The following is a 288,358-nucleotide window of genomic DNA, read 5'->3' as shown; positions in this document are numbered from 1 at the left end:
ACTGAAGAGAGAAGATCTCTGGACCACAGAATTGTTGTTCAACTTATTGTTCACCCAGCAAATAGTTTGATGTTGTTTTGCTACAATGTCGACCCGCTAACATTTTGTTCGGAAGTATTTCAAGGCGAACATAAATAATATTCAATTTGTTATAACCTATTCACAAAGGCAGGGGAAAACTTTTCGCACGCTTGCTAAAAGGTATTTTTATTTTTCGTTTATCCATATTTTCAAGCGCGGCAAATTCAATTTTTGTCGAATCGAGTTTGGAATTTTCAAAGCCCGTTGGTTGGTTTTATCATTCAATTAATCAACTTACTGGTTTTATTTATTTCAATCGAATATTGAATTCCTGAAAAATGCAACAGTTTTAACTCAATAAAGAACTTAAAAAATAATAAATAAATTGATGTGAGACAAGGAATTGACTAGTTCTACATAAATAAATCGAATTGAATTTTTTAAAAAGGTATTAAACACTAAATATAAAGTTGTCGGCCTCGTGGTGTAATAGTCAGCGCGTTTGCCTACCATGCAAGAGGTCTCGGGTTCGATTTCCGACATGGTTAAGATGGAATTTTATTTTAAATGGTGTTTTTGCACTAGAAAATTTCATAGTCCCTGAAGCGTTAGACTGATCATCTTACCTTGGTGTAACAAAAATGAACAAGATACGCTGTAATCGGTATACCGATACAATTTTCTATGCACCATTAGGTACGGAGAGGGAATAATAATGATAATGATATATAATGTAGAGTTCTTGTAAATATTTAGGAAATTTATAAAATACTATTAGTTCATATTTGATATAATTAAAAATATCACCATTCTAGCAGTTTTTTTACCTAAAATTGTTTATAATATGATACATGTATTTTTATAGACAGTGAAATCTATTTATTCCAAAGATAATAGGTTTATTAATTTAATTAAACTATATGCTTCCATTTTCTCTTTTACTCTGAGTTTGGCGAATTAAATGGAGGGCTTACTATCATTCTTCTTCATGATCAAATTGAAATTACAAGATTTCGCGATACGTAGACATTTAATAAAATGTAATTAATCATAATGATAAAATATTTGTAGAGTTTTATTCCACTTTTATTGATAATTCTTACCAATGATCGCGTTTCATCATGACCGACATCGTCAGACTCGTGGAAGACTACACAAATTTCTATGTTATATACAAGTTCAAGTAGAGGTTGTAAATCATGATTTTATTAAATTTAAATGTAGTTTCACTAAGAAACGTCTGTAGAAAAACTCATTTTTTACAATTTTTTAAATAAGTATTTTAATGATTGCGGCTTCCGTGGTGTAGTGGTCAAGATGCTTGACTCACACATGGAAGGTTCCGGATTCGATTCTCGGTGAGAATACACAAATTAAATGTGATTTTTCTTAAGCCTGTCTGTTCTGTGATGTAATTCACCACTGTAATTGGGCCACCTGGCCTGTTGTGGTGCAAAAAAAAAAAAAAAAAAAAAAATACAATAAGTTAAAGATAATTAGTTAATATAGTTGATTCAAAACAAAAAATCATATTACGTACACATTTACACACATAAACACACCCTTTTTTGTGTCTTCATAATAGCATTACATTTATCATTTGAAAATAGTATAATACATAATATGTCTTAATGTAACGTATAAATTTCAAAATTCGTTTTCCTTCATATATGTATTTTACATTTCGTTATAATTTTTTACTGCCTTGTATAAGATTTAATTTTGGGACTTAGTTTTTTTTCTCAATGAGGGTCTGATCATTACATTTTTTTGTAGTATGATTGTGTAAAAGTTGACTTTTATGAATTTTTAAAAAAATTATTTGATTTTTTCGTGTATATTTTTATGTTTGCCATTCTATATGAAAGAATTTGAGATCTTTTCGAATTGAAATATGTTTCATATTTATTGATGAAAATAGAAATCGAAATTTATTGTTACAGAGAGAGAAAGTCATTGGCTGATTTAAGTGGCCACATTACACACTGTGTAACATTCACCGTTCTGTCTATGTCTAAACATCTGCATCTTCATTTTTTCAATTCTTCTCTGTTGACTTGAATCTGTCGACTTTTGTAAAGAAAAAGAGCTGAAACCTTTATCGTGTGGGTAAGATTCTTCTCACTGAACCATTTCACCTACTAGTCAACGCCTGAAAATATTTTTTCAATTTGCATTTAGTTCAATCAACAATGTTTTGAGTACATCCAAATTTTTGTAGACAGGAAAACTGCTTGTCTACAAACATTTGGCCTAACTCAAAACATAGCTGAAAAAATAAATATTTGCTTTTTTATAATTTACCCTATTATTTTAATTTTTGGGGCCATTTTCAACGAGTTGTAAACATATCAATTTTTGGAAATGGAAATCAAGTTAGGGTAGAGTGGGGTTCGAACCTCAGACCTCGATCTGTGAGTTTGCTACGCTAGCCACTAGACCACCACCCGATTATATACTTTCTTTATATGTGATGTTATTTTGAGTTTTGTATAAACTAATTTCTGTGTCGATAGTTAATGATTCTATTTGATGTTTTTTTTTGTAATTTGGTGGGATATTGTATTATACCTAATCCTTTATTTGATAATTTGATTTTATATTTTTCATAGTTTGTGTTAGATAGGTTTACAGTTTTATAGTATAATAAATATGTTTGCTTCGGGTATCTGGGTTGTTGGCTGGCAGTATGGAGTATTTATTCGCTGTAGTTAAAGATTATGTTGTTTTTCGTGTTGGGTATTAATTTTAATAGCAATTATTTGTTGGATGTGTTCTACGGTTTGTCTGTCAATACAATACAAATCAAATCGATAAAGTTTATATGTCAATCAAATAGAATCATTAGCTATCGACACAGAAATAAGTTTATACAAAACTCAAAATAACTTAAAAACTAATTGATTAATTACCGTACGTGACCAAATACTGTTAATGCAAATAATTTGTGGATAATTTTCGATCAAAAATATCGCACATTTAGTAAAATTCGATAAGTAGATTTGTAAATAACAATCAGTTTGTGAGAAATATTATTAATAAATAAATGAATGTGGAAAATTTGATAGAGCCATTTATAATTGTGACACTCGAGCTAGAATTACGGCCGATCTTCGACCCAAAAAGGAAGGTCAACATTTATATTGTAGCCATTGACAAGACCATTAATCCCGTATAATGCCAATCCTAAAAGCTTGACGTTTAGACATTTTTTACACAACAAGAGAGAATAACCATGTTTACTTGTACTATGTATAATACATAGGTACTAAACAGAAAGCTGGACCATTTTAACATACAAAAAAATGGAAGAAAATTTTCACATGTTTTATATGAAAAAAATACAAGTACCTACTCGTATTACGATTTTAAAAATTTAAATTATGATTATTTCTGTCAGGTTATATGTGCGTGTAATTTTAATTTTTATGTTTCAAGATAAGCATTTTCTTTAAAAGCCTTCATAGGTAAATGGCACGAATATAGGAATCTGATACTGTTGTCAAGTTGAGAAAAAAGTTGACCTTGCTCTTTCATGACATTGGTCATAGAGAGTCAGAGAGGTTGATGCATGCCGCAGATTGGAGATTCATACTGAATGTTCAAAATAAAAAAATAAAGAATAAATTAACGAAAACAAATGGCAATCATGAAGTTTCGCATATTTTAAGTAAATTCTGTATCTTTTATGTATGTGTGTGCGCATTATTATATGTATGAGTGTACTAGTATGTGTGTGTGTATGTATGTATATATGTTTATATTATATATTTGTATCAATATGTGTACACTAGTAAAACTGTCTGTTCTTTGTATTCACTTATAAAATATTATTATGTATTAAAATATAATTGCATAGCTTGGAACGGGGTATGTACCCTTGTTAGCTGGGCAAGTTGTACAAAAAAGTGTATAAATGATTAAATGTATGAATAAATAAATAAAAAATATATACCACAATTATTTTTTTAAAGTTTGAGATTAGCAATTCTCAAAAACTGACAAATCTGCTTTCCTTCCGTACTTTTACTTTAATTTGCTTTTTATATATCTCGATATTTTTATGTTTTTTAATAATGTATTTTTGTATTATTTAATTTAGTACTCACTCTTATTTGGCATATTATTTATTACTCTTTTACTACAGTGTAGAGTGAGTTTCTCGAAACCATATCTTATTATAATTTCAATTATGTTTTTCATATGTATATTCTTTTTCTATTGATTTCAATGATATAATTTTTTTTTTTTCAATGCTATACTATTAGTATTTTGTTGATTTCAATGATACTATTATTTAGTTTATTTGATTGTGTTTGTATGTAAATTTGTATAATTTGTATTTTAATATTTTTGTCTGATAATCTTTTTAAATTTGTATTCTTTGGAATGGAATTATTTACTACATATACCTTGTTTTTCGAGATTGTGATTCTATTGCATCACATGTCATTATAATTGAATCTAATTCATTTTACTTTGTATTTTTTATTGTTAATATTATGGCTTGACAAAAACACAGCCTTAAAAGCCTTAATAAGTTCATTTGTATTTAAACGAGTGTAACTTTGAATTAATAAATAAATAAAAAAAATATTAACCAAGTACCTACAGCCGAAAAAGCAGTAAAAGTTCATAAACGTAATATGTGTAAAATATAACTTTATTTTAATTTACATAAAATCATTATCATTCTTTTAATTTCCTTTGCGCACCCAATGGTGTATAGGGCGTGAAATTAGTGCACAGACCGTAACGTTTCTTGATCGTTTTTGTTACGTGAAGCTAAGATGACTAATCTTACACCCCAGGTGCCAGTACAGAATATCAATACCACAAAAGATACATAGCTGTTATTAGGCGTTCAGTGGTTTTATAAAGTTGTTAAACAAAGTCAATAATCATAGAATCATAATTGTCCTGAAACCGCGTACGCGCATCAAACTGAAGCCGACTAAACTACTAATAAATGAGTGGTTTTACGTTTTTGCCATTAGTACTCTGTAGACGTCGCTGAGCACGCAACTGCCGATTTAAATTAAATTATACCATATTGCGTCGTTTGTTAGTTTCAAAATACTGCTGGGATGAAAGGGGAAAAGGGTGGGATCACATTTCACGTGAAAGTAGCGAATTTACAAATAATTTTATTTATAAATTCTATTATTTTACCGTCTGCCCGATTGTTAAATAAAACAAGGTAGACTTTTTGTTAGTATTGCTAGGGTAGTTGACTTTTTTACCCGGCTTTCTGTTTATAAACTTTAGTTGTTGATAAACCTATTAGACGGTATTAACTATATAAATGATTATTTTAAGATTTTTTTTACGTTTGCCTGATACTTTTTTTTTATAGTTCAGTTATTTCAATATTTTTTGTGGAATAAAACATAACACAACATTTCAAAATGAGTGTTATGATAATATATTTTTCGCGGTCTGGTAACACTACGCGACCACTTTACGCATGCGCGCAGGCGTGATATTAAACTTTTGAACACAGTACCTACGGTGTTTGCAAATATGATTCTACGCGCCTTCTTGTATATTATATTTTGCCAAAAATATTTTACAACGATTGAAAAAAAAAATTACTCTACACTACAAAGGGCGGATTTTTTTTTTAACACGGCCATTCACGTGATGTTACCGGCGTTGCAAATTGCACTTAATTGATTAATACCTCAGCAACTACTGTAAATATTACTACGAAATTTCTTATAACCTTCTAGTAAACCTTAGCACAAAAGAAAAATATTTTATGATGCATTTATGAATATTCGATAATAATAAAATATTTTGACCACCAGCATCTCCAAAAATGATAAAATATTGAGTTGTACTCTTAGACAAATAGATAATAGAAAAAAAGAAATGTAACCCGATTCTCGACAACAGGGAGTTCTTTCACTCGGAATGTTAAAGATAATAAGAAAAATAAAACAGAACACCAATCTTAAACTAAGTAAAATGTACATAATAGTCGAAAATTGTTTATATTTATATATTATAAACTCCTGATCATATTTTTTACTCCATTATTTTGTTCTTGTCTCTTTTGGTAGTCCAACTTTTAAGACCGGTTAGCAACAAATGGAATATAATATGAACTACATATATAAAGGTTATTTTTCTGTATTTCTTGCATGTCCTCGGGATCATTAAACCTTCATTGTGTGTTAAACTCGTGTTTGGTACAAATAGCTGAAAACTTGTTGATATAATACCTCATTAACTTATGTACTCGAGTACCGCTAGACTTACGAGCGAGATTGATTAAACAACAAGTGGGTGAATAACTTATGAAAATGAGGAGTAAAATTTTGAAACAGAAGTACCTACTCTGATGTTTTCTCCTCCCTGTTTAATGGAATAGGTAATGTTTTAGCCTAAGCTTATTAGTGAGTGAAAATATTGTAATATTCATAAATCATGAGATTAATGAACATTTATTATCTCTTATAGATGAACAAAGAAAAATCGGAGGAAATAAATAAGATGTTGCGTCTGTAGAGAATAATTGTGTTTTCTAACTTCAGCCATAATCTTTACTTAAAACAGATTATAAGTAAAGAAATCAATTAAAACTGACCTTCATTTTACTCAAGTTGGCGGCTTCAAAGTAAATCTAAATATGAACATATTACAACAGAGATGAAGAACATTTAAGATAAGGTAATATGGAAGTCTAGGCATCTACAGGGCTTATGACCTGTCATTGGCTGGTTTAAGTGGCCACTTTACATCTATATTTCTTCATTTTTTTCATATGTAGACGTTTGTGACGTTAAAGAGCTAAAACCTTTATTTATGCGGGTGATATTCATCTAATTGAATTATTTCACCTACATACTAAGCAACGCCTGAAAATGTTATTTTTTCAATTTCTATACTTCTTCATGGACCAGGTAGATTTATCAACATATTGGCCTAACTGGGGATAACAGCTCCCCAGGGAGTTGAATCCAGTCTTTGTCTACAAAAATTTGGACAAACTCAAAATATTGTTGATAAATCTAAATATTTATTTTAAGAAAAGAAAAGTTTATTTACAAATAAATACAAAATATATGCATCAAAATTTCCCACATGTTATTTAATACAATGACAAAAAGCATACTTATGTAGGGCATTATTGTCTCATTCCACAAAAATAAAAATAAAAAAATTAATAAAATATACGAAAAAAAATATCCTGGAAATATACAATAACAAATAACATAATAGTTTTTTAAACCACTGCAATTTTATAATGATCTATTTTTTTATTACACGTTTTTTCTTATAGTTAAATATAAAGACACGAAAATAAAAAGACAAGTAAAACATTATGGGGTCAATAATTAAAAATAAATCCTACTAACCAAGCCAAACTGAAAACATATTTTTGCAATTTGCTTTCGTGAAGCTTACATTTTTTGGATATTTTATATTATATTTTTCCATTTTAAGAGATATCTTCTACAAAATAGTTTCCGATCCATTTATTTGTATTATGATCCAATAGTGTTCCTTTCCATTACTTTTAGTAGGAAATCAAATTTGAGTTAGAACCGAGAATCGATTTTTTTATTAGCAAAACGTCTTCGCTGGTCGCGTAAAAGCTATTAGTTTCATTACATCTTTTACGGTAATACAACAAATTAATACACACGCATTTCTAAGTACCATGCTTTAGAATTTTTTGATCGCAATAATGGATGTCATAATAAAACAAGGCAATTCTCAACTATATAATGATATTAGGTGGGCGCATAAAAAATACACAGTTATGATCAAAGGAAGAAAATTGAAATCTATTACAAAGTATCTTTTATCAACGTGGAAAAACGGACCTCCTGGGGAGGCCCAAAGAAAATCAGAAAGAAATTTATATTAGTAGATGTAGCCTTCAGAAATAAAGGTACATAATTTACAAGACCAATAAAAACTTCAAAAAAAATATGGTAAATGGATTTTTATCAATTACCTTCAAAATTGGAAACGAAAAAACATCAATTGGTTTTTCAAATGAAAATAATGCGAGGCAAAAAATAAATATTATATGAGAGTTTTTATAATTTACCGAAACATATAAATTTTGGTGGTAATTTTCAACGAGTTGGAAATAACTCACTATTAGAAAACGTAAATCGAATTGGGGTAGAGTGGGGTTCGAATCTCGGACCTCTGATCCATGAGTCCGCAACAATAGCCACGAGACTACAATTCATAGATTATTTAAACTGTAATAAGTTTGAATGTCGTAATAACGACAAAGAATAACTAGCCTTGCATTATGTGTGTGATCTATGATATTATTCTAAATTTTATAACAGTCAAAATATGAATAACGGTAATGATTTTTATTTAGATTTATTTTGAAATGAAACTGTTACATCCTCCACGTACACAAAAAAAAAATTTTAGACCGTGGGTCTTCCTGTTAGAGTCTTTTATACTTAAAAACATTAAATTTCTCATAAACCGAGTAGTAGAAAGAAAAAACCGTGTGAACCGTGACTTTAATTAAATTTACCGTAAAAGTTGAATTGCCCTTTTCCTTGTGATTTTGGCAAATTAGGTGTAGGGTTAGTGTCAGATATTGTCATTATTCCTTAACAAAAAGTTTAAATTTGACGGATAGAAGAAATGACCGCTCATTAAATTAATTTAAAAAAAATGATTTATATATAATGAATTTGATTTTTTATTGAAAAAATTTTTTTAGTAAATATTTGTAGTTAATAAAAATTTGGCGATTACGAAATATTGCAATGTAAAAACACCATTGAAAATAAACGTTTCACATGCACATTAAAATAAATGTTTTAAATGTTCGAGTATGTAACCCGCTTAAAAGTACGGATAAAAACTAATAAATACTTATATTAATAAGTTGGTTAACAGTAAATTTAACATTTTAGTTAAAGTAAGTCTTTTGTTTCAATTAAGAATACAATAATATTATATATTATGAAATCCAGCTTAGTGATATATTAAGAAATAATCAATTCTCCACATTTTCCATAAACTTTATTCTTAAAAAAATAAAATTTATAACTATTATTAAGCCTATTTATGGCACTACAATCAATACATGTTCCTTTATTATATGAGATTATCTCAATTAATTTCGACTTCAATATAAATCCGAATACAAATTTGAATCCCGGGTTGTTTGATTTAATTGTAAAAAACCATAAGTAATAGTATAAATCAATATTTTTTCTTTTTTTCCTTAATTATGTATATTAAAAATATAAGTTCGTTTATAGTATTGTGGATAGTAACTAATATTTACAATAACGGTAATTTTTTTACAATACTACATAATTAAGTTACACTTAAAACAGTTATAATATTGTAATTAGAAGTTGAGTGTTTTATTTTTAATTTTAAAAAAAGAGACAAATTTACGTACTCAGAGAGGAATTTACGCTTAGTTGATAGTTGGTATAAGAAGGCAAAACATAAACAGAAAATATAAAGGAAAAATAATGAAACCCACTTAACCGTGAAACCGGCTTGTCAGGTACAAGTATTATAAGAATAAAAATAGTATCTACTTACATTTTTCATTATTCCTTTATACATCAAGATGCTATTTTGCAAGGTGTTCCTTTAATTTAATTTGTTTTTGTTATTTTTGTAATTTCTTTTCGGACGCTATTGATGTTTTTAATGCCAAAATCAAATTCAATTAATGTCAGATTAAACGAAATCGTTATTATTTTATTTATTTTACAGAAACAAACAGCTGACAATGATATAATGACTTAAAAAAGATACGGTTTAAAGACAGACCAGCGAAATTTCTAAATTAAAATTATACTTATTAAATTGTGGTACAGCGAAAGGGTGTGTTTATGTATATTTGTAATAGAGTAAGAGTCTCTAGGTGTGTCTCACCTCTAGGTGTGTTTGTGTGAATTTGAGTGGGATAAAGTGTTCAGGTATGTGTAAGTGTGAGCATCATTAAAAAGCAAGTGAAATAGTATTGCAGCCAGAAAGATTAACTCTTAATTTATTTTTAAATAAATTAAGGGGCATGTAAAATATATCAAAAGATGAAAAAAATGCAAAATAATTAGAGCAAGAACGATAGAGGAAAGAATGTTGTGTATAATTGGTGCTACAGATTGGCAGATGGAATAAATACTTTGATCTGCTTGTGAACGTTTTCTTTGGTCTATTATTTTTAAATTTTCTTCATTTAACACAAAATGGTTCAGGATTTAAAATTGTTTCTATTATTTTCGATTTTTACTATTACAAACAATCAAAAGATCAAACAAATCACCAGCAAATGAGTAAAAGCGTGTTATACAAAAAAAAATAATTGGAAAAATTATTAAACAACCCGCTTTAAGTGTGCTCAGGAGTTGCTTTGGAGTTTCCAGCAAAAATGATAGTACACTTTTTTTCCACTCCACACAAAAACAACCTTTTCTGAATAGCAAGTTAGTAAACTAAATATTTTTTCTTAAACTTTTATTAAAAGAAATATTTCCGCTCTAAAAATGTCCCGGAATAGAACTTTTACACTCCATGAAGTAGTTAGTAATTTAATCGTGTAACTACCGTGCGAATGGAAACATGTGACGCTTTTATTGTATTTAAAGATGAATAGGCTTTCTTTTCGAAACGAAAAATTTTCGGAAAAAAATTCTAACGGAAAAGTTAGACCAAATTACAATACCACTGCTGAAATGTAAACTAAAAAAAGTTAAACGATTCATAAAAATATTTAAATGTTTTGCGAAAGGTCTTGAGTACTTTTACTTGTTAAAATGACTTGTGCTCATTCTCACAAAGAGATAATGTTGCAAAAGTTTTGATCGTTTCAATTTTATTTATATACTGAATACAATGAACGTTCAAATACATTTTTAAACAAATATTTATTTTCGTTTGTAAAGAGGCTATAAATCTCGGAGTTTACAGAATTTATGGCATATTATCGACAGGTTTACGTATTAAGTGGTTACTCTTTATGGTGTGTTATATTTTTTATATGTCATATGATTTATAAGCTTATATACCTGGATTATTGTATTGATTTCTATTATACCGGTTGTTCCCAGAATCACAAATTAATTTGAAAAACGAACGTCAATGTGCATTTTTTAAAAATTGTTTGACAATGCCCGAAAATTATTATTTACGCTTGCGAGTTCCTTTGATAAAAGAAATGCGTTGATGATTATTCCTGACAAAGAAGACCTCACACACTTTGATATGGATTTAATGCTAAAAATCTGTCTACAAACACATATAAATTAACCAAATAAATAACATTAACCTTTCATTAACACTATAAATTTTCAATATAAAAAATGGATTTGGCTATTCTCTGTCTTCTTCAGGGTTAATTACAAACTAGCATAACATATATAATTTTCACAGTGAGGGTAGAGTGGGCATGGCTACGAAAGTAGAGAGGAGAGGGGGTTTGTGTGTGGATTTAGGGAGAGGGAACATATATAAAATAGGACTATTACTAAGATTTATTTTATTATTAAAAATATTTGAATTTTTATTGACAGGCTTTTTGATCTTCAATATTTCAAAAAAATCAAGTGTTTGTCACCTTCAAAGTTGAATAAGTCACTATTTGTTAGGATATGTTCAGCAAACTAAGAAGAATTATTTTTTTTAATACATCTCATATTTCTGTTCTTTAACCTCTAGTTTTGAAAGTACGTGATGTTTTTCCTATGTAAAATGACTGATGTAAAAACATGCAGAAATAACATTGACTTGTTTATTTTACTAAGCAGCGTGGTTATTACAGATTGATATATCGATTGTCATATTGTAAATTTGAGACAGGGTGTTAAATTCTTTGTTGTAAGTCTTATAAGATTTAAACAATCAGTAAAATAGACCTGATCTTGTCTCTAGGGCAATATTCTTTTGATCCTATCTTAATTGCATCGCCATTTAACGAGTTTCTTTAATAGCAGGTTGTATTGTAGAAAAAAAGAAAGTTAATTTCTACTTTTCCACTTTAAAAATTTGGCATTTTAATTTTAAAAATACCTGAATATTTTTGAAACGAAAAACAGAGGGCTAGATATGCTGAATTTTTTTGGTATTTTCTTCTTATCTCAGGGGCCTAGCCGATGGATGTCAGAAATAAACTGATATATTTGGATAGTAACATTAATAGAAATTGTATATTTTTTATGCAAGGGTGATGAAGGAACTGAATTCATCACAATATTATTGTATTCGATCGCCACTAACAAAAGATTGAATTATTACTGTCAATAACTTGGCTGTTTCTTGAACAATGGAGTTTATTGTTATACAAACAAAGACTGTTTGGTTAGTAATTTATTTATACACGTGGTTGGTTTTTCCTTTGAATTGGGAAATGTAATAAATTTTGAAAGCTTTCATTAATATTAGTGTGTAATACATTGCTGTCTGATTCAATACTTTTATTGATATACAGGAATAAACACCTATTATTAGATAAGAGTTTATTGTATTATAGCACTGTATTGGGACATTAAATGCTGCATTTTTGTATAATTCGTTACATGAAAATCAAATGATAAGTCTTATAAGAGTATCTCCATCTCTACAAGTAACAAATCATCCAGCAGCTGAAAGAAAATAAGCATATACGAAAAGAAAACTTTGTGAGGGAACCTTTGAAAAGATTTCCAACCCCAACACGTTTAAATGGCATTTTTTTAGTGAAAAAGCGCATTTTTGTATTTAAAAAGATGTCAATAAACAGAATGTATACTATTATTAATATTCAAAGCATTAATTTTTGGGTCGAAATTTTAAATAAATGTTTTTAAATATTTGTGTATAACCACTTGCCGACTTTTCTATGTCTACCGGTTTCGAAACGTGCCAGTCTCTTTGTCAGGACACCAATTAAAACAACATGCAAACCAACATGCAAAACCCACTATTCACCTTCACCATAGTTGTTGCACAAAAATATAAAACCAACAGGACATGCATTTTAATAAGCACATGCACTGATTAGGACAAACATCCACTGATTAAATTATGAAAATATTCTATGTTATTTGAGAATTAATGAAAATAGTAAAGTAAAAAAAACATCTCCTTTCTCTTCCTTAATCTCTCCCTTTCTTTTTTCCATTTTTCTTTTTTCCTTTTGAGTTAAGGTAATTTATAAACAAAAACGTTTCTTTCTATTTTTATATATCTTTAGCTTTTTATCTTTATTTTCGATTAAATATGTTCTGTAACTTGAATTATAAAAATAAAACTTTTACTTTATTGGTTGGTCGGAAGAAATGTCCATTTGGCAAAAAGTCCGCCAATGTATAACATTATGTACAAAAAGTTACAAACATATATATTATTATATATTTACATACAAAATATGCAAAGTAAAAGTGTTTTCTACGGCCGCGAGAGCGTTTGGAATATCACCCCAGATCTCTGCGAGAGAGTTTTTGTCAATACGAGGGCTCAATTGCAAGTGTTTAAAACAAAAAGGACAGTTTATGGGTCATGTAATTTTCAAAATATAAATCCGATTTATTCTTGATTATGAAAATATCTAAATACGTTTGATAAAAAATTGTAATTTTTGTGTTAAATATGCTAGCGGACTCCCTGTATAAAAAATATTTAAAAAAAACTTATTCATTTTCGTAATGTATTTTTCCCTCTCCGTACTTGATGGATCATAAAATATTTCATTGGTACACCAATTTAAAAAAATACACAATTATTTATATTTGTCCAAATGTTCATAGATGAGGCTGAATTTCACTCCCTAGCAGTAAATAATATGAAAATAAATGTTGAAATCGAAAAGTATTTAAAGGCGTTGCCTAGTTAAACCGAGTAAATAATTAAACCGAGTGAATTCCAACTAGACCGATAAAAAAAAAGTTTTCTTACTTCACAGGAGTAAACGGATGGAAGAGTTCAGGAAATGTGAATGTTTAAATATAGGCAGAATGATAAATTTTACACAGTGTGTAAAGTGGCCACTTAAACCAGCCAATTACAGGTCATACGCCTTTAATATTCCTAGACTTTCATATTTTGTTTTCAAAAATGTAATCCGTCTTTGTTTTAATGTATTAAAATAAAAATTAACTCGTTTAAAAAAAAGTTCGTCGCTTGTGAAAAAATAAATGTCAATCACTCAATGTGATTCCGGATCAGAAGGTCTAAAGTTCGAGTATTACTACTTGTATACTATTTTAAAAAGGCCATTAAATTGAAATATTTGAGCAAATCAAGATAGTGCATTTTTTTAGAGAAAAAATCTTTACTATTTACATTACATTTCAAATATTAAATAAGTATAAAGTTTTAAATTCATTCAGCATAGGAGAGTTGGTAAAATATTTTATTAAAATTCAATCGAACTTTCCAACTTCTCATTCCACGTAAGGACCGGAACCGTGATGCTGTTAAAGAGGGTTAAAATACGATTGTAGGTTGCTTATTTACCGGATATTTACGGAAAATAAGGGTTCTTTAATAAATTCCCGTTTCAAGTGAAACTTTTATGGGTCACCAGAATTATTAATATAATTTATTCAAATATCTTCACAGCCATTCTCCGAACTTCAAGTTTGGTAAACAACAAATTCTGAATAAATATGCTGCCAACGAATGATATCCGTGAAAAATTTATGTTGCAGTTTCTAAAGTATTAATATATTACATAACATAGAATAGGTTTAGATACCAATTTACAAACTGTGTTAAATTTATCATGGTGCCTATGTAATGTAATGTATTTATTTAGATCGTTGTGAAAAAAAAACTGCTTAAAAATAATGTTTTGAGTTTGTAAATTTTTTTGTTGACAAGGGCTGACTTAAACCCCCTTTAACCTCCCAAGGAGCTGTTAACATTCAAATATTACTAGAGAAATAAAGAACATTGGAAAAAAAATATATTTCTCACGAGAATATTTTGTCTACTTTATTATGAGGAGTATATGCGGTGTCAGAGAAATTTGATGAAAAGATATTTGAACACAGCTTTTTTGTCACTCTCGCAGATGCCCCCTCGATATTGAGTGAAAAATACTGCACATCGGACTGATTATGCTCAACTTAAATCGAAAAATAGAAATTGCGCTGCCCATTTTCCGCACCCCAAAACTGAACCGGAAGAGTATCAGAATACTTTTTTTTTGTGTCAGTACCTTTTTCGTATTTCAAAATTATTTATTTACTGTACGTCCGAAGACGGCAGATAAAAGAAGGCGTTTTTTTGGGTCTTTGGATGATTCTAGTCGCTACAATACGAAAGAATTTTTAACAGTAAAACAAAACGATAGGAGCACTTTTTTGGTTAATGTGTAAAAATATCTTTTCTCTACTGAGAGAAAATACGGGAATACGGGAATACGTTTGTATGAAGAAAAGTCAGATTGCGTTTCCTTTTAAATAATACACTTTGAGAATGAATTTTTGATTTGCATATTTACAACATATTCAAAACAAAATTCGATTCTCAAAGTGTATTCTTTAATAATTAAGAAGTAGAAATATTCGCCTGTAAAATACTGTTTTTATTTGTTACGATGTTTTGGCTTTTGATCATAGCTCGATATCTACAGAGAAAATCAGTTATCTAGATTCTGTTATTACGAATTCATTTTTCTACGGCTTTAGATTTTTGAAAGCGCGTAATTCGAATGATTACGTTAAGCCGGCAAACATCGACTTTACGAGAAATATGTTTCAAGAGTGTTTTTAAGAATATGTTTAAAGGGTACACAGTAAAAACGGACTAATTGCAATTTTTGATTTTCGACATATTAATGCCATTTTGTTTATCCTGAATAAGTTAAATAGAATACAATAAATAAAAGTTGTAAAATGTGGCTTATGGTCTCATAATATTTTTTTTTTAAATATGAGGTTAAAATCTGACTATGGTTGCGATGGGCTCGTTTTGTCGGTCCAATAATGGAGTTTTTTTAAATGTAAAATGAAAGGATTTTATTTTTTCTTTTTTTAGTGCTTGCAGATAATACATAAAGCATTAATTTAACTCAAAATTAATTAAATATAATATTCTCAGATTCCGAAAATAATATTTTAAACCCTTTCCTTACTGTGCGAAAAAAATCCACACCTTCCAGTGTCAATACACATGCAAACTAGAGGGATTAATAATCTGGAAAATGAAACATTCATAAGAAATTGCTTCAATCAACTCTGAATTTGTTTATGTAAAACGTAATAATATTTGTTATATCATTGAAAACACGAAAAAACCATTTGTTAACGTTCATAGGCAGGCAAACGGACCACCCTTAGTGCAGATCTGAAACCAACTGAGAGCAACTGGCGTTATGTGGCTGTGGTACAAGCTGGCCCGCGTCACTCGTAAAATTGTCTATTTAGCTAGCGAATATACCTGTAGTATGGAGAGTGAGACGTAAATAGTGTGTGAGACAATAGGTTAATATCACATACTTAGAATACCGATTGAAATATACTAAATAATATAAGAATAATTAATTGTATTTTCAAAATTAATATGGATATTGTGGAAAAATGTTTTCATATATAACTTTAAAAAAAAAATGTCACTAGAAAAATGCGACATGTTTGGCAGTTGCGACGGGAAATTTCGTGACGATAATTCATAAAAATTTGAAAAGTTGGTCACAAATTTTAAAATAAACATTCATCCTGACGTATTAGGGGCGTGGCCAATGCAATGACTGTTTTTGCGGGAATTCGAAATTACAAATTTTATGCTACCAATAAGTAGCAAAATGTACTTTTTACTGGATAGTAATTCATACTCTCATTACTCTAAAAATGTTTAAAAACACCTTATATTTTCCTTTTGTATATGCAGTGGTCTTTTACTTCATACGCCGCGCCCTGCGACACATTGGTGGGCTTTTGATTCCATAGGTGAATTATCTCTTATTTCTGATAAAACGCTTTTTCTGTGCCAAATAAGTATTAATTATTTTTAAAAAAAATTTTCAAACAATACGCAAATGTATAACAAAAGATTACCGAAAATTTTCACCAAGTATTTATAATATTTAGAGAGATATAAAAGTTATTTGATGCAATATGTACTGGCTACACATCACCGAGAAGGGAGAGTTAATGTTTTTTTTGTACTGGTGTAACATTTATTATTTATTGATGAGCCGGTTTTTGTCATGCACCCTTCATTTAAAATCTATGGAGGCAAATTTGTTTTAAGCAAACAAAATTTGGCGGTTGACTAGAAGAGAACATATGAAACGCAGAAATTTACCCCCCACACATATTCTCTAACCATTTAATGATATCGACTGAGTTGAGGTTTATGAAATAATTCGTTGAATTGAAATTGGATAAAACGAGCGAAAATTGCGTTTTGTTTTCGTCAAATCCATTTATTTATTTTAAATGAATTAAAAATTTACATAGTCTTAAACTTATTATGGCTTTTGAGCGATCCATGTAAGCTTTATTTTAATCTTAAAAATCAAAATTCTGGGTCTAGCCGGATAAAAAATACGGTTTTGTCTGTAAAATAGAACCAGAATCCTGGACGATTGCTTTTGACTCGCTGTTTTCTGGTAAAAATGTTGACCAAGGATATCGATTGGAGGTAAGTCCGCCGTGCTGGGGTGTTTGCCTTTCTTGATGTCCCGGGTTTGATTCCTGGCAGGGGGGTGTGAAATATTGAAAAATAAAGAAGTAAAGTGATAAAATTAAATTAATCAAAATAAATTATTACACATAATATTAAGTGTAAACATAAGTTTTCTTCAAAACAAAGAGAACATGAGGATACGACGAAAAAAATCTCCTATCACACTGTTTTCTTAGACAATTAGATTTTAAAAATAATGTTACGCTTTCAAGTCCGCCAATTTTTATAAAAATCGAAATCTCGCAACTCATGTTGGATATTAGATTTCTCTATTACTACTACTACTACTACTACTACCATCACGCCATTTCCCCGTAGGGGTAGGCAGAGAGAATGGACCGCCACACACGTCTATCCTAGCATACACTCCTAGCCTCTTCCACATTCATACATCTTGTCATACATCTTGTCATACATGCCCTTCGGTTCTGTCTGCTTTTGACATGACCAGACTTAAGATTTTGGTTTATCTGATCATGCCACGTCTTCCTTGGTCGTCCTCGTCTAACGTTGCCGTTCATTTTTGCCATATATACTTGTTTTACCATTCTCTCGTCGTCCATTCGTTCTACGTGACCAAACCATCTCAGAGACCCTTTCTTAATCTTATCAATTATACTTGTCTCAGATTTACACTCTCGCCTGATTTCATCATTCGTAAACCTGTCATACATTGATTTCCCAAACATTCGTCTAAGAGATCGCATTTCAACCGCGTTCACTCGGCTTTCATCCTTCCTCTTTCTCTATTAAATTGTAAATAATCTAATTTAGAGCCAAGAATTTATTAGAAATATTTCATTTCGAGCGCACAGACTTATTATACGAAGAATAGCCCTCTTCAAAGAATACAGACTACCTATAACGACAGTTTTAGTGATATCGACTTATTAAACTGTTATTTGTTAAAGATATTTTATATTTATCTCCTGTTTAACTTTTAACTTTTCCTTTTACATGCATCTACTACCCGTATCTAATGAGTTATTGTTGGTTGTGTATTTTTTAGTGATAAATATAAATGTTCAAGGAAGCACAAAGAGTAGAGAGAAAAGTAGAGTAGGAACTATACCATGTATTTTTCCTTTCATGTGTTTAAAAAAATAACTTATAATATTTATTTTTTTAGAATTTATTTTTTCCTATCTCCTTCTGCATTCATAATAAATAAACATGAAATCTGTAACTGGTCTTACCTATTTTTTCTTGTTTAATTATATTTGGAGATAAACATGTATAAAAAAACGATTTCCATACCAAATATATTATTTGGTTTTAACATAACTTACGTCTATTTTCTTCCAAATGAAAAGAGGATACAATAAAAAAAAATACAAAAAATGTATTCTATGAAGAACATTTAAGAAACGGTAATATAGAAGTCTAATCATCTACAGGGCTTATGACCTGTCAATGGCTGGTTTAAGTGGCTACTTTGCACACTGTGTAACATTCACCATTCTGCCTATATTTGAACATCTACATTCCTTCAATTCATTCATCTGTTGATGTTTACCTTTATTATATATTAGTATATTACATTTTCTTAAATATTATTTATCTCTGTTGTCATATGTTTATATAAACAGCTCCCCAGGGAGTTGAATCCAGTCCTTGTCTACAAAAATTTGGACAAACTCAAAATATTGTTAATAATGTTCTTTTCATAATTTTACAACAAATTAGTCAATTATTTATGGCATCTTCTCGTACACTGCGCAAACATCGCGAGCAGCTTCGACAGCTTTATTTCCTGGATTGAATGTAAACAGAAGGAGGTGTCGAAAAGGTTACTTTTGCCTACTTAACATTCGTTTTTGAAGGCTAATGATCAAATGAAATTAAATATGTAACGTAAAAGCAGACACAGTATCTTGTAAAGCCAAAAAATTACTTCGAATGACGTATAACCTTTATCATTCTATTTGTTTTTTAGACTCATTTTTAAATTTGGAAAAAAAGAAAAATACAATAACACTATTAAGAATAAAAAATCCTAAAACTGACGTTAAACAATATTAAGGAAATATAGTTAAGAAGTAACAAACATAATAAAACATTCAAAGTATTGAAGCAGAGCATTGCAATTACAAGAAAATATGACAAATACTAAATAATAAATTTATGATTTATTTTATTTATAAATTTATTGCAAAAAAAATATATACATACTTAATAACAGGGAATTTATACAAAACTAATTAATGTAAAATGAAAACGGAGTGTTCTCTGTTTATGATAGTCTCCATCTAACATGGCACAGCCTGTTCTAAGATGGAGATTTTTTATCTTTAGAGCGTAAGTAGTCCTATACTAATAAAACAATAACATAAAAAAGAAAAACTAAACTACATTTATTATAATTGCCTAGCTAATCAAATGTAAGAAAATTAAAATCATTTTTATACAAATATACATACTCACAATACGAAAGCAGCTTGATAATAATTGATGATATGAATCAATAACGTAAAAATAGGTACATTATAGTTTTGAAAAATACTAGTACTTTAATTGTCTTGTGATTGCCTTTATGAATCAAGAAGTTTTTTTGTTAGGTGTTTCTTCTTTTGTGGATTGAATTATATAAGGGTTGGGGTTGGTGGAATAATTTCCATTCTTCTCTAGTGTTGTCACGCGCATTTTCCCTTTATAGAGGGAGTTGATATACTGAAATATTAATGCAAACCTCGCACCGACCGTGATTTTCTAGTATTTTGAGTATAAATATTAAACGCATCCTGTCAGGATTTAAGGTAATGTTGTTTTCAATGTTTGGGTAGACTTCAGAACGAAGCTATTTGTTTTCAGAAGAAAACACATTTAAAATGAATGTTGGTTGATTTAGTTATTTACATTCCATATCAAAGTATTTTAATTATTTAAAATTTTTCAAAGTCAAATCGTCGTCAAACAAAATATTATTAGTCAGTAAAAACATTAATCTTTTATCAAGATTGATCAAGAATTCAACTAGACGAAAAATTGGAAGCTTAACAAATGGTGTCATAGATTGTAGATTGAGATCGTTGATTGATTGTAGATCAGATCAGAGATTGTAAATCTTTGTTGATCCAGAATATTAATAAAAAAAAAATACTACACACATAATAATACAAAAATTAAGAGTTCTTTGGTAGTTGCTCAAATTAGAAATTACTACGTAGAGCAAACATTAAATTGCGTTATTCAAATTAAAAAAAAGAATTATTTTGAATACAAACAGATGAACAGTTTTACTTTATACTTAGGGACTAATAAATAAAAAGAGAATACTCGTACACGATAGAGCCAGCTATCTAATTATATGTATTCACTAATTTAAGTGGTATAAAGTGACGGTTTAACAACATAAAAAATAAAAGGATAAGTAGTTGAAACAATGTTCTTGATTTAAATTTTAAAAAAAAATTTACGGACAAAACGGAAAGATATTTGGAAGAAAAAAAAAGAAACGTAATGATGAGTGATAGAAGATGAATAAAATACAGTAGGAGTGTAAAATTGCATTTTTTTTATTTTTTTTTATTATATTGAAAACATATTATACATAATTATATACAATATTCCCAAGGAGTTTTTAAAAAAAAACTCATTTAGGGACATACAGATAATAATTTTTTTAGAGACGTTTTTAAATTTTAAACTATAATATTATTTAACAAAAGCAGAAAAATTAAAATTATGATATCCTACAAATTAAAAAGGGTATGAAAAATACTTGAAAATAACAGAATAAACAGAATACTAGGCATGGAAATAAATTCAAAATAATGTTTACATTATGCAATCTGGGAAAGAAAATTGAAAAAGTTTAAAAATTACATGGATGTATATGATGTATGTATTTGATTTGTTAACAAGAAATAATGAGAAAAAAAAAGATAAATCGTTCAATAATCTCACGAAAATAATTTCAAAATAACTCAAACATCTTGAAATGTTAAAAAAGTGCTGAATAAACCTCCTTGGATTAAATTAAAAACTAATATAATAAATAAACCTAAAATAAAAAAAAATTAATTTATTTGTATGTGTGTAAAAAATGTTGTTATAAAAATATCATGTCCTACAGAAAATCCTCTAGTGGGTAACAAAAATGACATATTATCATATAACGAAATATTAAAATGAAAAAACGCTGTTTTGCAACACTTAAAGGATAAAAAAAACTGCTATTCCTCGTACATTTTTTGTATGAACATCCCACTCAAAATTGCAATGCACACGAACAGAATTTCGCTATTTGTATCGAATGTATTTTTTTTTTCAATGTCGACAAAAATAACATCGGAAACATAAAATTTACGCGTATTAAAGCCTGTCATGGCTTGAAATTAACATGACGGATTTTTACGTCCGTTGACAAGGTTATTCAGCAAGTAATTAATGAACACTTTTTACGTTATTGCAATTTAGTTAGACTGGACTGGCACCTGAAGCGTAAGACCAATCCCTTTATATGTTGCATTTGGTGTTCCAATGCAGTAAATACATATTCTGTTAAATTTTTTAGTAAAGAAAAAAAATATATGTTTGAACTTTCACGTGGAGCAAAAATGAATAGCAAATATTCTTTTTATTTTTATGCTTACAGCAAATACTTTTCTTCCGTAACACGGAAAAATTAAATCTCTCACTTTAATTTTGTTTTTTTATAATATGATTATTTACTACCAATTTGCAATTAGTTTTGTATTCGTTCAACTAATACGGTGAAAAGTCTCTAATGAAGTGGCAAAAGGCTTTTGCTAAGCGTGAGAAGAATGATAAATGCACTAAGTAAATTAATTTATTAGCATTTTGAATGGATTCTTTCGCTTCTTTTCGCATCCCCGAGTAACGTCTTACATAATTTATCTATTTAGTTCAATGGTGTTGTTATTTATTTACATTTTATCTTTCTAGTAATTTGATTGTCTCTTTAATTTGAATTTATTTATGTATTATTAAATCTGGACCATCTTAACGAATTTAATAATGGCGTCCAATAAAGGAGGTTGATTTGCTAATTGAAAATTTGTAGTTAGCAAGAGAGCTGCCTAAATTTTTCTAACATTGTCATTAATATTTTTTTTAATACTGAATATTCATGAAAAGAATCATTTTTTTTTTACAATTATTGGTTAAAACAACAACAACAATAAACCATCGCGCCGTTTCCCCGTAAGGGTAGGCAGAGAGGATAGAACGCCACAACACTCTATCTTTGCATACAGATCTCGCTTCCTCTACATGCATACATCTTCTCATGCACGCGCGCCAATTATTCCGACTTTTGACATGTCCATCTTTAAGTATTTGTTGCATTTGGTCATGCCATGTCTTTCTCGGTCTTCCTATATTTCTGCATCCATCAACATTCGGATTGTAAATATTTTTAGCCGTTCTTTCGCTGTCCATTCGTTCTACATGTCCAAACCAGCGCAGAGCTCCTTTCTTAATTTTGTCGTGTATTTCTAAAATATTCTTCATCTTGGTTGTCATATGTTAACATTTAAATCATATTTTCTTAAAGGTTATGTTTAAAAAAAAAGAAACATTTCTCGTGTTTTTGAGACGTACTTGAATGTGACATTTTTATTTCCATGCCTCTGGTAATTTTTCATACGCCAAATCCTTTATATAATAAACTTTTGGCTCTATGACTACGTTTTCAGCATAATCCTTAATGATTTATGCTCCATTTCCACAATCGTGATTATCATGAATTTCAGTTTGCTTTTAAATAAAAGAGAAATATCGATAAAAATTTTGGTACAAAGATGAAATTAAATTGAACAATTATTTATTTATTTTATGTATTCGAGATTTTTACTGTTTTTATATAACAAATAAGTAGAAATACAATAACAATACCAGAGCCAATCAAAAACATCCAATGTTAATGTAATTATACATAAAACATAAGAAAAGAGTTTACAAAATTAGATGTTTGCGACGTGTGTATTTATGTGTGTGTATATTAATGTGTGTTTATTAAGATGTGTAAATGAATAAGTGAGGGTGTGTGTGTGCGTGGGTGCTTAAGTTTAAAAAAATGTGATTTAAAACGTGTGTTTTTATTAAAAAGGGTATTGAAGAAAACTTGGTAAGAGGTTTGACTATAAAGAAAATAAAATAAAAAATCGTTTATATCTACTTTCGAAACCTTCCTAAATATTTTCATAAGGAAACTTTAATGTTATGTTTGTATTTTTTAAAAGTAAAGTTAGTTTTAAAACCTGATTCTGAATAAAGTATTTTAATTTCAAATTCAATTCGTACATATTGAATGAATAATGTGCATTGAGTTCTATATAATACAGTGGATTATCACAAAATGCAGTGCATTAAATGTATTGTCTACAATAAACAAAGTAGATATAACAATACGCGTGCGTTAATTTAAAACAAACATACATATTTTATGCACCAACATTATATATAAATAAAAATAACATCTAAGATTGATTTAATTCGAACGATAAAAAATCAGGTGTCACAAACAGTTGGCCCTCAATACGGGTATTTATAATTATATTAAAACATCTTTCCACTATAATACTTTAAAGAATCATAAATTATAAACCATCAATATTTTTATAACAAATATTAATTATTAATGTATATTTCTAATGATTTAATTGAACAGATGAGATATTGCCTAGGGAGGAAATCCAGCCAGTCTGCAAGCATTTGGACATAATCAAACATTGTTGAATTACTATCTGGTAAAAGAAGAAGTATAAAAATTGAAAAATTGTTTTCAGGCGTTGCCTAGTAGGTGATTTGGTTCAGCCGGATGAATCTCACCCACGTGATGAAGGTTTCAGCTCTTTTACTTCACAAAAGTCAACAGATGGAAGAGTTGAGGAAATGTGGATGTTCAAACTTGGGCAGAATGGTGAATGTTACACAGTGTGTAAAGTGGCCACTTAAACCAGCCAATGACAGGTCATAAGCCCTGTAAATGCCTAGACTTCCATATTCCCTTCTCAAAATTTTTTCCCTCTCTGTTGAAATAAATTTAAATATTGCCAAATAATTTATCAAGAAAATAAAATATAGTTTGTGGTTACTAATATTTTGATTCTCAGGTTCGAGTACATTGATAATTTTACATTAAAATAAAGAATTATTTCGTTAAATATAAAGCATGTTTAACGTGTTAGTTTTAAAACGAATTTGAAGGAACATAGAAAGGTGTCCCAAAGAGTTTCTTTATGTGAAGGAATAAACAAGTTCGACAGTTGACTAAATAACGACTATGAAGATCTTTTGAAAATTTATTTTTTGTTTAGATTTTTAAATGGAAAATAAGGCTTTGTGATCATTGAAGTTGCCATGAAAACATTTTCTTAACTTGTTTTTAAAGTAAACATTAAAATTTGACATTGATACGAAAATGTAAAAACAACCCTTTGAAATATCTCTCCACAATTTCGTATGTAAATTTTTTACCCGTATAGCACAGGTTTTTAGGTTTTTCTGTAGTACCAAAGATTTATTGTGATAAAAGTTCTGTACATATTCAATAAAAAACACAAATAGCGTGTGCATGTGTTTGTTTTAAAAAGGCGCTTTTGATTGGATTAAATTGTAATTTAATAGTGAAAAAATTAATAAAAAAGTACCAAAAATTGTAATCAAAAACCGCAAGGTAATCATATTGGGGCATGTATGCCCTAGAATATCGATTTCAAATGAAATTATTCTGCATATTAACTATTGCTGATTGCGGGATTAAAGAAGCGAACTTTCCGATTATGAAATTTTGTTCGGGCAGGGAAAAGTGTGTAGCAAAGCAAAATTGGAACAGTAGAGCAGAAGAAAACACAATTATAACTGATTACAATTCATTTCTTGACGTAAAGTCAAACCCAAAATAAAAAATAAAGAAATTGTAGGAAAACGGTTTATCATAATGATTAATTAAACCCATTCAAGAAAATATGACAACCGCTAATTATTAACTATATAAACCACATAACCATAAAAAGCAGAACATAATTTTATAGCTCACTTATTTCATGTTAATGCGTCTTGTATATAAAATATAATATTTTATTTTTAAGATAATAAACCTTTTTGAAAAAGCTGAGTAGAAGATTGATCTACAAGTATACGTTATTACGATATTCTTGTGCCATAAGATTAATTATAATTACGAAATATCAGCAAATAAATACCTCAATTCTGGTGATATATTTGTATACCACTTTGTTCTGGGTGTCCTAGGGTTAAGAGGTATTTTTAAAGTTCGATTATGTACAAGTTGTTTTAAAAAGTAAAAAATAAAAATCAAAAAGATACAATTTTAATTAAGACAAATTTTTTAACATATTTTAGTATTTTTGGTCAGTATATGTTTGGGGCAACGTTATCACAATATGAGTTATCCACTGAAATAAGATTTTCAACCAAAACCCATGTTCTCGGCTTCTCTTCTATTTTCAAACCAAAACTTGTTTAAATTTGTCAAAAGTCACTTTGAAATGCCCAAAATTAGACGTTTTATTGTTAAATTTTACGACTTTATTGAAATAAGTGTTAAATAAAATTCACAATGAAATAAAAGGCATACATTTAAATAATTAATTGGTTAGTTGTTATTTTATACATATAATTTATATGTAACAGTTCTTCAATATACGCTATCTATAAACTTATTAACTATAAAATATTTACAAAAATACAAATAGGAAAGCTCACGTGGCCGAGTCACGAGCCATAGGATGCACCCGAATACAGCTGGACGTAATCCGACCCATCCCAACCGCAGCGTTCAGCTGAGCCGTAGTTTCAGCCAAGTTTTGGCCGAAACCGAAACCGCAGCTGAAAATGTATCTTTGTTGTCATTCATAAATAAGTACGTTCAGTGAAAAAGCCTATTTGACTATGGCTACTAAAAAAAAGCGGATTTCGTAAAATAACTACCAGTAAGCAAAAATGACGTGTAACATAAATGATGCAATATAACTGCGTAGTAGATGGCATTTTAATTGGTGAGTAATCACTTTCCTTGCCATTAATATCTTACGGGCTTGATCAGACGTGACGCTACGAAGAAAATGCTGCTGTGTGTGATAAGAAAACGATTTGATTATATTGTTATAGTAACAAACAGTACAGATGGATAGTTTTCAAGTAATTACAATAGTATTTATTGAATAAGTAGAATAATGAGTAATATTATTAGTAATATTAGGTAAACATACTTCCTGCTACTAACTAGTGATACACAGATTCAGACATATTCAAAACGTTGTCATTATAAGTCTTATTTAGATGAATACAAACATCTGTGTTGAATTATAGGCAGTAATTTTATTTGAGAAGTGAATAAACCTCAGAAGACTTTTTCTGAATATTATCGTTACTAACTTCAATACGAAAAACGTTTTAAAGTTTTGACACAAAAACATTGAATATTATTAAAAATAATGAAACCAATTAATTGCCCTAAGTCCCACCGAAGTGTTTTATTATGCAAATATGAATTTATTCATAATTAATTCTAAGTTCGGTTATGCAAATAAGACCAAAATTTTGGTGTTGAAATATGGACTCCTTTCACGTTCCTACACTTTATCATACCAATGATGAACTTGTTGGAAACTCAGCGCCTCGTTTCAATTAAATTTCGGGATCCTTTCGACCCTTTAAAAAAAAAATATTTTAAAATCAATTGAAGATCATGTTTTTAAAACTAAATATATCGCAAATCAGTATTTTTCAGGAGATTGTTTAAACTGGATACCGCAATGTACTGACGTTATAATTTCATGTAATTAAATACAAAAATACATAACGCCTAGATTTTGATCAAGGTTTTGTATGTATATAATTTTGACGATTCCCTAAAAAATCTATCAAAATAAGTCATAAATGAATAAATTAATAGAAATGTAAGTTAAAAAGTTGGTTACGAGGATGTCTGTCTGGAATTCTTAGAATGTTAATTGATAAAATAATAAATGTGTAACAAATATCTTAATTTATAATTTACATGAATACAAAAGTAACAGTAAGAAAATTTATTGTAAATACTCTTTGTTTATAATAAAAAAATATATATTCACGTGACATTTGAAGCTTTTGAGAAACATTTAGACTATTTGTTTTTTTTGTGGTAATTGTATTATTAGAATTTACTATAGTTGGTTAAAATAAAACAAATGTGTGTATTTTATAAGCATAATACTTTAAACCAACTAAAAAAATATAAGAAGATAAGATAAAACATACTGTTGTTTTTCCTTAATAAATAAAAATAAATAAAAATAAAATATAAATAAAATACTGCGAGGCTCTATACTTTACAAATGTTGAGATTAACATATTACACTAGAGATGAGGAACATTTTAGAGAAGGAATATAAAGTTTAGGCATCTACAGGGCAATGTTCTTCATATATATTGTAATATGTTAATATTAACAGCTCCTCAAGAAGTTGAATCCAGTCTTTGTCTACAAAGATTGGGACAGATTCAAAATATTGTTAAAATATTGAGATATTAAAAAATCTCCATATTAGTACAAGCTGAGCCTTGTTAGAAGGAGACTTACCTAACTAGAGGACACTCCATGTTGAGAGGATTCGCGATGACAGACAATTTTGATGAAAAGGTATTTGAACACCGTTTTTCTTTCTCCCTCTTGCAAATGCCTCCCCAATACCGTCGACGTCGGACTATTTTTGCTAAGCTAAAATTGATAAATCGACCCTTTGTTGTTTCATTTTCGGAACCCCAAAATTGAACCAATTTAAAAACAACTAAACAAACACTCTGTACTCTGGTAGTCTTAGCATATTTGTGCTGAAAGAAGGTAATCCAGAAGTACATAATATGCAGTTCATTGGAATGGGAAATGAATTTTTCAGTGACTGGAATTAAATTGACTGGACATGATCAATTCGCCAAAATGATTATAAAACTTTCTAAAAATCTTGGAATTCTTTTTGGAAGATACCAGATTTGTATTTCAAACAAAATCTATAACAGGGGCACGGATAGCAGCAAGAAGCTCCATTCGATAATCATAAGGGAAAAGGACAAGACCGCAGAATGTGTTCAGAAGATTGATTAGGATATCCGCAGCATCGCGAAGGGGAATCAACAATATTGAAATTGAATCGGGTCGTGGTCCTGTGGCTAGTGTCTCGGACTCACGGACCAAAGGTCCGTGGTTCAAATTCTACTCTACCCCAACTTGATTCCTATTTTCTAATAGTGAGTTATTTACGACTCGTTGAAAATGACCTTCAAAATTAAATATTTAGATAATTATAAATAAATTAATAAGAACGCAAATATTTCTTTTTTATATAAAAAAAAATAATAATAACAATTTGTCATAAAATTTACCATGACCTGATAAAAACTGCCTAGTCCAGTGATCGGGAATAACTAAAAAAAAAAATTAAGCGCAAATTCAACAATTTAATTTTGTAGCAACAAGAAATCTACCCGTTTGAAATTGAGAGTGTAATTTTTTTAGAAGGACTGAAAAATAAAAGTAATGTACAATTACATCGTAAGAAACAATTTATTTAAAAAAGCAAAACAATACGGTTCTGGTGACATTATCAAGGGAGAAAATATAAGAATACCATACCACCAAAATATAAGAAATGAGACCACATTTTCACATGTTCAAATGTTTTAGTACAATAAACATTTCTTGCTTATAAATATTATAATAATTGCAAGAACGTCATTAAATAAAATAAATAATAAATCAATTAAAATATTAAATCAATCAAAATAACAAATCAATAAAAATAATAAACACAGTGTGTAAAGTGATCACTTAAACCAGCCAACGACTGATCAAAATACTCTTTTTTTTCTTTATTAGAGCCTTCTACCAAAACATGATAACATTGGCCAAAAACAAGTTACATTGACAAATTATAAATAAATATAAAAACAACACAAACAGAAACTAATAACAATATAGACACAAACAATAGATAACAAAAATATATGTACAAGAATAACATATAATAAAAATAGTTATAATTGATTTATAATTAATATACTAAACTTTAAAAAATTCCAACATAAAGTGAAATAGGCACCAACAGAAATAAATCACCAAAATCCTGATGGCGCCTTTTTAACAGAAAAGAAATACAATAAAATACATATAGAAGAACTTATTTTGATTTACATATTAAGCACTTAAAATATTCAGATAAAATTATTTGATTAGACTTAGACTTCCATCCATCAATCGCAGAGTATCTTGATCATTTTTGTTACATGAAGGTAAGGTGATCAGTCTTACGCTTCAGGTGCCAGGGTTCAGGTTATGTTAGGCTTTTAAATGGCTAGAATCTCATTGACCACCATCAAAAAAATATTTGTTACTGTTGAAATATGGGCCGCTAAAATAAAAAAAAATGAATGAATAATCGTATCTTCGTTCATTTAAGATATTTCTTCAAAATTATCTGTTAAAAATCGTTGACCAAGGGCAGAAAATTGTAAAATAAATCTTGAAAAAGTTTTTAAAAAAAAAAACAAAGCATTAAATTTGTACTACGCCCCGTTATACAGAAGGGAAGGTAAACTAATTATATTTCACGCGATAAACACATTACGGATTTAAAAAAGATGTTCAATATTTATGAACGTGTTCCACAATAAAGGTTTTATTGCTCCCTCGCAGTTAGAAATATGCTGTATATTGATGCACATTATATTAATTTAAGACCTCGCGTGCAGATTTTTATACAAAAGAGTGAAAATAAAATCTAGACCATTAACTCATTCTGCTTAATAATGTACGTTAATAATTTACTACCTTGTACCATAAAAATAATACCAATACGATTTGAACTAAACAAAAAATGGTGAAAAAAAAAACCTTTTGTAGTATTTCGTCACCGAAAATTTGGAGTTGTGGTGGTACTTTAATTTTAATATTTGAAACATTTACTTTGTAATGTTCCACATTAAATTACTGAATTACGTAGTTATTTTAGTTTTTTTTAAATCCATTAAAAGAAAATTTCCTTTAATCATCAGCATAATTATTTTCTAATGGGTTGTGAAAAATGCACTTATTCTTATAGGTAGAGGTCAGTGCTATACAATCTCATTTGGTCACTGCGATCTGTAAATATCTATTTCGGCGTTCCCGTGAATAGTTCTCCTTCTCCAAGTCCAGGCTTTTAAAGAGTCTTAATACTGTGTAGAAGACAAGAGTTTTCATTTCGCTAAATCTCTTCCTCCAAGCCCAGATCTGTAAAGTATTTGGCTATTAAATAGGGAGTGAGCTCTTTAACATCCTAAGGTTTAACCGGTATTTCCCTGAAGATACGGCTTCTTTTTTGATTAAAAGCACCATATTTACATAAAATTGTATATATGCTTTCTCATCTACACTACAAAACCTTAAAATGAGTCTAATGCATTATTCATATTTTTAGAGGTAGGGGTCAGTGCTATGCAAGCTCCTGACGTCACTGCAACCTGTGAAGATCTATTGTGACAAGTCCCAGTAAATAGTTCTCGCCCTCCAAGCTCAGGTCTATAAAGAGCCTGGCTATTGCGTAGAAGGCGAGAGTTTACATTTTGCTAATCTCTCCTTCCAAGCCCAAATCTGCAAAGTATCAGGCTATTAGGTAGGGGGCTGCTCTTTGGCATTTTCAGGTTCAACCTGTGATCCCCCAAAGATGGGGCTCTTTTTATTATGTAAAACATCACATTCACATCGAATGTGTAAAGGTGTTTCCTCATCTGCACTGCAGAACCCACATCTAGAAGTTTTGGAGAGGTTCATTCTAGAAAAATGTCTGTTCAATCTGCAGTACTGTGTCAGTGCTCTAGTGATAACCCTCACTTGATTTCGGTTAAGTTTTGTTAGGTCAAAAGCAAAATTTTGTGTGTACCTTTTAAATCTAATGCGTACTGAGTTCTATATTTTACTGTTTTAAGCCTTCGTTCTTCGTTTCCTCGTCGGGGTCATCGGTGGTGGCCAAATACAAGATAAAGAAATTAGTGCGGGACCAGAATGTCACTAACAGGTAGATGTATTAAATACCAAACCACCCTCTACCTCCGTTTTATAATATACTTCGTAAATCATAAGTTTTAACCATATTTAATATACAGGTGATACAATTAATTATCAAATACATAATTAAGTAATCTTTAAGACAATAAACAGATAATACTGGCTTCTGCGTTTCATGTTTATGAAGCATTTATAATGTTTATGAATCATGTATAATGATATAATATTTATGTGAAATTTAATTAAAGTAACCTCATTTTATTATTTCTAGCCTGTACAAAGTTTTAAGCAATTATTCTAGTGAATAGTAATAATACATAAATAGTGAATTCTAGGTAAGTATCTTATTACTAAATTAACAACGGATTTGTCTATAATGACATATAAGAATAAAATCTTTGTATGTCTACAGCAACATCTAGATAAATAAATATACTATGCCAATTAAAATCATTGAATAAAACTTTAATTAGTTAGTTCATGAAAGAGCCAGCACAGGAAAATTGGAGTGAAGTTCCTTGAAGAATCTTGCTGTAATAGCGCCCCTCTCGGAACGGGATAGCGGCCTTCTAGTCCGGTACAACGAAATGGAATTTTCGGAGATGATTTTATGAATAAGAATGTTTCACTGGTGGAACAACAATAAACGATACATTTCTGGGATGCTGTTTTATGAACAGTCTTAATTTAAAACCTTTAGATGTCAGTCCATTTATCAAGAAGGTATGAGGAATGTATTTACACTAACAGTTTGGCTGAATTCAAATGCCTCTGGGGCCGGTTGATGTTGTACCTACGCCAGAATAACGTATTCGATTCATACCGGTCGAAAAAAGAGTTTATCCGGTACTAACTCATATACAAATTATCCTTGTATAATGGTGACTTATTTCATAGTGAGCCGTTAGAAGTCTATCACCAGTAAGAACTCGTTAGATTGAAACTCGACACGCACAGGTTTGTATGACTCAAGTCAATATACAAATAATAAAACCAAAATTTTCGATACTGAACGTTCGAATATCATAAAAAGTATAACACAATGAACAGATCCACATATATGTAAATTATATAATAGCACTGTAATGCAAATTCAAATTAAATCTTTACACTAAATGATTCATCACAAATGCACGTTGTTAAGAACGTCCGTATTTAGAGTCTTACGCGACAGAGATCATATCAAGTCTTAATTGGATATGTAAAAAGCGTAAAGTTGGTTGAAAATATATTTGCATACCGCATGACAACCGACAAAAAGAACATCCGTATTTAGAGTCTTACGCGACAGAGATCATAACAAGGCTTAATTGAATATATCAGAAACTCAAAGTCGGTCAGAAATATGCTTGCATACCGCATGACAACAGAACGAGGGTCACAAAAGGTTATTTAAAAGTCACTGCAATACGTACAGAATAGAAATCACTATTTTGACTGATTGCTTGATAGTTCTCTTTATTAAAAACTGCTCAGATACACTTCAATGTGAAGGCGGGAATTCCAACTGATGCTGATTTGTATCCGCCGGCGTCCGGAGTACGCGTATTTTGTTACTACGCAGCAATTTCTTTTTAACTCCGAATTTCTAAATGTAAAGAAGGGGTGATCCTTTTAGATTAATTCAAACTGACGAGATTCACAAGAATTGAATTGTGAAACCACTGGAGAGCTCATGATATTATCCAAGACGAAATAAACGGACCCAATCAAGACGTGGTCACTACTTTTTGTGGGTTTCACAACTGCGTTGTCAGAATTGAACAAAAAGGATTTGTGAGTACGTGACTTAGAGTGCATTCTGCGCTGAGGAGAAAAAAAGGGAATGAACGGCGGGAGATGCTTCGAGAATGCTCTGCCTAGTAACCGAATTTACAGTATTCGTTTTTCAAAAGTTTTTTTGGCTTTTCTTTCTTCTTTTCTTCTCTCTTAAAAAAAAAAAGAAAAGGTGATGTTCCATTACAACCTACATCTTTAAGTTTCGGAAACGTTCATTCTAGCAAGGTGTTTGTTCAATTTGCAGTACCCTGTAAGAGCTTTATAATAGTGATAATCTTCCCTTAATTTCACATGAGCTTGCATATGTTAAAAGCAAACCTTTGCGAGTACACTTTTTCAGTTCCCGAATATTTGACTGGTCCTATCACCACCCAAATATTCCCGAATATTTGGGTGGTGATAGGGTCCATCTGGAGGCGTCTTTCCACGGATGTCGAACAAAACTAAATCCATTAATTTTCTTGAAAAAAAAAATATTATAGCACGAGAAAACATTATAAAAGATCAGTTATATTACATTATATAATAATGCGTCACATAATATGTTTTGTTTTTACATTTTGGTTGAATTTTGAATCACCGCTTTATTTAACGAAAAAAATATTTTTGTATATTTCAATGTCCTATTCCAATTATTTTTATTTAAAAATGTTATTCAAGGACTTTAAAAAAGTATTACTAAAAATACGTCCAAGGAACGTAATGAAAAGAGTATAAACCAGTTAAAACTGAATTAATGTATCATTTTATCATGGAAAGCGTTTTATTAAATGTCCTATTTGGTGACAAAATTCTGCGAGCATAAAATTTTAAGAGCCTATTTCCTATTTATTGGTAATTTTGTTAATTATTTAACTACAAATTCTAGTAAAATAAATAATTAAATGTTTATTAGGATGTTCATTCCACCTGCTGATTTCAGGGAAATTTTTAACACAAAAAACGCAAATCAATTTGTATAATAATTCAATCAGATGATTAATCTCGCCCACATCAATAAAGGTTTAGCTCTTTAACCTCACATCAACAAATGGAATAACTAAAGGAATTTATATGTTCAAATAGAGGCAGAATGGTAAATGTTACACAGTGTGTAAAGTGGCCAGTTATCGTTTAAATTTTTTTCCTTTGTTTTTTTTCATACATATATTATATACATAGAAATATAAAAACAAAAATACACTTAAGAAAAATATATCTTAAAATTAAGCTATAATATGAATTGGAAAAAATGCCCACAAAGCCTTCAGCGTCTGAGCGTGGGCTATTTTTTTTTTGATTAACATAAAGTTTATAGCATATATATATGGTATATCATGACCATGAACGGAAAAGAAAAAAAAAAGGAAATCCAAATTAACATATGCTGATATGACGAAAACATGATTTATTTGTAGTTTGCACTTATTTTAAATTTTTTTTTAAATTTTTTTTTTTTAAAGAATGTGTTTATCTGTCTACCTTTCATGCTTTACCAGCGACTTAATGTTTTCTAGTTCCTGAGTTAAAAGATTGAAGAATCAAATCAGCTAATAACAGTTCATAAGCCTTGTAATATGCCTAGACTTCTACATTCCCTTCTCTAAAATGTTCTTTATCTCTGTTGTTATATGTAAAATAAAAATATGTAATTTTTCTTTATTAAAAACGGTAATCCATACACGGTGTACATACAATTTTTATAAAATAGATTTTCGTATGTTCGAATAAACATTTTACTGCTCGTTATTATATTGTACCTTTTTTTTTACTTTGCATGTATCTTAGTATAAACTTTTGAAGGTTTTCATTAAAATGGCGTTAGATAATTATATAATTCCTTGAAAAAAATGATTATGAAAAATTCAAGAATTGTAAAAAATTGACAAAAATAAAAAATCTTTATTCATGTATATTCATATGAGTTTAATGGGCTTTTACAATTTTATCTCGTTTTTCTACGAGCAAGTGCTTCATAAATGTAAAACACATTTTAATTCTTGTTATTTATTTTTTACTATGCAGTAAAACGGCTATGCCACATGACTCACACGCGGAAGGTTACGGGTTCGATTCTCGGTGAAAACACAAAAATAAAATATGTTTTTTCTCAATTCTGGGTGTTCTATGATGTAATTCAATACTGTTATTAGGCCTCCTGGCCTGTTGTGGAAAAAAAAAGGACATGTCTATCAAATTATTAACACACAATTTGAATTTACACCGACATAAATACCTTAATACTGATTCCTTTAAAAAACCGTGTTATTTAGAAAAAAAACTATAAAACTAAAACGAATGATTTTTATACACACAAACAAAGTATTATTTTATTATAACGTGTAATAAAAGTTAGGGAAAAATATTTTCTTTTGGAAAAATTGAAATAATCATGACAGATGTAATAAAAAAGTATTGATTTGTTATGTTAAAATATGGTTATTATTATTATAATATATTATGTTATAATAGTGTGTATGTACAATATACAAATGTAGCTTTAAACAGGTATTTTTGTATCTTGTGAAGTCAGCCTCGTAATTTAATGGAAAGCGCGTCTGTCTATCATAGCAAGAGGTCTCGGGTTCGATTCCCAAAATGGCTGATATGAAATATTTATTTAAAAGGGTGTTTTCACACTTTTATATTTTATAGGCCCTGGACAGGTACTTGAAGCGAAAGACTGATCATCTTACCTTCAAATAGTTTTTTTTTTATCAAGATACGTTGCGATGGTGGAACCGATGCTGTACCCTATGCCCCATTAGGTGCGGAAAAAGAATAATGATGATAATGATGAAGTCGTTAGAAATATTTTTTTGCAACTTTTACATGTCAAACAATTAATTTGTGTTGCAAAGACTTTAATTGTTTTTTGACCATAAACTCCTTATTTCGGCACCAAACTTAACCGAACTAGATCCGTAAGGAATAAGAAAAATAAGGAAATTGAATTCATATGAACATTACTTTTATTTTCAATCTTTTCGCCACATTATATCCTTATTAATACGTAAAATCAAACGCCATTTGACATGGGAATGAAAAAAGCAAGTAACCCAAAGAAATAAACTCCGAATAAATATTTATTTAGGCCTTTTCATTAATTATGCCAGACCGTTAAAATAATGGTTGGCATTTTGAGTTTGAAATGCTACGAAACAACTCGAGTCAATTGAATCGTAGTTTAATAACAGACAAATATGAACATGAAATTATTTCGTAATATATTGATTGTTTATTTAATTCAACTGACCAATTTCATCAAACAAAAGTTTTACTTGTCTATTTACAAGTATAAATTTTAATGAAAGAGTGTAGTGAAGTATTAGAATATAAGCGATTGCTTGGTTGCTGCATAATTACATACAGTATGATAAAGAACGCAGTTGTATTTTTTTCTTGTTTACCCAAATACGGTAATTAAATTTTTCTTTAAGTACAAAGTTAGAATATAATTTCCCACATAGACATATAGCTTGTGCTTAGGTTACTTTGTATTCAAACAAATTAAGTTACAAGAAAATGTATTAATTAAAATAACATTACCTGCAAGACGTGTTGGAATACTTATTGTTCAGCGCTTTTGAGGTGATTTCCAGAAAAAAATATGCTATTTAAATTATCCACGATAATAATAACCATTTACATCCCGTCGCATGACCAGTTTTTCGCGTGTCGTTGTGGAAAATCCATAATATTTTAAAACCCCTGAACTCCACTGATTTCATTTCATGAAAGCACGTTTTTCACGGGGATGATTACTTTTGAAATATTTTATTATATGCTGTTAGAAAAAAAATTAAAAAGCTTTTCTGAATATTTTTTATTTAGCTATTAATAACTTGCAAATTTTTAAGCTAGTGATGATTATTTAATCAAATGGTTGAGAATTATAGTGCTAATTTATATAGTTCTGACGTAGGGCAGTACATACACACGACAAAGACGGTCGTTCACTACCACTTTTTCGTCTCTTGTGCCCTGCAGGTGTCGGCGTGGCGGCGCTCCTCATTGCTAAGTGGTCTAATCGCAGCTAAGTTGTTTTTTTTTTAAATTTTACCCGTAATACATAAAAACCTGAATAATCAAGCGGGACCTTTTTATTCTACATTCCACATTTCACTCAATAATGAATAGATGACAAAAACAGTTAGAACTCAAACATATTCAGATACATTTAAGAAACGTTGTGTTGCAGTTTCCGAATCTAGTCATACTCAAATCCAACTTTAGAAACGAATTTTACTTTTGAGAAAACATTCAAATTTTTAACTCTTGCATTGGGTAATAAAAATTAATTTCATTAATAAAAAATAGGAGTCAATTAAAAATAAAATGGAATCGGATATTTGCTATGTTCTAAGAAGAAAACATTTAACTCTTATAAATCGTATGTTTACGTAAAACCTCTCGTGATTTGATGTGACAGTGCTACGCTAAGCAAAATTAAGGTATTTTAGATTCAAACATTTTGGCAAAGATTTCATGCTAGAAAAAAAAATGGGTTTCAAACAGCACATAAATAGGCTCTCCTTTTCAGGAATGAATTCATAAATATTATGGTTTCAAATAAAGCATGAAGGAGGGATGTGAATTGAAAACTAATTCAAATACATTATTTTGACGGTTAAGCGCACTATTATTTTTTGGTGAAAATTTTTTCATTTTCTTTTTTTTCTTACCGCTTGTATTTTTCTAAATATTGTTCGTTTTGTTGAAATATATTTTCTTGGTTTTTAATGTAATTAAAAACGTTTTCTGGTAATCTTTTTATATTGTATTTTAATATTGTTAATACGATATAAAATAAAAATATGTTTATTTGTTTATATTTTGCACGCTATTCACCATTTATACTAGAATACTTTTTTATTATAACCTATTTACCAATTCAATTTTTTAAATTTTATTTTTATTAAACTGTATAAAAAAATAAAACAAGAACAGTAAACAAATGACAGCAAAAAACAACATAATACAATTTTAACTTAAACTTTTTAAAATGAATATAGGTATATTAGTAGAAAGTATCAATAAAAAATAAATACAAAGTCGATACAAAATATGAATATTTGCCTTTGAAGTAAAAAAAAAGAAATAAAAAAAATAGAATAAAGAAGAAAAAAAAATTACATTAAAAAGAAAAGTTTCAATAATAATTCAAAACAACATTAATGAAAAAAGAACTCCAGTTTAAAAAAGAAAACTTAAGTAAGTAAAGTAAAAAACAGTAAGGTAAAAAAATATTTTTAAAATCAATATGTAGTAATAACTTATTAGTAATAAATAAGAAAGTTTATGAAAAAAAACCTCTTGCTGGGTAAGCTAACGCCTTGACCGTTTGATTACGAGGCGGAAAAATGTGTTAATATAGTAATACAAGTATGTATTTTCTAGATTAAAATTTAAAAATAAACAGTAGATATAAAGAATTAATATTTTTATCATTTGTCCGAGTTTTTGATTTTCCTAATTTTAATTATGAAGCGTCAAAAAATCCCATTTAGAAAAAAAAAGAAAATTATTAAACCTGCTAAAAAAGCGTTTTCTTTAATAAGTGAAATCACTTAATCATTTTTATAATAGGAACATGAAATATATCCGGAAAATATAATAAATTTCAGATGTTCAAATGGTAATGGTAATTTATATGATAAATGCAACATTATTATAACTTCTCGCAAATCAAAAATATATAATACGCCAAGTAACGCATATTATCACGGGACGAGTAGACATTCGAGTACAAAGGTGGCACAAGTTATGAGACTTCTCAAAATGAGATTTAATTTTATGATTCATATTAAATTCTTTTCTTTGGGGCTTTGGAAATTGTATGCTGGGTCGTTTTGCGCGTTGAGAATTATTTTGATAGAACAAAATTACATTTTTAAATGATTTGTGTTTACAATGGAAATACCATTGTATAATATAGAGAATTGCTTGCCATATTAATTGTTGGTTTGAGAAAATATTAACTCATTTGGTACGTACGTATTATAGAATGAAGAATAATACACTTTATACGTTTAATGATGGTTAAGTAGTACAAATAAATATGTAATGAGTATGGTAATAGAGCTCTTAATTATTCAGTACCAAGCATTTTAAATTTAATGCCAAAAGAACTGAAATTAAACTCACAATGTAACAAGATTTAAAAAAAAAAATTGTGGTTTTTCGATCAAAAGTTTAATTATGAATTAAACTAGCCGTTGTTTAAATAATTTTTTTTATACATTTTCTTACTTGTATTTTAAAAACCGTTTAATTATGTCTCTAAATTCTTTATTTTTTATAAATTCAGGTGATATTAATATAAATCTCGTCCAACAAGACACAGAAAGTGGCTTGGTGGGATTTTAGTAACTTAAAAAAAAGAGAGATATTTTTTTTAAATGTCCATCAATTATTTTAATAAATATACAGAACCAGAACACCCCGGGTGAGTGTTTTTAATTCGATGGCTGCTCTCGAAATAAAACTTGAATTGGGAAATTGAGTGGAGATAGCCCACCTCGTTTCGTAGTGGTTGGTGGGGTTGCTTACCATTCTTAAAGTTTTGGGTTCGATTCTTAATTGGGTAAAAATGAAATATTGTTTTTAATGTTGTTTAAACTGCAATATTTCAACGTTTCTGGACCAGCACTTGAAGCGTATAACTAATCACCTTACCTTCATGTAACAAATGATCAATCGACGCCGCATTTTGTTTTTTTATTATTTAATATCAAATAATAGGTTTTCGAAAATAACGTATCTTTTTTATTTATACAAACAGCTACATTAAATTGTCTCCCTCATATTCTCACACAAAACAAAAGCACTGCTTAGAACCGCAAACTTGAAAACATTGCGAACTATTCTGAGAAAGACGCTGAGAGACAGGATAAAAAATACTGTCATACGTTTAGCTTGTAACATATAAGACATGAGAGGGGACAGGAAAAGGAGACGATTCTGGCGCAACCACGTGGAGAAAATGAATACCATCAGACTTCTACACGTGCAGCTGCCAACCTGCAAGACCTTAAAAAGAGGTGACGAAACAGTTGGAGTGTGGTGTCCAAGAAAACTTTTTAGTAAAAAACTGCTTCTCGGATTTACCACAAGATGAAGAAGAAGAAGAAGAAGATATCCCCTCACATTGGTGCATAGGTCAGTAAATTAGAATACCAAATGCAGTGTATCTCGATCGTATGTTACATGAAGGTAAGGCGATCAGTCTTACGCTTTAGATAGCAGTTCAGGAATAATAATATGATATATAGCATTAAAATACCACATTTTAAATCTTCATGTAATGTTGTGCAAACCGTAATCGAGTCCTAAAATTATTCAAAATTAAAACTTACAACGCATTTTCAAATGCATTTATCCATTTTTCGGAATACCTTTTTTAAGACTTCCTATGATTTGTTATCTAATATTTTTTTTAAGTGATTTTAAGTGATCTAGTTTAAATTGATGTATATTTTGTATTTTAATAAATAAAGGGAACCTGTAAATTGTTACCGATTTGACGATATTTAATATACTTTTTCCATTACGGTTTAAGTTGTAATATTCTTGATATCGGGTTTACGAGGTCCGATGTTCAGACCCCATTAAATTTTCTTACATGATTATTTACGACTACATAAAAGAAAATGCAGATAATATTTCTTTCTCCGGAAAAAAAACAACATTATCAACTATTTAATAAAAATCATTTTTATTTATCGATGATTTACAATAATGACTTTTACAGAAACAGCAAAAAAACAAACTTTGTCAATCAACAAAGTTTGAATTTTTTGTTTTATTGATTAAATAAATAAACTATTTGCCTTTGCGCTTTGTATACAACTTAGTTAATTGCAATACAAAGACTTGTATTCTCAAAAAAATTGAACTGTTGTCTGATTTAAGCTGTTTAGTTGATAGAATATACATTCATATATTTTGTGTACTAAAATACTTGAATCAAAATCGCAATTTAAATTTGAGGTAAAGTATTAAAGCAAAAACGGTTTGTTTAAAGTTACCTCAGTTCAGCGACTTATTAAGAAGTAATCAAGAAATGGGCTTAGAACTTTATAATGTACGTACATATTAAAACGACTGCTTAGTATATAAAGTTTGATTAAAGTTGTTTGTACTTAATTCATAAAAATGAGATAGTAATCTTAGATTGCTCACAAAAAATATTAAAAGTATTATTATAAATTGATTGAAAGTATAAAGCACAGTTACAACCAATAAAAAAATAAAAAATATCGGAAAGCAATAACAAAACATCAACATTCAATAACAATGCTATGAAGTAATGTAAACAATATCAGAAGTAATAAGTTTGTGGATACAATTCCGACGTTTTCTTCAAACTCCATTTAGTAACTTGAAAAAAAGGGGTTGTGTCGACACGTGAATCAAAAGAGAACACAGCGAAGCGGTTTCTTTTCAAACCAATTGCATGGAATTTAAGAAATTTACTTCATTAAGTCGTCAATGTGCTCTGATAACAGTTTGGTATTTCTTTATACCCCTTTTTATTTTTTTATCTCTATAAATAATAAAAAAAGAAAACAAAGTTTCACATTTCTTGTTTTTATTAGATGCATAATATTATTGATACTTTTTTTCAACCGTTTTCTTGACACTTTTTTACCAAACTATTAAATTATACTTTTAGGGTGTAAAATACACGTAAATAGGCCAAGACCAATAATTCGAGTAAATCAAGGCACATGATATTCAAGTTTTGGAAACCAAACGTTTTTTTCATATTTTGTTTGCACCACAGCAGGCCAGGGGGCCCTACTACAGTAGTGAATTAGAGCGCAGAATACTCAGGATTAAGTAAAAATAAAATTTAAAAAAGTATTCTCCCCGGGAATCGAATCCGGAACGTTTCGTGCAAGGCCGCCAATATATCTTTAAAATGAATTATATCTCTGGACATTATATTTGGAATCTTAATGCTTGATATCTGAAACATTACCTATTAAATATAGTCAACCGTAAATGTAAAAAATAACTAAAATTTATAAATGAGTTTTTGTAGATTTTCGAATCTTTTTTTGATCAGTAGGAAAATAAAATTAGAAAAAACACATTTGAACTAAAAAAACAAGTTTGATTATTTTCAGATATTCTGGGTAATATTATGCATGATATGTATGTAGAGGACAAGGTTTAGCAAACCGAAATGATCCGATTAATGAATATTCATGTCCTTATCGAATTTAATTAATAGAGATGTAGGTTATAAAATTTTCCTGTGCTTAGAATGTTGGTCGCATAAATCCAGTTTGCAAGAATAATGGTGTCATGGGTTTGGTTTCAATTAATATTGCGCTACATTATAAGTTAACAATTCATTGATACAAATGCAATTTTCCCCGGAACAATTGACAGCAAGTTTTAAAATTGCAGAGGGAAGTGTTATATAAACCAACTCAACTAAAATTATTTGAACTAAACTATGATGAGACTTAAAATTATAATAATTATAAATCTTTTTATACCCATTCACAATTTCATCTACGGGCTCCCGTTGTTCTGGAAGGCCATCGATGACGATCTTGGGTGGAACTAAGGGACGCAGGATTGACGTGGGAGGAGACGAGAGTGCTGGCTAACGATAGGGTCTCCTGTAGGCATCTGGTAATGTCGAACTGCTCTACTTGGGAGCGGATTTTAAAGCATTACAAAAGAAATACTTAAACCCATTTAAATAGCGTTATATCAACTCATTAGTTGACCCGAAAAATTTTTGATACTGATCCGTAGGATAAAAATAACTACATTAAATTTACTTTCATATAATCTTGAATTATCTATCCTTACCTCTGTTTTGTATAAATACATTGAACTGCTTAATAAAGATACCAGTCTCGAAGATGTCACAAAAGCGATGAAACTGGTCACTGGATAATCCAAATTTGTGGATTAAAGTATCACTTGTCTTTTATTTATATAATAAATGAATAAATGAAGAATACTTTTATTGACATATCAACTTTTTACGTCCGTTTCTTCATTCAAATAGTGATTTTAGGATATTAAATGATTTGCGAAATCTGAGAAACTTTTACTTCTGAGACATTTTAAATGTTATAAACCATATTACACTGTAAAAATATTTTTCCTGGGAAAAAAATTAAGTACCCAGTTATATCAGAAAGAACGATGAAAATACCTACGTAAGAAAACAATAATTATAATCATCGGATCACGATCAATTTGACTTTTCTTCGGAGGCTAAAAGCACCATCAGTGTTAGTTTTTTTTTCATAGGTACCGTAAAAAATATACTGTTAATATTCAAATAATAAGTACACGCTCAAAGTAAGAATTGAACACATAAATGGTGTAAATCGGGTTTACAATGACAATATTTACCTTCGCGTTGGGTGCATCCAGCTAACTAGAGTGCTGTGCTAGAGATTGATTAAACAATAGTGGCGGATGCAGATCTTTGTTAGCTAACGCCTGTGGAAGAAACAACAACCAAGCTAATGGTGCTAACGCCAACAGTCTCCTTAATGAATGGATGTACAATCAAGGTAAAATACCCCAAGGGAAGTATTAACTCGGGTGAAGAGAAAAAATAATGTTTTTAACCATTTTTTTCCTTCTAGTTATTTTTACATTCAATCAAACGATGCTGGCAGACAATCAAATATGTAATTTTGAAGCAAATAATGTACTCTGATGATATTATCCTGTTTAAATGAGTATTTCTTACTTTTTTATTAATGGTTATCGTAATTGCAAGCACCTGCTGAAAGGCTTTACGGTTTTCAATTCCACAAACAGTTTTACTAGTATAAAAAATATTTGAAGCACTAACTTTGTGGTTATTCATTATTATAAAATAAATAAAACAACTTTGTTTTTAATCACTAATTATTATTTTTTTTTAATTAGTTACGTAAACCTTGACGAAGAAGCTTGTTTGCTTTAAAACCGGTCGGTGGAAAAAAATTTAAAAATTATTGTTTATAAACAAATTTGTTATATTTATTTAATAAGTTTTACTAGTGTTCAAAAATCGAACTGATCATTATAAAATACCGATGAAATATTATCGTGATAAAAAAAATTACGCTGATACTGAACTTTGAAAACAAAACGGCTGGCACATTAAAATCTTACCAATTTTCATATTTGTATATTGTTTTTAATTAAATACGCATTTAAAAATAGGTAGTAAAAAAGATTTATGAAAATAATGTTGTTTATATAAAAATACAAATAGTTTCAAACGATTTATTTACAAAAAATATGATTACAATATCCTAAGTATTATAATTAAGAATAAGGAATAGGAATCAATTGAGCCTGGTTGAATAATTTTAATAAGTTATTAGGAAAATAAGAATGAGGTAAAATAAACAAAAAAAGTCATATCTGGTTGGGGTCCGCAAAAATTCATGCTCATTTATAAAAGCGCAGTTTGTTTTTATTAATGCACATTTAATTTTTTTTCTTTGGTTGATATTTGCTTTTGATTTTTTTATTTTAATTTAAATAAGTTGTGATACTATACTACTAAGTCGTAGTACACTAAGTGTAAATTAATAAATAGTTATGATGCAATAACTTATATTTACAAACAAGGTACTAATTAAAAATACTTGGTACACTTCGACATATTTATTCGACCGAATAGCGCTTTCACCCACTAATAAGTATCTTCGTACCAAGTATTTTCAGTTAGTAACTTATATGTAAATATAACTTATTACATCATTTTAATGGAATTCCATCAACAATATTTGTCAATATAGTTCAAATCAAATAATAGAATAAATAAAACAATATTACTTAATTAACATTTGCTCTGAAAAATTAAAAAAACATTTTTTTTACGAAGCTCAAAGATTGTCAGGTAAATGTAATTCAAATTGAATTTCCACTTATTAAAAAAAAAAAAAATTTAAATTTTGTTTTTATAATAATTGTTACAAACACAAAATAATATTTCACATTAACAAATAAAAAAATCCCACGAAATCATGATCTGTGTTAAAGTGCATATTAAAAAATATATTAAAGGCACCCGGAAGAATACGATTGATATAAAAACATAAAGTGTAAATACAAAGCATAAATGATACAATGGAAGTTGGAAAGTGGTTATTTACAATTATTTACTAACATTTAATTAAATGTTTGACCACAAAGTAAATGCATTGAATATAAACCTATATAAATATATATTTAGTAATTAATTTTTAAAAACAATCAGGCACTTTAAAACAGATATTCGGATTCAACGTAGACAATTAAAGTTTATTAAATCGTGTATTTAATTTACTTAGTTTACTTTACTTAGTACGTGTTATTTATTTTCCGATCGCCGCAAAAACAGATCAAATTCACAAATTAGCATAGATTAAGGCTTTTAGAATACTGTATTTTAGGTAGGTCCCTTTTTGGCGCCAGATTTGAACGGAGGCTTAGCGGGGGTTGCGTCTGCGCAGGGTGGAAAGGCCGCCCGTAGTTCCAGCCACCAGTTCCCGAGGAAGAGTATCTCAGTAGTCTTTCTAACCTTTGTGTGTGAGGCTAGCCCCGCGCTCGCTGATTGGGCACGCTTGTTAGAAACCAAACTTTTCCTCCCTCATTAGCCCGCGCTGAAACGCTGAAACGTCTTAAAAATATTAATACCCTGCTAAGAGGTCGGCCCGAGTCTACGGTGCGTAATACAAACACCGTTTGGCTAAGTAGTGCTAAAAACTTTTCGTTGTTTTTCGACTAATTTAGTATTTCATAGATTTACGCAAAGGTACGGCGAAGGGTTGTTTTTTCGATAAACATTTTCGTGTGATGTATTTTGGTTCTGAAAGCGGGACAACATGGTAGATCCGTTTAAACTTTTCTGGGTGCTAACAAACAGCACGTATCTGGGTAAGTTCAAAGTTTACTTTTTTAATTAAACATTCAAGGGTAAAGTTTTAAAAGAGAAATTGAATTATTTTTTAAAATTATAAAATTGATAATTTCAAAGCAATTTTTTTTTTTTATAGAAATCCATTAAATAAAATCTTCGTTTTACTATTCGCACCAAATGGTACACAAGGAACTTGATTAATTTACCAAACAATCAATATTGTTTCGATATTTTTAACATATAGTGAGATTGCACGTCTCATCGTTTATGGTCAGCGGGTTTGCTTCATTCAAGAGGTTTCTAGTTTGATCTCGGTATGGTTGACACGAAATATTTATTTAAGAATGTGTTTTTACACTAGAATATTTCATATTTCCAGGACTTGAACCTGAATCGATAAAAAAAAAAACTGATCATCTTACCTTTAGATTTTTTTAAAAGATACAATACAGTTGGTGTATTAGTGCAGTGTCCTAGGCACCATTTGGTGAAATAGTGAAATAAATTAGGATAATTAGTCTGTAGCTTTAGATACTAGTCCAAGAAAGGATTCCATTGAAAAAAACTACTTTGAATAAACGCAATGTCTACCTTTTAATTTTAAATAATTAATTTCCCTTGCCGCACCTAATGGTGCATAGGGCACTGCATTGACACATAATTTAAAGCGTATCTTGATGGTTTTTTGTTACATGAAAGTAAGATGATCAGTCTTACGCTTCAGGTACAAGTCCAGAGACTAAGAAATATTCTGGTGTGAAAACACCCTTTAAAATAAATATTTTATATCAACCATATCGGGAATTGACCCTGAGACCTCTTGCATGGTAGGCAAACGCGCTGACCATTACATTACAAGGCCAACCTTTACAGAAATCAAACCCGAGATCAACTTTCATTGAGTAATTATTAAAATATTTGAATTAAAAAAAATATATATTTAATAATAGCATGATTTTTTTTGTACAGTCATTGGAAAATAGGGAAATTTGTATCAAAAAATATTGTACAGTTTTAAATTTTTTCTTATTAACAAGAAGGGTTTATTGTTGTGTTACTTATTGCTGTGTTACATATTGTCATGTTATGTTATTTTTTTCTTCGTAGTATTTAAATAAATATTAGAAATTATAACATTCTTCTTAAATAAATAATCCAATGTTTGTCTTTGTTTTTGTTAAATTGATGTGCTACACGTAATTTTTTTATGATGTTATTGTACTATATTGTTTAAGTATATTATTCGTCCTAACTGGTTAGAAGTCTTTGGTCCTATGGAGTTGGGACTTATGTCCCAATAAATGTAAATAAAATTGTATTGCGAATAAATACAAAAGTTAAAATATCTTGACATAAAATACGTTTTCAAAAATGATTTTTATATTTGACGGGTAATTTTTTTTATGTAGGGCGCATGATTATATTGATAATTATAGTGATCATGTTGCGTTTAATTTTTAAATAATATTAGACAAAATTTAATTAAAAAAATAGTATTTGTAAATTGGTCGAAAAACCTAGTTTTGTTTTCTTGTTTTAAACATTGTTTGTCAGTATTTATACGACGCACTTACATACAAAATACTGAAGCTTTAACGTTATAAATCATAATATAAAGCTCTTAAATGCTTCAGTGCGTAATGCGAAACAAAATACGAGAACATGTTTTTACTAAGTTTAATATTTTATTGAGAAATAACTTTTGTGAAGTTATTATGTCACAATTGTAACAAAACTTATAAAACAAATATGTTTTATAGGTTGAAAAATGGTTTTCAAATAATCCACCTCAATCTTATTTTATGTCAACAGTATTTGTTATAAATGACGAATTTCAAGAAAATCACTTAAAAAAAATGGTATTCAAAAAACAAGCCTTGATGTTTACTATCCTTCACCGTAGAATGGCACAAAAGAAGAAAAAAAGAAGCAAATAAGCTTATGACATCTTATTGTCTAGAGTATGAGGCTGTTGACACGTGGACAATACAATATACATGACAATGTTATCTTGCCCTGGGTCCGTAGACCGCGTAGGACAAAACGAAAATTTGCATGCAGTTCTTTATTATTTTGTTATATTCTTTTTTATCCAGAATAATGTTCCCTCACTGGGTGTCCCGTGCCAAGGGAAACATTTGACAAAATATTAAACATGCCTAAACAGTTGTTTAACAAAGTTCACATAATAAATAAATAAAACGTAATTAATGTAGTTAACCTAATTACAATTAACATAATAAACAATAAAAACTAAAATAATCACAAAAAACATAACCAATTTATATAGACTAATAGAACAAATTGCATAAATAGAACACACATTTTACCTATTTGGCTTGATCCACTCTTCGATCCGTGCGCAACCCCCCTCCACAATCCATTTTTTTAATAGCAATTATTAATTATTTGTATTATACCAATATGTTTGTCAGCCAGTGGTGCAGTGGTCAGCGCGTTTGCCTGCCATGCAAGAAGTCTCCGGTTCGATTCCCGACATGACATAAAATATTTATTTAAAAAGGTATTTTTACACAACAATATTTCAAAGTCCCTGAACTAGCATCTGAAGCGTGAGGCTGATCATATTATCTTATTGTAACATTTTTTTACTATGAAGATATGCTGCGATTGGTGTTTTATTGCAGTACCCTTTGCACCATTAGGTGCGGAAAGGGAAAGATAATAATGATGTTTTGTAATTGTGAAATGGCGAAATAAATTTTTTTTTTTGGGGAGCGACACGTTCACGTCAAGAATATTGCTATTGTCACAAGGTCCTATCCGTACGTGTTCACACAAGCAGCCGCACGAGGTGGTGGCGGTAATAATTTTTCCGCGGAGATTTCCTACCCGTCTACCACGGTGGCGATATCTCGGAATAATTTGTTGTCCTACAAATTATTGTTTACGTGGATAATGGTCAAGTCCTGGGACGAAACAAACATGTATTCTTTACGTGTAAATGACTTTAAAGTGATCTCTTTACACTTTGTAACATTCAACTTTCTGACTTTGTTTAAATATTAATTAATTCAATTATCAGATTTTCCATTTGTTGATTTTTACGAAATAAAATAGCTTAACCAAGGTACTGCCCTAAAAAATATGTTATCAAAAGTAACGGGGAGAAAATACATATAATACAAGGTATAACAATTGTAAGAAATGTAATGACTAGGCATTGTATTTGGCAGATCTTAGGGACGAAGGATTGACATGGTAGAAGGTGAGAGTACTGATTAGCAATAATGTCTTCTGGAGGCGTCAGGTGATAAGAATTTGGAAAAGATAGAAAATTGTGTTTTTTTGTCTTTTCCTCCAATAAGAGCTTTAGTAAATTTTATTAACAGACTTAAGAAATATCGTCATTGTCATTAACTTTTCGGTAACCAGTGGTGCATCGGGCACTGCATTGAATCAATTGCGATGCGTTTCGATTAGAGGTGGAAAAAAATGTAACTGCTGTTTTAAAACAATAACCTTCCGAAACACCTAAAATAGTTTTAAAAAAATAACAAATTTAAAAAAAATTAAATCTTTTAAAAAACAAAAATAAAATGACCGGGCCCAAAAATAAATTTAAGAAAACATTTTTTACGCAAAAAGTTCAACGCTCGCTGCACTCCTTACCATGCTCCGCCCTTCAAATTCAAACATTTATTATTTATCCATAATAACTACCTACTAGTATTATAATTTCCTAAAGAAGAAGTATACACATAAGGCACGAAATCTCCCCGGTTTGTCTCCACTCCACCTCATACCCACGCAGTTCCATGCCTTGTCCATCTGTATCTTGAAAACGAAATTTTAAACAGCCCGAAACCTTTATTGTTGTAATAGAACACTTAAATTTGAAGGTGTTTCTACAACGGAGTAGTAATTTAAACTGAAACAGTTGCATAACCAGTTGTAACCAAGAAATTGAAAAAAAAACGGAAAAAAACACTTTTTAAAAAATTTGAGCCTATATTGTTTTGAAAAAACCGTGTTTCAAAGAAACTCTGTTTAAATTTTACTGGGTGTTGTTTTTTAACGTTTTTGCTCCATCTATTTATACGCCATACAATATCATCAGAGTTTTCATATAGTAATGAGGGACGGAACGAGCTGATAATTATTTATTTCAAATGGTGGCGCTGCCGTTAGATCCTTTTTGATAATAATTTATAATTAGCACCTCAAAAATACATTTGCCTTGAATAATGAACAACATATTTCAGAGAGGGTTTTATATTTTACGTGATTACACATTGATGAAGTAATATAATAGAAATGCCAAATTTACTAAGTGCCTCAATTTTAAGAGTAGTTTAATCTCCCATAAATTATGTTTATAAAGAAGCCCGCCCAATTTAACTTTTTCAGTCATAGTTATTTTTTGTTTTCTTGAAACGTCGTGCATCCAATAATATTCACATGTTTGCGCTTACAATTTTACAAATTATTTATAGCTCATAAACGCAATAAATGAAAACCGTTTAAAGTGTTTTTATTTATTAAAAACGATATTTATAATTTAGCGTCGGTAATTTATTATAAATGTCAAATTTATATTAATGTACATAAAATGCGCATATAATCCGAATGAAAACCTAATTACAAGTAAAAAAAAAATGTCATTTGTGCATTAAAAGGTTTCTATTTGCATTATATAAAACAATAATGGTTTTTCAATAAATTACGGTTCCCATAGTTTAATGGGTTTATGCGTTTGCATTGAATAATAATTACAAAATTGAAAAAAAAACCATAAAGAAAAAAAATTCTTTCTGTTTTTTAAGTAACAAAACTAGTGCAAAGGATTTTTTTTTATACATTAAACCGCAATTAAATAAACTGTTATTTTTTAAACGTCTTTACGAAACCGCTTAATTTGTGAAACTGTAACTGTAACTGCTCATCTTATAAAAAACCAAAATGCTCATCTCTAGTCTTGATCATAAGTTATGTGAAGGCAGAGTAACGCTCCGAGTTCCTTTAGAGAATATTTTTATTTTTGTCTTAAAAATACTTACTTTTGATGGTTTCAATTAAATAAACCACGATTTTTATTGAACTTAACTCGATCCACCCTGCTTGGAATTGAACCTTGTACCTCAAACATGATTGGCAAAGGCGTCAACCATTACACTATGGGGCGTTTTTTTATTATTTAAGGTACTAATTTTAAGAAGTTGACGACCACTTGAGAAAAAGCTTCCCTGTCCTGGCCGTGACACGAAACAGCTCCACAGTTCTAATCCTGGTCCATGCTCGGATGTTTGGCAGAAAGAAAGGCTATTTTTTTCCAACCCCTCTACGTCCTTAATGACAAGATGGAATATGGCATATTTTTTTCCTCTCATTATTAAAACCATAGTTTAAATTATGTAAAATTCACTCGAATGTTTCAACTTTTTTACTCTAATCTTAGTAATCTTAAACTGTTTCAGCTTGCTTTATGGTAAAATATTAATTTATCTATTTGTGTTTTTATTTTATACACAGTTTACTTTTGTTTCAATAAAAATGCTTATAACTAGATTAAACAAATTAAAAACACTAAGTAAAATACTAAAGAGTCCAAACGTTGTGTACAAGTGTAGATATTTTTTATTAATTTGAAAGAGAAGCTTTAGGTAAGCTTCAGTATATTGTACGAGTTTTCAAGAGTATTATTAAACATTTTTATAATAAAACGCTTTGTGATATAAAAGCCCCTTAATCTACTCCTTTTGATAGAAACGAAACATTTTTCTGTGTTGAAGAAAAAAACAGTTCAAATCTTGAATGGAAAGCTCAACCATATTATGAAATGATGACTTAGATATTTGACTCTGAACTGTATGAAAAAAGAAGCAAATAGTTTTTAATCGGTAAAATATATAATTAAAATAATTAATTTGTTTAAAACATTTTAAATATGACCAATTTGTAAAATAATGCCCAAGAAAACATCGAAAAAAATTCAAGTATGAAATAATTCGTGAGAATCTCCCCTTTATAAATATAAGTTTCAGGTCTTTTACTTGGCAAAAATATATTTCAATTAAACTCGCTATTATTTCGCTTTTAATGTTAAGTCTGATAAACACGTTTATCAAAAAAAACTTTAAAATTTCATGTAGTTTTTATGTAAGATACAATAAATTTTTTTATTGTTTAGGATGAAATACGTATACATAATAGCGCCCGACAAATCTTAAAAAGTGTTTTTTTTTTTACTTAAGCTGGTCTTTTTATGGTGTAGTGGTTAGTGCAATTAGCCTCGGTGCATATGATCTCAGTTTTGAACCTTAAAAAGCGAGATAAAAGTTTTTAAACATTATTTGCAATTTTTATTGATATATTTCATATAAAAGCTTCGAACCACACTCTATTACCACTTGATTCCGATTTTCCAACAGGATTTTTTAAAAGCAAAGTAACCAGTTTATTAAAACTCTAACAGATTGGCATTAATGATACATAAAACAATGGATCAACTTAACTTAAACAATTTTAGAATCCATTTAAATGTGAAATGCGTATAGTTCTGGCATGATCTAAGCAAATATGGAAAGTGTGTCATCTCAAGTCAAGAGTGATAACATATCTCACTTCTAGGACTGTTTGACGAGATTTCACTGTTCTTAGGATCCTTGGCAGAGGGAAAAATAATTCGACGTTGATTTTAAAATCTCTTACTATCGATTCAACGGAAATGCACGAAAAATTACTTGTGTGAGTAAATCATAAGAATGCAAATATTTCATTAAAATGATAGTCTCTAGACTGACTATAGGACTTGACTACTTTCATTTAATTAATTATCACAACATGTTACATTAAATGTATTGAAACAGTACCCTGCGCCTCAGTGGGTGAAGATGTAGAAACAATGATGATGAAAGCTGATGACAGCCCAAAATACATCATCATCGTCATTTAATTTCCGCACCTAATGCTGCAAAGGGCACTGTTTTAGCAGTATATCTTAATCATTTTGTTACATGACGGTAAGATGATCAGTCTTACGCTTCAGGTACCAGTCCAGAGACTTTGAAATATTCTAGTAAATTTTTTAATTAAATATTTCATATCAACCATGTCAGAAATCGAGACCGAGAAAATACACGCTAAAGTTACGTATATATTTTGTCCTAAGAAATATGACCTATTGTAGGCCTATATGACCTATATTGTACTATCGTAGGCAACTGAAATGGATCAAAATTAAACAACAGAGAGATTACTCTCTGATTTCTTTAAAAAATTAAACGCATTTAATCATTTTTTTATATCTTTGTCTTCATTCTTAAAGCACCCTCTAATTCCCATCCACAATTTTATCTTTTCAATATCAAATAATGTGCATCCATAGGGCTTTACTGTGGAATCATGTCTCATCCACCGACTATCAAAGATGTTTCCAAAATAGCTTTGTTTAAATCACTTCTGAAGAAACATCTCCTTTCTCTTCCTTAATCTCCTCTCTTTTTCCCTCTCATTATTTCGTTTTCCCATTAAAGGGTAGTATCGTTTTAATTAATTTAAATACGAGTACATATATTGCCAGTGCTATTTTTGTATTTGGATGCACAAAAAGTAACATAAACAAATGAGATGGGTAGTTTTGATTTATTTTTAACAATTTATTATGTAAGTAATTAATGATAACCTATTGTATAATAATCGATTACGTACATAACCGGTATAACGTTTATTTATAATACGAAAGAGTTCAGATAAGAAACAATTTCAATAAAATACATGACATAATACGAATGTTAGGACACGCGATTTTTGCAATCCGCGACCACAGTTTATTCTGCTTACAAAAAAGAAAATAATAATAATAACTTAATTATTTATTTATTTAATTTTGGCAACCAACACAGTTTTCTGTCCCGATTTTCAAATACTTATAAAATTGTCAACATTACTTTATGTTTTTATTTGTGTGTTACTGGATTGGTAAGTATCATAACTAATAGAAGTACAAACGAGTATACTCTAGAATCTTCGACATGTAAATTTTGATGTATTATTCGCAATATATTTTATTTCTCAATGGTTTATATTATTTTTAATTCATGAAATGTATTTTCTATCAATTTTTTTTTTATCAATCCAACCATGGTATAAAATTAAAATTGCTTGAGTTTTCAAAATTATAGCCTTAGTAGAATGAAATCATTAAAAATTATGAAAAAAGTTCCCACAGTAGCGATAATACCTTTGCGATTTTTTATGACAGTTAAATTTGTCCACCTCGCAGTCTAAATTGCGTTTGCCGGCCATGCGAGAGGTCGCGAGATTGACACTCGACATGTTTGGTATAAAATATGAATAGAAAAAGGTGTTTTAACACTAAAATATTTTTACCTAGACTTGCACCAGAAACGTAACAACTACGCTACAATCAAGTTACGCTGCCGTTAGTATATTAATGCAGAGTGTTATGTATCAATAGTCGTGGAAAGGGAAAAATAATGATAATGAAGTATTTAAGAGCCGAGAGCAAAATGTGAAAATGGTTTAAAAAAAGCTTAGTTAGCACATCTGTATTTATTGACCGTTTTAAGGACAATGACTTCGAACCGTAATAATTAAATAATATAGGTCTTATAAATATTCTGAAAAACGGTTTTGAAACCATAAACACTTATTGACGTAATGTTTAAGCCAGAATGTGTATGTGTATTAGACCCACGTTTTATTTTTGATTACAAACACATAAAAATGAATAAAACAATTTTAAACGAAATACTGGTTTAAAATAGTCTTTGTCCTAAACAGAGTCAATATTACTATTGTATCGATAAGCAAAATAATATTTTTAAGACTTTTATGTTTTCGTTCCTTTTAAATCGGGTTTTTATAATAATATAAGGATTTGGTTAATTATTTGATATTGTGTGGTTTAAGTATGCCATACAAATACAAGTAAATAACATCTTTGAAATGAGGGTTCGTAATAAAATAGTTAAGCCATTTCCGATTAATCTTAAACCTTCGATTGGATTTGGATTCGAAAAGGTAAATCTAAGACTGTCTTCTATCGGGCGATAAAGGTTCGAGAGGTAACTCCAATCAACCCCCGGACATCACATTTTTTATTGTTTAGGGGCGGTCCATTTACTCATAGGGGAAGTAATCAGGGCAACCCTTGAGGTGAGATAAGACGATTTTCTCCCCATTTAGTGAAATCTCGGTTCTGATGTATGTTCGGCTTTTTGTTTACACATAATCTTAGCCAACTCCAGATTTACTAACTTTGATCAACTGAGTAGATTTGATTGTTTGACCGGAACACGCGTAGATAAAATAGAGATTTTTTATAAGAATTTAAACGTGAAAAGATGTTTTTTTATGTACAAATGCTTTTTCAGTTTTTTATTAGTTGAAAAGTCGTAGTACATGCTTGCAACACAAAAAAGAGTGCTTGATATTCGAAATCTAAATTAAATTTTCCTTGAACCTTTATAATATACATTAATTGAATATATGTTCTCAAGCTACATTTATAAATAATGAAAATATGACAACAATATGATAAGGAAAAAAACCAAGAATGAATAAACAACCAAAGAATTAAAAAATTGAGCAACAAACAATCTGAATTAAAAAAAACTAGATAAAAAAGAGAATAACGGATTTAAAAAAATGAAAGGAAGAATCTTAAAAAAGATCCTTAAAGCCAGCAATGTCTTCATTTTTTAATATTAAGACTTTCTGATCTAGATACGCTGTGATTGAAGTGCCAATGTATGTCCTATGCATCACTGGGTGTGGATAGGGAAATGATGTTGATGAGTTCAACTTGTGGGAATAAAAAGGGTATTTTTAAATTTATTTATTTTCTGTCATAAGAAGACACGTTTATTAAATTTGATAAAAATGAATTCAGAACCAGTAATTTTTATGTGCTGCAAAAAATACGCTTTATTTAATTATTGCTTTAAAGGTATTCGCCAATACACATTTAACATAAGTTCTTATATAAACCTGTGTTAAGGTAAGTACTATTTGAATTTACGGTTATTAAAATCACATTACAAGATTATGTCACGAGTTGACAAACATAGTACGCGTGTTACATCAATGTCGCATCGCGTCGTGTCGTTGTAATTCGGCTGTTACAATATTTACGTGCAATAGTTTGTATTATCCTTTTGCTTGCGTGGATATAAAGATAGATACATTATCCAACTTTATTGTACGATTTGCTTGCAAGACTGTTTGCTTAACGTTTCATAATAGTTTACAGATAAATAGCACCTAATTTAAAGTTTATCCTGGTTACGCTAAAACTTTGAATAAAACCTTTAAAGGAAAAAAAACTTCATAGATTTATAAATAAAGAAAAAAGTTTAAAATAAAGAAACGACTAAAATTTTTTTTAAATATAGGTAAAAACATATGAAATTAATTAGGTTTTATTACAATAGAGTTTGTCCAAATGTTTGTACACAATGGACCGGATTTTATTCCCTTGAAAGTCATTAAAATTAACAAAATATAACAAGGGTGGAGAAAATTTTAATGAAGGAAATATGGAAGTTTAGACATTTACGGGCTTATGACCTGTCGTTAGCTGGTTAAGAAGGCCACTTTACACAATGTGTTACATTCACCATTTATATGTTTAAACAACAATTTGAAATAGTGTACATGATTCTATTAACGATCATTTAATTAATAAAATTTGCACAGTCATAACTAATGATATTATTTTATTTTACGTTTACTCTTATTCACTAAAAAGCTTTTTATAAAGCATATTAAGCATCGAGATGTAAAGAAAAAAACTAAGTTAACGCAAACATAAAAAAAAAAACAGATATACGAGGGTAAAGTCGATGGTAAATGAAATGAAATTATTAACATATAAACAAAGAATATTTTACAATACAATGATATTTGTTCATAAAATTATAAACTCTAATAAAAAAACAGAATTTTGGAAAAAAATTGATCGTAACCAGCATGAACACGATCACAATACTAGAGAAAAGAACAAAATTAGACTTCCATTTAGGAAAAAGGCAAAGTCACAAAATTCAATTTTATTTAAAGCAATTAAAAAGTATTACGAAATGGAAAAAAATATTTATGAAGAAAAAAACATATCAAAATTTAAAATAATGGTCAAGACATATGTGATACACAATTTATAAATTAAATATATTTGCAATGTTATTATTAAAACACACATAACAATATGTATGATATGTGTGCCCTACTTTAAGATTTAAATTTTAAAAAAAACATTAATATTTTTGGCACATCAGCATAGTGAGGAATTAAACTCAGGACCTTATGCATCAGTAGACAAATACGCTAACCACTACATTACGAGGCAAACGCAAAATTTTTACTTTAAATGAGCATTCAAATATACATATTTTTTATTGATAACCAGGTTAACACATTTAAACTGGATTTTTATAATTGTATCTATGTAAAAACTTATTTGGCTTTATTTAATGTTTTTCTATGATGTTGAATATATTTATTTTGTATGGCTGTTTTTTCTTTTGTAAACAAAATACATATAATAACAAAAATAAAAGATTTGCCCAGTTAAAAAAAATACATAAAACACCCAGATGACTTTTACAGGGTAGCAAATAAAATACATTATAAAATATACAAACAATAAAAGGTTGCAGTTTTGCCCCCTGCAAAAGTTAACAAATATTTGTTTGAAAAGATTCAATAAAAGTTATTCTAGTGTGCTATTTAATTTTGAAAAAATGTCGATAAATAATTGAATTAATAAGTACCAAAATAGAGTTAAGACAAGTTGGAAAATACATTATTTTAGTGTTATATGAGTCGGTTATTTTTTAACACGGTTATCTATGACTAAAAGAATATCACCCCAAAATTAAAATATTGGCCTCGAAGTCCAAGCTTAAAAAACATTTCGTCATCGATCTGGGATTTAATACAAGATCTCACATATTATAGAGTTAGTGTTTACTAGTTCGTTACGAAACGTAAAAAAGTACTTGATAATACTTTAAAAAATTTAACAGTACTCAAGTAAATGAATAAATTACTTTAAATAAAATCTTCTTTACGGTTAACGTGAATTAACGTTTTTTGCATTGAAAGCAATATTTTCCTGATAACCCTTTTACATTCTTCTATTAAATTAGGAATATAGTTTTAGGGTTGTTGAGTATGTGTACCCCATCCCAAGTAACGAATCTCTCGTATTTTTATAATGGAAAGCATTTTCCTTAAGGCTTTAAAGTCCGTTTTATATGGATCAGCAAACAGCACGAGAATTCTTAACGAGAAATTTCCATTATTAATATTAAAAGCATTAACTTTGTGGTTAAACATTTTATTAAATGTTAGTACCCACATTATAATCACTTACCGACTTTTCTATGGTTATCGGTTTCGAGACGTACTCGTCTCTTCTTCAGGACATTAATTACACTGACATAAAAATCCTATTATACACCTTCACTAATGTAGTTGCACAAAAACATAAAACCAACCTGTTGATAGGACATATGCTGTTATAAGCTAACACTAACGTGCAGTGTTTTCTATTTCAATATTTGATGTTGGGGGGAAATGGTTCCCTATACCTAGTATAATCATGCTTTATCCTTCCTCCCCTCCGCCTTTTTTAGTATTTCTCCCACAGGATAAAATAAAAAACAGCTGTTTACGGAGATTTTTTTTCAAAATCTAAGCAGTCTTTTGTTCAATTTTCTAATCTGTATAAAACTGTTAACCACCTCATTTGTAACATGTTTTGTACACGAGCTTTTTAAAATTCTTATCAAATTCTTGCTTTTAAGTTTTCCGATTGCATCATTTTTACAACAAGTTTTTTAATAACCGTATATTTTAGACATGAAATCAAATATTCCATTATTTAACTATTTTTTTGTTTACAAAAAAAGACACAAATAAATACAGGTCAAGATTTAAAAAAAGAGATAAACGAATACACGTACCGTGACTTGTGTATTTGTAGCATTCATGGAGAAAGATTCAAAGATGCGTATGCGTATTTGTAATTAACTCAAAAATGCTGATTCAGAAGTTGTCTCGTTATATAGTTAATTCAACGATGTAATATAAGATAATATAATATCGTACGATAAGCCAATATCGTACCACTTTCAGAAAAAAATTCTATAACTTTACATAAAAAAATGAGCATTATTTTGTGATACGTAGCATATCATTGGTTAGCGTGCATTACCGCCAATTTTCAAATTTGACAAAAATGATATTTATAAATTGGGGGATTTATAACTCTAATTAGATGTTTCCTAATAATATGATATTCGTGGGACCAATAGGAGGCAAGCTTTTTGAAAAAGAACAATACCGCGGATCGGAGTAAATACTGTGTAAGATTTAAAAATTAATTTGGAACACTTTTTCTGTCTCCTGGAAAAAGCTGATTTCGAAGATTGTTGTTAATGCACGACCACCGACGACATGGCTAGATATTTAATGTATTTTAAAGAATGTTCCAATATTTTTTACTACATGACGAGTGGATTTTATTAGCATTTTCCCTAGGGACGATTTTGGCAGTTTTTAAATGTCATTCGAAAAGAGAAAGTTTTATAAGTGTAATCTTAAATTTAAATGAATAGTTCTGAAATTGTAATTAAGGTCAACAAAACCATATTTAAAAAACCCTCCTGAAAAGTTGATGTTTTCAACACACGATAGTTGACGTAGCTACAATCGCATGATGCATGTTAAGAATACAAGTCTTATTGGTTTTGGAAAAACAGGATGGTTCATTATAATAAATAAATAAATAATAATGGATAACTTATTAAGCGCCATTTTCGTCATATTATACCTCAAGGGCGCTTTACAAAGTGATTATATAAAGATAAAAATTTAATTTTAACTTTTTAATTTAAGAAAAATAATGTACATTGTCTCCACATGCTAACAATTTATTCAAATGATTTACGGAACTAGTGGGTTTTAAATTTCTTCCGAAACATCACTTTACTCTCACAGTTTCGGACTTCTGGTGGAAGAGCATTCCATGCCGTAGGGCCTGCGACCGCAAATGCACGTTTGTCGAATTTAGTGCGCTGTTTGCGTAGAGGTTTAATAACTTTTTCTTTCGACGAAGATGTAGCTGATCTAAGCGTAAGACGTCTGTCAGCTAGTTTATCTGGAATGCAGAGTTCCCTTAGATATTCTGGAGCAGAGTTGTGCAGTGACTTATACATAAGCCAACAGAGTTTGTATTCAACCCTTTGTGGAAAACGTTGCCAGTGCAATTTCTGAAGTAGTGGAGTGATACGATTGAATTTAGAGATTTACAGACTGTAGGCTAGTCATTTTATTCATTGGTAGACCTGCGTAGATACCATTACAATAATCGACTCTAGACACTACAAACGCATTTATTAATTGACGGGTGGCATCAACTGGCAAATTTTTGCGTATGCATTTAATCTGTCTCAGCTGGTAAAAACATGAACTTATCGTTCTACCAGTTTGAGCGTCAAGAGAAAGGTCAGAATTAAGGATTATTCCCAGTAGTTTAACGGTGGGTAAAGCGGTACTCCTTACATCGGGTAGTGCCGTGTCCTGAATCAAATTCTGCCGTCTGGCTGAAACCATCCATAGTTGTTCCGTTTTAGATGGGTTAAGTGTTAGTCTATTTTCAGCCATCTAGTTTCCCATGTACAAGATTAATATATTTATCTAGACGTATTTTTAGAGAACATTTGTAAGATACGTGAGACGTCCAGGTAAATCTTGAACAATGTGTGCGCAACGTGACAAAAACTAAACTCGTTTCAAACAGTTGCCACGGTATGCAGCAAGACTCTTACATTTTTTCGTGAAAAAAGAGAAAAGCTCGGTATCCAAACACAAACATGATCGCCCCAAACTTTTATTCCCAGGACATACCATCCTCGCGTGCGAACTTTTATTCTAGAAACGAAAAGCGCCAAGCATCGATTGGATATCGTATTTCGTGATCACAAATCTTATACGATTGTGATAGGCGGAAGGATGTCTAAATAATAAGTTATATTAGACGACCAAATTTATTAGAGACAACCCCAGATAACTAAGATAAATACGTTTATTTCCGTGATGTGATAAGTATTAGGGTCAGTGTATGGAAAATGTTCAGTTAAAGTCAAATAAATAGTTAAATAATTATTTCCAACTATATTTTTAACAGAAAACTGTATTTTTCATTTGTGTCCATCAATGCGGATGGAGATTTTTTTGTGTGAAATGAAACCAGAATTTTTGAAGAGTCCTTTTAATTTGATGGTTACGCTTAGGTTAAAATCCTTAAAAGGAAAATCGAGTGAGAACAAGATAAGTCCACCACGTAGTGTTTTTTTAGCTCTTTCGCCTAATTACGCTTGAGGTCTCGGGTTCGATTCGTGGAAAATTTGAAATGAAATCTGGTTAGGAGGTGGTTTTAAACTGCCGAATCTCATTTTCTCTGGACTGGTACCTGAAGCGTTAGACGATTATCTTACCTTCGTGTAACAGTTCGAAATATACTAAATGTCTTGCACTGCTGTAGTGTCTTCTGCTCTGCCAGGTGTGGATACGGGTTTATTAAATGATGAGAATGTATTTTAATTTATTGCAACACAGAGAGAAAATATTTTTTAGAAGGAAATATATAAGTTTAGGTATGAACAAGGCTTATGAGCTGACGTTGGCCAGTATTTTGAATATTTAATTTTATTTATTAAAACAAATATACATATTATTAGAAAAACAACAACATATCCCTAACTCTATGAGACCAAGAGCCTTGTGGCCATTTTACACACTCTGTAACATTCACCATTCTGCCTATGTTCAAACATCCACATTTCCTCAACTCTAGTTTGAATTTCGTAAAGTAAAAAACAGAAACCTTATCATGTGGGTGAGATTCATCCGGCTGAACCATTTCATCTACTGGACGTAATAAATAAATATAAATAAGTACATTATTCGTCCAAACTGAACACAGGACTTAAGTTGCATGGAGTAAAGACTTGCATCCGAATAAATGTAAATAAAATTAAAGCGTAAATAAATATATATACCTCAATGTCATTAAAAAATAATAACGTTTATTTGCGTTTTCTCATATTTAAGTATATCACCTTTTTAATTATTTTTTTTACCACAATAGGCCAAAAGGCATACTACATGTCATACTTGGGTTCTCACCAGGAATCGAATACGGAACCTTCCGTATGTGACTCAAACGTCTTAACCACTAAAACACGGAGACCACCCTTGAACACAAACAAGATTAATACAAAAATATATAAAACACTAAGACACAACTAATAGTGACAAAACTAGAAACGACATGTAATCTGATATATAAATTAGCAGTTAAACATTACGTATGATAAATTCTTTTTTTTTTTTTTTATTTGTCTTGTATAAAACTTACGCGATGGTTCTCATAACAGTTTTTGCCTTTTATGTACATTCTTCTAACGAGTATGTCTTGAATACGAATCTTTGGTGAGTTTAATATTATTATTACTGTTTGTTAGACTCCGATGAGGACGCTTGTGGGTGTTAATTTTAATACTTTTAATGGACTAAGTTGAGAAAGCGCCTGTTCTTGGGATAACTTGGTAAGGAGTTACGTCGCTTAATACGTGACTTGATTCCGTATGATATATTCGGGTGGTAAAAATTTTATTAAACGGTTTTAAATGCCTGGTTTTAAACATTCGTAAGGATATAAATTTAATTAAAACAAATTCATTGGCAAGTGAATTGAAATTAATTGAATATTATTTGGATAATTAAACACGAAGTCTCAAATACCATTAGTACTATAACGCCATTTTCATGTAGGGAGAAGTAGAGAAATGAAATGTTATTGGCTTCTTTCCTAATTATTATTTATTTATTTCGCGAGCATACGGAAAAAAAGCGGGAAAGTCAAATTTTAAAGTTTTTCATTTTTCGAGCAAGATACCAAGGTAGATGGATTATCCTCTAATATCTCAAAGTTTTTTACGAAATTGATAATTGTACAAGACACTTTAAAAAAGTAAAAGAATTAGATTTATATATATTTTTAGGAAAAATCTTATTCAAAAAAGATTATAAGATATAGTTGACACCCTTGTATCCAATTTTTTTAGATAATCGCCATCCGGTTCAAAATATGTGATGAGCTGTGCCATAAGTTGCTTTATGCGCCCATTGCAAAATTCATATGCCAGCTTTTTCTTCCATTCAGAACCTCTTTCTGCACCTGCTTGTCGGTTTAAAATTTCATTTTATCCATGTGTGCCTTCAGAGAAGTCAAAATATGATAATTGAAAGACACTAAGACAGGGGAATACGGAGAGTGGTACAAAATATCTCAACTTAAGGACATCGTCCTAACATAGCTTTGGCTACCAAAGCGCTCTTAGACTCACATATACATTGATTTATATTGATGAATTCAGTCTGTGAACGTCTGATACAAGAAAAAATTGACTTCCACGCTAGCTCAATACATTTCTTACACTATGTACTACGTAAAACAATCCTTTTTTTGCTGTGGAAAATTATAAAACTAACAACGGATTCTTTTCCCCTCTGCCGAGAATCCTCAGAACAGTGAACAAAATCTCATCAAACGGTACTGTCAATGTGTTCCTACAGCAAAGACAAACAAGGGCAACAAGGGCAAGCAAAGGCAAGCAAGAGCAAGCATTTAAGAAGCAAGCTGTTTTGTCACTTCTGACTCAAGATGACTCACTTGTCAGGTCCGCTAGATTATGCCATATTTTTTACCGTTTGTAAATTTAAAAAGATTTCAAGACTATTTAGATTAATTGTTGTATATTTTCATTTATGCCAATCTGTTAGAGCTAACATAAGTCTGTCGATTGGCTTTAAAAATAAAAACAAAAACTGAAAATCAAAAATGTAATAAATAGCAAAACTATGAGATTGACTATTTAAAAACTTCAATATTGATTTACCAACAATCAAAAATACTGACTTAGCCAGTTTTTGTTGTATGCTTACAATTCATACAATAAATTGTACATATTTATTATCTGTAGGAGTTCAAAAACTGAAAATTGAAAGGTTTCAATTCAGCCAGTCATACGATGTTCCATTGTTATGGTCACTCTACACATAGTATATTCATACTTATCTCTTTCTCAACCCTCTCTTGTGATAAACGCAAGTTTTTTTTTTATTTTTCATATTTTTTTCTTTGCATTTTAAAATAGGTATACATAAGTTACAAATACAAAATACACCTTTATATAAACACGGAATGGCCTTTGTGTGGGTATATATTTTATTTTAAATTTCAATAAAGGCTACCGGAAGAATACGATAGATTTAAAAAATTAAGTGCTTATGTTAGCTTTTTTTTTTGTAAACACATATGAGATAATAATAATAAAGTAAAGAAAGAAGCTTTTTAAATCTGCTTTTTTAATTCATAATTTCAACAAAAGTTGAAATCGAAACACGTTCGAATAATTAACATCTATCATATTGTCTAACTGAAATGCATTTAATGGTTTTGGAGTGATGAAAAATTAGTAACCTTCTAAAAGCATGTGTTTTATCCAGCACCTTGGTTTTATATTATTGTGCAATTACGATGGTGAAGTTGTTTAGGGAGGTTTGTATGTCAGTGTAATTATTTATATCCTAACAAAAAGGCGTCTGGTGGTTTGTATGGGTGGTTAAATATAAATATTCATTGAGATATTTGATAAACAAAAGTTAAAACTTTAAATATTGAAACTATAAAAAAGCTCATTTGGGACAGTGGGCAAATAAAAATAAGAGCTTTATTGACACCATACTCAATAAACATATATTCCTAGATTTTAAATATTATTATTATTATTAGAGCACACATAAGAATATGTTTATATTTGCAAGTTTCAAAATAAATAAAAAATATTTAAAAAAAGAATATCTACTGCTATTAAAAAAATTGACATTCAATGCTATTCAATTGTGATTTTTTATGAAATGTTTAGAAAATCTGGTTAATCTGATTACATTTAATCTTTCTAGGCCTTACGTTAACATAATTTACTCTCACCACATGACACTATCCATGTCGCCACCAAATAGTTAAAAGACAGGCTAGGTTGTTCATAAAATGCCGACATTCACCTAAATGGCTAGGCCGTTTGTTGAATGAATTAAGATTACTCAACGTGTTGGCTGGTAGTAAGCTAGCCTTTTGGATATGGCCGAACCAAATGCCGCCGAGTTAGGTAAGAATGTGTTCAATCATAATAATAATAAAAAAAATACTTAACTTATAAAGTTAGATTAAGGATAAATTAAAAGGTAAAACTAAGGATAACCTAATTGAGAAAACTTTTTTTTTAATTATCAAACTTAACCCAACCCATCCTAATATTACCTAGCTTCCCATAATAAAATAAATTAAAAAATAAAACGATTATTATCGTGGTTTAAAAATTAAAAAGTCTAAGGAACGTTGAACTAATTTGTTAAACGTTAATTCAACGAACCACCCATCCATTTAGTTGAAAGCTGGCGTTTAATAAACAGCAAAGCCGCTCAGTCCAGTGGCTGATTAAACTATTTAGACATCCATAATATCTTAAAACCGAATTTTAATTGAAGAGAGTTGCTCTTTCAATGCCGAGAGAAAAAGATAAAAATGTTCAACATTTGGCATACTTTATTGAACGTTATTTTTTCTTACATCTTATACTCGTAGTTAAGACAATTATGTATGTTTTGAAAACAATGCAAACATTATAACACATGGTTTAATAAAATAGATCCAGTGAAGACATTAAACTTATATTTTTTATTATTCCAACGCCATCTAAAGCTTATAAGGGCTTGTATCGTTAAGTACTTAAAGTTAATATGACCCATTTTACGCTTTAGATATCAAGTGTGACCTAAGATGATTTACAACCCCGTTGAGAATTAAGCTCAGAATCTTTTGCATGGTAGTATTATATGGCAGCTATCAACAACACTGAATTTTATTTCTTTATTTATTTTTTAACGACGGTAGTCAATTGGTGCAAAAGGCATAATACAGTTAAAAAGTAATTAAATATAAGATACATTTTAAGTTGATAAATCTGACTCATATATTATGAATTACACATAGGCACATTGTGTATGTTGTATATTTTATGTTTATTATGATAAAAACAATTTTTTTAATAACAACAAACTGGTAATAATTTCGTACAGTCTTTTTGAAATAGGGCAATACCTTCGTTTAATTTATTATGTCATCAAATAACTTAACAAAGATTTTTGTGTTCTTGTGTTCAGGTGGATGAAAAAAGTTGTTGTTTTACGGGAAATAGAATCACTACTAAATTAGTGTTTTCAACTCTTAAATAAAAGTACTCAAAAAAAAAATCGAGTGGAAGCTAGTGCCTCTCGTGATTCACTAGTGTTATTTACAACCATCCCCGAGATCTCGGGTTCAATTTTTGGCATGTTCGGTTAAGAAGGTGCAATTAAAAATATAACTTTTTAATGTAATATTTTATAATCATCGAAATAGATTTACATAATAACATACACGCCACATTCCAAATACTTCATTCCATACTCCAAACTAACAATACAATAACAGCACAAACACAAATTATGTCATCTGTACGTATTCTCATTACATTCTGTTGTTCTTTTTAGAAATTAGTGTTGTATATTGTGTTGAGTAAGCAAATGGTTATGTGTTAGGTTTATGCTTTTTGAAAAAACAATTTATTTATGAATATAATGTACCAACATAACACTGTGTCCACAATAAAAGCATCCACCCTTTTCCCAAAACTGTTAATAAAGACTCGTGTCTTTCTTCACTTTTGCATATTCAATTTAAGCAAAGTAGTAATTTCTTTACAATCAAACCGCGAAAACAACAATACCTTACAGATTTTTGTGATCAATCAAATACGCATGATCTGTACAATTATCTTTTTATAATTTCTCAGTATGATAGTGAAAGATTGCAAGCATGCTCCAGATCGTGAGATCTGATTGGAAACATTAGAAGATTTTGCCTTGTACAACATGCACTCAAGCAACACAAAAAACAAGAAAACAATATGCATACCGAAGCACATCAGTACAATAAATTATCAAGACACTTCTGGCAAAGTCCTAATACAGATCCAAATACGATCCCTATCAAACTCAGGCGAAATTACCTCTCGTCATAACAACGACCCCTCACAAAAACCCTAATTGTCCTTATACTAACAGTAGGAATAATCCTGTACAAAGACCCTAATCGTCCTAACAACCTCTCTGTCAACTGTAAAACCATCATCATCATTCCATACCAGATCCTCAAGGCATCGCTGTCAGCTCCTGTGCATCCTCCTAAGTCAGGTTCTTGTCCCGTATTTCCGACATGAACTGCCGACAAACGACTGTTCGCTGACTGGCAGTGGACGTCAAAAACGTCGAGAATCCGATGCCTTGTGAAGTACGCAAGCGTGATTAAGGCTCTTGGATGGCCGAGCTAACTGTATCGCTTCACCAGAGACGAGTGTTCTCATCTTCATGTATCAATCGGTCGAAATGCGCTACAATTGAAGTAACAATGCAGTTCCCTATGCACTTTTGGGTGGAGAAAGGGAAATGCTTATGACGATCGTTGTCAATTCTCATAAATAAACAAAAGTCTGGCTTTTTGCAAAACTACCCTGTAATATACATATTCTAAAACACACTGTGGGAAATGGTGTCGTTATAATGTTTTCAAGAATAAAGACACATGGGCTGCGATAACAAGCGTTATCTTTATCGATACATTAAGAGACTTTACATAATCTTGTTTTCAATTTAACGTTTATTCGTCAAAAACCTGTAATTGAACATGTCAAGAAAAAAAAAACATATCCAAAGAAAATTTTATTTTTATTTGCAGATTAAATTGAAAATAAATTGATGGATGTGGTATTTATTTTGTAGAACTCCATATTTAAACTTATAAGAAATCAAACACTGATTTGAGTCTACTGAACCCTTTGTTTTATTTTTACAAATATAAAAATAATAATTTCGTGACAATTGTTTACCCTTGTTGGGGCATTTTCAAACGAATGTGAAGATTAGATGGATTGAATGTCCTTTATAGTTATACACTTAAACGTACTTAAGTAACAAATAAAAATAATCTTATGAACTTAAGCTTGACATTAATCATAATTGTCGGGAAAACCAATAGTTTAGGGCAAGGCTAAGTGTTTAATAGGATTCAAATATAAAAACATAAATGGGGAATTTAGGTATTTATGTTTGAATTTTGAAAAAGTTTATAACAAAGTAAGTATTTATTGACATACATGTATGTATTACAAGACAATTAATGAAGCTTTATTGTTTTATATCTTGGGATAATATTTTGGAAAATATATCAATAATGTTATAATAGGTTGGTGTTCTTTATAATTTTAATACCTATTGAAATATTATGAAGAAATTTATATAAACATAAATGTATTTTTATACAATATTTATATTTTAAGAATTTCTAAAAATGAAAATTCAATTGTAAAATGGTTCATCTATTAATAATACATCATGCAAGCATGTACATAAAGGGACATATCGTAAAAAAACAATCTATTTAAATTAATTTAATAGTGGTGAATATATATGATTGGTTTGTTCATTTATTATTTTAAAATGATGGTTGTTTAAATATTTATTAGTTTCCAATTGTACGAGTTTATTAAATTTACGCCCATTGTTTTCAGCATGTATTGGAATTAGTTTTTTTACGATAAAAATTTAATGATTATTTTCAATCAAGTGATTGGCAAAATGAGAATCATGTTTTTTATTTTTAAAGGATCTTATGTGTTCGGAATATCTGGTTAAGAAACAGCGCCCAGTTCGCTCGACGTAATTGTCACGAATTTTCGTTTTTATGTTTGTAAAAATAAAACAAAGTGTTCAGTACACTCAAATCAGTGTTTGATTTCTTACATTACAAGTTGAAAATAAATGTTTACTTTCCTTTGTAATACGGGCCATGGAAGTCTTTAAACAATCAAGCGAAGGGCGTGAAGCTAAAATATACTTTATGGTTTGAAATGTGTTTTATATAGGAGACTTACGGCAGAGGGTTGATTTCATATTCGCGAGATAAAGAAATATGTGTGTAAACTTCTCTGGTTAAGGGAACAATATTATATTATACACCAGAAACCACGTTAGAAAACGCGGCTTTATGACTAGCTTCTTACGAGTAGATATACGAGTACACACGAACTCTCAGTATGACAGTACCCAAATGACTTGACCCTGTTTCGATCCCCGACTGCGGGCGAGGGAAGCTTCGTTTTTTAAAATAAAATATTCAGGAGTTTTTAAATTTCGCTCTCTATTTCTGAAACTCGAGAGTAATATACAAATCAAAGAAAACAGATTAAGATTAATGGATCTATATCTCTAATTTTCAAACCATTTTCAACGTTTTTCATTGAGATTGATGGATTCCGTCGTTAGCGCGTCTACAGATGTATGTATATTTATTCAGTAAAACCTCCTTCCGTTTGAGATAAAAACTGTTTACATTGTTTTAAGTCCCCTTAGCGAAAAACATTTCCGATTTTCGCGCACAAATGAGAATCGATTGACGGATAGCGGAAAGGTTTTCTTACTAACAAAGACGAGTCACATACCGCTGAGTAATCCGAACGATAAGCTGACTAAGGCCGCTTAAAAGGTGGTTCTTCTTGGACAATGCGAGACCAATAGTCACGACATTATAAATTAAGCTTTTCGAACCAGATATTCATCAACAGAATTCCCTTTCCGCACCTAATGGAACATAGGTCACTGCATTGGTACACCAATCGCTGTGTAACTTGATCATTTTTGTTACATGAAGGTAAAATGATCAGTCTTATGTTTCAAATACCATTCCAGGGACTATTAAAATATTTATTTTCTAAAAATACCATGCCGGGAATCAAATTCGAGACCTCTTGCATGGTAGGCAAACATGCTAACTATTACGCTACGAGGCCGACCTCCCTATAACAGTGAACCATTATACCGTATGCATTTTTTAAAAAAGAAAGGCATATAACCTTAAGGGTGTTTTGCCATATACTGAATGTATTATTAATATTTTGTTACATGTGGGTTACATAAAATATATATAAAATTACAATTAAAATAAATAAGTACATAATATCGGCGCAACCAAAAGTAAAAAAAAAAATCTGTTTAATGCCGAATATCAACATACTCGTAAGCTCAAAAATAGAGACGCATTAAAAAATATGTGTTTTTATAAAAATTAATAAGTAAATGTTAAATTTTGTCTATATTTGAATGAACACTCGAAGTAAAAGGATTAAACCTTCAAGGTAAGGCACAATATTTAGATTTTTTAGCTGCTTTAGTTTGTATGTAATTAAATAAAACAAATAAATAACTTTTGTAAATTTTACTAATTTTATGTATTTTTTAATCTTATCTTTGTTCTCGGGAAATCATCCAAATTGAAGTAAAAACATGAATAAAAATAATTAAGAAATATTGTAGTACCATGGTGTTATTTAGGTCTGGGGTTCAAACCCCGCTCTGCTGCAACATGTATCCCATTTTAAAAGGTCGTTTTGTACAAGAGTATATAAAATTGCTCAAAATGGAAATATTTGGCTAAATCAAAAGATCTAGTTTTGTTATTAAAACGTTTTTTAGTTTTTAAACCGTCTTGTCGTTAAATTTCTAAAGCGCGGCAATTTAAATTCATGGATTTTTATCGAGTCTATTAAATGGAGTATCTCGATTTCAAGTAGTAGGACGGCGTATAATTTTTAAATAAAGTAAATCGAAACGAAGAAACACAATCAGGAAGACGAATGAAAAGACGGGCGTGATATTTGAACAACCAGTTTCTGAAATTGTCTCGATAGATCGCGACGCGGTATACGACGAAAACTGCTGCGCTGAAAAATGATAAGAAAATATATGACTATTTCGAAAAGAGAAAGTTTTAACAACGAATTATTGAATGATGAACATACCTCGCGAAAGAAGTCATTTTGTTTAAGATGAAACGTTCTATTTTCATTGCGAATAAATTTTCAAAGTAACTTTAGTGGTTTATGGCCAGTCAGCCCTGGAGATTTTGGGTATTTGCTATGAGAATTCGGTTTATTGCGCCAAAATAGTATAAATGACGAGGCTACAGCTTAGAGTTATCTCGAGTGATATTTATCGCTTTGTTTTTCATTCATTAATTGTGATATTCCTCTTTCCCACGAAAATTCAAAAGAAAAATATATTGACAGGAAACACGATGGTTTATTTATTTGAGCTATTGTTGGAATCACTTTCGGAAAGGTAAATTTATTTTATTAGCCTCTGTTCCGAGAAATACAATTTGTCAGTGCCAAATTAGCGGCACGCGTTTTGATAATATTATTACAACCCACACAGAATACCCCACGAGACACAAATATTTATTTTCCATTCTCTCGAGCAATTACCCAAATGTGACTGTAAACGTAACAAAAGTGCACTAATTGTTTCAAGAGAAAGACGTACACTAATTCTTGCGCCTGATTCTGAGTGTTTCTTAATGAGAAAAGGTCTAACGGGACTTTGTTCGTGAATAAACTAGGTGATTTAAATATGAATATAACATAAATCTACTTGGTTATACAATAAATACACAACTTCACCTTATAGTCTATGAGATAGCTCATTTGATTTTTTGTTTAATTATATCATATCAATATAAATTTTACGAAATATTATATAACTTATAGACGTTTTTACTTCGTATCATCTAAAAAAAAAAATTCTATCAGGAAATGTTTTCGGTAATGAAGTATCTCTTGAAATATTGACATTTTTGACAGTCTTTCTACGTCAGTAATTTTCTTTTACTTTAGATAAAATAAAAAATATTAGCATCAAAAAATATCAAATAATTTTCACTAAAATACTTTTTTAGGAAAAACACAATTTGATATGCACGTAGTAACTATCATTTTCCATTTACTTATGTTAATCTAAGAGAAAGATAGTCAAAACTTTAAAGCGAAACTTGTAATTTCTATTTAAACTGTTACAGTACACTTTAGTTCTGTACTCTAGGTTTAATTTTCTTAACTATTTCTACGTTAACATATCCTTAACAGCAACTTCTTCATTAGTCTAGTCGGCACATTATAAATTATGAATTAAAATTGCACAGCACTCTCTTGCAAAGTTTGGCCATATGTGAAATATTTACTCTAAAATTTTGACTCGGAAATTTAGCTAAACGTTTCATTGATATCTTTTATTTAACTAAATGAAAAACTTTTTACCATAGAAAATGAAAGAAGATTTAGCATTTGGAAAAATTAAATTTAATTAACTCTCATATTATTTTGAATTCTCTATCTTAACCTTTGTTTTTTTATAAATGAATTGAATTTCGTAATAAAGATACCAGTCTCAAAGATGTCGCAAAAGCGATAAAACCGGTCACTGAATATTCCAAATTTGTGAATTAAAGTATCACTCGTTTTTTATTTTCTATAATAAATTGCAATGACTTTCTATCAGTAATTTTCACTTATAAACTTGACTGTTTTAAACCTATTTCAATGTAAAAAAAAATTAATTACTGACCGATTGACTGAACAATTGCAGTAGGGAAATCAGTAGTAAAAGAAAACATTTCACAATGAAGTTTAGATAATTAAATGGTTTTATTACCATAGGTAGCGCTTAACTGAAATTATTGACTGATCAAGGATTATATAATATGAACTTAAGGTATATAAGTTTGTTTTTAAAACAATACACTCTGCAAAACAGTGAGAAAACCATGTATAAAAAGGAATGACAAAAAGGGTTAAATCCCTTAGGAAACCTGTATTGATAACATTAAAAGGCTTGTTACCAACTCAATACAGACAAATTAAATACAAAGAAAACGAGATGTTCGCACAAATAAATAAAAACACTGAATCGACAAACATGTACATCATTAACCATGCAACAAAAAATATCTAGTTGGGATTGATATTTAATCATGTTCAAAATTATTTTCTTTCATGTGATGTAATTTTATTATGTTAGATATTGTTTTTTTTTTTTTACTGAACTTGACATTTTTACGACGTTTGCGCGTTTAGCTACAGATGACAAAATATTAGAAGCGCAAACAAGAACTAAGATGCATTTTCGATACTTCGACATAATCTCAATACAAATTTCGACATTATTATTTTTGCTTAGTGTTGGCTAGACTCGTCATATGAAACGTAAAAAAAATCACGTATACAACTATTTAGTCCTCAAAATATTTTGATCAAAATGACGGCATTATTTTATACGTTTAAGAATCACTTAATGCTTCTGTTACTGAAGTAAATATCGTTGAAGCCAATTGTTTGCAAACATCCCTAAATTTCAAATCAACTGTATAAACAATAAACAGACCACCTTGCTTTGCAAGCAAAATACCCTTTTTACAAACCCACGGGCAGATCCTAGAAGAAAACCAACACTCAAAACAAATACTTGTAGCCGGAGATACCAACATTAATATTCAAAGTGGAAAATCTGAAGTTATTTAATACACTAACCTTCTTATGCACTATGGATTCATATCATTAATTAATACACCAACAAGAGATACACATACGCCAGAAACTTGTATCGACCACATAATTGCAAAACTGCAAACTCCACTGTATCTGTTACAATTCGCACCTCTATTACCGATTATTACACCAGTGCAGTTGGTTCAAGTTGGTAGTAAAACTACAATTAACTACAAAATCAATATCTGATCAAACTACAATAATTGGCCACGATTAACTTTACAAAAGCATACATATGGAATCTTGGACAAAATTACTTACGCAAAACGACCTAAATGTAGCAATGAAAATATTTATAAAAATAATCTAAAAACGCCTCTATCATCAAAATATTATAAATGAAATCACAAAAACACTTACATATTAAAGTATGGATTACTCTAGGTTTAGTAAACTTTATTTACAAGAGGAACACAATGCGTAGAAAACTAATTAACGATACAAATAATAAAAAAATGAATACGACTATAAACTGTAAAAAAACCTTTGTAACAAATTGATAACACAGGTAAAAAGCGAATTGCAAAAAACCTTTTTATTTAAAATATTCTAAGAGTTTTTTTTCTATATATTTTTTTCAGTTTTAAACATGGCTAGTTTTTTTTTTGTTCCATCATTTTTGTAAAATTTTCACGCTGAAATCATCTCTGGATCATCACTATTAAGAATAAATATGCTGTCTTATACTATGTTTATTGCTAATTCAATTTAACATAATTGTATTTGACTTAATTGTACATTTTTAACTGTTTTGCAAACAGCACGTTTTCTTTTATTAACAAGAATAAACGCCAATTTTTGGCAATGAACTCAACTGAATCATAAGCATTCGGATAACATTTCTGTTTAAAATATTATTTCCTTATAATATTTAAGGTAAATTTCATTAAGAAAATATATCTTATATTGACAACTGAGTTTATTTTCGGTTAACGATAATGAATAACTTTTCTAAAAAATGGAATGCGCATTGATTTATTCAACTAAATAAATTGACCACTGTACCCGCAAAGTATTCAAATAAATAAGAAAAAACTTTTTTAAAAAAAAAAATCAAGAATGAACAAAACTAGCTACAAATATCACAATCGCTCTACAAAAACCAGAAACAAAAGAATGTTCATATTTAAAGCATGGTTTTACTAGGCCTTACGAGTAAAATGTGCATTATAAAAATATGTTCATAAAAAATCTTTCTCAATGACCATTTTCAAAACCGCGGTAAAATGAAACAAAGCCTTGTCTTTTCCCTTGAAGAGTGTTTTTCCCTCTAGAGCTTTCAAAATGTCTTTTCAATTGAGTGCTTTGTTTCAGCTTACGTGCTAGATCTCTCAAATGCTTGTTTGGATCTCTCCATATCTAAATTCTTTCTTTTTTTATTTAGATTAGATATCCATTTAACGAAAATATTCGCTAAGGTATTGAAATTGCGTCGTTTGAACAATTACACGAAAATTTAATGAAATACTAAACTTGTAGAATAATATAAAGTAATAAACGTATCTCCACGATTAAAACATAATGCGTATACAAATAATTTTCTCAATGCCATGTATATTTATTACATTTTAAGTTATTAAAAAAATGTTTTAACTGTGCATAAGTATTTGATTTATTTCAAAAAGAGAAAACGTGTTTTATCCTTCGGTACTAAGCTTAAATGAATGTTAATATGATAATTCTAGCAGAATCGATAGACGTTGTCCTGCCCAAACGTTGGTTTGCCTGCTATAAGCTTGAAAAAATACTTTTCATTGATAAGTAGGTACCTAGGTACTAGTTTATGATTGAATTCCAAAACTAAAAATCATTAATATTTAAATACTTAATTCTTTTTGCAAATGTCAAACTCGGTTCTTCTCACCAATAGGGGTGCACTTAATTCATAAATATGTGATTTTCAAAAATGTATTAAAAGTCAGTTAATATTTTTTAAATAATTTATAACGAAGTGTTTCGAAATGAATGTCGAATAATTGAATTATAGAAGGTTTATATTCTTAAAGTTTTATATTATTTATTATTTCAGCATTTAGTTTGTGTAAAAACATTATGTATTTATTTAAAATGAAACACTTTGTAACACACTTGATAATAGGTCATTCAGAATACCTGACTAATTGTGTTATAATATATTAACTCTTACTCTTAAAAATAACAAAGTGTTTAATTTGAAATAAATTCTTGTAGTTTCTTCAGAGTAGTATAAGTAAATAAATTTTTACTACCCATCGCTTCATAATTGCAAATATCAACATTTCAAATTGTACAAAACAATGCAAACAAAACACAACATTATATATTAACTAATATTATATATTTCTTCACAGAGTATAGAACATCTGATATTTCAGTGCCCATTTTTCAGTTTGCAACGCCATAATCTTGAAACAGAATGCAGGAAAGATGGAATATCCTTAACAGATATCCACACTGTAGTTAAAAGTAGGTATCATGCGCCATTGTTCTTGAACTTTGCAACAATGGTGATTGGACTCATAAAGGTAATAAACCAAAATCAGTGATCGAACATCCCATTTCCAAGACAAACAAAAACTTTTTTTTTCCGAGTACCTTAGCCTTGTACATGACACGTAAGGCTACTAAATACAGGGGTCCAAATATATATTTAAAAAAATAAAATAAAAAAAAACACAACATTATAAACACTTACGAGTACAAATAGATCCCCACAAATATTGAGTAAAAAACCGGGTCTCTTTCACAAAAGTTAATTTAAGACATCCGATAATTTTGAAGTGAAGTTGCGATTAAAAGCATACTTCTCGACATATTGTTTTACTAAAAATACTCACTTAAGTAGACAGGTGACATTATATTCAACAGAACTGAACTGTTGAAAAGAATGACTTTGAAAAATTACAGAAATCTTGTGATATCGATTGTAAAAAATACCATGTATCCGTCGAAGCCATTGGCATATTGATAAATATACACGCCCCATAAAGTAAAATATTTTTAAAAGTTGTGACACGAAAACGTACCCATAGTTTCTTCTTTATTTACACCGAGGCTGCATTCAAGCATATGCTATCAATTATTTATTTGTTTATTTTGTTTTTTTATTTATTTATTTCATTTTACAATACGTCCAAGGGGCATTTACAAAAATATACAGGTAAGTACAAACATAGTAAGTTATATTTAAAAAAATAAACAACGCTTTTTGTATATATGTAGAAACAATAAAAAGCAGACTGCTATGCAAAAAAAAGTGAAACTTTACATGGTAAAAAAGAAGAAAAAAATATTTGTAAGAAAAGTGATTGAATTAAAAAGCAAATTGTTAATAACTTGTAAACAATTTTAAACAAAAAAAATATAAGTATATTTAAACATATATACGTATAAAAAAATGGTATTAACAAAAAATTATGTCAAAAACAAATAATTTGTTAACAGCAAGTATATTTAAGATAATAATATAATATCTGGTACACAAAAAAAATTGATACATTAATTTTAGAAATTTGTAAAAGAATACTCATTTTTGGAAATAAAAAAGTTTGTATTTTAACGTTAACAGTCAACTCTGATTTTTGTTGATCTTAATTAGATTATTTTCTTAAATTTCTTAAAATTTCGACGCATTAATTTCTTTTCACTGGATTTTGGGAAATGCAAAAATTATGTTTACTCACATTAATTATATTTTTTAAATATATTTCTATGAGAACAGCCCTTTTTATAAGAAGAGCTTGGGAATTGTGCCGCTAGGCGTAGTTTGACGTTAACATTTTTTTTACACATCAAGAAAAGTTGCCCAATATTTTTTTTACAATGTTTATTCGAAAAGTTTTTACACGCTTTCATGTCACAATTTCGGTTTCGATTCTAACGTCACGCCTGGTCAAAGAACTATTAAATACGCATCGGGCATGACTGAGCATTTAGGCACGAGTTACGTTTATCATTTTTGAGGGCTCCGAGCATGTCTATGAGTATTATTATGTCAATGGTTGAAATCATGTAAGGTAAATATATTTTATTTAAAAAAAACCTTTGATTTCTGCTGTCAAGTTCTCCCAAAAACCCCGGTAATCAGTCGAACAAACACCAACATTAACCTATTTAATTTGTTTTTTTCTTCAACAAAGAAGATCTGTTAGTATAAGAGAATTTTTCAAATTGATTGCCCTGAAAATTTAAATATAAAATGATAAGTAGGTACTCTTTTTAAATTGAACGCAAAATTGTTTGCTTTTAAATAATATTCGCCAACCTGTAATATCGCGGATTAAAAAGGTACGGTCGAATGTCAACATCGAAAATGTAATAATGTAATAACCTTGTATTAATTTGGGTTATAATTAAAAAGAAATTAATTCAACAGTACAACCGTATTTTGTACAACAGGTTAACAGGGATTATTGTTGTAATAACCGTTAATATTTCTTTCTCTGTTTTATGATGTACATTGATTTAAAAGATGTTTTATTTGTATGATGAATAAAAAATATCATTTAATTACATATATTTTCAATAATACTTTTAAAATTCAAAATACCTTTTGACTTATTCTTTTAAATTACTGTTTTAATTGTCGTAAAAAATAAATAAATATTTTTTATAAATTACGTATTTTGATAGTTACGGTATTTTTGTAGTGACATTCCAGTAATATGCATATTTTTTTATTAAAAAATAATTCTTAGGTATTCTTTTTTTTATTTCCCCTATACTTATATTATCGCTTATGACATTTTACAAGTTAAATAGAACATTAGATCGTATTTGATTTTCGATGTCTTATAAAAGTTCAAATAAACTTAAATATGTAAAAAAAACACTCTTAAATTTTCAAATTATTTTGTTGAAAAGTATTTTCTACGGATTTTACCAAGCTATTTTATTTACTCAAAATTAAAACGTCTGTCAAATTCATACTTGATTTTAAAAATGTAATGACATGAAATATTTCTGAAAGGATCATTAAATAAGTTAGTGTTCAAAAATTTTAAGCTCAACTTAGTTGTTAAGCCAAAAAATAATATTTTTATGTTTCATATTATCAGTGATATGATTTTTTTAAGGTTTGTAATTTTTAAATTACTCCACCCCGTGACGTCACAAGTTCTCGTCGGTAAGTTTTGCTGACTGATGTTTTGGCTTTCTTAAATACCGGAAATCTATCACAACACTATCATTGGTTGATTTGAAAGAACAAGTAAATTTTTATTAAAATCACTATTATGTATTTTTACATACATTTTCGCGAATGTTCTTCTTACAATAATTTTAACCAGGTGTAAGAAAAAATTTTTTACATACGATTTCTCGAAGCACTGAAATTTATTTTTCATATAAAAATACCACCAATTACCAAATGCACTAAGTGTTTATATAGCTAATAGGTATGCATAGTATTTTATTGCTACTGGCGCCACACGGTGCCGTATAATGACCCCTGCCGTCCTGAAATGATGTATCTTTATAAAAGGAAAAAAAAACAAACTGAGTTCTTGTAGAGTTCAAAAGAAAATAAATTAAATAAATGAAATGTTTTCATAAAACGAAAATAATGAAATTAAGTTTCAATTAAAAGAGTTCACATGTTTAATTTTCTTGTAATCGTTATATAAACAAACTTATGAAAGAAGAAAATTGTGATCATGGAAAAACAAAAAAAAATTTCAAACCAACTAAATTTAAAAATAACAAAAAAAATATATTGGTCTTTTTTTATTTATTTTTTTAAAAATAAATTTCATAAAGAGTATACGTTTTTGTAAAATTCTAAACATTTCACTTTTTAACATCTTGTAAATGTTATCACTGTAACTCTCCAAAAAAAGAGACCAACTCTTGTGCTTGGAGAGTGACTTACACTGTTTTAGTTGTTTATTTATAAGAGTTTATATAATTTTAATTACGAGTACATGAGAAAGAAAAATAAAAACATAGGACATAATAAGAAAAAAACATATAACAATGATACATTCATACTAATTAAAATTTAATGTTGTTTTTACACGTGTTCAAAAAATTTCAAAATTAACTTTAAATTTATTTATTGAAATATTATTTTCAATAGTTTTTCGTTCATTTGGAAGATTATTTTTATTTTTTACACCTTTAAAGACAAAGCAATTTTGACCATGACTTGTATGGAATTTAGGAATTTAAATATTATTTCAGTATCCGAGTGACTTATTCATCTCAAATTCTTTAATTTTTTCTTCTTCATAAATTTGAATACACTTAAAAATATAAATTAAAAACCTTTCAAAATTCGATATTACTTTAAAAAAGGTACTTTAATTGAAACAAAATAAGTATTTTATTAACATAAAACGGTTTACTTTTTAAGCAGATTACTTTCAAAATGTAGATTTATTTTAATCGATGATTTTATTAAAATCCACAGAAGTGAATGTTTTTCATGTAGGGATGATAAAATTTAATTGTGATAAGTGTTATATTAATAATATTAAACTTACCAGGAGTTTTGATGTAGGTACATATCGGTTGCGCATTGTTTGGATAAAAATATTCGGTGACATATTCAATTGACTTTATAACAAATTGAGAGATCTTACTTCGCTAAGACATGTATTTGAATATACAGGTACAAAATATGGAGCTGAATAAATGGTAAAATAGATGATTTTATAAAACGATTTGATGTCTGTTACGTCGTTGTGCAAGACGTCAACTAACAGCGCTAATCGAAGATAGTCTCACATCTCTGATTTGTTTTCGGTAGCGGCGTGTGACGTGACGCGACGTGAAAAGTTGTTTAATGTAGACAGTCTGGCGTTTAGTATTGCCAGTGGTGTCCATACCAAAACATTTTATAGACAATGTGAACATCGGAAATGCCAATTATTTATAACGATATATTAAATTGATTTAAAGTAAAGTTAAATAAAAAACGATATCTCAAAACCAAATGTAGCAAAATTTAAACATTGGTTGTATGAATTTAATCTCAACTATTCCTTAATATAACTATTTTAACTTAGTTGACCCTTAAATATTAATCCGGTATTTAAAATTAAAATTTTTTCCTTAACAAGTTTCTAAGTGCCAATATGTCTGCCAAGCTCTTTTTTTAATACATTTTTTATTTTCAATACCTCGCTAAAAGAATCTTTTACACAAAATGTATTTTTTACGAACCGCTTTCAAAGAAATCTCGAAGTAAAATGAGCAAATGAAACAATTAAAAAAAAAAATCGAAAAGTTTCCGGGCTGTAATCATTACAATATTTCATCTTACTGATTACTTTGCTGCCAGAAAGTTGAAAAATAAAATCGAAAAATATATAAGTTATAAAAAATTTCAACAGCGTAAAAGCTGTATAAACTATTTTGAAAGAATTGGTCATATTTAGTATGACGCAATATTTCATTTGAAGCTCTTTCACTGAAATAAAGGGTTCAATGGGCTCTAATTAAACCAAGCTGAGTTTTTGGTCAGGGTAGCTACTAGCTACAATTGTCATTGTTATTGGTTGGAGCTAGCACAGTGTGTGGCTAATGTTTGGGTCCAAAATGACCATGTATCAAAGCCGAACCAAAGCCGGTAGCATTCGTTAGCTGAGAAAATCTTCGCTCGTTTTATTTAACCGCCTTTTTTAATGCCTGGCCAATAGTAAAAAGCACCGTGTTGGTTCTATGACCCTAATGTGACTTTCTTTATGGGACGCGAAGTAAGAAAAACTTTTCGCATGGAACGGTGGAGATAAGTGTTATCTTTAAGAAAACAATTCTCCTGTCGTCCATAAAAACTCAATTATAAACGTATTTTTACCCTTGACTGAAGTGATGGTAAAGTTTTACCGAAATAAAAGATTACGGAAAGTCAAAGGTGGTGAGAGTTTTCAGCTGCTTGTTTTATGAAAGTCAATAGAATAAACAAATTTCTTTTTATTTTCAATACGACAAATACCGGCGTACCGCTACCATAACGCCATTTCCCCGTAAGGGTAGGTATAGAGTACAAATTGCCATACACGTCTATCCTGAGATACATTCCCAGTTTTTTAGACATTATCGGGTTATGCGTCCCGGACTCGGATGGATCAGAGGTCAAAAATTCGAACCCCACTTTCTACTTGATTTCCATTTTATAATAGTTAGTTATTTACAACTTGTCGAAAATGGTCTCTGAAATTTAATTATAAATCATAAAAACACATATTTGTTAATTTATACATGTATTTAATATTAAATAACATATCTCGACTGGATATGTTTTTTATTTGATCATGCCGGGTCTTTATTGGTCGTCCTCGTACTATTTTTACATTCATTACAGTCTTTTACTTCTGTTTTACAATTCTTTACTCATTTATCTGTTCATAAATCGTTGAGTTTAATTAATTAACACAAATAGGTATTACTTGTATGTATGGATGGTTCGATTAATCGTAGGGTGGTAGTAAGGAGGTGCAAAAACATCATTATCTCGTTTTGCATGTTAATGTGTTTTCCATTCAGTAATAACTTTTTGATGATTTATTGAAAGCAAACCCAACAATTTTCGTTTTGTGGTTAACGCATAAATAAGGAATTGATTATTGATCAAATTTAAGTTTGCTTTTAGGCAAAATATAACTTATAATTAAATCCTGAATATAACACTCTTATAATATAATATTACAATATTATTCCGGTAAGCTTGTTGACCGTTATGTCAAACAATTTAATCAGACAGTCAAAAATAATGAACTCTGACATAACGTTTTTTTTTTGTCCTTGAGTCGTTCCTTTTTATAATTTGGTATCATCTGATTTCATTCCATTTCCACAAGACCAAGGTATATATACATATCTGATCTCTCCAAAAACTCTGTGACCTAAGAGTATGCCGATGATGTAGTTATAATTGACGATTCAGTCGGGGATCTTCAAGTCACTGTTGATCACTGCCAAAAACCCACGTACTTCGTAACGCTTCATGCTTTAATGCTCAAATTCCCCCGACGCTGTCTAAACAAGTCATTGAAAGGGTCTAATATTTTGAGTACCTGGGAAAATTTTATTTTACGGAAAATGGCAGATTTTAAGATGAGCTGTAAGCGATAGAAGGAATAGCAGGCGTCGCATTCAACAGTATAAATACTGTCTGGAAATCGGATATTAATTAAGCAAAAACATGCCGCCTATAAAATGCTTGCAAAACATATATTCTCCTCTACGGATGCAAATTGTGGCACCTCACTAGAGCCCAAGTTTTAAAAAAAGGTGTCTCAGATAAATCTTAGGTGTGCGGAGGTTTGAGTTTGTGAGACAATACGGTCAGCTGGGCCTCACAGTATGGATGCCTCCTGAGAGCCTTAGCCACACTTGCCTTTTTATATATCAGGTTTTTAAGGTTCTGGACGTCCGCTGTTGACTATTCATTGGCAGTTCATGCCAGAACTACGATGTCTACAGACTCTTCGTGAACAAAATATTATTTATGCTTCAACTAGGGAGCGGACATGGAATGATGATTGTGACATTACATTGTCAGTTCAACGTAGTTATGTAGAAATCAGCCAGTCCACAATTTTGAAAAAATGAGATATTGGTGTCATATTTGTGTAAAATCAATTCTAAGTTACTAAAATCAATTCTAAGCCGTTTTCGTACAAACAACTGTAATAATCACCTTTTGAAAATACAAAAACGGAATTTCTCAATTTACAGAAAACACCCACAGCACTAAAAAAATCTTACGGTACTTAAAAAGTTATTAAAACTGGTAAATACGTTATTAAATTCTTGTATATAATATTTAATAAAAACAAATGTGTTCGTTGTTTATCATTTGTCAAAGTCAAAAACATTCCAACTGTTGTGTAGACTTGATTATTCGCTATTTTCAAAAATGTGCTATTATCTCAGTTTCACTTTTATATGCCTGGCTGCTTTCTGTTCAGTTAAGAGCTACTCTTAAAATATAATAGACGGATGATAATTTATATTATTTGGTTTTTGTCAAAATGCTTGTCAAAAAAAAATTTACTTGAATAATCACGATGAACCTTTAAAATAAATACAGTAAAACTTTAATTATCCTGATTAATTTTTGCCAGACGTTTCCGAATATGCAAAAATCCGGATAATCTGATTTACCTTTAAAAAAGCAAATGTTTTAAAAAAAAACGGCAAAATTTACTCTTAAAACATTTTTTGATTGCTTTTAAAATAATAAAACAAACTTCAATCACATTTAAAACTTACTTTTACATGTCCAGCAAAATTGTTTTAGCCACGAAATTCGTTTGTTCTTTTTGATATGTTATTATAATATTTCGACAATGATCCGGATGTTTTACAATCCAGTTGACTGGATTAAAAAAAACGGAGTTCCACTATAATATTTTGTTAATAAAATATGTTGCTACACATATAATTAAGAATAGTCCAGAAGGAGCATAGAATCATATTTGAATACATCGGACTGTGTTGAATAATTTTCCCACGATGCCTCACTTTCGCCGCGCGCATTCGTGATGCCGCCGCGTAAGTTGCACAATGGGAGATACTAAAATTATAACACAAATGTAAGGTAAAAAAAGCAATCTGTTAATTTCTCTAAAATTTTATTGTGCACTCGGAAATATCGATTGACACAACAGAGTTAATAAGTAAAGGGTCTTTTAATAAGAGTTATGAACTTTAAACATGAAATATAAAACAAATTTCATTTGACATAAAACGGATATTTTTATATCATGTCAAATAATATTTGATGTTTTAAAGATAATATCGGTCAAATGTCCACGATATAGTTGTTAAATTGAAGATCCAATTTTCATTAGTTCTCTCATTAGATGAGTAAAGTAGGGTAAACTAATTTACTACCCTGGCCACACTAACGAAATGTTCATTTTGTTTCTTCGACAATCTGAGAGATGGAAAAATAATTCAATTTTTCAGTAATGCATTTGCTACATAAACATTCATTTGCTAATTACACATGAAATGTTATTGCATGCTGTTTTTTTAAGATCCTAGCAGTATTTCTACACTTTAAAAGGACACAACACGGCATAGTTGAATTCAAATCAGGAGTTGCGTACTGAGCGACGTCTACAAAGAAACTAATTGGTCAAAACGCAAACCTACTCATTTATAAGTAGTTTAGTCGCCTTCTGTGTGATGTGAATATGCGGTTTCTGGACTATTCTTAACTCCATGTTGCTACATATGTTAGCGTTTTAAGATTGATTGAATTATTTGGAAACTCAATTTCAAATGAACTTAAGTAGGTATGTCTATACCAAATTTAAATAATATTTCATTGTATGCAAACCCTTTGCCATAAATAATTAATACGGACTTTGTATTAAACTAATATGGGTAATTATTCTAACCTCGAGAGCTTAACCGGTGAGTTTATTGCCAGTTGCTACCATTATCATTCAGTTTAACTCTTAGTTAATAGAAACGTTCGCACATTACTGGAAATTATTTCATAAAGCTTCTATTACACTAGAATAAATTAATCATAAACAATTAATATGATAACGAGAACGATAAACAGACAAAAATAGAGTTGGATTAATAGTCGGTTCCTCATCTCGTTCAAAAGAATAATAATGAAAGTGTACCATAACAAAAAAAAATCTTATTCAAATCTAATGAATAAAAAAAAACAGAATTGGTTTTATAATTAAACGTAGTTATACATAAAGCAGCCATGCTGAAATTTAAAAAAGGTAATGGTGAAATCTGTAATAATCACCTTTAGAAAACAGGGTTGTTCACAAAAACGGCATTTTTCTATTCCCAGAAAACACCCACAGCACAAGGAAAATCTTGCGGTTTAGATGCTAATAGGAAAATCTAGTATTCTTGAATAAATCAAAGTGGATAAATACACAAGTCTTTCATAATTTATTAATTAAAAAACACTGCTATTTCAAAAACGTGTCTTAACACAGAATGTTACCTCATACATTGAAAGTTTGAATGAGGTGTCATTTAATATTAGACCTGGCTGAATTTTGCACAATGCATATTTTAGGTTGTATGGTCAGCTAAACTTAAAAATAAACTCCAAAATTCTTTAATTTAAAATTGAATTGTTTTCTTCGATTAGTTCAGCGTCATTTATAATTCACAAATCTGCGGCAGTGAACCTTAATTATTTTTCAAGTCAAATAAACACATAAATTTTAATAAGGGGTTATTGTTGGAACGATTATAATAATTTTATTTACCAGCTGCCGAAATTGCGCCCCCGAACTTCACCGTCGTTCATCACAAAACACTGTAAATATCGTTTCCTTGAATTACCAGAGCTTGCTAAGGAGTTAATGAATTTGGGAGGAATGTAAATCAAAGGACAGAAAGTCAGACAGTTGAAAACGTAAATTTTCCTTCATAATATTAAACGTAATGGCACCGTGGAAATGAAATACTGCCGTTGTATTTGGGTTCAAGAATCAAAAATAAGAGAGCTTATTAATGAATTAAACCCAAAAAAGCATCCCTTTATTTCAATTAGGAAGCTGAAAATTTGGAAGGCATTTAGCGAATTATTATTATTATTATTTTTTTTTTTAAATAAATATTTGCGTTCTTATGATTTACTCAAATATTTAATTTTGAGGGCCATTTTCAACGAGTTGTAAATAACTCACTATTAGAAAATGGGAATCAAGTTGGGGTAGAGTAGGATTCGAACCACGGATCTTTGGTCCGTGAGTCCAAATCACTAGCCACAGGACCACAACCCGATTCACTATCTCGTATGATATTTTGCTGTTAAAAATAATATAATTATAAGACCCTACTAAGTGGTTTCTCAGTGAAATGAGATGGGTTTGTTAACATTCGGTTCATTAGCAAAATTATGAATAATTTAAGCATTCAGTTAAAACGATTTTCTTTTTTTTTAAAATTAAAATGAAAAACACATACATATGTTTGCTTCGTAAAAAAACACATACATATGTTTGCTTTGTAATAAAAAACGTAAAAATAAATTTGACATGTTTTTCCTTCAAAAAGCACTGCTAAAATATTCGATAAAGCTGGATTTTTTTTTCAAATATAAAATTCTTAAGGATACTGAATTAGTTTCTGTTGCAATTTTGCCCACCCTGAGAATCTTTAACTATCAATAATAACCAATAACAGCTTAAAATTAATCCATTTTAGTGAGCCAAAAATGATTTTTTGGATTTTTTTTTATTTTTTCTTATTCCATAAGCCTAAAACAAATTTTGAGACCTATTACACCAAAAACAAATTTAGTGTTTTTTTTTTGTATGGAGCGTGACACACCTGAATAATCGCATATTGTAAACATATATTTAACGTTTCTAACTCTCTTATATAGCAAAATGCTCGTGTTTAGAAAGGGAAATTCAGATCTACAGTAACAATTACAAAGTTAAGCAGTTTTTGCGCAACTAGATACAGAACAAAAAATATCAGACCTTTAAAAAATATTTTTGTGAATTTATTAAAATAGTTGGTTCATGGAGCTTTATAGAGAAAGAAAAAAATGAGTTTCTCGAAAATGAATGAAATATTAGTAAAAATGATTTACTTAAAAATGTACTACATTATCAAAGTCACAAGTTCTTATAAATCAACCAATGATAGAGTGTTGTGATAAATTTACGATGCCTAGGAAGTTAACTCACCAATCAGCAGAACTCCCCAAAAAATACTTTTGACATCACGAGCGGAGAATCCTAAAAATTCAAAATCATTGCGCTGATAATAAGATGTAAAAAATATTTTTTACGATATATTTTTATTTTCAGTAGTTTTCGTGCAACTAACTACTGAACAAAAAAATATCAGACCTTTAATAAAATGTATTCATTAATTTGTTAAAATAAGGAGTCATAACTTGAGTTTCGTATTTTTTGAAAAAGTTGTAATAAACGTTATGTATTTACAGGTTTTAGATTTATTTTGATTTTTGTGGACACAAGTCTCAAATCACTGGAGCTTCAGTCCTGTGCTGATTTAGGACGGTTAGAGAAGCTACAAACGTGAAACAAATGAAAAATAAATCGTAATACCATACACATGACACATTAAGGTATTCTATTAGTTTTTGTTTTTGTGACTCTTATTTTACGTACTGCATTATAATATGTTTGATGTTCATTATATGTTAAACCCACGCATTCAAGTTGAACAGAGGTGTCGGAATTAAGGACTTATCTTAATATTGGTTTTATTATTACTTTAAAACATAGGGAAGCATTGTGAAATAGAATAATGTATTATTAATTTCCCTCAAAAAACACTCTTTTAAGAAAATAATCACACCAGTAAAACAGCACGTCAATAATTGATATCTTATAAATAAGTTGTGAAAATTTCAAACCTTCAACGATATTTTATTTAGGAACGCATTTTTGTTTAAGAACTTAATAACGAATTTACTTAAACACGATAGTTTTAACCAATGAAGATAATTTTTCTAATTGAATTATAAAGAACAGGACAGTTAAACTTAGGCTATACTATTACTTTTTCAGAATTCATCGAAGTAAATGAACAAACGAAAAGTTTCCAAATGGTCTTGTGTAGCCTTCGCCTGAATATTTAGGCCTAGGGCGACTACTCAAACTTTCGCAGGTGAAGATCGTTTAACCGAGTGGTTTGGATGCTCTACTTAAGATTAATCCCTAAACTTTTATTCCACTAAGTTCCTTAGTGAACAAATGAAATCAGGATATAAATTTTTATAACAAATACTCAATTGCCCTTAATCTAATTCAATTTAAAATTACATCCTGTAATTTCCGTATTTTTATTTCACAGTGCGCTTAGATGCGATACTTACTACAAATATACTCGTACTTTTGTATTTGTATACAATTCATACCTCGGCTACCTTACATAATATTTAATGGAATTTAAGTTTAACTCAAGGCCAGGATCTTCGCAGCCACAGTAAAACTTTTAAGAAGACGCCCATCAGGAGTAATTTCTTGCTTTGATGATTTAAATAAACTGAAAGGTTCCTCGAATTACAGAAATTTGCAAAACTTGTTATGTTCCTCACTCAAATAATGATGGTTTTCAATATGTTTCTTTTTTGGGTGATACTGTGTGTTAGATTTGTTCCAACGTTTTGGCTACCATTGCAGGAGCCATCTTTAGGGTAAACTGAGTCAAACTTACTCAGTTTACTCCAAAAATGGGTCTTGCAATGATAGCTAAAACGTCGGAACAAATCCAACACACGCGGTATCACCCAAAAAAGAAACATATTGATATCAGTGACCGTGAAAACCTTCGACCTATTTAATGACGATTAAATTATTTTTAAAGTATGAAGCATATTGAATTATAAAAACATAAAATATTATGAAAGTGTCATACATATATTGAAGGTGTAATTACGAAAAACAATTTTCTCTCAGAAAAAATGAGAAATACAAGTTTAAAAAAAAATCAAATTCCATATTGACTAGATCCAATAAATAAAATATTGGTTAATCTAACAAGCTTGTTTCATTGTAAAGTAAAAATGAATTTGTTTGTAAAATGTTTCAGATGATATAAAGGTATCACATAAAATAAAGAAAAAGAAAATAAATTGATTCAATAAATATCTGTGTGGTGTAATTCCCGATTTAAAAGAAATAGGTATCCTTTTTAAGAATAAACCACGCTCTGCATAGTATAATAATCATGTTTGGTGAATTAAAGTATCTGGTTTCTCAAATATTTCTGTGCCCTCATAAGATTCATGAGACCTCGGTATTTGAATGTATAGTACACCGTATTAACTGATTAATCATATAATAAGTTAGATGATAACATTGTTAGAACTAATATACAGATTAAATTTCATGACATTTATATCAATAAAATATTTATTAGTGGATTTGAAGTAGTTACATTGGACACATTGAATTAAATAACACATTGAACAATTTAAAACCCTTGTAAAATGAGTTTTGAGGCTCTGTTTTTATCCCTCGGTTTTATCTCTAGTTTTATGTGTATCAATTTAACCACTTTATTAAAAAAAACACAAAAAATATAACAGCATTTGATTATCATAACTTGGATTTTTCTAGTGCTTAAAAGATTTTACAAACACATTTTGAGAAGGAAATGAAATGAATCCACGATACTAGTCACGGGACCACAACCCGATTGATAATTATTTTAAAATAAACAAAAGTTATGAATTAATGCATTAGCTCAAAAAATTAATATTTTGGAGTACTAAATATAATGTGTCGATTAGTATCAAAATAATTGTTTCAGAACGAATTACTGGAACTTTTGTTATTATTTAATACATAATTTCTTGGATTCCATAATTAAAACAGTGTTTTCAATGTCAAACTAGGTTTTAGGATAACATTTTTTTTCGTCAATAAAATTAAATGAAATCTCAAGCCTACATAACAACACGTTTCTCTCATGTGTGGGAGATTTTAAGTAACTTTAAAGGTTAGAAAACCACTTATTCCCGAAATTGCTCACAATTTACAATTACTGTCTACTGTTTCATTCAAATTAATCCCGATTGAGTGGAAGTTTACTTTACAAAATGAAATGTATTCATTTGAATAAACATCTATTAAGCATCCAGACTCATTTCACGGTAAAATTACAAGAATTGACGTGTTAGTAATATTTGACATGAAATTAAGCTCGGCTAAAACATAAGTTTTAAAGTTAAACAATAAATTAATGTAATGATCTAATAACTTGTGTTTACATATAAGTTATTAACCAAAAATACTTGGTACACATCCACTTATTTGTTTGACCAATTATTGTTTTCAACGTCTAATGGGCATCTTCAGACTGGTTAATATTAATCAGTGTAAGGATAATTTAAATAAATCTAAATGTTATATTTAGTGTAAAAACATTTAAAAATATGTTGAAAGATATACTAAACGCAATATTTCAATGGAACAGAGTGGGACAAATTATTCAAAACATGTGTTGATGGTGTACTGTAGGAAAGGATTCTAATCTATGAAAAACATTTATTGTTTTATTACAATGGATAGGGTCCAACTAAGAGAGTAGACAGATGTAGGACAGAATTGCTATTTGAAAATAAGCCCGCCAATGAACAATTAAAATTATGTACAAAATTTTGAATAAATAAACAAATAAAATAAAGGTCCAACGTAATATAGATGAGAAATTTTAGAAATAAAAAGGATAAAAAATAATAGCGATAGAATTTTAATAAATCAGCAGATATAATTTAAAAACTCACCCTAATTAGTCTCCTTAGTTGGACTCGGTACATTGTAATAGAACAATAAATGTTTTTCATTTAATAAAATTCTGTCTTACAGTACACCGTCAACTTACGTTTCAATGATCTGTTCCATTCTGTTCCATTAAGATATTGCGTATTGTATCTCTTTTAACTTATTTTTAAATGTACCTACACTCACGACATTATTTAGTTTTTAATAAATTATCCTTACACTGTATAATATTCACCAGATGCCCATTAGAGGGTGAAAACGCTAATTGGGCAAACAAATAAGTGGAAGTGTACTAAGTATTTTCATTGAATAACTTATACGTACATATAAATTATCACGTCAATACAATGGAACTCCATTCCAAATTATTAATAAATAATTTAAATCAAGAAATTAAAGATAATAAGATAAATGATATAATAAAATATTTTCACTTACCCCACTTGGTGACTATGAACGAATCAGTATTTCTCTCTTCTAAATTCTATTCATTTTTTTCATGCTTAATATCATTGAAAATATGAAACGGTTAATTATAAAAATAAAAATAGCAATCCTTAAAGTTAACACACGAATTTGTGGAACTCAAACAAAACAAACTACAATTAATTTCCACCAAGAACATTCACTAACACCTCAAATGTTTTAAACATAACTGTTTTGACGACTCCCGCGTGGCAGTAACAGCAATTATCGGTACGAAAGACGTTAAACTAATGTTTTATTGCTGCAATTTGCAGATATGCATACAAGCGTTCAACATTGAAATGAATGGAAAAGGTGAGAAAGAAAACAAAGCAATTCGTAGCTAATAGTTGCAAATACCTATTACTGAATTTAAACGATCAAATTATTGATAACACTCACTACCACAAATATACTTTTGCGCCCACAATGTTTAAATAGAGAACTAATCTAACCAATAAATTGGCTCCATTTTAAGACATAAAATAATTGTGACCTGAAAAACTAAACGTGGCTATCTTCATTGTGAGTGAAACTTAGATAAATCGATTTTTATTCGTTGATCAATATAACTATATGAGTATCTATTATTTTAAACCCGTTTTCTTATAAAAAATAAATGAGATGGCTATGTTAAAATGGAATATCATTATGTTAAACAGCATAACCAAAAATCTTTTAGCCTAATCTAACCTTACCTAACTTAACCTAACCTTACCAATGAAAACGTTCAGTGGTACGGAAAATTGGATATAAAGAATGTTTTCTTCTATCCAGTGAAAATGAGAGCATTTAATTGTAAGGCAAAATTTACTTAAAATGTATTTAAATTAACTGCCGTGGTCTTTTGGTAATCCGGCCGATATCGAACAAGAGCACTGTCGGATCACTGAAAACGCCGAATTACTGGAAATAAATAATAATGACACATATAAACGGCAGAAGCTATGTTTTACTGTATCCACATATGTATATTGTACATACACGAAATTGAAGTGTAAACATAAACTAAAAATATAAAAAGCACTCACTTGTCTTTAATTCACGGTCAAAATAATCAAGCTAACTCCTCGGTAGCTGCCTGTATAAAAACGCAGGATTATTGACAGGGTCGGTACTTTTAATGACGTCACAAATTATTCTAAATCAACCGAAAAATGACAAAACTTGTAAAAGCCGTTGCAATGAAAATGCGAAACAGAAAAATTTAAACATTTTTTTTACCTTAGCTTGATAGTCTGTTGACAAATAAGTAAAATGAAAATACTTATTATAAAATTGAACATAAAATTGTTTCAACATACTGATTTTTAAAATCAATAGCAAGTATTTTTTCCGTTTTTTTATGCCCGCAAAGCCAACTTAAATAAATAAATTTAAAATGTATATTTTTAATACTTTATACAAATATTATTTTCCCAACAATAGGTTTTTACATTCACTTTTTATTGGTTAAGTTTTCTTTAAATCAATATCGTTACTCGAGTTGAAATCGTCAAATATATTATTTACCCTAAACCATTTTCAAATACAGAAGGAAAAGCAGAGTTGTAAACATCAAACATTAAAACCGCCAGAATAAGCGTTATAATATTTATTTTCAATTTAACCGTCTTCAATTTCTGTGGCAGGAAGAGAAGCAGAATGAAAACAGATAGGCTGTTCTTCGGCGGGTGTTGTCTAAAACAGATTTAGCCTGCATTCGGTTAATGACAGTGATGGGAGACGCACGCGCGTAACATGAGCGAGTATTTTTGATTTTTAATTTATTTTGCTATAACAAGGCTAAATTGTATGTTAAATCGCATTAATTATAGAAAAAAAAATATTAAACAGTGTTTTCTCCATGTTTTTTTTTTATATGCTTGAACTTTAAAATGTTACATCACGACCTTACATCACCGCGCGCAAAGGAATTATTTACCACACTTTTTTAAGAGTTAATCAATGTTTTTGTTTAATAAACAAATGTCAAACGAGAAAGACTTTTTATTTGAATGTTTGTCGTGTTGCCCAATTTCAAAAGTGGTAAGAGAGTATGTTTTGAATGAGGTTGGTTTTGTCTCTTGTTTTACTCGACTTAAATGGTCGGTCGATAAGGAAGCTTGGTTGGGAGCTGCGCCCCTAAAATTCTCCATCACGCAACATATATAATTGTCATGTTTTTTAATTTTCTAACTCATAACCATAACACTCTCTTTACTTATAATTATGATTTAGCGATCCCTAATTTTTTTAATATATACGGTAACAGAGCTTTAAATCGTACCTTACATTTTTAATGTAATTACTGCTGACCTTTAATCTAATAAAACATGTAGCAAGAGATAATGAAAATTTGTATACTTAATTGGTACACATATGATTTTTTTGTGTTTTACTGTTTTATATTGTTTTTTTATTGAATATTATACTATATTATTTATGTTTAAGTAATATGTAATCTTGGCACATATATATATTTTATATTTTGTATGATAACGATTTTTAATTTCTAACATTTGATTAGCTAGGCATCTATAGTTAAGTAGTTTGAGATTTTCTTTTTTATATTATTGTTTTATTAGTTTAGGACGACTTATGCTCTAAAGATAAAAAATCTCCATCTTAGAACAGGCTGAGCCATGTTAGATGGAGACTATCATAAACAGAGAATACTCCGTTTTCATTTTACATTAATTAGTTTTATATAGGTTCCCTGTTATTAAGTATGTATACAATTTTTTTGCAAGAAATTTATATAATTTTTAAATAAATATGTATTTTTATTAAAAAAAAATATTCAACTAAAATGGTTGCATAGTGCAGAGCCAATTGGGGGTACTACTTGCAAAGCCGGCAAAATCCAAAATATAAAAAAAGTGAGATATTAATTGTAACTTATTCAGAATACAATTTTTAACAACAATTATAACATTGTCTGTTTAAAATACGGCTTTTTTGTAAGAACTTGACTTTTAAATTATCGGGTGTGTTGCAAACATGGCAACCTCTACTTGAGTATTGCGAAATTGTAATGTATAAAATTAAATTTATTATTTCACTTCTGTTTCTTGACATAATAATGCTTATGTCATCAATGCTTACGTATAAAATATTTACTGATTAGAATAAAAAATTGAAGTTTTAAAAAACGTGAATTTGTGTATTGTATCAGTTTTTTGTGATTTGATCAAAATAAAGAAAGAAAGATTTTGCCGGGTTTGCAAATAGTACCAATCAATTCTATCATTTAAAACAAAATTGTTTATTTGAAGCACTTATGGTGGTCTTAACATATCCCGCCATAGCTCGAACAAGGGTGAATGGATCCACCCGGCAGTGGTTTGGAGAAGCGCGTTATTAGAGCTTTTTAGGCGTTCCCATAGGTTCCAGGCTCTTTGGCAAAGTAGGGCAGCGAGGTGTTTACCCGTCCAGCTGTGAACATTTTTGAGGCACTGCAGTACCTTTATTAATGGAGTACATAATAATCTGTAAATAAACTTTGATGTACACGATATGTTTTAATGTAATCTGATTTTTTAAAATTACTACCATAATTTAATATGAATGATTATTATTGAGGAACTTTGCTAGTCTATCAATCCACTTTATCTTTATTATGTCATTTAATCAAAGCTTATAAAATGGTTATATTAAACAAAAAAATAAAAGTCCTAGTGTTTTTTACTAACCCTGTAATACACATGTAAATATAACAATATTTGAGTTTGAGACAATAAACTGGATTTCTCCCCCTCGGGAGTCATTAAGATCAACAAATTACACTAGGGATGGAGAATATCTTAAATAAAGGAATATTGAAAGTTTGGCATTTACAGGACTTATGCCACTATACACAATAAACGTTTAAGCTCTTTAATTTTACTAAAATCAACAAATGGAAGAATTGAAGAAATATGGATTATCAAACAAAGGCAAAATGGTAAATGTTACACAATGTGTAAAATGGCCATTTAATCCAGCCAATGACAGGTCATAAGCCCTGAAAATGCCAAGACTTCCGTATTCCCTTATTTGAGGTATTCTTCATCCCTGTTGTAATTCGTTAATTTGTAAATATGCTTTTTTTTTATCCAATTAATTTTAAATTGGCCAATAAAAAGAAGCTTGGTGAGAGTTTTGAATTTACTTATATGTATATTTAAATTTTTTAATATAATAAACATCATAAGGCAGATTTATAATTCAACTGTGAATTGTGTTAAAAATGACCTAATTTTATAAATGAAAAATTATCCTCAAACAAGTGAAAAAGTGTGAAATGCACCATTTAACAAAACTAACAAGCGAAATTTTTCACAAAGTGTTTTTCGTGTTCATAAACAGTTTAGTATCATTTTCCGGTATAAATTAGGACGAATAAGGAAGCGAGATAATATATTTCATTTGTGGGTACTGAAGGTCTGCTTTAAAACGAGTACCGGGCATTTAATGCCACATTAACGAGAATCTCCACGGCCATTTTGTATTTTCGTTAATTCCTATTTGCAGGCCACTGGACTGTTCCATAATGCGTCGTATGGGGATAATTGCGGAATCATTATCTGTATTAGTAAGGTGTATGTATAAGTAATGTGCTCACCAATACCGCTTTGTGGGAATGCAGTTGGAATTGCTCGGTTTCATTTATTCCCTAGTTGTATTACAGTTCTGCTCTTGTAAATTGAATCAAAATTGTTCAATTGAACTACGTGAATAGCAACGAGAGCGTTGATGAAATATTAATAGTACTTTAGGTTAGTTGGGTGCATTGGAGTACATTTCAAATTATTTAATATTTAATACCTGCATTCCATATGAATGTAACGATTAATCAACATGATTTTCCGAACATCACAAATAAGTGTTGTTGGTATCAATTATTGCATTACTAACAAATTACAACTGGGATAGAGAATACCTTAAATAGGGGAATATGGAAGTCTAGACATTTACATAGTTGGTTTAAGTGGCCACTTTATCTTTTTGCCTATGTTTGAACATCCATATTTCTTCAATTCTTCCATTTGTTGATTTTTTTATTTTTATTTTTTATTTATTTACTTAAGTTAGTTAATATTACATTGTATATTAACTAATATATTTACAATTATAACAAATACTTATTAAATATTTCTTACATAACTACATTATTACAATAAAAATATTTATTTTTTTTAAAATCCGTAAGTTTTCTTTCATTCTTCATACTTTCAGGCATCTCATCATACAGTTTTAACCCTTGAAGTTAAAGAGCTGAAACTTTTATTGTTGCGAAGAGATTCATCTGACTGAATTATTTCACATACTAGGCAACGCCTGAAAACAATTTTTAAACTTCTTCTTGGACCAGTTGATTTCATTTCATTTCAGCTCTTTAACTTTACTAAAATCAACAAATGGAAGAATTGAAGAAATATGGATGTTCAAACATAGGCAAAATGGTGAATGTTACACAATGTGTAAAGTGGCCACTTAAACCCGTCAATGACGGGTCATAAGCCCTGTAAATGCCTAGACTTCCATATTCCCTTATTTAAGGTATTCTCCATCCCTGTTGTAATTTGTTAATCTTAATGACTCCCGAGGGGGTAAAATCCAGTCTTTTTTCTACGAACATTTGGACAAACTCAAATATTGTATTGTATTATTATTTATATTATTGGATGACTCTGACATTTTCGTTATAATGTATTTTACAGGTGATTTACAACATACATATAATATTATGATAATTATTAAACTTATCAATAAAAAACAATGATAACTACGCTAACTAGGCGAGAAATAATATGATTTGACGTTACAATAATGTTCAAATAACCCTGAAGCGTTTTCAAAACCGTAAATTAAAAAATGATGAAAATATGATTCTTACATACGATAATTATAAATTATACACTAGTAGAAAGCAGAGAAAAAACATAATGTATGCAACATTTATCACTCAAAGGTGTAAGACAACATTGCTAAAAATAATGTCAGGTGTACTTTTTTCATTGCCTATAAAAGCGTGTTAGTTTGTTAGTTTTGATAAAATTCGACACTGAAAGAGGAAGGTCTGATCTTACACTTTCTAATCAAAATTTATTCCCGTATTTTCTCCCTGGATTAATTTTATTTATTTATTTTGAATCTTGAAAGAGGGCACACATAATCATATTCATACGTGTGCTCTTATAATAACAATATCCATATTTATAATGATTATGATAAAATTTTAAATAAACTTATCAATGAAAATACTTGGTTTATTTTCAGTTTTTATTATTTTGACCAACGAGCGTTTTTGCCTAACTAGACATCTTCAAGACTGGTGAATTGTTTACAACATTTACAGTTTTTATACTATTCTTAACATATTTTGGAGATAAGATTAAATATGTATTTCAACAGGGGAGAGAAACATCCATATTTACAACTTGTTTTCTAAACAGTTCATTTTTGGGAGTTTTTTCGGTCCATAAATTTTTTGATTAATTGTTTCTAATGGGAGCTGGATCATCCTAAAACCCAAAAAAGTCCTTAGTTTTATCTGCCATTTCCGGACGCACGGTATACAAATATGACGAAAATGATTGAAAAAATAGAAAAATACTAACACAGATTATTTTTTTTGATATTTACAAAAAAAACAACCAAATCGTTTCAGGGAGAGCAAAGGCAAATTCAGTTTGACGTGCAGTTGTTTTCTTTGCAAAGTAATGGGGTGGCATTTGTGAGAGAATGGCAGAAAAACAATGTTTAAATACCTACATTCATCGAAATTTCCCGACGCCACCTATCGTTTTAAAATTGAAATTGTAGTCTTCGTGGTGTAATGTAGAAATTAATAATACTTAAGATGATCAACTTATGCTCGGAGGTTCCGTAAGGAAGTTGAATCAAAATGATATTCGTCTTTTTCCTTGCTATAGACCTATGTTGTCCCTTCTCTAGAGGGTTGCTAATCTTGTGAGGTAGATTTCCAGCTGTTCTTTCATCTTTTGGGAAGTTTTCTACGAGGATGAGTCCCATGAGGCTGATTATGTAGTGCAATATGGCTATCGATATGACGATATAATTATGCACATTTGACAATGGGTTTTTTTTGTACAGCGAAAGGAAAATAATCAGTATCCTCGAACCATTATTTGCGCCCGATGGTACATAAGATTAAGCATTGTTTATTGAAATCTCGATGATCTATTTTAGGAAGGTAAGGTGATCAGTTTTACGCTTCAGGTGCCAGTAAAATATTTTTTTTTAGCAAAGGAACTTTCTTCATATAGCTAAAAATCGTATATCCTATCGAATCCGTATTAAACGTATCGGTTTCGCTCTTACTAAAAAAAACATTTTTTTATCAAAAAACGAGTAACGTAATTTTTTTTTCATAAACCACGATTTAAATTATATTTTACTCAACAAATTTTATTGTGAGTTGCCTTTTTTAGGAATATTCTTTATTTATGTGATCAATCATTATTTTTAATTATATAGTCTACCGCTGGAATTTCACTGGAAATTTTCCTGAATTTAGCAATTTGGTTAAGTTATCAAAAATGCTTTCATATAATGTCAGTAATTATCGTTCTGTTAGTTTCATGGTAAATTACAACATTTATCATCATTACTTACCCCCGTTGACTTGACTCATTTTCTAGGTTGATAAAGTAAATTTACATACAAGTTACATCTACTTTTTTACCTAAAAAGACCTTCGAATGATACTGCAAATTTAATTTATTTTCTCAATATTAGTGACATGTGCCTTTTTATCTAAATGCCACAGAAATATGGTATTTGATTTATTGACAGAATATGAGTCTATTTTTGGAATAAATACTCTAAGGCATTAGCTTCAAAGAAGTGGCTGTATTTTCATGGCTATCTTTTTATTAAAAGTAAATAAAATTATATCACAGAAGTAAGACGAAGCTTTTTAAGATGAAATAAAACGTGTCTTAAGAACACAAAAAAATATTTATGAACGAAACCCGGAAAAATAAGGGGCCAAGAATGTAATAATCTTTTTGTAATCATATTTATTTTGACTTATTTCCAGCTAAAAAAAATATTAAAACGTAAGAGGTAGACAAATTTTAGATCCGACAAAATTTTAATTAAGGCTAGATTAACAATTATTCATTTTATCCAAGAAGATGTTCTTTATGAAGCGATGTTTCAAATTAAATCTTCAAATTTATATCTCAGGGCTATATTTCCTGGGTAAAAAACGTATTTTGTAAAAGATGAGTTTAATACTTTCAAAAGATTCGAGAAAAATATAACAAAAACATTCGTATTTCTGAGAGTTGTAATTGAGAAAATATTAAATTTAAAAATTCTGTAAAATCATTTAAAAGTTTTCATTAATGAAACATGTGACGAAAAATACCAAATAAAGTGTTTCAAATACTTTAATCTATTTTTGATAAAAAAAATATTCGTAACGGAATACATTTAATTTAATTATTGTTTTCTTCTTCTTCTTTTCCACACCCACTCCCAAGTGGAGCATGTGGACATCACCATTTGCCCCCAGGAGACGCTATCGCCAGCTAGCATTTTCACCTCTTCCTACGTCAATCCAGCGCCTTTTAATTCCGCTGAATTATGTCGACAGATCGTCATCGACGGCCTTCCAGGACGGCGTGAGCCCGCAGGTTTAAAGAAAAGGCATTTTTTAATAAATGTTTTGAATCACTAAAATATGCGAGGCAGCACAACAGTTAGATGTGATAATAAATTGAGATATTACAACAGAGATGGAGAATATTAAAAATAATGTAATATGAAAGTCTAGGCATATTTACCTGTCAATGGCTGGTTTAAGTGGCCACTTTACTCACTGTGTAACATTCACCATTTTGCCCATATTTAAACAATTATATTCCTTCAATTTTTTCATCTATTGATGTATGTGAAGTTATAGAGCTAAAACCTTTATTTTGACTTCTATATTACTTTCTCTTAAATGTTCTCTATCTCTGTTGTAATATGTTAATATAAACAGCTCCCCAGAAAGTTGAATCCTGTCCTTGTCTACAAAAATTTGGACAAACTCAAAATATGGTTAATCAATTGAGTATTATAATTCTAATCTTATCCATTTGACACTTGGCTAATTTACTGGAAAATGAAAAGAGTGTCCTGTGCAAAATAATTCTGAGAGTGACTTAAATGTTAATTTCAAATATATTGAAACACAACCAGAACCCTGGACGAGTGTTTTCCTCTAGATGGCCATTCTTAGGTAAAAATCCTGATGAAAAAAATCAAGTGGGCATGAGTCAGAGTATTTGCTTACCATGCTATAGGTCCCGGGTTCGATTCCTGACAGGTTTGAAAGATATTTGTTTTGTAGCTGGTTTAGTGCTGTAATATTTCATTATCCCTGGAGGGGTACCTGAAACATAAGACTGATTACCTTACCCTTATGTAACAGATTATCAAAACACGCTGCATCTAATGTTTTGATTTATGCACGATCAGATGCACATATGGGTATGATGATAATAGTGACAATCATAATTAATCCGTGTAACAGTTTTTCAAATATAAAAATATTTTTTTTGAAGTGAGGTACTCTTTGTTTTTACAGCACGCAATTGTTTATTTGTTCCATAACGTTATTACCCTTATTCTTAATTAAATTATTTCATCATTTCAAATAGCAGACTACCATCGAGACGATTAAAAATTAGTTCTATCAATAAGCCTAATCTTTTTCTAATATTGTACAAAAAAATAAATCTAACAAATGAATATTGCTTTTACCTGATCGCCATGACATGTGACAGTTTTTTCTGAGTTACATAAAACAATGTTTGTCTTCTAAAACTTTTCGTTAAGCAACTGTATGTGAACGGTTGACAAATAATAAGAGATTTGTATCTTCAAGAAGTGGCTGGCAATGAAGTAAATATTGTGTAGGGAATATACAGGTTGTTTCAGATTTCATGTTTTTGGTCTCCTTTAAACGTGTTGGATTTTAAAATTCAGGTTCTTAAAATAAGGCGTCGCTTACTCATCTTGTTGGTTTTTTATGGGCAAACATTTGAAAAACCCTTTCTTCACTGTGATTTTTTTTCTTTTTAAATACTTAAACAACACAATAATAAATGTTTTTTATCATTTACTCAAAAAACTAATTTATTTAAAAGTGAAAACTTGATTTCGTTCAAAAAAATTTGCCATATTTAGCGATCCTTACTCGGCAATTATATATACTTTTTTTAAATGTTAGTTGCATTATTCTCTTATCTTGCTTGAAATGTACAAGGTTAATATATACTTCAAAGCGATAGTTATTTATTTGTTTCCTAAAAAAAATGTTTTTTTTTTTTTCTTTTAAATTTATATTGAATTTACTTCAATGAAAAACTTTATTTCGTTGTTTTATGTAAGGATCGGTAAGATGTTTCGGCTGTGACCTGTTTTAAGAAGAAACCACAGAAAACTCTTCAGAAGAAGGCGGACCGTTGTAATTCGTTAACAGATCTTCCGATCCACTTGAATAGTGTTCGGCATTTGGTGTCCTGCTATCATTGATACCTTTTATTGCCTTCACTATATCTGTCATGTATAATGTTACCTTTCTTGACAAGTCCCTATGACTAATCACTACATGCACATCGTGTAAATCCTCATTTAGACTTCTGCCACGCGCCTCCAATTGCATACTCTGCAGACTAAAAAAGGGGCAATGCATCAATAGATGGGAGACATCTTGAAGAGTAACATCATCGCATGGGCAAGTGTTGATCTCAGATATTTTGAATCTGTGTAAATAGCTCATAAATCCGCCATGTTCTGTCAGGATTTGTGTACGTTCGTATCCTGCGGCAATTATATTAAGATCCTTATTATATTTATTAGAGAAGTGATTATATCTGTTCATTAATACAAAACACCTAAGTAACTAACCATAATTTGAAATAGAATAAAACTAATTAGAATTAAGGGCCTTGCTCATAAACTTATCATGAAGTTATGCTTAGGCATAGTGGTAGAATACGAATAAGAATACCATCGTCATTAAAGTGGTATAATAAAGAGAGTATTTTCATTCTTATTTGACTACTTTGCCTTTATAAGCACTCGCATTTTGAATGAATTTATTTTAGATGAATTCATTTTATTAGTAGATGTGTAGATGAGCAACTTCAGCGTAGCTGTGCGAGAACGGCATAGATAGGCAAAATCGGCGTAGATGAGTCAGCGCGGAGAGAAGCGAGTTCAGTGTAGGTGAGCGTGTTTGTTGCAGTTGAGCGAAACTAGTGTTACTAGTTGAGATCTGCAAAGATGAGCGTAAACAGTATAGTTATGTGAGATTCGCATGCTGCATGATGTCTTCTGTCGTCCAACTGGTTGCACCGTAGATGCTGCGTGGAGTACAGTGTTTCCAAACGCATCGTGTGGAGAAGGTTTCTGCGCCGTTGAAATAAACCTCCCACCGAATATCACCCTGATATCCCAGCGAGCGAGATCACCAATGTAAAAGTTAGGTTGTTGAGGGTTGGAGTTCCTACCCCAGTTAGAGATCGACAGAGAAGACACGAGGTTGCTGTTCAATGCGTATTTTTTTTACATGGCGAAGTGTTATGGCAATGCTGGGTCGAAGAGACTCCACTTGAATTACAAGCTGGAACTGAGTGACTGCAAGTCAAACTGGACTGTACGAAACTGACTGACTGACTTGCGTTGCCACGTCCAGGGGTCTCTTTATGGGCAACGTTCCTTTGTAGTTTATTTCTCGGTGGTAATGATTATGTGAATGTACTGCCGAATGATGCTACCGATTTCATGTGCAATACTGTTAGAGTTGCATTATATGATGTATTGAATTTTTTAGAAAATGATGACATTGCTTTCTTCGGTCATTGAACTATTTCAGGTGAAATGCTTTAGCCCGTGTGTGTCATCGATTATGGACTATGAACCCCACAGTCTTATACTTCAGGTGCATATGAGAAGTCAAAAGTTTTACATCCACTAGCAGATGGTATAGAGTTCAGCACTTCGTCTGAACCTCTTGGGTCCCCTTAGTGTTTCACAAAATAAACAAAAAACTTAAAAACATGATAAAACATGTAATATATACGAAAAATAACGTAGAAAAAAAAACTTATTTCGATTGAATATTACGTCTATTTTTTAGGTATTCAGCCCGAAAACTTTTGATGCATACATACGAGCTAACTACTCTACTAGATGGACTACTTTTCACTTCATTTCCTATTTATGTTTATTACATTTATTATTTGCTTCGTTAAGACACGGAAAAAAATAAAATGCATAAAAAATAAGACATCCTGTATATTGGAAGGTCGTCACTTGTTCCAGACATGCCTCAGCACTTAATCCAGTAATAAGTAGAAAACGATATAAGAGCCTGGGTTTCTTAGGTTTACAAGATGGTATTCGTTATGTCTTGTTCTTTTCTTTAGATATACTTGTCCGCCCACGTGTTTCAATCCAAATGTACACACAAAAGACAGAAAATGTCTCGAATACAGAAATACTCACAAGACCATATTTATTTCTTCATGAATCAAATAGAATGCTACGGATAAAGATTTGAATAACCGGATTAATCTTTCTGAAGAAACTAATTTATATTTAAGGATCAGCAGCTAGATTATTTTTCTAAAGTTTACTGATTGCGTTGACACGTAACTGAAAATCTATTCTCAAAACACTGCCATTCTACGCTGTGCTTCTAGTGCTAGATTTATGGATGTGATACATAACACGTTACCAATTTTACCAAACTTATTTATCAATATTTTCAGTATGTCCAATCTTTGTAGGCGATTCAAAATAATCGTAAATATATAAATTTAAACATAAATGTATTCAGACGGTGATGTAGAATAGGAAATAATAAAGTGTCAGGTTTGAAAAAAGTTTTAGAGCTGTGATCATCATCATCATCATAATTTCCTTATTCGCACCTAGCGATGCATAGGGTTAGGGAATTAGTACTTCCATTGCGGCTTACCTCAAGTATGTGAAGGAAAAATAATTTGTATTACGTTTTAGATCTAAAACGGGGACCATTAAATTCGACATTTAAATCTACCTTTGAAAACGGATATACCATTATATACCAAGACCTAAGCATAGTAAAAAATAAATAAAATCAGTTTCCTTAAGGCGGCTTTATCTCCATCCTTTTTTCTTTTTAGGATTTTTACCTAAAATCTAGTTGAAAACACTCATCTAGATTTTTAATTCTGCTTCACATATCTAACACAATAAACAACTTATCACTTCACAAAAATCAAAAGATTTTAAAAAAAGAATAAAATAAAATGCAAAATGGTAATTTTCGCATAAATAAAATGAACTGGTGACATCTTTAAACTGGTGAAAAATAGGTGGAAACAGAATGCATAGAACTGAGAAACAAGAAACAATTTGGAAGACACCTTTTATATTTATCAGTGGAGAGCAACTGGATAAATAAGAAGAAAAGATGTACCAGTGTTTAAAAAAGTAATTATGATACTGCAAAGAGTTCAAAGACCCATTATGCGAGTATCAAGAGAGAACCAGGTAGGTTTCCTACTGGTAGGTCATGTGCGGATCATATCTACGAAATTCGCTGTATTCGACGGGAGAACAAAGAATTTTATAGTTCCTTAGCTTTTATAGCCCGGATAGAACTCCACTCTAAAAAATACAAGAAGCATATAGGATGCTTATTAAACTAATTGAAATTATTGTAGCCCTTCACTCAAGTAGCGAATGCCCAATCAGCATGAAAGATTTTGTCTCAGACTTGTTTGAGATACAAATCTAAGACTAAATATACAAATCAGATTTATAAAATAGAAAATGAAAAAGAAGTATAAAATGAAAATAAATATTACAATTTGTAAATTGCCTTCCTAAGAAAAATCCTAATTTCATGCAATATATCGATATCCAAGGCCTATATAACGCCTGCCAAACACCCACACTAACACCCAAAACAGAAAAATACTGAGTTTTGAGAATAAGTGTCTCAGAAGAATCTTGGGTGTGCTATGGTTTGACTTTGTGAAGAGTGAAGTAAAAAGAGAACGGACGCAGAAATCTTATGTGTCAACGGTCGTCAAGCGGAGGCGTTTCCTACGGTTTCCTAGGATACGGTTTCCTGGGCCATGTACTGCGGATGCCTCCTGAGAGCCTTAACCACGATTACCTACTTTACAAAGCACGAGGTTCTCGACGTCTTGGACGTCCACTGGTGAATGTTTGGTAGAGATGCATGGAGACTTTTTATGGATACCATATGCTACAACCAGGGAGTGAACATGGAATGATGATCATGATGTTTAATAAAGTGAACACGTAAAGCGTAAACCACATAAAAACATAACGTAAGCCGGAATAATAAAGCTTTCATTTGTAAAAAAATCTTCATCTCTGTTTAAATAAAAACCAAACTTCTTATTTTTTTTGTTTTTTTGGCATTTTTCATCCTTTTTAAAGTCTTGAAATAAATTTGATATTCAGTTTTCCTTATTTCGGTTTCTGAAAAGAAATCACATTTAAAAAATATATATTATTAATATCATTCCCTTTGATCGGTTAGAAGCCTGAGTAAATACTTTTCCGATATAAAATGATTTTTCTATCTAAGGGCTTTAACATTCAATGGTACCTATATTTATGTTGCAAAATATATCCCTAAACTAAATAAGCTTTTCCTTAACCGAAACCAGAGAAATGCATCATTCGAAATTCTTATTAGGGAGCTACTTGAACATAAGGTCGTCGATTGCAAAATTATTGTAAAACGTGGACCAGTTTCGAGTATACTTACTGATCAAACCTTAGATTGCCAAAAGTGTTTTTGATATTGAAACAACAAATATGTATTTTGATTGAAAAAAATATTAAAAAAGCTTTTGTTACTTAACATCAATTTTATTTAAAGAGAAAAATCTGTAAAAAAAAACATTTAAAATTGTATTGTTCACTTAGTAAATTTTATATTCAGTAATCTTCCAAACATTTATTTATTATTCGTTCAAAATTACAAAATTAAATATTTATGAACTTATTAAGGCTTTTTAGGCAATGCCCGTGACAAGCCACAATAAATAATATAAAATCAAATTCATATAACAGACTTAAGTTTTGGCGAAAATTTGGAGACTTTAAGATGGCCCACTGTATATATATGCATGATGTAATTCATAGTCCTAACGCTCCTATATACCTACGTGAAAAATTTTAACGCTTATCAGTTCATGGTTAACCTCTTCGTTCTAATTCTCAAGGCACTCTCTTAATACCCATCCACAATTCCTCTTTTTCTGTAACTCATATAGTGTCCATGCGGCTCGACTATGGAATCATCTCCCATCCACCATCAAAGATGTTACTACATTATCTCTATTTAAACCACGTCTGAAGAAACATCTCCTTTCTCTTCCTTAATCTCTCCTCCATTCTTTTTTCCTCTTTCCTCTTTTTTTCCCCATTGAGTAATCGTTTCGATTTAAGGTAATTTATAAACAAATACGTTTATTTCTATTTTTATATATCATTGGCTTTTTAATTATTTTTTTTATTGAATATGTTCTGTGACTTGAATTAGAAAAATAAAACTTTTATTTTATTGGTTTGTTGGAAGAAATCGCCATTTGGCAATAAGCTCGCCAATGTACAAATAACATTATGTACAAAAAGTTAAATAAATAAATGGTATATCCCGATTTATTTATATGTTGCGTAAGTAACTGCGACCGACATTTGTATTAAAGTCTAAGTGTCCACTTATTTTCATATTTATAATAATAATAATAGCTTTTACCCGCAGCTTTGATCGCGTGGTATTAGGAAGACATTGCTGAGGTAATTATTTAGTTGTGTCGTTTATCAATGAAAATTTGTTCATCAATACATAATTTATCTTAAAATTAGCTTGATCTTTCAACTACCGCTTTGAAAAAAATACGATAATCAGTTAGTCTATAGTGACGCAGCATCGTCATTCAGTTCACAAATTCAAAATCCTAATACAAAATCAAAACGAAAAGCAAACTAAAATAACCGTTGATAAAGCAAGTCAATTATAGTAATTTTAAAAATTGAATCCAACTTTATTCTTTTTGACATCTCTCCGTACCTCTTTTGATACTCATTCTTATTTTAAAATAACGATTCTTATTGTACCTTTACTTTATTATTTTATAAATTGTAATTGTTTCAAATTTCGGGATAAGATGTTACTAACCTCTTTAACTTTTCATCTTTCTGGCCATCTATGTAATGCAAAAAATTAGGTCCAACAGCCACACTATCGCATTCAAAATAGTAGTAAAGAAAATACACGGAGGTTTTATATATCAATGAAAAGTTAAAGATAAGTTGTAAACAATTACTTATTTTACATTTTGTATAATATGTATTTTACAACTTTTTTTTAAGTGTGCGTGATAGAAATTCTTTACTCAATAAAAAACATTTGTTATAACAGTATTAATACATTATAAAAACATAAAGCCAAACACATATTTGTCCCTGTAAACTATTTATTAATATATTAAAATATAATAATTTTGTTATTTTTATGTACCACTTAACTTTTTTTGTAAATAACCAACTGTTTTGTAATAACACTATGATTTTTTTAGGGTTAATAACAAACGAACATATTATATATAATTATTTATTATTTTTAAATAGAGTAGTATTTCAAAAATCATTATTATATTATATAAATCCTTTGAATAGTGTTCCACAAAGTTAGTGCTTCAAAACTTAAAAATGTTCAAGAATAGTTTATTATCGGGTGTCCAGACATTATTGTTAATCCAAATTCAAATGAAATAGTTCAAGCATAAGATTTTAACATATTAAATAGTAAATTTGGTTTGATTCTGATTTTATTAAAAATAGAATTATTTAATAAAATCAGAATCAAACCAAAAAACAAAAAACTCAAAAAAACAAACCAAAAAAAAACTGTTTAAAATATTACAACGGTTTAAAAATACATAAAAAGCACAATAATTAAATTAGATATACATATTTTATGTTTTTAAAACATTATGTTATTAATTACCACGACGTCTCTAATCAGAATTTTTAAATATTTTTATATAATGTTATTCAGTTTTAAATAATAAAAAAATGTCACCTTATTTTTAAGAATTTTTAATTAATAGGGATGAAATATTGTCGAAAAAATAGTATTTACGTACTACTTGCATAAAAAATATTTTTTAGTTTATAATTTGAAATTCCCGCAAAAACAGTTGCATTAGCCACGCTTATATTACATCACGATTTGGCTAAATTTTTAACTTGATTTGTGACTATTTAAATTTAAATAGAAACGTTACGAACCTTGACATCACAACTGTCAAGGCCAAACATGTATCGTTTTTACAAAGACACATTTTTTAGTAATTTTATTTTTAAAATCACAAATGAAAACATTTCTCCACAATATCCATATTGATTTTGAAAAGACATTTGAAAAAAAAAACAATTTTACATGTTTTTATTGGTGTTCGTAGCATGTGACATAACTCTTTTGTCTATCGCCATAACCGAAAAAAATAATGTAAGGAATTTCACAAAATAAAATTTTGGTCAAAAAATATAATTGTAAAAAATTACAAATGACCAATTTTTTACTTAATCTGATATTTTATTTTCTGTGTATGATGAAATAAATCAACAAATTGATTTATTTATTCCTTTTTTCCAGTTACGAAGTTTATCCGCACTGGCATTGCGGATAAGAATGAGAGTGCTCCCTACTTCCACCGAGCGCACTATGAAGCCGAAGTAGATGAAAATGAAGATCTTCATCACACAGTTATTGCTCTTGCGGCAAACAGTCACACCAACTGTAAGTAAAAAAATAATCACTGAAAGCTAGACTTAACTGACCTAATTTTACTGTACTCAAGCCGCATCCTCGAGTCTAGAGCATCGCGCATGCAAATTTGCACGAGGCTTTGTAAAATTTTTGGATACCGGCACTATTTGAGTGAGAAAAAATGCTTTCTGAAAAGATTGCGTATGCATAATGTCCTTTTCAAATATGAAGAAAATCCTAACTGACTAGCTACGAGTAATTACACTGATAAATAAAATTAAACTTTTTTAATTTTACATGAACTGAAGAAGGTGATTCTTATAGATTTTTAAAAGTTCAACACGTTTAAAATAGTATTGATTTATTTATTCACGAAAAAAACAGTAAAAAATGAACGATTTGGAACATAATGCGCGTCATGCTCGAGCATGATTAAAACCCTAACCCTGAAATTGTTTAGTGTCGGAAAACCTCATATAACCCAAAACCAGATGTACAGTAAATTTTTTTTCGTAAATAAAAAAATCTGATTAAAGTTATATTTTTCAAAGCGGATAATAAACTTAAAAATTCTAAAAATTCATTACGAGGGGCGAGATGTGCTAATTTGGGAGTACAACATATAACTACCAAAAAAATTATGGCTGAAAGATAAATTCTGATGGCATATTCAGATTTTAAGGACAGAATTAAATGAGAATCAGTGGTTATATTTCACGCAATGAAATCTCAGAGTAATAATTCGCTTCCACTTAAAACAGAAACCCTTTAGAGAAGCTCTTTAGCTCTTTTGCATAGAAACAAAAGGGTTTCTGGTTTGCTTTTTAGCTTAGCAACAAACGTGAAACTGACGGTTTTGGTTTGCGCTTGTTATTCTTGACCTTAGAACCTTCGGCACATTGTATTGGTGTAAACCGTAGATAACTTTATGGTTAATTATCATAAAATAGTATTTTTACTCCAAGAGCAAAATTATTGTAAACCAGTATTATCAATTCAGTTCGTAAAATTTGTAATTCAATAAAGTGTCACGGAATTATTATTATTAAAATAAAATAAAACTTTTGTTACTGTCATGGATGAATTTTTTTCATGTTTCTCAATTTTTGTAAAAAAGCAACTGAAGGCCCAAATTAAATTTAAATTTGAATCCGAATAGTAAATAAAACTAAAATAAGGTGGCAAGATTAACACGAGTGAAAACAAATGGAATTCTAGTAACCTAATAATTATATTAAAAAAAAACAAAAAAACATGCTTTTCAACACTGAACAAAGTAATACGTGTGTTAAGTATTCATGATACAACGGCATTTAAATTTAAATGTGAAAATAAAATAAAAGCATTATTTTAACAAGATAAGGTAAGCAATGACTGATAAAGAGTAGTAATTAAAGGTAGTCCCACGTTTAGTATCCTGTTTTGATAATGCCAACATACGCATAGAGCTTTAGATTTTAATTTTATATTACTATTGCTGAAATGTGGATCGCTATTCGCGTTCATCGCGTCATTGCCTCAAATAGTTGGTCAGTAAATACAGCCAAATATTGTTATGCAACGAATATTTTACAATACATTGATATTTGTGTATAATATATTATAAAATCAACAAATTTTTGGTAAAAAAATAGATCAAAGCTAACATAAACATGATAACAATACCAAATAAAATGTGAAAATCAGACTCCCATTTAGAAAAAAGCGAAATCACAAAATTCAATTTTATAAAAGACAGTAAAAAAAATTAAATTCAAACAGAAGGTTTAGAAATATGTTATACAACTTACTCATAAAATACATGCACATTGTTATTATTAGAGCAGACATGATAATATGTTTATGTGTGCCTTATTTCAAGATTAAAAAAATTATAAATATAAATAAACATAATTGAAAAATTTGGTTAGGTATCCAAAACAAAATAATTTTATTGGATTCTTTTTTTTAATACACAAAAGAACATAATGTGATACGTTTTGTCTTGTTAGGAAATTAATAAATTAACTGAAATATGTATACGAGTATATTGAAAATAATTGCTGCTTAATGAGGTGCCAAGGGGGTATTTAGTAAGTAGGATTTCTATATAAACAAATATTTGTAAAGTAATTCAAAATCAGTTGAAATTTACTTCTTTGATTTTAATTTGTACAGTATGGGTCTACTGTGAAAGCTTTCCATTATTTGTGTAGGGGAACATATTTAAAATTAATATAAGAATTTAAATAATTAGATATTAATATTGATTTTGTTTACAAAGGTTAGCTCCAAAAAATAATTAAATCTTTACATCGGTGTTTTATTTATTATTTACGAAAAATAACTTTCTAAAGAATAAATTACAATTTATCCGTAATGAACTTAATAAAATATAATAAGTTTACTCTAATTGATATTTAATTACTTTACTTACCTTGGTTTATATAGAAATTCTCAATACTTGCTAAATATCCCCATGAATTAGTAGTGCCATTATGCACCGATATCATAAAACAGCAATTGTTGTTAGTATATAAGGAAACTTTGTGAATATTTAAGTGAGTTTGATAATGTCCTAACATGACAAAACGCGTCACACAATTGTATATTTTGAAAAAAAAGTTGAATTTAATCCAAAAAAGTATTTTATTTTGGAAAACTTACCAAATTTTAATATGGAATTCTAACAACTAACGGCAAACACAATAAATAACTTCATTTTAAGTTGATTATGTGTAAATATTTTAATAAAAGAATTACATTACAAAACAGCTTAAAATGACATTAAATTCTTATTCAATATTAAATAAAATCAGTGTTTTTTTACAGCCGGATTACGCTCGGTGTTGCGAACTTTATTTTTGTGGTTTCTACGAGACTTTATTTGTGATTTTCGTTTAACAAAACGTGATTGGAGGGTAATTCGACAAAAGCCATCTGTATTTTTATTTTTGCATGCGGAGCGTTCTCATTGCTAAATTTACATTTTACTAAACGAAAACCACAGAAAAAACTTTCACAGTCACAGTCACATCAAAATAAGTCAGTGGATATGATTGTCCCCGGACAATCGGGAATAAGCCTCGGCTTGATCTCGACTCTACAATTTGATTACTATTTCTGAAAACCGGGTTGAAGACCTTTAAAAGAACCAAAGATGGATCTGGACTTAAGTTCGAAACCAGCTCTACCAAGACTTAATTACAACTTGAAATGGCCCTGAAATCTAATGTTTTTGGAAATTATTAGAAATAAGTATTTATTTTCAAAAACTTTCGTTACAAATATTTCAAGCTATTATAAAAATTTACATTTTTTTTTTTTAACTACTAAAAGATTTTGATAAAAAAATTCCTCTTTAAATGGTGCTGCAAAGTTTTGTAGCACTAAGCAAAGGATATTTTGAAGTCAAAGTATTGAAAAAAAAAATGAACACATTCATGTACATACTGTTAAATTTTATATTTTATATTATGTACAAGAATAGATGTATAATGTAAAAGAAAAATAAAAAAAAGTTATTCAATTTATGTACTATGATATTTATAAACTTAATATTTATGTATAAATTATAACATGTGTATAAATCAGCGGTGAGCCGTGATTTACTTTACATGTAAGCTACAAAAACATATTAATTTTTTCATACATATTAGTACATAATATGTAAGTAATATAATTATAAATGACTATTTTTTTTTGGTTCTATGAAAATCGACTCAAGCAACAATTATAAAAAAAAACATGCAAACATATACTATTTCGATATAATACTTATACAAAAGTTTATTAAAAAATACCAAAATGACATTTAGCAGATATTTCCATTATGATTAAAATGTCAACACTGGCCGATTTCCTTTAAAACAAATATTGCAAAAAGTTGCCATTGCAAACACCACATGTTCTGTGTGATACATAATATGGCAATGGCATCCTATCAAAGAAAAATAGTCCTTCGAAAATAATTTTTGAAATACTAGTTTCCAAACATAGAATCTTAAAATAAAATCATATTTGTAATTTGCCAGCTTGTTTCAGTACTAAAAAAACGCGACTAGGTTAAAACGTAATATATAGTGAATTTTTTTGTATGAAGGAATAAGCTGAGGCAATTTTAAAGATATTTTTTTTGTAAGAAGGTAAAGAGGTCATTTATAATAAAACATTATTATCGAATGTCAAATATAATGGTAAGCTGTGCATAATCGCTTATTTAGACGATTCCCTCTGGTATATATGTGTGTGAATATTTATTAACGGATATTGTCCATTTGTACAATTTAACGGGTTCTAATATAACAATATCAGAATAGTTAAAAATAGTTTTTTAAAAAAGAGAAAAAGGATTGACAAACATAAGAGACATCAAGACAAGATGTGGACTATAATTAAGTGCTCGATTGAATCGCTGTAAACTTCAACCGAAAATGCACAGATTTTGTCTTGAGTTAACAATACGACCAAGACGGGTCATTGGAGAATTAAGAACATAGTTTGTTCTATGCTGTTCTATCTTCAATACTTCATTGTTTCTCAACCTATGTCGGAATATAGAATTTTACTTGTCCCAGTAATAATGGAACATCGATTATACCATTAAGTATGCCAAACATATGTATAGAATCAATATTAGTTCTATGTTTGTGTGTGTACACAAGTATGTACGTACGTGCATGTATGCTTAATGCTTATATATGCATTGCAAGTGCCCTGACTCAACACGGATTTTTTAGCGAGTTGAGGCAGGTTCACAGGCATGGGTTGTTTCTGCTTGTATCTCTATAAACTAAGTCTTCATAATCAATTAATGTGTGCGTAGTGTTTTTTAAAAATAAATGAAACATAATTTATTTTTAAAAATAGCGTTTGAGCCCGTTATATGTAGCAAAATACGATTCCATTATTTAAAAAAATAGTCTAGTATTCTATGTCTATATTCTATTAATTCATTTATTTATTTGACAATTGCAGTCGGCATTATTTTACGGGCTGTTCAACCGATAACGTAAACGTTAGTTAGAAATGAATGAATAGAAAACAGATAGCGGCTAAACTGCCGATATATAGAGACAAATAGATCTATATTATCCGCAGAAGCTGTTTTCAGCAATCGAATTGCCTTTTAATAGGTGAACTCTGACTTGCATTTGTACAGCTTCTGGTTGTGAAAAACAGAGCATGCGATCTCACTCTAGTATAATTATTAGGAACGCAGATCCTGATCTCTTTTAGTATGTTTGGACTATACGAGTATATACTTCCAGAAATCAGCTTATTAAAATGTTTCCTAAAAAAAATTGACGATGAGATTTGAGGGTGTTGTTATCTAGTATCCTTGCTAAAAAATGATGAATTTAAAAATGGATAATTGTTATTTTCTTTAAGATAAAAGTATCGCAAAAATCGCTTTTGAACCTTTTCGATTTCAGGATGTGGTTTGATTTAGAAGGGTCCCAAATTATGGAACAGTATTTTAGTATGCTGCGGACTAGTGTTTCATATAATGTGCAAATTACAGTAGTATTATTGTAATATCTAGAGTTTTGAAGTACACATCCAAAGTCACACAAAATGATTTATTCAGAAATGAAAAGAAATTGAACAAATCTATATTCAAAATAAACCAATGAACAGATGAGTGAGTTTTTAAAAAAAAAATGTTTTTAGGTTAGACCATGCCAAATTTATAAAAATAATTTAATGTTTTCTTAAAAATATATTTCAAACTACAATAGTGAATGTATATCATTATTCTATTAAAAGTCTTTTAAGCAAAATATTTCAAGGATTTTTTTCTATAAAAATGTGTTGCAAGCACTTTTACTCATGAACGTTTTATCGCACCCTTTTCTCTAAAGAATGGGTTAAGGGCTTTATTTTTACGACGTTAGAAAGTTTTTTTCAGTAAAATGAAGATAGTTAGCTAGAGTTAAAATGTTTAAATTCAATTTTTTTACTTTCAGAAAAGACTCATTTCATTTTTGTGATGAAATTTTGACCGTAAAAATGTATTTCTCAAAGGTAATGAAAAGAAAATATTATTTTAGTGGCTAAAGGCTTCATCTATATTTATTCTGAGATTGAATCTCACGATTGGAACCTTCGTAAAATATCGTCCTAGAATTGTACAGAGATTTTCGCTCTTCCTATTCGGCAAATAATGATTTTCTGTAGCCGAGACGTATTCAGTCATTCATATTTATGTATGAGGATATTTTCTTGCTTCATTTAAACGGAAATTTTCGAGGTAGAATAAGCAACTCTTCAAATATTCAAAGAATTTGACTTAGTTAAGGAACAAAGCGCCGGAGTTTTGGTTGAACGCTCTCATTTAATCCTCTTCAACTCAAATGATTATATTACCATTGTGCTTGACAACTTCAAAGGTTTTATTATTTTAAAAAATTAATTGAAAAATGTTGAAAATATACATTATGAGAATATAACAAACAATTTATTTACTGTCGGCTTTGATGTGTTACGGTCAGCGCATTTGCTACCATGCAAAAGGAGTCAGGTTCGATTCCTGACATGGTTGAAATGAAATATACATTTACAAGGATGTTTTCACACTTGAATAGTTCATAGTCCCTGGACTAGTACCCGAAGTGTAAGACTAATTTTCTCACCTTAATGTTACAATAATGATCAAGATACGCTGCGATTGGTGTACTAATGCAGTGCCCTATGCACTATTAGGTGCAGAAAGAGAATGATGGTGATAAATTAACCGTCTTTTAAAAAAGAAACAAATGTTCAAAACTAACACAAAAGCAATTTATAATCGGGTGCCAGACATTATATTATAAGTATCATTGATTTTTTAAAAATTTAAATATCATCATCATCATACCCTTCTCGGTAATTAATGCTGTATAGGGCACTCAATTTAAAATACATGATCACAGTTTCCTGATTTGCACCCAGTGATGCAAAAGCTACTGAATTTGGCATATGGTGGCAAGAAAATGTACCTATTTAAAAATACCCTTCGATATTTTGGATTAACGAAATTCACAATAAGAGGTCAAATAAAAAGTGTCGTTCTCCCATTACCTAACTAAAGTCGTCATTTAAATTCGTTGCTCAATATTTTAAACGGAATAAACGAGTTTTACGTTGTATTCTAGATATGATATGGAAGTATTTTGAATTTCAAATGATTAATTTTGAAAGTTCAACAAAGTAAATGGATTAATGTAAATAATGCTTAAGTATTAAGAAAAACAGGAAAATACGACTTATAATCATTTCGTTCTATTAATCTATTTGACGCCACTTCCCTTAAAGTATTCAATAAAAACTATTCAGGTTAAAAAAAAAATGGCTTTTTTATTTTGTCGGTGTCCGGTTAAATTTTCAGATCCAAGCAAATCTTTTCTCAGGCATATTTCATGGACTGTGGTCTAGTTGATCAAGATGGCCAAACGTGAAACTGGCGTCATGGGTTCGATTGCGCCAGTTGTTGAAAGAAAAAAAAACAAAGAAATACTTTTTTCCCCATTAATCTGGGTGTTTTGTTTATTTTTTCCAGATCCTCACTTTTCCACCCGCTGAAAGACTTCAAAATAGAAACTCAACACCGAGTTCTTAAAAAAGATAAAATATTTGTATTTTAAGTAAGAACAAGAGCAGTTTAACTATTGATAATTTAGACGCATATGCTTGTCTGAAGGTGACTAACTATTAACGTGACTCGACTTAATTGGTGTCAAAAAGTTAGCATCAGGGGAGCAATAATAATTTCAAATTTTTAAAAACAAATTGTAATATTAAATTCTCAATAAAACCTTGTTTATTATTCATAAAAACACCTCTTTATATCAATATGTTTCTTTTTTGGGTGATACCGTGTGTGTTGGATTTGTTTGGGATTAAATTCAGTTTACCCTGAAGATGGCTTCTGCCGAAACACTTAAAAAAGAAAATATATTGATAACAGTTACCGTGAAAACCTTCGCACCTATTGACCTCTTTATATGAAAATAATACCGATCCAAAACTTTTTCTCAAAAGTAAAATTTAAGTTTATTTTGAACTCCAGCTTGCAGAAATTGCTGATGTGTGCTCTTTACTGTTAAAAACCGAACATTATGTTTTTTAATAAGTGTGCTGATTTGAAATGTAGGAATCAGTGCTTTGTTAATCCTTTAGGGTGTTTTTATTTTAATCTGAAAATAACAGCCCTTGCGTACCCTTATCGTTATGCAAATACGTAATGTTTTTTTTCTTCTTGTATTAGTTTACCTGTAGAATCCTCTCCCCGTTTGAGGCCAAATAAGGCTTAGTGCTACCTAGTATTTTTAATCCTCTCTTTTTATCTGGCTTTCGTTTTTAAAATTTTGTATCAGATAAAAAAAAATCCGTGGAAAGAGTCCGGGAAATCCTGGATTAATGAAATTTTATTCGTTATCTCACAATTAATTGAACGTAGCTATGCAGAAAGCAGCTAGCCATAGACAACTGAAACTAAAATAAAAGTATTTTTGTGAATAGAGGGAATATTAAAATCTACACAACAGTATAAATTTTTTTAACGCTTAGAAATGATAAACAGTGCATATTTTTTTTTGTTTTAATATAAAAAAAATAAAATATTTTTTTGACGAGTTATAATGGTATCTAAAGTCTGACTAATCACACAACCTAAGATATGCATTTTGCAGAAAACACCCAGCCCTAGTAAAATTCTGATGTATGTTGCGTCATTATGTATTGAATATATTATTAAATATTTTTATTAGGGTACTTAGTTGTAAATAATCACTCAATTCATTTGTTTTTTTTATTTTTTAGGCCAATAAATAGGCTAAAGTAAGCCCTAATAGATTGGTATCAATGAGTAATACTTAATCCAAACATTTTAAAAATGTAGTCTTGTTACCATAACTTCAAAAAAAAAATATATGTGTTAAACAAATTTCATTGTTTTTTTTTAAAGCTGGCTGACTACAAAACCAAACATATGCATTAAACAGAAAAAAGCCGTATCTCATATTGAATGACACATTTTTCAAACGTTAAATGTATGAGGAGACTTTTTTTGTCAAACTTTTTTTTTTCACAGGTATTTTTAAATTTATAAATTTGATCGATTTTAATTTATATAAAAGAACTAAATTATAAGAGACATTAATCTTCTCATCAGCATCGATGCCGTAAGGTTTTCTAAGTGCTGCGGGTGTTTTTTGCAAATTGATAAATGCCATTTTTGTGATAAACACTTTTTTCAGAAGGTGATTATTACAGTTTTTTTTATAAACACGGCCTGGCTGTTTTTAACGAAACATAAAATTGACCTTATGGCACCCGACACCAACATATCATTTACTCAAAATTGTGTACTTTTGGCATGATGAGGTTCGATTTATCTTTGAAAGGTACTATTGTTTTTTTGTAAAAATTATGTTCGTGCATATAATTTTTTTTAAGTAAGTTTTTTTATAAATTAAATTCCTTTTTGAATGTCCCACTTACAATGTAAAGCTGTAAATGTATAAGTATAATATTTTGATCTATTTCTAAAAAAAGTTTATTGACATTCGAAATGTAATACATAAAATAATTATTGACCACAATATTTTGAGTTGACCCAAATGTTTGTAGACAAAAGACGAAAAATTAACTTCCAAGAAGTCATTTAGATTAAAAAAAACAAGAGATGGCCACAGATTCAGTGGCCACTTTAAACACAGTGTAACATTTCAATTTTGCCCATGTTTGAATATCTTCTTCTTTTTTTTTTTGTTTAAGGAAAAATAAATATTTGCCTTCTTATGATTTACCCAAATATTTAATTTTGAGCGCCATTTTCAACCAGTTGTAAATAACTCACTTATTAAATGGGAAATAAGTTGGGGTAGAGTGGGATTCGAACCACAGACCTTTGGTCCGTGAGTCCGAGACACTAGCCACAAGACCACAACCCGATCTCACTTATTTCTTTAATTATTCCTTCGGGTGATTTAAGTGAAGTTATAGAGCTGAAACTTTTATTGTTTTGAAAAGATTCATCAAATTGCTGGTTTAAATTGTTACACAGTATAATAAGTGGGCAATTAAACCAGCCAATTAAACAAGTCATAAGCCCCGTAGACGCAATGATATCTTTTATTCGTTCTGTAAAATGTTCCTTTTTTAAATTATATGTTAATTCAAACAACTACTTCTTAAGGGGTTGTATCCTTCCTTCTCTCCAAAAACTTGGACGAACCAAAAAAATTGTTTATAACAAACGAGTTAATTTTAAGCAAGGAGATTTATAAGTCAAATTCGAACAGTAATATATTATTTAAGTACAATATTTTGAGTTGGTCCAAATATTTTTAAACAAAAGACGAATGCCTAAATTTTCACATTTCTTTCTCTGAAATGATCTCCATTTTTGTAGTAATTTATAAATATTTTTATTCCATAAAATTTTGTGCTAAAAAATCCTTCTGAAAACGGTGCTGTAACGTTGGGTAAAAGGCAAAAAACGAGATCGATGAATGATAAAGGAAAAAAATTAGAAGATGATCAGTCTTAGGCTTTATATGCAGGTCCAGAGACTTTACAGTATTCTTGTGTAATAACACATTTTAAATTAAATGTTTCATGTCAATTATGTCGGAAATCGAACCCGATACTTCTTGCATGTTAGGTAAACCTGCTGCCTAATACACCACGTGGGCGACATCTACTATTTAATACTTACCATCTTTAATAAGATCAGGAATGCAATTTTTTTGAGCCACAACAGAACAGGAAGCCCAATTAACGTAGTAAATTATAACACAGAACAAAAAATTAACCACATTTAATTTCCGTGTTCTCACCGGAAATCGAATTTGAAACCTTCCACGCGTGAGGCAAGTGTTTTAACTATCATACCACGGAGACCACGTGAGCCTGTTACAGCAAAATTCGACTTCTTTATTTTTTTAAATATACGTGAAATTCATCAAGCTAGTGTTTTATAGGACATCATAGCCACACAAAAGTAAAGTTCACAAATAATATTTTGGTATTCCTAAAATAATACGTTTGGGTATTTGTCATTTCGCATACAAATATTATTACTTAGTCTGAGACATTAATTTCAGTTATTATGTTGGCAGCGTTTAAGCAAATATGTTGGAAATACTCAAAGCAAACATGAATTGCAGTTTCCAACTATATAAATTACTAGTCGCAATTCATAAATCGTCGGTACACTGTTAAAACCCTCTAAATACATTATTTTCTACACCGAGAAAAAACTATTTGAATGTTTGTCTGAGCAAAAGGTTTTATAGTTTTCCTTATTCATATTTTGGACGTAAAACATACTCATCTTAGTTCCTTTAAATTATTTCAATAGATAAGATTTCGAATAAAAATATATGGTACATGAAATTAGTGGTTTTCAAAGGGAAGCTTGTAGATTGTTTTATATATGTTAAGCTCGAATAATTAAGTATCTGACTGACATTCAGAGGAATCATAGTTTGAGTCCTGAAACAAGCAATTATTGTTTTCAGTAATTTATTGAATTTGTGTTGTTGTTATTACATTAAATTTTATCTAAATTTATGGCAGAGGAAAAAAAAAGAAGGATGAATTTTTGGAAGTCAAGGCATTAACAGGGCTTATAATGTGTCATTAGCTGTTTTTTTTTAAGGAAAAAAATACATGAGTTCTTATTATTTACTTAAATATTTAAATTTTGTGAAAGATTCTGAGAAATTTCTGAGAAATCGTAATAACCTTGCGCTGGAAAAATTGAAACTGAATTGTAGTAGTGAGTTTCGAACCTCGGGTCTTTAGTCCGTGAATCCATGATACTACCACGGGACCACAGCCCGGCTTTAACCCGGTTTAAGTGGCCTTTTTACACATTGAGTAACATTGACATTTTCTCAACTCTTCCATTTGTTGATTTTTGTGAAGTAAAAGGGCTGAAACTTGTATTACGTTGGTGAGATTTATCCGGTTGAACCAATTCACCTACTAGGCAACGCCTGAAAACTATCCATCAATTTTTATACTTTTTTTACCAGTTAGTTTAATCAAAAATGTTTTAAGTATGCCCAAATGTTTGTTGACAGGTTGAATTGACTCCCCAGGGAGTTCATTTGATGTTAATTTGTTGCAGCAGAGAGGGAAAACATTTTTTGTCATTTGAACAGACTCAAAACACTGTTTATTAAATGAAACGTCATAAATTTAAGAATCGCTTTATTTTAAGACAAACACAAATATAAACAATTCAAATAATTACAAAAAATACAACCTATCATCATCAGTGTTATTTACCTATCCGCGCTTAGTGGTACATATATAAGAGTAAATAAGATATTTCATTGATACTCCACCGTATCTGGATCATAGAATGTGAGGTAGAAGGTAAGGAATAAGTCTTATGCTTCAGGTACTTTAGAGGCAATGATATCCAGCAGGTATTCAACTTTTTGTGAATATTTCACGTCCACCCTGCAAAGTATTGAACTTGAAACCTCAAGCATAGTAGACGAACGCACCAACACTACACGACTAGGTGGATATTTAATTTCTCCACACTTAAGAGAAACTATCGAGTCGTTAAAAGTTGTCCAGGGTTCTGGTTCAATTTTGTACACAAAACTGCTTTAATTATCCGCATGGGCAAAAAAAATAGTATGCAACGTCCATATGATGAAAATGTCTTTTGTAATTACATTATTTCAACATTTTTATTTATTACTTTAATACATGCTAACTTTGAAACTAAACCCCGGAAGATTTAGAGGATTTTATCGGTTGATAAAGTTAAAAAAAATAACACAGTAAAATTGCATTTTTAACTTATTTTATCAGACTCCGTCATTTGAAGGGTTTTACCAGTTTACTAACGATATATTCCAAATGTACCCAACATGTTAAAAATAGCAGTTCCAACAACGATAGATAATATCATATAATGTTTGTATTCCACATGAATTTTTTTGTAAATATATGCCATATAAGATCAATAACGTTTTGAGTTTATTTAAATGTTTGTAGACATAGGCTAAACCTTCAAGGACGGAGGGTTCCGGGATCGATTCCCGGTGACAAAACTAAAAACGAAATGTAATTGATTTTTCTCAAACCTCAGTGTTTTGTGCTGTAATTCGCCAATGTAATTGAGCCTCTTGGGCTACTGGGCTGCAGATAAAATGACTGGATTCCATCCTCTAGGCTCTAAGGAGTTCATCAAAATTAATTTATTTTACCTTTTTTCCGGTAAAATGGTCAGTGCGTTTGTTTACCATGCAAGAGGTCTCGGGTTCGATTGCCAAGATAGTTGATATGAATAATTAATTGATTGCAAAAGGCGCTTAAATATATGAATATGAAATCTGAAGTGAAAGACTGATCACCTTAACTTCAATGTAAAAAAATGATCGAGTTATGTTGTGGTTGATGTACCAAAGCAGTACCTTCAGCACCATTGAATGCGAAAATGAAACGACGATGATGATTTTTTGAACAACAAAAATAAAAAACATTTTTAATAATATTTTAAAATAAGTAAAGGCATTTCCAGGGATAACAACTTGTTCAGTTTATTTTCAAAACTGGACAATACTGCTACGTAGAGTGCAAATATTGTAGTACCCATACTACAGTACTATATTAAATAGTTTCGAAAATGTCCTTTAAGTGATGAAACTGATCACTGGTTCGAAATTGGCAGATTTAAGTATCATTTGCCTTTTATTTCTATACTAAATTTCATCACCAATAATTATCACAAACAAACTTGGATCCCTACTTTTATACGATAAATGCGATACTCGTACTAAGCTGCTTGTCTATAAAACCTGACTCAACTTACGCTTAGCGTTGTATGATGCCTTTATTTGTAAATAACACATCTTCCTTCTATTTTGCCTCAAATGTCCAAAAATGATAACGAAGTATTTTGCAAAATGATAAATTACTCTTAATAAATGTGAGCAAATAAATAAGATTTAATTAATATTTTACATTAATGAAAACTTCAGAACAAGATGATTTATTGGATGTTTCGTTGACTATTAGAATGTCGCGTCTAATAGATACTTGTGAACTTCGTTAATATTATATTTTATAGTGTCAACAAGAGATTATTATTTATATATATATTAATTACACCAAATTGAATACTCTTCACAACTAAAAGATTAATCACATTTCAAGCAGCTGTTCTAATACAACGGTAAACCATTTTTGTTAAAGGAGATAATTCTTATCTGTATAGTTAATCTATACTATAATTTCAAGTACGATTCATAAATTTTATAAAAATCTTTTAAAAAAATGTTTATACAATTTTTTCGTTTGATGAATTAATGAGACACGTCTAAGACAGTAAATTCTATCTTGGAGCTTCGAATTTCTGAAAACTGACTCACAGTAATTTGATGCGAATAAATTAAAAATACACATTTTTTCACACTGAAATACATTTTTCAAAGACTTTGTGGGTGTAAGCATTTAGCTTTTGAACAAAGCTCAGTTAAAAAAATCTGCATTCAAGAAAACTAAAAGAGATGAAAAATAACCACTAACAAGAACTAATTAAACATCATTTTGACCCCCTTTTTAAATGTGTAAGCCACTAATTAATTTACTTTAAGGTTTAAAGTCAATGTAAAGGAAGTAATAAATCTGAGTTTTTGCTTTTTTAACATTAAAACGTTGAAAGTTCTTTAAAATAACTTTACTCTTAAACACTAAGTGACAGAAAAACATTTTTAATCTCTGACTATTTTTTTAATTTCAATAATTTACAAAATGCAAAGTACGACTTTTCGTGAAAAAAAACCAACAAACATTCAGAAAAAAATACGCTTGCACAATTAAATGTTTTTAAATTATCTAATGGCGCAACACTGCTGGTTAAAAATGTTTTAATGGGTAAACCCTTTCAGACCTGAATTAATTCCTATGGAAATAAAAAATAAATTTTATTATGTCTACTATACTGCCGTCATAAGGAAAAATAACGTTTTTAGATAAAATAAAAAACAGAGAAAATAAATATTTTGTAACTCGTAGATTAAAAAATTCACTGTGTGAAAAATAATACAAAAATTAGGTATATTATTATGCGACAGTATGTATTACGGTTTGTTCGAATGGAATAAAATACAAGTTAATTTTAATGAATTTTAAGTTATAAATTTACAAATTAACATATTAATTTTCTCTTTAGTAAAAAAAATACAAAAAAGATCTTATACTGCAATGAAAAGACGTTTCTAGCTAGAAACGCCCTTTTTATTTAGTAATTAAGTAAACGCCTTTCTTTTTTAGTGTTAATATGCCAATTGATTCTACTCAACTAAATAAAAAAGAGGTTACTGGCCATTTACTGCTTTTAAAAAAAGTAACGCTGACCTTATAACCAATTTGTTTCTAAATTACCAGCAGATCTTAAATTTTATTGAAAACGAGTAGGTTCATTCATTTAAAATGTTTTTAAAAACGGAACAGACGATAAAATAAGTATTTTAATCAATCTTTTATAATTATAAGTCAGAACAGCCTTTTATATTTAATAATCTTCAAGACTTTTTGCTTGTTAGTCTCATTTTTAGTGAAAATAATAGAGTTCTCATTATTTTGGAAAGATAGATGGGTTTTTGGTAGATGCGTATTTTTTTCCTGATTTCGAATTATGTATTTAACTCATTTTCAAAAAAAATAATTACATAATTTAAAAATTATTTAACGTTATTTTTATAAAGCTGTGGGTTTCAAACTGATAATCAACTGAAAAAAAATAAAATGCGTTACGAGATTATATAATATATGTTTATAAAATCAAATTAATTTAATTATATTTAGTTTTTATTTTATTTTATAAGGTAATTAAACAAAAAAAATACTAGAAATCAAATAGTTTTAAGGATTTTATAAATTCAATTTCACGTGCACATAAACTATATATTTGATAATAGTATTTGACAAAATAGACAAAGTTACATTTGTTTTAATTTTTTTATTTAAAATTTCTTAACAGTACACAATACAATGATAATAAATAAATTTTACTGAAATATGTTTATGAATCTGCTGGGTGAACAGGGTCCGAAACAATGACGTTCTTTGACGTATGAAAAAGACAAAAAAGTACTGAATACCATGAAAAAAAGAAAACTCGAGTACTTTGGGCATGAGGCAAAAAATATAACATTTTACAAGTCATTCTACAGGAAAGGTAGAAGGCAAATCTCTTGACTAAAGAACTTGCGTAACTGATTATATTGCCGCCCTCAGTCCAATACGATGATTTTTAACTTCCACCAGGGAGAGGAAAAATAAGAAGAAGAAGAAGTACGTTTTAAACTTGCCTAACATACCATTTATAAGGGCGACCATCAAAACTAACGAACTAGCCAGAAACCTTGCTATCAAAGTTAAAAACGAAATTTTCCATGTAATGCTGATTATCGACGGATATTAAAAAATAGAGACGTACTTATGAGTTCAAGTAAAAAAATAAACTCTCCGCTTTTGAACTTCGGCAGGTACAAGGGTAAAACAATCTTTTAATTCTTAAATGATTGAAACCCGTGAAGAAAGGGTTAAGTTCTTAAGTTGAAATTCGTTTTTAAAATGGCGTTATTGTATAAAACGTTTTTAAACAGGTGTCAAAAATATTTTTTGGTTTATTTAATTCATTTGATTCTAAATCGAAACGCGTTTTGTATTATATTATATTTTGGAAACCTTTTTATGTAAAACAAGCCTCTTTCAATTGCAGCCATTTAATGATGTAGTTCATGAAAAGTATCCGGGAGTTTTCTCGGGTTATTGTGCCGAACGTTGCTCGCATTGAAGCGAACGTAAAGTCCTTATGATGTTTGGAAAAATAAATGTTTGCTTCGGTAAAATGTGCGAACGACACACGGCAAAATAAGACAAACTTAATTTGCCTCGGAACGCCGCGCCGCGTCGTAAAAAAATAGGAAATCGAATGAAAAACAACACTTTTTATTTTTCCCATATTTTTTTTATTCATTTCAATAGATATATGAGTGCTTACATATATAAATGACTTTTTTTTGTTTAAAATTTAAAAAAAAAGTATATGATAAAAAAATATCTATATTTAAACTTAACGTTAAGGCCTCTATGTGAAACAATTTGAAAATTATACATAAATGCATTGTTATTATTAGAGCACACAAATGCGTGTGCACTTTTTTAAAACTTAAATAAAAAATAAAAATAATATTTTAATTATTTTAATTTGAAGTACTTACTTTGATCAATTAAATATTTAATAAACACTGTTGAAAAATAAAAAAAGGAAAAAATCTATTAGTTCATTATTCCTTCGGCCTTACTTATAAACTGGATATAAATTTACGCCTAGGCATAGTGGTTTATAAATATGATATGCCTAGGCATAATTGTATACGATGTTTGCAATTAAGTCACCTTGATAAAAAAGCTTGTGTACCTTTGAAACCGGTAAGAAGAAAAAATTAAAAATAGCTGGTTAAAAACAATGTTTTTTTTATATATTTGATACAAAAAAAACAAGCTGCCAAATGAAAGACGTATAAAAAATATTGCAATGTTATTTCTAAGGGATTATTAAATGACATTACTTTATAAAAATGGCCATTTCAATAACGTTTTTTGTGTGAAAAATAGTCCACTTTCATAATTAAAGGCTTATCTCTGGTTGCCCAGAGACAATTAATGCTGTGACAATGATTTATTTTCTGCAAAAATAAACTCAACTTAATTTTTAATCTCCCTGGGTATTACGTTGAACTCTATCAATAAGTAACTAATTACCTATTATTTCCTCTTGCTTTTACTACTAACCTAGACCAAACTCAATGTTTGATGCTGACACCCTTCATGTGTTTATATGGTTCCGAATACATTATTCCTTTATTTTCTTACATGCCAGCGTTCTTAAAAAAAATTGACATGTAAAGTATTTATTACAAATCCGCACTAAAAAAACTCATTCTCCTGTTGATTCTCTGTTAAAAAAAGGATACAATTCTACTTTATGGAACATAAACTACATCGATTGACGAATCAGATGCATTGTTATCAAAATAAGTTATTTATTGTTTTTATGTGTCAAATATTGAATAAGTATGTGTGAGTGCGTGACTTACAAAATATCGGAAATAAGGATGGAGCGGAATGTGTACTGATTATTATATACTGATCACTAATGGTTTCATGATCAATAGCAATTTTTAGTTTTAATCATAGGAACGAAAAAACACTTCACAAACTGTAAAACATTAACAATTCTACCATGTTGTGTTGTAAATCCCTTTTTTGTAAAATGACAAGTTATGTGTTAATGCATATTGTTTTATGGGAAAAATATTTTTTTTAAATGTTCGGCTGTCGTTCTAGTACAGAACAAAAATGATCATTGGATTTAAACATAAATTCAAAAGCAATTCATCACACTAATATTTATTATCGGTTAAATCAATATTCAAATCAGATAAAGTCGTTGAATCAGTATTACAGGTAAAACATTTTTATTGTTCATTGAAGAAATAATATATTTCCAAATCTTTAATATGGAATAATTATCTAAATTTAATATAATTTGCCTCTTCAAGATATTTTAAACCCAGATCTTTATATCATTAAGTTATATTTTTGAAACGAGATGTGTATAATTATGTAGGTACATTTTACTGCATTTTTATTTTTAATTGTATTATACTTTAGCAATAGTGAATTTCCAAACAGTCAGTTAGATTGTACCCCAACATAATATATATAACGTTACGTATTAAACTATTCTTACGACGATTTTAATTTACGGTTTTTTTTCTTTTCTTTTCTTTGTACTTTATTTTTTCTCCCTATTACAAGAATGTAACATAATATTCTTTTACAAGTGTAATAGGAACTTGAATGAATTTTTGCTGGTTCCCGAAACATAAAATGTTATAATTGGCTTTTTATATCAGGAAATACTATAGTCAACTTTATCATAAAAGGAAATTGTTATCAGTTTTTAAATTACAGAATATTTTTTTCCGCCGAAGCGTAAATAACATATTTTTTCACATTGTAAGACTTGTAGAATTTTCTGCCAAAAAAATAATACTTGGAGGGAATTTAAATTCATATATGTTTTTTAATTGTGCATCTGAAGCGCTTAAAATTCTTGTGAAGACTTACGGCAACTATACTCTGACATTATTAAGAACGATTCGAATGCAAGGAAATCAAAATTGGGTGTTGTACAAATTGAAACCGAGAGACGTTGAATGGCGTTTTTTTAACAGTTGCTACAACGACAGAAAAATTTATTTTTTTTGCACTTTATTGTAATAAGTGATAAAAAGCGGATACACTACGATAACTCGAAGTAAAGGAAATCATGGGAATAAGCCCAGTAAGGCCCTAATTCTGACTGCAAAGCTAAATATCCATGGTTTCACACTCATACTTTGTATTTTATAGTTTTAGCTAGTGGTGTGTATTATGAGCTCCTTAAATCCAACAAAAAAGCATAATGGGAGATAGCTATCGATTACAATTGATGCAAATCGGCTCGTGTATTGAAAAGAAGACAGTCGCAATTTGAAGAAAGAAACAAAAAAATAATTTGGTAGCATTACAACGCTCGGCCACATGTTGCAAGTCCAGTCGAAACATACTTGGAAACGCTCAAATGAAAAAATCTAGCCCGTCTACCGTTTTCATAATTGCAGGAAATTGCTCCTTCCGATTACCACTTGTTCCGATTGATGACTTATGGCCTGGTGGAGCAGCATTTCTATTCTTATGAAGATACCAAAAAATGGTTAGATTCGTAGATAACGTAAAAAAATGAGTGTTTCTTATAAGATGCTATTTGTGTACAGCTAGAAATATGGAAGAAAGCAATCGCTTGCGATGATCAATACATCCAATGACATGTTCTTTATTGATTATTGAAAATAAATAATTTTCAGAAATAAAAAAAAGGAAGTTTTACATATGTGTACCTTTTGGGGTTCAATGGTTTATTGCTTTTTTTTCTTATGAAACACATAAAAAATGACTAAATATTATATACAGATTATTATAGCTTTCCCTGTTTGCTTGTTTACCAGTCCAAATATTACCATAATATACTTTTCTATATCCTTCAAGATGTAGTTTGTGGTTTTGACAGAAATTCAACAATTTAACTTATCAGAAAAAAAAGAAATAAAATATAAAACATTTTCAATGCGGTGTTTTAACGATAAAGGGAAAATAAGCTAGAATGTGATTATAACAAATGAGAATGTTATGATGAAAACACAAAAAGAAATTCTTTGGCAAATATCACAATAAACGAGTATACTTGTTACATGAACAGCATATTATAAGAACACTATTTATCTACCTTAGAAATATGACAGAAAATTTATTACGTCGAATTGGAGAATTGAAAGAAAAAAGACCAAAGAAAGAGGTTATATATAAAACGGAATTACGACTTACTTCAAAAAGCGAGATAATAGAATCAAGAAATAAAACATGAAATCATTTACAAAAAATACACTTGAATTCTGTTTTTGAAAGGAAATGTAAAACTTAACCCAAATGATTACAAATAATAAAACGAGAGAAAGAAAAATAATTTTCATAATTGATTTAATCGGCAAATAGTAAACTATTAGAAATAATTCGAATTGAGTTTTTTTACTATGATGTTTCATTGTTTTTAAATCGTTTGTCTCTCTTGACATCCGGCTCCGATTTTCAAGATGACGATGGGAATAGTAATTAATCTATTATTAATGTGGACTACTGTCCACATGACGTCCGTTATCCGATCCGTTTTCTCGGGTTAAGAGGATTTTACTAGATCGGATGTACCGGTGCGCTGACCTGATCAGTCCGACCTCTTTTTTTATATGAAAGTTGCAGTACTTTTTACATTGCTTATAATATATATTACAACAAAGCACAGAAGGGATATAGAATATCTTAAAGAAGGGAATATGGAAGTCTAGGCATTTACAGGACTTATGACATGTCATTGCCTGGTTTAAATGGCTACTTTACACACCACGTAACATTCACCATTTTGCATGAACATTTTAGTTACAAGTTCACGTAGTTTGTTCAAATAGCGTTCATTCTAGAGTTGCAGAGTCCTGCTTCTGATCGATTTTTTAAAGAAAGAGGATGCTTGGTAAAATCGGGAGGTATTCTGTTCAGCTTGGTTTTCTGAGTCTTTTCATCCGTGTATTTGATACCTGGAATTTCACTGTGTCATCTTACTCATCCAATAAATACTTTTTGTGATCTGATAGTACTTTATGAACTTCGGATTAGATGTTTATTATAATGGTGTTAATCGAATTTCGTTTAGTTATTGCACGCACACCAGACATACAAGGTCCAAATTAGGTTGAAATACCTGAATGTGCTCTTAATAAATAGTTCATTTTAGGTTTATTTAGAATGGATATATTTCTGTACGAAAAAAATCTAGGTAAAAACGTATTGTTGACGTTAAAAATGACACAGTATAATAATTTGCAGTAAATTTCCGTTCGTTTTTAATTTGATATTTAACAAAAAAAATTGTCAGGATGTAAGTAAATATTCATATTGATTAACCAATAAACGCCATTTTATAACAGCACAAAAATTAATACTTATTTCATTGTCAAGCACGCTATTAGTAAAAACAAAAAAAACAAAAAAAATATTACGTTCTTATGATTTACCCAAATACAATTTTAAAAGCATATTCATCAAAGAGTAAAAAACACTGCTAGAAGAGTACAAGTTGTGTTCTAGCGGGGTCCGAATATCAGATCTCTGATCTTTTAGTCTGCGACACTACTACGGGATCACAGCTTGGTTATTTAGTATAAAACGTTTGATAACATTAGTTATTTTTTAATATTTAAACATTTAAAAAAAATTGATTTGCGATGGAATTTCGTAGGAAGAATGGTATCATCACAAGTGTGAATGATATAATTATTGATGCCAATTTTCATTTAATTGTGTCGTCATTAGACCGGTTTATATAAAGTAAGCTCAGTTCTAAGGGAAATTAGATAAGAAAAAATGCATTATTACTTGCGGGAAAAATTAGAGCATTAAATTTTACGGCGAAGTTTGTCGAACATTTATTAAAAAATGATTTTAATAAAAACTAATTGCTTTGCATGACATCACAAGCTCTTAAGAATCAACAAATGATAAGAGAGTTCTAATAGATTTCAAGTTTATGGTAAGTCAACTGAAGAATCAGCAGAACTCATCGAAAAGAAAGGGAAGAGAACTTGAGACGTTACACACGAAGTAAATACAAAAACACAAAACTTTAAAAAATCATACCACTGATAATACAATGCATAAAAAAAATGGCTTATGTCAATATTTTACTTACAAATAATAAAAATAAAAAACCACTCAAATACCTCATTGGACAACCAATAGGCTGAAACAATAACAACAACAAACAAAACAAAAAACAAATTATGTCAACTATTTGTAGAATTATCGTGTTAAAGAAAACGTTTTTAAAAAACGTTTTTTACTATGTTACTAAACTTCCTCATACAGTAGTTAATAACAGCACAAAGCACACGAGCTTGAAAACAATAGCATTTGAAAGCGAAGAATTAAACCCTGAAACCATGTGCGCGATAATTAAATCATAGCCAAATAATGCATAGTCAAATCATACAAAGACACACTTAATCTCGTTATGTATTACACCAACTGTTCCCTTAAATCCAAATGAATAAAACATAATTAACTCTTTTGTTATGTGCTAAAATAAGGATCTAAGAGAATTTCCCCTCAATACATAATATGTATGAATGGAAAAAGAAGCCGGTTTCTTTTCCACGCCACCCTTACGATATTACGTGGAAGCATGGCAAATTGTTGGCAAGACATTCCATTTGACCAGTGATGTAGGTAACAAGAAGGCTTAGAAAGCTTCTGTAAGGAATGCGAGGGTAATAAAGTTTATACGCAGACGCGAATATCCATGTATATGTAAATCTAGTGGTAAATATTACACCATTCACGAGTAGATACGCAAGCGAAAGAATATAAAATTTGTTATATTAGATTCCGTGAGTTTCTTGATGTAACTTAATTGGATTTATTTTAATAAAAAAATGCCAAAATTCAACATACATTATATGACAGTGATTTGAATGTGAACAATTTAAATTTAATCGTAAACACTGAACAGTCCTAAAACAGGTTTCCCTACTGAGTAGATTTTAAAATTAATTTTGTACATATTTAAAAAATATTATCATCATCATCAAACCCTAATTTATATCTGATGGTGCATAGAGAACTGCATTGAATCGGGTTGTAGCCTCGTGGCTAGTGTTGCGGATTCACGGATCAGAGGTCCGAGGTTTAAACCCCACTCTACGCCAACTTGATTTCCATTTTCTAATAGTAAGTTATTTACAACTCGTTGAAAATGGTCTCCAAAATTTAAATATTTGGGTAAATTATAAGAACGCTAATATTTCTTACTTTTAAAAAAAAAGTTTATGCAGCGTTTTCCGATAATGTATCACAGGAACATTAGGTGATTAGATAAGTTTTAAAAATAAATTAAGGGGCATGTAAAATATATCTATAGATGAACTCAAAAGCACTATAGTTAGAGCAAGAACTTATTACACATAACTTAGAAAAATATTTGTCCTTACAAGAATGTAACATTTTTGGCCTTGATAATTATGACGATGTTCTATTTGAATTTTAACTGTCACAAACAAAATTTAAAACTTACACGAATTGAGACGTTTAAGGGGCGTGGCCAATGCAATGGACCGTTTTCGCCAGAATTATAAATTATATTTAATATTCATGTTTATATGTTTATTTCTAAATTAAAAATTCAAAATATTTTTTATGCTACCTACAAGTAATGAAAAATAGTTTTTTTACTTTACAGTATTTCATAAGACTATTATTAATTTAATTTTAAAAAATTAAAAAAATATCCCTATTGTATTATTTATCGCGTAATGGTAAATAAATTACATTCACAAACATTTGCTTATCCGCCAAATAATGTTTTTTTTTTTCATTTTTATTTAGTGCACCAGATTTCACACTAAGTCAATGTTTTTCAACCTGTCGGTCATAACCTCCAGAGGCTCTCAATTGTAGTAAGGTAAAAAGCAAGGAGTTTATGCAATCACTACAATAATAAAATAATAATTTAAGCGAAAAGGCTGTGCGTTATTATTTTTCAAGAATTCGTGGATTGGTCGTTTCATTTTCCAAAATGAAAATAAGAAAGTTACTTTCTAGTAGTTGGAGTCAATTTCTCTTTTTAGTTTCTATTTCTAATATTGAAGAGAACTTTAGTAAACATACATACAAACGTAGGGTGTGGCAAATGGCCTCTTATAATCAAGAATTGAACAATATTCACCCCACATGGCGAATTGGGTGTTTAAAAAAAAATTAAAGCCAGTTTTAAGGCACATCCAAACGAAAAAAACACGATGAAAACCGGCTTAATACCCAAGTCTCATCAGTTTTTCAAAACATGAAATTTTATCTTGTATATTTATCCCTTATTTCCATAATTCATATCAGGTGCTAATGAATTATCAACTAAAATATATAAATGAGATTACCTTCAGGCAACTAAAAAATATTCACGCAATTTGATGCGAATCATAAATAGCCCCTTCCTTAAAAATTACGTTTCAAGCAAATGTCAAGTTTTAAAAAAACGCTACTCCATTTTAAAGCTTCTCTGAACAGCTCTGTATATCCTTGTTTTCTCCTTATCCAAAAGACAACAATATTAAATGAATCATATTCTATTAAGCTGCCGGCCCGCTGCATTCAAAAACCTTGGATGCACTCAATTCCACGATTGTAGAATTATACGGTTTCAAAAGAAAAATAAATAAATACGCCATCGCTGTAATCACTGAAATAAGACACAATTGGAACACAAAAAGGAACAATTTCATAGTAATACATTCAAGTTTCCTCTCAAACATAACCATAATACACGCTTCACGTCCAATGATGGCTTGGTAGTACCAAAAGTATGCAATAAATATGGAAATAGAACTCTCAAATATTTAGTACCTAGAATTTTTAATTTATTACCAAAAGAACTTAAATTTAACTCACATTGTAACAAGAGCAAAATAAGAGAGTGGCTACTCGATCAAGAGTTTATATATGAATAGTAGCTTAGGTGTAAATATTTTATTTTTTCATGTATTTTCTTGTATTTAAAAAAAAAAATTATATATTATTATTTGTATAAACATGTTTATTCTGATGTTTCCGGCTGTTAATTTTTATATGTAATTCATTGATTTTATAAATGTAAATAATAGTATTAAGTCAGTATAAATATAATCTTCACCAACAAGCTACAAAAAGTGGCTTGGTGGGATTTTAGTTTTATTAAAAATATAACAAGTGAAATTTTTTTAAATTGTAAAAATGTATAATTATGCTATTAAATCAAAAATAAAAAAAATAAAAAAAGAGTAGTACATTAAAATTAAGGCCCTAGGTGGTGGTCAAATTTTTTGATTTGTAAAAGGTCGGCGTATTCAAAAATGTTGGGAAACACTGCTCTAAGTAATATAACAGGTTGTGTTTTTCAAGGCTTAGTTAAGGTTGAGGTCTGAAAGGTTTAGTATTTACACTGCCAAAACAAACAAATTTTGCACTTAACTCGGTCCTAGAATAATGTTGATCAGTACCTACTCACGTACTGCTGTGTAATGTACTTTTGTTAAAGTGCGTAGACACCATCTTCTACTGATACAATAATTGATGTTCACAGGTATTTTAATGATTTTTAAACTCAAAATATTGGTTTGTCAGCGAGTGTTTTTTTAAAAATATGATTAAGACAAAAAGATTATTTTTTATAAAAATTGACGTAATTTTAAAATTGCAGTAGCAAAGAAAAACTGAAGAATTACTAAAATAATTAAATGCATTTTTGCCTTATGTACGATCTTCTTCTTCTCTTTTTTTCTACATCCGCTCCTAAAGGGAGCATATGGACATCACCAGTTATCTTCAGAAGACCCTGTCACCAGTCAGCACTCTCGCTTTCTCCCACGTCAATCCACCGACCCCTAGTTCCACCGAATAAAGTCAAAAGATCGTCATCGATGACCTATCAGGACGGCGTGAGCCCAAAAGTTTAAAGAACAGGCAACTTGGATTTAAGTTCTCCTGAGGCATGCGTAGCACGTGTCCAAGTCAGGTCCACTACTACATCCTAAAGACGTTTGTTTTAAGAGGCTGCTGCGTTTGTTCTCGGACTTAAATGTTATTTGAAAAATCGTAAAGATGATTGATTGAATTGGGGTTACCAACAGTTTCGTAACAAAACTGCGTGGATCAAAATAAAAGATTCACTTCCATAAAATGTAATGAACGAGAGATGTAAACAATACCGACTGAAATCTTGAACGTGAATTGAATTTATGTTTCCGTTTTGCCGCTACTGGTTCTTATTAGGTGGGTACGTTGGTGGGCCTAGTACTCGGTATTGCCAGTACTCATACTTTAAACATGCATCAGACACATTATGACCATCAGAAATGAAAACGTCGCTACTTATTGTCAGAAGAACCATCAGAGATGGAATACGTAACGAAGAGATTCACAAAACTTGCAATATAGAGGACATCGTGAGATAGAGTAGGCAGGGAAGATAATTTTTGAGAAACCACGTTGAGAGTATAGACTCAGTAAGGGTTCCCAAGATCGTGATACAAGAGACTCCAGAGGGTCTTCGAAAACCAGGAATTCCACCAATGAGATAAAGGTGAGACAAGAATAACTCAATTTTTTATTTTACTTTACTTTTTAAAAATAAATCGTATTAATGTCATTCTTAAACAAATGCTTTCATTTTTTTAATGAATATCACGTTTAAAAAAAACACCTTTTTGAATAGAAATTTTCGGGAAACAGATTTATAAATAAATACATTTTTGAATCTATTCGTAATTCTACATAGCTTGAGATCGTTCTTTTTTATTTTTTTTTAGCAAAAAAGACCCAAATATTTCAATTATAAGGGTTATTTCCAACGAGTTGTAAATAACTGACTATTAAAAAATGGTAATTAAGTAAAAGTAGAGTAGGGTTCGAACCTTGAACCTCTGATCCGTGAATCCGCAACACTAGCCATGGGACCACAACCTGACTACAACCACAAATTCTTTATATTTCTTTTTAAGCTTGGAATGTTAACATAAATTAAATAATCAAACTATTTCATTAAAATTCCCTTAAAAGCAATTCTGCTTCATTTCATTTTAAAATGTAGCGCATTGCAATTCCAATTTTCGTTTATATAATCTGAACATGTTCGCTTATCTTTTTTCATTACGTCTATAAACGAACGAGATTACTAGCACAGGTGCTTCTCACTGTATATACCAGATACTCGGAATTCGTACTTAGGATGACCTAATATCCCCTTCCAATTCTTAGCGCGTCTCGCCTATTATTTGCGCAGCTAGAAATACATGAAGGTATCGTTTATTTACAATATAATCGATAGAGATCTAGAACACATTAAAAGAAAGATAGTCGATTACATGTAATTGTATCACCAAAACTCACCTGGCAAGGCTTAAATACTTTCTACATTTGGACGTAATCATAAATAATAAGTTTACTATCTCCGTTTACCAGTGGTGAATGCTCCTTGTAATCGATTACATGCAGCTTACCATATTTTTTTGACATCGTAAGTAATGTTTTATAATACTGTAGTATTATTAGGAAAAAACAAATCACCAAAAAAATATATTACTTTTCTTGGGTAAGTAAATTTATATATTCCTTTATTCCATACAGCGACCAGTTGCGCCTCTATTGGCCAAAATTATAACTACTGGATTACACGAGATTACTCTGCTCACTTTAAAATCAATAATTCAAATACGTCTTTAACCTAAAACATTAGAATCTCGTTCGAAAAATTACACTTGCGATTACAGTAAAATCTTGCAGCTTTCATTAATGCAATTAAGTCTTTCAATACTTTTTCATAAGGGCTAGTATTCTTTAAAATACATCAATTTGACTTACGACAGTCTAAGGGAGGTGACAATATAGGCAATCGTTATGTGTAAGAAAGAGATAACGAATATATTTTGTATGTCGTAAGTAATTTATCAATCTTATGTTTCGGTGGTTTGAAAGTAAATTTGCTTTTAAATAAATAAATATTTTTATATTTTAATCGAAACGAATTAATATTTTAATCGAAACGAATTAATATTTAAATCCATAATATAGTATAAATCCTTTAGTGGGTTTTAAAAAACAAAGATTTGCTTATTGTTTTTTAATTGTAATTCGTTTTTGTGCATACGATGACAGTTGAATATTGTAGGTTATTCTTCAGTATCCATTTAAACTTTTAAAATTTTGTTAGAGTTATGATTAAAACGTTACTAGTGTATAGTGTTAAGAATAAATATATATGAAGAATTATAATATGTATAACTTATGTCGTTTTGTGAATAATAATGTGCTATAAACGTCGATGAAACAATGATTCTTAAAACATAATTTATGTTTTGTTTGGTGAACTATCGTACTCGGTAAGGAATACTTTTAAATTATTATCATTTATTAAGAAATAGTGTTTTATTTCAAGACAAGTTATAATAGTCTGACTTAGCCGAAGACGCACCGGTGCGCTAATGAATTATTTAATTTATTAATTATTTTTTCGACACTCGGCGCAAAACGCGAAATAGCTGCACGGATGGGTCGTCGCTTTCTAATGACTTGGGCGGAGGTTCGAATCCATAGGGGTTCCAATTTTTTTTTGCAATTATGTTTTTTTAAATTATATTTTTTAAATCAAATGTTTGTGCTACATTAGAAAATATTTTTACTGAAACTATTAGCCGCTGGAGCCATTTGTTATGAATTATTTATTAAATATACAATAGAATTGTTTTTTATATGCCATACTACCGCTATGGACATTTTATCAGAATTTTCATAGCTTACCAATTTTAAAACTCACCGCTCGCCACTGCCGTTTACCCCATAGAATGGATGTGCGTGAGTTGATTTGAGGTTAAATAAGAAAAATGGATTACAATTGATGATATTGAAAGTAGTTACACAAGGGTTGTATTATATTATTTCATACAGAAATAATTTACAATAGCGAGCACTGGCGGAGAGCTGGTGGTCCGGTAACACGAACTGTCAAGAACCTATCCTTAGAATTAAACAAAATAATTTAACCTTGGTCATAATTTTTATAGTAAAGGACTTATCGTTTAACTTAATATTACCCGAAAACGCAGGCAGAGTAATTTGGCTTCGAATACTCGATCTTGGGCGGTGGCACTTAGCGGAGATGGTTTTTGCGCTGGTAGTAGGCGGATGCTTTGAACATGGCTGCGGGCGACCACGTGGTGTGAGCTGGCAGACTGGTCCAGGGTACTTCGGAGATGGGTTGGAGATCAGGACGACTTGTTGGGGCAAGTCCGAGCACTTGTCCTGCTACAAGTTTCGCAACTGTCCTCTACTGACTGTCCCTCGACTGATTTTCCGTCTTACTCACTATTTACTAACTGACGAACTGACGTTTACTAACTAATTTTGTTCTACTAACTAACCCTGTTCTAAAGTTAATTGCGGCCTTTTTATGGGACCACCTGAGGGTGTCTTTCTCCCTTTCCCTTTACACTTATGTCATAATTGGTTTGTTGTCCTTTTCAACATCTGTTACTTCACAATCTTAAGTCTAAACTTTTACAACAACTTAAATATAAATATTTTATGTAATTGTATATAATTTCACATCGTGGTGCAGTGGTCAATAAGTTTGCTTTCCAGGTCCTAGGTTCAATTACTGGCAAGGTTGATATTAAATATTTATTTTAAATGTAGTGTAATGTTTCATAGTTCCTGAACTCGAACCTGAAGCGTAGGACTGATTGCCTGACCTTCTATGAAACAAAGAGAATCATGGTTCGCTGCAATTAGTGAACTAAATCGGTGCCATATTCACCACCCAGTGTGGATAGAAACATGATTTATTTATTTATTAATTTACACGGCACGCCATGCCTTTTATCTTAAAAAGATACATATTAAAAATAATGTAAACATTTCAATATAATGTGAAAAACTTAAATTAAATACAAAAGTATTATTTTACATAAATACTATAGGTATATATAACACAGGAGTTTTATAAAAAGAACATATTTAGATATAAAAAAATAATTAAACAAGGTGTGCAGATAAAATTTTAAAAGGAAAAAAAAAAAAATTTTTTTTTGAAAGGCACAAAATATAAATATATTAAATACAATAAATTTCTTTTGTCTCAAAAAAAAAAAAAAAATAGTTATAATAATGACAATTAATATAATTTAAAAAATAAGTATACACGTAAATATGGTACACAATAGTACCCATACAAAAGTAAACATAGAAAGCACTATAATCCAAAAAATGTATATTACCGTACATCATCTTTGAAATGGTTAAATAGAGTTGATTTATACAGTGAAAAAAAGAGAAAAAAATCAGCAACGTTGGAATAGTTATTGCCGAGTACACGGAGCCGATTCAGAATAGCATTATACGAGTATACGGTTCGCGAATTGTTGTAACTAAACGGAGGTACTTGACGAGTCATGATGATGATGATGATAAATATTTAAAATTGTCGAAAGATGATGATAAATATTTAAATTTGACTTAATATGTATTTTAATATTCAAATGAAACAATTTGAAAAGATTTCGGGATTGATTCCGGGCAAAAAGAAGCATTAAATACATTATATAAGTATAGGTATTTATGGTTCCTGTAAATCTCTAGACTTGCAGATAACTAAGCTGAAGTTATGTAACAAGTGACCGGAATATGTTTCAAAGTATTTTCAACCGTGTAAAGTGCTCTATGCATCTTTTGAGTATGTAAATAGAATATAATATTTCCACGTTCCGGGGGAGCGAAATTTATACACCTTATGATAGGGTAGGATTAAAGTTGGATACAATCCCTCGTCCCTCGGAAAATTCAATGGGTAGCTTTGTCGGATAGAGTTGTAGATTCCTATTTCATAACCTAGGCATGTGGTTTGTGCAAAAATACCAATGATTTAATTTTGGCGGGTTGCAAGGGATTTGTTAAAGCTTAGAAATATAACTGAGCTTACGAACATAATTTTTATTACTGTCGGCATCTATATTTTAATGGAAATTGTATTACGTATTTCTTTTGGATAAAGTTTTGTATGTAAACGCCGTCTTTTTATTTTGACATATCAAAATCATGCAGCCGATGATACGATACGTAAAAATAAATTTTAAAAATTGGCTAAGTTTGAAATAAATAAATAAATAAAACCACTGAACTTCCTCATTGTAAGTTGAAGTAAATTCCCAGCACTTGCTTTTCTCATCTCAATAATATAGTTTTGCAACTCCTTTGTCAGAAAGGGGTTTTAATGGCATTATAAGGGAAATGATAATGAACTATGAAGAAATTAGTTTTGCTAGGACGGTGGATTAAACTTCATCAAGCGAAAATATCGAGATGGATTTTTCTTAAGAATATTGGGTAAAAAAATGATACACGAAAGCGGATAGATAAATATAAATCTCGGTGACATGCTTGTCATTTGCAAGAATAATTTGGCAGATATGCCAAAAACACTTGATGTACAAAATGATAGAAATACTTCATAAAATGAATTATTACTTGAAGGTTTATGTTTTTAAATCGTATATACTATTAATTTGTTACAACAGAGAGGGAAACCATTTTGATAAGGGAATATGAAAGTCTAGGCATTTACAGGGCCAATCAACTTTCATTGGCTGGTTTAAATGCCCACTTTACACACTGTGTAACATTTATTTATTTATATATTTATTTATTATTTCACGTTCCACATAAAACTTTTAAAAAAAATATTAATTCCTCACTGGGCACAATCCGTGTCAAGGCATTCATTTACATAATTTAATATATGATTCTTATAGTGTCTAGAAAATATATATAAAATACATATAAAATATTCCATGTTCACATTTAAATCCACACAAACATATACATTTATAACAGTAAGAGAGAAAAAAAAAAGAAAGAAAAAGAAAACAGTATTATAATATTAGTACAGCTCAAACATTTAACTACTGCGCAGACATTAGGTCAAGTAACAAGCTACTGTTAGCTCCCGGTGGCCCAACATCCGACATTCACCATCCAGCCTATGTTTGAACATCCACATTTCCTCAACTCTTACATTTTTTGACTTTTGTGAACTAAAAAAGCTGAAACCTTTATCATGTGGGTGAGATTTATCCGGCTAAACCAATTCACCTACTAAGCAACGCCTGAAAACAATTTTCCAATTTATATAGGTACTTCTTCTTTTAGCAGGTAGTTAATTCAAAAATGTTTTGAGTATGTCCAAATGCTAGAAACAAATTTAAATTTAGCTAGTCTGCAAGCATTTGAACACACTCAAAACATTGTCGTTAAAACTTTCCTTTAAATCTTCGTCTAAAGCGTATAACATTTAAATCAAAAATTCACTTGAGGGTTATTTTTCATAAATTCGAATAATTCCTGTAAAAGCGACGCGACCTTTTGAAGGCCTTATTTTTGATCTTACTTAGAAAAGTTTTTCTTATAAATCAATACTCTCCTTATACTTCCGTAAGTAAAGACAAAGTTTGCCTTATGTTCAACGACATAGAAATAATTAATGTTCAGTAGGAAATATCTTTGCAGCATAACCACTTTTCACTACGAAAATCAATAAAAATTATCTGATAATTTAAATCGTCTTCAATGAACATTTAAAGAGATTCCAAATAAAGAAACACTTATGAAAAATCGTAAAACTTTCAATTTAAGAATAAAAGATTTATGACGTTGTAAGGCATAATGTGATCCTTAAAAAATAGTTTAACCATATTTTGGTCGTTTTAGAAGTAAAATTCATGGCAAAGAGATATTAATCATTATTGTTGATGCCCTTTCGTGTAATACATAAATGGGTTCGGTTTTTTATATTTTGGGAAGACCTCTGGAAAACCCTTTTATCATAAATATAAAAGCCTTCAAATTTAATGTAAGAAGGATCGAAATCTTCAGGGTCCTAGTTTTTAATTTTATTACATCGGGAAGGTTTTCTAAGTAAGCTGATATTTTCCAAAGATTATTTTAATGTGTTACTTTGATAAAAAAAGGACTGATAAATAAAACGACAAGGTGATTTTTGTAACTAAATCTTTTTAAAAATGAACATATTTTTCCTTTAAAGATACAATTCAAAGCACTTTGTCATATTTTATAAGTAGATTGTGTAGATATAAACCACGGTAAGCTTTTTTTGTTTGTTTTTCATTTACTTTCAAATGGAAGGAAATGCAATTAGAACAAAAGTGATTATTTTAACATAAAGATGATTATTACTAATGTTTAAAGATTAATTTATTTGTGATAAAACGCTTACAAATCTTGTCCTTTAAATGAAATTATTTTTTCGTCCATGAAACAAAAAAAAATAATTTATGATATATTTTTGTCTAGTTTGACATTTATATTGAACGAGCTGGACCTGGCAATGCTTTGTTATTGCTAGCTTTTAGTACATATTCGTATCTATAATATTAATAGTCTTAAAATGATTGATTGAGTCTATCATGTACGGGCCCGTTTACACGTATCGCGCAAATTCATTCGGTCCGGTAAAATTAGGGTGGGTGACACATATTTATAAGTTTCTTTTTTGGATTCATTTAATTAATTTCTACTCTTGGGTGAAAATTTTGCTAAAAGAAATCGAGTGGAGGTAAGTTGACCTTATTGTGTACTGATTCGTGTTTTTACTCGCCTATTGATAAATGAAATAATAAAAAAAATAATGTTTAATGAATCCACCCAATGCTTTTTTGTCGTTCTTGACAATGTTCATAACTTCAGGAGTAGCAGAGGACCATCGTCGTTTGGAAAGAAATACACATGCGTCCTTAATTGTTTTGTTAGGCGCTGTCTCTTTCTTGCGCCCGATTGCTGTCTCTCTCGCTGTCATTTTAAACATTTTCAAACATTTTTAGGTTAGTCACCGGTGAAGAGAAGATATTTTAATGTATATAAATATTACTTTTACTTTGTACCGTATCGATATAATACATTGAAGTTTATATTACTCTGTTTTAGTTTGTTTATGACGTGTATCATTCGGCGATAGCCGACTGTTGCCTGCTAGTATATATTTATATATTAAATGATCACAATCGAAAGTTTGATGTCAATTATTGTATTCAGCAAATATTTGATATGTTATTACTTTTATATTTCATCTTGCCCCGTTTTAAAGCACCGCGCAAATACTTAAATTTTCGTCAATATATTTTATAATGTTGGTAAACATCGGCTCGTAATCTGGCAACATAAATGTTTGAAACGTATCATTTGTTAAAAATATAACGGAGAAGGCACTTTAAAACCTCATTTTAAAAAGTCCGTGATCGTCCAGAAAAATGTAATCAATCAAGAATGAAAGCGTCAATGTAGACGTGAGTACAATTCATTTAAATCTATTACACCTGCTCATCACTTCAAAATGGTCAGATAACAATGTTTATTCTTGTGTTTTTTCAAAACAAGCTTCCTACTTCTTTTTTATTTTAATTATTAACTGTAAATGGGATAAAAACCATCTTAACAATTTGTTCTCGAATACATCTGTATAAATCTTGAAAATGTATATCGATTTGATACTTATTCAATCAAATATGATGTTTAGCATCTATTATTTATTTTAACATATTACAACAGAGATGAAAACATTTAAGAGAAGGTAATATGGAAGTCTAGGCATCTACAGGGCTTATGACCTGTCAATGGCTGGCTTAAGTGGCCACTTTACACACTGTGTAACATTCACCATTCTGCCTATATTTGAACATCTATATTCCTTCAATTCTTTCATCTGTTGATGTTTGTGAAGTTAAAGAGCTGAAACCTTTGTTCTTAAATGTTCTTCATCTCTGTTGTAGTATGTTAATATAAACAGCTCCCCAGGGAGTTGAATCCAGTCCTTGTCTACAAAAATTTGGACAAACTCAAAACATTGTTTTATTATTTATTTGTTTAAACGTGTATTTTGTGCGCTGTTTTAACATAAAATGGCTGAAATAATATGAAAATTATCCTGAACTTGGACAACTCAATGTCGCTGTATTTATTCTGAAGTCTGATGATAAAATCTGAGGAGCGAAATTAAGAATGATTTTATCTAATGAATACAAAAAAACTATACGACCTGTCTCCAAGGTTTGATCTATGATGGAATTGCTCGTGATTATCAATGCGTCGAAGCTTCATTAAAAAAAAAACAAACATCTATAAATTACTATTGAATTTTAGCATGCTAATTAGTTTATTGTCAAATGTAATATTTCGATATGGTTTTAATAATTCTTAAAATTAAAATTTCAAGTAAAAATATAGCTAGGTAGATTTGTAAAACTTGACCTCTTTTGTCTGGAAATATTTATTGAATTCCACAAATATAACCTTAAATCCTAAAACGCTGCCTTTGTTATTTTTCAAAACCTACCTGTTTATAATATCTTAATTAGCAACCCACAGTTAATAACGATGCGAAAAGTTCATTTATTATTCTAAGAGTTGATTCAATTTAATTTTTTTCGATGATTTATTACATAATGTGCTTCAATAAATATCATAAATAATGTCTACTTTTTAGAAAATTTTCCATGCTTTCTGCTCTGCGAAACTGGTAGTAATGTTTATTTTGTGAATGTTTTTTTGCATTTATTTGTTTATCTTAGTTTTTTTGCATTATCTTAATACAATGCAGAGAGCAAAGATATTAATAAATTTCTTCGTAGTCACCATTTATTTATTTTTTCTATTGAGTGATGTCCATCTTTTGTAAATATATGATCTTGTTAATTTTTTGACACATTCTGTGTAAATTTTTTTATTTTTTACTGGAAGTTGGATAATTTTTTCATTTCTCACAAAAAAACGTTACAATGTACAATATACATATATATATGATTCTTATTTAGAAATTTTGCTGGTCTGTCTTTAAACTGTATTTTTTTTAATGTAACTATATCACTGTCGACTTTTTGTTTCTTTAAAATTGATAAATAATAAATAATACTTGTTTATTATTATTTTTGTGTTTCGGATAACATAGATTATTAGGATATACGGTGACAAGAAATTTCGATAAATAGGTATTTGAGCATTGTTTTTCTGTCTTCATCTTTAAGATGCCTCTCCGATGCTATGCAAAAAAAAACTAAATAGACGTAAAAGACATTTCGGGCCTTTTGGCCAAGCTAAAACAGACAATATCGACGTTTTGTTGTCCCATTTTCCGCACCTCAAAACTCATCCGAATTTGTTATTTCTTTTGTAGAGGCGTGGACTCTAAAAATCAATATTTAAAACAACCTTGAAGCATTTGAAATTTGGACACACCGTAGAAGGTCACGCATATCTTGAACCAATGTGGTAACCAACAATGAAGTATTACGTAGAGCCAATACTAATAGAGAACTATTCTCCACTGTTAAGCTCCGTCAGATTTCATATTTTAGCCATGTGTTGAGAGATGATAAATATGCCATACTTCAGTTTGCCATGAAGGTGAAGAACGAGGAACGTAGAGGGGTCGAAAGAAAACAGCTTTCCTGGCTTTGAAACATCCGAGCATGGAATGAAATTTGAACTGAAGAGGAGCTGTTTTGCACTGCTCAGGATAGGGAACCTTTCTACCAAGTGGTCATCAACGTCGCGCGTCGGGAGATCCGACATGACACATAAAAAATAAAAAAATATTTGTTTACCGTGCGTCCGAAAACCGTAGATAAAATTGGACATTTTTATGGGTTTTTTGATGGTTTTAGTTTCAATAATAAACTATTCATCAATAAAGCAAAACTATAAGGACACACCGGTGGTAAATATTTATTGTGCCATATTCTATGGTAAAAATACGGGAATACGTTTGTATGAAGAAAATTCAGACAGCGTTTCCTCTAAAGATTCGAATAAAATTTCTGTATCGGTACGTTTTGTGTTTTTTAAAAATTGTTATTATATTTGTATACCATGCGTCCAAAGACCGCAGATAAAACTGGACGTTTTTATGGGTTTTTGGATGGTTTGAGTTCCCATAATAAGCTATTCATCAATAGAGCAAACTATTGGGGCACGCCGATGAAAAATATTTATAGTGCCATACTCCAGGGTGAAAATAAAGGAATACGTTTGCATGAAGAAACGTCAAACCGCGTTTAACCTTACGATTAAACATTTTAAAGTATACTTACAGAACTTTAAGAAAAAATATTTTGTAAAATCTGTTCTGATAAACGTTAAAGTGATGGTGTAACTTTCCATTGGTAAGTAGGTACTTAGGTACTTGTTGATGATAAAATTCCAAAACATAAAATAATTTGTTTTCAAATATTCAATATAAGTAGGTACCCAAGTACTTGTTTATGTTTGAATTCCAAAACAAAAAATAATTTATTTTCAAATATATAATTCTTTTTGCAAACGTCAAACTCGGTTCTTCTCACTAACATGAGTGCATTTTATTCATCAGTGCAATTTTTTAAAATGTTTGAAATATCAGTTTATATTATTTTAGTTTTACCAAAAATCATTATTAAGAATAAGGAATATGATTAAGATCTATTAAAAACAAATGTTGTTTGTAAACATGAAATAACACACCTTTTTTATGCACTAAAAAATAATATCTTACCAATATTTAAACATGCATTCTTGCCAAATGCAGCCATGGTGATGGAAAAAAAAACATTTATGCTCCTAACTTTTTTCTACTTAATAAATTGAAGATTTATATTTAACAACACGCTTGTGGCAAAGATCTACATTTCACTAAAAACCGTACGTAAATCGGTCAAGAAGTTATTCAGTTCATCGAAGATACACAAACAAATACAACTTATATAAATATAGATAAACCGGCTTATTAATTATAAAAAAAACTGTTGCTGTTTTGGAAATAAATAAAACTTGAAACAGATATATGGTGATTCAATTTATATTTTAATTTTTAATATGGGTATAGTGAAAAAAGATTTTTTTCATCAATCAACATGAATGTACTGGTATTTAAGTATAAAGTGTTTAACTTAATTTATAAAAAATAAGAATTAAATACGTTCGATATAACATTATTAAAAAACTATTGTTGCATTCGTCACTTAAAAAATGCATCGTACCCATAAATTTTTTTTTATTTTGATCCTCAAAATGTTTTTGATAAAACTGGTATTAAAAAAAGGAACAATCAAAAATAAAAGTATTTTAGGAATTCCTTTGTATGAGAAATAATTCAGCGAGGTGAATCTAACCACGTCTCACTTTTTACTTCATCAGTCGACAAATGAAAGAATTGAAAAAAGTGAATGCGAAACGTACGCAGACTGGTAAATGTTACACGGTGTACAAAATGACAACTTAAACCAGCCAGTAGCATGTCACCAGCCCTGTAAAAGCGTTGGCTTCTATATTTCGTTTTCAAAATTGTTTTTTCTCTCTAGTGCAATAAATTTAGATTGAAAAAAATGTTACATTTAGCATTTTACGCTCTGAAAAATTCAACATTTATTTTCTAAAACTATAACTTTATGATAAAGAATCACTTTTTTAATTCATTACACAGAATACGTAATAAATCACGGTATTTTTCTCTGGAAGTATCAGACATTATCGAAAAACGCGTATTTTTTGCAAACGCAAGAAAACTAAGGAATCAGCGATATTTGGGCGTGGTGCCAAAAAGACACGGATTGCTTTGAAAGACTAGGCTGCTGGTAGCAACAGGGACTATTTTTTTCATGAAGAGAGAAAAATACTTTTTCTTGTACAATGAACTTACGATATGTAAAAGTTAACAGGTCCCATTCAAGATTCAATCATCACGTGCGAAAAAATATCGAGGAGCTGAATTAAAGGAGTTTTAAAAAATGTAAGCACCATCCTCATACTCTATGCAGTATTTTAATCACCATATAAAGTACTTCATAAGTCTCTCGCTGCAGATGTCAGTTCAAGAAGAATATAGTATTGTTTTTTTAAAAGTCAATTGACGAGAAACCGACAAAAATCTCTTTGGATTGCCAGTAAAGATAGTCTAAATATGCATTGTCCGATCTCAATATCAACAATCACAATTGTAATTATTATTTTAAAATTGAACTTTTACAAAAGGAAATAACCATTTTGAAATTGATTAAAAAATAATTTGTCAAACCAAGGGCAATTTCGACATTTTATGGCACGGAAAACAGTTTTTTTTAATGTTTTTAAAAAATAAAAAAGATTTTTTTGTTCTTTTGATTTACCCGAATATTTATTTTTGAGGGCCATTTTCAAAAAGTTGTAAATAACTCACTTACGGACCTTTGAGCCATGAGTCCGAAACACTAGCCCCGGGACGACAACCCGATTTTAAATATTTTTATTTTATACAGACATGGTTAAAATACAAACATTGAATGTGTAGGAGAAAACTGATATCAATATGTATTATCGTCATTATCTTTTCGCACCTTATGGTGCATAAGGCACTGCGTTGATACACAAATCGCAGTGCTGATCATAATCATTTTTGTTACTTGAAGGTAAAATGATCAGTCGTACGCTTCGCGTACTAGACCAGGGACTATACAATATTCTAGTGTAAAAATACCTTTTAAAATAAATATTTCATGTCAGCAATTACGGGAATCGAACCCGAGACCTCTTGCATGGTAGGAAAACGCACTGACCACTATACAACGAAGCCAAAATCAGCAAAATGTCCTTCATCGTTATACTCATATCCGCACCAGATGGTGTATAGGGCACTGTACCTACTAAAGTAAATGCAGCTTTTCTCGATCGTATGTTACAAGAAGGTAAGGAACAATGAAATACTGCTGTTAAAACCACCTTTGTCAGCCTCGTGGTGTTATGGTCAGCGCGTTTGCCTAACATGTAAGAGGTCTCGAGTGAAACTCCCGACACGGTTTATATAAAACATTTATGTAAAAGTGTGTTATTACACTAGAATATTTCATAGTCCTTGGACTGGTACCTGAAGCGTAAGACTGGTCATCTTACCTTCATCTTACAAAAATGATTATGATACGCTGAAATTGATGTACAAATCCAGTGCCCTGTGCACCATTAGGTGCGAAAAGGGAATGATGATTACAAAAACAACCTTTTAAATGAATATTTCATGTCCATTCTGTTAGGAACTGAACCTTAAGAATGGCAGGCGAACGCGCCTATCACTAAACAAAAAAGCGTCTTAAGCACTTATCTCCACTAGATTTTCATATTAATTTTTACCTGAGCGCAGCTATCGAGTCAAAAACACTCGTTTAGGGGTTTTGTTCTATTTCACTTATAGAAATGTATTCTTAACCTACTTAAACATAGAAAACATTATTAAGTTAAACAACGGAGAAATTATTATATTTATGTTATTTATTGATAATTTATAAAATTTCTCTTGCAATTATGACAAACGCCGTGGCGTAGTCGGTTAGACGGCCAGCTGTGAAACTGGCATCGTGGGTTCATTTCTCGCTAGTTGCAAGATAGAAATCCAAGATTTTTTTTCTCAATTGGTTGATTTTCAAAGTTGTAGTGAATTTTTGATAACTTATTTCCATATCCACTCTTTCTATCGTGCTAAAAGCTTATAAAATAGAAGTTTAGTGGGTCATTCCTTTAAAAAAAAAAACTCATATTTCAGCATATGTTATACATTGAAAATACTTGGTTCACTTTAACTTATTTATTTAACCGGTTAACGCTTTCTCCTTTTAAAGAGCATCTTAAGATTGGTAAATATAATACAGTGTTAGGATCATTTAAAAAAAAAATCTTGTAGCATTAAGTCAAAAGAGGTACGATAAACGAGTAGTAAGAAATACAATAAGACTATTTTAGTGCAACAGAAAGGGATAAAGTAATCCTCACGAATCTACTCAAAAGTTAATAAATAAAATAATTCTAAAAAAGCTCTTCAAGTACTCTAGCATCAAGTAATTTGAAGAGTTTGTGATCTTAGATATAAGGCAATTATATATTTTTAGAATAATAATGTTTGTGAAAGCAAATTATTCTACCAAATTCCAAAAGGAACACTCCCACACTACCAGAAGTCAAACTAGAGGATGGGTCATGGGGTCTATCACAAACTCTGAACTCGGTCAAAGAAATTTCAGGTTTCTGGGCCCCAAAATATTTCATATGTTACCCAAACATTGTAAAACCATGGAACGAATTCAATTTTTAAAAAATGTGAAAAATTGGTTACTCAGTTTAGGTCGAGAAAAATCAGAAAATCAACTTAAAATATTCAAAAATTTCTTAAATAATAAATGGTAAAAATTAATATTGTGTTACTGTATAGTAAATGAACTAGAAGGCTGTAATATTCTTGTTTATTTTTGCATAAAATTGTCTGCCTTAAAACAGGTTGTACCTAGTTAGGCAGACTAGACATGATTCAGAGAAATCTATTACCTCAGTTCGTATGAAAGTAATTGTTATTTTGTTAATAAACTATGATTATTATTATTATTATTACATTGTGTTAAAGAGTGGACGAGATGTTAAGACAAATCCTGTTCCGAGGAGGAAGATAAAAGTGGACTGTATTGTTGAGGAAAAAAGGTTGCGCAACTCCTCTAACCTGATAAGGTTGAGACGTGGCGTGTAACTAGGAACCTGGCGCAGAAGTTGCCCGTCTCGCAATGTTGCGCTGGCACAGCTTGCTTGTTGAGTATTGTTTGAATTTGTGTAAGGAGCACTTCACTTGATGCTGTTAGTTTAGAACTAAATATTCAATGTTTTTTCAGGCACCCACGCGTAGAATTATTGTTACGTAGAGGAGGCGCAAGGAAATGGAAAGTGGGATGGATATGGATATGGATATCTATGAATATGGTTGAGATTTGGTCAAAACATTTTGTGTAAGTAGTGTAAAGTAGAATGGATTTTATTCTATAAAAATATCATATAAATTATTATTTGAAATAAACAAACAAAATAAACGACTCATTCGTAAATTTGGTGACAGCCATAAAACCACTAATAATAAAAGATAAATCTATAAAAATATCTTATAAATTATTATTTAAAATTAACAAACAAATTAAATGACTCATTAGTAAATTTGGAGACAGATAAATGTGAGGTCGAAATTTCTCCCTGCATTTTCAGGCAAAAATAACGAGAAAGAATATGAAGAATTCGTTTGTTTTGAAAATACCAACCTCTCAGTTATAAGCTTAAACAATTTCTCAAATTCAAGTGTAAGTCTGAATTATAAATAAGGTCTAATGATTGTGAGAAATGAACTCTGGATAGAGTGTAACTATATGTGAAAGGGTAATTTACCTTTGAGAAGCACTCGTATTTCAGTGGAGAGGTAAGCCTCAAGCTATCCAATTTTCACATCGAATTAAACACACTTTTACCAATAAATAAAAATCGCAAAATATCAGATTTCGGGGACGATCATTGTCTCTTAATACTAAATTGTTTTAAAATGAGTTTGTTTTTTTATTGGTTAAAGTCTAATACATTTTGTTTTTTTGTGAATAAATCGTTCATTTGTATGCTTTTTGTAGATGTTTGAGTCATTATTTCCCCATCCATAATTAGTGCTGCATAGGGCAGTGCTGTAACGATTATATTTCATCCTGCCCCATTTAACCAGCGCGTAACTAAGCACGGGTCCAAATAATATTTTTGGTACGTTAAAATTCAAGCATGGCAATACCACGTCAGACCATGCATTTTGAAAAACAAAAGACCGCCTGTGACAAGCAAAATTTGTGAATAAACGCAAAACTTAACAAAAGTTAAGATGTAGTTTTTTTTATATCGTGAGAGCATCGCCTTACGGCATGCAAGTACTATGTAATTGAATTTGTAATCGTATTGTCGTTTCGATTTGCCAGAATACGGAATCTAATGATGTATTTTTGTCCATAATTACAGGCTTCCTTAAAACACAATTTTATTTTTTTCTTTAAAATATATGGTAAATTACCATCTTTATAATGAGTTATCATTACATCTGTCTAAAGCTTGACAATTTACGTCAATTTCTATATATGAAAACTGAATTGTTTAACCTGATATAGACGACAATAAAGTCGGTCGAAGTTTTATTTAGAGGAATGACGCGGACAGCTGTGGCTTACGCCAATATGTTGGCCGGATGTACCTTTACAACCTGGAACCTTTCACATCAATCTCCGGCTATTTGAAATTAAGAAAAAACTTTGAATGTCTACAAAAAAGATGTTAAGAATTTAACGTGGATGATTGGTGTCAAGAATCAAATATTTTTTTTTATTTTTTATATTTTCATTTAATTCCGAAGCATTTGCAATTTGGACTTCTAGATTTTATATTCAGCTAGGTTATTACACAAAACTTTATAATTTTAGCTTGTAAGAATAAGATAGTAATTTCAAGAAAGTGCCTTTATTATTTTGCAATTACCTGCTCTATATATTTTAATTAGCAAAACACAGTGATTATTGAGGCTCCGGGATCATTTAAATTTTGAATCCTATTTTCTTTATCTCGATTCTTCACACATCTTGTGTGAAGGTCGGATATATTTATTGCCCACATTTTGGGGATTCTCATCCTTACTGATTTGATCTGCATTTATTTGTTCGGCTTACTTTTTCCATTGTCTCACCAAAAAGCACAGAGCAAAGCTATCAACCATTAAAGGCACCATTCAATTTTTCTATATAATAAAGTTTAAACCGGTAGACATAGAAAAGTCGGTAAGTGGATATATACAAATATTTAATAACATTTAATAGGACAGTTATTAAAAAAAGCTCATTTTAATGCTTGAAAAGTTGAAAATACATAGATTAATTATATCTGTATGATAAATATAATATAATAGATTAATATCGTTGAGTAGAACATATTTAGGTTGTTTTTATTGTATGTACTGCCAAAGCGATTTTTTTTTTTTACAAATATATATTTGCGTTCTTGTGATTTTCCTAAATATATAATGTTGTAAATAACTCACTATTAGAAAATAAAATCAAGTTGAGGTAGAGTGGGATCCAAACCACGAACCTTTGAGCCTTACAGCCGAGACAATAGCCACGGGACCACAACCCGATATTTTAGTTTCAGTTGGTAACATTAGTTACAAGTAGTTGTGAATCCCATTTACTTGTGTTTAGAATGTATATTCTTCTCACTTTTTGAATAGTAAGTAATGCTGATCCCAATTTTGGTTTAATTGAAATCTTTTCTGCACAATAGTTTTTATTTTGTCTTTACCTAAATTAACAAAGAAAAAATGTTAGCAACGATTTACTGGTCTTGAAGAAGACAATTTTAACAAAAACGCTCATTAATAATAATAAAAAAAAACAAAAATATATCCCTATTGATATTTTTTCCAAAATAAATGAAAAAAAGTGCCCATAAAATTACATATATTTTTGACAGAATTTTGAGTAAGCACGTTTGAATTCTCGTTATATTGTAAATATTGGATTTAAACTTTTTTTTTCGATGTTTAATACAATTGATAAATTTTTGCCTAGAAAATAAAACATTTATTTACTGTGAACCATTTACCTGTTATTCGCTCATTTATTTTAAACCAGCCGATGACACAAAATAAAAATTATGAATGAAGAAGATAAATTTTTCTCAAAAAGATGTCACATTTACATAAAACAAAAATATTTTATTCAAAAGTATGACTTCTACATAATTTAAATGCTTGAAAGCTTGACTGACACTTTATTTCCATACTTAAATAATAGAAGAAATTTATTAATTGAGATAATTTTATGTTATGCGTGCTTTTGTTATTTTAAAATGATTTTCATTTAATTAACATAAATTATACAAGCACGTTTTTGTAAATATAATGTTTTAAGTGAAAAAAACGTATTTCCCCAGTTGCTAACCAGCGGTCTAATTTTGAGTCCGCGCTATCCGTATTCTGGACTGGTATTCCAAACGCTCTCGTGGCTGTATTATCTTGTGTATTTACATACAAAATACACGAGAAAAACTGTTTTTTCGTGCCACAAAAGTGGTTAAGAATAGCACCCCTGTTAACACGAGCTCGTGTTAAATTATCGTGAACTTAGAATCAGACTGCAGATTTAAAAAATAAATTTTGTAGTTAAAACACTTATAAAACCTCATATCTCATCACTCTCATTATCAAAAATTAAAAAAAACAAAAAATAATTGAAGAAATGTTTTATTTCAGATATAAAATCTTTGTCAAAAAAAATATATTAAGAAAGCAGTACTCGCATCCCCTTATCCACACCTGTGTCTCGTTTATTGATACTTATAGTCACATTTTCTACAAGCGCTAAAATGTTCATAATGGTATAAAATTTTGTGACGTTTTGTTTGGGAACATAATATATAATATTATGTAACCGATGAAAATAAATTAAACTTTTAACTGTATCAATTCTTGAAATTTTGCCAGTTAAATTCGTTTTCATTCAAAATAAATTTATTATATCGGCCAGTCTCGAAACACAACTATTCCTTTGTCTCATCGTTCATCATTCCCTTTCTGCATCTAACGGTGATTAAGGCACTCACTGCGTTGGTACACTAATCGCAGTGTACCTTAACCATTTTTGTTACATTAGGTGAGATGACGCTTCAGGTACTAGTCCAGTGACTATGAAATACATTAAAAAAAAATATTTTTAAAGATGTCGGGAATCGAACCCGAGACCTCTTGCATGGTAAGCAAACGCGCTTACCACTTCACTTCAGGGCCGATTTCTTTCAAAATTCCTCTGTCTAGGCATTTACAATGACAAAGGCCTTTTTTATTTTAAAGCATAAACATTGTATTTAAACAATTAAAAATAATATAAGCATTATCGATAACATAGTTACTCAAATGTAAATCACAAACTTCTAAAAAAATTGTTGGGAAAATAAAAACGTACCTTATAATACTTAATGTATGGCTCTCACAGTTTTAAATACAAAGAATATTGTACTAAAAATACTCATTATTCGTCATATTGATATTTCGAAATATTTTTTTCAACAATATTTATTATCATTATCAATTTATTACGTAATAATCGTATTAACGCGAATTATTTAGTTTTTTTTATTAATTCAATAAAATATTCGTTTTGTTGTATTTGCACAATAGTTGTATTTATATTTTTATTTCAATTATAAATATCAAAGTTAAAAGTCTATGGGATTTTTGAAAAAAAATGTTTTCAAACTGGTATTTTGAGTACGCACAAATGACAGGCTGAATTTCCTCTTAAAAGAGTTATATGGATCTAAAATTATTGCAACAGAAAGGAAAAATATTTTTGAGAAGGAAATATACAAGTCTGGGCATTTAACGATCTTATTATCTCTTATCATATGGTTTATAATGCAGCTTTACGAACCGTGTAACATTCACCATTGTTATTATATTTAAACATCTACATTTTCTCGACACTCCCATCTGTCAAATTTGTTAAGTAAAAGAGCTTTAACTTTTAAAAATGTAAGTGAGATTCATCTGGCTAAACTATTTCGCCTACAAGGCAATGCTTGAAAATATTTTTTTATTTTCATATTTCTTAAATCAGTAACTTTAATCAACATAGCTTTGAGTATGTCCAAATATTTTGAGACATATTGGATATTCTTTTAAAAGATTTATTGGAATGCCCCGACTTCAGTATTCTTTTCTTTAAAAAATTCCTTTTTTTTGCAATAATTTTAGAATGTTTTAGAACTCATAACTTTAACCTAGCAAACCATATCACGCTCAACAAAGCATATAATGGTGACACTCTGAATATAAAATATGGAACTAAGTTTGTAGTTTAATCCTGTGCATTTTCGTTTTATTGCTTTCAAAGCGGCTCCAAACTTAGCATAAACGAAATCTCTCCAAAACAGACATGAAAATAAGGAGAAAAATATCCTTAGGAATGTGACTTATGAATGTTCTAGATAAATATAAAGCTCGCTGAAATGAAATTTTCTCCGCGACCATTGCATTTTTTCCAACCTTTATCATACCACGAAATGCGTTTTGTGTCAAGAGAGATGATTTAATGTTTTCAGCAAAAAAGAAAAACGCGGCAAACAAATGTACAAAGGTATGGTTGGTTTTTGGATTTAAGGCTGAGTTTATAGAATATGTCATCCCTCTACGTATTTTGTCGTGTAGAGAAGGGATTCTACGTGGATAACATGACAAATGTGATTTGTGGTTTAAATAGATGGCTTCAACTCGCTGATAAATCATTTGTTAGCCTCGGGGTACTTCTGGGAATTTTATAAACATGTCAAATGAGTCGAGTTGTTTGCGTGTAATGCTACATTATTATAAAAGCTGGTAAAAACCGGTAGTTTGGATGTCAGAATGGCCTATTTGTCATTTTCAAACAACTAAATTTCTAATCGAAAAAGTTTTTATTCCAAGAAATACTATACACGCTTGTATGAGGAATGTTTTTTTTTTTAGGAAAATAAAGTATTACGCTTGGGTAAGATCATTATTTGCAGTCACTGTGTATTGCCGGTACATTGATAAATCCTCAAAATGTCAGTATTCAGTGTCAGTAAAAAAATGCAGTTACATGTTCGAGCTTTATCAACTAATAAATCATAACATCTTCAGAGGATTAGTTTAAAAGTTGGCATGTATTGGCTTCAAACTTAGCATAAAACTTACTGATAGTAATTTATACATTTTTTCGAAACATCACCTTTTAAAACAATATTAGCAAACTAAATGTGTGCATGCATACGCATCGTGTCAAATGAATAATCTTGCTTAAATGTAATTTGATTTTCTTGCTAGATATATCATCTTGCGGTATAAGAAAAATATTACATATGGACAAGGAAAGTTCTTTTGTGAGCTAATCCACCAGTCCTTGACAGCAAAACTATTTCTTGCAAATCATATTTCAATAAGGCGGCCGGCGCGACATATGTTTATTAACATTTTTGCCAGGCCAAAAATTTATTTATTTATACTATTACCTTGTTTGTATAAAATTTCTTTCACTGAAGTGTCCCGTGCCGAGGAACAAAAAATTACAAAATGTGAAACATGCCTTAAATTAGCTATTTAACAAAGTTAACATTATTATAAGAATAAAAAAAAACGCAATTAATCCTAGTAACCTAAATATCATGAAAATAATTTACAATACAAACTAAAATAATCACAAAAAACATAACCAATTTATATAGACCAATAGAACAAATTGCATAAATAGTACACACATTTTACCTATTTGGTTTGATCCTCTCATCGATACGTGTGCAACCCACCTCCACTATCCATTCCTTAATAGCAATTTTATATTGTCAAAACTTGCTTACTGTCCTTATGGATAATGGAAGTAGATTGTGCACTTTAACCGATTAGTAGGCCAATCGTCTTTGACTGAAGGTTGTATTAATTATTTAATTTTTTGGAGAATCGTGGTGGAGTATCTAGTAACTCTTGTATTTGTAACGGAAGGTAGAGAATTATATTTACGTGCGTATAGTAACAGAGCTTTTACATAAAGTTGTTATATAGATATTACATTAAGATTTTCAAATATGCCGAGGGAACTAGTTATGATTGGGACTCTGAAGATAATTTAAAAAAAAAACTGCAATGTTTACATATGAGCAATATCACCTAGCTTCCACGTGGTTTCTGAAAATATGAAATAATCGGTATAAAAGAAAAAGAACCCTGTAAAATACACATCTAATAAGCAATTTGTCACAAGAATGTTTGTCAATCGTTGAGATAGTGATTGAAATAACTTACTTATTAAACGGCTTCCTTGATTTTTAACTAAGTTGACGGCGTCCATGACCATCAGAGATTTTAGGTGTCGTCGCTTACTTTTCTTGTTATGAAAATAACCATGCATCAAAAAAAGGTTGTTCGATGCGACCAATAGCTCACATAACGTATCATAGAGAAACGGCAAGTTTGACCCAAGCAAAAATATGTGACGTCGTGATATTTATTTGTCAGAACACTAAGATATAAAAAAATATATATATTATTTACGAACGTAGAATATAGATTAGATCCAGAACAAAGACGCCTTAATATCCAGAGCTGGATACATCTACTTCTAGACATAGTAAATGGGCCATATGTAAATTGAATATGGTTACGTTCGAAACCATAATAAACGATGTTTCTGGGGATTCATGACAGTTGATGAAGTGGTGTCTGTGCCAAGATTGAATAACTTGTATAGCCCATAACTAGATACGTAGGTACTGCTGACGCGTCTCTAAATAAAATAAGATAATGTACAGACGTTTTTTATATTATTTTGAAAATCGGACGAGCTTAAAAATACAAGATGCTCCAAAACATCAATATGTACGATCTTTTTTATGAAATATAATATAGATTGGACTCGTTTTGATGTTTCAGTTACGGACACTGGATCTATAAAATGAGTTTTTCTGTAGAAAATATTGTGTTTATGTACTAGTAGTAAGTACCGTGTCGCAGGTTGCAGAAGGTACATATAATTAAATTATTTTGTTTGTCGTAAATTGTTTGTAGTGGAAACTAAATGACACTGGATCTAGTGCCGACTACGACGCGGCACATACTACTAGTACAGAAATACGTAATTGTTTATATAAAACATAGTTTACTTTGAAGATGGCTCTTTCAAAGCTAGCCGAAACATCTTAATTTAACTGACTAAAAATCTACGCACATATACCTCAAACATTTTATCTATTTTATATTCTAGTTTTAAGTTACACGTGGTAACAGTTTTCCGTTTGTTTAAAATTACGATTCAAGTATTTTAATTCATTAGTACCTACCCGTATTTTGTACAATAATTGTATTCTGAATAAGTTTCAAGCTTTAACAAACTTTTGAAAATTGTTTGCAATTGTTTGAGAAGGTACAATGATTAAAATAATGGAGTGTGTAAGAGTTTATAGAATTTATAATTGCTTGAGAAATAGTTTGAGAGGATAGTGATTTTATTCTGATGATTGACCATATGCGTTTGATAAAAAAATATAAAATCACAAAAATAGTACTGTTGTGTAGCTCACGTAAATGAATTTTGACTGTATTTGGAGTTTGAAATATCTGTTTCTTGGAAGAAAAAGCATGAACCTTTGTCATTCAACCATTTAATTTGTATCAATATCAATAGATATTTTAACGAGTATGCGAAGAAACTTTTCAATAGGTTACTACCGAAGTCTAGGCAATAATAAAGCTTATGATCTGTTACGGACTACTTTGAGTAACCAGATAATTCAGACATATGTAAACATAAAAAAAATATTCAATTTAATATTAAATTATGATAATGTAATGAAAAAAGTTGCAATCCATTATGATGAAAAATTGTACTGACCTTGAAAAATAAAATTTTTCTCTTCTGAATAATAAATTTTAAAAGTCTTTCGGGAAATTAACAAAATATGACCCGTTTTGAAGGGAGGAAGCGGTTTTCACCTTGCCACACCATTTACCTTACCTTTTCATGGTGAAGGAAAAAATATACCACTTTTTGTATACATTTCTAACCAGAAGGATGAAATATTTCAGGTAATAAACAAACTTGTGGGTTAAAAATAAATGAGCCATGGTGGTTTGTTTACCTTTGCGTACTCTTATTTAAGAGAATAAACTGCAAAATTTAAAGGGAATCTCACTGCTTTTGTTTTGCTTAACAGGTTTTCTTTAGAAAATAATAAGATGAAGTTTAGATATGCTAGTTTGTTATGAAAAGATTTTTTGCAGATATATAAAATAACAAAAAAGTTTTCAAAACAAGAAGATTAAAAGTGATAAAACTTTTTTCCTCAAAAAGTGCTTTTACCATTTATGTAATGGTTTCTGTTACATTTTATTTTTATTTTTAAATAGAAAATAAAGAATCACTGGTTCTAATATATTATCTTGTCGGTTTATAAATGCTTATAAGTAAAAAAAACTAAGCAAAAAATATCGTCTATCACCAAAAAACAGCTTTAAACCGGCAATTTTTATCGGTTTTACTACCTTTTGGCGTTCAAATAGACATCAAATCAAATCAAGTCTAAACAGGATACAATTTACATTAACGCCTTATAATATAGAATCTAATATTAATTAATAATGTAATCAATAACAAAATATTTATTATTGATGCGAGTGAGATTTATCTGACTGAATTATTGTACCCACATACAAGACAAAGCCTAAAAATGTTTTATTTTTTTACTTTTTCTTGAACTCGTTGGTGAAATTAAAAATATTTTTAATTTCTTAAAACTTTTGTAATCGACGATTTAAACCCTTTATAGCAGTTATCAAGATTAACGTATTACAACAAAGATGTTACATTTTTAAGGGGATGGAATATTAATCTTAAAAATCAATCAATGACAAGCCATAAGCCCAGTGAATATCAAAAATTTAGTTTTGAATTAGTTTTGAAACATTTTTATAGAATGAACTGAAATTTTTTTTTTTTCATAATTAAATTGTTTTTCTTTTTCATTTCAGTACCGTAAATGCTTCTTTAAGGCGGTATTATTTTTATATGGTTTTCATATAACGTTAAAAAACTCTTCATGATACGAGTGAACTAAAAAAACTAATTTTTGGCTCATTAAAAAACGTTTTCGCCAATAATATAATGATGAATGGAAATCATCTAATATGCATTAATTTTTTTTTTTTGTAAGAAACCATTTTTTAACACATACATATTTAGTAAAACTGCACTCAAATATGTACAATTATTTGCCATTTGGTTGATGTTCCTGAACAATTGTATTTACTAAACTATCTTTCAAAACTTGGATATTTAGAATGAAATTTTTATTTATGTATGTAATGCAAAACCAACCGGTCTGATTTATGTACAATTTCAGTATATCTTAAATTCACTCAGCGTAGTTTCCATATAATACGGTACAAATAATCATATTGGTAAATTCAGAGTTTCCAATAGCGCCGTTTCTATAAAAAGAGGCAGTGGTTTCTGTTTAACGCGGTACTAATAATCTGATTAGCGTTGATCCACGGTTTCCCATAGCGCGGTTTCCATATACGTTAGACATAATTTTAAGTTGTACATTGGTGGATTTATTGCCAAATGGCAACTTCTTCCAACCAACTGATGATGATGATTTTTACCAAATATATGTATTATTTAGTAATTTAACTTTTTATTTTTTTTATTTTTGTTTTATTGCTCAAAAAACTTTTAACTTTTTTTAAAGTACTTATATTGTATTATTTTTTTATTATTATTATCTAGTTATTCTCAAGTTTACTGTTTTATATTTATAATTAGAACATAAAATTTTCTCATGGTTATTGCTATCTTTTATTAAGAAATATTGTTTCCTTTTAACTTTTTGTATTATATGTTAACTAAATTGTTTAGTTTTAATTATTCTATTATTTCATACTATGTACTGCATGATTATTGTGCACTGACGCGATTGTTTCTGTAAATTTTTTTTTTGTCAAAGATTCTTTGAATCGTTGATGTATAAATAAATACTTTAATAAATAATGCGGTACAAATTAATTGCGTAATAGGAAATTTGACTGTATCTAATAAAATTATTAATCAGATTCATGTATCAAAAGAAACAAGGGTTGCTAATTTGTACACTCATGTATTAATATCATAACAGACGGTTTAGTAAAACAAAATAGTGATATAATGTAACTAACATGTAACTGATATTTTCATTTCTGGCAAAATAAAGCTTTAAATCTTTCGGAGTATTTCCTCCTTTAAACATTTTCTTAGTATGTAATGAAACTCTCTTTGCTAACAATCTACAATGCGGTTTACAAGAGTGTCAAGTTACATGTTTGAGAAAAGGTATTTTGTCAACAATATTTTGAGTTTGTCCAAATTTTTGTAGACAAGGACTGGACTTTGGACAAACTCAAAATATTATTGATAAATCCACCTGGTCCATGAAGAAGTATAGAAATTGAAAATAATAGATTTTCAGGCGTTGCCTCGTATTATAAATAATTCAATTAGATGAATCTCACCCGCATAAATAAAGGTTTCAGCTCTTTAACTTCACATACATCAACAGATGAAAGAATTGAAGGAATATACATGTTCAAATGGAATTGCCCTGAACTATTATCTCTCATCAACTTCAGGGTGTCTAAAAGAATGAAAAGACAGGTGCCACCGTTTTGTAGCAACAATTCACGGACAGTGTATACTTGTAATGCCGTATTTAACAGACTTCATGAGCTCGGCAATAGTTATTCCCACGTATCTGAGTGTAGGGTATTATTCCCATAGAACAAACCTTTTGAACTTTTACGAAGATGGTGAATGGTAATTATATTTATTTATTCATGCATTTCATAATATATACAGTTTTTTGTTCACTTTACCCAACAGTATGAAACAGTACTTATGATTTTCTTGTTGTATTACTGTAGAATGTTTTATTATTTAAACATTCTACTGATTATGCTGTATAATTTTTAGGTTAATTTTTTTAATATAAATTTTGTATAATTTTTAGGTTTATTTTTTTTTTTAAATCTAGGGTATAAGGAAATTTATGTTTTTAATATAATAATAAAAAAATAAAATAATAAGCCAAATATTTTAGAATTATAAATTTTTGTAAAAGGCAGATTTGCCCTTTATGTTAATAAAATAAAATAATTAACTAAATAAATATGGGCAGAATGAGGAATGTTATACAGTGTGTAAAGTGGCCAATTAAACCAGCCATTGACAGGTCATAAGCCCTGTAGATGCCTAGACTTCTATATTACCTTCTCTTAAATGTTCATTATCTCTGTTGTAATATGTTAAAGGTATTTTACTTGTTTGTTTTTTTTCCAGCATCCAATTTTCGATACGAGATTACTGGAGGCAACGTAGGAGGGGCATTTGGAGTGAGGAATAGGACTGGAGACATCTTTGTGGCAGGTTCGCTGGACTATGAGACAAGGAAAAAGGTAACGCCCAAATCATATCAATCAAAATAATGTGTGTCAACTTTATGATAAATTTTCTAATGAAATCGATACTGTTGCTTAGTGGCTAAATAATAATGCCTAAATCTAATACTTCAAACCCGAAAACAGTCCAATTCATTTTGTAACAAACAATTTCCAATCAGCATGAATATTTACATTACCATAGTAAAAACATTAAACTTTTACAATTTTAGTAAAATAGTTTTGTTTTTAACCGCTCAACTTTTTTTTCGACCGACCGGTTTTAAAGCTACACAAGCTTCGCTATCAAGGTTTAATTTACTAAGGAATCTTCTCCGATTTTATTTAAACAGTGTCTTCTTAAAATTAAATCAAACATATCGAGCTAATAAGTCAAGTGTTTTTGTCGTGTTGATCTTGTAAAGATGGGAAATGTTTAGTGAGGGGGATTCTTTTTGACTAGAACGGACCAAAGGATTATAAAATCAACAAATTACAACAAGGATTGAGAACATTTAAGAGAAGGGAATATGGAAGTCTAGGCATTTACGGGGCTTATGACCTGTCATTGGCTTGTTTAAGTGGCCACTTTACATACTGTGTAATATTCAATTATGCAATTGTTGAAGGAACGTATAAATATTACAAACTAAATAATGAAATATCGACTTTAGCAAATATTGAACTCGCGCCGACGAGTGTGATAATGAGATTTTTAAATCTTACTTAATTATACCACAAGACTTCTCAACAGCTTCATTATCGTTGAAAAATATATAAAATCAGAATTAATTCTTTTCATGGGAAAATCAGAATTTGTCTGCAATGATTTGTACATATCCAAATTATTGTTTGTAAAAGTAATTTCATTTAAACTAAAACAGTTATTACGTACAGTTACTAATAAATATGAATTAATTTTTTCTCGTTGTCTCTTTGTCCTTGAAAACCATTCCAATATAAAGATTCCAGGTCAACCATTCACCATTTTGCCATGTTTTAACATCTTAATTCCTTCAATTCTTTCATCTGTTGACGTATGTAAAGTTAAAGAGCTGAAACCTTTATCTAGACTTCTATATTACTTTCTCTTAAATGTTATTCATCTTTGTTTTAATATGTTAATATAAACAGCTCCCCAGGAAGTTAAATCCAGTTCTTTTCGACAAAAATTCGGACAAACTCAAAATATTTCAGGTCATAAAAAACACATCACTTTTCAACAATAAATGCCGTTTTTTTTCTTTCAACTTTTGTTTTTTATAGTAAATCAACAGAAATATGAATGTAATATTCAAACCAGACATATAAACAATATGGTAAAGTACAAAACTTAACTACTCATTGGCAGAATTATGAACTTCCGTATTTTCTGCATCTTTAACATTGTTTAGAATATGTATATAAATCCGGTAATGAAAAAATTCACATTCACTAAATATTGTTAATAAAAATCAACAAATTTAGAAGTGATGGAATATCAGTCGGTATATATTATTTTGAAAACAGTAGACCACAAAGAAAGTTAAGCTTTAACTGTCCAATGATTTAAAATATTAAGTGGAAAGTTTGACTAAAACATTGCTTATTGACTTTAAACAATGTTCGTAATGTTTGTTGGGAACCAAAAAGCTGGATATATTCCGGCAAAGTAAATAAATATCTCGAATTGTTCACCCGATATTAACTTTGGGGATCCGATAATGGATATTTTGCAAAGTTGTACAATAAATACATTCTCAGCATAAACGAATACAACTCGTGTTTAGTCAAAGTTTCATTTATTAATCAGATATTTGAAAATCGTAGATTCGTTTCACAAAAACAAACACTGATGCTTTTTTTTTGTTATAAAAAGTCTATTTTCTATCGTCTATAACAAGATCTCACTTATACAAAGTTTTTTCAAGATAGTGGCGGTGTGTGGTCTTACTCTTTTTCAACGTTTCAGGTTGCAATACAGTGTCCATCAACGCTGTTGATGTAATTGTGTCGGTATTTACGTTACCTTATGTACTTCAGCTTTCTACAGCGTCGCAGTCGTTGGTACTCGTATGTTGTAACGATTACGCTATGACTGCCACAGACAAAATAATCAGGCGACTTATCTTTGGGTTTTGTTTTCTATGCCGAATACCTTTCTATAAATAGGCAAATCTAAGTTTTTCTGTCATTAACTGGATGTGCACAAAAACAATCCGCTAGCTGGTGCAATTTTTAAAACAAGGGCTGCCTTTTTTGCGTAAGTTTTCTTTTATGTAGTGAGATTTGCAGTCTTTCAACATCCCATTAATCTTAAGTTGAAATTTATAGAGCCCTTCTTATTGTATTTTTTGTATTTTATAAATATATATATATTAACTGATACATATTTTAGTAGTCGAATATTTATTTCAACTACATTTTAACCATCATTTCTATGTAAAATTGTTACACGAACTACGTTAGTGTGATGGTCCAATGGATTCATTTTGAAGAGATCATGACTAGAAATCCTTATCCAAAACTTTAATCATATTGAACCATCTAAATCTTCTGATGTCGTCCGAGAAGCTGCTGACATTGAGTTTATGGCTTGGTGCTAAAGCATCCATTGAAGGACCTCATACGGACTCCACCAGATGACCCAGGACTTCAACGGGGAAACTCAAAATCAAAGAAGAAGCGGGCCCAGAAACATTTGTCAAGATTTCATCTTCGACGCGTTGCCATAAAGTGATTTTAAAACTTAAAATTTTTATCACGAGTAATAGTTTATTTGCCAGTTTAGATAGTTAACATTAAAAATCTTAATTCAATTAATTTAGAAGCAAGTAGTTTATTGAAGATATTCAAAGATATTTAGGAATTACTTAAACACACAGCAAAGCAAGTGTTTTATTTCAGATATTTTGTCTCCAATATATTCTGTGTTTTATGTTAATCTTCAAGACTACATATCCTCGTCATGCTCTAACGTTGTGTCTTAGTGGGTACTTTTGTTCACGTGTAAGTTTAATTTTAAACGTCTACACTGCTTTTACATCTCCGTTTACAAAAAAGTGTATAATTATAAAATTACAAATCTTAAAAAAAACACAACAGTAAAGATTCAACTAAAAATAAACAAATTTTTTTTTTTTATCAACTGAAGGTACATTATAAATCTGAGTAATTATGTGCTGTTAAATATATTTACAGGTATCTTTGTCAAATTATTAGAAAATTTTTGAATTTTTGGAACAGTTTAATTTCTCGGTGTTGTATAGGAATTATATGTATATTTTTAAATCTTCCCTTTTTAATAAAAATATATTTACAAATTGAAAACAGTTGCCAGAATTTCAAACAAAATTTGATGTATCTACCTTCACTGTGTCTTTTGTGATTATCATTTATTATCAAAGCATTTGTGTTAATGTCTTCTTCGTTCTACACTAATCGGTTTAAGAAAACTATATGATTTAAAAGTGTTTTTGCATTTACAAAATGTATAGGAAATAAGCGTATTTAAACAATAATTTCAATGACATATAATAATATGGAACTTTAAATTCTAAACTAAAACAGTTAGGGATGAAGATAGGTTGGCTTAGTTTAGCTTTAGTCCTATATGTTTATCGTGTTTATGAATATATTAAATACCATCATTTTGTTGCCTTTGTTTGTCTTTGCTAGATACAATTATGTTATTTTTGTTCAGTTTTGTGTTTATATGTTGCTTCATGTAACTGTTGTAATTGAGCCGTATAAATAATAAATAAATATTATTGCATGCCTTCCTGAATTTTAATTAATTAAAAATATGCTAAATTTGGTATCCATAATTTGAATAAGCTATGTCATTACGGTATACAATGATACGTGGACCAAAAACGCTTTTTGTTTTAGAGAACTGAATTTAAATTTTTAAGAATAATACGATGAGGTTTTATAAATAAAAACGTTCATTGATTATTTCGTTGATAATAAAATTATTGATCAAATATTCGATGAAACGTTTTTGGTTTTCGTAAGAAAAATCTTTGTGTTTAAGGATTACACACCACTTTAATAGGTAAAATATAAATGTACGCATAAGCATGATTATGGCTCATCATGCACGTGTAGGTTTTATCATTTGAATTACATTTTATATTATGATGTGTTGAGAGCTGTAGAGTGCGGTTGATTTATTCTACATGTAAAAATTGTTGTGTTTTTCAGCGTGTACATGAATAAATAACCCTCATATATCAAAAAAAAATATTCAACCTTAAAGGCTGTGTTTTATGATAATTAGAAATATTTAGGTCACGATTCCGATTGTGGTTACGATTTTTTAAACATATTTTACTCGTTTCAGTTCAAATAAATGAAACATTTCGAATATAACAAAATGTTAAATTAAGAAAAAAAGCTTAATTTCTCAATAAAACTTTTTCAAAAGAACTTGTCACGATATCACTTATTACGAATACCGATAAAAATATAAGAAACAGATTTAGAAAAGATAGTTGTATATTCAAAATCTATATAAATATTGTGGAGAAATGTTTTTATACATAACTTTAAAAGTGAAATTATAAAAAAAATATATCTTAAGAAGAACGCGACATGTTTGGGCTTGATAATTGTGACAAATTTAAACGGTTAGGAAAAAAGTTCAAAATTAGCATGAATCGTGACCCATTCATGGCCAATGCAATACCGTTTTCGGAGGAATTCAAAATTATCAATTTTGAGTATATTTTTATGAAACTAATAAGTAATAAAAACTTATTGTTTTACTTAACAGTATTTAATACACCCTCATAACTTTGAAATTGTAAAAAAAGTTATGTTTTCCTATTATGTAGGTATATTTTTAAGTTATATGTTTGTTTTTTGCCTAATTTAAGTTTTTGTCTAGAAATTTAAAAAATAAACAACCTATATTCTAGAGATATTAGGATAATTGGTAACCTCTACTGGCATCCAAAAGCTGCAGTGAAAGTGGATGATGAATTGATATCAGATATAGACATAAGTCGAGGAGTCCGGCAAGGATGCATTTTGTCTCCTCTCCTTTTTAATATGTACTCGGAAGCCATCTTTAGAAATGCGCTAAATGAACTAACAAACGGCATTAGCATTAATGGACAAATTTACATTCACTAATACGTATTTAAATATTAAAATTGATAAATAAATGTTAAGTTAATACATAGCATACTTCATAATATCAACTTACTTATAAATTTTAAAAAAAGAAAAAAATATATATATCCTTCTAATAAACAAGGAAAAAAAAGTAAAGCTCTATAAATAATGCTGACGGCCTGTCATTTTTATTTGTATTTGTTTTACATCTGTGAGCCACTCAATAAACTTTAACGACTTCAGAATACATGCATAAGGTACATTTTTGGTGTTAGGAAATATGACCACATTTTTGATTATCGTAGGCAACTGAAAGGCTCAAAATTAGACAGCGGAGAGACTACCACTCCCTCTCACTTCTGTTTAATGTACTTCATAGTCTTAACGCTTCTATATACCTGCGTGAAAATTTTCAACTCTTATCAGTTCATGGTTTACCTCTTCGTTCTAATTCTCAAGGCACTCTCTTAACACCCATCCACAATTCCTCTTTCTTCTCTAACTCATATAGTGTCCATGTGGCTCGACTTTGGAATCATCTCCCATCCACCATCAAAGATTTTACTACATTATCTCTGTTTAAATCACGTCTGAAGAAACATGTCTTTTCTCTTCCTTAATCTCTCCTCCTTTCATTTTTCCTCTTTTTTCCTTTTTCCCATTGAATAATAGTTTTGATTTGAGGTAATTTATAAACAAATACATTTATTTCTATTTTTATACGAGTATATCATGAGCTTTTTAATCTTTTTTTTCTCTTGAATTATAAAAATAAAACTTTTATTTTATTGATTGGTTGGAAGTAACTGCCATTTGACAATAAACCCGCCAATGTACAAAAAATTTATTAATAAATATATACATCAACAATTTATATACATACAATAAGAGCAAGCATATTGCCTTAAGGCAATTTTTTCTTTCCTACCCAAACCGTTTAGTTTAAGAAAATTTTAAGTACATGGACATATTCTAGGTTATTATGCAGAATCTCATAATTTTACACAAATATTGAAAAAAATAATTTAAAAAGTTACGCTATACTATAAAGAGAGGAGAAGAGAGATGGAATGAGGTAAATAAGAAGGAGAAAGGAACTACTCAAACATTTAGATAGTGACATTTCAATCTTGATTCAAATGTAAACCAAGAAGTCTATTGAGCAACTACTTCCGTGAAAGAGGAGGCAATACAATAAGAGCGATGAAGAGGTATTAAAAGGGTTCTCTCGTTATTACAGCGATGAGATAGTTCATGTTGTGAAAGGGGTTGGAAGAGCTCTCACAGATTAACAGGCAAAGTGGTATTATTCAAAATATTGTAAAGAAGTATGAATGTTCTTTTCTAGGTCTGTTACTGAGCCACTGAAGTTGCGTGCGGTATTCAGTTATGTGGTCAAATTTGCGACGATTAAAGATATAACTTATATAACTGCTATCGGTCCAACTTATCAAGGAATTAAAAATTAGCCTGTATATTCTCTTACAAACCTCTCTTTGTTTTAATGTAAAAAATAGTATTTCATTGAAGTAAACACGGTTGCCAGAGATGTGACGTCCATAGGCAAAACAATGGTGTCTCATATTGAGGGATATCCGATTCACCCTTATGATTATTCCGTGGTTTTGCGTAGTTTTCAAGTTATGTTTTTTTAAATGGGTTTTTGAAAATTTTGGACCGGGTCGGCATGGAATTTATTTTTAATTTTGCAAGGTTCGTTTAAAATTTTTTCGTTAAAAAATTTTTATACCTGGAAATATTTTTGTTTTGTCTATAGTGAATTTATATTCAGAAATAAATTCTTAAGCCCGTAATTGGAAAGTTTGCAGAGTCACATCGATTGTCTACGATCGAAAATTGAATTTTCTTTACATTTCATGAAAATTTTAAGTATCATCTTTGGTAACCTATGATTAAACATATATCAAAACATGTTTTACTGGAATATTAAATCTTTTCTATGGAAAACTCAAATTTATTTTATAAACAATTTAAGATAACTCTGTTACCCTCCCATTACAATCGGGTCTGAGTATTTTAAAATATATGAGTTACTTCTTTTTAAAATCCGAAAATATGTCGAAATGTAAAAAAAATAATTTCAAAAACCTATATTTTCTTTTAGTGAATAAAAAATTCTTGCATTGAAAATGAATCGTGCCTTGATACCCTTATGTGGGTGGTATCAATGCCCGGTCACGAATTGGAAATTGGGAAATGTTTGCTAAAAAAATGAGAATGTGCGCGATTTCCCATCTCGATTGAATGAACCAAATCAATCTCATTATAGAACAAATTTGTTCGATTTATGATGCTGACCTTTTTCAATTAATGCATTTCAAATATTGATCAATCCATTTAATCAACGAGAGTTATATTCCGGATGGGTAAAATTAACCAATTAATAACCTAACTGGAAAAATATAATCAATCTAAACGATTTAGATATATTTTTTTTGATATTTTTAAAGTTAAAGTCATAAGAGAAAAGTATTTTTAACGGATATAAAAAATATTTTTTTTCATCTTTTTACTATGATAATGCGAGATTTTTATATTTAAATTCATAAAAACGTTCGTTAACTAGACCTTTCATTATTGTTACTTTTACCTATAATATTTGCGTTCCTGTAATTTGCCAAATATAACAATTTTATGGGCCATAGTAGTAAATGGTTATCAAGTCAGGCTTGAGTGGGGTTTAAATCTCGAACCTTTGATCCGGGAGTCTGTTACTATAGCCACAAGATCGAAACTCGATTTAATTATGGGAATCCACAACAGCAATCTTTTCATTATAGATACACTATCTATAATAATGATAATAATATTTCTCTTGACTAACAAAAAATATCTACTTTATGTTTTAGGTAATGAATTTTTTTGGACCATTTCGCCCAAATGAGTAATATTTTTTATTCTCAGATTAAAAAACAAGCATTAACTATTAAAAACTTTGATGATGGTCTCAGATAGTCCTCGGTATAGAAATCCTTGCAGAAAAAAGCCACCAAGAATATAAGGGTGAATTTTTCAATTTACAAGGAAATTAACAGGTTTTTCTCGATTGGCATAAATAGAATAAATACTTTTCATTGTAAATATGTATTCAAGGCCAAAAACCAGTCTAACCTTGGAAAAAACCAACATATCCCCTTAAAACAATTATTTTTTTCAATAATGGCTACAAACGACTCATTGATGTAGGCGTTTTAAAGTAACAATGTATAGTGACAAAACGTGTCTAGAAATAACTAAATTCGACATTTTCTTTAGTACAATTTAAACAATAACATGTCCGTGTTTGTTCCTTACCGTATTAAGTATATTACCTTCTCCGAAATCGTGGAATTTGGTAACATATTGTTTTACAAGTAGAATAATCGAATCTCGGTTCACGGAATTGTAGTTTTAGCGACGCTTGAAATGGCGTGTGGATCGTAATTTCTTTGGACACAGACGTGCTTGTCATATTAAATTCGAATTCTCTTGCTTCGATAGTATGTACATTACGTTGGGTAACTCGTATTGAAACTAATATAATGTAGGCCGTATGATTTGACACGTAATAAATATGATTATATGCGCAATCATCTATTTTTCAATGGCTTAAATATGTTATATGAACCACCCAATGCGTAAAACTGGCGGATTTCAAAGTATCGTTTACACGCAGACATTACAATAAATGGGAAAATTTTTGCCTTGTCCCAGCTTCGTTCTTCCGTATTTTAGCGAGGAACGAAGGTTTTTATGTAAATTAAGATAAGGTAAGTAATTAAAAATCTATTAGGTATACTAAGTATAATTAACGTAGAAGTACAATAATAATAAGTTAATTTGAAGAAAAGGAACGTAGAGTTTTATTCAATAATATTATTTTATATTGGATACCTTGGTAATAATTAAAAAAGGAAATTGACCAACTAACTGCATTTACAATAAATGGAAATAAAAAAAAATGCATTTTGCATTCAAAGGCAAGCATCATCAGATTATCAATACTTATATGAGAACGGATAGCTATATGATCATGTGTGTGCATAGTAAATTCAAGTTACATAATACGACTATGATAGCAATTGATCTATGTATCTGACTAGTATAAATCTAATTAGGTGTTTGTATATAATGTATATCATAAGACAAACGTGAATATAGTAATGTAGATGTATGTAAAACGTACAGAAGATATTATGTTTGATTTAGCTAATAACTTATATTTCAATTTGATTAAAATCAATACGGTTACTACTCGAAATGTAAAAAACAAGAATGAATTTTTAAAAGCGGAATTAAAGCATACAAAAATTTAAATTATAAATTGTTTTTTCATTATTAAAATGACCTCTTGTTCGACAAATTATTTTGTTTGTTAAATGATTTGTTGCATCTGCATAAATGTTGAACCTACAAACGTACATTTTTTTAATTATAAATCACAGAGTATTTTACAAAGTATTTTACAGGTATAATACATTGAACTACATTCCCAGGAGTTACATCAACTCTATTCGGGACAAAAATAATGTTAACATTAAAAAAAATACACACATATTGAAAACACCAAAATTTTTATTTAGAATAAGATGTAAATATAAATTGTGCCCGTTTTATTTCAAATTTAAAAATTAGCACGTTAAGTCAAAAATGGTGAACGTTATATGTTATTGGTAAGAAAATTATCTGCTAGACAAGACTCTTTTTTATAACAATATTTTATTTATTAGTAATATTTTATTTTATTTTATTAAAAGTCTTCAAAATAGAATGTCTAGTGGACGAAAGTGAGCATTTGCAACACGAGGCGCTTAAGATGCTCGCTATACTTGTTAAATACAATTATGTGTAAACTTATAATTAAAAATCAAACACTGATTTGAGTCTACTGAACACTTTATTTTATATTTACAATAAAAACTTTGTGACAATTGTTTCGCCTTATTAGGGCGTTTTAAATGATTAATAACAATTATGTGTGTTGAATAAAATCTATAATGAGTGTTTTCGTCTCGAAGCGATGGTAAACAAAAAAATCTAGTGTAGAAAAGTCCGCCTCGTAGTGTAGTGGTTAGCCCGTTCACCTACCATATAAACAATTTAAAAGTTAAAAAATACAAGTTTAAAAGAAAAAAATAAATACATGTAAAAAACAAATGAAAATACCAGAAACACATGTATTATTCAATTTTTTTAAGAATAATTGTTTCTTGAAGTCTTGTTTGTTTTAAGTTATCAGTATGTCTTTAAAATCTGAAATAAAATCTCTTGTATAATATATTTATGATTACATAATATAATTAATTGGTTAATATAATAAATCAGTCAATAATGTACAATTTTTTATATTTTTAAAATACGTTTAATGACTAAGCCAAGGTTGAAATGATAAATGAAGAATATTTTTAAATAATGCATTACACCTTTTTATTTGGAAAAATACATGTCAAAAAAAAAAATCTACTCTTTGGTCAGCATTTTATTAAGGAAGAAAACAACTTGTCAAAACTGGCTCTCCCCAAACACTAGATTTGGAGATTGTGCTTTTGCCGTTGCCGGCCTCTCTGCCTGGAACCAATTGCCTTCAAACTAACGAATCATCAACATTCCCAGTCAGTTTAGATACCAATTGAATCTTACTTCTTTAGATTATCATACCCTCAACTTTAAATCTGAAAATATAATTTGTCACTTAAGTTTAGTTAGAATGTAAGTTTAAGTATACAATTGTAAAGCGCCCTAAAAATGGCGCTATAAAAATCAGCCAAATATTATAATTATTATTAACTGAAGTTTGTGACAAAAATTAAATTCATGCAAGATTAAATAAAATATCTTGTAGTGTATATTTGGTTTTTGATAAATATTTAGGTTGTATTTTTGACGAGTTGTATTTACAATTTGAAAGTGGTAATCGAGTTGGAGTGAAAGTGTATTTTAGTATTTGCCTGTTGGTTTGGTGAGTGTCCTGACGAAGAGACGCTTACATCTTGAAACCTGTAGACATACAAAGTCCGCAAGTGGTTAAATACAAATATTTACTAAAATTAATGAATGGTTTCCAATCGAATCGTGGTCTTGTGGCAAGTGTCGCGGATTCCCGAATCAAAGGTCAGAGGTTCGCATCCGTTCGTTTTCTAACAATGAGTTATTCACAACTTTCCGAAAATAGTCACCAAAATTTTAATATTTCTGTGAATTCAAAGAACGCGAATGTTTTTTTTAAAAAAAAATCCAAAACATAATTTTACCTGTATATCGAAATTTCGAAGAATCGATCGATTTTTGTATATCGCCGGTACATTTTTTACATTATTGTACTAAATTTGATTAAACCTTTTTATCGATTTCACTTTAATAAAAAAATATACATTGTATAGGAAACAACATGTTACACTTGACTTCAATAAGTCAATTTCATTATTATTTCACACTTTGTTGGTTTAATCTTATAAACGTTATTAATGGTTGTTTAAACCTCTATATTATATTGTTAAATGCCACAATTCCACCCAAAGATATTTGCGCAAATTTCTTGTCAAGCCACGGCGCGACCGAATCTTGAAACTTGTTATTAATTTATATTGAAATGGGTTAATATTACGACTTCATTATCATCATATTATTAGTAAAATTTCTGAAAGTAAGTTCAAATGCAGAGGAAACCCAAAAAAATATTAAAAATAATTGTATTTTCATTTCAATAAAGCCAAATATTTGTCTAGTTTTATCACAGTTATATAAGGATGAAAGTTGTCATGTAAATTTAACACCAAAGTCAAAGAGCGAAATATCAAATCAATTATATATATCATCATAATTATCACAAAACTCTTTTCCACACCAGTGGTGTTATTCTGAACCGCTCTTAAACACTTTTATCTTGCGTATTTACTTACAAATTACGCGAGATAAAAGTAAGAAAATTTGGAATATCACCCCTGATGGTGTAGAGGCCACTAGGTAAATGCAGCGTATCTTAATCGTCTGTTATAATACGGTAAGATAATAAGTCTTACTCCTCAGATACAAGTCATGGGACAGTGAAAGCACTCCCTCCACTTACTCAAAAACCGTTATTAAGACTGTGGGTCTTTTTTTTGCAAATTTTTATTTTATTTAAGTTTTTAAGAGTTAAGCTTTAAATATTACAATTTTAAAGGCGGTACTTTTAATTTAATTAAACTATTCTGATTTCATTGTCATTTTTACTTGTTATTTGGCATATTGAGGGTTTATGTCAGATATTGTCATTCTTCCTGGTGATCATTTTGCAAAAATGAGGTTCTGTGGTTTTTTTAATAATTAATCAATATACTATCAAACTAAGGCAAAAAATACATATTTGTATAGATGGCGCTCCAAACGCGCTAGCGAAAGCTTTCCTTGTTTCATGACATATATACAAAAACCAAAAAATGACACCGATATGGATATTCGCTAATAAGCGGAATGGGGAATGTTGTAGAATTCTACATAAAAGTGGCCACTTGAACCCAACCTATGAGAGGTCATAAGCCCTGTAAACGCTCAAATATCCATAATCTTGAAACAAAAATTCTACCCATCTCTGTAGAGATATAAATAATATACATATTTGTAAATATGAATTTTAATATAACCACTTTGATTTTTGGCTTTAATGAACTCTTGTTGCTTTGAAATTACATCAGTAAAACGTATTCAAAAGAATGTTTCTACATAAAATAGAATTTAATAGTATAATAATTAACTTGTAATATTCATCAATAAATTATAAAGGTTTTAGATTTATTCAGATAAGACAAGATTTTATTTAAGATTAAACAAACAAACCGATGGCCAAAAAAAAAATGTTTTTCAGATAAATTTATCAAACTTCAAGCACCAATTATTCTTAATTTTTTTAAATGTCAATCAAATTTTTTGTGCTTTCTTTAATTTAAAATACTTTTTTACGAAAAAACCGTCTGTATTTTATATATGTTATTTGTTGTAATAACACCTGTTTATGTAAAAACCCTTGAGGCGTTATGAATAAATAATAAAATACTTGACAATATTACTTAGGTTATTATTATATAGGAAACGGAAAACTCGATTGTTAGAACTTATGTAGGCGATTAAAATACTTTATGCAGACATTTTCGGAATCAAACCCGTGACCTCAGACACGGTAGGCAAACGTTTTAACCATGACACAGTGGAGCGGATAAATATTCACTTGTTTTCATTTTTCAGGATTTTACCTAAGAAAAACCATCGAGTAGAAAACACACATGCAGGTTGATTATTTTATTTCACAAACATTATTTTAATCTTAATTTTGACTGGAAAAGGAAACACAAATTGACATTAAATTTTCTATCATTATCATGGTTTATTTTTTCGAGAACGTATAAAACTGTTTATCAAAAGGATATTTACATACGACTTTGTATTATGAAAACATTTACAGTGTAAATATTTACTTTCGGGATGTTTACATTGCATATGAACATTGAAGAATTGAATATATAAATATAAATTTCAGAAAATATAAGCTTGAAAAACAAAATACTTACCGTACATTCAGTTAACTCTTCCAGAAAAATTAGCGAATATTTGTGGTGAAATATATATTTTTTTTTTACACAAAAACAGACCAAAAGGCCCAATAACAGAAGTGAATTACAGCACATAACACCCAGGCTTGAGAAAAATCTTTAATTTTTATGTTCTCACTGGCAATCAAATCAGGAGCCTTCCGTAAGTGAATAGAGCCTAGAGTCTTATCAACTACACGATATAGGCCACCATATGTTAGTTTATGATGTTTATTAAGTTTATAATAGACAAAAACTCTAGGTCATCAAAATGGTTTTCAGGTGTGTGGAGAGACTACTGTCACCTCAATATTTAATTCACTGTTCCTGGAATGGTGCCCAAACGTAAGACTGATCATTTCCACGAAACAGATGATCGTAATACGTTCTATTGTGTACTAACGCAAAGTCTTATGTATTTACCCGTACCATCTGGGCCCCGATTACAATGCGCAGAAAGGGGAGTCATCTTCTTCAATTTTCAATAAAATCGAATTATCTGTGCGAAAATGCATTTTTTTTTTCTTTCGAAACGTGTTTAATTAAAGGTTTGTCAAAGAAGATACGTATTTTTTAGTAAACTTCCCATTAAAATCACAGCTTAAGTTCGGGTAAATGCGCGGAGGAGACAAAAATGATGAAATTATAACATTAATAAACAGCAAGAATAGGAAAATATCATTTACTACGAATACAGATAAAAATATATGAAATGGATTGAGAACAATTAATTGTATTTTTCAAGTCAATATGGATATTTTGGAGAAAGGTTTTCATATATAAATTAAAAAATAAAATTAAAAAAAAAAAACCTCTCTAAAAAACGCGGCATGTTTGGCCTTGATAGTTGTGACGTCAAGATTTGTGACAATGTTATGAATTAATATGAATGGTCAAGAACAAATACACATGAATCGTGGCATATTAAGGGCAAGAATAAGTGATAATGACGGTTTTTGCGGGAACTCAAAATTACAAATTCGTAAATATTTTTTGCTCCCAATAAGAAGCATTTTTTAGATTTTTTAATTGTACAGTATTTTTTAAAACTTTGTTACTTTAAAAATAAAAAAAATGTTACCTTTCCCTATTGTTTAAATTAGTTAATTTTGTAAAAGTAGTTGAAGGTGGTTTTCTGAATGAATTTGTTATTTTTTTTAATTTTCAAAATTTTTATTTCCATCCATGTCCGCTCTCTAGTAAGAGCATATGGTGTCCACAAAATATTTTCTGGCCTCTTTGTTCACGTACAATTCCCACGTTTTCTTCCGATTCAAGTCCGCGTCCCGCAGTTCAGAAACGAATTGACGACGAGCTGTCAGCCTTGGACGTACAGGATTGCAAGAACCTGATGCCTTGTAAATTAGGCTAGCGAATATGTGATCCAGCCAGCCATATTGCATTCTCTAGATGACGGGTAAAGGAGGTTGCGGTGTCTGTTGTTTTATTTTGACAATCCTTACGAAGTAAAACCACCACACATCCAGTATATTATTGAGGCAAAACCCAATGAAGTTCTTAGCCTTAAAGTTAAACGGTACTAGAGCGACACTGCGCGGCATGTCGCGGCAAAATGAAATTTTATTTTAACTGCACTACAGCTGCGCTACACTGAGCGGCACTCCATACAAAGTTTTGTCCCGCAGCGCAAAAACGTCGTAGTGCGGTTTGACCTTTACTACGTTGCCACGAATCCCACCCATGTAGGAGAATAGTTGCTATGCAGGCATTGAATAAACGATATTTAGTTTTTTCAAGGAAACACCTGATCTCCAGACTCCTATCGGACTTGTTTCGTCTGGTTTACTAACAAGCTTATGAACTAACATACCCCATCTTCGTCAGAACTGGGTAAATTTGATTGAGGGTGACAGACAAATTGACTGTATATACTTGACTAGTTGCTCTGACGGTCGGAGCATTGAAAGCAGAAAATGTAAATTCAAAAAATAAAAATACGCGAATCTTTTGAATAAAAAATTTTTTTTTTTAAAAAATCCCTCATTCATTACAGCTAAAAAAAATTGTTTTTGCAATGTGCGGATCAGAAAATAGGCCACAAGACCTTTTAAACAGATTCGGGTAAGTGAGTAGGGCTTTCAATGATTTCCAGACTCAACACACTCCCAGTTTATGGTCAGTGATAGTTAACTTCATAAAAATATTAAAAGATCTATGAAACCGGTTATTGGTTCGACAAATCGAACTAAAGTGTTAACCCATTATTTATCAAAAATAATGTTTTACCAATCAGAAATCCATAATATTAATAGTGCAGAAACGATTGATTACGTCTGTCCCTCATAGACCCGTTTTACATGTATCGTTCTAATCTACTAGGTCTGGTAAAATTTGGGTGAGTGGATACTCATTGATAATTTACTTTTTTTGTTAAATTTTTTTTGTTTATAATCGCGGGTATTTTGCTAAAAGAAATCAAGATAACACTAGTCGGCCTTATTGTGTACTGGTTTGTGTGTTTATTTGTCAATTAATAAATGAAATAATTATAAATCAATCTATCCTATTTTTTTTATTGGAATAGTTGTAATTTTTCTGTGTTTATGAAAATTAAGAAACGAAAGTTGTCAATTGATAACATAAACCAACTTAAAACAATAAACAGACACTAGCATAAATGCCAAAATTATTGTTATTGAAAAATTCAGTAGGTTTATATTTCATGCTCCTATTTTACTCATGGGAAATCAAAACTTATTCTCTGAGGGAATCACATTACATCATCCCTCTGTACAGATTGGATTCATGAACTGGTTGGCCTATAGTAGTTCATAAATAATTCTTATATACGTCAAATTAAAACTTTTTTCTGAAAATGCTTTTACAACTTTCGTATTGATATTAGGTACACGTGTTAATATTTCCACGTGGGCTGGAAATGATAATTCAATGAAAACGTTATTTTATTTATTATCTAGAAGGTATCTTCATTTGATGAAATTGAATTTGTTTTTACTTTAATATTCCCGTAAATTTTGAAGATACCTTAGTTTTTATTGGCGCGTCCTGGATTTAACCAGATCTTAATCTTTACGTCAGATGCGTAAAAAAGTTATACATCTCATTTATAAAATCAATCAAATATTTTTTCAGTAAACTCACTATCATCATTCTCTTTCCGCATCGAGCGGTGCATAAGACACTGAATAAGTACATCAATTGCAGCGTATCTAATCATCTTTATTACATGAAGATAAGATGATCAGTCTTACGCATCAGGTAACAGTCCAGGAATTAAGAAATATTCTAGTGTAAAAACACCTTTTCATGTTAACCATGTCGGAAACCGAAGCCGACACCTATTGCATGGGAGGCAAACGCCCTGATTACTACACCACGAGTACAAAAATCTTAAAATGTGCTTAAGATTTTAATACAAGTGTCAATAAAGCTCGGGTTTCCTAGGACAGCGATGCCCGTATTTTAACGGCCGTAGTGAACATTAATGCGATTGACAGCCGTCGTAACGGTGACTAGAGAGTGGTTTCCTATAAAAATGGTGTTGATAACACCGCTAAAAAATAAAACCACTCTCTAGTCACCACTAAGACGGCTGTCCACCGCATCACCGTTCACTACGGCCGTTAAGATACGGGCACCGCTGTCCTAGGAAACCCTAGCTTAAGAGTGAAATGCCTTTTCCACCAATTGTATCAAAACGACAGGTGCCGTAGCACACTTGGTTAGACGTTTAACTGTAAAAAAGGCGTAACGGGTTCAATTCTCGCCAGTTGCAAGAAAAAATCCAAGAAATATATTTTTTTTTTAAATTAGTCTGAGTGTTGTGGTTTATTTTTCACTACCTTCTTCCATATCTCCTTTATTCCACCTGCTGACAAGCCTCTAAAAAGAGGTTTAGCAAGCTTTTAGTTTAGTTTAGTGACACAGAGTGACGTTTATACCTAATCGTCATTCTAAACCAGTATGCAGTTTCCCCGAAGAGATAGAACACCATGTCACTCTGTCTTTGCTTACTGAGTTCGCATTCTCTACATGCATAAAGCTTCTTATGCAGGCTCGAAAATTGTTTCAAGATGTTTATCTTCAAGTTTTTAATGGATTAAGTCCTGCTATGTCTTTGTCCATCTTCCTGTGAGAATTGTTTATTATAAAATATTTTTTTTATACAAAATCAGTAAGTTCAATTTTGAATTGTTGATTTTATTAGTTTTTTCAATAAGTACATTAAATTTAACAACGCAAAAGCGATGAAACCGACGAATTGTTTGTCAGATTTTTTTGAATTAAGAATCACTCGTCCTTTATTTCTATTATTAATTTTTACACGATGAAAAGTCTATCAAAAAAATTTGATAAATTAAAATATATCGATTTTTGCGAGAGGTGATGTGGTCAATTCTGCCAAAATACATAAAAGAGTAAATGACAGAATGACAAAGCACATTATATTTCCATGGATACGAAACAATAGATGTATTAAGGGCATGGTCAATGGAATGACCGTTTTTGCGGGAACTCAAAATTACGAATTTGTAAATATTTTTTTCTCCCAATAAGTAACATTTTTTTGATTTTTTTATTGGACAGTATTTTTTAAAACTTTGTTACTTTAAAAATAAAAAATGTTACTTTTCCCTATAATTCAAATTAGTTAATTTTGTAAAAGTAGTTGAAGGTGTTTTTCTGAATGAATTTGTTATGATGAGGTGAAAAAAATATAGGAGAAAAAGGATATAATAATATAAACCCTCCTTTGGGCAACTAGACTGGTCAATATTAGCTAAAACAATTATAAGGCCTGGTTAAGATATCATAATATCCATCATCATTGTTCCCTTTTCCGCACACATTTGTGCACATGGCACCTTATTGAAACCTCCTAGAATTAAGGCTTATTCTCATCTTCTCAACATTAAGTTCACATAGATTGGGGCTTTAAAATATTACAGATTAAGTATCTAAGGACTAAAATCTCCTTGGCAGTGCCCGCATACCTAAAAAATGGATCCCGGGTTCAATTTATGGCAGGATAGACATGAAATATTTATTTTAAATTTACATTGTTTAGGCCTTTGCTCTTTGACGGTACAAATTTATCCCGGCGTAAAATAACTCATATATTTCTTGTACAAGAATGCATTTGATGTAACTAATCATTGTTGGAACAAATTTTGTCATTTTTGAGTAATTTTGGTTATTAGTTATAAACAAAAACTCCTGGAGATCAGTTTTACGCAGAACTGTCACCTGTTTGGTGGTAAAAAAATACTGTTTCTTTACATACCAGGTAAATTCTCTTCTAAAAAATATTTTTATGGTTTGATTGTTATGTGGGTTATTCATGAATATTAGTCAGTATATTGTGTTGGAAAAATAACCAATTTTGTTATTGTAACTTCCTGCTGATTTTAATTTGTACCACGAGTCAAAAAAAATATCAGAAAAAAGTAAAAATGTTTCGAAGCTATAAATAACACAATTCAAAATGAAAAAGTTCAAAAACTCTACTAAATCTATGTTCAGAAAATAAATAGTTAATACTGCAATATTTAACTGAGCCTTACCTTCATGTTAAAGATTATCGAAGTACGCTACATTCGGTGTCCCAATATAATACCAAACGCACCATTGGGTGTAGATAAAGGAAAGGTTATAATGACGATATATCCAAAAGCATGATCCGCGCACGGCTCAGATGCGGAATTATAAAAATAAAATCAGTGAGAAACTGAATGAAATACAAAACAAAAACTTTGCCAACATGTTTTTCATGTGGAATTTATAAAGATCCCATATAAGTAGAAACATTTTTTATGTTCTTTAATATATATTGCCATTGTTCTTTAGATTTTTTTCATGTAACATAATCTTAAATCGATGTAAGACATCGGTTTAATTATTTTCTGATTGTTTGTTTTGCATTTCCTAAATAACAAAGCGTGATTAAATGGTTAAAAGTTATTTATTTATTATTGTTTTTTTATTTGACGGCAGGCAAACACACTAACACGTACATAATTGAACAGACTAATCTACAGTCAATTTTCTTTCACAAAATTTTTACCTGAAAGATGCCACTAAACATTTCTAAAAGATAGGCTTCAATTTACGCAAATTTGATCGTGTTTTGTGGATTTCACTGATACGTAGAAAATGGGCCTATCTGTTGAAATTATACTACGGGGTAACCCTTGCCAGCCGTCACCAAGCCAGCACTTTAAGGATGGATTATTCTATGGTTTATGAGTATGCTCAACATTAAATTTAGTCTATTAACTCGTTAAGTCTGTTTAAAAGCAATGCCAGATTACATTAAACATTTTTAAGGCAACAGATTTCAACAAATAGGACGATTTAAAACAAAATTTGTTACCACAAAAATATGTTTTATAAAATATATAATTAGCTTCTTTACTTAAAACCAAATTCTTCATAAATGATTATTGTTAGAATTCAATGTGTGATTTCCAACAAAAATGTCTATCGATAATTCCTTAATATTCAAAACCTTTAACTTTTTCTATTTTGATTGAACGAAGGTATAATATACAATCTTTATTGTGAAATCTTAACTTTAAAAATTTCTGATAGTTGTCCTGTTTTCGTGATACTTTAGCTACATATTTAATTTTTTAGCCTGAAGAGTTATCGAATTACGGTAAAGCCATTTGTTTTATACATTTTCAATTTTGATGCATGCTTCAGTCCATATATTGTGGAAAAATGGAAAAAAAAGCAGTATCATTAGCGAAATACGTTAATTATATATTTTTTTTAATTTTGCAAATATATTTATATAATATATTTATGTACGTTAAATGAAACCAGTCCCAATAAACTACCCCAAGGAACTCCATTAGTTAATGCCAAAGAATTACGCACTGTATGTTTATTTTCACTTGTTGAGTTCTTTGTCTTTTATGCAAATTAATTTGGCGTCTTTTGTTCTTATATCTTCTGTTATTTTTATATCTTTTATAAAAATACAGCTAAGATTTTTTTTTTTATCTCCTTGATTTTAAATGTATCCAGTTAATGAGGCTGAAACACTTTACTTTCAGTACTTTTTCTTTAAAAAAAACTGTATTGATTTTCAGATAAAACAATAGAGCAAATATAATAAATTAAGACAATAAGTTAAAACTCAAACCTTTTAACACTCTTATGATCGTAAGCTCTGAAAGAATTTATTAAACCACTTACCAACTTTTCTTGGTCAACCAGTTTTGAAATGTAACCGTCTCTTCGTCAGAACATAATTTATACTTACATAAAAAATTCTCTATGCACCTTCACAATAGTAGTTGCATTAAAATTTAACACCAACGCAACTTGTTGATATAACAGGTTTTATATTTTTATTATTATTGTATTAATTTTTAAGCGAGCAGCTCAAAGCTGATATGATTTAATATATTTCAACTAAAGTAAGTTGTTGGCGCACTTTTCAAAACAAATCTAGTTCATTTTTGAACCCATTGAAACTACACATTAAGATCAGTTTTTGTGGCAGCTTATTGCAACCATTAACAACCTTATTGCTCAGGAAATGCTTCCGTGGGTTTAGATTGAATCTCATTTTCTCCAGCCTGAGACTGTGGCCTCAAAGACGAGCATCTTGTTTAAGCTTGAACATGGGATCCAAATTTGGTCAGCTGCAGTGACTGTTGAGTATCTTGTATGTCTCTATTAGGTCACTCTTTTCTCGACGTTCCTGCAGAGTTGTGAGACCGAGAATTTCCAGTCTCTCCACATGTGAAAGCCGTTTAAGGGTCGGCGACAACTTTGTAGCTCGTCTTGGACTCTTACCAACAAGATGGTATCCTTAATATAATAGGGATTCCATATCTGAAACCTGTATTCAAGAGTAGGTCTGACATAAGTTTTGTTTATTTTTAGTAGCATATTCAGTGTTATATATGAGACGGCGTTTTTTGTCAAGTAGATAATTGAATTGGATTTTTTTTTTCATGTTCAATATGCGAAATTTCCATTTTAAATAATCGAATATTGTTATTTTGCGGTCTTTTTCTTATTTTACAGCTTTCAAATTCGCATCATTTAGACTTAATTTAGGTTTGGAGTTTACGAGGCTTTTTGAATTTTTGTCCAACTTCTATTGTGAAGGTGTATAAGATTTTCATGTTACTGTAATTAATGTTCTGACGATAAAACGGATATCTTTAAAAACTAGAAGACAAAGAATAGTCGGAAACTGGTTATATGTTAAATGTTTGTTTGCAAAGTTATAGCTTTCAATCACAGGTGGCTCCTGGCCAAAAACCCTGGCACCGCATTTCCTTACATTTTGTCAACAAAAATATTTAATTTAATATTATTACATATAATTACTCTCGGATAGTTAACGAGCTTAAGGAACGTGTGCAATAACAGAAGATAACGTTAAATCCACCGTTGTCTCTGTTTTTTACGCACTAACGTTATACGAAACCAAATCACTTAAATTTATACTAAAATTCTGCCAGTGTGCATGCGTAAAGTGAGATTACAAATGAACTACATTTCTCCACAGGCGCGGGTGGTGGCCGAGTTATACATGCGAGTATTAGAAGGAAACTTTAAAATCTCTACCGAAAACGGAAAATAAATTGAACGTAGTTATCCAGAAAGCAGCCAGCCATAGAAAAGTGAAACTGAGATAATTGCACCTTTATGAGAAGAGTGAATTATCAAATCTACACAACAGTTGGAATGTTTTTGACTTTGACAAACGATTAACAATGAATACATTCGTTTTTTTGGTATTACAAACAAGAATAACATTATGCGTTTGAAAAGTGTAAATGAATTTTATAGTACCGTAAGATTTTTCCAGTCCTGTAAGTGTTTTCTAGAAATTGTAAAATTCCGTTTTTTATTTATTTATTTAACTTTTGTTATTTGTACATTGGCGGGCTTATTGCCAAATGGCAATTTATTCCAACCAACCAATAAAATAAAAGTTTCATTTTAACAATTCAAGTTACAGAACATATTCAATAGAAAAAAAAATAAAAAGCTTAAGATATATAAAAATAGAAATAAACGTATTTGTTTATAAATTACCTGAAATCAAAACTTGTTGACACTAATTTCAGAAGGTGATTTTTACAGTTTTTTGTATGAAAGCGGTCTGGCTGTTTCTAGCAGAACATAGAATTGGCCTTATTAAACCTTATAACACCAGTATCTCACTGGCTGCTTTCTACATAACTACGTTCAATTTTTCGATGCCAAAATAAACTGTACATAAAAATCTACCTACCTTAATAATACCGTAATTCAAAACCGTCTCTAAACCTTGTAAAAACATATTACAATTATACTACTTGACACCGAAAACTAAACATTCTACACTGAGTAAATGAATTATAACTGAACTTAGTTATACAGAAAGCAGCCAGTCATAGAAAAGTGAAACTGAGATAAGAGCACATTTATGAAAAGAGGGAATAATCAAATTTACACAACAGTTGAAATGTTTTTGATTTTGACAGATGATTATCAATAAAAACATTTGTTTTTTATATAACGTACAAGAATTTAATCATGTGATTGGCAAATTTTAATGATTTTTAAAGTATCGAAAGTTTTTATAGTGCTGTGAGTGTTTTTTTGCAAATTGAAAAATGCCGTTTTTGTAATTGAAACTTTTTTCAAAATGTTATTATGACAATTTTTTTGTATCAAAGTGGTCTGGCTATTTTTAGCAGAACAAAGAATCAACCTTATTGCTCCCGATTACACCAATATCTCATTTTTCAAAATTGTGAACTGGCTGCTTTCTGTATAACTACGTTCAATTAGAAATCTAACAACTCTTTTTTGAAAGTTTTTTGCAAATATCTCAGTTACTCCTTCAAAGGAGATTTTTAAGTTCGCTTCTGATACCCCTATTTATTGTTTCCTCCTTCTGACGTACAATTCAATAGTATGCAGCATCGTCTATCTCGCTCAAATCAAAATTTTAAAAGATCTGGTACTTAACGTGACAAAAGTGAAATATTACAACGTACTACGAACACCGATAAAAATAAATGTAATGGATTTCTAATAATTAATTGTATTTTCGAAATCAATATATGGACATTATGAAAAAATGTTTTCATACATGTTAAAAGAAAATGTTAAAAAAAATCCAATAAAAATACAGTGCTTGAAAAACGCAACATGTGGCACGCAACTTGGCCTTGGTAGTTGTGATGTCAAGATTTGTGACAATGTTCTAGACTAATTTGAATGGGCAGAAACCAATAAACATGGATCGTGACGTATTAGAGGCGTGGCCTATGGAATGACCGTTTTTGTGGTAATTTAAAATTACAAATTAGAAAATGCTTTTTATGCTACTAATAGTAAGCAAAAAAATTTTTTTAAACTTTTTTCCCTTTAGCGCGTGAGCAGACAAGATAAAAAAACTGTCTGCTAGAGTCGATCTCGCTAGATCTTTTGGCGAAAATATTGAATAATGAACTTAATGTTTTATGAGCATAATGTTTTAACGAATCCCTGTTTCTTTGTATTACATATTTGTACTTATTTTAAATAATTAATTGACACATGTCCTTCACCTAAGTGAGTTACTGCTAACAGTAAGCTGCATTTATGCATGGGCTAAGGAACCGCCTTTGCTTTAAATATAAATTAATTATGTTATTTTTTCTAGTACGAGTTACGACTGGCAGTCTTTGGAAACAGAAGGGTGAATTACACGACGGTGTTGATTCGCGTCAGGGACGTTAACGACCATCCCCCCGTGTTCGAGAGGCCAACCTACAGGACACAGATCACTGAAGAGGATGACAGGAACCTACCCAAGAAAATTCTCCAGGTCATTCGCCGAACGGTTTTTGCACGTCAGTTTTACAATAATTTGTAGAAATCTTTATTTATCCATCCCATAAATCATCAGCACCCACGTTTTTAACGGAATGCACCAACATTGAATAGCTACAAAAATATATTTTAATTTTGAAATAATTATCAAAAAATCCAAACAAAATGTCAATCAATTTGTCTTTCAAGCGGGAAAAATATTCTAATATTTTTTTAAACGTGTAAACGCGTAATATGCGCCTTAAAACTTAAGAAATAAAAGAATGAAAAACTTTTCAGCATCAAGTCTATATCCACAGTTTGTCGTTCAAATGGTACTGCATTAGGACACCAAATGCAGCGTATACAAATTATCTATTACATGAAGGCTATCAGTCTTACGCTTCAAGTGCTAGTCCAAGAACAATGAAAGGTTGGATTAAAAGTCCTAACCACTAACCCGTATCCGTTTAAAAGATAGATTCGCTTTCTTATAAAAACAATTTTAGATCTTTAATATGTAACTTTAAAAAAAATTAATTAAATACAAACATTTTTAAAAAAATCTCGTTATAAACAGTTTATATTTACTGTTTTCAATGCCCCTCTCACTTAAGGCGCATTTCAGTACATAATTTTATAGTCAATTTGTCTGTCGTCATCAATGCAATTTTCCCAACTCTGACATAAAAAGGTTATATAAATTCATTAGTTAATCTCAAGAAACAAGTTTGATCGGGAAAACAAGAGACATTGCCATCTCTGCACAGGCAATTTTCTCAAAGTTCATATAAAGAGCAACCATTGAAATATTGCATTTAAAAACCACATTTTAAATCAATTTTTCATGCTCACCTTCTCCGGAATCAAACCTAGAACCTCAAGGATGGCAGGTGAATGCACCGACCACTAAATTATGAGGCGGTCTTATTTTCACTCCGTTTACTTTTATATTATTTTCACCTGAGAGTAGCCATCTATCTAATCAAAAATGCGTTTCCAGGATTCTGGGTCTATTTCACAAAGAATTGAATTGCTTAGACATGGAGACAAAATTAAAACACTACTGACATTTTACTTATTTGAAAAACCTAAAAAACAAAATAAGTAAGGACGTGTTCCAAATTTATTTTCTGAATGTTAAATTCAAAGGGCTTCAAATTAGTAAACTTACAAATTGAATTGAGTTCAAAGAGTTAGATACATATATAATTGAATAATATTTGATTAAACAAATTACCAAGGTAACCTTTATTTATTTGTTAAAATTTTATTTAAACAATCTTTTTAATTTGTGTGTTTTCAATTTTCTCTTTGAAAAAAATAATCTCATTAACACAAAAGGATTTTTCTTTCACATTTTCCTGAAATTTTGTGGCAGAATAAAAAAAGATAATAAGATCAAATTCATGTTGACTGAATGCGTGTTACATTTAGATTTATTTTTTCATTTTTAGTTCTTTGATATTTTGTTTCGTATTTCTTAAATACGTTTATGTGTTTTCAATTTGCATGTGATGTTTAGGTGTGTTATATATTAGGAAATTTTTTGTTTACCGTCTAGTCTTTAACATTTTTTAAATTTTATCCGCCCACAAAAATATGTTTTCTGTACAACTTTGAAAAAATATTGTATGATGTATCATTTGTAAAAAAGTCATGTCCTTCAATATTATAAAAGTTGTGTTAAATAAATTATTTTCATTTGTTTAAAAATAATGTACTAAGCACTTGGCAGCTTGTTGCGATATACATAGTGATTCATGGCTAGATCGCGAATTTTTAGCGGAACATTCGTCATGGTAAATTGAAACTATTTTTTTAATGATAAAAAAATGTTATCATAATTTGGAAATGGAGGCAATCTTTAATGTCTCATACTTGTATTCCTTTAACAGAAACTCCAACCCCTCTCCTATCCTACCCCTTCCCTGGTCCATGACTGGTGCGTATCGTTTAGTTTAACACGTTTTTAATCTCAATTGTTTATAAAAAAAATAAAAATCAGTATAAAAAAAATGTTTTTTTTTTTTTTTTAATAGGTAAGGTGCTATTATATGTACTAATGAATATATACTTTTTATGTATAATAGTTGAAAATAAATAAACGTATTGCGTTAATCTAAAGAAAAAACACACAAACACGTGTCTACTTGTGGTAAAGATAAATTCTTACGTTAAGTTATTTTTGACCATTAGATTTATAGCGTAGAGTAACTATAGCACCCACACACTTGTATATCATAAATTTTTATATTTTTGGGTTTTGAGATATAACCTATATAATATAATAAATACATATATCGCCAAAATAACCAGAGATGGTAATGGCCATTTTAATTTTATTTTAATGATTCAAATGATATGATATCAAGAAAATGTAAATTGAAATTCCACAAGTAAAAAGACTTAATTTCGAGAGGCAAATATTGTAAAGTTTCTATAAAACGGTTTCATGTAATGCTGTCGCCTTTCCAATTTTTTGATAGCTCTACTTATTTTCATGAAAATTTATAATACTCTCAATGCTAAAGTTCAGTGCTATGGAAAATTGAATGTAAAAAATGTTTCTATACACGCTGTAAAAATAAGAACATTTAATTGTTAGGTGAAGTTTCTGGAAAATGCGAGAATTTTTTAAATTTTTTATAACAATAAACAAACTCGTTAGTTTTTGCTAATCAACCAATCAAATACAGCATTATATAGATTTCTGGTTTCAAAAAAGCCAACTAACCAGTCAGGACAGCTCACCAGTCAGGACAACTCACTTACGACAACTAATGACGTCACCGGCGGGATAATTTAAAAATTACGAAATTAAAAAAAAATCACAGCGACGACATGATACAATACATGTAAATGAATATTTATATTTTTGACTAAATTAAATAGTCTTTTAAGAAATAGTAAAAAAACACCACCGACCTTTTTCAAAAAATTCTGTAGATGTTAATTGAATGAATTTTTGTTTGTTTTATGTGTAACACTTTAGTCTTCATTGTTTGATTAAAAATCTGAATATTTTCTTTTGTAAATTAAAAACTTCAACGTTTTTTTAATCTTTCTTCCCCTTTGGTTGCAATCTAGAGGTTTTCCCAAGATACACAGAATACTGATTTTTTATACTTATTTTACTTGAGATAATATGGATATTAAGTTTTACAAATAACAAGACAGAAAAAAAACATCGAATTATATTGAAAACGGTAAAAACTATTTCTATCAGTTATAAACAAAAAAAAAATACTACAGTGCGAATGCTTTGATGAAGAAGAATGTAAAAATGGGACGAATAAAAATATTTCCCTTCTTCAGAATATCCATATTAATTAAGGCTTGTCACGTTTTGACAGATTCATTTTCTGAGGCGTGTCCAGCTTTGGTAATTTCTGCAGAATATAATGTTTATTTAAATAGGCGGATTTCCTTCCGAGAATCTGATAAATTTAGCTTAATAATGCGGTTTTTTGCCTATTCATGGCATGGCTTCCAAAAATTACCTTTTTAATATGAGATGAATAAAATTCATTATTTTGGATCTCTTAAGAGATTATGAAACCATTATTAAACTTGGAATATAAAAAAAACTAATTAGTTTAAATAACGATTTAAGGACAAATATTTTTTTTTTAAAAGCATGTATTTGGATACATGAATATAAATTTATTTGACTTCTTGTTTATAAGTTAAAATAATACATTAAAAAAAATAAACTAGACACAATATTGTCTCTTTGATTGATAAAGCAAATATGTATAAGCAAAAAAAGCGTATAATATTTAAATTCGGTGGTAGGTTATATATAAAATCTTGTTAAAATAAAATTGTTCGTGAAATTTTCTAAATACGAAATGTTTGCTTTGTGGAATGATTTTGAACAATAAAAATACAGAAAACCCGCGAGAACGTAAAAAAATGTTTTTTTTAGTAAAGATAGAAACCACAAGCATATGATTATCATTTTTATTAATTCATTTTATTTAATGAAAACCTAGAAAAATCTGTGTAAATCACGTCTGAAAAAACATCTCCTTTATTTATTTATTTAACTTTTTGTATTTAATGTTATTTGTACATTGGCGGGCTTATTGCCAAATGGCAATTTCTTCCAACCAACCAATAAGTTCCTTTCCCTTCCTTAGTCTCTCCTCCTTTCCTGTTTTTTCTTTTTTTCTTTTTCCATTGAGTAATGGTATTGATTTAAGATAATTTATACAGAAATACATTTCTATCTATTTTTATATATCTATAGATTTTATATTTTCATTTTTCATTGAATATGTTTTGTTACTTGAATTATAAAATTAAAACTTTTATTCTATTGGATGGTTGAAAAAAACTGTCATTTTGTAACTAGCCCGCCAACGTACATAATGTTAATACATTATGTATAAAAAGTTACATATGTATATTTTTTTTAATAACATTATATAAAGAGAGAAAATTACATTTAATGCTGGAAATATCAAATAATCTTTTTTTGTGAAATACTTTTGTCAAAAATTCAATATTTCTATCGGGATATATCAAGTTATATTTTATGCATAAAAAATCTTTACCACTGATTTTTAAGGTAGCTAGTTGAAATTTCCATCACATTTCACAACCTTTGGAACGTGATCGGGTTGTCAATCAGTTAAACTCACCTGTGAAACTTACATGTTATTTAATATAATACGTAAGTTAAACTGAAAAATGACGTGATTTAGGAGGGATGAAAATAAAAGTAAAAATATTTCCCTCCGCTTTCCTGACAATTTCTCAATACGTCACTCATATTTTAGTGTCACCCCTCCGGTACTGTGTTATGTTTTCATGTTGTGCCCCTCGTAACTTGTAGCGATAAGTAATCTGTAACACTAAAACAGGTAACGGCGATTGATGGCGATAAAGACCGACCCCACAATGTCGTGTACTTCCCCACCGGCCAAGGAATTGATACCGATAACCCTTCCAACAGTAAATTCGAAGTAAACAGAACTACAGGGGAGATATTCGTTCTGAAGGTAAGACAAGACTCTAAATTATTTCCCACCGTAAAGCCAATATATAAAACGAGTACTGACATTACAAGTGCGGTCAAAGATGTCCGGAGATATAAAATGACAAAACATTGTATGAAAACAGATTTTTATTATGTATTAATTAATGAAAGTAATTAAAAATTACATGTTATCAGAATTTAAAAAAAAAAATTGACTTTGCATTAATTTGAAGTTCCAAAAACAGGAATGCTCTATTTGGAACAATTAATAAAAAAAAATATTTAAAACAAAAAAAACAAGTTTTTGTTTAATTTTCAGTGATCATACATATCATAAAAAATAACGCCTTAAAAATAAATCATTACAAATACACAAGAGAAAGTTTATCAAAATGTTACTAATTTTAAACCAGATAATTAATATGAATTTGATTTTGATGATTTAAAAACAAATCAAATGTTTTTTAGCGATTGTTTTCTGTTTTAACAAATAACGTATTTTTAAATTTAAAACATTGTAGCCTTTGGATCGAGATCAACCAAATGGACGACCTCAATGGAAATTTACGATATTTGCTCAAGACGAAGGAGGAGATGGATTGGTCGGTTACTCGGAAGTTCAAGTTAATTTAAAGGATATTAACGACAACGCCCCAATCTTTCCTTTGGGAGTGTACCTTGCTAATGTGACAGAAAATGGAACGACGGGGCTACACGTGATGAAGATTGCAGCTGTTGATTACGATGATCCTAACGAAGGCGGGAACGCAAAATTAATATACTCCATAGAAAAAAACGTGATTGAAGAAGAAACTGGGTTTCCAATATTTGAAATAGAACCAACAACGGGTATTATAAAAACGGCTGTTTGTTGTTTAGACAGAGAAAAAACTCCCGATTACTCAATTCAAGTTGTAGCTATGGATGGTGGAGGGTTAAAAGGAACGGGCACAGCTTCCATTAAGGTAAAGGATGTTAATGACATGCCTCCGCATTTTGTGAAAGATGAATGGGTAACAGAAGTTGATGAAACTAGTAATGCAACAATCCCTTCTCAATCAATTCTCACCGTCACAGTTCACGACGAAGATGAAACTAATAATTTTACTTATACAATAATTGAAAATAGTGGATATGGAGCTAATAAGTTTGAAATGTTCAAAGGAAATGACGGCACTGGTTCGTTAAAAATTAAAGAACCTCTGGATTTTGAAGATCCCATGCAACGAAATGGTTTTAGATTCAGGATTCAAGTTAAAGATAAAGATAGCACTGATAAATTTGATAACTATCACAGAGATACATCATGGGTGGTTGTAAAATTAAGAGATATAAATGACAATTATCCAATTTTTGAAAAAAACGTTTCTGAGGTACACGTTTTGGAAAACATTAAAGTTGGGAAAACAATACAATCTTTTAAAGCACTTGATGCTGATAATGGTGGTAAAAGCAAAATAACATATACTGTAGATCGGATGTCAGATAGAGGTCGCCATTTTTACATTAATGATAAAGGTTCTGTGATCATACAAAGACCTTTAGACAGAGAAAAACTTTCCCGACATGAAGTGCGTATTATAGCTGAAGACGATGGTATTCCTTCTAAAAGTGCAGTGGCTTATATGATTGTTGTAGTAAAAGACGTTAATGATAATGCTCCAACATTTTTAAAGGATTATAGACCTGTATTACCAGAGCATGTTCCTTCTCAATTAGTAGCAGAAATACATGCAACAGATCGAGATGACCATTCAATGAATAATGGACCACCTTTCAAATTTTATCTAGATCCATCAGCTGATGAAACTATTCAGTCGTCATTTAAAATAGAACAAGTTAAATATGGTAATAATGAAAATATGGCAATTGTTTCTTCACTTGTAACTTTTGACAGAGAGTACAAAAAAGATTATAAGATACCGATCGTTTTAAAAGACAATGGAACTCCTCCTATGATTGGGACTAGTACTTTGACCGTTACTATCGGAGATATTAACGATAATAAAATGCAACCTGGCACTAAAAATGTAATTGTTTACAATTATCAAGGACAGTCATACGACTTTGACATTGGAAAAGTATTTGTTCATGATGCGGATGATTGGGATTATTCAGATAAAATTGTAAAATGGGAGTCAACCGAACATCCTAAATTCAAATTAAATGAAAAAACTGGAATGCTTCAAATGCGACAAGGAATTAAACAAGGAATTTACAAACTAAAATTTAAAGTTTCTGATTATAGACATAATCAATATAACGTGTCATCAAATTTTAACGTAAGAGTTCAAGAAATAAGCTATGAGTCAGTAATGAATTCTGGATCAATACGCTTTGAAGGTATAACAGATGAAGAATTTATAAGAGAGTGGGATTATGAAGTCCACAGTACAAAAAAAAGTTTTAAAGATCATTTAAAAGATAAACTAGGAAATTTATTCAAAACAAACAAAGAAGACATTTATGTTTTTAGTGTACAGCAATGTAATAATAATGCAACATTTGTGGATGTAATGTTTACCGTTCAAGGTACAAATAGCAACTCAGTTAATATGAATGGAATTGTATTACTGCATAAAAACGAAATAGAAAGCCATCTAGGTATTAATATTACTATGGCCGGAATAAATGAATGTATTCAAGAAAACAAAAAGTGTGAAGGCTCTTGTACTAATGCTCTAGAAATAAAGAAGAACCCATATTTAGTCGATGCAAATACTACCGCTTTAGTTGGAGTACGGGCTAAATATATTGCACAATGTTTATGTGAAGCTAAAAACTCTAAAGTTGAATCATGCAAATCTAATCCATGTTATAATGGTGGTTTTTGTATAGACAATAAAAATGGGATAACTTGTTCGTGTCCTGCAGGGTACAGTGGTCCTCGGTGTCAACAGACCTATAGAAATTTTCAAGGAAAAGGATGGGCATGGTTTTCGCGATTAGAAATGTGTGACAAATCTCACCTTAGTTTCGAATTTATTACGAGAAACGCAAATGGTATGTTTCTGTATAATGGTCCAATAATTTTTCCTAAAGCATATGAAGAAATACTTTCCGATTTTATATCTGTCGAACTTCAAAATGGAATACCACGCCTTCTTATTGATTTTGGATCAGGTACTTTAGAGTTAAAAATTGCTTCAAAAATTTCATTAGACGATGGAGAGTGGCACAGAATAGATATTTTCTGGGACACTGAAAACGTAAAAATGGTTCTTGACTATTGCAAAGCAGCTGAAGTGAAAAAAATTGAAAATGGTAGTTTGTCTGAGTTAGATTATTCAAATTGTCAAGCACAAGGAGTTGTACCTTTATTTAACGAGTATCTAAACGTTAATACCCCACTTCAATTGGGTGGAGCATACATTGAGGATTTCGACAAAATGCAGTATTTTTGGAGACATACTCCAAATATTGACGGATTTAACGGCTGTTTAAAAAATGTTATATTTAACAGTAAGTTATACGATTTAGCTCATCCTGGGCTGCAACAAAACTCATTACCGGGATGTCCTCAAACGGATGAACTTTGCAATCAAGACGAAAACACAGCTCGGTGTTGGTATAGCGGTTCATGTGTTGCAAGTTATTCTAGTGCAGAATGTAAATGCAAAGCTGGCTGGACGGGTCCCACGTGTACTACCCCGACAATACCGATAACATTTCAGAGCCAAAGCTATGTAAAGTATGCATTAAGTTTTGAACCAGACAGATTTACGACGAGTATTCAGCTTCGTTTTCGTACGAGAGAATCTCATGGGGAGCTTTTTCGTATGAGTGATCAACACAGCAGAGAGTATTGTATATTAGAAATAAAAGACTCCAGATTGCATTTTCGGTACAATTTAAACTCGATGAAAATGGAAGAAAATGATATTTGGTTGAGCAGATTACTGGTAAATGATGGACATTGGCATGTGGCAAAAGTAAATCGTTTTGGGAGTGCCGTATTACTCGAGATGGATGGAGGAGAAGGCCTTTATTATAATGAGAGTTTTACTTTCGTTGGACAACAATGGCTTTTTATTGACAAACAAGAGGGCATTTTTGCTGGTGGAAAAGCTGAATTTACCGGAATGCAAACAATTGAAGTATTTGCTGATTTTCAAAAAGGTTGCTTAGATGATATTCGTCTTGATGGTAAACAGCTTCCGTTACCGCCAGCAATGAATGGCACTCAGTGGGGGCAAGCAACTATGTCACGTAATCTAGTCAAAGGATGTGCTTCAAGTACTCCTTGCATAAACGTCGACTGTGCAGCGCCGTTTGTTTGCGTCGATCTTTGGAATAAATTAGAGTGCAGGTGAGTTAACTTATTTCCTTATCAAGCTTTCTGTTTATAACTAGTTAACTAAAACTTAAGTTGTTAAACACTGTTGACAGATATCGTGGCGCAGTTGGTTAGACAGCCGACTGTGAAACTGGCATCGCAGGTTCGATTCCCGCCAGTTGCAAGAAAAAATCAAAAAAAGATTTTTTTTCACAATTGGTCTGGGAGTTGTGGTGAATTTTTCATTACCTCTTTCCATATCCCCTCTTTCCCACCTGCTGACAAGCCTTTAAAATAGAGGCTTAGCGGGTTATTAAAAAAAAAAGTTACATGTTTACTTTGTAATAATGAGTTAAATAATTTATTTTTATTAATAGGTTATTTTTTCAAAGAAATTGACAAAAAAGAAAGAATGACATCCTCTCTTATTTCAAATGCTCTTGTGTATTTTTTAAGTATTTACCCGTTAATGCTTTATTTTAGAGGCTTGTCAGCATGTATTTACATCACAACCGCATGAAAAATTATTGAGTTATTTTAATTCTTTACTTTTTTCTTGCAACTGCCGGTAATCGCACCCACGACTCCGAATTGGCCGACTCACCAACTGCAACTTGACGCCTACCTACCTGTTTATATAAACTATCGTCATTTAAAAAAATGTATTGATTTAACTATCTGAGTATTTTTCGTAGTTTCTTCAAAGGTTTGCTGTTGCCCTGTTTACAAAATTTATCATTCTGCTTACCATAAAAAATCTCATTCAAATTGTCATAAAATGCTTTGTTGACTTTTGTATTTCGAATAATATACAGCTTATTTTTAATCTGATTTTGATTGTATTTTAGATGCGCCGAAGGTCAAATGCTTAGCCACGACGGCAAGGGGTGTATGGACCGTAACGAATGTATTGACTTTCCGTGTAAGAACGGGGGAAGGTGTGTCAATCAGGACCCCCGGACCCGATATAAATGCGTGTGCAGTGATGGCTTCTGGGGAAAGGACTGCGAACTTGAACGCGATAAACACACATTTACTCTCAGCCTGGGAGCGGTTACAGCCATTTTTATTTGCTTGCTTATTATATTCGGTAAGAATTAAAACCGTTTTTATGTACGTTAGCACGTTCGGCATGCTTGAGATCTCGAAATAGATTCCTAGCAGAAACGACAAGAAATAATATTGATTCAAAATGTGATTTCATATTGAAATTTTTTGAAGTCTCTTTACTGGTATCTGACGTTTTGAAACGTTTAAATTTGTTTAGCCATTTTTAGAGAGTTATAAATAACTCACTACTGTAAAATGGGAGTCAAGTTGTCGTGTGTGTGTGGTTCATAGTGGAGTTCAAACCAAGAACATCTGATTCATGAGTCCGCAACACTGGTGACGAGAACATACTCCGATTCTCTTTTTACATATTTACTTTTAATATATTACATCAGAGACGAAAAACACAATCGAAAAAGGAATGTGAGAATCTTACAGGGATTATGTTGTGTGATTGGCTGGTGTGACCACGAAGTCAATTCTTAGAATATAAAATATATAATTTGAGAATTTATTTTATTCAACTTAAGAAAAATAACACCTAATGGCAGATAACGTATTTTAGCCATGTGGTTTTTATTTAAAGAAAACGTAATATGAATAAAACAGCATATATGAGGATAGGTATATCGTACATGATCCATTATATTATCTAATTTCAATATTTTATGGTAAAATATTTCCGAAAAACCACGTTTTGACCATTCTTTTCCGTCTTTAAAACAAACAAATACTAGAACTCAACACGTAATTAGACAATATATTTAGTTTTTTTTTATATAAACGATTATTCATTTGTAAACATAAAAGGCATTAAGTGCTTCAAAAAGACTTCACTAAAGTTGTAGTGTTTCTAAAGGTAAATCCTGAAAATTCTATCATTATTTGCTAAAAGTAAAGTTTTGTCGTTCCCTACTTAATCTGTATCTGACTGAAAACCATCTAAAAAAATAACTATATATCTACTCAAATGGTCCGTTTTCAATTATTTTCGGTTGGGTCGATTTGGAGAATTTAGAATTTCCAGTTAAAAATCCTACCCTTCAAATGTAGTACTGGTCATAAAGGTGGGTCTTTAATAATTATTTCAACTTATTTTTTGAGATAAGATCCTTGTTATATAGATACAGTATAAAAATCAATCGTTCTTAGGGAAAAGGGTATTTTGTTTTTTTTTAAATTAAGACGACAAATGCTCAAACCAAACGAAGTTCATCGTTGTATTATTAATATTTGTATTTTTATTATTATTTGAAGCCTTATCTTTGCGGTCTAACAATTCAATAACTGTTAGTAAATATTTATTTAGGTAAGTCGGGGGAAGATGTCTAATGGAGAAAGTCGCCAAAGCTCGTATATTTAATATTAATCAATAGATTTAGCTGTAGTGACCTTTTCATACATTGTTCAGCAGTAATGCACCCACTGTGTCAATAAAAGAAGCTTTTAAGTATTTTGTTTTTAAAATTAAAGTGAGATAATGATGATATGAAGATAAGTAGCCATTTTTTTGGGTGGAAGTTATTATATACGATTTTTGAACTGAAACAATTATAAATACACTTGATTTTTTCTCCATCAGTTTTATCACATACTATCATGTACTTTTTATCGCATTTTGTTATTTAAGGTTACATTATACGTGTCCATGATTTCATAAATATTATTGGCTATTTGGGTAAGTTGCCAAAAAACATTTTCTTAAATATTTATGATACTTGTAAAAATAGTTTTAATATATATTTCATATTTCCTATTAAAGCATATTTCCGTAACTGAACTGAACTGTTAAACTGAACGTAACACCTGGTTGTGTCGTTGTTATAGCAGCTTATTGTGTTTGAAGAAAATCACCCTAACATTTAAAAGAAAGGAACTATTTTTCTTCATCACTTCAAATTTCTCAACATTAAAAAGCAAAAGACCAGTTTATATCATTTAAGCTTAAATATTTTACGTCTCATTAAAAAAAACCTCTGGTTTTTAATATATATTTAAACCAATATAACCATGAAAACAACATGCATTAATACTAACATTGCTGGAAAATTGCCAGATAATAACAGAGAAATTAGAGACAAAATATAAAAAAAACTGCTGATTTAAAAATCAGAGTAGGAAAACCAAAAAAGAATAAAATTAACGGTTACGGTTTTTTATAAATGCGCCAAGAAATGAAACCAAAATAAAATAAAATAAAAGCGACTCATTCGGATTTGGAAATATTAAAAATAAGTCCCTCTGATGAAGAAATGTGTGTTTTCGAAATTATTACTCAAATGTGGACTGAATATCATGTGTAAACATGCAGATTTAATTCGGATATTTTTGCCATTTGTGTTTCAAATCTTAATTATTTTTTCTTCATGCCATCTTCACCCAAAAAAGTGAAGAAAAATGGAAATAAATGATTTTTTACTTTTTTCATTGTTCAATTTAAAAGTTGGATGAACAAACGAAAAAAAAAGTTGGTTAATTAACCCACCCGTTCCTATGATGTAATTGGCGTTGCAAATTCCGCAAAATTAATATCTCGCTACCATATTGAATATCGCCACGAAAATTAACTAACGTATTTAAGTAAATAAGATAATTGAAAAATATATATTATGTCATAAATCTCTGAAAATGATCAAATATTGAGTACTCTGAGATAAATGTATAAAACATTCATTCAAGAGAAAGTAATGTAACATAATTAGATCGCTAAGTAAGACACGTAATTAATTTTAATAAGATGAAAAGAGAGTGATTATCAGGCGATCATTTCCTAAACTCAGGTTGCCTAATGTAACCTGAGCGTGTGACATAGTGACTCGAGGAGGTTTTTTCACACAATATATTAAAGAATTATGAAAAATAATTACATTGAAATACTTGAAAAATATCAGGTGTCTTAAATTCATCAAACTACAAGTTTTGTTTTGATTTGACTTGACCAATTAAATGAAAAGTGTAAATATTATGAAAACCATTTTTAATACATATTTTCTTTTACAAAACCTGTTTTGAATGTTCTTTTACTAAGGTATCATACATACATGTACCCAAACCGTTATTTTAAATAATAAATGCGAAATACGTTTATATCTTACACATTCATGTTAATAAAATATTGTGAATCCCAATTCACGTATGTTTGTACTAGAACAAATAGTAAATTCACAACACTCATTGAATACAAATTACACTGTTCGCTTGGCGTTTTTGTAGAAAAACAAAGTTGGAAAATCTTACCGCTTTTCTTGCACCGAAACAAGTGAAAAAAATATTTTTCTGGAGTTTTTTTATAGGCACAAATGTATTCACGTGGTAATAACTGAATTATGAATCACCTGGAATATCCCTACAAAATAAAGTTATTGTGTCCCGCTTTGCTGTTTTTACATAATTTATTTTTTGTTTCATTTTTCTCCCTTTTAAAATCTGAGGTCGATCTTTAAATTAAAGAATAAAAAATTGACACTTCTCGATACAGCTAATTCAATGCGAACAAATGAAATATGAAAAATATACTATAAATATTCTATATGTTTTATTATTATACTAATTCGTAAAGGGGCAGGTGCTACGCAAGCTTTTGACGTCACTGCGACCTGTGAAGGTCTATTGTAAAAAGAAGGATTTTAAAAAGCCTGGCTAGAGTATGGAAGGCGAGAGTTCTTATTTTGCTTAAAATCTCCCTCCACACCCATATCCGAAAAGAATAGGGCTGTTATGTAAAAGGCAAGTTCTTCAACATCCTCAGGTTTAACCAGTGGTCCCTCGAGGATTCGGATTATTTTATGATGTAAAGCATCACATATAATTTGTAAAGGTGTTCCTCATCTGCACTGCAGAACCCTATATCTAGAAGTTAAAAAGGTTCATTCTACTAAGTATTTAATTTGCAGTACCCTGTGAGGGCTCTGGTTATAACCCTCACTTGATTTCGGCTGAGTTTTATTAGGTCAAAAGCAAATCTTTGCAAGTACCCTTTTATCAGTTCATTTGAATGGTGCTGACTAAATACTTTTTGCCTAAGCATTATATTCTGATTCTTGGTCCATGACCTAAACTCGGTATATCACTTAAGAACGGTTTATGACATGCAGAAATGCCTACTGATTTTGGATAAAATTTAGTGAAATTTTTGTTTCAATTTAAAGTTTTTTTTGTTAATGTTTGTAAATTGTCTTCCTTATATTACTGTTGCTACTGACTGTTTTAAAAAGCTTTGATGCTATAAAGAGATTTACTATCGGAACATTTAAATTGAAAAATAAGCGCTCTGGTTATGCTTGGATCCGAAAAAATTGAGACCGATGATAGCAATTGTTGTTACGGAAGCTAGGCAAGCAAGGCAAGAGCAAGAAAGAGAAATTATATTTTACTGCCTAACATATGGGCTGTGTAAAATGCTCCACATATTAACCAAAATATCCATTTAATGTACTGGAACCTATCCACAGAAAAACACTGCTTTCTCGAAATCTATTATTTAAGTGATTAAAAAAATTACCAAGAAACACCAAAAATAAATAAACTTTATATTATTATAAAATATAATATCAATGTATGCACCCAAAATAAATATATGTTAAGCCTCACGTTATCTTTAAATGTTTTCCATAAAAACCTGCCAAATTTGATTGAAAAAATCTATCTTATTATTATTATGGATTACTTATAAAGCGCCATTTTCGTAATCATATATGTAAATTGCGTTTAAATCTAAATTCAGAAAAATTTAAAACAAAGGAAATTTTGAAATATTCATTATTTTTTATTTTACGTTTTTATTTAAGGAAAACTCGGTCACCACAAATAAAGGAATAATTCCTTTTTTTATTTCGCATGCTTTCGAGTCAGTTCACCTTCTGAAAGTTCCACTGAACCGATAAATGTCTATAATAGGGTTTCTAGGGCGCCAAATTTTGGGAGTTAAGGATAGGAATCCGAAATCCAGCATTATTAAAACGTGCTAAACTTTCTTTGTCCTTTTGTCACTAGGGAGAGTACTTTGGGTGATCTGATAATATATTTTTTTTATTTTATAATAACTTTTAATGAACACATTTATCCAAATCATATTCTTAATTCAGTGATACAGTAGTATTCCAAGCGTTGCTAGATTATTTATGATACATATAATATAAAGTGATCAGTATTACGCTTTCGCTACCAGTTCAGCGGTGGTATTTAGAATATTTTATAAAGAATGAGAGAGTGGTTCATTTGGGGATTTTTAATATTTGAATGCTGTAAAATTTTACTTAATATAATGGCCACATCGATGATATATAAAACTGTTTACTACACGGAAAAAAAACGAAGACGGTTTGGTTAATTCAACCTAATTAAGTATTTTGGGCAATGTTTAACATCGCAATAATGTTTTAAATAAAAAAATTATATACGGTTTCACGTGTCTGTATTTATTTGACGTTTAATCATCAGTGTGGCCATAAATGAAGCAAAGTTTCGGTGCATGAAAAATTAAAAACCCTCAAATTAATTACTCTCTAGGGAATAGAGTAGATTCAGAATACTACCCCAGGGGCAGTGAAATATTACAGCGTTACTACCTTTAAAACTGTTTTTACCTCCATCCTAGCAGGAATCTAACCCTGGATCTCGAGCATGATAGGCAAATAGGCCACCCATCATAATATAAGGTAGATTTATTTTCACTCGATTTACCGATTCAAGACTTTTACCTAAGATAAGCTATCGAGTCAAAAACACTCGTCTAGGGTTCTGGTCTTATTTTTCAGACATACGATTATTTTAGTTACATAAACATCTATAAAATTGTATTTACATTAAATTTGTTAAAGAATCACATTTAAATAAAAATGTTTATTTTGATATTTATGTAAAATTTATTTGTATTTTAAAGTAAAAATACTTTAAATTAACGAAACTGAATTTCTAGATTCTAATTCTAGGCTAATTGTTTCGTTCAAAATGAAAAATATAATACCGTCTTTGAAATATAACCACAAATCTGAGAAAATTTCTTGGCTCTATGAAAAATTACAGAAAAAAATCCTGAAAAAAGAAATATAGGGAAATTAGTTTGCATCGTACTGTAGAAGTTAGCACGTTTGCCTACCATGCCCGAGGTCTTGCGTTCGATTCTTCGAAAGATCGAGATAAAATAAAAAATTAAGGCAACCGATGTTCCGGATGAGCTGACAAAAAGGCGCCTTATCCTCCACTCAATCTCATTTATACGACTTGAGTTTCAAATCTAGCATTTTAGAAGAAAAAAAACTTGTTTACTCGTTCATGCGAAATCGTGTTCTTGTGACTTTCAAAGTGTTTATATTAAGATGCAATCCACGTAAATTTTTTGTTTGTGTTTGTATTAATTGAAAATTGATGTGAAAGAAAATATGCTAGTATAAAAATAAATATTTGCGTTCTAATAAATGACTAAAATATTATAATTTTGGGAGCATTTTCAACGAATTGTTAATAACTCACTATTAGAAAATGGGAACTAAATTGAGGTAGAGCAGGGTGCAAATCTTAGACTTCTGATCCATAAGTCAGACACATAACCAAGTAACCGAAATGTCAATGGTGAAGTAAACTCACTATTTATATCAAATTTCTGTAAACAATATTAACAAAAACCTTGCTTTCCTGGTATTTTATTTACAAAACCATGTTTATTATGTTAAGTTAATATTGAAAAAAAACAGTTTAATTTTTTTTTTCAATCGTTGATTTAAAACTTTGGATACGAAAGTTTGACTAATTTGACTAGTTTGAAATAAATTTAATTATTGAAAACGGAGCTAAAAAAATATCAAAATCAATATTTAATATTAACTTTACACTGCAATATTTTTTAAATGGCATTTTAGGCGTTAGACTTTATTCTATATCCGTTTCATTAAATTGCAAATGATGGCTAATTTACTGTGTTAGAAAACAAGAAATAATGTTTTATGTACGATTAGGTGCATAAGGATAAAATGTTGAATTTATTTTAAATGCCTGTTTTTTAGTTGTGGTTCCGATATTCCTCGCCTTCAGTCGCAGGAAAGACGGGAAATCGAAGGCAACTGGTCCAGAGAAAGATATTCGAGAAAATGTTATTAATTATGATGACGAAGGAGGTGGAGAAGACGATATGACAGCATTTGACATAACAACATTACAAATACCTGTACCGCAGGTGCAACAAACTGACTTTACTGAAATTATCAATAATGGTAAGTAATAGATGAATTTTTAGACATAGAAAAAAAAAGAAATACGAATAAGAAACAATAGTGTGTTTTTGTGCTGTGTTTTTTTCATGAGATATATTTTTAATTTGCATTATTTATTAAACTATAATTTTTAAAAATATTTTGTTTTTGTATGTTAGAATTTTGATTTAAAAACTATAATATTAATTTAAATCATGTATTTCAAAATTTTAAACGTAAAATTTGCCCTTAAAATAAGCTTAACTCTTTTTTAAAACAATTTTTTTTAAGCATCGAAAATAACATATTTGTGTTTAAAAAACCATTACATATATTAAATTGGTTTTATTGATTTTTTCACATTTTTTTGCAATTCAATCAATTACACAATTTAAATTTAACCACAAGTAGGTTATTATTTATAGATTAAATTTTTAAAAGTTTTAAATATGAATTTTGTATTTTTTAATTGACAAGTAATGTATACGTTTGTATTTATTGACCCAAAAGTCTTAACTTCACGGTTTAAAAGTTTTGTGGAATGCGTTGATTGTGTTGAATTGAGGCGATATACTAACATAAAATAATACAATAGACCAATACATACTATTTATATAAGAACAAAATTTAATATATCAAATTGACACAGCGCTTAAATACAGACAGAGCAAAGAAAAAAAAATTGACATGAAACAACTAAATTAAATTTAAGAAAAATCATCAAGAAATTTTTAACTCAAGTCTCTCCTCCTCGAAGGAAATCAAGTTCTAAAGCTTTCTCCTGAAAATAATTGTTTTCGTTCATGACTCTATAACATTGTTTACAGAACAGAATTAAATTATATTTGATTCAATTCGGTGGTGGTGATGATATTTTTGTATTGAGCCATAGCAAAGTTTATGTGTGTTATCGTACTTTTAGACAAAAACTAAATTTTATGTCTAAGTGTACCAAGATCAATAGATATTTTAACACGGATTGATATTTTTTTAAATGAATATTTAAAAATCTAAGTATTTAGGGTTATGATGATTAATTTATTTATTTTATGAGCACGTTAATCTGATTTTGTTTGCGGATTATACTGACATCTATAAGGGAAAATTATAACCAGCTTCCTGTGAAATATGTAACGTAGGGAAATTTGAAGCAGTGACGCAAACCCTAAAAATATAGTAATCTTCGCGTAATAACCAGGCGTTTCTTCATAACAATCCGGCTGGGAGATAAAAAAACCAAAAGAAAAACAAACAAGAAATGGCGTACCTCTAAAACAAATCATTGCTAAGAATACCTGTTTATTGAGGATTTATAAATTATATCTATCGTGTTTTTGAAACAGTTCACAAAATATTATGTTTTTATTTTTAAAAAACTACAGCTAAGAAAATATGATAAATCTATAAAAAATAGATTCACCTACCTTATGCTATCTTGTTATTTCGAAAGTTTTTGTATTTTTAACTACTACTTAATTTACCAAAAACTTAAGAATGAACATAACAACGTTCTTAACTCTCTTTTGGAGCTCTAAAATCAACAACTAGATCATAATGTATTTTATAAATTTATTTATTTAAAGACTTGAACTTGCTAACATAGTTTATTTAATTATATTTAAACCCACTTAGCTAACCCAAAATTCACAATTTGAATAATTCTGTATTAAAATTTTTACTACTAATGATTTAAATAAAATTATCATATAAAATCCTCACTTATTTATTTAATTTGAGCAACGAACCTTCAGGACAAGTCCAGTTGTGAAATCGTGAAAATGCTTGCTTAGGCAAATGAGCTTGTTGGTCAAATCAAAACTTAACCGAAGTTTTTTTTTATAATTTTGTCAAAATCACTAAATATTGAATTTTTCTATCTTAACTTAAATGTTGTATTTTTATTAAATAATAAATAAATAAGAATTTTTCTTTGAATTTACATTTTTAAAATTCAATTGAATAATATTGTTTTATTTCATTTTCACAAAAATAAATATACTTTATTTGATTATTTCAGTAGCAAAGGATAATGAGTCAAGAAGAAAAGTCGGCAACAAAAAGCAAGAGATTCAAAATTATAAAAAGTGTGCTGATTGTGACGTAAATTGTCCGCCATTTGATGATTTAAGAAATTATGGATATGAAGGTGAAAGCAGTGCAACGGGGTCGTTGAGTTGTTTTACTCCAGGTACATGGTAATGGAATATCTCAAGTATTTTTTTTTCTATTTAATCATTAATTAAAAACATTAACTACTCAATAACTATTTTTTAAAATAGCCTTTTTGCACCACACTAGACCAAATGCCTAATTTCAGAAGTTAATAGACAAAACACTCAGGTTAAAAAAAAGACACTTTTTTTTGTTTTCTTAACGGAAATATAACCCGAAATCTTTTGTGTGTGAATCAAGTGTTTTGACAATGACGCCACGAATGCCTCCATTTATGAGTACGTTCCAATAAAATCATATAACTTCCATACAATAATCTGCACGGATCCATTTTCAAGTGTCAAAGTTGGTGTTACAAGTACTAATAAATCAAATTTTCAAAGTTTACTAAAAATTAAAAACATAAAACTTTTATATGAATTTTAAAATATGGGTGTGGAGTCATTTTGATATCTTTGATACGTTAAGAAGCAAATTTGTATGGTAGTCAGCAGTAATGACTACGGTTAAACTTTTATTAATTTTAAAACTCAACAAAGGCATAATGTTAATATTACTCCAATTAATATCATTATATAAGTGCTACAAACCTTCGTATCGCATCGGATATTTATATATCCGAAAATATAATAAAAATATTCCTTAGGTTTACTGAAAACACAATAGAGCATATTTTACCACTCAATTGACATTTGGTTGATGGAATCTTGATAATCGTGTATCCTTTTATATTTCACACAAATAAATATAAGTTTAGTTTCACTACTACACTAAAGATAATAAGTTATAGTAAACGGATATAGAATCAACAGTCTTAAGCGTGTACATTTTTATTAATTTAGTTATTGATAAGAATGGAAGCAAAAAATAGTCATTTTTAAAAACGTTTTATTGACAAAACTAGGACGGGTATTCTGATCTGTGAAGTTAAATAATGAATCCATATTTATTTTTAAACTTGAACAGTTATTTTCCTTTGAAATCCAAACGAAAAATATAATGTAGTGAATTGGATATTCATGTTGCATACACGCTATTCGCGATCAATCATATTTGTGCCAACCAACGTTAACTACATACCAACCCCTTATTGTGTATTTTGTATTCGGGCATTAGGGCATTTAAAAGCTTTTAGAACATTTTTACGATTAATTCATCTTGGTAGAAATTTTAAGGAGACCACTTAAAACGTCTGTTGTAAAACAAATATAAATTTGCATTTCGATAAATTTAAGTTTGCTCGAGTGAAACTGTGTTGGAAATATGATAATGGTTAGGATTCAAAAGCAAATAAAGGATTCTTAAATAAGTATTTCATCACTTCGTTTAGCAAATTTATTTTCATCCACCAAATAAGTGAAAAGGGAATGAAATGTAGATTTTTCAGTAACAACAGTACAGCTTACAAAATCGTTAATTATATGTCATTTTACAGCCTTACCGCATTTATTCATTTGAAACTATTGTTCAGAGTACTAATAGGGTTTACTGTTGAAAGTGATTTCTGTTTTCCTTCAATATACTTATAATAAACCATACACGAAAACAAGAAAAAAAATACATTTTAAAATGTATGCATGTTAGAGCAATGCCCTTATTCTTAAACTAGGAGATAAAAATAAAACTTAAAATGTATGCATGTTAGAGCAATGCCCTTATTCTTAAACTAGGAGATAAAAATAAAACTTAAATTAATACGTACCACCTAAATATTAGAAAAATTATAAACCGACCCTTTAATTCATCATCATCATTTTTATATTTTCAACTACTTTTTATTATTTTTTATTTTTATTTGAAGCACTAACTTTGTGGTTTTTCGTTGGTATAAAATAAATGAAACAACTTTGTTTTTAACCATTATTTTTTTTTGCTACTGAACGGTTTCAAAGCCATAAAAGCGTCTTATCAAGGTATAATTAACTAAGAAGTTGAGTATACTTTGATAAGAAAACTTGTATAGCTTTGAAACCAGTCTCTAGAAAATATTAAAAAATAGGTTTTATTATGACTTTTAATAGCCTTTTGAGTTAAAAAAAAAAAATATATTGCTTTTTTAATCGTAATGTGTTATTATTTTTAAAGTTGTTATAAAATTAATTTATTTTGTTTATATCGTTTTTTTATTGTTGCTTTTGATCTGTTTTTTTAAATTCCTGAAATTATATATTCTTCCCTTTTGAATTTTTTTTTTTATATATTTGAGCATGTTTCTATTTCTCATTTGTTTTAATTCTTACTTTTTAATTACTTGAAGTAAATTTTGTTTCATTTTCAATAGTATTTCTACTCGTACAATTACTTACTGTGTACTTTTAGCATTTGTATTTTGATTTAGTTTAGATTTATTATTTAAACTTCTTGTGGTTATGTTTTATTCCCTTTAATATTATTTTACTCGAAAAAAAATGTGGGTTGTGATCCCGTGGTAGTATTGTGGACTCACGGGCCAAATGTTGGAGGTTCAAATCCGACTGTAGAGTGTGGTAGCACAACTCAATTTCGATTTTTTCAGCACAAGTTATTTATAACTTTTAGGAAATGGTCTAAAAAGTTTAATATTTGAGTAAATAATAAGAATTCAAGTATTTTTCTTAAAAAAAAAACAAAGTTTATTGATAATTATAGCATGTTGTATAATATGGAAACTTTACCGGTCTATACTGTATACGGTATACTATAAAACATTGAAATTGTATGATATATTTCCTGAATAAAAGAAAAAATCGTCATTCTTTTTACGCACCTAATGGTCCAAGGTCCAGAGCACTGCATTGGTACTCCAATCGAAGCGTATCGTGGTAATTTTTGTTACATTAAGGTAAGATAATCAGTTTTATGCTTCAGGTTCTCGTCCAGGGACTATGAAATATTCTTGTGTAAAAACAGCAACCAAGAACCCTTCTAAATAAATATTTTATATCAACCATGTCAGGAATCGAACCTGAGACTTCTTGCATGGTAGGCAAGTGCGCTGATCGTTGCACCACGATGCCGACAAATACTGACTTAATTACTGAAAATTATAGTTTTTTATCTTCTTATGTATACAATATTATATCGGTACTCTTATTTTTATATGAATTATCACTTATGTCTGTGCATCTGCAATGCCAAATTCATAATTGATAGTTTATCGGGACAAATATTGTGTGATATTGAGCACTTTTTTATGTTAATAGTGCTTTTTTTATTTAATTTTATTTGTGTCTAATAATAAGTGAAATACTATGAATAATGACTATATTTTGTTTATGTTTCAGATAGTGATGAGGAGCAAGTAGGCTGTAATCATATAGAAATAAGTGGTGAAAGTTTTAATAAGCTAGAAAAAGTATACAATATTTATCAACAGACAAACAGAAATGCATCGCCCGTGAAAAATAGTTGAAATTGAAAGATTTTATAAATTTGTAAATATTATTCTTGTTGCCAAATAAAATGAAATAAAAATCAAAACATTTTAACAAATATTTTTATTTTATTTTGTTTCTTTATTGCCTTTTATTTATATGTACAAAATTTTTCTTTAAAACATAATAACCCGCTGAGCCTCTACCTAAGAGACTTTTCAGCAGGTGGAAAAAATCGGAAATGGAAAGAAGTTGTATAAAATACACCACAATACCCAGACAAATTGCAAAAATAATATTTCTTTATTTTTTTTCGTGCAACTGGCGGGAATCAAATCACTGTTGGCCGTTTGACGGATTGCCCCACGGCAAAGCGACTGTAAAAAATAACAGTATTTGGCTTTTAGTGAAATTTTAAGCAAAGCTTATTTAAAAAAATAATAATGTTTATATTATGTATGAAATGTATTTCAACAGAGAAGGAAAAAGACGAGAAGAAAATTTATAAGTCTAGATATTTACAAGGCTTATGACCTGTCATGGACGTTGATTTCTGTAGAGTATAAAAGCAAATCATTTATTAATGTGGGTGAGTAATTTCCCCTACCGGGCAACGATGTTTTGTATTTTTTACACAAAATAATATAAAATACTCGTATTATTAACAAAAATAAAATTGTTGAGGAAATGGAAGTCGGGCATTTACAGAGCTTATGATTTGTCAATTACTGGGTTGAGTGATCACTTTGCAGATGGTGTAACATTCACCATTATGTCCATACATATTTTTTTGTTGTGAAAATGTCATGACTTCTATAATCTTAACAGTTTCATCTTTGTTGGAAAAAAAATAATACCACCGTTGTGCCTATAGATCATAAGCTATGTAAATAGAAATGGATTCTATTTTCAAAAAATTTACCTATGTCAAATATATTATATCTAATATGTCAATCCCGCCAGTGAAAAATAAAAAAATTGTCTCCAAAGATTTGGACTAATCCAAAATATTTCTGATACATTGAAAACAAATTATTGTTAAATTATATATACCGAGTATTTGGTAGATACTGGGAAAAAATTGTGGATAGAAGGGGCTATTTGAAAGAAATTTGCCCTATCCCGAAATGTCACAATTTTTTTCAATGTTTTTGTTGTCATTTTCCCAGATTTTGGAATTGAGCCTTAAAATATCTAAGGTTTGTATCAGCTCTAAATAAATTTTGGAGCTGTAAAAAAGTTTCATTGTTATTTAAATAGTTGGGCCTGCCTAAGTTTCGCTCTAGTACAACGGTAAAACACGACATAAGGCTTGAGTAATATCACATTTAATTTTTGCGTTCTCACCGGGAGTCGAACCCGGAACCTTCCGTGTGTAAGTTAAGCATCTTTACCACTACACTTTAAGCTTTAGTTTTTTTTTAATCAAAATCACAAGAACTAAATTTGGGAAAATGACAACAAAAACATAAATAAATCGTAATAATAAATTGATGCCATTTGGGTACCTGCCACTACAGAAAATTTATTTTTAAAAAATTTAAAAAAATATATTTTTTTAATTTAATTTAATTTTTAATTACAAATAGCCCCTTCTAAATATTATTGTTTTCCACCCTCTACCAAACCTCCTGTATATTTCACTCATTTTCATGATTTTTTTATTGCCAAAAACAAAGAATTGACCAAATGAATATTTATATCAATAATGTAACGTACCTACGAGTACTTCTTAATTTCAATATTGTTGTATAATAAATGATTTATTGACATCATATGACACTATCATATTTTCTGTATTGCATGTGTAAAATTATTACATTAACGAGACCAAGAAAAAGAACAGTTATATCATGTATTTTCATGAGCTTGAAAAAATATTTTCAAAGACAGAAGTTTTAATAAATTTTTAAAGACACATGTCTATTTTCTGTTGTCAGTTAGTATTCCTATATAGTTATTTTTAATAAAGCAAATTAAAAAAACTTTTTATTTTTTCATTTATCCTGTTTTAAAAATAGGAATACAGCGCGGCGGAGCAAAATGGGATTTATTATTATAATTTTTCCAATTGGTTTTTAAATTCCAATTCTGCTCATTTCACATGAAAATAGAACTTCATTCTTAGGATTTTGTCTTCAACTCTTAATATTTTTGGTACTATTCCTTAAAATTAAAATTAATTAAATGTATTTAATGATATGTGAAATTATAGGTAAGTTATAAAAAATCATCATAATTGTGTCCTTCTCCGCAAATAAATAAGGCACTGCATTGGTATACTTACCAGCGTATATTTATCATAGTTTACATGAAGGTAGAGTGATTAGTCTGACGTTCCAGGTGCCAGTTTAAAAATAATTAAATAATTCAGTGTGGTTACGCCACATAAACTCTATGTTTACACACCCATATATATATAGCACATTCACTAGGATGAGGCGTTCAAATTTATTTGCTACCTACGGGGCCCTGGTTAAAATGTTGCATTTGCCTACCGTGGGTACCGATATTGTCCCGGCGCCATAAAAAAAACTGAACCAATTGTGTGTACATGTGCTTCTTATATTCTCACCGCGATCGCAAATAAGATATTATGCAATCAATAACAATTAAATTCACTGTCTTGTGTAATTCGTCAAGTGCCCCTCCTTCCTGACCACAAGATCGGATCCGATCCTGACGGTCGTGACAGAAATTCCCGACAATAAAGGTGCCAGGACCCAAAATAAGGTAGGTTATTGCAGTGATTGTATTTAGGGTTATGTGGCAAAGTAAATAAAGGATAACGCATTCCGCGAACCAGCAAATCAAACGTTCATCTGCTAACGGGCAAGTGGTGCGATTACAGTGTAAAACGACTATATTTAATGAATAATTAATGTCAACCTTTTCAGGAATCAAATGAAAGTCAAATAAAATAATGGGCGGAACTTATCTTCACTCGTTTTTCTGATTTACAATTTTTACATCAGAGTCGCCATTATGTAAAAAACTCTTTTCAAGGATTTTGCTTCTGTTTTTGCGTTGTTTGATACGAACAATCACATTTAAAAATTGTTGTGCTTTTGATATAATTGACCAGAAAAATGGTTTAACCGCTTAAATATTTATATAAGTATAAGCTTTTAAAAAAGTTAATACATGCAAACCCCAAGTTAACAGGCGCTATGACTCATTTGGTAAAATATAATGTTACCAGTTACACGGTTATTCATTATACATTCTCGATAGTGGCTTGATAAATATTCAATTTATATTTTTTATTAAATAATCTGGGTGTTGTGGTGTATTTTTCATAATTTCCTTACATGTTTTTACTTTCCGAGCTGCTGACATGACTCTCAGTTAACATAACTCTCAGTTAACATAAGTTATGAATTCAATAATTATAATTATGAAGTACTTTTCACACAATGTAATAACAGCACCACCTAGAAAATAATTATCATACGTATATTTTCACTTAGCAGTACCGTGAAATTGGCTGGGTAAAGGAAAACTCAGTACTATTTTGATTTATTAAATTTTAAATGAAGCACTTTAGCTACGAATTTGTATTTTAAAAATGAACGATCATCTTAATTAAATTAATGAAAATGAAATTAAGCTTGCGCTTTGAAATCATTGAGATTAGTTATTTTAAAACAAAAGTTAAGGAAATAAATTAAAAAATGAATTAAACGTACTGTAGTTAAATATAAACAAGTACAATAATTGAAGAAATACAGATATTTGAAGAAAAGCAGAATGCTGAATGATGCCTTGTGTGTTGAGTGATTACTTAAAATAGCTAATGCTATGCCATAAATAAAAAACATACAATTCATCACGCCCTTTACCCGTAAGAGTAAGCAGAGAGAATATAACGTTATATCACTTCGTCTTTGAACACGGGCTTTGCTTCCTTTTCGTTTAAACATGTTATATGTTTGGTCACGGCATGACTTTCTTGGTGTTTCTCGTTTTCTTAATCCATCAACATTCGCTTTGATTTAAATGATAGTTAATCCACCCATTTGTGCTTCCGTTTTTCAATCATTGTTTTTTCGGAAGGTGTGAAATCAAATAAGTTGGATTGAATTTAATTTAATCTGAGAATGAAAGATAGGGCATTAACAAAACTATAATCTGTCCTTGGCTAATTTAAGTTATTGCCTTATTCATTGTATAACATTCAAAATATTTTTGAAAACCCATGTTTTTTCTTCTGTTCATATTTAAAATGACTTTTTTTTTCATCGAATTAATTTATCAGATTAAGTTACATGTATAAGGTGTTTGAAGATGTTTTAATTATTGACTAATTTGATATAAAATCATAAAGGAGAACAAACATAATTGACTATTTTTTGTTGTTTTTTAGAGAGTTTTATGTTTATTTAGTTATGTCTGTTAACGAAAAGTGGGCTGTAGCGAAAAAACAAATTTCATTCTGTTTTGTAAAATATTGTAAATATTTGAAAAAGGGATAGGAGCACAGAAATGGACCAACCTTTGATACAATGAGAATGTTCTCCTATTTGAAGCACTAGATGATAAAATAATTATTTATTGTAATAACTTTTACAAAGACGCGTGACGATTCTAAAAATTCTTATTCAATGTTTTATGTTATGTCAAAATTTTGATCATAATCTTCCAAATCCAATTTTTGTATTTTTCTATCGTGATGTAAGGTAGGATGGGTCAAAAAAAGGATAGGATAGAAAAATAATCAGCCAGGAATAATTTAGAAAAATGCTGTTGTATACTAAACAGTAGTCCTTTTGTTCTTCAAACATGTAAGCTGGCCCTTAAAGGTTTAAGAGCCAGCTTAACTTTATTCTTGTGTGTCTGATATTATTTGTTCGTTATTATTCTTCGAGATTCTTATATTCTTGTAATAAAATAAATTTGTTTAAAACTTCTTGATATGATAGAGTAATGTACTCATCTTTGCTAAAGTGGTTGGTGTGTGGTTCAATAATGGTGTAGTTTTGCATGAATCGTTATCAACAGACCTTCTGGTTTTTCCTGAAATTTAGATTTTTTAATTTAATTATATTATCATATTAGTGTTTTGATGAAGTGTTAATTTGAAATATGTATAGTTAAATTATAATTAGAAGTAAGCTGATATTCAGACTTTCATGATTTACGTTTCTACTACTTTAAGATCAAATACATAAATAACTATTTTCCGGTTCTAAGTATAAATCCAAATAGTTTAAGAGCTTTGTTGGATATTTTGGTTATGTGCTTTTTAATTTCAGTGGAAACATCAGAAATCTATATTATCTAAAAAGCGCCAAAAAATCGTCAAACTAAATGTGTATTACTCGTGTTCAATGTCTTGGATGAACATATTAGGTTCGCCTAAATGAAAGTCATTTTCAGAAAGAGTGTACAAGTCTGGATTTCGTCTAAGAAAAGAGACCATTGTAGGAGACTGCTGCGAGATATTGCATATATTTATATGCTATTAGGCGTGTTGTCCAAATGCCCTTTGAAATATATGAATGTTTATGTCATAATATTTAATTTCTATTTTTGCCATTATTTAATTATGTACGTGATTCCACTTTCCATTATGTTGTATCCTAACTCAACACAAGGCGCTTGGCCTCATAGAGCTTGGGATACGTTATTACTATATTTTTTGGAATGTGTATGTATTTGTATGCATAAATAAATGAAAAAAATAATATTTTCTACAATTATAATATTAAGTTCAATTAACGTTTTTAAGCACCTTTAAGGTTTTGTATGAAAATAATTTATTAGAAGGCCAGGAAAGGACGAGAGGGCTTTGGAATAAAAAATCTTATTATAATTGATGTTTTTATAAATATTTCTTTATAAAAGTTATCTTGAAGACGCTTACTTAAACAATACAGTTTATTGAAATTTATTGCAAGAGGGAGGAAAAACATATTTGAGAAAGGAACATGAAAGTCTAGGCATTTATAAGTACTTTGATTTGTCTAGGTTAAATGGCCACTTTACACAAAAGTAATATTTATTTTCTTATTTGTGTTGACTCGCAGTAGGGTAATGAATCTACGAGAAAGTGTGCAAAAGTGAGGGTAATGAAAGTAGTAGAATTGAATTAAATTAAACTTGCGATAAATTAAATTAAAAATTTGAAAATATAATACAAATTTATAGTTATTTATTGATCTTTGAGTTGAGAAAAAATGGATGATAAAACATAGGCAAAACAGTTAAAGTTACAATTGTATAAAGTGGCCATTTATACCATACAAATATAGATCACTGGCCCTGTAAATGCCTCGACTTCCATATTTCCTTCTCTGTTGCAAAACAATCAAACTAAACAACTCCATAGGGAGTGGAATCCATCCTTGTTTACAAAAATGTTCTACGTTTTGTATGAGGACTTGAAGACACGCTGGTGATCACGCATCATTTGAATAAGTATGCATGAGATTGGGAGGAGAGAGAGTTGCGCGAGGAGCGGATCGCGGGGAAAGTGAACAAAGTAGAAATTTCGTGCATTCCGTAGCGACCACAACTTTGATCAGACGTGTAATGGCTCTTTCTTTTCTCGTAGGCGGACAATTTCGAATATTAGTGTAGAGCTTGACATCGTCTCGAAAATACCGTGTAAATCACCAGAGTACCTTGTTACTAGATGCTTGAATCGAAGCAGGTATGTCTTTCAATAACTCCGTTGGAATTTTGGCTATTTGAAGAATCTTATACGTGACGCGTTATTACAGGTCGTCACTTCCCGGCTTGTTTAATCGGCTCTGGTGGCTAGTTTGCACCACCGGTAGGCTTTCACTTGGTGCAGAGCCCTTCTTTGGTCCGGCCTAAATACCTGCTCTCTCTCACTCTCTTCTGCTTCCTGTCCACTTGTCAAGTACTGTGTTTTCCAAATCATCGACCCCGGTTCGACTGATCTGAACTGGCCAGCTCGTATTTGGAACCTATACCCTTTGGGAGATCGAAGATCAACCACACACGCGGGTTTGCGCGCGTTTTGCTCCTTTGAAAGCTGATCATTACCCTCGGAGACCTGGTCTAGCTTCGGGAAACTGCACTACAAAAACGCACAAACAGATAAGCGCATTGTAACGGTTTAGTTCATCGTATTGATATAAACTGATTATCTGCACACCCGTTTACCTTTCGTCCGTATAGGTCAATAGATCTAGGAATTGATTTATTGCATACTTTTACTATCGAAATAACCGTTTTCCGAACGGCAAATACCGCAAAGGTAATGAAAACCCGTACCTCACTGTTCCATGCGTTAAAATTTATTTTGTAAATTAATTTTGGTAATACGTTAGTATTACCAATATTAATTGTTATTCCTCAACACGTTACCAAAAATAATACCAGGAATAATACTTGGAAAGTCTTGGTATGTTTACAGGCAAAAATCCAGCCTTCAACCATCTTGTTATATTTCTTGTTATTGTTTATTTATTATCTTTAAGTAACCTCAAACAAATAACTATTCAAATTTATACTGGGACAGCCATGATTTATATGCCCTAAAATACAAAAAAATATTTTTGTAAACTACCCAAAGGTTTTCCATTTGTCGTTGCAGTACCACTTTTTACAGGAATAAAACCCAGAGAATCCCTGAGACACGTTAACAAGCCAAATATTCACACCCTGATGAAGTCTCATGCCCACAATAATTCCCAAAAGTAAAACGCAGCACATTCTTTGTTTAAAAATAGCAGTTTTATTGGCTCTTTATCGTGAAATTGTGTTTTTACTTTCAATATCAAGGGAATTACCCTAGTTTTAAAAAAAAACTTAGACTTGCAGTTTTGAGATTTTTGTTATAAATATAAGGAAAGAAAAGGGCCCAGGTTAAATTCTTGGTGAATTCCAAAATTTGTGTAGTATCCATAAAATATGTGGTTCCCGTAGGTGACATACTGGCGAAGATAATGTTAGTAATTTGGAATGAATACCAAAAAGTTGGCAGTGAAAAAAAATCCGTTTTATTTTTCAAAAACTATATCTACCTTATCAAAAACCTTTTCAAAGTCGCTATATACAACATCTAGGCGTGAAAATTTTTCTAACCAATTTCGAATATGATTTGAAATATTCAAGAGATATTTTGCAGGAGATTTAGTTGTTTTAATCCATCTTGGTACTCCAATGTGGCATTTTTGATTCGATTAAATATATAGGAGCGTACAATCTTCAAGAAAATCTTTTCTGAAGTTGATAATACAGTTACTGGTTTGATTAACTGATTTGCTGTCCCTTTTGTGAATTAGAGTGACTTTCGCTAGCTTATATATATTTTTTAAGTATTCAAATCTAGACCAAAAAGTTAATACACATGTTTAAAAGGTTTATTTAATGAATTGATAATTTTTTGTAGGGTGGAATGAGATCTGGACCGGTTGACAATTTTTGGTTAAGTTTTCGAAAAACCTAACGTAAATCATTTTTCGTTTTTTCAGTAACTGTTACAAGCAAAAATTTACTTTTTTAGATAGGATTTAAGGAGTTATAGAGAACAAGTATATTAGTACTAAAATCGCATTGGAAAAAATCCGAAAAAGTTGAAAAAAACCCATGGTAAAAATCAGAATCATTAAGAGTCATGTGATTCAATTTGTCGCAAGCACGTTTTTCACCGGACAAATAATTCCAAAAACGTTAAGGGTCATTTGTAATATTTATTTCAGCGTGAGCGTACAGTTTATTTGCCTTAGAGATTAAAATCTTCGTTTGTCTTGTCAAACAGTTAAACTTTTTGTAAGCTAATTTTGAACTCGTTTTTTTTTCCATAAATAGTGATATTTGTGTTTAACACGAAAATGATAGATGATTTAAAAAAAAAATCATTTCGGGCAATTCCTTTGGTGAGTAGTAGTAGAGCGTCGTTTTTAAAAGCAAGTATCGGAAATTTCATATAATTGAAAATAAAAAGAATCTACGGCAAGATTAACGTCGAGATCATCGAGATTCCATTATTTCAGACTTAGTCACGTTTCGCATTTTCGTCAAAAACCCAGCAGAGCTAAGTTTTTGTTATCAGGCAGAACAGCTGAGGCATCCTAAGTTTAAGAATAATACTCAAATGAGTGTGAAAGAGTAGGATAATGCTTGTCCTCTTTAGCAAGAGGACAGTCGTGCCTGCTAACAACAATATTATTAGATTCTTTATTGCCATTAACGAGATCTAACATGTGATTATTAATATTGTAAACATTTAGCTGTTTTAAATTGAATAAAGAACAAAAACATTCGAAATATGCATTGGAAATATTTCCAGATGGGAAATTAAAGTCACAGATGATAATTATTATATTTTTATCATATATTAATACATTAACACTAATTATTTTTCATAAAAAGACTGATAGTGTTCAGTATATATATACACACACACACATATATATATGTAACCAATTCAAGTATCAAAGTATATACTTTTGTACTGAACAAATTGTGACATAAAATCAAACCGCCTTCATTTAAAGTTGAAAATAATCACATGCGTCCTTGTTTGTGATCATGACGATTTGTACATACTCAAAATTTAGGTATTATCATTCATAAGCATTTGGAGTGGCACGATCAGGTTAACGAAGTTAGTCGTTAACTTTATAGCAGTTTGCACTCACTTAAAATATTACTGAATTTCTTGCTAATTAATGTTAAGCAAACATTATTCTAGAGCTTACTTCTTCCACTCCTTGACTATGCGGATGTATGTTATCCAGATGCTAACTCTGAATTACTTGATAAGTTGGAACGATTGCAGAATATTCGTATTCGTTTGTATTATTATTCGAATATTTGTATCCTTTGATCTTCGCAAACTTGACCACATAACCAAGTATCGTACGCAACTACACTGGCTCAGTATCAGGCATAGAAGAAACATTCACCTTCTATCACTTCTTCACAATATTTTAAATAATACCAATTTGCCTGTTTATCTGAGAGAACTTATCCAACCTCTTTCACAACACGGACTATCTCTTCTTTCTAGTAACGAGAGAACCCTTCTAATACCCTGTCATCGCTCTAATTTTCTTGTCTCCTCTTTCACAGAAGCAGCCGCTCCGTTGTGGAACAATCTACCCACTAATGTTAGAGACGCCCCTTCTTTATTTACATTTAAGTCAAGATTGAAATGTCACTATCTATATATTTAAATTGTTCCTTTATCCTTCTTCTTTTCTTCCCATCCCCTTTCCTCCCTTCATAGTATATTGTTTTTTTTTTTTTAATATTTTTATTTTGTTAATCTTTGTTTTTAATTTTTGTATTAAATTATAAGATTCAATATGTCCATGTATTTATAATTTTCTCAAACTGAACGGTTTCGGTAGGTAGGAAGAAATTGCCTTAAGGCAATATGCCTGCCCTTATATGTATTTATATTGTATATAAAGTGTCAAAAAATAAATATTTATATGTATATTTTTTTAAATAGCGGAAATAAAAAAATCTGCTTCAATGTCTAATATTTAGCACGTTTTCCTACCAGGTTTGAGGTCCAAGGTTCGTTTTCTGGCAGAGTGAACGTGGAATGTTATGCGTTATACGTACTTTGATTTTTTTTAAATCTCTTAAAAAACACTATTTATCTATGTTAACAGCAATGTTTCTTTGTACCTAGATTCAGTTTCAATACTGTTGGTCGTAAGTGAGTGTGTGGATGAGTCGATGAGTGTGTGGGTATGTGGGTGTCCCAAAAGACACAGTCGACCGAGTCGTGTAAGGATTTGTCACCCCTTTTCTCTTATCTTAGAGAACATTCGAGCTGCGCAAATGTTACCGTGGTAAGAAAGAACATGGTACGACTTTGAAGTGCATCCTAATTACGACAAGCATTATATGTTTCACTTGCATTTTATAAGTCGTTACAGATGGCTCAACAGATAAAAATAAACTAATGAAACCTTAGGATATATAATTTAAAAAACAAATTTTCGTATTTATTTTCATCTCTGCCTACGAAAATCGAAACGCTTTTTTCTTTAACGATAGACTTGTAGGCTTTCTCCTTTGTTTCTAAACTAAGCATTTGAGAATATAACAACAAACCATCATACCGTTTCCCCGTAGGGGTAGGTAGATAGAATAGAACGCCATTTCACTGTCTTAAAGATGTTACTTGTTTTTCAGGTACCATTTTAAGGACTAATTGGGACAAGTTTTTTAATACATAAATAACTTTTGCATCAATATTTTATATGTTCAACTTTGCCGGCAAACAAAAACAAACCTGAGAACTAATGCATGACAGGCAAACGCGCTAATCACTTAATTCGATTTTTTTTTAGAATATTTTTCCAAAAGTTGATTATAGTCTAATTTCACTAATAAAACTGTATTCAATCAGGAAGTTCGATTCTACGAGAAATTGGGTATAAAAATGTTTTTTTGCTCTCCTTAAAAATTTGAGCATTCAAATCTGTTGCGAAGTTTTTCAAAAACGTATGAAAAAAAAAATTATAATGGAAATGTACCACTTTGAACTACGTCACAAGCTCTTCCGAATCAATCAATGATAGAGTAATGCGATAGATTTTTGTTTTTTAGAAAGCCAACTCACCAATTAGTAGAACATTGACAGAAACTGACGTCACGGGCCGAGTAATTACAAAACTTAAAAAAATCATAGCCCTGAAAATACGATACATAAATATCTTATAATATTCATCCCTATAAATGATATAAATGGACAATGTCCGCAAATGAATAAATAAATTTTCAAAAATAGCTTAGTTTGACAATTTATCAACAGAAAATAAAAAAAAGGACCAAACCTCATTATTCTAAGTATAATTAATTTATTATGGAAATCATACAGTCTTTTTAACAAAATAAAGGTTCAAGAAAATATTTTTAAAAAGTAAGACCAATTACAGATCCCACATTAATTTATTATAAATACAGAAAGAGTAGTACATTATTTTCTTTTGAACACTCAGGGTTTTACTTACAAACCTGGCATAAAGTTACGCCTAAGCATAGTGGTAGAATAAAAATAAGAACACCATCCTTATTCTTCCATTAATAACGGGTAAGTTAAAATTTTTACAGGTACGTTTTGTAAACTAATTATATTGGACGTGCAAAAATGTACCTGTATTCCTTGTTTCGTCTAGACACGGTTAAAAATAATTTAGATTAGTGAAAGTTTTTAACGAATAAATTAAATAATCCAGGAGAGGAGCATTACATTTTTTTTCCCTGATACGAGTATGAAAACTCATTAGAATTATTCAGTTTTCTCATTCAAGTTTTCCTATATTAATGTAACACCCTCACTAAGCACGTCCTTAATCTCCATAATGCATTCATCAACCTCTACATCCTTCTAATCTCCTCCATAGTTATTTTAATGTATTTTACTTCTTTCATTTTCCTTTGGTGTTTTCTTCTAACTGAAAAAGCTTTGCTCGCAGCTTCCTAGCTTAACGGATTCTTTTAAATTATATTGTAATGAAAATATTAAGCACACAACGTTATGCTTGAAACAATTTTTTTCTTTTTGAATCAATGGTATAAAAAAACTAAGTGTAGTTTATTTTGATCATCTGTTTCATGAAGTTAAGATGGTCAGTGAAACGCTTCAGGTGCCAGTCCAGCAAAAATAAAAGATTGCACTAAAAGTCACCATTACTTACGCGAATCCGCTCTATAGGTTTTGTGGCCGTTTTTCATATCCGCACATCGCTAAAACAAATTTGAACGTTAAATTAATAGCTAATTGATTTTTAAAAAGTATAATTTGTTAATCAAATATTAACTGTATTCAGAATTTACATTTATTACTTTTAATGTCCCTATCATTGTTAAAACACTTTAGTCTACTTTATTTGATCGTACCTATCAATCTCCCAATTGTGACGATGATAAGGTACAAGGCATGTTCAGAAAGTAAGTAAAGGAGATTTTTTTATTTTTTTTTAGAAAAAGCGTATTTGTTGATGCACTAGTTGACTATTTTTGCCATCCCGTACAATAAATGTGGTGAGCCGTGGCACAAGCTTTTTTATGCATTCCTCGAAGAATTCTCCCGTCAGCTCATTCCCCTTCTTCGAAAATTATTTTTGCACCTGCTTGTCGGTTGAAATTTTAATTTTATCAATGATTGCCTTTAAGAAGGTAAAAAAATGATTATATGAAGGCGCTAAGTCAGGGGAAATACTGGAGGTGGTTCAAAACATCCCCACCAAATGAGTCCTAGAGCGCCTTGGCACCTGAGGCTGTGAGAGTATGGGCGTTGTCATGCAACAAGCACACTTATCTCGTCAGCATTTCCCTCCTTTTGTTTTGAATTCTCGTTTTGAGTTTTTTAAGGGTTTAAAATTATTGTTGTGCGCTGATGGTCTCCCCCTGAGGCAGAAATTCGACCAAAATGATGTTTTTTTGGTCCCAAAACACCGAGGCCGTAGTTGTTTTACCCTCCTTTGTTGATCATAAATATTGATTCGTATAAACGCCAATAAGCTTTCTCTACCACTTAAACACACTTGTTCTGTTCATAACACCTTCGACGTTAATCGATTTGATTCGCGAGAAAAATTCGGTAGATGTTATTCCTTCCGCAAGTAAGAAGCGAATTACAGTGAAATTCATCGAACTGTAGTCTCTGTTGTAATATTATGTTAGTATTACCAGTTCCCCGGGGAGTTGAATCTAGTCCTTGTCAAGAAACAATTTGACAAACTCAAAATATTGTTTTTAAAAAAGTTTCTTTGCTAAAGCAATTAACTTTGCTAGACATGTTTAAGTAAGTTTTTATTCTCCTCTCTGTTATTTTCCTTTTCGGTTGAAGACTAGCTGCGATCAATGTTCTTGTTTTGTGGATTTTTTTTCTTTGCATACGTTTTGTAGCTTAAATTAGGTTTTTTCTAATCAACGTGAACTCGTACATGAAACTAGAAATAAAAATGAAGTAAATCTGCCATTTCGTAAAAAGACAAAGACACAAAACTCGTTAATGCACTGAGCTGTATAGTGATATCACAAGGAAATACAATTAGAAATAAGAGAACAAAAAATCATTATTTCTTTTAAATGTAAGTTAAAAAAACATGTGTGTAGTAGATAACTTAGCTCTTAAAAAGTAATTGTATTCATGTTGGCTTTAAATATTTTTTTATAGAAATGTTAATAATTAGTACATATTTTTTTAATAATTAGATATAAGTTAATATTAGGACTTTTATATTTTATGTTTGTACTATTTTTAGACTTAATAAAAAAAATATTTAAAAAAAAAAGTATTATTGGAAAAATTTCCAATTGGTAATTAGCCTGCCAATGTACAAATAAATAAGAATATATATAAATAAGGAAAAAAAAATAAAGATTTGTTCTAATTTTAAATTCATTTTTAGACAAAATCTAAGATAAAAAATGACCTTAACGTAATTACGATTTCAGTTTCAAGTCAATTCCTCTAGTAAGAAAAAAGTTACGGCAGAAAGTGATATTTATGCTAGTCGTAGAATAAATGTGTTTTAGACACGGGGAAATGCTCGAAGCTTTTATCTTATGGAAAGAATCCTTCGTAGTTTTATGAAGTTTCCGTGCTCGCTGGTAACGGTGTACCATATGCTCCCCTGGCAATGATGAGGAGATTGTCTTTAGTCGATCAACCATTTTCTTACGGCACAATCTAGTGAAAAATTGATTTCTATCTTCGTAAACGATCTCAATTTATTAAGTTAACTGCAGGTTAGCGGTTACGAAAAACGCGTTTGTTTTTTCTTGGCTCTTAAGAAAACGTCACGTTGCTAACATATTTTTAAACGTTACTTTTAAATGTCCGTTACGTGTGTAACGTTAGTTGATTATTCCATTTTTATGTTTGCGTGGCAATCATATAGAAATTTCGAAACTAGAAAAAAACTAAGCATGAGTTGATCATTATTTTACACCTGTGTGCCCCGATTTTGTATGGGGCATTGCATTGGAAAAGCCAAATTCAGCGTATCTCGATCATTTGTTACACGAAAGAAAGTTTATCAATCAATATAAATATCAAAAGTAAAGGGACAAAAAAATATAAATAAAGTGTAAAATCATCGAAAAAATAAAAATTGCAACTATTACACAACGAAGTAAAATTTTGTCATCTTGATTTCCTATTTCAGGATTTTTATCTGAAAGTATCCATCGAGTCTTAAACATCTGTCTAGGGTAATGGTTCTATTTTACCCACAGAACTCTATTTGTCATCAATCTGGACACAGACAAAATTATTTTTTTAGTAAAAGTTGCCTTGACATTGATATTTTGATCTCGGAGATGATTTGGTTTTCTTTAAAATGAATATAACTATTAATGAAATTTTATTTTAGAATAAAAACACAAAATTATTTTGTAAAGTCAAGGAATATGACCATGTTTGGGTTGATTTCTGTGCCTCAATTTCATTTCATAAGTTTGTTCGTTCGTCGTATATCCATCTCACTCTAACGCAATCGATATCGTATTTTGTTCTCGTTCCCTCTCATACGATATGAATGAAATTACGAAACGAATTTGTTACAGAATCCTGGACTTGTGTTTTTGTTGGTCAAATGGGTTTTGGTGTAAATCTACCTCTACTTAAACATTGAGGTTTTTTAAAGCTTGATGTCCTGGCGTTGATTTTTCGAAGGGTCGACGTAAAATATTTGCCTAAAAGGTGGTTTGACACTGCAATATTTTTTTCGGTCCCTAAACAAGTTACCTTCGTGAAACAGATGATCAAGGTATGCTGCATTTGCTTTTTCAATAGTTTGCCCTATGCACCATCGAGTGCTGAACTCAATAAACTATTTAAGTTAATTTGTTTATTTTTACAGGATTTTCGGTAATACTAAAATAACTACATTTTTAAAAATCGTATTTCTACTTAAAGTTCACCCCTGTTGGTAAGAAAAGCAGGGTTTGAAATTTTCGTTTGACATTGTAAATTATTAATTGACACTTTTAAATAAAAATGAATTATTTCATGTTAAAACTCTAAAAAAATCAATCATTAACAAGTACCAAGGTACCTACTCAAAGTAACATCATATTTTTAAAATTAATTCGTTTTTCATTATAAAGTAAATTTTTGTAAGCATACTTAATAATGTTCAATCTTTAGAGGAAAGGTGGTCTGACAAACGAACTTCAGTATTTTTTCTCTGGATTATGGACAAGTAAAGTGATTTTTTCTTACACACTAAAGATATTTATCAATGGTCTTATGGCTTTGTTTTTTTTTAATACATTGTTTATCATGGGAACGAAAACCACCCAAAATCCCGTAAAAATGCTTAGTTATATCCGCTGTCTTTTGACGTATAGTATATAAATTTAAAAACTATTTTTTTTAAATGCAGGAATCAAAATCAAAAATTGGTTCAGTTTTGAGGTGCGAAAAACGGAAAAACGAAACGTTGATTTTGTCTATTTTACTAAGGCGTTTTAACGCCCTTTAGGTCTGATATACAGTTGTTTTTTTTGTACAGTATTGGGAAATTATCTGCAAGACAGTGATAGAAACACAATCGTCAAATATCTATTTATCAAAATTCCCTATCACTGCATATCTCTACAATTTATGTCTTCCGAAACACAAAAACCATTTTTTTTTATGGTATTTATTTAATCTACGAAAAACTATTTACTCAAATCTAGCAATAGCAATGCATTGCCAGGTTCAGCTCGTTTTGAATAAAAACAGGGGTCATAATATTCAGTGAATGTTGAAAAAATTTACTCAGTAATCATTCAGCTCCAGCCGTTATCTGCTTTCTTTCACGTCGTTTAATATTAAGTAGTCACTTCCTTCTGAAAATTCATGAATTTCGTTATTTCTTACACCGAGAGCTTCGGGAAAAGAGAAAGTATAAACAATCCTCTTTATTATCGGGAAAATATAAGAATATTATTTAAGGGATAGAATGTTATATTCATACAAACCAGAAAAGGTTAAACAAGAGGAAACTGATATTTATGAGATATTTATATTATAATAGTAATCAATGTTTTATTTATACTACTATTTAAGGCGCTGGCATTGAAAGCTTAAGCGGCTTAAAAATGTTTTCCTAAAATAAAATAAAGCATTTTGAGAATACTGCGAGGATACTTTACACTGTTTTTAAAACGACGCGGCTTATAATTTATCGACATATTATTTATATACAAGATTTATCAAATATTGCGTTGTCCCCAATTATTTATTTATTTGTGTTTTATTAAGTAAGTTCAAAACATCTAAAAAATTTATATAAACCTTGAATAAAATAATCTAAATTTCTCTCTAGAACATAATTTTTCAAATTAAATAGAATTATCTTTTTTTCTTCAGGTAACTCTTTGTACAGCTTAAATTCCTTGTAAAATGAGTTTTGGGAATTTGTTTTTATCCTCATTGGTAATCTTATCTTTTTTTATTCCTAATTTCCAATCCTATATATGAAGTTGTTGGATTAAAATTATTTTATTTTTTATTTGAAACAAAAAGAGATCATGCCACATTTTTGTGAGAAAGAAATATGTTTATTTTCTCAATTCCCTTTATCTGCGTAACTCGTTACTAAACATACGATAGACGTCAAAATTTAAAAAAAAAAATTCTTTAAAAAATGATTTATTATCTAGTTATTCCATAAAATAGATTGAATTTACGATTTATTATTCATTTTCTGTTTTAACAGTTGCAGTGAAACAAAGGCATTTTTTTTTACAATTACGACGCCGTTTTTCTACGTGGCATCACGTCTAATTATGCACCGCAGCAATATCTTTTGAGCAGTAAATGTTATTACTTCACACCACATAATTTTTTTTTTGAAATAATAAAATATATACGTGTGCCTATACCTACCTAAAATAAAAAGGGTTGACAGTGAAAAACGATAAACGCATGTGGCGTTCCGTTCAGTCTACTACGGCACCTACGGCAAAATGACAAACATTGTATTTATTAGTAAATATTGTGTTTGCAATTATTGGTGTCGAAAATTTTTATTTGCGATGAGATCATTACAATAAAACGTTATTTTTATCAAATATTATTAGAAATTTACAAAAAAATACGTATTTTAATAACCGTGAATTTACTTTTTCCACTTTTGACCATGATTTAATGCCTATTTTTTTTTCTGAGCATTTATATTTAAATACATAACTGACAACTGAAAACAACAAAACTAACTTATAAAGTTGTCAAGTCTATCAGATTACTGCAATATACGGAAAAAACGTTAGAAAGTTCTATTTCATAAGATAAAGCATTCATTATAATGTTATCTAATTTACAAATGCAGGTAATGCTTTGTATTTTCTATAAATATTATTATACTTCTAGCATTGAAAAAAAATTCTTTTATTTAAAAAGAAAAAAATTCCCTCAAGTTTTTGTTTAAACAGATTTAATAATATTAGATAATTATTTTAAGATGTTGAAGGGTACCAGTTGCTACTAGTACTTTGACAATAATTTAAAATTTCAGGTTTTTCAAGGTGGGACTGACTGTTATTAATTTATTTACGCTTTATTAAGTTAGTTTAAAACAGCTTAAGAACAAATATATACTTAAATAACAAAGATTTTAATGAAAATTTCTCAATGACATATTTCATACTTTAATTCAAAACAAACGGTAACATGATCAAAAATGGATTAAAAGCGTGTTTAATAAGTTGCCAAAAATATCCAGAAAAGCTAAAAACAAACGCTACGTAAAAGCAGGAAATGTGTAATACTTGTTTGTAAGAAAAATATTACCACTAAGGGCCAGTGGCATCAAAATAGGTTGCGTTTTCATCGAAACGGTAAAAAACGGGGTGCATAAAAAAAAAAATATAAAAAAAAAACCGTTATGTGACAAACCTACAATTACATAAAATTAAACAATCAATGCAATGCAATTTCATATCTACTTAAATCAAAGTTTTAGTTTTTAGGAAGGTATAATTAATAAATCGTATAAAATATTCCAATTAAACAATTCCATTGCTGTTAATGGTTATTATTTGATCAATGACTTGGTAAACCGTTTCGATATAACGATCAACGTCTGTAAAAGTATATTTGCCAAAGATGGATAATGTTGAAGCCAATTTCCGGTGAGATTATGCCTCCGCATTATATATGAAGCCATTTATATTTTATGAGGCACACATTTTTATTACCAGCCTCTTCACACCCGCTTTGAAAGCGATCTCTTAAACGATAAAATTCAAATGATTATTACAACGTTTCACATTTTAAAATATAAGATTCTTGCGGATCTGGTTTATTTATGTTCTTTGTTTTTATCATTCAAATTGATAACATACATTTGCATAACTCTATCCGCGCCCGGTGATGCATAGAGCATTGAATTAAATTACATATTTATTGTAAAAAATTAAACTAGGCAACGCCTGAAAGTGGCCACAAAAACCAGCTAGACAGATCATACGCCCTGTAAATGTCAAGACTTCCATATTTTCTCCTCTAAAATGTTCTGCATTTCTATTGTAATATTTGAATGTATAAAGGTACAAGTTTCAATGAAAAGACAAACAAATAATATTGCCATATGTGCCACTTGTGCCCAAGACAAATAAAACGAACTTGACATTATTTAATTCCTAAGCTTATTCTAGGTCATAAAAATGGAGAATTCTGTTATTTATTTGAAAAATTATTCTCGCGTGAAGAATTCTAATTTTGAAAATTCCCAATATCTACGATTTAATATTTTTTGAATGCTTCGTCTAAGTTCTGAGGACACCTGATTTCAATGGTTCTTTTAACAGATTTTTCTGCGTGCGTAGTCATTTGGGAAGGAGTCCCCGGTGATTTATCGAGGAACTTGAAGAAATCTTATTTATTGTCACCCCAGGCTTTCATTTTCAGCTGTATTTTAAAATTATGGAGAACTCATTAATTATTTACGTATTGTAGAAAGAGAACCAATCGAATTGAAGAAAAAGGTTTGTTGATGTATCGGCCTTTTACGTGCATTACAGAAGAGAGATATATTTTTTGTACTAATCAAAAAAAAATCTTAACATGGTATCAGATTTTGCGAATCTTGTTCAGTTTCTTGTACAATAATATACTAGTGACAAAACTAAGGCCATTTGTTGTTTCACACGGGGCAGTTCCTAGGATGGAAAATCCCGAGTAAATATTCGCAGTATGTAGATGTTTTCGGCGTCATGACAGATAACGGGCAGTTTCACTGTCGACAAAACGAGATACCTTGTGATGACACAATAACTGACAATAAATGATTCTAGGGCAATATTAAAGACAGTTTTTTAAAATAGAATGAATAGTGAATCTCATTGAAAATAAATATTTTCATAAAATAAACGCAAATAAAAATTGAAAAAGTGCAGTGGAACCGATAAGATTTTTGACAAAGTGACACAAGCAACAACAAACAAATCGCTTTAACAGTTGAAGTTGTCAGTTAACAGTGACAAAGGCATACATCTTTGTTATGTTTTTCATTTGCTTTCCATATTTTTTTTTTAAATTGACATTTACACATATGTATGTTCAGATACACTTTTATGTAGATTTGATTGCACATTTTATATATTTTTACAAATATATTATGTATTTTTTTAAACCACAACAGGCCAGAAAGTTTAATAACAGTAGTGAAATACAATTGGCCCACCACATACCGCACGCCGCATCTGAGGACATAAGTCTCCTTGGCGGTGCACACATACACGGAAAAATTTCTCATTGTTGAACGAGAAAAGCTGCTTTGCGCTGCATCTTTGTGTTGACAGAAAGAAATCCAGAAGTGCATAATAAAATTGCGTAGTTCATTGATTGGAGATAACCCAAGAAGATTTTAAGCGCTGACGGATTGAAGGAAAAAAAAGAAAGGTAACCCTCCCTAAAGGGGTCGATTCCCATCGCGACTGCCAAGCATCAAGAAGAGCATTTAAAGACATTTTTTTATGTTCGACTGAGACATTCCTTCAGTTGGGAGTAGACGGACGCCATCAATAACAAATGAATTTGCGGCTCGTTAGAACCCGAAGTGCATCAGAGTGGTGAATTACAATGTAAAACATCCAGGTTTGAGAAACATCACCTTTTTTTTGTCCTAACCGGGAATCGAACCAAGAACCTTCCGAGGGTGATTCGAGCATCTTAATCACTACACCACAGAGGCCGCCAATATTAAATTTTGCTGCTCTTGTTCTTGTATATTCAATTGAGCAATTTTTGAAAATTGAGTTATGAATGCCGATATGTTCATTATCTTATTACGCGTTCATGTAGCTAAAATAATATTTTTCCGTTAGTAAATAGTCTTTTCACCATTTTTGAGCGCCAATATTACCATACTGACTTAACGCATTGGATTTTGAAAACAAATTAAATATCTTTTGTTAGCTTTGCAAATTTTTAAACAAATATTTTACCATTGAGTGCACATCAAGTACAAGCATCTAGACCGGACTCCGGACGTCCTAAAAATATTATTGTGAAGCTAAAAGTCGACAAATTGAAGACAATATTTTGTCGGGTATTCGCAAATAAAATAATTTTACTTCATCGGACATAAACATTTTATGCAACTCAGCAGGACTTTAATTTAAGGCTATTTTGAAAATATTTTTGAAAAATGAATTTGAAGAAAAAAAAAAGCAGGTGAACCCAAAAAAATCTTTGTCTATGGTCATTTAACTTTAAGCAATAAAAAACTTCTTGTCAGTCCTCAAATTCTAGTTCTGCATGGGTTAGAAATTGCAACATAAATCAGATGGGTAAAAATAAAAAAATAAAAATCATAAATTTTAGCGAATCTGATTTTCTATCGAGTTTCATCTCTAGAATTTCAATCGAGAATAACTTGAATTTTACAGTGATTCAATCGATGAACATTGTGTTATGGAAACAATATTGTTTAACTTTTATGATAATTACTTTATTGTTGACACTACTATTTCTTTTTTCATTAATTTCACTTACACATATATATTATAATACAATCATAACTCATTCATTTTACGCAAAACTTCACACTTTGCACTCACAAACTAGCTCATCTGTATTGTTTTTTTTTAATTCTAGAATCATGTATTATTCTTTATATTATATATTTCACCCTTCAATAAAACAACTCTCAAAATGCGAGCTTTAAAAATAATACATCATGCTCGTTAGTTAACTTCTCTAACGATGCTGAAAGTGTGCAGTACCATAGAATAAACTCTCTAAAAAATCGAAGAATAATGTTAGACCAGTTATTTTTATTCAAATTAATAAATAATAAAATTGATTTTCGTAATCTTCTTGAAAGACTTCTATTTCGCGTGTCATCTAGACCGACAAGACGAAATCTCATGTTTTACATTAAAAACGCGTTAACAAACTATTTTAAATAATCTACAATACCTAGAATATGCGACCAATATAACAATATATTTACCGAGGCTGATATTTTTTGTGACAATGTATGTAAATTTAGGTCAAAAATTATAGAAAGTTTGAAAGAAGCAGATATTGATCTTGATTATTAAATACATATTTTTTCCTTTGGTTTTTTTTTACATTTATTATATTGAACATAATTTAAATTATTGTATTAAGTGCAAACAATTTATTTGGTGTGTGATTGCGTTTCTTACACTAATATTTAAAGAAATTGGCAATATTTGTGTACATACTTTTTGTTTACCTAATGAAAAAATAATAAAAAATATATAATTAAAATAAAATAACTTTGTTTTTATGTACCACTTGTATTTTTATAATAAGACAACCAACTAGTTTCGACAATACTATGCCTAAAAAGGTAAAATCACTAAAATGTTTTTCCCAACGCTGGCTGATGCAGCAAACTTCAGTCGTCATCACCAAAGTACTTTCGAAACAATTCAAATTTTTACCGGATAGTGAGATATAAAATATTGCTTATATTAGTATATATAAAGGAATGATAACTATTGTTCATGCGATGATATTTATTCACAAAGTATCAAACGTCTGTTATTTCAGTGCCTATTTTTCAGTTTACAACGCCATAATCTTTGAGCAGAATGCAAGAAAGATGCAATGTTCTTAACAGTTATCCACACTGTTGTTAAAAATTATTATTACATGCATTGTTCTAGGACTTTGCAACAATGGTGATTAGACTTATAAAAGAAATAAACTAAAATCAGTGATCGAATATCCCATTTCCAAGAAAAACAAAAACGATTTTTTTCCTAGTACCTTAGCCTTGTAAATGACATGTAAAGCTACTAAACACAGGGGTCCAAATAAATATAAAATAAAATAAAAATAAAAACATTATGTCTTCTTCAGGGTTAATTACAAAAAACCCTGAAGAAGGCAAACATAAAAATAATAAAGTGGTATATAAAAACAAAGTGATTTTATTTTGATCAAAAACATTATGCTCGTCTTGAAGTATTTGATGATATTTTACATTGTTAATAAGCATTTACGTGCTTTTATCTATTTAACTTGTCAGTTTTTTGGTTTAATGATTAGTGCGTTAACCTACCAGGCAAGAGGTCTCGGGTTCGACTCCTGACATGGTTATTATATAATATTTATTAATACAGGTGTTCTTACACTAGAATAATTCTTAGTTCCTGGACTGGCACCCAAAGCGGGAGACTGATTATCTTACCCTCATGTAACAAAAATTATCAAGATAGACCGCGGTTGGTAAACTTATGCAGTGCCTTATGCACCATTACGTGCGGAAAGGGGAATTATTATATATATTTATTTAACAATTATTCTCACAATAACCTAATTTTGTAATTTTTTAATGTTTACAAATATTAACTTATGGATTCTTACTTTTCAAGACAAAATTAATACTTTTTCACATATACACACACCCACACTCTAATTTTCACACCCTAATACATACACACACAAAACATCACCTTCCTACTCTCTCTCTACGCACACAAACGAATTCTTATTCTATACCTACTTGATCACGTAAAATGTATTTTTGTGGATATTGGGTATATGTTTTATTTGCTGATTTTTTTTGTAAATGTATATTTTCTGTATTACTGTTGATATCCAAGATAAGTCAAATAAAATAATATAAAACTAATTTTTTAAAAATATGCATTTTGCACATACAATTTCAATTGCCTACATTAAAACGTACATTTTGACAAACATTTTTGCATTGGTTTTTTACAACCTTTCCACCAAAAAAATTCATGTAATTTTTTTTGATTTCTTTTTTACATATTGTTTAATGTGTATTATTTTTTATACACACTTTTTTGCATACAGGTTCAAAATATTTTTTACATACAAACTGCCGATATAATACCAATCACATGAACGAATATTATATTATTATACATTACGTGGGAAAACAATGTAAAATGTTATAAAAAGAAATATTTAAAATTAACACCACTCACAAAGCGTCGAAGTGCCTGAAATACATCAAATATTTATCTTGACCTAACAAAAGTTTAGCCTTGAGAGGTATCAATTTTTTTTTTTTTTAATAATTGGCACAAATTTCCTTTAACATGTTCATTAAACATAAATATGAAAAAAATAAATTTGTGTATAAAAACACATAATAAAAATAAGCAATGCACATAAATAACTTTAAATAAAAGCAAAAATGGAAAATCATTTTCAAACATACAGAAAAGTTTAAAATTATGTTGCTAGAAAAAACTTGTGCTAGAAAAAACTTGCTGTTCGACTTGCTTTATACTTATCAAGTGCACAACCAAATGTGTCAGCCAAATATGCTAATGTAATATGTGAATTGCCTAGGTATAGGCGAGTGCATATGATAGTTGGTTCTAGAACTTGCCGAACAAAAAAGAGATCTGTGACGGATGTATCGACCAGGTTCACGGCAACACACCAACTTCAGCAAATTTGGACAGTCAATGAATGATTTAATGGCTTTATAAAGTAGTATTCGGGATGTTCAAATTCTTCTATTGCTAAGTCTTAAAGATTTGCCAAAGATAACAATTGATTATTTCGGTCTCGTAGTGTAATGGTCAGTGCATTTGCCTACCATGAGGTCTCGGGTTCACCCTAGAATATTTCATAGACCCTGGAATAGTACTTGAAGCGTAAGACTGCCTTACCTTCATGTAATAAAATTGATCGAGACATGCTGCGATTAGTGTACCAATCCAGTGCCCTATGCACTATTAGACGCGGAAAGAAAATGATGATAATGATAAACAATTCATTATAATTAAAAATTGCTGCTGGATCATGTAGTTTAAAATTAATGTAATTTATAAATTTCTCCTGAACGCCCTCAATTAAATCAGAATTACACTATAATGGGGTGACCAGGTTGCAGAAATATATTCTAGACGACTTTTTATCAAAAAACAATCAAATGACTTGATTGGTGTGATGCATTTATCTATATTAAGAAACATATTATTTTTTTCGCACCGTTCGCGAATTTTGATTTGATTGATCTGTAGGGTATTGCAATCATCGGTATCATTGACAATTCTATAAAGTTTGAGGTCATCGGCAAAAATTAAACATTTTTCATCATTAAAATTTTTGAACGATATCATTAGTACAGATTAAAAATAGGTCCCAAGTGAGATAATTGAGGTGAGTCGCTTGTAGTTAAAAAGTAAAGAATATATGAGAATTTATTAAACTGCAATTTTTCTTTAACTTAAAAAACTAATGAATCATTTGAATTGTTTATCTCTTATTTCTCGTCGACTAAGTTTTTAAACAAGTTAGAGTGGCAAACCTTGTCAAAGGCTTTACTGAAGTCGATGTACATAGCGTCGAGCTGGTGCATCTAATGAAGTGCACTAGCAATACCATTCTCGTACCGCATGAGATCGGTGACTGTTGAACAACCAGCAATAAACCCATGTTGCTCAGTAGCAATGACTTGTTTTAAAGGTGCAATTAATTTTTCGAGTAAGCGTTTTTCAAAGAATTAACTGCTCTTTTAAATAAAATTGTAATGTGACGTTATTTCCGTTTATCCAAAAATACGCCAGTTGTTAAAGAATTATTCAATAATATGAAATACGAACACAATATGAATACACTTTGTACTGTAGACTTAAAGAATAACCATCAAGACCAGCAGACTAACGTTTATTCAATGATTCGATTTATTCAATATATTTATTCATTCAAAATTACACTCATTTAAATATAAGTGAACTTATTAAGACTTTTTAGGATATGTCCGTGTCAAGCCATAATAAATAACAATAAAAAATACAAAGTAAAATTAATTTGATTCAAATATAATGACATGTGATGCAATGTAATAAAAATCCAGAAAAAAGGTATAAGTAATTAATAACAAAGTTCCAAAATATACAATTTAAAAATGATAATCAGACATAAATAGTAAAACGCAAATTTTAAACTATACAAATTTAGATTCATACATAATCAAATATACAAAAAAACAGTATCATTAAAATCAACAAAATAAAAGTAAAATATAGTAATATTAAAAAAATTAAAAACATTAGTAACATTGAAATCGATAGAAAAAGATATAAACATTATATAAAAACATAATTGAAATGATAATTGAGATATGGTTTCTTTAATCTCACTTTACACTGTGGTAAAAATAAAGAGAAATAAATAATATGCCAAATAAGATTGAGTGCTAAATAAAATGATACAAAAAAACATAATGAAAAAAATATAAAAATACATAATGAAAAGAATATAAAAATATATAAAAAGCAAATAAAAGTCAAAGTATGGAAGGAAAGCAGATTTCTCAATTTTTGCTAATTGCTAATCTCAAGCTTTAAAAAAATTGACGACCTCATACCTATCGATTTGCAACTTCATAATTTTATAATCAGGTTAGTGAAGATAGGTAGGTCAATAAGCATAGTTAATTTGTTTTCCATTGTGTTATTTAAAAATGAGAAATAATATTTGAAAATAAAAAAAAATCCTCTCTCCAAATAAAGCTATCTATAAAACAAATTGAAGCAGGCTGATTGTCTTGATATCGATCGTACAAGAAAAAAGATAACGATTTTTCAATCTAAAAAAACGGTAATGTTTAAAGTGGCTTGTGTATATTTTTTGCGCGTTCATAATAGTAGCTTTTTTATAAATTGCGGAGCAGAGGGCGACTTAATGTACGAAAGGTATCGTAAAATAATTTATCAGTGTTGAGGGAGTATAATAAATCACACAGGAAGATTTTTCGTACATTTTTAAAAAAACCTCTCCCAGTAAAATAATTCCCCATATGTGTTCCGTACTTAAATACAAAGGTTAAACTTAACCTATTAGGTCATCTCCTCGTGGGGTAGGCCGAGAGGATAGAACACTATACAACTCAGATACAATACTTATATATAATCCTAATCGTCTATGCGCTCTGTAGCTGCAAGACGCGTTGGGATGCCAACAATATCTAAAACGTTTAAAAAAACAAAAGTTGCAACCAAAAAATAAACATAATTTTAAATAAAACTTTTCCTTAAATTGATTTCTATGGCCTAAGCCAATAACGATAGTTACATGAAGAAACATATATACAAGAAACTTAACAAAAAGAACATCAAACTATGTAGCAAAGATAAATAAGGACAATACAATAGTGCTTTATAATATATTTTTATAAACATTGGAAATATATTTGTGCTGAAGTGCCGTCAGTTTTGTTTTATTACGAACCAAATTAATCTATAAATTAAAAAATATTTATTCCGTATTCGGGAGAGTTAAGTTTACAGTTATGTATGTTAAAAAGAACCAGAAACTGTGAAAGGCATTTTCGATTGGATTGCTACTCTCAGATAAAAACCATAGAAAAGTAAGTCGATCGGAAAATCGGCCTTAAAGTGTAGTAGTTAGCGCGTTCGTTAACCATTGTTGAAGTGAAAGTGAAATATTTACTTATAAGGTGCAATATTTTACTGACACTGGACTGACATCTGAAGTGTAAGACTGATCATCTTAATCTCATGTAACAAATGATCAATACGAGGTCACCGTTTTTGCACCAATGCACTGCCCGTTGGGTGCGGAAATGGAAATTATGATGAAATTAAACATTTAAATATTTTATGTATCAGAAATATTAATAAAATTCTTTTTTTTTTCTATATTTATGTATGCACTCGTTTAATGCATTTGAATGTTTTATAGCCTTATGATGGTGTATAAGTGTCTGTCGGTGAACCAAGTAAACACAATTTCTGTTTGTGTTCGCAGGTATACTACAATGATTGTGAAAACTTATTGTTACGCACACGAAAAGTAAAGGGTTATTAAAGATTTGAATTTACTACATGAACGTGGTGATTTATGAATATTTTCACAATTCAGATAAATTTATTAGGAACGCAATAAAAATAACCTTACTACAGCTCTTGAATCAAAATAACTACCAAGTTATTTGAAAATTCCGTTCCAATTTGTTAAACAATTGAATTTGAATATTTATATCGGCCGTGTTTTGTTTCGCGCGCTTTTACAAATAAAAATATTAAATTCACTGGCTGGTCTGCTGGCTTTCCTCCCCACGGGGGAAATATAAAGTGATGCAGACAAACGGGGATATTATGCGGATCCCGAGAGACTAGGAATGCATAATCAATTAAAGTGTCCCCAATAGGGTAACACGGACAGAGGTTATGTTCGTACATCACTGCGAGTTGCCAGATACCAAGAAAGATTCTTCTAATTTAAATTTTCTCTACAATATTTGAAAAGGTCACAGATACAAGAATAACAATTGTAGCATAATGAATATATGTGAATATCTTTATTCCATGTCCACTCCCTAGTTGAGAGCATCAAACAGTCAGCAATCAACATCCAGGATGTCGAGAACCAGATGCTTTTTAAGGTGGGCAAGCGTGGTTAAGGACCAGAGCCCGTATCCTAATGGGAAGTTAATATTTATTTTCAGTTTTATCTACAAATTAAAATCAAGTTTTCCGCATGAAAAATAGAATATGTTAAAAAAATTGAACATTTTCATTTTAAAGTTACCGACGAAGATATCGACTTTACTTTATACCGTCTCCATATGTTCCGATGAAGATGGGGTTTGTATCGGGACCCAGGAGGCATCCGCAGTATAGCATCCACAACCGTAGTTGATGACTATGTCCATCTCCATATCTGTTGACCGAAATAGATTTAGCGTATAATATTGGACAAGTCTGAGGTACATCGATGGCTCAAAAATTTCTGTAGATGGAGTTTAATTTTAACAATCCATGTTTTTAGAGAACTGGATAAATTTTGTGGACTCAAAAAGTAATAAATTAAAATGTCTTTGAAAAGTCATATTGATTTTTAATAATTTATGGTTGGAGTTCACATTATTTGAACAGTTGACAGAAAACCCAGTGAAATTTTGTATTTCATTGATACGTATGCATGATGAAATGAAATCAATTAAAACAAGTCCTGATAAAATATTTTTTTTTTACTATTGCAATTATACGAAGACTGCATTTTATTATTTATTTACTTGATGAATAAGCGGTGTTTACGTTTTTATTGAAACCATAATAAATTTAAATTTTACGAAAAAAGTTACTGCTTCAAATATACATGATTTATTTGGATATTCCATGAAAAAGAAAAACTGTATGAGGATAAATACGATGAATAATCTATTTTTAGGTTTTTTTATGTTAACACAAAATACAAGTAATAATTATTATTTATATTTAAAGCGTTAACTTTGTGGTCAAACATTTGACGAAATGTAATTAAATATTTGTATATGACCACGTACTAACTTTTCTATATCTAACGGTTTCGAGACGTTCTCATAACCTAATCGGTGCATGTAAGGGTTGCTTATAAAAACGCATGTCTTGTTAGTTTTATGTTTTTGTGCAACAATTATGGTAAAGGTGTAATGCGGGTTTAGCATGCTGGTTTAATTGGTGTCCTGATGAAGAAACGGGTAGCTCTCGAAACCGGTAAACCAAGAAAAATAAGAAAGTTGTTTTATACAAATATTCAATAACATTAAGTTAAAATAATTATTTGATAATGTAAGGAGCTTTCACAGGGTGACGTATTGTTGGTTACAGATACAAACTTATTGTTATAAAATAATTAATAAATATTGTGGTACACTGATATTATTTTTATTCAAAATGCTAATATATATATCGTCTGACTAACTTGCAAACCTTTAATCTAAAAAAAAAAAAATTCAAGAAATTACACTGTTTTTTCACCCTCTTTCACTTTTTACTTTTGGATATTGGAGCTTTGCAAGTTAGTCAGACGATATGAAATATGAACTTTATAATCTATCATTCAATCGATTGTAGAAACGCTTGCCTTGTAGTTTAGTGGTTGGTGCTTTTGCTTACCATGTTTGAGGGCCCGAGTTCAATTTCTGAGAAAGTTGACATGAAATATTTGTCAACAATGTTTTGAATATGTTCAAATGTTTGTACACAGGCTGGATTTCCTCCTTAGTGAGTAATTTAGATCTAAATTTGTTGCAATAATAGTAATTCAGTTCGATGAATTTTTCCCACATGATAATTGTTTCAGCCCTTTTACTTTACAAAAGTCAACAGATGGAAGAGGTGAAGAAATTTGGATGTTTAAACATGAGCATAGTGGTAATGTAACAGTGTGTAAAGTGGCCACTTAAACCAGTTTATGACAGGTCATACGCCCCGTAGATTCCAAGACTTCCATATTCCCTTATCTTAAATGTTCTTTATCCCTGTTGTAATTTTGTTAAATATTTACGTGTATAAATTTAAAAAAAAACATAATTCTGGTATATACTCGTATCAAAACCAAAAAAAAGAAGAGTACGAAATTCGTTAAAGTAAAATAAATTTAACATATTTTAACATTTTTAGGGCTTATGACCTGTCATTGGCTGGTTTAAGTGGCCACTTTACACACTGTGTAGCATTCATTATTCTGCCCATGTTTAAACATCCACATTTCCTCAACTCTTCCATCTGTTGACTTTTGTGAAGTAAAGGAGCTGAAACCTTTATCATGCGGGTGAAATTCACCCACTAAAAATAATACTCCAATTTTTATGCTTCTTCTTTTACTAGGTAGTTATTTCAAGAGTCTTTAAGTATGTCCAAATGCTCTCAGACTGGCTGGATTTGACAGAGAACAACTGTCGCAATAAATTAAAAAATAAATAACTCCCTAGGGAGCAAATCTAGCCAATCTGCAAGCATTTGGACATACTGACACATTGTTGAAATTAAACAGTTTTTGAATTAAAATTCTATCTTTCAGGATCATTTATATTCGCTTTTGCAAATTTTTATTTCATTTTAATTTTATTTAATTTAAAAAATATATGTAATTGAGCAATGTAGCAATAATTCACTAACAGTGTATACTTGTAATGCCGTATTAAATAGACTTCATGAACTCGGCAATAGTTATTCCTACGTATCTGATATATTTAGTGTAGGGTATTGTTCCTATAGAACAAACCTTTTGAACTTTTTTAAAGATGGTGAATGGTTATTATATATATTTATTCATGCATTTCATAATATATATATATATATATATACAGTTTTTTGTTCACTTTGCCTAGCTGTGTGAAACAGTACTTTTGATTTTCTTGTTGTTTTACTGTAGAATGTTTTATTATTTAAACTTTCTAATGAATATGCTGTATAATTTTTAAGTTATTTTTTTAAATATAAATCTCGTATAATTTTTAGTTAATTTATTTTTTTATAAATTTTGGGTACAAGGAAATTCATGTTTTAAAAAAAAAAAATTTAAGCCAAATATGTTAATATTAAAAATGTTTGTAAAAGGCAGATTTGCCGTTTATGTTAATAAAATAAAATAAATAAATGTCAAGTAGAAAAACATACGTGCTAAGATAAAATAAAGGCGAAAAATACTCATTATTCAAACGTATTGAAAAAATGTTTCGCCAAGATGATACTCAGATAAAATTGAACATTGCCTTCCGAGGATTTATTTCAATATACGTAATGTTGGATATTTTAAGGCTAACCCATTTATGTGTTTGACTATGCACGGAAGAGGTACATTTCCGCGTAACAACGACATTTCCAGACAATTCCTCGCTGTGAAGAAAGCTTTTTTTACAATAGAACAGCCGGCACAATACGGGTCTCGGTAAAAAGACAGATGCCTGTAAAGAGACATGCCGTATAGATATATCCCTCAAGTCTGATTTATGTTAACACAGCTCTTATACACCTATCCCAGACACGTGTATTGTGCCTTATGTTTACCCCTCCTGCCAATACCTACCTTAAGTCAAGTGTGTTCACATTTCCGAAATAATATTACACATTGCTTACCTTAATCCTTTTTCAGGAAAATAAAGGCATTTTTAATTGATAGCAAGCAAAATAAAAATAATCAATTAAATTTGTAAAAAAAATAAACTCGATGAATTTGTAATTATGAATATCGAACCACTGAAAGTAAAATTTAAAAAAAAATCTCAGCAAATTTTATTATTTTCAAATTTTTAGTCGTATTATTAATGAATTTTAATGTACCGTAGTCTCATATATAACAATTACGTATATACTTTTTTTTAACATTATATCACTTTTTTATGGAAAACTGTTGATATTTTTTATAAATTTTAATGAATATTTATTTTTTGTGTAACGTTTTTGTTATGTAAGATACTAAATTTAAGTCATGGAATAAATTAGAATATTGTTTTATTTGTTAATTGATGACAAAATATAATTTTTTACATTAGAGATAGGTGACATTTCAGAGAAAGTAATATGAACGTCTAGGCATTTACAGCTTATGATCTGTGATGGTTTTAGAGGCCAATTGACACACTGTGAAGCATTTACAATTCTTTTCATCTTTAGACCAACTCAAAATATTTTTGACCATGTACTCCCGAGTTTCAGTAGTTCCTTCAAAAAATTACAATAGTAAATGAATCAGATTAATGAAACATTGTTAGTTAAAAAAAAAAAAAAAACAATTATTTCCATTATTAACACTTGATAAATAAGGTTCTTCCGTTATAGTTTATTATATTATTATAAATAGTTACATTTTAAATAACTGCTTATTATAATACTTACTAGAGAGCTCTAGTAGTAAAAAAATATGTTTATGATATTTCTCAATATGTACGAAAATAATAAACAATGTCATTTGAAAATATGCGTATTTTAGCAAGTACGTCATAAGAATTTCAAACGAATTACATTTCAACAATACTTAAAATATTGAAAAACATAAATACTACTAACCGGTACTTGTGTATCAATTTCTTCTTTATTAAAACTTCCAAACTTCTGTCTCAATAAATTTTTAATTGGATATTTTGCACTTTTCCTTATAATTGTGCATTGTTTTCAACTTTTCTTCTGTCACGGTAGCTCATTATTCGTTAGCCGTGATACAACATTGTTTGATGGAAATTCAAAATTTATTAAAACAGTATCCCTTTTAACTGTCTTTCTCAACAAAAACGTTTAAAATAATTTGTTTTTGAAGTTATTTCTGAGTTTTGTGTAAAAAGGTGCATAATATTTAAAAGTTTGCCGATATATTTAATATTTTAAAATCTGAATATTGTTATGAACGGTTAAAGTAGTAATAAAGCTCCCACATAAACTTCTGCAATTTAATGATTTTGTCTTCATGTTTTTAGTAAAAATGAGGCAAAAAAACAAACATTATTTATTTATGAATATGGGGAGTTCGGTAGGTACACAATATTTTGACAAAAAATATGATTAACGATAAGAAAATAATTCAAATACATAAAACTCTTTTTTGTCTAATAATAACCTAATTTAAACACAACATTTATACAAAAATTAAAAACTTTGTAGGTAAAAAGATATTGTTTGGGTTAGTAAAATAAATTTGAACACGAATAAATTATTTGAAATATCGATGAAATTAGATTTTTTGAACTTAAATATATATTCTAGACTTTTGTATGTGAAACTGGATAAATTTGCATAGTTATGTGCTTAAAACTAAGAACAATTAAAATATTTTAAATGAATTAAAGAAGGAATGTTATTTTAACTCTGCCAACTAACCAGTAGATGTTTAAAATCACGTGAGTATTCGTTTATGTACTTATGAAAAATAAATCAAACTCAAAATTAAATAAAAAAAAAAAATAAAAGCATCGCGTTATATTTTGGAAGAGCATATTCAGCTTTCAAGGACAAAGAAAATTTTCAAACGAGGCGTGCAGAAATGGATTTTCCTTGGGGAGATTTGAGTTGGAAACTTTTTCATGATTTTTCAATTATTTGCGTTGGATATTTTTCAAATGTGTGTTTTTTTTGTTTTTTCCATTTTATTATTCTATTTAAATGTTTTTAGTATACTAAAGTTAAATCGAATTATATTTTTTCTATTTTTATCCACGTCCGCTCCTAAATGGAGCATGTGGACATCAGACTCCGAAGACCTCATCGCCAGCCTACATTATCTCTTTCCCATAGGTCCATCCCGCGTCCCTTGAGTTCCATAAAATAAAACTGAAAACCTGTCATCGACGGTTTCCGATGGGCCATCAAACGAATTCTATTTGAACGGGTCGGAAGATAATATACTGGTAGTTTTTTATACTGAATCAGCTGATAGTTAAGAGAAATGCATGCAAGGGAGGACGACCAAATTCACAAGCACTGTGTCAAATAACTTTAAGTGATAATAAATATTCGTATTAAATTTAACTTCAAATTTTCAAGAACTCTAGAAATTTTTGCTCATAAAACTGGGCTAAATTAAAATACTTTTTGCGTCAAAGAAATATGCAATTTAATATCAAATTACAATATAAACAGAAAAGAGTCAAGAAATACAGCAATATAAAACTCAACTCTCGTTTATGATTATAAAAAGAGCGTGTTATTAAAACTGGAGAATACGTTTAATTTCTCAGACTCGAAACATAAAAATAAACGTAATACAAAATTATTTTGAAACCATTTGACAAAAAGCTTTGTTTTGTGCTAAAAATACTATCTTCTATTTAACCGTTGTTGAAATGTCACACTGTCAAAACGTATATAAAATAGTGACTAAGAATACAGACATGTCAGACAGTTGAATAAAAATAATGTAAAATACAATCGAAACTAAAAGTAAATATTTACGTGTTCAAAACAGTGTTGAGAAGAGAACGAAGATTGAGGTATTTACAGGGCTGATTATGATTGGTTTCAATGATCTCTATAGACCATTCAAAATTTTGCCGATGCTGGAGAGCATGAATTTATTAAATATTTCTATTTGTCCGGTTTTGTGAAGTAAAAGAGTTGAAACGTTTGTTGATTCCTTTTTTATGAGGTTTGTTGTCTATTAAAATATTTACTTATCTTGATAAATTCCCCAAAAAGCTTAATCCAATACCTGTCTACCTATATTTTCCGTTCATCGAACCTGTATTTTACGGAAACCTGTATTTATTATATCCTTTTTGAAATATATTGAGATCGCATATTTTTTGCCCAATTTTTATCAGGTTTGGTATACTAAGGCATTAAATTGGTATTCAGTTATTCTATTTTTGTTAATAAAGTGATAGAATAAATGTATATTACTTATGAAAAGATATTTTAAAAGTTTAACTGCCTGACTGCAGTTATTTTATTTTTTTAATGTACTTGAAACATATTTTTTTCAGGCCAAATTCTACTGAAAAAAAACTTTGCATAAAATATTTTACTTCAAGCTGTTGAACGACAGGAAAAATTACAACCAATTTAAATTTAGAGAGTGGAAGTGATAAAAGGGTTTAAGGAGTTTTATTCATCATAAGGTGACAGTTTGGTCCAAAGGGGAGACGATCGATTGACAGATTTCCCGCCACAAGCACGTGCGTCAGGGAGTAGCTACCTAAAACAAACTCCCTCGAAGGAGACAGCTCCACCCTTTTAGTATCTGTACCCGAGAGCCCATTTCCGTATGTTCCCTTTCAATATGTTTTTTGTTTTGGATGTACGTTCTCTGACAACAGACATGTAGACAAAGCGGCCGCGTACAAAACGAAAACATGATATGGCATCTGCATAATACGAAAGGCCCATATGGATGTTCACGTGAATCGACTCCAAGGAACAACTTATAGTCAGAAAATTAAAGGAAGTTTAAAATCTTGAGAATTATTTTAAAATAAACATTTTTTCATGTAAAATGGTACTAAAACTCTCAACGTGATTCCGAATCGATGGCTCCTTTCGGGTAAAATCCTGAAAAATAAAATTGAGACGAGGTACGTTAGCTTCGTGTTTTAACTTTTAACTAACCAAAGCTTAGGTTCCGGGTTATTTCCGATGATACTGACTTTAAATATTTATTCAATAGGTGATATTTACAGAATTGTTTTACTTCCCTCTTTTCTCGATCTAATGAAGTGCATTTGACTACCTTCTTTCAGTACAAAAATAAAAAGGCTACCGGATTTCAGAAAACTCTTTCTTCAGAAAAAAAAGAGCGATTTTTCCCTGGATGTTGAGACCACTAAGGATACTTATGTTCTCAGATGTGGTGTGCGGTATGTATGTGGTGGGCCAGCTGTTCTATTTTACTTTCCCTAGACCAAAATAGAAGCATCATGTCTTTATGAGAACAAAAAATTACTCCTGGCATTTCTGAACCAATTTTTTACCAGGAATACTGGGCCTTTTAATCATTTTAGAAAATAAGGGATATCCCTTTGGGTATTCACTTCTTTTAACTGATTGCCTACAACGATGCACAGCCAATGATGCCGGTGTGTGAAGTTATCTTGTTATTTAATTGTATCACCTCGCAATTCGATATATTTTATGACAGTGGGATTTTTCTTAAGAAAGCAATTTCCAAAATGTTATATCAGTCGATTTTAGATGACTTTTAAACGTTTTTTCTTTGTTTTGCATATTATTTTAGAGAAAGATAGATAAAATAAATGGATGAATTTTCTGTTATGCTCTTTAAATTGCTGATAATAATCAATTTAATAAAATCAAATTATAAATGATTGCTGATACGCTATGCTCTTTTTTTCATCCAATGTTCTATTAAACCAATTTTAAAAATAAATATGAGAAAAATTGAAATGTTATTATAGCGTTTTCAATGACTCGAGAATACAATTGTCTAATGGTCCGTATATTTGTATTTCTTCCAGAATTCGGGGTAAAAAAATAAATAATTAAACAGTTTTATCAACTTCACTAGATGATAAATTAGGGCAGGGCAAATTTTCTATTGTGTATACATAGTAGAAAGTAGCCTTCAGATTTTTTTATACATCATGTGAGGTGATAATGTGTTCCCACAGTGAGACACCTGCTCTCAATGGAAAAAACTTTTCATTCAAGAAACATATTTTACCAATTACGCCTATTTCAATTATTTTATTTTTTAAAAATTCTTAAGACGAAATATGGCAGTTTTTTTTATTTTTCCACTTACTACTCTTGTCATGTTTTGCTTTTACTTCGTATTTTTTTTGCGTATACGAATATGTGAAATTGGAACGAATTGGACGGAAAAATATTATTCATACTTAAAAAGAAAATATTCTTTCGGCATATACCTATAAGTACATGTTTTTGCAGTACAACAGGCCAAAATAAAAAATTATAACAGTAATGAATTTCAGTATTTGAGTTTGTCCAAATGTTTGTAGACAAAGACTGGATTTCACCTCCTCGGGAGTCATTAAGATTCAAAAATTTAAACAGGGATATAGAAAACCTTAAAGAAGGGAATATTGAAATCAAGGCATTTACAAGGCATATGACCTGTCATTGGCTTCTTTAAGTGGCCATTTTACACATTGTGAAACACTTACCATTTTTTTTATGTTTTAACATACATATTTATCCAATTCTTCAATTTGTTGATTTTAGTGAATTCAAAGAGATGAAACTTTTATTGATGTAAAGAGATTCATCTGACTAAATTGTTTCACATACTAGGCAACGCCTGTAAACAACTTTAAATTCAGTAAATTAACAAATGGAAGAATCGAAGATATATAGATGTTCAAACATAGGCAAAATGGTGAATGTTACACAGTGTGTAAAGTGGCCACTTAAACCAGCCAATGACAGGTCATAAGCCCTGTAAATGTATAGATTTCCATATTCCCTTCTTGCAGGTATTCTCCATCCCTGTTGTAATTTGTTAATCGTAATGAATTCTTTAAATCGTAATGAATTTCATTAAAGCACCTAACACCTGAATAAACGTCATATTATATTGATAAATAGTAGTTTAGATAATTTAACTTGTATAATAATCAATACACCAGTAAAAAATCATTATTTATTATTATACTGCACTGCTTTTATAAAATATCAGACTTCACAGAATATCATAGATAACAGGAATTTTACTGTTTATAAACTATTATAATTTCATATTGAGTAATCCACTAAATATTTTTTTACTGATAAATATTTTGACTAATATGAATTAGCATTTCGAGAAAAACATGTTGTGTAAATTGAGTCATTTTCAGGCATTACGAAGCGATAACTTTACTGAGAAATTTTTCCGAATTATTTTATCTACTAGGCGACGCAACGCCTAAAAACATTATTTTATTATTTTTCTTTGGTTTTCTGTAAGATTGTTTTGTAAAAACAATCAATTATATATTTTTTAATGAAGTTGTTCTAGTAAAATGTACTTTACGTAGTAAATCAAAGTCACGCTTCTCTGAAACCGGTAGCCAAAAATGTATAATCGGTATGAAAGCTTAGTTGTTTCAAATGAATGACTTTAATGAAAATAATACACGTTTCAGTTAAGTATCTAGAGGAATATTACTTACATAAAATGAATAATGCATAAAGGGTTGTTCCATTTATGTTAAACATGTTCGGGGTTAGCTCACGTGATATTTGTGGCATTCTGCTAAGCATGCTCATTAATTATATTATAATATACTAGGGTTAATGGCAATTAACCTTATCTTAAGAAATTGTTCTCGCTAGCGATATTATTTATGTAAGCAATACGAGACATAAAATGCCTCTTGAAATTCTGTTTAATAATAATGTAATGTTAGCTAAAAATTGTTTTGGCTTATCCTCAAGATAAATCTTCATTTATATGACAAATGTATTAGCGAGATAATGTGTAAACCTTTGGTTATATAATGGGCCAACTAGAAGTGAACGCAGTTATGCAGAAAGTAGCCAGTCCACAATTAAAAAAAAAAAAGAGATATTGGTGTTTCTGTGTGCGGTAAGGTCAATTCTATGTTCTACTGAAAACGCTCAGGCTGCTTTTATAAAAAAAAATGCAATAATAACCTTCTTAAAATAGTGTTGATCACACGGCATTTCTCGATTTGCAGAAAACACCTACAGCACTAGAAAAATCTTACTGTTTGGATGCTAATAGGAAGACTAATGCCTCCAGGCATCTAGTTCCCTTAAATTAATTTATGTGGATTAACACATGAGTATTTTCATACTATTAATTCATCAATTAAAAAAATTCCTCGGGTAAAGAACATGAATACAGAATACCATCTCATTCAATTAAAATTTGCATGGGGTATCATTAATTATCAGATTTGGTTGATTTCTGAAAAATGCAAAATTAAGGTTGTGAGGTCAGACAGGCTTAAAAAAAATCACCAAAACTCGCCAAACAAATAAATTAATTTAAATTAAAGTCATCGCAATAAACTTGTTAAGTGATTCTTTACAATAAGGTACGCTAATATAAATATCAATAAAATGTTTGATACATAATGACACAATATACATTAGAACTTGACCTGGGCTGGCGGTTTTCAGACAAATGCACATCTCAACTTGCGTGGGTCAGTCAGACTTTAAAAGTCACGACAATGCAAATACACCATAAAAATCAAACACATCCTTAAATTACTTTTTGTATTATAAAAAAAGAAATGTATGCATTAGTTACCATTTTTTTAAAGTTAAAACTGATGTGTAGATTTGATAATTTTCTCTTTTCACAAAAGTTATGTTATCTCAGTTTCGCTTTTCTATGGCTGTCTGCTTTTTGCATAACTGCGTTTAAATATCTGAAGTTAAATTTTTATCAATTTGTATTAACCCGTCTGTTCCCATGAACTAGAGCGGCAAATTGCACTTAATAAATTAATATATCGGCAACTTCCATAAATATGTACCAAAATTTTTTGTGATACTCAGGTTAACTTTAATACATTTTTATTTACACTATTTTGGTATGTTAAATAATTTAAAGCGAAATATTTTCCCCATCAGGATCTCCGAAAGTGACGTAATATCGAGTACATTGAAACAAACATGTATAAAATATTCATTTGAGAGAAAGAGATAAGGATGTGGTTTCCTCTTCTTAAAGCAAATGAGAGAAATTCCTTAACACAACCACAGTCAATTATCCCATCAGATTTACAAACTAAAGTAAGAGTTATTCAAAGAAACATACCCTTTTCAGTAAATATAAGCCAAGTACATAATAAATAAGGCAAAAAATAAGCAACTTCCATAAATAAAATAAAACAATTAGATCAAAAAGCAATTTTTAATTTTAAAAAAGGTATTGTGATTATCAGACGTTCATTTCTTAACATCAAATTGCCTAAATTAAACCTATAGTAACATTAGGTTCGCATACAATGACTCGAGGGAGTTTTGTCACACAGCATGTTAAAGGTTATCAAAAAAAATATGGATCTAAGTACTAGAATATTATCAAGTGTCATAAATTGTAATGGCCAGTGCGTTTGCCTACCATGCAAGAGGTCTTGGGTCTGATTCTCGACATGGTTAATATAAAATATTCAAACTTGTAATATTAGAAATCAAACACTGATTTGAGAAAACTTTATTTTATTTTTACAAGTATAAAAAAATAAAAGTAGAAAAATAAAAACTTCGTGACAATTGTTTCGCCTTGTTAGGGCATTTTCAAACGAATGCGAAGATTATATGGATTGAATGTTCTAGACAGTCAGTAGACTCAAATCAGTGTTTGATTTCTAATATTGTAAGTTTAAATATCTAGTTTTACAAAATTAACACCAAATCAATTAATAAAATATTCATTTGAAAGGGTGTTTTCACACTAGAATATTTCATAGTCTGCAGACTGGTACCTGAGGCGTAAGAATGCTTATCTTCCTGAGCAATTTTTTTTTTATCAAGATACGCTGTAATTCGTGTACTAATACAGTGTCCTATGCACCATAAGGTGCGGAAAGGGAATGGTGAAAATGATTATTATGTCTCAAATTCATTCAACCACACTTATTGTATTGATTTAAAATCAATTAAATGAAAACTCTAAGTATAAGATTTGGAGATGGACATAGTCATCCCTCTACTCATGAACACGAATGTACTACCTACACGAGTAAGAAATAATATTATTAAAATTCCTCCGTTTAACATAACATTTGGACAAATGTCAAACAGTTACATTCCTGCCAAATTGTTTAATATGCTTCCACGCATGTTTTTTCCCACAACATGTTTTAATATACGTTTTTAGCCTATGTATTCCGTTCAACCTTTAGGTTAAAATATACTTGTTTGAATCTGAAGCATGTTAAATAAAAACAAAAAATCAATAACGCCATTTCCCCATATAGAGGATATAACGCCATGTCATTTCGTCGCATACATACTTCGTTTCCTCCACATCAATAAAATTTGTATCCTTAACAAATTTTTTTGGTCGATGGCTCAACAACACGGAAAGTCAATTTTACGCTTTATGTCAGTGCAGGAATAGTGGAAAAGTGTATTGTGTAATCATTTTTTAAACCAATATTTCACGTCCACCCTAGCATCAAATGAACCCGGGCCCTTAATCAGGCGAACGCATAAACCACTAAACTACGAGGCAGACTTTTCACCGCCCGATTTCCAATTCTGGGATTTTTATCTAAGAGTAGTCGCCGAGTCGAAAACATGCATCCAGTGTTCTGCTTCTATTTTCCACGCAAATATATTTTATACTGTGCACTATTTATTTACATTTTTTTTAAAAAACGCCTAAATATGTAAATACATTTCGATCGGTTATAAGGTAACTTTCTCATCATAAGGACTTGAACTGATCATGAAAAAGTAGACTCGAAACCGGTTGAAGTTGAAGTGGTTTATAAAACAATCAAAAGTAGAGTTAAAGTGGTTTATAATAATAATAATAATCATGGTTTATTAACAGAATATATCATTTTTTTTATCTACTACATACTAGTACATACTAAGGCAATAGATTTCTCTGGATTATGTCTAGTCCATAGAACAATGTTTTGAATATGTCCGAATATTTGTAGCATGGTTGGATTTCTTCCCTTATTTCAACAGATGGTAGAGTTAAAGAAATAATTAGATGATTAAACACAATTAGAATGGTGAATGTTACAAAGTGTGTAAAACGGTAACTTAAACAAGCCAATGACAGGTCATAAACCCTGTAAATGGCTAGACTTCCATATTCCCTTCTCAAAAATATTATACTTCTCTGTTGCAACAAATTTGGTATATACGAATTTATTAATAAAAAGTGTCAACTGTCGTATCACAAAATAAAACATGTTTTTGATATTAAACATATATTTTATATATTTTTTTGGTATGGGAAAATAAACAAAAAATAATTTTAAATAAAAATTTTGTGAACCGAATATATATAAACATAATGATATGTTCAGAGATTTTTAATTTAAATTTTTCTTGTCTGGCCTTAAACTGGAATGTACTAATGAAATTCTTCATTTGAGTGATTTCCAATGAGAATTCACAGATATGGAAAAATTCGTTTTAATGAATATTGCGTTCAAACGGGTAAATTGTATTTAATTTAGTTTCGTAAAATTGTGGTGACGTTGAAGTGTTGGGTTTAAGCACTTCACATACACTCAAATGATGGACGTTGCAATGCGATCCAAAACGTCGGCAAAGTGTGCAAATGACATAAAGGCCGTAAAAATCTAAGATATTTGAACCCACGAGGCACTTATTTCTTCTAACATACACTAACTGCTGTGCTTTGAATCTTGATAGATTTCCTATAAGGGAAAATAAACTGTTTACAAAGATTTGGACATGCTCAACATATTTTAAAATAATTTTATCGGCTTGTCCTACCTGGGGCATGTGCTTAAAAAGAGTTGTACGAACTATTTCACCAAATTATTAAATAAAGTAGGTACAAAAGTGGGTCGACGGAGTAAGGGTGAAAATCAGATCAGAAGGGTTTAAAAAAGTCGAGGCGACGCGCTGTTTAGAGTTGCTCAGGACAGGTACACATACTCTCAGGTGATAGTCGACGCTAAAGGGACCAAACTTAACATACAAAGAAAAAGAAGTATATAAAAAATTAAAAATCAAATATTTCAGGTGTTTTGTAAATGGTTTGAATTTCACCTAAATCAAAAAAAAAATCGAATTATATTAAATCACAAAACATTATACAAATAATACATTTTTATGAGTGAAAAAGAACCAGCACTTAACGAGTATTTATGACTCGATGGCTACTATCAGGTAAAAATCCTGAAAGCGGAAATTGAGTGGGAATATAGGGTAGTATAGTGGTTGGCGCGTTCATATTTGATGCTCGAGGTCCGGGCTTGATTCCTGGCAAGGTCAAAATAACTAATTTTTTTTAGCTCTTCAATGTTTCACTCTTACAGGATTGGTACCTGAAGCGTAAGACTTTTCACCTCTCAGAGGGAATATCTTTTGAGAAAAGAATTTGAAAGACAAGGCATTAATAGAGTTTATTACTTGTCATTGTCATTGATCACTTTACACACTGCGTAACATTCACCATTCTGACTATCTTCAAATATCCACATTTCCTTAACTTTTCTATCTCTTGACTTTTGTGAAGCAAAACACCTGAAACCTTCATAAATGTGGGTGAGATACACCGAGCTGTATGATATCACCTACTAGGCAACACCTGAAAACACAAGTTAACATATTTTTATATCAGTAAGTTTAATCAGAATATCAGGTCATAAGCTCTGTAGATGCCTGACTTCCATATTCCCTTCTCAAAAATATTTTTCCTCTCTGCTGCAATAAATTAAGATCTTAATAACTTCCAGAGTAGTGAAATTCAGCCTCCATTTAATTTAATATCCCTGATTACCCTTCAAACACCCTTCAAAGTCAATATCACAACACAAAGAATATTTTTTTAAATTTAAAGTCTTCGAAGACACGGAGACGGTTGTATGTAATACGATCAAACATACGAAATGAAGTTATGATATGCTAAGGGGTATGCGAAAAATAAAGTACGTAGGTGCTTCTTCGAAATCTCTGATACGTGTATGAATCTGGAAATCTCTGCAGATAATTCTTTGTGATTTCTTTACTTGAAGAAATCCATCTTGCAAGTGATAAAATAAACAGCTTTCCTGACGACAAAACAGTCAAAATATTCTGCTTTTTATGGACAATAAAGATCTATTATTCATATTACTCGTACCAAAACACGTTTTTTTTTGCTAAATGAATAAGACTCAAATCGTGTGTTATGGTAGTATTTTTTTTTTATTTGTAGTAGCCAAATTGAAAACGTAAGTATATAGAATTGAGATAACGCTTCATGAAACGCGAATTTGAAATGGAGTTCAAAAAATTATTGAACAATATTACCGTTTATGTCGCTTACTCCGAATACAAAGCTATACGTCGCGCCCTGCCGCACTACTTCACATTTGCTTAGCGAAAACAACAAAAAACACTATTGTCCACTAAATAAATAAGCTCTGGAACCTATGTTGAAGAAAACACAAGTTGAGTGCTTAGTGTCACATTTAATGTATACATAAACAAGTATATCGATGAAAAAATTCTATTTAGATTCTCGCTGTAAAGTCATAAATTTAGACGAGAAAAGTCATTTATTTTATTCATTTTGAGAAAACAACAGCATTATAAAAAATATATTTACTTGTAAAATAAATTCCATTATGCAAAATATAAACAAGAAAAAAACTTGAGATGAATAAGTCACTCAAAAACTAAAATAATACTAAAACCCTTAAATTCCACACAAGTCACGGTAAAAATAACTTTGTCTTCAAAGCTGTCAAAAATTACAATAATCTAAAAACTGATCTAAAAACTGTTAAAACGAATATATCCACAAATAAATTCAAGGTAAATCTAAAGAAATCTTTTGAACAATTGTAAAAACCGCATTTATTTTTAATGAGTACGAATGTATTATTATTTTCTGTTTATATATGCTATGTTTTCGTTTTTTTTTTCTGATGTACTTGTTTATTCAAAATTATATAAGCTCTAATAAATAAATAACTATATAGTGTAAGTCACTCTCCAAGCACAAAAGTTAGTCTCTTTTTTTGGAGAGTTACAGTAATAACATTTACTCGATGTATAAAAGTAGATTTGTATGGAATAAAAATATGTACCATTTATGAAATTCATTAATGAAAGATGAAATAAAAAGCCACTAAAAAAACATATTATAATAAAATTAACAATGTTAATTTGAATTTTTTTTTTACATAATCTTAAATACAATATAAGAAAAGTATCATTTGTGTTCAGTTCGTTATTGTTGAACAATAACAACGACTGAAGTGAGTATCTGAATACCATCAACCAGTATAAAATTTAAATAAATTATTATTTATGCAAACAGCAAAATAAAATAACGCAAGCTTTTCCAATGTATTGTTTCCCCGTTTTGTTAACATCGAATCAAAAAGTAAAAACTATCTGTAAAAAAATGACCACGAAGGAATCATGTATAACTAAGGACTTGAAATCGATGACGTCTAGTAAATAACTTTATTAAAAGCTAATCAAATTCTCGTTTGAATACGTTTAGGAACCTAATACAATTTGAATCAGTAGAGCAATAAAGCTTACAACCGATTCGAAACTCTCCTCTTGTGTGAGGTACGAAATTCACATAATATGGACATACGAGTACACAGTTCACTCAGTAATTCAAATTGACCAGTTGATGCTTTAATTTAGGTTAAAACATGCAGATCAATATCATTTCCCTATTTGCACCCAGTGGTGCATAAGGAACTGTATTCGTACTTTGAATTCCGCGAGAGATGATTTTTGTTACAAGGAGGGTAATACTCGTATAGGGCAAGTCTTACACTTCATGTACCAGACCAGGAACAATGGAATAATTTAGTGTTGAACCACCTTTAAAATCAATATTCTACACCCCTACTGTAAAGAATTCAACCTCAATCCTTTGATTCTTGAAAGTAAATTTAGGAGAGCTTTTATTAGAATATCAAATGATGTTATTCATAGCTTGAAAACAATTAAACTTTTTTTTTTTAATTCACGTATAAAAAAAAATAGTGGGACAAATTTGTACTGTCCGAAAATTGCAATATAACAAGTTGTATTTTTTTCAATACGACATATTTCCAAAAATAACATTTTAATTGAACAACAAATGTATTGGAAAAAAAACAAACTCGATTTTATAATTAAAGTATTGAAGTTTATAAAGGAGTTGTAATTTAACACAACCAAACGGATGAAAACTTTACGCAAACCAAGAGTCATTTTTTGTAATTTTTAACTTTAAAATGGTCAAAATTACTCAAAATTTACCAAATATGTACTGACAGCGACTAGTTACATCAAATTTGCACCGGGAAAAGGAATGTACCGTCAGGGAGCAAAGGCTTTAACAAGGTAGCCAAACTCGCCAACTGCTACGATATGTGGCGGAGTTGTCCACACTAGATTTCTCTTTTATGATTTTTATCTAAGAGTAATCGAGTTAAAAACAATGGTCCAGGAATTTGGTTTTAATAGACACAGAATTATATTCTTTTTCGCCCAGACACGGATGGTACATAATATTATAATTAAGGTCAAAATATAAAGATACATTGGGTTTGTAATGTAATGTTAACATAAATAAAACATTCTTAGTTTTACAAGATGTTATATTTTTTGTTGCGTTATGTTAATTATTTTATTTGATTACAAGCTCCTAAAATGGAATGTCAAGTAAAGGAAGCCGAGCGTTTATGACATTTTCTTTGGTTCACGTTTAATCTAGGGATTAAAGTTCCAAAACTGCTTGCGATATTTATGCAGTGAAAAGTGAAGACGCTTTGAATTAATGACAAATTTGTTGTAAAATAATGACGGAGAATACATAATTGACTAATTTGTTGTAAAATAGTGACGGAAAATACATTATTGACTAATTTGTTGTATTTTTTTGTGTTCTCTTCTTGAAAGAAAAAACAAACAAAACTTATGTTTACACCCAAGTCCATGAAGATAGTTTTAACAGGTTGAAACAAATATTATTTTACATAATTCTCATCTTTTTATCGGTCCAATTCTCTCTGCTGCTGGATGTATGCCTCTTCCAATTTTTTCCATCTCTCTGTCCTAGGCACTCTGTTTCCACCCGTGTCCCACGAGTTCAACGATATCATCAGTCCATCTTCTCTGTTGTTTTCCCACTTTTATTTTCGTAGTGTCCAAGTCAGTACTATGTGGGTCTACCTATCAACTTCTTGTCTCGACTTACGGCCCGTCCGCATAGATGCTTAGGTATCACTCGAAAATACGTATCCCGTTTGGGATGTTTCGGAAAAACTCGAATGTTTGAAAATTGTAAGCACTATTTAATTTGATGAAGCCACAAATTGCCCCTTAGTAGCGCTTGCTAACGTCACTTAACATAAACATTCTCGTTTTCATTTTTGTTTCTCAGCGACAACGTTAATGTTTTTTAAAACAATTTGTTTTTTTTTTTGATACGTCTACTATTTACGAAGCCTTTTCAGGCGGATTCATCCCGAAAGAACAACGCTTTGAGTATTTACGAATATGTAACTCGTAATAACCCATCCACTGCCAATTTTGTTTTTTCACGCTTTCTGTAATATCGGTAACCTTTGTAGGGGGTCTTATTTCCTCATTCCCACAAACCATAAAACTAGATGGAAAATTGTCGTAAGGTTTTTAATTTCATTAAAAATATTTTATTTATTTATTCATATTTTTTATCTTACAAATCATACTAAGAAAATAATGTGACCTTACTGGATACCGAGAACACTTAACAATGAGAATAAACACAAAATACTAACTGAACAAATAGAGATAATAACAAAATATTTAGACAGATTTTAACACTACGTATATATGTTTAAAATTATTTTTTTTATATCTTTATTATTTATATAACAAAACGCACAATAGAAGAACAAAAACCCAAAATAAATTATACACTTGTGGAGCAGTTGATTCAATATTGGTTTGGGCGAATGAAACAATCCATTTTACTTCTACCTAACTAACATTTTCTGGTTACCAATTGTTTTAATATATAGTGGAAGTAGGATTTTAAATTTCTTATTTTACTGTGTATATATTTATTATATGTTTTTTCAGTAAAATATTTTAAATATAATAATCTTCCTCACTACGTTACCCAGTATTAAAGCAAGAATTAATATATTAATGAACCAAGAGTGTATGAAGTAGGCAGAGATACCTCGTTTCGAAGGAGGGAAATTTGGAGAGTGGAGAGTGTTGTTGAAGGGAAAGTTGCGCAACTCCACTAACCTGCTTGAGGTAAGGTGCTGAAATTTTACTATGAAAGGTACGAGTAGTTGGCGTTTAACGTTTGCACAGCCTGTACGAGGAGCTGGCGCGGTCTGAATGTACGTTGACACAGCTCGGTTTAAGAAAATATTTTTCGAGCACTCAAAACTGAAGTCTAATAAAAGTAAGGAAATCATACGATTCGGCCGTTTAGAAACGTCGCGCGTCGTCCCTTTAAAATTGGAAGATCAAAAAGATAAAGCAAATAAACATTTGATGAAAACAATAAGTTTCTTGAGTGTTTCTAATATTATGTTTTATGTAACAAAAATGCTCATACCATATGAAAAAAAAAATAATTCTGAGTTTAAAATGAAACTTAGACTAGATAATATGAGTATACATGTACCAAAATTTAGTCTCAATTTCAAAAGGAGTAATCATGAAGTAGAAAAAAAATCATTTTTAAGATGAGGAAATACGTAAGTCCAGACATTTGCAGGGCTTGTTAGAGCCATTTTACACCCTGTAAAATATTTTAAATTTTTCCAATGTTTGAATTTACAGGGCAGCTAAGGTGTTTACCCACCCAGCTGTAAACATTTCGGAGGCACTGCAGTACCTTGGCAGTCCAAAAAGTTGCCAGTGACCCTTAGTTTATTCCACGCTGCTTGCGTATAGTTATTGTTCCATGGTTTTGCTGTATACATGGACGTCAAATACGAAGTAAAGAAGATTTTCTTCACTTCGACACTGCATATAAAGAAGCGTCATGCTAGCATAGAGGCCCTGACATTATTGCATCTTCTCTGTCTCTCTATATCCTGATCATGTTTACAATTGTCGGTCATTATGTGCCTTAGATACTCGACTTGTGAAGTTACCGTTAAACTGTTGTTGTACAGAAATACACGTGGTGATAGGTGCACGAGTTCGGGAAAAGTTCCTTTTTCCCATTAAGCAATGGTATCGATTTCAGGTAATTTATTTACAAATACAGTTAATTAAATTTTCGAATATCTTAAGCTTTTTAATTTATTTTATAAATAAAAGATGAAATCTAATGAAGTCTAATGAAATGCTCGGATTTTCAAATATTATCCTTTACAATCTTAGTAGTTTATTGTTAATCTTTATTCCTTAGGGGGAAAAATCTTATCTTTCGTCTACAATTATTTTTATAAATTAAAATTACTACAATCATATTAAACTGTGATTTTTATCAGAAATGCCTAAAAAATGACAGTTTTATATTACAATTTTTTAAATTAATTTTGAACTGCGCGATTTAAAAAAAAACGATATTTTAAAATGGCCAAATCGTATGGTTTCCTTCCTTTTCATAAAACAGCAACGTAAACTAAATAATGTAAACATATTACAACAGAAATTAAAAACATTTTCGACAAGGTAAATGTTCTTCATCTCTGTTGTAATATATTAATATGAACAGCTCCCCTGGGAGTTGAATCAAGTCCATGTCTACAAAAATTGGACAAATTAAAAATATTGTGGATTAACAATGTTAGTTGGATACAAAATATTTAACATTTTGGTAGGCACTCGCACATATATCTTATTCCCTGAAGCTTCGCTAGGAAGGAAGCTTGAAACGGGTAAGGATAGGTAGGGAATATTGGAAGCATTTCTGGAGTTTGTCTGAACAGAGTATAAGTATGAAACTAATTGAGAGATCACGTTTTATGCTGATTGATTTAGTAGGCTAGCAATAATATAAAAATAAATAGTTTTTTTAAGTCTTGAATTTTTGAAGGAGACATACGAACATTTTGTACATGTCCAATGATTATGTAGCTATCTTGACCTGAAATTGTTAGGAATTTATAGAAGTTTTTAATGTTCCTGATGACCTCGTTATTTTATTATTGGTTTTTTCTTCAGCATATTGGAAGAATAAACTTTCATAAAAAAACTGTTCTTATGGTCATCACATTGGAACTTGAGCAAACCTTATATGTGGATGATCTGATGGACGCACTTAATTAATTAACCCTATGTATTATTAATAAAAAAATGTATGTATGACAAAATATTTTTTAAAATAAAATACCTCCAACGATACAATTAAAGTTAAGGTATCTTTTTCCTTAACACCTTGAAATATTATGGGTTTAAATGATGTCAAAATTGACATGGGTAGAATGTATTTTAATTCTTAGATATTCCGTATTCTAAACAGGAACATGAAGCAAAATAGTGATTTTTTTTTGTCTCAATTCATTTATTTATCTGTTTTTAATATTGTGCATAAAGTTGCCTTAATATGTTAGTAAAATAAATGTATAAATATTCATATATTTTAACATAACACTGTATCAATAACGTACAAAATACAATGCAATGTCCAAACAAAAAAACAGAAAAAGACAGAAAATTTAAATTGCGTTTTTTTTAATTTATGAGTCCTTGTGCCTAGTTGTTAAATCTGTTATTCAAAGGACTGTCCAGTATTTAAATTTCAATTTTAATTGTTTACATGTTACTCAAATATGTTTTTTTATTTGTTCCCGGGTAATTGGCTTTACCCATACGAATGATAAAAAAATGATCAAATACCTGTTAAGAGAATTGTGATGATGATATTTGCTTATACTGAGTATCACGATTTGCTTATTTTTCATTAAACTTTATTTGCAATTTTTTTCATTTCTTCTGGAAATTTCTATAAATGACTTAGTAAGCTGCTTTATTCGAACCCGTTTATAAGTGGAAGAGCTTTCTTTTGATTGCTTTGTCGAGAGTGTTGCCAAATTTTCTAGAAAACGAACGTGTCAAAAATATGATAGTATCATTTTCTGCTAGCTTTTGAAAGTCTTAATAAATATTTTTTTATTTTTTTTCCTCACAATATCTTGATATTAACTTTTTGTTACACTAAATTCAATAAATATTCATAAAAAAATATAGATTTTCATATTATGTACGCTAAGGCATATTTAAGGGTTTCATCAGCATTTACTAATCGGCGTAAAATGGTGCATTGGTACGTCATTCGCATTTTATTTCTATAATTTGTTTCATGAAAGCAAGGTGGTGAAAATTGTGCTTCAGTTGCCAGTCCAGGAACTATAAAATATTTTAGTGTAAAAACACATGAAAAAAAAACCTTGTCAGGAATGGAACCCTTAATCTTAGACACCGTGTACACGCGAACAGTTAAATGAACAGATGCTTAATTATTATGGTATAAATATATAAAAAATTGACACCACCAAATTAAAAAAATAAAATTGCCAATTTTTCATGTTAAACGATTAACGTATTAAACATTTCTCAATCGTTTACCTACCTACATTACTTTAAACTTTATTTAACGCCTGAAACGTGGTCTGAATTTTCTTTAAAAAAACATGTTTCCGTATTTTTTCTCTGAATTAGAGCATTTTTATTACCTACATAAAGATATTTACCATCGGCAACTTCATTTTGTTTAGATTTTTTTCAATGGTTTTATTATGGGGACTAGTATCATCCAAAAACTATTAAAATTCAGTTTTATCTGTAGTCTTCGGACGTAAGATACAAAAAAATGAAAAAATATTTTTGAAAAACGCAAAAAATATCGATTCAAAAATTACTGTTTTGATACTTTTTCATAAAAAAAACCTAATTGGTTCAGTTTTAGAGTGCGGAAAAAGGGACAAAGAAACGTCGCTTTTGTCGATTTTAGTTAAGTATAATCAGTACAACGTGCAGTTGTACTGATTATACCTACAATACAATAGAGAAACCGTGGGTTAACATAACATAACATAACATTAGGCGGCCTCCGTGGTGTAGTGGTCAAGACGCTTGACTCACACACGAAAGGTTCCGGGTTCGATTCCCGGTGAGAACACAAAAATTAAAATGTGATTTTCTCAAGCCTGGGTGTTCTGTGATGTAATTTACCACTGTAATTGGGCCTCCTGGCCTGTTGTGGTGCAAAAATAAAAAAAATAATAAAATAAATAAATAAATTAGCCATATTTAGTGATTCTAAACAAAGCATAGTAAAACCTTATAAAAGTAAGGGATATTTAATGAGAAAGTTCAGTGTTAAAAAATTGGATCTAAAAAGTGTTTCTCTAAAATGTATGAAAACATTAATAAAATTATTATATAGTAATAAACATAAACCACTTTAAACCGATGAGTGCTGTGAAGGATTTCTAGTTTCTAACTTACTAAACAAGACAACTTACCGAAGAGAAGTAGTGACGTTACGCGCGGAGTAACTGAAAAAACTGGCTGCATCCGTGGTGTAGTGGTCAAGATGCTTGAATCACGCACGAAAGGTTCTGGGTTCGATTCCCGGTGAGAACACAAAAATTAAAATAAGATTTTTCTCAAGCCTGGGTGTTCTATGATGTAATTTACTACTGTTATTGGGCCTCCTGGCCTGTTGTGGTGCAAAACTGATTGTAAAAAAAAAAGAAAAAAAAAGATGTGAATTCATAAAAAAATATTATTTTTGCTTCATTTGGTGGATAAAGAGTCCAGCCGGATAAAAAATATATTTCGTAGTGTGAAATAGAACCAGAACCCCAAAAAAAAGTAATTACTTTATTTTATTTTTATTTATTTGGATAACCAACAGCTATAATTATCTTATATATATATACATATATATATATAACAGAACAAATAAGCCAATTACAGGTTTTCACAAGTAGCATCACAGTAAGTTAAAAAAGATTCTCGAACATAAAATGAATACTGATTAAATGTAAATTTAAAAGAAAAGAAAAAATACTACGAATTATTTCGAAAGCAAACGCCGTACGTCATTAAGATTATTTGCTAATAAATCTATGTTAAATGATTTATTTATTACAATAAAATTATTAAAAGTTCGCCATAAATATGAACTTTCCCTATAATTGGATGAAACAAGAGGTATGTGAAGGAGAGGGTTATTTTTTAAAACTTTGGAAGGAACATTGATAGAAAGTTTGCATAGTAGTTCAGAACAGTCAATTGAACCAGAGGCAATTTTAAGTAAATAAATCATATCCGCTATTTCCCGACGTTTTTGCAGAAGCAAGGTGACGTTTTTTCACTTATATTAATATACTGGTCAGATTTAAACTCAAGTTTCAACCGGAAACACATGAACTTTACGAAAAATTTCTTCATGAATTTTTAATTTTGACTCAATGGCAACTATCAGTTAAACATAATAAAAATGTAACCAAGTGGGGTTAAGTCCACCTCCTAGTATAGTGGCGCATTCATCGACCGTTTTTCGGGTCCTAGGTTCAGTTCCTGGCAGTGTGGAGGGGAAATATTTATCTAAAAGGTAGTTCTACACTGAAGTTTTTTATCGTACCTAGACTAGATCACCGTACCTTCGATGTTACGAAGATGATCACCTAATATAATACTATTAATTATACAAAATATAACGAACAGCTAGATTAAACGAAAAACTAGTCAAACTTAAGACCACAAGCATGATACGTGGACGTGTCAATAACTTTACAACGATGCGGATTTATCTTCCAACGTTTTAATTTTTGAGAATTTTCTACCTTATATCTGTTAGTAACCCTCGAGTCAAGCGCACTTCTTCAGGGTTAAGTTTCTATTTCACAAATAGAATTGCATTCTCCTTCCCCCTGGACACAAATAATTTAATGACACCTATAGTGATGAACAAAATAATATGAATTACTCGTACGATTTAAATATATCAAGAAAAAAAATACACCCCAATTTCATAACGAACACGCAAATAGTTCCAAGATATAAAAATCCCAAAATTATACCGAATGCTTTATTTTCATCTGTTGTAACAGCGAAGATTTGTAATTTGTTCAAAGGAAATGAAAACCCCGATACCTCTACTTGTTCCACTTTTTGGTTGAGGGAGGAAAATTTTCACGATAAAATATATCATACGAAGGCAGTAAAATGAATATTGTTCCTCGTAAACCTTAAAATATTACGCAAACAATTTTAAGGGAATATTTAAGGTGAATACAAAGGTGGCGCCGGTGAAGAAAAAATGGGTATAAAATGTGCGTAATGTATTTTTACCGTCATATTGCAAGTGTTCTTCGCAAATAAAGTCATGAATAAGATGCGCGTCCTTCTTTTTTTATGGTGTAACTAGAGCTTTTTTGTAATGTAATGTATTTATTTAAGGTAGTTGTACAAACAAAATTTTGACGTCTTGCTAAACCTTAACTGATGAACAATTTATATACAAAAAAAAAACAAAAATTAAACACTGTTATAAAATTCAGACGCTTTCCAAGTACATTCTATCAACCTATAGTAGGGTTGCCATCCGTCCCGATATACCGGGACTGTCATCGTTATTGAGCCCCCTGTCCCGACGGTGACGTCCCGATGAAACCTATAATGTTCCTATCTAAACTTACCCAGTGCAACGCTGTAATCAACTAAAATCTTGCACGGCCGTACTTATAATGAATGTGAAAATAAGGTGGCAGATGGTTTCAGCAATCGATGTATCTAAAGAAGTTCATAGAACCTGAACTTGCATCGATAGAGTGGAAATCGATAGGTTCTGTGAAAGAATGATGTTTTTTGGTCGATTTTTGAAATTGAGCGTGTATTTAAATTCCATTCCTGCTCAAAAAAACATAGTAAAAAAAGTAAAATCATTGATGTTGGCAAAGCGAAAAGGACCGATAAAAAATGACTGTTTTTTTTTCACATAAGCATTCTTCTAAACAATTTTTTTAACTTTCGCCAAACTGCAATCTGTTGCTAGGGAATGTAAAATCAATATTACAGTTATTTTTTAATTCTAAATCATAGAAAACATATGGCCAGTGGTACTTCTTCCTCAAGAAACACCATATAAAATGTAAAAAAAAAAACATTACGAATATATTAATTTCTGAAGACCGTTATAAAAGTGCATTTTTGGTAACAACATTTCCCTTTTCAGAACGTCTCGACGAGACCCTAGGGAAATATCACAACCCTTACCTATATGGGTGTTTGTTTTTAACAAAAATCGTCCCCACCCCACGAAACAATGCGAAAGACCCAACATCCCTCATATCTTTGAGAACTTATTAAACATTTTTTTGGTGTTGATTTTTAATATAAAATAGAAATACCAACTTAGAATAATTAACAATGTTTTCGGATATGTCGCTAGATAGAACTGCATCGGTACGGTACATAAACAGTATAAATTAATAAATATGATACTAAAAAACAGTTCACTTTATTTTATTTTATACAGGCAACAAAATACAACATATAAAACATATCTTAACAACAGGTGGAAATAATAATTCTAAGGTATAAAATGTCATTTTAGTTCTATTCCAATTACAGCCTTATTTTTTACTAGGTATGTCTAAACCATTAAAACAGGGTGTGTGTGAGAGAGAGAGAGGGAGAGGGTGAGAGTGGGTGTGTGTGTGGTAGGCGTGTGAGTGAGAGTGTCGTAAACAAATAATTACGTAAATGGGGATAATTGCTGTTATTTTTAGATTATTATTTTCATTCTGAGGAGTATCTATTTGATTGTATAAGGTCAGGGCACAAACAATGGGTGAACTTGTTACTGTATTTGTATTGAATCTAGGTGTGTAAATAAGTTTGGTGTGTGTTGTCCTATTTTATTTCATAAAAAATAAATATGTACACATATTATAATCAATTTGTAAAATAAAAATATTGCATTTTTGTTAAAAACGTGAAATAATTTCTAGCTTAAAAAGTCTGATAAGTATTGCATGAAAGTATTTAATGTTACGAAACATACAAAGGTTTAAACCAAATGAGTTAAAAATTACAAATAAAATAGGTTAAACTGTTAAATAAATATGTCGTACTTTAATTGAAAGATGTGATGTACGTTGTTAGTTCTTGAAATAAAAAAATACAGTGACACCGTGAACCTATTTTGCGCACGTGCTTTCAAGGTTTTCAAGAGAGCTCTTGTTCTAGTTGTCACTTGTTCACAGCTTCGAGATTCCGCTGTCTTGAAAGTCCGTTGATTATAATCCTTAGACTGTATGCGGACGTTAGAAAAAGGGATATTTAAGAGTAAGCTAAGGATACGGTCGTTTTACGATTTCTTATGAAAAAACCTAGATTTCTAGAATCAAAATGGGAAAAGAGTTTTTTTTTTTGCAATTAACAGGTATCACAACGTACATAGAAAAACTTGAAAAAAAATATGGAGAATTGAGCGTTTCCGTTCCATCAGAGATATAAGAGTTGTTTTGGACTATAAACTGACACACAATGAGCAGATAAATAAAACAGTAAATAAATCACTGAAATTACTTGGCTTCATTAACAGAATGTCCTCTGATTTTACTAATGTCCGTACAATCAAAACTCTTTATTGCTAAACTGTTTGCCTTCTTCTAGAATATGCCTCCGTGGTCTGGTCTCCATTCTATGTCAATCGCATAAATCACATTGAATCAGTCCAAAATTACTTGTTTCGAAAGGTAGCGTTGACGATTAGACTAGAGAGAGAAGAGATCATTATTCTTATGCTGATAAAGAGTCAATGTTAAATATTTCTTGTCTACAAAAACGTCGAACTAATATTGATTCCATAAATTTGTTCGGCATACTAAATGGTAAAATTGACATTTCATCATTACTAGGACAAGTAAAATTTCATATTCTAACTCGTGGGCTGAGAAACAAAATCAAGTACTGTTCATCGATGAGCATAGAAGAAAATATGGCCTTAATTCTCCAATGTCTTTGTCGTATTGTGAAGTCAAGACAAGATCTGGACTTTTTTTTTTTGGGCGATTTAAACGTGCACTAAATAAATATTCCAGATCTTGTCCTTATGTCCTTTATGTTTGTCATGCTTCTTTTCTCTTTTTAAAAAATGTTTTTTACTATTCTTTTACTGTAATATTAAAACCCTATAAATTGTATTAATGAACAATGTTCGTTAATAAATAAATTAATAAATTTCAGCATTTTTGACTTTGCATTGGCTCTCATTGATAAAATCCTTAAAAATTAAAGTTCTGTATTGTAAACTAAAATTGAGACGACTCGAACCACTATTAAAAATCTTCTCTTCATTATTTTTGTACTCAGAACGGAGACTTGAGTTATTTGTTTATTCTGGTTCATTTGTGTAAAGCATATAAATATAACACCTGCATAATATTCTTCTCCTCTACGGATGCAAATTGTGGCACCTCACTAGGGTCCTAAATAGAAAAATGCTGAGTTTTGAGAAAACATGTCTTAGAAGAATCTTGGAAGTGCGGTTATTTGACTTTGTAACGAATGAAGTAATAAAAAAATGCAAACTTTGGTGACAACTATCATCAAGCGGAGGCGATACGGTTGGCTGGGCCGAGTACTGCATATTATGCCTTCTAGAAGCCCTAACTATGCTCGTCTAATTTACAAGGCATCAGGTTCCCAACATCCTGGAAGTCCGTTGTTGACAGTTCGTTGGCAGTTATGTCAGAATTACGGGACGCCAACTTGAATTGGGAGGATACACAGGAGCTGGCATCTGACAGAGATGCCCGGAGACTTGTCATCGTCACCATTATGTTTAAATGATAATGTCAGTCAAATGTCCACTACGGCGTTGTTTAATACGAGAGGTTCAATTGATGTAAGTTTTCTCATTAAATGAGCAAAGTAGCATAAAACATTTGACTACCCTGGCAACACTAAAAAAAATACCATTTATTTTCTTTGAAAAGCTGACAGACGGAAAATTAATAACATTCTTAAGTGATATAATTTTTTGAATTTGCCACTCACACATAAAATGTGATCCCATCCTATTTTTTTTTATTCCAAGAGTATTTTTATACTTTTAAACGATACAACACGGCAAGTTGAAATTAAATCAGGAGTTGCGTACTGAACGACGTCTATAAAGGAACTTATGGTCAAAATGTTAAATTACTCATTTATGAGTTGTTATGTTGACTTCAGTTTGATACGCGTATGCAGTTTTTTGAACTATTTTTAATTCTATGGTTGGTATGTTGTACCAGCTAAAACTTGTCTTGATATTTTTTAATTTTATTGTGTCTTACGATGTATCATTATTTTTCGCGACTGGGTAGATAATAAATACAAATATAAATGTAAAATAAAAACAATCGAACAATTATAATGGACTCACGAATGTTATTATTGTAAAATGCGTTATTTACACACAAAGCGAAGTCTCAATTTATTTATTTTTTAATGAGAACAGAAATAACTTTGAGTTTTGTTTTTGTATTAACAGTCATACTTTATAGCACACCAGATCCAAACAACGAAAGAAAATGATAAGGAAAATCATCACTCACTCTTTGACGTGGAGTGGATCTCACACTCTCGAAAAATTTTCGGGATGTTCCGAAGATGGTATCGATCGGGAAAAGTAATAGAGTACCCACTCTACCGAGATAAGATAAAGCACAAAAACACTTTCTAGCTAAGTAAGTTGAAACGCCATTAATAAAGTTACTTTCCTTAACTTGTCATATCATCATGTTGCAGTGAGAGTTTGGAAAATGTCTAACAAACCGCCATCGCAAAAATGTTGTTTTGCAAGGTTTGCGGCATTTGAATGAGAAAAAAATTGTATAAAAAAGTAACTTCTTACAGGATCACAATCGGCTGTATCACAGTGCGGTTGTTTACCTCAATATATCTGCAAAGCAAATAGTTAAGATGCAATAACCTTAAAAACCACATTGTATATTTTGAAGGGTTACTACCGACAGTTTATCACCAATATTTTGAGTTTGTTCAAATTTTTGTAGAAAAGAACTGGATTCAACTCCCTGGGGAGCTGCTTATAGTAACATATTACAACAGAGATGGAGAACATTTAAGATAAGTTAATATAGAAGTCTAGGCATCTACAGGGCTTATGATCTGTCAATGGCTGGTTAAAGTGGCCATTTTACAAACTGTGTATGAATCCAGTTCTTGTATACAAAAATTTGGACAAACTCAAATATTGTTGATAAATTCACCTGGTCTATGAAGAAGTAAAAAAATTTAAAAAAAAAAAAAACAATTTCAGGCGTTGCCTAGTATGTAGGTGAGATTATTCAATTAGATGAATAAATAAAGGTTTTAGCCCTTTAACTTCACAAACATCAACAGATGAATGAATTGAAGGAATATAGATGTTCAAATATGGGCTGAATGGTGAATGTTACACAGTGTGTAATGTGGTCACTAAAACCAGCCATTGACAGGTCATAAGCCCTAGATACCGACGGTTTATTTAAATATTACGTGTTATTACGTGTATACAACACTCACTGTGCTATCAGTTTGCAGATGATACGGCAATTGTTGCTATTGGAGACTCACAAATAGACGCGCAGCAAAAACTGCAATCGGATTTTAATCAAGTTTTAAGATGGTCACATGATTATAGCCTAACAATAAATATAAAAAAAACGAAAGCGTTACACATAACGTCCCCATATAATAGACCAAAAGAAGATTTGTTAATATGTGCACACACTCACGAATGCTTGCATATCAATCTACAAGACTGCAAATGCACAAAAATAGATCGCGTATCAAAATATAAGTATTTAGGTATTATTATAGATTCCACTTTCAATTGGGAAGAACAGATAAAAACAGTTTGCAATAAGCTAAGAGTTTGCCTACTTAACATGTACCATTAAAAACCATACATACCATACCCAGTGCTGAGACTAGTTTACTTGGGGCTAGTCGACCCAATTATTCAATATGGATTAAGAATATGGGGATTAAGTTTTAAATCTTATACGGATAGAGTCTTGAACTTACAGTTACAAATTATCGTACCTGTAAAAATAAAGAATGAGGCAAAAGACAACAATAAAATATTATTTGATTTTTTTAACGTTTTGCCAATTAACAAACAGTGTCAGTATAAGATAATGACGGATCATTTCCTCGATTGCGATTTTAAATCCAAAATAAACCACCAGATCATGACCCGACAAGTATCGGCACAGCAGCTGATGGTACCACGACAGAAAAACTACTATGGTGACAGAACAATGGGTAGTATAGTACCAAAACTGTACAATTTAATACCAGCTGAAAATCGTAAAGAAAAAAACCTAATATCATTTAAAAAAATATTATTAAAAAATTACTTAACAGCAAGTGAAACTTAAGTGTATAAATATATTTTATTCTTTAATTATTATTAAACTATGTACTTACTTATAAATTTAAAAAAAAATGTAATGTAACCCGCAGACAAGCTTCGGCTTTGCGGGAACAAAAATACAATGTTGTATGTTACTTATTTGTTAAAATGAATAAAACTTACTAAAAAAAAAAAAAAAGGGGGATATACGGTGAACAACAATTTTGACGAACAGGTACTTGAACTTTATTTTTAGGTCACTCTCTCTCAAATACTCCCGGATGTTTGGCAAAAAACTGCACGTTGGGTTCATTATGAATACAATTTTCTGTGTCAGTGCTTCTTGCGTTTTTCGAAAATATTTGTATACCAAACGTCCAAAGACAGAGGAAAGAACTAGGCGCTTTTAAAGATTTTCCGGTGGTTATATTTAGTTGTTAATTAATCAAAAAATCAAAACTAGTTCCAGGCCAGGTACCCGATTTAATAAACTATTATATGTTAATGTATATACAACAATCTACTGTGCTCACTTGCCAATAAGGAGAATTTATACATTTGCATATAAATACGCTCATGACGTAGATATATTTCATATACACTTTTGAATTTTCAAAGGCAGTGTATCAATTAACTATCTTTTAATTTTAATACTTAAATAATTCTATGTTTTTTTTAATTGTTTACGGTTATAATAATGACTTTATTCAAAATTAGTATTTTTTCCCCTTCTTCTAATTTCAAGATTATTTTAATAAAACATAAACGAATAAAAGTACTCCAGTTCTCCACTGCAATATTATTTATTTATTAATTACATTAAACATACATTTGTCAAGGACAGAGACACAGTTGATATATGTATGTATTATTATGTATCCCCATATATTTTCTACTAAATCTCTTGATTCATTTTTATTTTTTGCCCTTTTTTTGTGTAAAATGCATTTCTGTCTTCACATTTAAAGATGCACTTCTATTTTTTTTACTTTTTACTAATATTTAATGAAGATATTTTTTTTTCTTTTTCTTCTTAATATTTGTATTTTTTGCTACTGTGTAAAATACACGTCTGTCTTTTTTTAAAATTATTTTTCTATTTATTGGAGATATCAACAGTAATACATGTAAAAAATCATAACAAATAAAATTTACAGAGAATAAAGCCAAGGACATATATCCACAGAAATACATTAAATACACGTACAATACATACTAGTGTGTTTGTGTGACTGTTAGTGTGTGAGAGTGTGGGTGAGTGGGTGTTTTATTGGAATGAGGATGGACACGTGTGTAAATATTATTGCACAAGTGTCGAAAAAAAAAATATGCAAAATATAAAAAATTAGACGTAAAATAAAATTAAGTATAAAATAAAATTAGTAAGATATAATAAAAAAATACTTTATTACTGAAACTAAGTATAAGACAAAAAGATATTTTTTAAGACGCGCATTTTGAATTTTATTTTTTTACAATCAAATGGATCAATAAGGGGAAAGTTCGAATTATATTCACGAGAAAAACGTATAAGTGGAGAGTTCTGGACATAGTTCGTACGAACTGCTGGTACATGAAATAGAGAGCTCGACGTGTGACGGGTGCGGTATTTGTATAAATGTATGTAAAACATTTAAAAGCCTAAACGGCGTTTAAATAAATAAATAAAATTGTGAAAAAAAAACTCTATAACATTGTTTTATAATCCAGAGTAAAAATTAGGGGATGCATTATTTGTATGAAGTCAGACCGAGCATCCTCTTCAGATGGTAAATTACTCTCGTAAGATGAAATAATTAATGATTTAAAAAAAATGGATTACCGTTGCCGTGTCATGGTCATGGCTTTCTTAGTAGCTTTTTGATTGGAGATTTCGGGTTTGATATCTTGTGTAATAATTACCGTATAGTTATTTTTTTTAATATGGTTCGTACAGAGATTCACTATGGTTTTTTTTAATTTTTTCAAAAGGAAAAACCCACTAAGCCTCTATTTTGAGGCTTGTCAGCAGGTTATATAAAAGGGATATGGAAGGAGGTAATGAAAAATAAACCACAACACCCAAACCAATCGAGAAAAAAAAAATTGGATTTTTTTCTTGCAACTGGCAAATAGGAAATATTGCATCTATAGCGTAATTGAAAATAAAACAACTCCCTATATGTCTTTTTCAATTCTATTAATGGTTGTAATGATTTTCAATTTTTGATTTATTAAAGGCGTAATTTGGCTTTATAAGGCAAAAATGTACATATTTTAATAAAGTAATAAATTGCATTGTATTTTTTTATTTCCCAGGAGAGGTATTTTTCATTTTCATACACCATTCCATTGCAAGTCTTGCACGTCTTCCTATTTGAATGAACTATTCAATATCCTACCCACAGTTCTCATTTCCGTATTGCAAACCTTCAGCGATTTTAATTTTCGCATTTCTTACTTGCACGTGAACAATATTTATATCAACTTACATTCGTACGAACGAATTAGAATTACTGATGACAATTTTGCAGCGAACGTAGACCTCAAACGAGCATTTGAAAAATGCCGATGGGATGCGAGGAATTTCATCTCGGATTGAATAGCTTTGAAATGAAGATTTCTATGAACACTATTATGTTGTGACAAATGCATAAACTGATTGCATTTTGATTGTGAAAATCTGTTCTGATAGATCGCATACCTAGTTCTCATTCGCTATGAAAGAGCGGTAACACGGACCGTTAAATATTTTAATTGAACGAAATTTGCAAAATGATTGGTTTGCGTCATAAATTCAATTAGCCGGAGATCGGGTGGTATAACCGGGATTAAATCTTATCCAATATCTAAAATCATATCATTTTATCGTCAGTATACCTACAAAGAAACGAAAAATGGAATTTATATCTGAAAATTGATTGTTAATACGATTAATACATTATAATTGGATGATTTCGGCCTGCCGAAATGAGAGGATGATTTGTAATATGATATTTTATCGCATGAAAGGACGAATAAATAATTTTAACTACCTACGTATTTCATTAATAATAAGTTGATTGTATTGAGAAAATATTTATTTTAATATTTTTATTTGAGGATATTATTTTGAAGTTATCAATTAACAATGAAAATTCGATAAAAATACTTTGTTTTCAAACACTTGTTTTTATATAACAACCGACCTGTTTTGAAACTACACAAGCTTTTTTATAAAGGAGGTGCTTAAATTTCCATGGCCCCGTTTATTTTATATGGGATAACCCAAAAGAGACTATAAGTTTTCCTTATCAAGGTTTAGTTTTGTGATCAATATGAGTTATGAGTCAATTCCATCATTTGAATTAGATTTATCATTAAGTTGACATACTGAAATATAAAAAAACACGATTATGTTGATTTAAAAGTGAAACATTGATAAGAAAACTTGGGCAGCTTCGAAGTTATTGGTAATAAAAATGAAAAAAGGTTTAAAACAGTGTTTTCATTTCAATTAAAAAAAGTTATTTAAACAGAGTGGTTATAGACTTAAAAGCTGACGTGCTGAGAGTGGCACACGATTTACGACATATCTTAGATGCTGACGTGATGCGGAAGTAGAAATTAGGTTGACAGGAGAATGAAGTCTCCTAGCACGAGTAGAAAGCAGGAAACCGAGAAAAACCAACAGATATCTGAAAAAAATTTTTTTTAGCTAAATAAAGTATATAATGTTATTTATAGAAAGTTTTCTATAAAGTCGTAATTTGTAAATGTTTTTATGTAGAAAAAAAATGGTCGAAGAAATTACTGACTTAAATCTAACAAAGTAACCCACCTTGTTTTACTTGCATGGTTTGGACAGATAAAGGATTACTGGCCTATTCATATTGTGTATTTTGTTTTGTATGCATCTGTGTGATTATGGTTAGTCATTTGTGAGTGTTCCAATATAATTTTTAGACATTAATTTTATTTTATTTTATTTGGAAGCTTAACAAGGATTTATAAAATAGATACGATTTGTATGTAAGCATTGTCAGAACAGTCCCTGCAGAGGAATGTCAGGGTATTTCCAGAAATCAGGAATAACGTTTAATATAAAATATATTGAATATTTAGAGCGGGTTTAAACGATTCTAATGATATAAATGTATAAAACACAAGTTTTCATTTATAAGTTTCGGCTTTAAAAACGAGCAAATACAAAATGGCTCGCGGTTAGCCTCCCGTCATTTAACGTCGCCCGTGACATACCCGTTGAGTGCGCTTATAACAAAGTGTTCGTGCAAGTATGGCGATGTAACGAAATACGTACCGTTTGTCACATAGAACGCAAAAAAAAAATGTTTTATAGATTATTCAAAATATACATATTTTAAACATTTGTCTTATCTTAAACACTTATCCGACGTCTAACAGATCAAATTATTGAACCGTTGCCATGGTAATTTTTTGATTATTTAAAAAAAAGTAAACAAACCCTTTTACATAAAAAATAATGTAAGTATCATTCAGAAACGCCATAGGGAACGCAGTAACACTCGTCTTTACAAAAAATATTTTTTTATTTTTTTAATTTTTTATTTATTTATTAATAAAACATATAAGACATGAATATCATGATATTATATTCCCAGGAGTTGTACGAGAAAACTCATTTGGGACGGTACATAAAAAAAATAGTACATTTCTTGTAACAATACATAGTATACATTTAAACAATAAAAATTTAAACAAATTTTAACAATCTATGAACTTAATATTAAAAAAGGAAAGAAAACATTTAAACAATCTGTGAACTTAATATTAAAGAATAAAATAAAAACATTCAAACAATCTGTGAACTTAATATTAAAAAAGAAAAGAAAAACATTTAAACATTCTGTGAAATTAATATTAAAAAAGAAAATAAAAACATTTAAACATTCTGTGAACTTAATATTAAAAAAAGAAAAGAAAAAATTTAAACCTAAAACACAATATATAGACTATTCACAGAAACTGAGCTAAAAACTATCACTTTCAAAAAGATTCAAGAAATAGGTCTTCATTTCTGGTCTTTGAGATTTACCACTCGACATTTCATTTTTAAGGTCATCAGGCAGTTTATTAAATTGTATACGACCAATGTATTCCAGAGACCTTTTGCCGAACTTCGTGGAACAAAATTTAGAAATGTGAAGATTTTTTGCATGTCGTGTATTATAGTTGTGAATTTCATGATTAAATGTAAGTTTTAAATTTGTGTGAGCAGAAAAGTTTATGATGTTTGAAATAGTGTTAGTGATGTCATACAGTGCCATTACCTTGAAAGGAAGTATTTTTGTGTTACGATAAATATCCTTGACATGGGAATCCCATTTCAAACCAAGAATGCTTCTCAGAGCTCGGTTTTGAAGAACTTGAATCTCAGAAATCTGGTTTTTGTTAGCGAAACCCCAAATACAGCATAAATAGGATAGGTGAGAATGTATCATAGCGTAATAGACGGCAAACAAAACAGAGTGAGGAAGCAGACCACGAAGTCTATGCAAAACGCCAGTTACGGGTACTATTTTTGATTTAACATGTTCATATTGGTATTTCCATAAAAGTTGAGAGTCAACATATAGTCCTAAGTATTTAGTAACATTATTATTATTTGTAAAAAATGCTTTGTAAAAAATGAACAACCATCGCAAACAATTATTACTGTTATTTCATTTATTTATAACGTGACTAATTACTTTTATTTCATTATTTGGATATTCATAATGAAAAGAACATATATTTCCTGTTCAAATTAATGACACATTTTTTAAACAAGCTTATAAATGCGTCACGTAATCACACGTTTTAAAATAATATTTTGTAAGAAAACAAGGTATCCATGTTCATAAAACGGTGCGCTTATGTGAAAATACTCTTACATGTTTTACGAAAGTCGTTATCCTTAAATGGGTCAAGTACTACAAGAAAAAGGTGGGTAATCTCAAATCACTTGACTCGCGTATGAAAAGTACTAAAATATTAATGAAAAAAGAAATCTCATATGCAAAAGTTGTTTTATTATTGAGTTACACAAATTTTGAACATCTTTTACATGCTTTTGCAACTGCTCCAAACTCCAAATGATGCGTTGGGCACCGCATTTGCTGCTGTTGCAGTGCTAAAAACAATAACCCGATGGCAGAAGTGTCACATTCATTCCGTTGAAGAATGAAATATTTATGACAAATGGAGATTATTATTTTATGTACCCAGCAAGAAAAGTACAGGTAATAAAAAACAAGGTTCTGTGGTCAAAACTCAATTGCTAAAGTGTTCTTAAAAAAGTCGATAGCTATTTTTTCTCCAGTTTCCAACAACACGTTTATAAAGATAGTCAGAAAATTATTGTAGGCCACATTCTACATCAATTGAATTAGTCCCATTTTTTAATTCGAATTCGTTGCAATAGAGAAGGAAAACATTTTTGAGAAGGGAATATGGAAGTTTAAGCATTTAAAAAGCTTATGATCTTTCATAAACTGGTTTCCACACTGTGAAACGTTCACCATTCTGCCTATTTTTGAACATCTGTATTCCTTCAATTCTTCCATCTGTTGATGTGTGTGAAGTTAAAAAGCTGAAACTTTATTTATGCGATAGAGATTCATCTTATTAAATTATTTTACCTACTAAGCAACGCCTAAAAATAATTTTTCAATTTTTATACTTCTTACACTAGTTAGTTTAATTGACAGCGTTTTGAGTAGGTCCACATGTTTGAAGACAGGCTGGATTTCTTCCGTAGGAAGTTATTCAGATCTTAATTTTATTCATATATAAATAACACGCTTCGGAGGTAATCTAGCTTTTCTACAAATGTTTGGACAAATTCAAAACATTGTTGATCATTCAATTTTTGAAAAAATAAGTGAAACATTATGGTAAAAATACGTTAACTACTCAAATGAAGATTTCATGTTTTCCTTCCCACAAATCAATCCATCTTCAAAACGCGAATTTGCTGATGGTACTTTTAAAATACATTAGCAATTTATTAAGTGATTTTCTGGCTATTTTGAGGAACAATACAGGTATTCTCTGTAAATTATTTATCAAAATTATGTACGAGATATTGATGAATTTGCCTAACATCTAATAAATGAAAGGTTTCCTTGAAACGGGTTGATAGTTAATGATTCAAGAGGGTAATCTCAAATAAGGAACTTTCTTAATCCGATTACGAACACTTATAAATGAAACACAACAGAATACCTATATTAAATTATGTTAAATTAAAATAAACTTTGAGAAATTTTTTTATTGTAAAAGTTATTAGAACATCCTATAAATTTCTAGGCCTTGTTAACCTGTTATTCTGACACACTGAAAAACAGCATGTCACAAAGGCTTTAAAACTAAACCCTCTTTTTAATTTATTTTTTTTGGAAATATCTTTGTACTGACGTAAGGTGGGTTATAAGGGACGTTGTTACTTTAATGGCGAGGGTAGATGATTTACGCACATTTTTTACAAGCTTACATGTTAAAATCTATGTTTTTAACTATTTAAGTCAACCAAAATATTGCATGTTTCTTTAACTGTTATTTTAAAAATAGATTTACTTACATCGGACATAAAACTATAGATTGCATAATAATTTTACTAAATAGAAAAAAAACGTACCTACCAAGGTAACCTATAACGGAACAATGTCAATTTCTATCATCATTATAAGCTCGACAGTCCTGGGGGGGTCTTGGCTAAATCGAGGAGTCTCCTCCACTCTTGGTGGTCTGCTTACCTTCCTCTCCAGTTCCTCACTTCCAACATTGTCTTATGCAGTCCATCCATCGCATTTTTGGCCTTCCTGGTATTCGTCATTCTTGTGGCTCAGAGAGCGTTAGGCGTTTTATTTTAATTTATTTATGCTTTAATAAATTAGTTCATAACACCTTTAGAACTCATATGCACTGTTTATAAGGTTACAATTTTATATCAAAATTCTTCAAGCATATTTTTTTTTCAAATTCCTATCCTTTCTATTTCTTTTATGTCATCAGGTATCTCATTGTACAGCTTCAATAATGTGTACAATGATTTTTTTTATTTTATACATTGGTAATCTTATTTTTTTTTATCCCTAGTTTCATATGTATGAAATTGCTGGTTACCTTTGGTTGTTTTTTTTATTTTATTCATCTTTTTAATTCTGTTATGTTTAAAAACTGCTGTTTTATATTTAATTTTTTGCATTACTGTAAGCAAGTCAACTTCTTTGAGCATTCTTTCTACATTCAAACAAACCACCTCGCCGTTTCGACATGAGGGTTAGCAAAGAGGATAGAACGCCACATCACCCTATCCTTGCTCACAGATCTCGCTTTATCTACATGCATACATCTTCTCATGCACGCGCCCCGATAATTTCGACTTTAAATATGTCCATCTTCAAGTATTTGTTGGATTTGGTCAAGCCATATCTTTCTCGGTCTTCCTCTATTTCTGCATCCGCCAACATTCACATTGTGTTTATTTTTAGCCGTTTTTTCTCTGTCCATTTGCTGTACATGTCCGAACCAACGCAGAGGTCCTTTCTCGATTTTGTTGTCAGCTTAACATAATGTACGGATCTCAACATTCTTCCTCTATTTAAAATACTTTTGAGTATAATCCTGATCGCCTTATTTTGGAAAAAAAGTATATTTTTAATTTCCCCTTCATATCATTAAAAAACAGATGAACATTTATTTATAAATTAACATATGATTAAATTATAGATAAAAACACTTTGTACATATTACATTTCTTAATCTACCCATAAATAAAAGAAAAAAAACATTTTTTTGTTACATATTGAGAAGGTGTTTTGAAATTTAAATATCTATTTAAGTAAACTCAAAGATACTTTATGTTTTCCACATAATTTATATTTTGATTATGAATATAATATTGTATCCTTGGGTTTATTTTGTCTCCCAATACTCATGTATTTTGTTTTTGCCATATTTAATTTTAGTTTATTCACTTTTAACCATTTTGATATATTTTCTTAATCGTTATTAATCTTATTTATCATTGTATCACAATTATCTTCTGATATGTAAACAATTGCATCATCTGCAAGAAGCTGGATATTATCATGTTTTATAAATTCACTGATATTATTTTCATATATAAAAAACAATATAAGCCATAGAACTTAGCCTTGAGGTATTCCTAAATTATTTTCTAAAGGATGTGAAATAATGGCAAAATACCTTACGTAAAAAAAATGTAGAGGGTAAAACACCACAGAGGCTGTAAAAAAGGCAAATGTTTTCAATAAATTGTGAACCCTTTCTGAGATATATTTTTTTATTGATTTTTTTCATTGATAATTTTTTTTTTGGTTTGAAATATTAACCTTACAAAAATGTTTTTTTTCTTCATTTGTCAAATATTAAGAATGTTATTGAAAAAAAATTAGACGTGTCGTTCATTAGGGGGTATTATTGAAATCTCACTTTTTATTGATAAAATAATTTCTCGAAGTGTATCGGAGACTCTGACATTGATATTTTTTTTAAGATCAGGTATGAAGAGCCACATGGTATTTTAAAAACATTAAGAATAAATAAACTTTCGCACAGTTTTAAAAAGAGTTGCCACTTTTAAAGATTTCGTTTTTTTTTAATCAATTAAAAATCGGTAAGTTGTGCTGCTATTTACAAGAAAAACTCCGTAGCCATCAAAATACACCAATTGTTGAAAAAAATAGCTACATAGAAATTGGAAATCTATCAAAACAGATTACAACGCTAATAATTGATTTATTATTGAACAATGGCAGAATGGTGAATGTTACACAGTGTGTAAAGTGGCCATTTAAACCACCCAATGACAGGTCATAAGCCCTGTAAATGCCTAGACTTCCATATTCCCTTCTCAAAAACGTTTTTCCTCTCTGTTGAAATAAATTTGGATCGATTATTGGTTCATAGAAACATGTGATGTTTCAGAGTAATTGGTTCTTAATAGAACCATTTTTATAATTTATTTCATAAACTTTAGAGAAACTTCATCGTAAAATTAAATGCTCTAATTCATACCGCGTGTAAAAAAACTTTTTTCATATCCAATTTTCGTAGCACTGAATTTCATCATTAAACTAAGTAAACTGTGTAAAGGGTAAATTCAATGACTGCTCAAAAACAGTTTGTCACTCAATATGATCCTATCAGAACTCGAAAAATATGTTTGTGTTGGTTCATTCATGGAATTCATGGCATTAAATTAATTAAATTTTGAAGTTTCATTTCTCGTATTTGAATTATAACTCTCTGAAAATTTATTCGCTTAGAAAAGAAAAACTTACAGTATGATCAGTTAAATAATTATCGCAGAAATTGGCTTCTGCAAGTACTAAATGTTAATTTAATTAAATAACAAGGCAATAAAACTAAATGAGTTCGAAATTTGTCACTTTCATGTGAACCTCTGGGTGTGTCGTTTTAATTCAATTCAGAAACTTCAATAAACCTAATTAAAGATCTCACTTAGAGTTGAAAAGATTGTCTTCAGTTGGTGCCCTCTAAGAGATTCGAAGGGGAACCGGATAAATTAAAAGGGAATATTTTAACCAAGAAAAGGAAACCAAATGGCCTTAAATGTGATGCATTGAGCTAGGAGCGTGAGAATCTACAATAAGTTATTTTATGAATGCTCCGATTCGAGTTAAATTTAAAAAATCAAGAGTGACTTATCGAATCTTCCACGCAATATGCAACCCCCACTAACTCAATCGTCAAGAATGTAATTTCATAAAAACAAAAAGGTTTATCCCTTCGAGGGATCTCTCACAGATTCAACCAGGAAAACAGTGTGCAAGTTGAAATTACTAACGCTAGAATGGTGCTCACGGAGTTATTTTTTCTTATTCAGACACAATCGAAAACGTTGATGTAAATGTGTGCACTAAAACGAAATTTAATTAAATAAAATATTTTATTTCGTAGAAATACTGGATACTTATATTTTTAATCTGAATAAACAAAAAAATACAATTTAGTATATATTTATTAATCAATACATAACCTAAATAAACTATCATGATTGTTAAGAGAAATGAATGATATATAATAAAAGAAAACTAAAGTGGCCAGATTATATATAAATTAACCTTAAAAATATAATTCAAAGGAATCCGAGAAGAAAACTGCCATTAGATTTCATTGAACGTAGTTATGTAGAAAGCAGCCAGAATACAATTTTGAAAACATGAGTTATTTATGTTATCGGGTGCAGTTAGGTCATTTTATGTTTTGCTAAAATCATCCATACTATTTTAATACAAAAAACTGTATTGATCAATTTCGGTTCCTAAGGAATTTCATAGAAGCCCTTAGCTGATTAATTATGCGTAGCATCGTAAGCGAAACCGCACGTGCTTCTGTAAAATTGCCATTTCTTCTTTCGACTGTCAGCGCGTTTGCCGTTTTTGCTTTTGTCTCTGGCAGTCTTACCAGGTGTGAATTTATTGTGTCACAAAAGGTGAAGCATGGTGCTTGTTTAACTAATACGATGACAAAAAGCAAAAAGAAACCGTAAGTTATTTACAGCTCGTTGAAAATGCCCCCAAAATTGAAATATTAGGGTAAATCATGAGCCTCGTGCTGAAATGGTCAACGCCTTTGCCTTGCACCCAAAAGGTCTCGGATTCAATTCGAGACAGGATGACATAAAATATTTATTTATAAAGACGTTATTACACTCGAATATTTCACAGTCTTTGGACTGGCACCTGAAGCGTAAGATTGATTATCTTACCTTCATATAATAAAAACGATCAAGATATGTTGCGTTTGGTGTACCAATGCAGTGCTAATGAACCATTAGGTGAGAAAAGGAAATAACGATGATGAAATCATAAGAACGCAAATTAATATTTATTTTAAAAATAAATGAAAATATCTCGATCACATTCAAAATAGGTACGTTTTACAAAGATTATTAAATTGTATTAGATGCTAATGTTGATGTATGCAGAAAACGAGGAAGAAAGAGTATAACATGATATGAGCAAATTAACCTTGAAGATGGATATCTCGAAAGTCAGAATAACTGACGTGCGTGCATGAGAGTATGTATAAATGTAGAGGAAGCGACGTCCGTTAGCAGAAACTAAGAGGAGTGGCGTCCTTTCCGGCCTGCCTACCCCTGTGAGAAAAGGAGTGATTGTTTTGTTTTTCAATCCATGAGATCCAACCCCAAAAAAAGCGTTCTTGAAAATATCTATCTAAATCTATCATCGTCATTCCCTTTCCGCACCTAATGGTGCATAGGGTACTAAATTGGTACACCTATTGCAGCGTATCTTTATAAATTTTGTAACGTGAGGGTAAAATGACATGTGTCAGTCCAGAGACCACGAAAAAGTCTAATGTGAAAATACTTTTTAAAATAATTATTTTCATGTCAACCGTGTCGGGAATCGAACCCAAGATCTCTTGCGTGGGGGTCAAATGCGCTAACCGCTACACCACGAGGCCGTTTGGCATTTGAATGATTTATTGTTCAATGGTAACTAATATTTTATGTATGCTAAATAATATTTTTAAAAATGCATCTTCAGACTGGACTGGATTTTGTAGGAGGATTAAATTAAGTCTAATAAATAAACGGATTTGTATCAAGTATTATTCTCAATAATTTATGTGTCAATAATATTTTTAAGGTAAAAATGACCATAAATAATTTTCAAGAATAATTGTATTTCGTTTATACTTATCCAATATTTATTGTTAAAACAGGTAGGTACTTTGTTATTTGATGTGTGTTATACTTTTTTTACAATCCGGTTGCTATCTGTTATCGGTCGTGATCTGTTAGCTGTCAAACGCACAATTAAATAAAAAACAAAAGCGTACCTGTTGTTTTTTGCCACTCAGTTGAAAAATTAGCATTTTAGAGAGATCTCTTCAACTCTACAGCTTCAATTCTATCAGCAAAGGCAGCTTAATTATGGCATTAAACATAAGTGGCATTTTAACATACCTTTGTACCTTATATGATGAACCAGAGCAACCTTGTTGTGGTTCATTTATTTCAAAAATTCAACAACATAAAATACAAACGTAATCTTGTATTTTCCATATATTTTAAAGATGGGACCGCTTTATTATCCTATAGGAACGTTACTTATTGTCAAATGAGGAATTTCATTTTTAAATATATCTCGCACATAAATGAAATTTATCGAGTCTATTTTTTAAAATCAAAAACTTTGTTCCAATAAAGGAAAAATTTTTAATGTATGAAGCATATGTTAAAACTAAAATATGTTATATGCAACTACTATGGGGAACAGGATATCAAAATGACATAAACAGACTACAAAGACAGCAAAATAAAATATTAAAGTTAGTATATGACCTTCCCTATCTAACAGCAACTAAAGAACTTTTTGAACAAACTAAACAATTAAACGTAACTGAACTCTTTAAACTAGAATCTTTAAAATTTATTCATAAATTAGCCACTGATGTAATTGTAGACGAAGAATTAAAACTTGAAAAAAATTGTAGTAAACATGAACACAATACAAGAATATCGGAAAAATATCATATACAATCTTTTAAAACTAGAAAAGGACAATCGAGACTTATAAATCATGGACTGAAATTATACAATAAACTACCAGACAAAACTAAACAAAAGACTCAGGCAACCTTTACAAAAGATGTTAAAAATATTATTATTAACAGTAGAATGTGAATTTTAAAAGTGAAAACATTTTGTTAAATGTATGCAACCCGTAAGGGTTTATCAATAAAATTTAAATAAAAAAAAAAAATAAAAAAAAAAAATAAGTAATCAATTTCAGTTTATGAGCAAATATTTTTTATTCGCTACGTACAAGAGGTAAATTTTTTATTGCTGTATGCATAGCATTAAGAATAGTCAAGAAGGAGCGTAGAATCATATTTGAATACATCGGACTGTGTCCAACAATTCCCCCACTTAGATACACTTTCGCCGCGCGCATACTTGGAGTTACCGAGTAATATTGCCAGATTGCGAAAAATATAACCATAACACAAATTTAAAACATTGATTTACACAACAGAATAGAAAAGTAAAGGGTCATTTAATAAGAGTTATTGAATTAATGAACTTTGAACTTAAAATATAAACAAATTTTATTTACATAAAACGGATATTTTTATATCATGTTAAATAATATTTATGTTTTAAAGATAATGTCGGCCAAATGTCCACTACGGCGTTGTTTAATCCAAGGTTCAATTTTCATTATTTTTCTTATAATATGAGACTAGTAGGGTAAACAATTTTACTACCCTAGCAACGTCTACAAAGAAACTAATGGGTCAAAACGTAAACCATCTCATTTATGAGTATTTGAGTCACCTTCTGTTTTATGTGCGTATGCGGTTTCTGGACTCTTCTTAATTCTATGGCTGTATGTGACATTTTACTACTACAATCCAAGCAGGCGCAGTTAGTTAGACAGCTAACTAAGAAATTGGCTTCGGGGGTTTGACTTTTGCCATTTGCAAGAAAAAGTGGAAGAAATATTTCTGTCTCAATTAGTCTGCGTGTTGTGTTTATATCTTCTTTCCATATCCCCTCTTTCCCACCTGCTCACAAGCCTCTGAAATACATGTTTAGTCTATTTTTAATTAAAAATTAATGTTTGTATTTCGTATAATTTAATGAAAAATTTTAAAGGGCGTCTTTGTTAATATAGAGAGAAGTGAATAACGATGCAAAATCTGGAGGTACTTTCACACAGTCAATAAAATCGAACGCTACCGATCTCCACCTTGAAATCTTATTGGGTTTTTCAGTTTTAATCAACTGATTTATCTTGCGACTCCAGGAGGGTTGATCCGCGGTTTGATCTGACATTGGCTAACGGAAAAGTTAAGTTGGAGTTTGGCGAAAAGGTAGCAAATCAAAGGTAATGCAACCTGTTTTCGATGTACAAATTATTTTGTTATTTATAATTATAAAAATCAGTAAACATTTTTCTTTCACTTTTATTTATAATTTTTTTCAGTGACCGGGTTTCGTCGTGACCAACATCGCCAGGCTGGTAGGAGGCTAAACAAATTTCTATATTATATACAAGTGCAAGCAGGGTAACACACGTTCATTCCCCATTGTACCCATTAAAATGCAAATAATAACACTATTTGATAAAAATTAACTGCCAGGAATTTTGTTTTAAGAGAATCATTTCATTACCCTCGGGCCCGGGGACATGGCTGTCGAAGGATTTACCAACCATTGGCCTCTGTTATATTTCTGATTTAATTTTAAATACATTTTTATTTGAAAACTTCATAAAATTATTTAATTGACATCTGTTTTTACTATAAACATTTAAACAAAATTAATATTCATACAATTGTTATTATTTATACTAAAATGATTTTAATTTAAACTCTTTTGGTAATAAAATTACATAAAATCATGATTTACAACCCCTGCTTGCATTTGTATATAATATAAACATTTGTTTAGTCTCCCACCAGTCTGTAGATGTCGGTCATGACGAAACCCGGTCACTGGGAAAAATTATTCCCAAAAGTGGAATAAAACTATAAACGTATTTTTATTATTATAATCAAAATGTAGTTTCAACAAAAAATGTCAGTAGAAAAGCTCAATCTACATTTTATTATTTATTATAATATCAAATAAATTAAAAAAGTACCGGTTCTAAGATATAAACACTGTTTGAGGTTGACTATTTTGTTATTGTGTAATAAAACTTTTTATTTAATTCGTTAAACATAAAATATTAGTTCATTTAAATTATTTTTTGACAATTCTTGATAGAATTCCATTGTAATGGTGTATTGACTTATATTTACATATAAGTTGTAATGGTGTATTGACTTATATTTACATATAAGTTATTAATTTAAAAAATACTTGCTTCACTTCCACTTATTTATTTTAACCAATTATTTTGGCGAACTGGTCAAAATAAATAGGTGGAAGTGTACCAAGTATTTTTAAAATTAATAACTTATACGTATACAGAAGTTATTAAATCATAAAATATTAGCTTTGTCCGCCATGTAAAAAGTTTCGCATATGATTCACAATATGTTCAATATGAAATGTTTATTCAATTGGTTGTGTTTAAGCTGCAATATTTCATGGTTCTTGAAATGGCGCCCAAAACTAAAAACATGTAATGATATTTTAATGTAACAAAATGATTTAAGTGATAAGTGTACAAAATTCAGTGCTCTTTACGCCAACAAAAGCGGATCAAGGATCTTTGATTGTTCCACTCCTCCTAGTTCTATACCGTCTTAAGGTGTTCTTAGAGCATTGTATTATTTGATCCTCACTCGAGAAAGAGCTTTTTTCATTTTTCTATCGTCAGACATTCAAGCAATGCAGCCCGCTCATTTTTACTTCAACCAACCAATCTTTTCCACCACGTATTTTTCGGTTTGGCTCAGTATCCAATGAAGTTTATCTTTATGTATTTTAAGTAAGCATCAATGTCTTTCTCTTTTTAGACTAATACAAACAAAAATAACATTTTTTATGTAAATATCTCACATGGCAAAAGCCGTGTCGAGGTTTTCATTTAAATAAAAGCATGGAATATGACCCAGAACTCAAAGAATGGTTGACAAATGCGCCAATTTGATTTCGTGCTTCTGGATTTTCATCTTAGCGCATGACCACAGCGGCGGGCGTTTGCGACGCCGCACGCGTTTCAAGTTCTGACCACGTAGTTTGCGGAGATGTCAAAACAGTTAGATCTTGACTTGAAAGACAAACAGTTATCACGTCAAAACAATTTCTATGCTATCAATTCAGGTTTTGTGTGGATTTCCTGATCTGAGGATGTTTCTGATTAGTTCACTACGAGTATAGAATATTTCTCCTGATCCCAAAACTTAAAGATAAAATGAAGGTTTATGTGATA

At 30.0% G+C, this 288,358-nt stretch overlaps 1 protein-coding gene across 1 annotated transcript; it reads left to right on the top strand.

Moving 5' to 3' along the window:
* The first annotated feature begins 45,925 nt into the window (after positions 1-45,925).
* LOC148285310 (neural-cadherin-like) lies at positions 45,926-210,903 on the top strand. The gene is made up of 10 exons (XM_088227287.1): positions 45,926-46,318; positions 109,229-109,372; positions 163,282-163,397; positions 187,692-187,856; positions 192,712-192,849; positions 193,349-197,136; positions 197,952-198,193; positions 205,155-205,361; positions 207,358-207,528; positions 210,776-210,903. The coding sequence occupies exons 1-10, from the start codon at positions 46,267-46,269 to the stop codon at positions 210,901-210,903; spliced, it is 5,151 nt and encodes a 1,716-aa protein (XP_088083413.1). The 5' UTR covers positions 45,926-46,266.
* Positions 210,904-288,358: the final 77,455 nt, after the last annotated feature.

The sequence above is a fragment of the Micrasema longulum genome, unplaced genomic scaffold, assembly GCF_059751315.1.
Source record: "Micrasema longulum isolate JH-2025_06_02 unplaced genomic scaffold, ASM5975131v1 h1tg000042l, whole genome shotgun sequence".
Taxonomy (NCBI): Eukaryota; Metazoa; Arthropoda; class Insecta; order Trichoptera; family Brachycentridae; genus Micrasema; species Micrasema longulum.
This window is presented reverse-complemented; position numbering and strand designations above follow the sequence as displayed.

Bases quoted from the DNA above. Each gene is read 5' to 3' on its own strand.
- LOC148285310 (XM_088227287.1), top strand. From the start codon at position 46,267: ATGGTAGATCCGTTTAAACTTTTCTGGGTGCTAACAAACAGCACGTAT. The intron at 46,319-109,228 runs GTAAGTTCAAAG...CCTTTTTTCCAG, and splicing joins AACAAACAGCACGTATCTGG to TTACGAAGTTTATCCGCACT. The intron at 205,362-207,357 runs GTAAGTAATAGA...TGATTATTTCAG, and splicing joins TACTGAAATTATCAATAATG to TAGCAAAGGATAATGAGTCA.